This window comes from Salmo salar, chromosome 09, assembly GCF_965601325.2.
Source record: "Salmo salar chromosome 09, fSalSal1, whole genome shotgun sequence".
Lineage (NCBI taxonomy): Eukaryota > Metazoa > Chordata > Actinopteri > Salmoniformes > Salmonidae > Salmo > Salmo salar.
In genome coordinates, this window is record NC_138299.1 from 138,382,851 (window position 1) to 138,653,142 (window position 270,292).

The following is a 270,292-nucleotide window of genomic DNA, read 5'->3' on the forward strand; positions in this document are numbered from 1 at the left end:
TTTCGGTGTTCCTCAAGGTTCCGTTTTAGGACCACTATTGTTTTCACTATATATTTTACCTCTTGGGGATGTCATTCGAAAACATAATGTTAAATTTCACTGCTATGCGGACGACACACAGCTGTACATTTCAATGAAACATGGTGAAGCCCCAAAATTGCCCTCGCTAGAAGCCTGTGTTTCAGACATAAAGAAGTGGATGGCTGCAAACTTTCTACGTTTAAACTCGGACAAAACAGAGATGCTTGTTCTAGGTCCCAAGAAACAAAGAGATCTTCTGGATGGTTGTACAGTCGTCTCAAATAAAACTGTGAAGGACCTCGGCATTACTCTGGACCCTGATCTCTCTTTTGAAGAACATATCAAGACTGTTTCAAGGACAGCTTTTTTCCATCTACGTAACATTGCAAAAATCAGAAACTTTCTGTCCAAAAATGATGCAGAAAAATTAATACATGCTTTTGTTACTTCTAGGCTGGACTACTGCAATGTTCTACTTTCCGGCTACTCGGATAAAGCACTAAACAAACTTCAGTTAGTGCTAAATACGGCTGCTAGAATCCTGACTAGAACCAAAAAAATTGATCATATTACTCCAGTGCTAGCCTCCCTACCCTACACCTTTATCTGGTTCCCATTTTTCTTGTAGTCATTGCGCTAACGCTAACAGCATTGGCTCGCGAAACTGCATCTAACTTCCTTCATACAGGACATAGTGACATAAAAATGGTAGGCTATCCAAGAGTTCATCTGACTCTGTGGAAGTAGATAAAGGGCTTCAATGCCAAAATCCCATAATGGATCTTCCACTGCAGAACCACATAAAAGCATGGTTTAGAAATGATGTGACTATAGTATCTTCATAGTAAAATTCACACTGCACAGTACATCCAGTGTTTTGTGGTTTGTGATGACACTAGATTAAGCTCACATAACAGCAGAATAATTTGCATGTTTGTTTTAATGGAAATGTAAACACTGGCACACAAAACATACAGTCAAAGAAAGAGGAACAGTTTTACTGAATTGACATGAATCTCCTAATTGAGTCCAAGTTTCTATGCAGATTATTCCCCTGCTTTGTATTTGTTTGTATTGATTTGAGTCATTTTCTATATATTTTAGCATATGTTACATTTTATATTTCATGATTCATGATTCATGACACGCATGTCATCAATTTTACTGCAGAGTAGAAGAAGAAGTTTAATGTGACCATGGTATCGAGAAACTGCGATGGATGATGAGGAGGAGACCTGGCTGATGACTGTGGCACGTTTTTGGAGCTTGGAAAGGCCAGAGATAGCTAGACTAGTAAATTGTGCTAAGGAACAGAAGGTGGGTACTGGAGAAGCAGTACAGCGGATGAAGACGCGGCATGAGCATGGTGAACAGGTAGACGTGGTTATGGACAGTGAGGAAGAAAGAGAAGAGCCGAGTGCAGTGGGCAGATGTGTTTTGAGGATGTGTATTCTGCTGTCTCTGAAGGTTTAGAAATTAAACCTGAATTACTTGTGGTGGGTGGCAGGTGTGGTGAAGAGCATCGCCCCGATGGTCATGCAAAGGATTATTCAGGCCCATTGGAAGTCATATTAGAATATGTCAGTTATCCAGTGAGAGATTTCATGCCGAACCCACTAAGGTGTTTCTGATGCCAAGCTTATGGTCATGTTGCAGCAGTGTGTTGGAGGGAGATTCCGAGATGTGAGAAGTGTGCAGGAGGGCATGGGACAAAGGAATGTGTAGTATCGGTGGAAAAAACAGTGTGCGTCAATTTTGCTGGGGATCAGAAGTGCGAGAGAGATAGGTTGAGGTTGTCAGTGTCAGAGTAGAACAGAATGTGTCATATGCTGAGGCAGTGAAGAGAGTAGAGGATGATGTGGGTGGCCAAGGGTGAGTAGTAGGCCTAGGCCAATACAGAGTGATACGAATTTGGGCTTCAGTAAGGTTGGCTTCTTAGAAGCACACAAGATCTCCCTCTTGTAGGATGCGATGATCTTCAGTCCACTTTCGTCAGCTCAGCAAGGTACTCACAGCTCCAGTGAAACCAGAACTTGCTGGTGAGACTCTGCACTTGTCTTCACTGGCTCTTGAAGAGATCTGTCAGTATAAATCTCCAGGAGGAGTGGGTGAACCAACCTTTTGGGTAAGTAGCATAGCAGGAGTCAGGATGAATGGGGAGTCTGGATCGGTGAAGACAGGAACGAGAGGTCTGGCGTTGATTACAGCTGTGACCTCAGCCATAGGGGTGCACAGGACTTTGTGTGAGAAGTGAAACTACTTGTTTTGTAGCAGCATGGAGTTGAGGATTCTGCGTGCCACCCCAATCATGTGCTCCCAGGCACCTCCAATGTGTGAAGAGTGAGGAGGGTTGACTTCCCATGTACAGCCTTGTTCACTGAGGTAGTTCTGGACACCAGGCCTCTGATGTTTCTCCTTTCCGAGTTCCAACTCCTTACAGTCCCCTATGAAGTTTGTTCCACAATCTGATCTTTGCTTTTTTGCTGGTCTACAGATGGCGAAGAAACTCCTGAGGGCATTGATGTATCTGGAGGTGTCCATGGACTCGATGACTTCGATGTGCACTGCCCTAGTGCTCATGCTGGTGAACAACATCACCCAGCTTTGCGTTGAGCTTGACCTCTTCTGGTACGGCGAACAGTGACTGTCCAAGGGCCGAAGACATCCAACCCCAAGTATATGAAGGGAGGGGATGTCTTGAGGCTTTCGGGAGGCAGGTCTGCCATTTTCTGTTGTTCATTTTCCCACAGAGCTTCCACTATGTGACACACTTGTGTAGTGCAGAGCTGATGAGCCTCTTACCCCCAACGATCTATAGGCCTGCTGCTCTGACTGCTGCTCCTGTGAAGTGGCGGCCCTGATGTTTCACCTGTTTATGGTAGTGCCGTACTAGCAGTGTAGATATGTGGTTGTGTCTTGATAGGATGAAGGGACTTTTTCTCACTACTGTCCAGCTGTGCATGTTTCAGACGGCCTCCTATTCTGATGAGACCTTCGTCCAGGATGGGATTCAGCTTTGTGAGTCAACTGCTCTTAAGAAGGTCTCTTTTCTCTTCAAATGCAGTGAACTCCTCAGAGTAGATTTCTTTTTAAACTGACCTGATGATGACTTTCTTGGCTTGAGACAGCTCTTCTGGAGTCCGGGTTTGTTGCGCTGATGCCAGCCTATGCATTTGGTTGGTTGGCCCGTCGAGTCTGACTTGTGTGAGCGAGCAATGTAGATGAGGAATGAAACGGCTCTCAGTAGTGAATTCCATGTGGAGAAGCGCTCAAAGCGTTCTGATGTAAGTTTTCTGTATCTGGTCCAAGCCTGGACTGACCAGCTCGAACAGATCTTGTGTCTTTGGCTGAGCATGATCAGGTTTGTACAGGAACACTGGTCATGTGAACCATGACGTACTGGTGAGATGGGAAGTGGGAACAGACCTTGAGGTATGGTCAATGGGATTGTGTTCTGTAGGTACGTAGTGCCACTGCTCCGGCCATGTTGATGGTCAGATGTGTTGGACTCTGTTGTGCACATACAGATAGCGTTTAGTCTCATTGTATATGTACTTGAGGAATACTTTGCTGTTACAGTATAAGTTGATGGTGTCTGGTTTGAGGTCTATTTCATCTAGGATGAGCTCTGCCATTTCTACTGCCAACACTGCTCCACATAGTTTGAGCCAGGGTATAGTAGGATCAGACGGAGGGATTAGCCTGGCTTTCTCTAGAATGAAGCCCACATCTTGGAAGTATCTAAAAACACACATACATAGCTCTGTGTGTTTTGTATTTGAGAGGGAGTTTGTAGTGTAGGTGCGTGGGATATGAAGCTGCTTCAGATCCTGTAGTGAGTCCCTCCATGCTTCCCATTCTTTCAGCTTTTCTTCAGAGAGTGGTGAATCCCAATCGCAAGTGTCTGAGGAGAGTTCCCTGTATGGTTACCGGAGCTACCAGGCTGAGAGGGTCGAAGAGGCTATTTACTGTTGACAGGACTCAACGACGAGTGAATGGTATGTCATTGACTGATGCTCTGAAGGTAAAGGGGTCCTTGGTTATTTTACAGCATAATTCAAGACTGTGTTGCATGGGCGTGGTTTCTCCTCCGAGGCCTAGGTCTTTAATGCCTTCGGCATAATCTTCTGGGGGGGAATGCTTCCATCATGGTTGCACTGTTCACTGCGAACTTGCGCAGTCGTATGTTTAACACTGCTAGCGATGTTTGTGTTCTCCGTAGCAAGTCGATGGCCTCTGTATCTGTGGGCAGAGACTTGAGCCCATCATCAACATAGAAGTCTCTCCACAAACTGTTGAGTGCCTGCCCCATGGTCCTGTTCACCTTCTTGTGCAGCTCGCCTGAGCCTGTATATGGCGATGGCAGTAGATGTGCTTTTGCCGAAGACATTAAATCTTCATCCTGTACTCAATTATGTATTTTGTGACGTTGTTTTCTCAGTACCAGAGGAATCTCAGGTAGTTTCTGTTATCTTCTCTCACAATGAAATAATTTAACATCTGCTGGATGTGTGCTGTTATTGCTACAGGTTCTTTCCTGAAGCGGTTGAGAACTCCCGGGAGGCTGTTGTTTAGGTCTGGGCCTGTGAGCAGCACGTTGTTGAGGGAGAGACTGTACTGCTGTGTACTGGAGTCAAAAACCACCCTGATCTGGCTTGGCTTTTGTGGATGGTAGACCCCAAAGTTTGGCAGGAACCAACACTCGTCTCCATCATTCAGTCAGATAGCCAAGATAGCTAAGTGATCATTTTCCGGTTTGGTGTAAGTTCAATATGGATGTGTGTATGCAGAATAGAGGCAATAACATGAGGTGGTGCTTTGAGAAAGCTAACTGGAAGATGGGCTGGACAAAAGTTATCAATGGAAGGGTCTGTGGATGAGTGCGCTGAGGCAGTAACGTCTGTAATTATAACAGCTGCAGATGTGATCGTTCCAGTGGGTTTGGGGGGAAGAAGACGGCGGGTGGTGCCCTGGTGGACAGATGAGTGCTCAAAGGTGGTGGAGGAAAGGGATATAGCTCCACGGGTACTTAAGAATGGATTGACAGAAACGGAGTATCAAAGAAAGAGAGCAATGGCGAGAAGAACGATTAACAAAACGAAAAAGGAGAAATAAATGAAAAAGGTTGAAATAGACCCTGATTTTCAATCACAGCTTTCATGCGTCTTAGCATGCTCTCCACCAGTCTTTCACATTGATGTTGGGTGACTTTATGCCACTCCTGGTGCAAAAATTCAAGCAGCTCGGCTTTGTTTCACGGCTTGTGACCATCCATCTTCCTCTTGATCACATTCCAGAGGTTTTCAATCGGGTTCAGGTCTGGAGATTGGGCTGGCTGAAGCACCCCCAGATCATCATCGATCCTCCACCAAATTTCACAGTGGATGCGAGACATGGAGAGGCCTACAAGCCACAGTGTCTCGCACCCACTGTGAAATTTGGTGGAGGATCGGTGAAGATCTGGGGATGCTTTAGCAAGGCTGGAATCGGGCAGATTTGTCTTTGTGAAAGACGCATGAATCAAGCCACGTACAAGGTTATCCTGGAAGAAAACTTGCTTCCTTCTGCTCTGACAATGTTCCCCAACTCTGAGGATTGTTTTTTCCAGCAGGACAATGCTCCATGCCACACAGCCAGGTCAATCAAGGTGGGGCTGGAGGACCACCAGATCAGTGGTCTCTTAGCTCTGGATTTTTTTTATGTAGGCATGATCATGCAGCATCCAGCCAAAGAGTTGTTAAACTTTGATGGAGGTATGTATTGTGATCCATGCTGCACTCAGTGTTTTCACTTTTAAAATGATATCTAATGCATGTTAGGCTGAAAACCATATTGTTTTATAATCGTTATCGATGTTGACACATTATATGATAGTGTTACAGAGTTGTGTCATGTATTTATCATTTTATGGACATTTATCAAATTTGCACGTTACGTTATTCTAAAGGCTAGCTAACATTCGCCTTGTACTTTCTTTGCTAATGAGGCTAGTCACCTCGAAGTGTAAATGTATTTTTATTTTATGTTTCATGTCACTCAGATTGCATGGTGGGTTTGCAGTTGTGCTGAAGTTTACACAGTGTTGTGTATGTCACATCTGCGCCCACTACGCCCTCTGATGTTCATCCAGTGTCTTCCTAACCTTCAGTTCTCCCCCTGTATACGCTCTCTTTCTCCCTTGGTGTGATTGTGTGGTTGGAGACAGGTGTGCTGGAGTCAGAGCAGATCCCTACCAGCTGCAAATCATCCCATAAATCAAGACCTCTACATATACTCATCCCTGCCACCGCCAGATTGTAATCGCTGCTCAGTCAGTATCACTCTAGCCTCGGTTTCCTGCCTTACACCATCTCTGTCTCCTGTTCCACATCTCACCACCAACCACCTTGCTCTGGATATCACTCACCACCATGACCTTGGATTCTCCTCGGGACCTGTTCCCCTGTTCTACTCAGCCAACTCCAACGTCACTCTACACTCCTGGTTTTTGCTACTCATCTGAGCTACCCCGGTTCTGCACTCCCCATTTCTTTGTGATCAATAAACCTTTTTGTGCATTCATCCCGGCTTCCTCTTCTGAGTCCGCTCTTGGGTTCCCCCCCCCCCCCCCCCTTCGCTCATCGTAACAGTGTATGTATTCACAGGTATGTGCTCCCAAATGATTTGGAATGATATGTTACTGTACACGTGTAGCCCATGTGCTGTGGTGATTTGTTATGGCCATCAGACGGAGTCATTATAAGTTGAGCGCTCCTCTGTAGTCATGCTATAAAATGTATATTTATACATTTAACTTTTATGAAATTATCACAGATCTGCCAGCCAAAGAGTTGTTAAACTTTGATGGCGATTGCATGGTGGGTTTGCAGTTGTGCTGAAGTTTAGTGTATGTATTCACAGAATAAATCGTGAAAGAGAACAGCATTGTACTTCGTCGATGAGCCATATAAGAGCCATTACACACTATAGTACACAAGTCAATCGGGGAGCTCTGCTTGGGGCAGTCCCAGCAGTTGTCTTATATACGACTATACACGGACAAGTTATATTTTCATAATTAATTAATCAATACCATTTTATTTCATTCATGTGACCGACCAATACTGGTTCATAACATGTACCTCAAAAGGCTACTTCTCTCTAAGCTGAGACCTTGAAACTGAGCTCTTTCGTTCTCAGAACAAGGTCTGGGCGTACTACCAAATTGCAGCTACTGATCGTGAGGATTTGTTCAGTCAGCCACTTGCATGAACAGAGAAATTGGTTATTAGAACAGGTTGGTGCTTGCTCAGTGTTCCACATAATGTAAACAGGTTAAGGGTTTAGATGACCTTACTCTCAACTTGTTAAAAGAAAACGACCTTCAATCATTACTCATCCGTATCTACAGGTGGAAATGGGAGTTCATCCAGAGTTGGCAGCTCATTAGTTTCACCATCCTCTGGAGGAGCAGAGAACATGATAGCTGCTGAAATTTTATCAGCCAGAGAGGCACTGAACTTATTTTTCTAGCATTAACTTCTCATAATTTGTGTTAATGACAGATTGGTATTTCAATGCATTATTAGTCTAAATTACTATACATTTTGCAGTGTGCAGACCTCCACAATCAACCTGTTACCGCAAATAAAAATGTTTGGATAAACCTAAATCAATTACGTACATGTTTGACACCAAATTGGCTTATACTCCCCTATCATCTTGGCAATCTCACTGCAGAGTTACAGGTCAGGGAGTCAGAGGGATAACTCTTAGGGAGAAATCCTGACCATCCAGCAGACCCAATATGGTGAGATTTGTTATTGAAGCAAGACAAAAACAAAGAAAATAAAAAAACAACAGCAATACACATATTACTCGAGGTGGGGAAAACTCAAATTCATTTGGAGTAACTGCCATCCATTACCAACATCTCTTATTTCCTTTGTCAGACAGGCATGTGAATAAAACACATTTACATATTTACCAAAGGGCCCCAGGGGACTGGAAATTCCCCCTTTGGACACATGATTCACATCGTGATCCGTGCGTCCAAAAAAACCGTCAACACTGCCTGTTAAATCAAAATGTCAAATTAGAATAGAAAATCAAATTATCTCTTCATAACTCCATAAGTAAATAATTGTATCCCATAAGGTAATGGTAAAAATAGACTAGCAACAGCTCTCTCTCTGTCCTTCTCGTGGTCCGAATCACACAGGATTATTGCTAAATTATAAACTTTTTCGTAATTATTTGTTTTTTTAAAAACAATGTCTCTTGTCTTTCTAGTGAGGGTAATGAGGTCAGTCTGGCCTATTAAGTGAGTGTTTGTTTTCCTGTACCTCAGACATTATTTAAAGATATTTCAAACATTTTGTGTATCAGGTTTACATTGGGTTTTTCAGTACATTTCTTCTAATCAAGAGAATTTACTAGTGTGCAACAAACTCTGGCAATAGAAAATTTAATTTGTGTACAGCATCTTTCTAACCTGTGAAAAACCCACTAAAACCAAATGAAAGACCCCACACTTCTACATCAGAGTATTAACCACTAACAAATATTCATTAACAGGTGGGTTGTGTATGGGTGCTGGCGTGTGTGTAAGAATCTGTATTTATTTTCTTAGTCAACCTTGTGTTTTGTTGTTCTTGAACGTAGCCATTTTTGTTAATTGATTTCACCTGTGTTAGTTACTCACCTGTTCTCATTAGCTCCTTATTTAGTTCAGTTCGTTCTGTTTGTGCCTTTGTGAGGTATTGTTTGTTTTGACTCTACTAAGCCTTTTCCTAGCTCGTTTGTGAGAACCAGTTATAGCTTTCAGTCCTAGTTTTGTTTCACCTGCCTGTTTGCCTACCTGCGTATGACCATTGCCTGCCTGTAACCACGATTCCTGCCTTCTGCGAATGCAAAATAAACACCTGCCGAGCTCTGCGCGTGAATCTACACCTTTTTCTCCCTGAGTATTCAAAATACCTCACCTAAAAACGGAATCGATTCAGCTGAGCTACAGCGGCGCCTAACCCAGCAAGAGGAGCCTATGGAGGAAATCTGCCATCTTCTCCGGCGGCCTATCCCTACTCCTCTGATGCCAGGTATTGTAACCCATAGCCCTCCTTCATTCATATCCATGCCTGGAAAATATGATGGTTCACCTGGGAAATGTAATGGATTTCTGATGCACTGCAGCAAATGCATTGTGCACAACCCCACTAACTTCACCACCGACAAGAGCAGGGTGGATTTTGTTGTCTCTACTCACAAGCAAAGCCCTGGATTGGGCCAATGCCATATGGACTGCCAACAGCACAAAACTCGGATCCGAGACCCATTTCCACACCCGCTTCAAAGAGGTATTCGATCACTCTCCTTCCGGTCGTCCTATAAGAGACCTCATAGAACTTCAACAAGGACGCAATTCAGCTGCCGAGTATGCCCTCGAGTTCCTCACAATTGCTGCAGGGGGTGGATGGAGTGAGGCTGCTTTACTTACCGTCTACCGAAGAGGGCTCAACAGGGAACTTCAGGCGGAGCTGGCCTGTAGAGGTGACCTTCAGGATTTAAATCGATACATTCATATGTCCATTGAAGAGGGTTAAACCAAGGCCTCATACCTTTTAAAGGGTTAATAAATTATGTTATGATAAACTGTCAGGTCTCCTCTTCAGGTGTTAAAACCTGTTTTTGAGTGTTGTGACCTTCAGACACACTCAGGTGTCTGCGTTCAGACTCCTCCTGTCTGGATCCCACCGTGGTGATCTGGTTTTCTGAGAACACAAGGCTACCGCAGGCCTGATGAAAACAGCCACCTGTCAGAAGATGCTTACACTCGTTCACCTTGTTATGACCCTATACTTGTGATGAAAGGTCAAGTTTCGGTCAAACCCACTTCTGAGCTTTTAATTGCTGATAAGATGGTTGCTGCTGTCAGGGGGAGGTTATATTTATTCAAATGTTTTTGCCAGGGACACTCACGCAAAGAGGCCTGGGAGAGGTTATATGTTACAGGATGTCTTAGACATTTTGCAGAACCTGGGGAGAGCTATTATGTTCTGTACCAACTAATGCCTACAATTGTATTACTGGAGTATTTTAATACTTAGCCTGTTGGGGATAGGGGGCAGTATTTGCACGGCCGGATAAAAAACGTACCCAATTTAATCTGGTTATTACTACTGCCCAGAAACTAGAATGTGCATATAATTATTGGCTTTGGATAGAAAACACCCTACAGTTTCTAAAACTGTTTGAATGATGTCTGTGAGTATAACAGAACTCATATGGCAGGCAAAAACCTGAGAAGATTCCTTACAGGAAGTGCCCTCTCTGACCATTTCTTGGGCTTCTACACTCTCTTTATTGAAAACTGAGGATCTCTGCTGTAACGTGACACTTCCTACGGCTCCCATAGGCTCTCAGAAGGCGGCAAAACGCTGAATGATGCCTTTGGAGCCCCTGGCTGAAAAACAGTAGCGCATTTGGATAGTGGTCGATCTGAGAACAATGAGACTGAGGCGTGTGCACGAGTCGACACCATGTTTTTATTTTCTCGTCTTTGAACGAAAACAGGGTTTCCCGGTCGGAATATTATCGCTTTTTTTACGAGAAAAATCTCATAAAAATTTATTTTAAACAGCGGTTGACATGCTTCGAAGTACGGTAATGGAATACTTAGAATTTTTTTGTCACGAAACGCGTCGGGCGCGTCACCCTTCGTCACCCTTCGGATAGTGTCTTGAACGCACGAACAAAACAGAGGATATTTGAGCATAACTATGGATTATTTTGAACCAAACCAACATTTGTTATTGAAGTAGAAGTCCTGGGAGTGCATTCTGACGAAGAACAGCAAAGGTAATCACATTTTTCTAATAGTAAATCGGACACCAAACTTGGTGGATGTCAAAATAGCTAGCCCGTGATGGCTGGGCTATCTACTCAGAATATTGCAAAATGTGCTTTTGCCGAAAAGCTATTTTAAAATCGGACATAGCGATTGCATAAATGAGTTCTGTATCTATAATTCGTCCCACATACCCTAGAGAGGTTAGTCTCATTGCCGATGGCTGAAGAACTCTGCCTCCCAGGAACCCGAAACCTTCTTTCCTTGATTCTGTCATCCTGTCCGAGTCTTCCAGAGCCCATGCAGTTGGGCCATGCTCCTCTCCCGTGTATCGACTGTCAAAGGCAGATCCAAGAAGGGCTCTGCCTATACTGTGGAGGGAAAGATCATCTACTCAGCCATTGCCCTGTTCGCCCCCCACGGAGAGATGAGAAGGGTCCCTCCGCTGCCATGCAGATAGGCGTGTCCTTATTTCTAAATATCTCCCAGAAGCAATTCTCCATCCCAGTGTTGATAACCGTGAAGGGGGTTACTAAGTACGTAGAGGGCTTGATAGATTTGGGAGCAGCAGGTAATTTTATTGATCACCAGCTAGTACAAGAGCTTGACATTGATCTAACACCTGTCACCCCTCCCGGATTAACACCCTGGACGGGCAGCCATTGGGCACGGGCTTCATTATGCACCTGACAGAGCGTCACCCTCCAGATTGGAGTCTTCCACACCGAAACCATTCAACTCATGGAACTCTTATCTCCCAAACAGCCACTCATCCTCGGACACCCCTGGCTTTGTCGTCACGACCCTGCCGTCTCGTGGCGACGAGGTGAACTACTGTCCTGGTCTTCTACCTGCTTCACCAGTTGTCAGCCTACCCTGCAGAGCCACCACCATTGAGGACTCTGCCTCTGCAGTGCCACCCACCATACCATTTGAATACACCCAGCAAAGCAATGTCCTCATCAAAATCAAGGCCTCCACTCTGCCACCACATTGCCCAGGGGACTGTGATATTGACTTACTCCCTGGAGTGTCCCCACCGAAGGGCCATGTTTACCTCCCCATCTATCCTGGAAAATGAGGCAATGGAGAACTACATTGATGAAACACTCAAACGGGTTTGTTCGTCCTTCTTCCCCGGCTGCGTCCAGCTTCTTTGTTTGGAAAAAAGGACGGTCGTCTCCGTCCATGTATTGATTACCGTTCCCTGAATGACATCACGGTCAAGAATCGTTTCCCTCTTCCTCTGATCCCAGCGACCCTTGAACAAGTGGGCCGCGCCAACATCTATACAAAACTCAACCTGCGAAATGCGTATAACCTTGTCCGTATACGTGAAGGCGACGAATGGAAGATGGCCTTTAACACCGCACGCTGGCACTACAAATACCTGGTCATGCCCTACGGCCTTACTAACATCCCCGCTGTCTTCCAATCCTTTATGAATGAGGTTTTCCAGGATATAATCAACCACTTTCTCAACGTCTACATTGATGACATACTGATTTACTCCCACTCCCTGAAGGAACACATACAGTGTCATGACGTTGGCCTCTTTGGGTACAGGAAGGACAGTTGACCCCCTCCCCTTCGTACCATCACCCAACCTACCTTCCCCCCCCAACCCAGGGTTGTAAAAAAACCCTCTGAGGAGAATCTCCTACCCCATGTTTCATAGAGAGACAAAGGAAATTCTTCCAACTCATAGAATTGAAGAATCCAGCTACGAACTGATCCGCTCGGTACCATTTTGTGATACTCAGAAGAGACAATATAGCCATATTACCATAAAACTGTTTATATAATAGACTCAGTTTAAGACTTGCCTCATATGGGTGTATGGAATGTATTGATAAGGATAAAGCTTTTGTAAGACATTGAGATGCTATGTACTGATGTAATGTGATAGAATTGTATTTCTGTAACCAAATCTAACTCAGTCATAGGCACGCCCCAGGGACATATACAGGACCAGGCGTCATTTGACCAGCCTGTTCGATGGGCACTATAAAATACTCCCTGATTTACATTTCTCCAGACCAGGCCTACACTCTATGGCCAGAGGTTTGACCATCCAATTCCTCTACTGAAAGTGAACCATACCACGTGGTTAACTTTTAGACTATTGATACCGACAGAAGAAGAACAAGTCTTTGATATTAATTATTAGTCTGCAGCTAAGTAAATTATATCATCGAACGCGAAGACCAACGAAACCACCATTCTATGGCGACATTAATGAATGTCGCTCTGAAAGATCCATTCTAACCGAGAGAGAGAGAGAGAGAGAGAGAGAGAACGCGGACAAAACTCCCCAACAGAACTACTCTCCAACAAGAATCAGAACGACACACTGAGCGTAAATATATATATTGATTGCAATTGTTCCCGAATGAGTGAGCCTTCAATTGTTAATGAACTCTGTGTAAACTTCTCAGCTGACCATTTATGACCCATTGTTCAACAGGCCGACCAGCCTGTTTAGCCCACAAGGGCACATTCCGATACCAATCCTTTGTTGACGATAATTACTGTTTTTCTGTTAATTACTTAGTGTAGTAAATAAATGATTTTAAGACAATTGATGTATGGATGATTTTAGTAAAGACTGGGTTCGTGCAGATACAACAATTTACGACGTTTTGGAGTGAGACTGGACTAGAGGTAAATACACCCTTTAAACTTAGAAGATAATCGACCTATACTATAATATAATATTATAGTACAGGAAAGTTATATTAGGAAAATTATAGCTTTGTAATCTGAATATTCTCCTTGGTGCCCCGACCTCCTAGTTAATTACAATTAAACGATTAATCAGTTTAATCGTGTGATAATAATTACAGGGAGCTAATTGATAAACATATCTTCAGTTTAATGGTACCCCCAAAAACACGACATATTGGAGCCCCCGTGCGAGGAATCTAAGATAGAATTGGACTTTGCTGTGAAATTCTATATATCAATTGTACAAACAGCCTGCTATGTAAACAAAGTGATTGTGCATTTTCCATTGAGAGACGCTATTTAGAATAGCTCCGGTCTTATGTCGATAGCAGGGAGGGATAAATTCCAGATTTAGTCCGTTAGGCCAAACGGTACTATTTCTGTCGGTAAATATTAACTTCTAGAGTAAGGTTAGAAATTAGAAGTTAACTGTCCGGGAACCGAGCCGAATAATTTGCCTACCGCACGAAGACTGTGGGCAGACCGTATGCGTATTTGTAGTTAAGTACCGTGTCGCTCCGGTCAACATAAACGCTAGCAGAATATGCTGAATGGGGTTAAGGTGAGACGTCACTAGAAAACCCACCCTTTCCATAAGGGAAAGGATCCTATTTTGGTGCTTGGAAGGATACTCCTGAACCAAGTAGCAATAGCTTAGCATTACGGGTAAGCTAACAGAGAGGGAACATTTTACCCTCCACCGTAACACGTTTAAAATTTCTCCGCTAGCGCGATGGAAGTCCGACCTTTGTACTTCCGTTTAAATTTCAGCATTCTGCACCCTGGTGGTGAAGAATTGCCAGTACATCTCTAGGGGAAATTCAAACGTGGAGCACGTCTTATTCAATTTAACTAACAAGTGAAATTGCCAGATTTACCTTTTCAAGTGGATCTTTCAAATAATATCCAAAATTGTTTGGGCGTCTACAATGAGACATGATTAACTTTTTCCAAACTTAACTTAGATGAAGCAATGCTCTCAGGTTAATTGAAAGTTAATTCCCAGATAGCCTATACAGGTTTGATATCATAAATAGATGAATCAGTAAAATCTGCTTTAGCAAGGCACAGTCAGTAAAACCCCTTTACTGACGCTCAGCCCCAGGGAGGTGCGTACCCTAGTGGTGAAGGGTCCCAACATTTGAACTACGGTTTACACTTATGATATCCAATCAATGGAGATTGTATGGATTATCGTCTCATTCAATTTAGTAAGTTAAATTGTCGAACATACCTTTCTAGGTTCTTCCAATTAAATGAGACAACTTAAACTTTGCATATTAACCTGAATGAAGCAACCTCTCAGGTAATTCAAGTTTAATACCCAGATAGCCTACCCAGGTAGGACTAATCATTGGCATTGATTAATTCAATTTGCTTTTGCAAATTCATTCACGTCCAACTTCCACAGTACTGTACAGTACTGATGGTTCATTAACGTCTATAAATAGATTAAAATCGTCTTTGCAGTTTTCCACATTCCAAAACCAAATTTTGGAAAATTAGGAAAAACAATTTTTCCTTTCAAATGTTCTAATAATGTGCAAGCTATCAGAGGGGGTGGTTCCCACTCACCCGCTAATTAGTGAACCTCCACCCGTAAATGGATTGATCTCTGACCTCAGCAGCGATAACAACCCTAATTATGCCATTAGTGGAAAAGCAGACAACAATGTTTTCCAAAATCAACCATCGGGCGCAGGCCTCGTAAAGGTTCTCTCCAGTCTAGCTCTGATGTCTTGCCATCCGAGATTGCCATCTGTCCAATACCGCAGTGCACAGCTGAAGCATGAGCAGGTAACGGTAGACATAAAGGGACAGGTGGAGAGAACCGGGAAACCAATCACAAATGCAGAAAAGGGAAAAATTCTGCTAGCTATGGAACTGCGTTCGAAAACTGAACAATTAAATGTAATTGCAAAAATGTACGACGATGAACAAGCACAAGCTCTTCAACAAAATCGTTTTCTACAGGAACAAAATCATATGCTACAGGAACAACTCAATTTAGCCAAAACTAAATACAATGATGTCCACGCCAAACTAGATAAATCTGAAGAGTTATCTACAAACAGGAGCGCTCAACTTGACAACATGCATGCTGTTTTGTTGAATGTTACTCAAAATAACACGGTGCTCCTCAAAGCGCTGCAGACCAAAGACGATCAGTTAATGAACACAATGACAAAGTTGGATGATAAATCAGCAGAACTTATTGAAGTTGCTGACCAAATGAATGATGAGAGAACTCAGGTGATGAGGTTGGAAATATTGATTTCTAAGCAAGCAGAGGAAATCTCATCACTGAATCTCTCGCTCTGTACTCAAGACCTCTATCTGCAAACCATGACAGATAAGTTTGAGACCGAAAGGAGCAGGTGTGACACTCACGTGTCCAAAATCAGTACTCTAAGCGCTCAAGTGGACTCTGCAATGCAGCAGAATTCCACCCTTAGGTACCATCTGGAGGAAATCCAGAATGGTCACGCTCTACAGTGCGACTTCCCATCCAAGCAACCGGAGCCCTGTACTCACAGGAGTGAAGACAATAGGTTTCAGACCTTGCCTCCCTCATGTGTCCCTCAGTCTTCTCCTCTTGGCCCTTCGGCACTGAGTAATATGGCGCCTCTTGGCCAACAACAACAAGGCTTGGCTTCTTCTCTTGGCCTTTCGGCCCCAATCTCTCCACAGGATGAAGCCAACCCTCTCAGCCCGCTTGGCGCAGAATACCTTGACAAACTCGTCAAGAATTTCCCCACCTTTGACCCCGTTCCAGGTCAGCCAAACGATACTGAGACGTTCCTAGCTGACATAGAGGACGCGTTGGGTGGCTACCCGAACGCTACGGGTTCTGACAGGGTTTACCTGTTGAAGCGAACGTCGAATAGACACGTGACGAGGTTAATTCGTCTACAACAGCAACACGTGCTAAATGACTATGCTAAACTTGCCACAGCTTTGAAATTAGAATTCAGTGGTTCTGTGACTCGCAAACACGATAGCTCACTGGCTAACACCGTCAAACAAGCTCGGAACGAACACCCACAAGCTTTCTATCATAGGCTTCGTTCAGCTTACTTTGGCCTACTCACAGAAACAGGAATGGAAGAGCTGTTACCATTCAAACAAATGTTTCTGTCGAACATGTATCCCACCTTCATTACCTACTTGGGCCCGGCAGCCCACGTTGGCTTGCCTATCTTACAACTCAGAGAGCTTGCAAGCACAGCTTTTGAGGCATCAAAAGTTCACAACGCTAAGAGCCCTGACCACTCAGTTTTGAAGTTTAACCAGGAGCACTCACTCCAGTTAGAGGGTGCATTATCAGGTATTGGAGCGTCTAGAGGTGACGCACAACAACAGTTTCTACCACGAAACCATGATTCCAATAACCTCCGCGGTCGAAATAACTGTAAAGTACGTAGCCATCAACATGACTACCGCTACAATCGACCCGTTCGCTACGTTCCTGCACCCAACCCACAAAAAGTGTCAGAGCACAAGGGTGACAAAGGGTTGAAGGACGACCAAAACGTAGACCAATGTTCTCCAGAAGTCCCACTACGGGAAGAACTTAAGCGAGAACAATTTGAGAAAAGGGTAAAAGAGATCATCACAAGGACTAGACGGGGAATTACCGGACACCAGGTCCGCAGGAATTAACACCCATAGCATGGACGTTAAAGTTCAAATTTCTCCCGCTCTCATTCAAGACCCTATCCAGGGCCCGCTTGATCAAGAAACAAGCCCCCGGGCTCTGTCTATAGACTCTGATACAAAAGTTGCGAAGAAAAAGGTCAAACGCTTCGTTAAAGCCAAGCCCACTCAAAATCAGAAAAGTGAATCTGCTTCCATCTTGAACAGACATGGCACATCACGTCGTTGCGAACGACCACTCCACTTTGTGGGGAATATGTCCACTAACCACGAATCTAAACGGCCATACCTGGAAACAGTCCTGGAGGACTGCTTAGCTTGTCATGCGCTAATTGATTCGGGTGCGACAATATCACTCATCTCTCAAACATTGTTTGATGATCTCAAAAGGGCTTTGAAGCCAACTAAACGTTGGTTAAAAGTGGAACGATGCGACACTAAACTTCAAGGGGTCACTCAGACTACCTCGCCTCTCACATTGAGAGTCATGCTGAAACTACACTTCCAGGACGTATCACTCGTTCACCCTGTGTATGTTACCAGCCTCGAAACTGTAACCCTGCTACTTGGAGCAGACTTGATGGATCGGTTACTCCCATTGATGGATTGGAAAACCAACCAGGTATGGTCACAGGCCACAGTGCCTTCTCCACTGACCACACCGTCTCCCCCTAACGCTAGCTGCAATGCAGTCCTTCACGAGGGGTATCTGTCGAAAGCACCCCTTGAGAAAAAGACGTTTAGAAACCTCTTGGTACAAAATCCGATCCACGGAGATAGTACGATATCTCGACACATTCCATCAGCCAACCTGATTGACCATTCTTTTCATGATTTCGAGCCAGCTGTCTCTGTGAATAAGCAACTTCCCTCCTCCTTGCAGTCATGTAATACGGTAGTTGAGATGAACTTTTCTTTCCCTTTGGACACTTCCGCAAGCACTGCGGCCGTCCCAGCAAGAAAAACATTGATGCGCAGAGTATACTCTGCTTCCAATGATACACCTTCCGCTTTGTTGGGGACTGTCACCCCTTACAATGACACTAATGGCGTCAGTCCAGCAACTGACCCGATGACTCCCACTTGTGAAACACTTTGCGATATCACAGACCGATATCCTCGTCTCAGTTCACAGGTAATGAAGAGGTTGCCACACGCGGACGCGGTGGTGACTGACATGCCTCGACAGCCACTGAGCGTTTTGAAGCACAAACACCAGGAGATTTGGTTGAAAGGTTACAGCCACTCTCATAAAAACGCGGCCGCTGACAACTCGTACATAGGGTCCGACCTTTTCATTTGCGCATCGGACACCAACACCACCCGCTGGTGGGGGGGGGGGGGTCCCGAGGCACAAAGGGGGGGAATAGTAGCCCAGACCCATGATGAGCCTCATCGAGGCCGGTGGGGGGGTCGAGACTACGGACAACACCGTACGAGGCCGCCAGAGCATAAATCAAATCTAGTTGTAAACTCTCCTATGAGAACAGTGAGGAGCAGACAGGCCCCTGGACGGGGATTATCTTAGAAGACATCTAAGATAGTACTGAGGTGTACCACACTGGTCGTAAAGGAAGTCCAGTGGACTTGTCCAGTGGACTTGTCCACCTCCAAAACTAATGGCATCAATAATCATTCTTTGCCATGCGTAGGTTCAACTACAATACAACTAGTAAAATGCTCCAATCATGTGTTCCGGTAGATAATATTTCAGAATAAATCGGTAGGATAACTGGTCCCCTTGAGTACCAGTACCAATACCAGCTACAATCAGTAAGAAGGTTAGAGACTTAACAAATGAAATTACCATTGACAACAGCGACATAGGAGTCACTCAGAGTGCAACACGTGGAGGGGAATCTCCAGTGCCCTCTTCCAATGGTTAACACACATGTCACTAATAAATAGGACCCTCCATTCAGGAGTAAAATTATTAGAAGTCATGAACCATGATCACACCACGTATGACTGGTCCAATACTTAAAGAGTACTTCCGTCGTGAGGTTAGCTCCTCCGTGGATAACATAGCTATGAAATAGACTTCATACCTATAGCCACTACAATAGTGGAAGACAGTGACTTGTAGAAAACTACTAGACTCCCTTGACACCAATTCTGACTGACCTCCAGGCATTGACCTGAAAATTACCTGACTACGTCAGACTCATTCTGAACAAGTTGTAATCTGCCCGGATACTTGGTTTTCTTCCCTTGACATGCGCGCTTGTGTAAGCATAAACGCACATGCACAACGGAACATCCAATTAGGATTTATGCTAGGACCACTTAAGGGCCCAAGCAATATACCAGCCTTAGTAAAGTTGAACATTTACTTCTAGGCCTTTGACTCTACAGCACTCACCAGTTTTCTTCCCAGAAGTCCGTAGGTCATACCTGTAGACTGCCCAAAACTAGTGCATTACAGCTGTAGACTTATCATATAGTTATCAACTTAGGATAGCGCCTAAGCAACACACCAAGTAGGAAAACCCTAGATATGGCATTAGAGACAATGCCATGATAATCATTTTGCCAGAACATTGGACGTATATAGAATACAGTCCAATTAGATGATTTTTTTTTGTGTGAACTATATTTTGTATATTTTTGTTTTGTTTATGCTTTCATTCCTTTTCGGTTTAGTTCCTTTGACACTTAGGAAGTGATAGAGCCATAAACAAAGTCCCCATACAACCATCACTTAGTGCCACAACGCCGCTCATTGGGGAATGAATGTAATTATATATATTTCATGAGTGTGTGTGCGTTGTTAACATCTGCCTAAGTTACTGCCCAGATCTTCCAGTCTGGACGACGGGTCCGGAACGGCGACCCCAAATCCGGACACCCACAGCCTATCCTTGTGGCGGCATGCCCGCTGTCAGAGAGACTACCAAGGTAAACCACCATCCGGGGGGACCGCAACGGCGATCACCAACCAGGACATCCCCTGGCCCTTCCTGGGGTACTTTACAGCTTCCAGGGAACCTACCAAGGTACGCCAATTGAGGAGACCGCAACGGCGATCACCAACCGGACATCAACTGCCCATCCTTGTGGTGGACGGCTCCGCTTTCAGAGAGCCTACCAAGTTCAACCACCAGAGAGGACTGCAACGATGATCTACCAATGAGACATCACGTGGTCATGATTTTATGTTGATTTGTAACTTGCAGGATAAACAAGATCCAAACCACCAGGGGGGGTATGTCATGACGTTGGCCTCTTTGGGTACAGGAAGGACAGTTGACCCCCTCCCCTTCGTACCATCACCCAACCTACCTTCCCCCCAACCCAGGGTTGTAAAAAACCCTCTGAGGAGAATCTCCTACCCCATGTTTCATAGAGAGACAAAGGAAATTCTTCCAACTCATAGAATTGAAGAATCCAGCTACGAACTGATCCGCTCGGTACCATTTTGTGATACTCAGAAGAGACAATATAGCCATATTACCATAAAACTGTTTATATAATAGACTCAGTTTAAGACTTGCCTCATATGGGTGTATGGAATGTATTGATAAGGATAAAGCTTTTGTAAGACATTGAGATGCTATGTACTGATGTAATGTGATAGAATTGTATTTCTGTAACCAAATCTAACTCAGTCATAGGCACGCCCCAGGGACATATACAGGACCAGGCGTCATTTGACCAGCCTGTTCGATGGGCACTATAAAACACTCCCTGATTTACATTTCTCCAGACCAGGCCTACACTCTATGGCCAGAGGTTTGACCATCCAATTCCTCTACTGAAAGTGAACCATACCACGTGGTTAACTTTTAGACTATTGATACCGACAGAAGAAGAACAAGTCTTTGATATTAATTATTAGTCTGCAGCTAAGTAAATTATATCATCGAACGCGAAGACCAACGAAACCACCATTCTATGGCGACATTAATGAATGTCGCTCTGAAAGATCCATTCTAACCGAGAGAGAGAGAGAGAGAGAGAGAGAGAACGCGGACAAAACTCCCCAACAGAACTACTCTCCAACAAGAATCAGAACGACACACTGAGCGTAAATATATATATTGATTGCAATTGTTCCCGAATGAGTGAGCCTTCAATTGTCAATTGTTAATGAACTCTGTGTAAACTTCTCAGCTGACCATTTATGACCCATTGTTCAACAGGCCGACCAGCCTGTTTAGCCCACAAGGGCACATTCCGATACCAATCCTTTGTTGACGATAATTACTGTTTGTATGTTTTTCTGTTAATTACTTAGTGTAGTAAATAAATGATTTTAAGACAATTGATGTATGGATGATTTTAGTAAAGACTGGGTTCGTGCAGATACAACAATTTACGACGTTTTGGAATGAGACTGGACTAGAGGTAAATACACCCTTTAAACTTAGAAGATAATCGACCTATACTATAATAGAATATAATATTATAGTACAGGAAAGTTATATTAGGAAAATTATAGCTTTGTAATCTGAATATTCTCCTTGGTGCCCCGACCTCCTAGTTAATTACAATTAAACGATTAATCAGTTTAATCGCGTGATAATAATTACAGGGAGCTAATTGATAAACATATCTTCAGTTTAATGGTACCCCCAAAAACACGACAACAGCATGTGCAAAAGGTTCTTCAACAGCTCCTTGACCATAACCTTTATGTGAAGACTGAAAAGAGCACCTTCGATGTCACCTCGGTAAACTTCCTCGGTTTTGCACTGACACCTGTTGGGGTCAACATGGATGAGAACAAAGTCACCGCCGTCAGTAACTGGCCCAAACCCACCACGGTTAACCTGTTGGGGATAGGGGGCAGTATTTGCACGGCCGGATAAAAAAACGTACCCGATTTAAATCTGGTTACTACTCCTGCCCAGTAACTAGAATATGCATATAATTTGATTTGGATAGAAAACACTCTAAAGTTTCTAAAACTGTTTGAATGGTGTCTGTGAGTATAACAGAACTCATATGGCAGGCCAAAACCTGAGAAGATTCCAAACAGGAAGCGCCCGCTCTGACCATTTCTTAGCCTTCTTTGTCATCTCTATCCAAAACAAAGGATCTCTGCTGTAACGTGACACTTTCTAAGGCTCCCATAGGCTCTCAGAAGGCGCCAGAACGTTGAATGATGACTCTGCAGTTACTGGCTGAAAAACAGTAGCGCATTTGGTAAGTGGTCGATCTGAGAACAATGAGACGGGCGCGTGCATGTGAAGAGTCCATTTTCTTCTTTGAGTCTTTGAACGAAAACAACTTCTCCCGGTTGGAATATTATCGCTATTTTACGAGAAAAATCGCATAAAAATTGATTTTTAAACAGCGTTTGACATGCTTCGAAGTACAATAATGGAATATTTTGATTTTTTTTGTCACGATATGCGCCGGCGCTTCACCCTTCGGTTAGTGTCTTGAACGCACGAACAAAACGCCGCAATTTGGATATAACTATGGATTATTTGGAACCAAACCAACATTTTGTTTAAGTAGAAGTCCTGGGAGTGCATTCTGACGAAGAACAGCAAAGGTAATCCAATTTTTCTTATAGTAAATCTGAGTTTGGTGAGTACCAAATTTGGTGGGTGTCAAAATAGCTAGCCTGTGATGGCCGGGCTATCTACTCAGAATATTGCAAAATGTGCTTTCACCGAAAAGCTATTTTAAAATCGGACATAGCGATTGCATAAAGGAGTTCTGTATCTATAATTCTTAAAATCATTTATGTTTTTTGTGAACGTTTATCGTGAGTAATTTAGTAAATTCACCGGAAGTGTTCGGTGGGAATGCTAGTCACATGCTAGTCACATGCTAATGTAAAAAGCTGATTTTTGATATAAATATGAACTTGATTGAACAAAACATGCATGTATTGTATAACATAATGTCCTAGGAGTGTCATCTGATGAAGATCAAAGGTTAGTGCTGCATTTAGCTGTGGTTTTGGTTTTTGTGACATTATATGCTAGCTTGAAAAATGGGTGTGATTATTTCTGGCTGGGTACTCTGCTGACATAATCTAATGTTTTGATTTCGCTGTAAAGCCTTTTTGAAATCGGACAGTGTGGTTAGATTAACGAGAGTCTTGTCTTTAAAATGGTGTAAAATAGTCATATGTTTGAGAAATTGAAGTAATAGCATTTCGAAGGTATTTGAATATCGCGCCACGGGATTCCACTGGCTGTTGACTAGGGTGGGACGCAAACGTCCCACCTAGCCCAGAGAGGTTAAAAAAGTCACATCTTTTCAAAACTTCATGTGTGATTAGGCAACCCTCATGAACTGTAAATCAGTCATTTCTCCCAACAGATGTCAAAGAAAATCTCACTCACTCACTCACACAGCAAGGATGGCATGACAGTGTGGGGCTTAGAGACCCACAGAGCCTGCAATAGTTACCTTTGTTCGAACTATCAAAGAACCGTCAGACCTAGTGCTCTGAAACTTTAGAAACCTGTTCTAGAGCTCAAGTCGATAGTGCACAGGGAGTTATGTGGCTCTAGAAGGTTCTCAGACCGAGAAACAGCCTCGTACATTTGCAATAACTTCAATTCATTTTGATCATCACGAAAATGACGACATTTAGAAACGTTCCAGAGTCGCAAGACTAGGTGCATTGAAACTGCCTCGGCCCATAGAGACGGACCCCAACGTTTCTGTCCGATAGCTCATTCAAGGACCCTGTAGCAACGCCCGGATAATATGGATTTTCAGCACCAATTAAGGTTCCTGCTCTGGCTCCAAATGACTTATCAAGCTGAAATTTGGGGTCGCCTCAGCTAGGCCTACACACAATGTCATAACTGGACCCGCAGCTAGAACGTAACTACGTGTTTTATGTTTTTATTATGGTTTAACCTGTTTGGGCTAGGGGGCAGTATTGAGAATTTTGGAAAGAATATGTGCCCATTTTTAACTGCCTCCTACACCAACTCAGAAGCTAGAATATGCATATTATTGTTCAGGTTTGGATAGAAAACACCCTAAAGTTTCTGAAACTGTTTGAATGGTGTCTGTGAGTATAACAGAACTCCTATGGCAGGCAAAAACCTGACAAGGTTTCATGCAGGAAGTGGCCTGTCTGACAAGGAGTCGTGCGTCTTGCATCTGTTTTTTGAAGAGTAAGGATCTTAGCTGTAACGTGACAATTCCCAGGGCTCCAATAGGCTCTCAGAACCCGGGAAAAACCTGAACGATGACGAGGCAGCCTCTGGCTGAAACAGATTATCGCCTTATCCAAGTGGCCGATCAGAGAACCATTGAATGAGGCGCGTGCACGATTCGCCCCCGTGGAGAAATTTCATTCGGCTGTTTAGCTTATTGCAGATTCCCGGTCGGAATATTATCGCTTTTCTACGAGATAAATGGCATAAAAATTGATTTTAAACAGCGGTTGACATGCTTCGAAGTACGGTAATGGAATATTTAGACATTTTTGTCACGCCATGCGCGCAACCGTTATTTACCATTTGTATAGTGTCTAGAACGCACGAACAAAACAGAGGATATTTGGATATAACGATGGATTATTTGGGACCAAACCTACATTTGTTATTGAAGTAGAAGTCCTGGGAGTGCATTCTGACGAAGAACAGGAAAGGTAAGAACATTTTTCTTATAGGAAATAGGATTTTGGTGAAGGCTAATCTTGCCGGGTGTCTCAATAGCTAGCCGTGATGGCTGGGCTATGTACTTAGAATATTGCAAAATGTGCTTCATCCGAAAAGCTATTTTAAAATCGGACATATCGAGTGCATAGAGGAGTAATGTATCTATAATTCTTAAAATAATTGTTATGCTTTTTGTGAACGTTTATCGTGAGTAATTTAGCAAACTGTTAGTAAATTCCCCGGAAGTTTGCGGGGGGTATGCTTTTTCTGAACGTCACATGCTAATGTAAAAAGCTGTTTTTTGATATAAATATGAACTTGATTGAACAGACATGCATGTATTGTATAACATAATGTCCTAGGTGTGTCATCTGATAAAAGGTTAGTGCTGCATTTAGCTGTGGTTTGGGTTTTTGTGACATTATATGCTAGCTTGAAAAATGGGTGTCTGATTATTTCTGGCTGGGCACTCTCCTGACATAATCTAATGTTTTGCTTTCGTTGTAAAGCCTTTTTGAAATCGGACAGTGTGGTTAGATTAAGGAGAGTCTTGTCTTTAAATAGCTGTAAAATAGTCATATGTTTGAGAAATTGAAGTAATAGTATTTCAAACGATTCAAAAATCGCGCCACTGAATTCAGGTGGCTGTTACGTAGGTGGGACGAATTCGTCCCGCCTTGCCCATAGAGGTTAAACAGAAGGCGCTGTGAATTTTGGGCCTGCTCTGAAATATGTGATAGTTGGCTCCTACACGAGTTGGAAAAAGTGGGTGTGGGGTCAGTTTATCAGTTCGGTGTCCAGAATGATATCTAATTGACTGATGGATGGTGACTTGCTGGCTGACTTTTGTCCATTTGCAATATGTTTAAACAGTGACAGACCATCACCAAATTGACATTCTGAAATCAACACCAACGAGCGATGGAGAGGAGCCAGAATCACTGCCCAGCCATCCCGAGTTCATTGGGCCAGTCAATTTTGCATTCCTGCAGTATTTTGGAGCATGTCGAATTCATGATGGTAAATGCCTATAGAAACATATTACAACTGGACAGCCGTGCGCCTGGTGATTGGAACGGGTTACCTGAAGCACATTTTTAAAATGGTTTTTAATGCCTTTAGGGGGGTGCAAGGGGTCCACGTTTGGGTAGGGAGATCATCACGAAAATGACGACATTTAGAAACGTTCCAGAGTCGCAAGACTAGGTGCATTGAAACTGCCTCGGCCCATAGAGACGGACCCCAACGTTTCTGTCCGATAGCTCATTCAAGGACCCTGTAGCAACGCCCGGATAATATGGATTTTCAGCACCAATTAAGGTTCCTGCTCTGGCTCCAAATGACTTATCACGCTGAAATTCGGGGTCGCCTCAGCTAGGCCTACACACAATGTCAGAACTGGACCCGCAGCTAGAACGTAACTACGTGTTTTATGTTTTTATTATGGTTTAACCTGTTTGGGCTAGGGGGCAGTATTGAGAATTTTGGAAAAAATATGTGCCCATTTTTAACTGCCTCCTACACCAACTCAGAAGCTAGAATATGCATATTATTGTTCAGGTTTGGATAGAAAACACCCTAAAGTTTCTGAAACTGTTTGAATGGTGTCTGTGAGTATAACAGAACTCCTATGGCAGGCAAAAACCTGACAAGGTTTCATGCAGGAAGTGGCCTGTCTGACAAGGAGTCGTGCGTCTTGCATCTGTTTATTGAAGAGTAAGGATCTTGTAATCTTGTTGACCTGTTGCATTGACATACAATTCTGTACAAACTGTCCCTAATTTCCCCACTGTCTCTTACAGCCTATTTGAGTTCAGTGTGTACTGGCGGCTATCCATTGTTCCACAGGGGGCTTATCTTAAATCACAAACAACATGACTTAACTTCTTTCGGATCAGTGGGAAGCTAGCACCCCACCTCGACAACATCCGATGAAATTGCAGAGCGCCAAATTCAAATTAAATTACTATAAATATTTAACTTTCATAAAATCACAAGTGCAATACATCAAAATAAAGCTTATCTTGTTGTTAATCCAGCCGCCGTGTCAGATTTCAGAAAGACTTTACGGCGAAAGCATACCATGCAATTATCTGAGGACAGCGCCCAGCACACAAAACATTACAAACAGTAACCAGCCAAGTTGAGGAGTAACAAAAGTCAGAAATAGCGATACAATGAATCACTTACCTTTGATCTTCATATGGTTGCACTCCCAAGACTCCATGTTACACAAATGTTATTTTTTCCCCCCAATATTATAGTTTGATTACATTTTAGGATATCTGAAGAGTAAATATAAACGTATTTTGACTTGTTGAAACAATGTTTAGGGGTAGACTTTTGGATTCCTTGGTCTGCAAATTGAACGGGTGGATTACTCAAAACGATGGTGCCAACTAAACTGACTTTTTGGGATATAAAGGAGTTTATCAAACAAAACGACACTACATGTTACAACTGGGACCCTTTCGATGACAAATCAGAGGAAGATTTTCAAAAACTAAGTGAATTTTTAATCGTTATATGTGAATGTATGACACCTGTGCCGGTGGAAAAATATTTAGATGTGGGGCGCCGTCCTCAAACAATCGCATGGCATGTTTTCGCTGTAATAGCTACTGTAAATCAGACAGTGCAGTTAGATTAACAAGAATTTAAGCTTTCAGACGATATAAGACACTTATGTACCTAAATGTTTAAAATCCATAATATTTATGATTATTTATTTGAATCGCGTGCCCTCCAGTTTCACTGGAAGTTGTCCCGCTAGCGGGACACCGATCCTTAAGAAGTAGTTTACAGAGGATTATAGAGTGCAGTGATGTGTCCTATAATCTGCAAATTGTAATTATTTGCTCCTATGGCCTATTTATTACCTACCTCATGCCTTTTGCACACACTGTATATAGACCTTTTTTTTGTACTGTGTCATTGACTTGTTGTGTTATTGGCTTGTTTATTGTTTACTCCATGTGTAACTCTGTGTTGTTGTCTGTGTCACACTGCTTTGCTTTATCTTGGCCAGGTCGCAGTTGTAAATGAGAACTTGTTCTCAACTAGCCTACCTGGTTAAATAAAGGTGAATTAAAAAATAAAATAAAAATCTATATAAGGAGCATTGGTGGCAAATCTGATGGCCAAATGGTAAGGAATATCTAGCCGCTCCAGAGCACCCTTACCTGCCGATCTATAAATTATGTCTCCGTACTCTAACATGGGTAGGATGGTCATCTGAATCAGGGTTAGTTTGGGAGCTGGGGTGAAAGAGGAGCGATTACGATAGAGGAAACTAAGTCTAGATTTAACTTTAGCCTGCAGCTTTGATATGTGCTGAGAGAAGGACAGTGTACCGCAAGCTCTAAACCCTCAGAGGGGCATTCTTCTTACCAAACCACATTACCTTTGTTTTGGAGGTGTTCAGAACAAGGTTAAGGGCAGAGAAAGCTTGTTGGACACTAAGAAAGCTGTGTTGTAGAGCGCTTAACACAAAATCTGGGGAGGGGCCAGCTGAGTCTCATCTTCATATAAATGGATGAGAAAGCTCAGGCCATAGGAAGCTATGTTGTAAATTGAGAAGAGTGTGGGGCCTAGGATCAAGCCTTGGGGTACACCCTTGGTGACATGCAGTGGCTGAGACAGCAGATGTTCTGTCTTTATACACTGCACTCTTTGAGAGAGGTAGTTAGCAAACCAGGCCAAAGACCCCTCAGAGATACCAATACTCCTTAGTATACTCCCACAAGAATGGAATGGTCAACCATATCAAAAGCTTTGGCCAAGTCAATAAAAATAGCAGCACAACATTGCTTAGAATCAAGGGCAATGGTGACATCATTGAGGACCTTTAAGGTTGCAGTGACACATCCATAACCTGAGCGGAAACCAGATTGCATACCAGAGAGAATACTATAGACATCAAGAAATGAGGAAATGTTGGACAGGCAAGGGGGCATGGCTGAGTCAAATAGGAATCTTATCCAATCATGCTGTTCGTTGACACCAAATTGTTGTGTAAATTCTTACACAGGGACACTCAATGTCAATCTTAATATGAATCATTATTTATTTGTCAGTGCACTGGAGAGGTTCCAACCAACTCAATGCACCATAGTACACAAGTCAACCAGGAGCTCTGCTTGGGCAGTCCCAGCAGTTGTCTTATATACAACTATACACGGACAAGTTATATTTGCATGATTTAGCATAATTAATCATTACCATTTTGTTTCATTCATGTGACCGGCCCATACTGGTACATAACATGTGGCAGACCAATACCTCACGAGACTTCTTCTCTCTAAGCTGATACCTTTAAACTGAGATATCTCTGGGCGCGCTGCCAAATTGCAGCTACTGATAGTGAGGATTCTTGCATGCCACTTGCATGAACACAGAAATTGGTTATTAGAACAGCACATGAATAGAACACAGAAATTAGTTATAAGAAAAGCAAAAACATTTAAATTCCCATTATAGTGGTTTGAAGTGGACAATGGTACTCCTCAGGGAAGTATGGTTAGTCTGGTATTGTTCACCCTGATGATAGATGCCATATTTAAAAAGGTGGGACAGGGAGTAGGTGTAGCATTGTGTGCTGATGATGGGGCTGTATTGAAGAGCGGTGGGAATGTGAAATATGTGATGAGGATGATGCAAGAAGCTGTGGAAGATTGGTCTCTAACATGGGGGTTTAGGATGTCTGTTTTCAAGTCCAGCTTTATGGTGTTTTCTAGGAAGAAGGTTAAAGATGTTAGGCTGCAAATATACAGTCATGATATAGGTAGGGTGTCTGAGTTTTGGTATTTAGGTATATGGTTTGATCAGAAGCTTACATGGAAGAGACATGTTGAGTATATGGAAATTAAATATAGGAAGTTGTTGGACTTCATTGGGGGTCGAATAGACAAATACTGTTGTGTATGTATCAGGCATTGATCAGTTCATCTTTACTGGGTGAGGTGGGAAGGGAGTTTGGAAGGATATCCTGCGGTCACGGCAATTGGAGAATGTTGTGAGCAAGGAGGGGGTAAGCAGAGTGTGTACAAGTGGACAATTGGGCAAAACGTGGTCGAATATGGACTGGGGGAGAGAGAGAGAGATGGAGCCGGCAATTGCATTAGGGAACGTTCCTCCATGTCTGTTTCCGAAACCAAGTGTAGATGTGGATTTGATTGATGGTAGGAGAGAATGGGGTGAGGACGTGAGATGGGGTGTGGAGAGAGACAGTGCCTTCGGAAGGTATTCAGACCCCTTTACTTTTTTTCCACAATTTGTTACATTACAGCCTTATTCTAAAATGGATTACATTTTAAATATCCTCAGCAATCTACACACAATACCCCATAATGACAAAGCAAAAACAGGTTTTTAGAAATGTTTGCAATCGTATTGAAACAGAGATACTTTATTTACATAAGTATTCAGACACTTTGCGATGACATTCGAAATTGAGCTCAGGTGCATCCTGTTTCCATTGGTCATCCTTGATGTTTCTACAACTTAAATTCAATTGATTGGACATGATTTGGAAAGGCACACACCTGTCTATATAAGATTCCATAGTTGCCAGTGCATGTCAGAGCAAAAACCAAGCCATGAGGTTGAGGAATTGTCCGTAGAGCTCCGAGACAGCATTGTGTCGAGGCACAGATCTGGGGAAGGTACTGAAAAATGTCTGCAGCATTGAAGGTCCTCAAGAACACAGTGGCCTCCATCATTCTTAAATGGAAGAAGTTTGAAACCACCAAGGCTCTTCCACAGGAAGGTGACCAAGAACCCAATGGTCACTCTGACAGCACTCTAGAGTTCCTCTGTGGAGATGGGAGAACCTTCCAGAAGGACAACCATCTCTGCAGCACTCCACCAATCAGGCCTTTATGGTAGAGTGACCAGACGGAAGCCACTCCCCAGTAAAAGGCACATGACAGCACGATTGGAGTTTGCCAAAATTAAGACTCAATGAGAGAAGAATGGGAGAAACTTGCTGCGTCATAACTAAGAAGACTCAAGTCTGTAATTGCTGCCAAAGGTGCTTCAACAAGTACTGAGTAAAGGGTCTGAATACTTATGTGATATTTCATTATTTATTTTTTTATATATAAGTTTGCAGACATTTCTAAAAACCAGTTTTTGCTTTGTCATTATGGGTTATTGTGTGTAGATTGATGAGGGGGGGAAAACTATGTAATCAACTTTAGAATAAGGCTGTTACCTAACAAAATGTGGAAAAAGTCAAAGGGTCTGAATACTTTCCAAAAGGCACTGTATATAGATAATCGGTTTTATTCATTTTTAAGTATATACAGCTGGTTCAAAGGATCCAGACAGTGGTAGGGTGGGGGCAGGGGTATATATCCCAGATTTCAATGTTAGATCGTTTAAGCGGTTAACTGATCAATGTATCAATGTATGAGGCCAAGTTGATGGCCATGATTATAGGTTTGAGATGGGTGGAGGAGGTGAAACCCCTCAGAGTGGTGATCTGCTCTGATTTGGCTGTAGTGTTGAGTAATGTGAATATGGGCAGGTCAGATAGGAAAAACTTGTTTGTAGAGATAAAGGTGCTCTTAACGGGATTTCTGTATGTCACTAAATTCTATCTGCTGATGTAAAAAAAAGGGCTTTATAAATACATTTCATTGATTTGAATTTGATTTATTGGAGAGGATGGGTTGGTGGTAAGCTTTTGCTGGGTTCCCGCCCATGTGGGTGTGAAGGGTAATAAGAAGGACAATGTGGTGGCTAAGAGTGCGTTAAGGAGAGAGGAGGTAGACATTCAGGTCCCGTTGGGCCATAAGGAAGTCAAGTCCTTGATCCGGTCTCAATCTTTGGCAAAGGGAGTGGGATGCTAGTAGTAAGGGGAGGCGATTTACATTTTTTACATTTAAGTATTGTGTTCCCCTGTCAGTTAAGGAAGAGGTGGGGAGTATGGGATGTAGAATAGAAGAAGTTGTGTGGAGTAGACTACAGTTTGGGTACACAGGTTTGAATGCCACATGATGGATGATACGGAGACATGAAACAGGTCTGTGTGATGAGTGTTAAACGGAGGAAACGGTGGAGCATGTGCTGATATTTTGAACTGTATGACCTAGATAGAGAGGCTGGTTGGGGTTTGGGTGGTGTAGTGGGGAGGGAAGTGGTGTCTAGGGCTCTATTTCACTTTCTGAAGTTACAGGACTAATGAAGAGAATTTAATGTAGGTAGGCCGTGACTGGCCTCACACTCCCGTGCAGTAGGTGGCAGTGTATGCATCTTAAACGTTGGATGCGATCCACCAACCTAATCTTGAAGAAGACGAAGAAGGAAGTGGATCAAAACATTGGAGGGAACGTAAATATTCTGAGATCTTCTGTTGATAATGACAACATAGTAAGTAAGTTCAAATGTGATATTTAGCTAGCAATGTTCATTACAGTAATGTTTAGAGAGCATTCCAATTGTATCAGTATTTGTACAACGATAAAGAGCTAGCATTTACTAACTACAGTAACGTTAACGTTACTCGCTAGCTAACGTTTACGTCTCTTTCCAAGGTTGGAAATCCCAGCTAGCTAGCTAACATTATAAAAAATGGCCCGCTAGTTAGCTTTGTTCGGCCATGCTAGGTGGCACAGGCACACTGTAACTACAGTTGAAGTCGGAAGCTTACAAACACCTTAGCCAAATACATTTAAACTCAGTTTTTCACAATTCCTGACATTTAATCCTAGTAAAAATTCCATGTCTTAGGTCAGTTAGGATCACCACTTTATTTTAAGAATGTGAAATGGCCGAATAATAGTAGAGTGATTATTTATTTCAGGTTTTATTTCTTTCATCACATTCCCAGTTGGTCAGAAGTTTACATACACTCAATTAGTATTTGGTAACATTGCCTTTAAATTGTTTAACTTGGGTCAAATGTTTCAGGTAGCCTTCCACAAGCTTCTCACAATAAGTTGGGTGAATTTTGGCCCTTTCCTCCTGGCACAGCTGGTGTAACTGAGTCAGGTTTGTAGGCCTCCTTGCTCGCACACACTTTTCAGTTCTGCCCACAAATTTCCTATAGGATTGAGGTCAGGACTTTGTGATGGCCACTCCAATACCTTGACTTTGTTGTCCTTAAGCCATTTTGCCACAACTTTGGAAGTATGCTTGGGGTCATTGTCTATTTGGAAGACTCATTTGCACCCACGCTTTAATTTCCTGACTGATGTCTTGAGCTGTTGCTTCAATATATCCACATAATTTATCTCCCTCATGATGCCATCAATTTCATGAAGTGCACTAGTCCCTCCTGCAGCAAAGCACCCCCACAACATGATGCTGCCAGCCCCATGCTTCACGGTTGGGATGGTGTTCTTTGGCTTGCAAGCCTCCCCCTTTTTCCTCCAAACATAACAATGGTCATTATGGCCAAACAGTTCTATTTTTGTTTCATCAGAACAGAGGACATTTCTCCAAAAAGTACGATCTTTGTCCCCATGTGCAGTTGCAAATCGTAGTCTGGCTTTTTTATGGCGGTTTTGGGGCTGTGGCTTGTTCCTTGCTGAGCGGCCTTTCAGGTTATGGCGATATAGGACTCGTTTTACTGTGGTTATAGATACTTTTGTACCTGTTTCCTCCAGCATCTTCACAAGGTCCTTTGCTGTTGTTCTGGGATTGATTTGCACTTTTCGCACCAAAGTACGTTCATCTCTAGGAGACAGAACGCGTCTCCTTCCTGAGCGGTATGACAGCTGCGTGGTTCCATCGTGTTTATACTTGCGTACTATTGTTTGTACAGATAAACGTGGTACCTTCAGGCGTTTGGAAATTGCTCCCAAGGATGAACCAGACTTGTGGAGGTCTCCATTTTTTTTCTGAGGTCTTGGCTGTTGTCTTTTGATTTTCCCATGATGGCACGCAAACAGGCACTGAGTTTGAAGGTAGGCCTTGAAATACATCCACAGCTACACCTCCAATTCACTCAAATTATGTCAATTATTTATTTTTATTTCACCTTTATTTAAACAGGTAGGCCAGTTGAGAACAAGTTCTCATTTACAACTGCGACCTGGCCAAGATAAAAAATTTATAAAACGTAGTGCGGCACAAACAACAACACAGAGTTACACATGGAATAAACAAACATACAGTCAATAACACAATAGAAAAAGTCTACAGTGTGTGCAAATGAGGTAAGATAAGGGAGGTAAGGCAATAAATAGGCCATAGTGGCAAATTAATTACAATTTAGCAATTAAACACTGGAGTGATATATGTGCAATTAGATGAATGTGCAAGTAGAGATAGTGGGATGCAAAGGAGCAAAAAAATAAATAAGAGTATGGGGATGAGGTAGTTGGATGGACTATTTGCAGATGGGCTATGTGCAGTGATCTGTAAGCTGCTCTGACAGCTGGTGCTTAAAGTTAGTGAGGGAGATATGAGTCTTCAGCTAAAGTAATTTTTGCAATTCATTCCAGTCATTGGCAGCAGAGAACTGGAAGGAAAAGCGGCCAAACGAGGAATTGGCTTTGGGGGTGACCAGTGAAATATACCTGCTGTACAGCGTGCAATGGGTGAGTGCTGCTATGGTGAACAGTGAGCTGAGATAAGGCGGGGCTTTACCTAGCAAAGACTTATAGATGACCTGGAGCCAGTGGGTTTGGCGACGAATATGAAGTGACGGCAACGAGAGCATACAGGTGGTATGTAGTATATGGGGCTTTGGTGACAAAATGGATAGCACTGTGATAGACTGCATCCAATTTGCTGAGTAGAGTCCTGGAGGCTATTTTGTAAATTACATCGCCGAAGTCAAGGATTGGCAGGATAGTCAGTTTTACGAGGGCATGTTTGGCAGCAGGAGTGAAGGAGGCTTTGATGCGAAATTGGAAGCCGATTCTAGATTTAATTTTGGATTGGAGATGCTTAATTTGAGTGTGGAAGGAGAGTTTACAGTCTAACCAGACACCTAGGTATTTGTAGTTGTCCACATACTCTAAGTCAGAACCGTCCAGAGTACTGATGCTGGACGGGCGTGCAGGTGTGGGCAGCGATCGGTTGAAGAGCATGCATTTAGTTTTACTTGCATTTAAGAGCAGTAGGAGGCCACGGAAGGAGAGTTGTATGGCATTGAAGCTCGTCTGGAGGTTAGTTGAGACAGTGTCCAAAGAAGGGCTAGAAGTATACAGAATGGGGTCGTCTGCGTAGAGGTGGATCAGAGAATCACCAGCAGCAAGAGCGACATCATTGATGTGTACAGAGAAAAAGAGTCGGCCCGAGAATTGAACCCTGTGGCACCCCCAAAGAGACTGCCAGAGGTCCGGACAACAGGCCCTCCGATTTGACACACTGAACTCTATCAGAGAAGTAGTTGGTGAACCAGGCGAGGCAGTCATTTGAGAAACCAAGGCTGTTGAGTCTGCCGATAAGAATGTGGTGATTGACAGAGTCGAAAGCCTTGGCCAGGTCGATGAATACAGCTGCACAGTATTGTCTCTTATCGATGGCGGTTATGATATTGTTTAGGACCTGGAGCGTGGCTGAGGTGCACCCATGACCAGCTCGGGAACCAGATTGCATAGCGGAGAAGGTACGGTGGGATTCTAAATGGTTGGTGATCTGTTTGTTAACTTGTCTTTCGAAGACCTTTAGAAAGGCAGGGTAGGATAGATTTAGGTCTGTAGCAGTTTGGGTCTAGGGTGTCTCCCCTTTGAAGAGGGGGATGACTGTGGCAGCTTTCCAATCTTTGGGAATCTCAGACGATACGAAAGAGAGGTTGAACAGGCTAGTAATAGGGGTTGCAACAATCGGCAGATAATTTTAGAAAGAGCAGGTCCAGATGGTCTAGCCCGGCTGATTTGTAGGGGTCCAGATTTTGCAGCTCTTTCAGAACATCAGCTATCTGGATTTGGGTGAAGGAGAAATGGGGAGGCTTGGGCAAGTTGCTGTGGGGGGTGCAGGGCTGTTGACCGGGGTAGGGGTAGCCAGGTGGAAAGCATAGCCAGCCGTAGAAAAATGCTTTTTGAAATTCTCAATTATCGTTGGTGACAGTGTTTCCTAGCCTCAGTGCAGTGGGCGGCTGGGAGGAGGTGCTCTTATTCACCATGGACTTTACAGTGTCCCAGAACTTTTTAGAGTTTGTGCTACAGGATGCACATTTCTGTTTGAAAAAGCTAGCCTTTGATTTCCTAACTGCCTGTGTATATTGGTTCCTTCAGGGAAGTTCCCTGAAGAGTTACATATCACGGGGGCTATTCGATGCTAATGCGGTACGCCACAGGTTGTTTTTGTGCTGGTCAAGGGCAGTCAGGTCTGGAGTGAACCAAAGTTTATATCTGTTCCTGGTTAAAAAATTAATTGAATGGGGCATGTTTATTTAAGATGGTGAGGAATGCACTTTAAAGAATAACCAGGCATCCTCTACTGACGGAATGAGGTCAATATCCTTCCAGGATACCCGGGCCAGGTCAAGTGAGAAAGGCCTGCTCGCTGAAGTGTTTTAGGGAGCATTTTTTCAGTGATGAGGGGTGGTCATTTGACCGCAGACCCATTACGGACGCAGGCAATGAGGCAGTAATCGCTGAGATCCTGGTTGAAGACAGCAGAAGTGTATTTGGAGGGCAGGTTGGTTAGGATGATATCTATGAGGGTGCCCGTGTTTACGGATTTGAGGTTGTACCTGGTAGGTTCATTGATAATTTGTGTGAGATTGAGGGCATCAAGCTTAGATTGTAGGATGGCTGGGGTGTTAAGCATGTCCCAGTTTAGGTCACCTAACAGCACGAGCTCTGAAGATAGATGGGGGGCAATCAATTCACATATGGTGTCCAGGGCACAGCTGGGGGCAGAAGGTGGTCTATAGCAGGCCGCAACGGTGAGACTTGTTTCTGGAAAGGTGGATTTTTAAAAGTAGAAGCTCAAATTGTTTGGGCACAGACCTGGATAGTTAGACAGAACTCTGCAGGCTATCTCTGCAGTAGATTGCAACTCTGGTTGGTTTGCAACTTTGGCAGTTCTATCTTGTTGGAAAATGTTATAGTTAGGGATGGTAATTTCAGGGTTTTTGGTGGCCTTCCTAAGTCAGGATTCAGACACGGCTAGGACATCCGGGTTGGCAGAGTGTGCTAAAGCAGTGAATAAAACAAACTTAGGGAGGAGGCTTCTAATGTTAACATGCATGAAACCAATTAGCCTATCAGAAGCTTCTAAAGCCATGACATCATTTTCTGGAATTTTCCAAGCTGTTTAAAGGTACTGTCAACTTCGTGTATGTAAACTTCTGACCCACTGGAATTGTGATACAGTGAAATAATCTGTCTGTTGTTGGACAAAAAACAATTGTTGGACAAATTACTTGTGTCATGCACAAAGTAGATGTCCTAACCGACTTGCCAAAACTATAGTTTGTTAACAAGAAATTTGTGGAGTGGTTGAAAAACGAGTTTTAATGACTCCAACCTAAGTGTATGTAAACTTCCGACCTCAACTGTATTTCCCACATGTAGCTAGCACGTTAACTAGTATTGTTAGTCATATTGAAATTGGAAAAATAGTGACCAACTGAAGCTTGTGCTAGAATTAATGCAGTTTGGTTGTGAACTAGCTAGCAACTACTGTAGCTAAATCGAACCTGCTTTGGCTATTTAGCTATAGCAAGACCTGCTGCTGTTTTTTTGGTTCTGGGGGGTTTGAGACTGGTGTGGCCGCACAACCTACCTTGTGTCAGCAGCCAGATCACCATGGCGAAGAGGAGGAACCTGTCCAACCTGGTGGTGTTGTGTGAGTGGGCGTCCTGCACCTTCAAAGGCCGCGATATGGAGGAGGTCAGCGAACACATGTCACTGCACCTGAAGGATCACCTAGGAGACAGAGATGCTATGGAGGAACTAGGTTGGTGGGTGAGGGGACCGTCAGATGACAACTACATCAGTGTCTCAGTATTGTCTCAGTAGCTTCCTTTCCCTAGTCTCTTCCGTCAGGTGAAAGCAAATGTAGAATTTGAAATCTTTCCGGCCCCTACAGTCTGTCGATGATTGCAAGGGAAAGTAGTCGAGGACAGGAAGCCTTTCAAAAGTAATGAGGCACGGTTGATTATATGCTCACCAGAATACCACTAACAGCACATACTGCCTTTCGCCAAATAACATGTGTTGTGTTGCTCACTCCAGATGACTATGCGTGTCTGTGGGAGGGCTGTGAGTTCCTGGCTATGGGCAGCCCCAGGGAGCTGGAGATCCACGCACACTTCCACACCTTCCACAGCAAACTCAAGTTCATCGGGACGCAGCTGCTCAAGTCCCACCCCAACTTCCCCAGCTGCACCCAGGATCTCCACAGCAACAACCTGGTCCCTGAGATCTCAGAGGGACTCGTGTGCCAGTGGGAGCACTGTGATGTTAGTTAATAATTCCATGGGGGGTGGGGGGTTTCTGCATCCCACTGTTTGACATCTCTCTTCTGTGTATGTGATATACTTCATTTTTGTTGTTGTTTTGCTACAGAGTACATTTAACAACCCGGAGTGGTTCTATCGGCATGTGGACATGCACACTCACTGCACTGGGCTCTCTCCTCTCCCAGACCAGCAGCAGGCCATCTTCTGCAGCTGGAAAGGTACTGCTAGGGGAAAGGAAGGGATCACATTAAACAGTGCCTTCGGAAAGTATTCAGACCCCTTAACTTTTTCCAAATTTTGTTACGTTACAGCCTTAGTCTAAAATTGATTTAAAACATTTTTTTTTTAATTCTCAGCAATCTACACACTACCCCATAATGACAATGTGAAAACAGTTTTTTAGAAATGTTAGTAAATGTATGAAATTTTTTTAACAGAAATACCTTACTTGCGTAAGTATTCAGACCCTTTGCTATGAGACTTGAAATTGAGCTCAGGTGCATCCTGTTTCCATTAATCATCCTTGAGATGTTTCTACAACTTGATTGGAGTCCACCTGTGGTAAATTCAATTGATTGGACATGATTTGGAAAGGGACACCTGTCTATATAAGGTCCCACAGTTGACAGTGCATGTCTGAGCAAAAACCAAGCCATGATGTCAAAGGAATTGTCCATAGAGCTCCGAGACAGGATTGTGTTGAGGCACAGATCTAGGAAAGGGTACCCAAACATGACCTCGGCCCACATTCCTCACTAATCCACAGCTATCCACCCTTATCAGTGACCGCAACCATGTGATTGCCTTTTCCCTTGCTTAGTAACTTTCCAGGCCCTTACTTAGTAACTTTCTAGATCTTATCCAACCTCCATTGACCCCAACATATACATTCCTCATACATGTAACTATTAACTTCTAGTATAGTAAGTATTTCAAACTTGAACCTTAACATTATGTAAATATGATATTTCAATTTGCAACAATTTCTAAAAACCTGTTTATGCTTTGTCATTATGGGGACTTGTGTGTAGATTGATGAGGGGGATAAAAAACAATTCAATCCATTTTCAAATAAGGCTGTAACATAACAAAATTTGGAAAAGGTCAAGGGGTCTGAATACTTTCCGACGGCACTGTATCAGCACAGCCTTTCCTGCTGTATTGAATATACTGATGTTTTGTTGGCCTGCTTCAGCTGATGCCCTCTTTGTGTTTCCTCAGGTTGTGATGCATTCTTTAAGATCAAGTACCGTCTGCGGGAGCATCTGCGCAGCCACACTCAGGAGCGCCTGGTGGCCTGCCCCACCTGCGGCTGCATGTTCTCCAGCAACACCAAGTTCTTTGACCACATCCAAAGACAGGCTCAGCCAGAGGGTGAATGGGCTCAGCTCTGCCTGGCCAGAGGTCACTGTTTTACAGCACAGGCAGATGTTATTGGTTTAGACATGTACATTTTATTTACATTGAATGCCCTCTGATTCTTACAGAATCCCTGGTGTGTGAGCATTGTGACAAAGGCTTTGCCAATGAGAGACTGTTGAGAGACCACGTACGACAGCATGGTGAGTGTGCTATTCTCCACCACTTCTCAGTTCAGTATTATTCAAATCAAATTATCAAATCAAATTTTATTAGTCATATGCGCCGAATACAACAGTTGGAGACCTTATAGTGAAATGCTTACTTACCGACAGTGCAGTTTCAAAAATACAGATACATTTTAGTCATTTAGCAGACGCTCTTATCCAGAGCGACTTACAGTAGTGAACGCATACATTTCATTTCACGCCTTTTGTTTTTGTACTGGCCTCCCGTGGGAATCGAACCCACAACCCTGGTGTTGCACACACCATGCTGGCGTTGCACACACCATGCTCTACCAACTGAGCCACAGTAATTAAAGAGCAGCAGTAAAAAAGAACAATATAGACAGGGGGGTGCCGGTACAGAGTCAATGTGCGGGGGGCACCGGTTAGTTGAGGTAGTATGTACATGTAGGTAGAGTTAATTAAAGTGACTGCATAGATGACAATAGAGAGTGGCGGGGGGGGGGGGGGATTCGAATAGTCTGGGTAGCCATTTGACTAGATGTTCAGGAGTCTTATGGCTTGGGGGTAGAAGCTGTTTAGAAGCCTTTTGGACCTAGACTCTGCGCTCCGGTACCGCTTGCCATATGGTAGCAGAGAGAACAGTCTATGACTGGGGTGGCTGGAGTCTTTGACAGTTTTTAGGGCCTTCCTCTAACACCACCTGGTATAGAGGTCCTGGAAGCTTGGCCCCAGTGATGTACTGGGCTGTTCGTACTATCCTCTGTAGTGCCTTGCGGTCAGAGGCTGAGCAGTTGCAATACCAGGCAGTGATGCAACCAGTCAGGATGCTCTCGATGGTGCAGCTGTAGAACCTTTTGAGGATCTGAGGACCGATGCCAAATCTTTTTTAGGGGGAATAGGTTTTGTCGTGCCCTCTTCACGACTGTCTTGGTGTGCTTGGACCATGTTAGTTTGTTGGTGATGTGAACACCAAGGAACTTGCCGCTCTCAACCTGCTCCACTGCAGCCCCATCGATGAGAATGGGGGTGTGCACTGTCCTCTTTTCCTGTAGTCCACAATCATCTCCTTTGTCTTGATTTAGCACATATTTAGCTCATTTTCCATGTCTGTCTTCGACATGTACATCTATTAGTCAAGCAGCATTATTTTAGTTGTAGTGCTATCAATAGGGTTTGTCAATAAGATATTTTGATTAGCTGATGATGGCTGTTGTCTGTGTCCAGTTTCTTTCACTGTAAATCTTATGAGTGATCTATCCTGCCTTTCAGTGAACCATATCAAGTGTCCCCTGTGTGACATGACCTGCACCTCTCTCGCCACTCTGAAGATCCACATCAAGTTCCGCCACTGTGACGAGCGACCCTTTCCCTGTGACTTCTGTGAGAGCAGGTTGTTGTCCCACATTGACTCATCAGACTCCCCACAACTTGCTGACCCTTATGGACTGTACATATTGTGCACATATTATTTTGCTTACTCTGTTGTTTATGATGTATGTCTCCCAGCTTTAAGAACCAGCATGACCTGCGGAAGCACATGGAGACCCATAATGAGGGGGCAGCCTACCACTGCTCTGTAGAGGGCTGTGACTACTCCTCCCGCATGGCCCACACCATGAACCAGCACTACAAGAGAGTACACGAGGTACTTCAGACTGGCTGCAGGGGGCGCCAAACAGTCACTCGGTGCTCAATAGAGCTACAGAATCAATATCCGTGTCAAAGCTAGACTTTTTAATTTGCAAAAATGTTTTGGGAATTTTGTTCAAGTGTATTCTACTTGACTCTTGCATAATTCTCCTCTGTAGGGTGGAATGGTCACGAAATACAAGTGTCATCTCTGTAACAAAACCTTCTCTTGGTGTTACACACTCACTCTTCACCTGCGCAAGAAACACCACCTGAAATGGCCCTCTGGACACTCTCGCTTCAGGTATGAACAACACTTTAGCTTTCTCTTATGTGATGAGTTAACATGAGTCAGTTTTACCATAAGGAGGTGGTTGTTGATTATTTGGCTTGCTCCACAGATACAAGGAGGATGAAGATGGCTACCTGAGGCTGAACATGGTGCGTTATGAGACAGTAGAGGTGACTCAGGAGATCATGAAGAACATGGCTCAGAAGAGGACGCTCCATAAGGGCCCCGGGTCCAGCAGCCGAGCCAAGAGAGCTGCCACCCGGGCAGCCAGGAGTCACGGCTCTCCCCCTTCCTCCTCCTCCTCTTGCTCCACCTCTTCCTCAGAGCTCTCTGCAGGGGAGGAGACGTCAGCCCAGCCCAGCCCCAGGGGCAGTGACTCACCTGTGTACTGCGTCCTGAGTAATGTGTCTGATATGGGGGATGACCCCGATGCCACCCGGGACGGCTCTTACTCCTGCGGGCCCTCAGGTGCTGTGAGGGCCCTGACTGAGGTGGCCAGGGGTCTGGGGATGGATGTGGTGTAATCACACACACTGACCCTCCTTATTCTAGTAGTCCAAGTTAACTCTTAACGCTGCCACCATTGTTGTCTCCAACCTTGATTCTGTTGACTAAAGTAATGATACCAACTTGAATTGTATCTTAATGAATAGGAATATTTCAGCCGATCAATGCAGCCATTAATATCTAACGCACTATGTCATTCATTTATGAAATGAGCACTTAGCTTTAAAAAAAACAAAATCAGATCCAGCATCTTCTCAGGACCAGTGTTGGAGACCACTAATGTGGCAATACTGAATCTCTCTGTTACAGCTGGGCTGTATGTATGATGGCTGGGCTTAACCTGGGATGGACTGTTTTATTAAAGTTCACTAAACGTTAGTATCTCCAGTTGAGATGTGACAAGTGGACAAGAATGTGAAGATTGTATTGTATTATTTTTAGAACGTGTGTTTTTGTTTGTTAGTGTTTTACAGTATGAGCTTTAATGCAGCTTCAGTTTAGTTCTGCCTCAGAATGTGACCCCATTGACAGCAGTTTTGAAGTAACTTTTGTGGTGTAGAAGTCTGTCAGGTCGTGTTTTTGAAACTCTTTTCCATTAAGTCATAGATCTTAGGTTTTCCTTTATTCTGATGTAATTAATGCTATAGCTTTTTATTTGACCTAGTTCATGTTTGTTTTTTACATTTAAGTTTTGTCAGTTATTTATATTTTTTGTCTGTCCATTTTAGGAACAGTAACTTGACAAACTCAAGAGTTAGCAACATTTTATGAACTCATTCGTTGGATCACACTTTTCTGTTTAGCAATGTCATTGTTCATCAATTTACAGGTGTTTTTAAGGGATGTAATTCAACATAGTAGTTTGTCCTTTATCTGTGTCATACAGGCAGTAATCAGAATCACAGAATTTGTCTTGAAGCAGTGCTGAGTTATAGTTCTAAGGCAAGCAAGCAAGCACAGAGTAGAGTCTTCTGATTTCTGTCATTACGAGGTAGTTCTGTGGGGAGCGCAAGACAAGGGGAGAGAGAAGGGGACCAAAGGCGGCAGTGTGCTTAAGAACCCAGGGGGAAGAGTTCTGTTCGGGAGGCTACTCTGGGTGAGACCCACCCTGGAGATATGTGACCTGGAATAGGTGGAGGTCAGGAGGCTGGGATGTGGGAGATGGTCGCCCATGGTGGCAGAATAGAGGCTGTGCTGGTAGTATTCCTCTCTGCGCAGGTGCAGATGCTCTCTTTCCATGAGGTAAGCCCTCTCCTGCTGCTTCAGGACCAGTGAGGAGTGATGGGGTGGGTGTGGAAAGCTGTGATGAGGGTCTCTATATGAACAGTCTGCTGCCTCCAACAGTCTGGCCCCCACCACACCATGCAGAGGATCAGCCCTCATGACCAGCTCTGGACAGGAGGAAACGGGGAGGTCCATACCCCTGTATACATCCCACAGTGGGTCTCTTGGGGTGTCCCACGGAAGTGCATGGTGGGGGATGAGCCGCATATTAGGAGTGCCAACCTGAGTCCGGGCCAGATTACGTACACTATTTACTGGGTAGAGCCTTGGAATAATGTTCCCTATGGTCATGTGCTGCATCGACATAGAGGATGGCGTGAGTGGGACCAGGGATGGTTTCTCTGTGGGGTCCCTGGGTTGAGGACCTTCATTGAAATCCTCCTGGTCATCCTCTCTCTGCCGCTTAATCTTCTTGGCCTTTATGTAGTTCTTACACTCAAGCCTTCTCTTCCTGTCACCTGACTCCCAGTTACGGCTGCCATTGGATCGCTGACCATGTTCCAAGGTCATTGTCTGAGGAACAGACTTGTCTTCAGCAGGTGAACTGTCATGAGTCCCTGCAGCATTGTGGCCTTGGTGTTTCTCCACTATGTACTGTTTCTCCTCCATCTTCTCTCTGGGTAGGTGTAGCTGCTGTCCCCATTCCCTCTCCCTGAGTGTGTCCCTGTCCTGAGGTTCCCTGATTGAATCTCTTCCTGGTTGTTCAGGTTCTGTAGAGCGTTCAGGTTGACATGCAGAGGACGGGGGTGTCTTCTGCTGCCTGCTCCACCACTCAGGAGTTCCTCCTACTTCTCCACTTGGTGCATTTAGATTGTCTTTGTGATAGATAATGGGATAGTCTGTTTTTAAGAGGAGGAAAAATAAGCAAGTCAAACAAATGTGTGAGCTTAAACGCAATTCTCCTTTATGATTATATTGTCTTTAACATAATACTAAACCAACACTGAAGGGAGACTGAAGGTGCTACTCACTTAGTGCCAGGTTTGGCAGTCCACCGACGGTTGTGAGGCTCAGTGATCCCAAATCTCCAAATAAAGGATGCCTACTGTGTGACTCTGGAGCAGGAGAATAATGGAAAAACGCTATGTTGAGTAATTTCTCTCTGTTAGACACAGTACTATAGTAAGACAAGTCATATTTTTAAGGAGGTTTAGTCTTTGGTCCCTTTCCTCACCTGGGTTAGAGAGTGGGGTGGAGTACTGAATAAGGTCCCGCTGATGGGGGATGGCTGAACCAGGAGGCTGAGTTAGAAACTCCGGTTTGACACCGAAGTTGATTGCATATGCGTCCACTTGCATCTTCTGCTGAGAAATGGAAGGACAGACAGAAAAATAGCTTCAGTTTGGTTTGGATACAAATAATATTTATTAGGTTTCATACACATTTTAGTGGATGTTTAACATGTTTTCATACCTTCACTCTCAGCTTATGGTGGTGGATCTGCCATGCAATGCGGACATGCATTGTATTCCACCTTCCTGGTCTCTGAGAGAACAACCAGTTCAATAGGTCAGAATAGAAACAGAACTCAAAACACTTTCCAAATGAGAACATTTTGGCAATGTATGTAGATTTAAAATTAAATTGCAAATAATCAAAAGGATACTCACTCTTGGATCCTTCTGTAGCAGCTTGTGTGACCCAGTCCAAGGTCTAGGTGCCATGTCTAGAACGTTTGATGTCTGACAAAGACAAGGAAATGTAGACTGTTGATCACACACTAGTAACTCATGACACACAGTGGAGGCTCCTCAGAGGAGGAAGGGGAAGATCATCCTCCTTAGTGAATTTCAGAATAAAAACAATTTAAAAAGTGAAACATTAAGAAAGTTATCCCTTTTAGATATACAAAATATATTCGTGTCACCAAATAATTTATTAAAACACACTGTTTTGCAATGAAGGTCTACAGTAGCCTCAGCAGCACTCTGGCTACACCATGGTGTAGCCAGAGGACAGCTACCTTCTGTCGTCCTCTGGGTACATTGACTTCAATACCAAACCTAGGAGGCTCATGGCTCTCACCCCCTTCCAAACACTTACACCACAGGAGGCTGCTGAGGGGAGAACGGTTCGTAATGATGGCTGGAATGGAGCAAATGGAATGGCATCAAACACCTGCAAACCATGTGTTTGATTTATTTGATACCATTCCACTTACTCTGCTCCAGTCATTACCACAAGCCCGTTCTCCCTAATTACGGTGCCATCAACCTCCTGTGACTTACACAGTAATTATGACAACTTCCGGAAGACGTCCTCCAACCTATCAGAGCTCTTGCAGCATGAACTGACATGTTGTCCACCCAATCAAAGGATCAGATAGTGAATCTAGTACGGAAAGTTTCAGCTAGCTAGCACTGCAGTGCATAAAATGTTTTGAGTAGTTGACTCAGAGATAGAAACACAATAGTTTAACAGTTTTGAACAAATGAATTTCTTCCAAAATCAAGGAGAACCGAGAGAGAGAGAGGGTGATAGCTATACTGAACAAAAATAAAAATGCAACATGCAACAATTTCTATGATTTTACTGAGTTACAGTTCATATAAGGAAATCAGTCTATTTAAATAAATTCATTAGGCCCTAATCTATGCATTTCACATGATTGGGCATGGGTGCAGCCATGGGGGGGGGGGGGGGGGGGGGGCTAGGAGGGCATAGGCCCACCCACTGGAGAGCCAAGCCCAGCCAATCCAGAATTAGTTTTTCCCCACAAAAGGGCTTATTATAGACCTAAATACTCATCATTTTCATCAGCAATCCTGTAGGTGAAGTAGCTGGATGTGGAGGTCCTGGGCTGGCGTGGTTACATGTGGTCTGCGGTTGGGAGGCCAGTTGAAAATTTTGTCCAATTCCTCTAAAATGACGTTGATGGTGGCTTATGGTAGAGAAATTAACATTAAATTCTCTGGCAACAGCTCTGGTGGACATTCCTGCAGTCAGCATGCCAATTGCACATTTTAGAGTGGCCTTTAACTGTCCCCGGCACAAGATGCACCTGTGTAATGATCATGCTGTTTAATCAGCTTCTTCATATGCCTCACCTGTCAGGTGGATGGATGATCTTGGCAAAGGAGAAATGCTCACTAACATGGATGAAACAAATGTGTGCGCACAATTTTAGAGAAATACGCTTTTTGTGCGTGTAGAACATTTCTGGGGTCTTATTTCAGCTCATGAAACCAACACTTTACATGTTGCGTTTATATTTTTGTTAAGTAAACATTTCGTAGTATATATACAGTACCAGTCAAAAGTTTGGGCACATCTGCTCATTCAAGGGTTTTTCTTTATTTTTACTATTTTCTACATTGTAGAATTATAGTGAAGATGTCAAAACTATGAAATAACACATATGGAATCATGTAGTAACCAAAAAACTGTGAAACAAATCAAAATATATTTTATATTTCAGATTCTTCAAAGTAATCACCCTTTGCCTTGATGACAGCTTTGCACACTCTTGACATTCTCTCAACCAGCTTCATGAGGTAGTCATCTGGAATGCATTTGAGCCAATCAGTTGTGTTGTGACAAGGTAGGGTTTGTATACAGAAGATAGCCCTATTTGGTAAAAGACCAAATCCATATTAGGGCAAGAACAGCTCAGATAAGCAAAGAGAAATGACAGTCCATCATTACTTTAAGACATGAAGGTCAGTCAATGCGGAAAATTTCAAGAACTTTGAAAGTTTCTTCAAGTGCAGTTGCAAAAACAATCAAGCACTATGATGAAACTGGCTCTCATGAGGACTGCCACAGGAAAGGAAGACCCAGAGTTACCTCTGCTGAGGAAGATAAGTTAGTTAGTTACCAGCCTCAGAAATCGACAATTAACTGCACCTCAGATTGCAGCCCAAATAAATGTGTCAGAGTTCAAGTAACAGACACATCTCAACATCAACTGTTCAGAGGAGACTGCGTGTATCAGGCCTTCATGGTCAAATTTCTGCAAAGAAACCACTACTGAAGGACACCAATAAGAAGAGACTTGCTTGGGCCAAGAAACACGAGCAATGGACATTAGACGGGTGGAAATCTGTCCTTTGGTCTGATGAGTCGAAATGTTTTGATTTTTCGTTCCAACCACCGTGTCTTTGTGAGACAGAGTAGGTGAACAGTTGATCTATGCATGTGTGGTTCCCAGTGTTTAGCATTGAGGAGGTGTGATGGTGCTTTGCTGGTGACACTCAGTGATTTATTTAGAATTCAAGGCACACTTAACCAGCATGTCTACCACAGCATTCTGCAGCGATACGCCATCCCATCTGGTTTGTGCTTACTGGTACTCATGTTTTTCAACAGGAAAATGACCCAAAACACACCTCCAGGCTGTGTAAGGGATATTTGAACAGGAAGGAGAGTGATGGAGTGCTGCATCAGATGACCTGGCCTCCACAATCACCCGACCTCAACCCAATTGAGATGGTTGGGAATGAGTTGGACAGCAGAGTGAAGGAAAAGCAGCCAACAAGTGCTCAGTATATGTAGGAACTCCTTTAAGACTGTTGGAAAAGCATTCCTGGTGACTACCTCATGAAGCTGGTTGAGAGAATGCTAAGAGTTTGCAAAGCTGTCATCAAGGCAAAGGGTGGCTACTTTGAAGAATCTCAAATATATTTTGATTTGCTTAACACTTTTTTGGTTACTACATGATTCCATGTGTTATTTCATAGTTTCGATGTCTTCACTATTACTCTACAATTTAGAAAATAGTACAAATAATTGTTACGTAACAACCTTATTCTAAAATTGATAATTGTTTTTTCCCATCAATCTATATACAATACCACATAATGACAAAGCAAACAGGTTTGTAGAAATTGTTGCCAATTTATTAAAAATAAACTGAAATATCACATTTACATAAGTATTCAGACTCAGTACTTTGTGAAGCGCCTTTGGCAGCGATCACAGCCTCGTCTTCTTGGGTATGACTCTACAAGCTTGGCACAACTGTATTTAGGGAGTTTCTCCCATTCTTCTCTGCAGATCCTCTCAAGCTCTGTCAGGTTGGATGGGGAGCGTCGCTGCACAGCTATTTTCAGGTCTCTCAAGAGATGTTCGATCGGGTTCAAGTCTGGGCTCTGGCTGGGCCACTCAAGGACATTCAGAGATTTGTCCCAAAGCCACACCTGCATTGTCTTGGCTGTGTGCTTAGGGTCGTTGTCCTGTTGGAAGGTGAACCGTCGCCCCGGTCTAAGGTCCTAAGAGCTCTGGAGCAGGTTTTCATCAAGGATCTTTCTGCTTTGCTCCGCTCATCTTTCACTCGATCCTGACAAGTCACCCAGTCCCTGTCGCTGAAAAACATCCCCACTGCAGGATGCTGCCACCCCCATGCTTCACCATAGGGATGGTGCCTGGTTTCCTCCAGACATGATGCTTGGCATTCAGGCCAAAGAGTTCAATCTTGGTTTCATCAGAACAGAAAATCTTGTTTCTCATTGCCTTTTGGCAAACTCCAAGCGGGCTGTCATGTTTCTTTTACTGAGGAGTGGCTTCCGTCCGGCCACTCTACCACAAGGACCTGATTGGTGGAGTGCTGCAGAGATGGTAGAAATGTATAAAAATGTGCTTTTCTTTCAAAAACAAGGACATTTCTAAGTGACCCCAAACTATTGAACGGTAGTGTGTGTGTATATATATATATATATATATATATATATCCATTGATTCTTGAAGAATATATAAATGCCTCATGAGCTTAGTTAAACTGTCAAACTCCATGAGAACCCAAAATATGAGCTTGTTTTTCTCCAATGTTTGTAAACATTGTAAATGTAAACAAACACTGTATAGCCTCAAAACATGGTTAAAACAATAATTTGATATCATGGATGGTCAGTCCTTGCATCCATAGATGTCAATTAATCTGAGAGTGGTTACATTTCTCCATGTCACACCCTGATCTGTTTCACCTGTCTTTGTGCTTGTCTCCACCCCCCACTAGGTGTCTCTCATCTTCCCCCATTATCCCCTGTGTATTTATACCTGCATTTTCTGTTTGTTTGTTGCCAGTTCGTCTCATCAAGCCTACCAGCGTGTTTTTCCGTACTCCTGTTTTCTCTAGTCCCTGTTTTCTAGTCTTCCCGGTTCTCACCTTTTCTGCCTGCCCTGACCCTGCCTGCCATACCGTTCTGCCTGCCCTGACCCCAAGCTGCCTGCCATCCTGTACCTTTCTGACCTGGTTACGAATCTCTTCCTGTCCTCGACCTACCAATTTCCTGCCATTCTGTACCTGCCTGACTCAGATTTGGATTACGACTCTTTGCCTGCCTTGACTTACCTTTTGCCTGCCCCTTGTACTTGAATAAACTCTGAGACTCGTACTATCCACCTCCTTTGTCTTCATCTGGGTCTTAGCCAGTGCCTTGATAGTATGAACTGGCCCTGACTGACGCAGCAGACTCGGACCAGCTCCGCAACGCTGTCTCCTTCCAAGGAGCCACCATTGGAAGACACAAGGAGTTACTTCAAAACCTCATGGATGGACTCCAGAACTTGGCAGAACACCACGACCGCGCTTTCAATGCATTGCTGGAGCAATTCTGCGGATATTCTACTTGGCAGCAAGCCTCTACGGTAACCCCCAGACTTTCAGTAACCCCGCTACCAGCGGCGCTTCTCCCCAGCCTATCTCGGCTTCCTGAGAACCCTGCTTACCTCCTCCGGAGCGATACGCTGGAGATCCAGGAACCTGCCGAGCGTTTCTCTCCCAGTGCTCCCTCATCTTCGAACTGCAGCCCTCTTCGTTTCCCTCGGATCGCTCGAAGATAGAGTATCTTATAACGCTGAAGACCGGGAGGGTTCTCACCTGGGCGACAGCAGTGTGTGAGCAACAATCCACCATTACCCTCAGTCTGGAGGAGTTTGTGGCAGAGGGTAGGAAGGTGTTTGATTCTCTGTCCGGGAGAGAGGCTGATCTGAAGCTACTCCAACTGTGTCAACTCCCGTAGTGTGGTATATTTTTGCACGTTGGACGCTGAGAGTGCCTGGAACCCGGAATCTCTTTTCGACACGTTCATTCACTAATTATTGTAGGAGGTTTAAGACGAGCTTGTAGCCCGGGAACTTCCCATGGACCTCGACTCCCTCATCGCCTTGACCTTACGGATTGATGGGCGGCTATGGGAACATAGGAGGGAGAGGTCTGTTCCCGGTCAGACTCGCCCACTGCTCCCACCTTGCCACCGAGGAATCCCGGAAGTTCCCAACGTCCACCTTACTGAGAGAATCCAATGTCACCCGAGTTCCCACGAGAATCATATTCTCAAAGTTGGACCTTCGGAACGCCTACCATCTGCTTCAGATACGGGAAGGAGACAAGTGGAAGACAGCCTTTAACTCGGCTAGCGGGCACTATGAGTACTTGGTTATGCCATTCGGACTGACTAACGCTCCCGCTGTGTTCCAGGCCCTGGTCAACGATGTGCTCTGGTACATGCTGAACTAGTTCATCTTTGTTTACCTTTCCCGTTCAGCTCAAGAGCATGTCCTACACGTCCGACAGGTCCTTCAGCATCTCCTGGAGAACCAGATTTTCATTAAAGCAGAGAAGTATAAATTCCATCGCTCCACCATCTCCTTCCTAGGATACGTCATCGATGCAGGACATATACAGATAGATCCAGACAAGGTGAGAGCGGTGGTGGATTGGCCTCAACCCTCAAATCCAATGTTTCCTGGGATTTCCTAGCTTCTACCGCCGCTTCATCCGGGGTTACAGCACCCTGGCTTCCCCCTCTCAGCACTCACCTCTAACAAGGTTCCATTCATGTGGTCTCCAGCAGCTGACCGGGCGTTCTCAGATCTCAAACATTGATTCACTACAGCCCCCATCTTAATCCATCCGACCCGTCCCGTCAGTTTGTGGTGGAGGTCAACGCCTCGGATGTCAGAGTGGGGGCCGCCCTGTTCCAGCATTCTGCCCAGGACAAAAAGCTTCACCCCTGCACTTTTCTCTCCCATCGTCTTACCCCTGCTGAGAGGAACTATGATGTGGGGAATTGAGAACTCCTCGCCATCAAGATAGGAGGGGAGGCACTGGTTGGAGGAGGCGGAACACCCACTCTTTGTGTGGACTGACAATAAGAACCTGGAATATCTCTGCACAGCCAAGCGCCTCAACTCTAGGCAGGCTCGTCGGGCCCTGTTATTCACCCATTTCAATTTCACTCTCTCCTACCACCCGGGGTCCAAGAATGTGAAGCCTGACGCACTCTCACGTTTGTATAGCCCCGTTGCTACTACATCTGACCCCAAGGCCATCCTCCCTACCTCCTGTCTAGCGGCTGTACTCATCTGGGGTATAAAGAGCATAAGTCCATAAGGCGCAGCGTTCCCAGAGGGGAGGTCCGGCTAACTGGATGTTTGTCCCGGACTCTGCCCGATCCTGGAATGGGCACATTCCTCGAGACTGACCTGCCACCCAGGCTCCAGTCTGACCCTGGCTTTCATCCAATGATGCTTTTGGTGGCCTTCCATGGTTCCTGATGTCACCACATTCGTTGCCGCCTGCACAAAATAAGACTCCCGACGAGCTCCGGCTGGCCTTCTTCAACCACTCCCTGTTCCTCACTGCCCCTGGTCCCATATATCCCTGGCCTTTGATTCTGGTCTTCCTCCATCAGATGGCAACACCACGATCCTGACGGTGGTGGATAGGTTTTCTAAAGCCGCCCATTTTATTTCCCTTACCAAGTTACCCTCAGCCAAGGAGATGGTTCAGATCATGGTGCAGCACGTCTTCTGGATCCATGGACTTCTGGTCGACATGGTCTCCGATCGTGGTCCTCAGTTCTCGTTCCAGTTCTGGAAGGTGTTCTACACCCTCATTGGGTTGTCTGCCAGCCTGTCCTCTGGTTTCCATCCCCAATCTAACGGCCAATCGGAGTGAGCCAATAAGGACCTGGACACGCCTCCTCGTTGCCTCGTTTCCGCCAACCCCACCACCTGGAGCCAGCAACTCGTGTGGGTGGAATACGCCTGTAACACCTTTCCCTGTTCGGCCACTGGTCTCTAGCCCTTCGAGTGTTCCTTGGGATATCAGCCCGTGCTCTTCCCTGACCAAGAGGAAGAAGTCAGCATACCCTCTGCCAGATGTTCGTCTGTCGCTGTTGCCGTACCTGGGAGAGAGCCCGGGCCGCTCTTCTGAAGACCACATCAAGGTATCAGTGACAGGCGGATTGCCACCGGACCCCTGCTCCCCGGTATCGGCTCGGGCAGAGGGTATGGCTTTCCACGCGGGACCTGCCCCTCCGGGTGGAGTCCCGTAAACTTTCCCCCGTTTCATCATCCCTTTCTCCATCTAAAAAATCCTTAGCCCCTCTGCTGTTCGTCTTCTGTTTCCCCACACGCTCCGTGTACATACCATTTTCCATGTGTCTGGGATTTAACCTGTCTCACAGCTTTGTCTCCTGTTTCTCCTGTAATCATATTAATATACGTAGTAGAAAGCGATGGGTAAGAATAAGCCTACATAACCAACCCATAAAGTAACATTTAACATCCATATATGGCCAGCTATGTACACTTTAACATTGATTTATCCTGCAATAGATATGGTTCATTTTTGTCTTCTTCTTCTTCCAGGGGAAAGCAATCTAAAAGTAACTGAATGTAATCAGATTACGTTACGGAGTTTGGATAATCTAAAGGTTATGTTACTGATTACAATTTTAGACAGGTAACTATAATGGATTCAAATTAGAAAGTAACCTACCCAACCCTGGCTGTAAACTTTCATTCTTAGGCTAGGTTGTAGCAACCTCATGATGGGTATAGGGTAAATTCGATCATCATGTAGCTGCCTAAACCTATCGATGTTACATTGAGCCGGGTGAATGGAATATGAATGACAGTCATCCAATATGCTGTAATATAAATAAGGCCATGCTCGTAAAACAAAAAAGTGTCCTCCCTTATCTTAAATACCACCAACCACCACTGATTATACCATAACGTGATGATACATAAATACTATGTATTTTTCCTCAGCCCCAACTTCCTAGTCCCATCACTCCCTTTTCCCCTGGTACCTGGGGAGGGCATGTCTTTGGCTGGAAGGCCCCATGGAGGGAGCCGAGGGGGACAATAGTGGCTGCCATTGGGGCCAACCTCAGCATCACATGGGGATGGGGCAGCTGTAGAGTAAAAAAAAGTGTTCATTAGATTTGTATCTTGGATTAAACAGGCATCATTGATATAATTGATATAAAACAGTAGTACTTCTCCATACATTTCTGTCTGGTGTCGCCAACATTGGTGGAACAGGTGTGGGTAGTATGCCAGGGGGCTGATGTTGGAAGAGGGTAGAGGTGTGCTGGTGTTGGTGGACCTCCGTGGACAGGTAGAGGGCGGCCGGCCAGAAGCCTGAACTCACCTCTTGATGCAGCACACAGGGCTCTGAAGAGGAAGAGCAGAGCAGACATAACAAACACATTCCATGTAACTGTAATAATTTCTGCTATATTGTGTCTGAAGATATTACCTTATATATGTTAACAGGACCACATCAAAAGGCTCTATAAGGAAGAATAGCAGTTAAGCAGGTGAAGATGTACCTGAGTAGGAACTACCCGCCGGTTGCTGGGCAGCAGATGGCAAAGCGCTCACTGAGAGTAGTGGGGTAGGAGCAGAAGTGTAATAGGTTTATTTATACACTCTTATAAAAAAGGGTTCCAAAAGGTTTCTTTGGCAGTCCCCATACATTTTAAACTGTTTTGGTTCCTGGTAGACCGGTTTAGGTTTCATTTAGAACCCTCTGTGGAAAGGGTTCTTCAAAGGATTCTCCTATGGCGACAGCGGAAGAACCCTTTTAGGTTTTAGATAGCACCATTTTTTTTCTAAGAGTGTAGACAAATAAACAGACTCATGACATTGGAGTTATAATTGATAATCTCTGCCCAATGATGTCAGACAATGTGACATTTACACTTGCACAATGTTCTTCCACCTCCCTCTAGGAAAAGCACCAGTCATTTAGGAAATCCCAACATTTACATTGCCAACTTGCCTGATACTAGCACAAGCGCAAAGTTTTACTATGGAGCTATATATCAAATCAAAGTGTATTGGTTGTGTACGCAGATTTGCAGATGTTATTGTAGGTGCAGCGAAAAGCTTGTTTCTAGCAACAATGCAGAAACAAACATTTCGCTGCACCTGCAAATCTGTGTACGCGACCAATAAACTTTGATTTGATATATAGCTCCATAGTAACATATCAAATCATCCAAAGAGAACTTGATGACAGCTTGAAAACCAGGGGCTCTATTCAATCACATCCGCTTGAACCGACATCCGCATAGCAGTTGTTTTGGTTGTGTCGGAGGTGGAACAATGCGCTGTCAAATATACCAGTGGCTCCTGGCATTGTACCACCTGCTCCTCATTTGTATAGTGGTGAGTATCCCCGCTTGTTACGAGGGATACGGGTTCAATTCCCCGACCAGGAGGAAGGACTGCTTTGGGGCGGCAGGTAGCCGAGTCGTTTGAGAGTTGGTCCAGTAACCGAAAGGTTGCTAGATCAAATCCCCGAGTTGACAAGGTAAAAATCTGTTGTTCTGCCCCTGAACAAGGCATTTAACCCACTGTTCCTAGATCGTCATTGTAAATAAGAATGTGTTCTTAACTGGCATGCCTAGTTAAATAAAGGTAAAAAGCACCTTTAATGATAGTCCATAACTCCCTTGTGTTTAACAGCCAATCAGTATCACTCGAGGTTGAAGGTCAAGGAGATATATAAATTAGCTGTCTTGCAGTTTGAAGTGTGCCTATGTAACAGTGTAAATTAATTGCATAAAATGGGTATTACGCCACCTCCTGGTAGATTAGTGTGTTTACATTGTCTAATACACTCAGTGATATAAGTATGGGATTCTGGGTAATCCACAGCAGATTTATGTAGAATTGCTGTGGGTGTGGTGAAACTCCCAGGATATAAATGTATAAAATCCACCTTTTGCATCGTACATTAGCAATTATGTTATTAGTAACTATTGTTCTTGGTTTGGTGTCAAATAAGCCACTGTTTATATGTTATTTGCCGAATCTCAGTTTTCCATGTGGGTTTTATGCTACTCACAAAAGTTCCCTCTGAAGTTAGTAGCGTAGCACCCCGTATTATCGGCATATTCAACAGCGTTTAAGAAATATGTTACCTTCAACAGTGTTATCTTGTGATCAAGCCATCAATATTTTGTGATTATTGGTTTCATAAAAATATTAGCTAACGAGTTAGCAATTACCATGTTTGACATTTCAGTGGAAATATAACTACTATCAGTTTTTTTTTCAACGGTTTAGCAAAAGAAATATGTCCCATATAATCTGCAAATGGTCCCCAGTAACTGGCCACCTTACTATTTTGTTCAATTACACGATACAGTGCCTTGCGAAAGTATTCGGCCCCCTTGAACTTTTCGACCTTTTGACACATTTCAGGCTTCAAACATAAAGATATAAAACTGTAATTTTTTGTGAAGAATCAACAACAAGTGGGACACAATCATGAAGTGGAACGAAATTTATTGGATATTTCAAACTTTTTTAACAAATAAAAAACGGAAAAATTGGGCGTGCAAAATTATTCAGCCCCTTTACTTTCAGTGCAGCAAACTCTCCAGAAGTTCAGTGAGGATCTCTGAATGATCCAATGTTGACCTAAATGACTAATGATGATAAATAGAATCCACCTGTGTGTAATCAAGTCTCCGTATAAATGCACCTGCTCTGTGATAGTCTCAGAGGTGCATTTAAAGCGCAGAGAGCATCATGAAGAACAAGGAACACACCAGGCAGATCCGAGATACTGTTGTGGAGAAGTTTAAAGCCGGATTTGGATACAAAAAGATTTCCCAAGCTTTAAACATCCCAAGGAGCACTGTGCAAGCGATAATATTGAAATGGAAGGAGTATCAGACCACTGCAAATCTACGAAGACCCGTCCGTCCCTCTAAACTTTCAGCTCATACAAGGAGAAGACTGATCAGAGATGCAGCCAAGAGGCCCATGATCACTCTGGATGAACTGCAGAGATCTACAGCTGAGGTGGGAGACTCTGTCCATAGGACAACAATCAGTCGTATACTGCACAAATCTGGCCTTTATGGAAGAGTGGCAAGAAGAAAGCCATTTCTTAAAGATATCCATAAAAAGTGTCGTTTAAAGTTTGCCACTAGCCACCTGGGAGACACACCAAACATGTGGAAGAAGGTGCTCTGGTCAGATGAAACCAAAATCGAACTTTTTGGCAACAATGCAAAACGTTATGTTTGGCGTAAAAGCAACACACCTCATCACCCTGAACACACCATCCCCACTGTCAAACATGGTGGTGGCAGCATCATGGTTTGGGCCTGCTTTTCTTCAGCAGGGGCAGGGAAGATGGTTAAAATTGATGGGAAGATGGATGGAGCCAAATACAGGACCATTCTGGAAGAAAACCTGATGGAGTCTGCAAAAGACCTGAGACTGGGACGGAGATTTGTCTTCCAACAAGACAATGATCCAAAACATAAAGCAAAATCTACAATGGAATGGTTCACAAATAAACATATCCAGGTGTTAGAATGGCCAAGTCAAAGTCCAGACCTGAATCCAATCGAGAATCTGTGGAAAGAACTGAAAACTGCTGTTCACGAACGCTCTCCATCCAACCTCACTGAGCTCGAGCTGTTTTGCAAGGAGGAATGATAGAGACATACCCCAAGCGACTTACAGCTGTAATCGCAGCAAAAGGTGGCGCTACAAAGTATTAACTTAATAAGGGGGCTGAATAATTTTGCACGGCCAATTTTTCCATTTTTTATTTGTTAAAAAAGTTTGAAATATCCAATACATTTCGTTGCACTTCATAATTGTGTCCCACTTGTTAAAATTACAGTTTTATATCTTTATGTTTGAAGCCTGAAATATGGCAAAAGGTCGAAAAGTTCAAGGGGGCCGAATACTTTCGCAAGGCACTGTATATATACACTGCTCAAAAAAATAAAGGGAACACTAAACTAACACATCCTAGATCTGGATGAATGAAATAATCTTATTAAATACTTTTATCTTTACATAGTTGAATGGTGCTGGCAACAAAATCACACCAAAATAATCAATGGAAATCCAATTTATCAACCCATGGAGGTCTGGATTTGGAGTCACACTCAAAATTAAAGTGGAAAACCACACTACAGGCTGATCCAACTTTGATGTAATGTACTTAAAACAAGTCAAAATGAAGATCAGTAGTGTGTGTGGGCTCCACGTGCCTGTATGACCTCCATACAACGCCTGGGCATGCTCCTGATGAGGTGGCGGATGGTCTCCTGAAGGATCTCCTCCCAGACCTGGACTAAAGCATCCGCCAACTCCTGGACAGTCTGTGGTGCAACGTGGCGTTGGTGGATGTAACATGATGTCCCAGATGTGCTCAATTGGATTCAGGTCTGGGGAACGGGCGGGCCAGTCCATAGCATCAATGCCTTCCTCTTGCAGGAACTGCTGACACACTCCAGCCACATGAGGTCTAGCATTGTCTTGCATTAGGAGGAACCCAGGGCCAACCGCACCAGCATATGGTCTCACAAGGGGTCTGAGGATCTCATCTCGGTACCTAATGGCAGTCAGGCTACCTCTGGCGAGCACATGGAGGGCTGTGCGGCCCCCCAAAGAAATGCCACCCCACACCATGACTGACCCACCGCCAAACCGGTCATGCTGGAGGATGTTGTAGGCAGCAGAACGTTCTCCACAGCGTCTCCAGACTCTGTCACGTCTGTCACATGTGCTCAGTGTGAACCTGCTTTCATCTGTGAAGAGCACAGGGCGCCAGTGGCGAATTTGCCAATCTTGGTGTTCTCTGGCAAATGCCAAACGTCCTGCACGGTGTTGGGCTGTAAGCACAACCCCCACCTGTGGACGTCGGGCCCTCATACCACCCTCATGGAGTCTGTTTCTGACCGTTTGAGCAGACACATGCACATTTGTGGCCTGCTGGAGGTCATTTTGCAGGGCTCTGGCAGTGCTTCTCCTGCTCCTACTTGCACAAAGGCGGAGGTAGCGGTCCTGCTGCTGGGTTGTTGCCCTCCTACGGCCTCCTCCACGTCTCCTGATGTACTGGCCTGTCTCCTGGTAGCGCCTCAATGCTCTGGACACTACGCTGACAGACACAGCAAACCTTCTTGCCACAGCTCGCAGCTTCCCTTTATTTTTTTGAGCAGTGTATATATATCTGTTTAATTTTGTTCAAAAAAGAGACATCAACCTCGTATCTGAAGTGTTTACTAGATAGTTGGCTAGCCTTCCGGTTAAAAAAAAAAAATGACTTGCCTGTCAACTTTTCATTGCGTAGACCAATGCGCCCTCCTGTAGACTCTTAAAAATGGTTCTTCACCAATATCTTCTTCAGTGTTGTAACCAAATATTGTCTTATTATTTGTTTTACAGATTAATCTTATGTTTTGAGAAAGTAGATAAGTTTAACATATAAATGAGTATGAATAATTTAGGTAAAATGTTGTGGTCTGTTGCACAGTTGAATTTTACAATAGACAGCGGGTCCCCCAAAGTGTGTGTCAATGTGTGTGTTTATACATAAACTTAGCAAAAAAAGAAACTCCCTCTCACTGTCAACTGCGTTTATTTTCAGCAAACTTAACATGTGGAAATATTTGTACGAACATAACAAGATTCAACAGCTGAGACATAAACTGAACAAGTTCCACAGACATGTGACTAACAGAAATTGAATAATGTGTCCCTGAACAAAGGGGGGGTCAAAATCAAAAGTAACAGTCAGTACATTAAATACTGCAGTGCATCTCCTTCTCATGGACTGCACCAGATTTGCCAGTTCTTGCAGTGAGATGTTACCCCACTCTTCCACCAAGACACCTGCAAGTTCCCAGACATTTCTGGGAGGAATGGCCCTAGCCCTCACCCTCCGATCCAACAGGTCCCAGACGTGCTGAATGGGATTGAGATCCAGGCTCTTCGCTGGACATGGCAGAATACTGACATTCCGGTCTTGCAGCAAATCACGCACAGAATGAGCAGTATGGCTGGTGGCATTGTCATGCTGGAGGGTCATGTCAGGATGAGTCTGCAGGAAGGGGACCACATGAGGGAGGAGGAAGTCTTCCCTGTAACGCACAGCTTTGAGATTGCCTGCAATGACAACAAGCTCAGACCGATGATGCTGTGACACACTGCCCCAGACCATGACGGACCCTCCACCTCCAAATCAATCCCGCTCCAGAGTACAGGCCTCGGTGTAACGCTCATTCCTCTGACGATAAACGCAAATCTGCCCATCACCCCTGGTGAGACAAAACCGCGACTCGTCAGTGAAGAGCACTTTTTGCCAGTCCTGTCTGGTCCAGTGACGGTGGGTTTGTGCCCATAGGCAACGTTGTTGACGGTGATGTCTGGTGAAGACCTGACTTACAACAGGTCTACAAGCCCTCAGTCCAGCCTTTCTCAGCCTATTGTGGACAGTCTGAGCACTGATGGAGGGATTGTGCGTTCCTGGTGTAACTCGGGCAGTTGCCTATGTACCTGTCCCGCAGGTGTGATGTTCGGATGTACCGATCCTGTGCAGGTGTTGTTACACGTGGTCTGCCACTGCGAGGATGATCAGCTGTCCGTCCTGTCTCCCTGTAGCGCTGTCTTAGGCGTCTCACTGTACGAACATTGCAATTTATTGCCCTGGCCACATCTGCAGTCCTCATGCCTCCTTGCAGCATGCCTAAGGCACGTTCACGCAGATGAGAATGGACCCTGGGCATCTTTTCTTTTGGTGTTTTTCCAGAGTCAGTAGAAAGTCCTCTATCGTGTCCTAAGTTTTCATAACTGTGACCTTAATTGCCTACCGTCTGTAAGCTGTTAGTGTCTTAACGACCGTTCCACAGGTGCATGTTCATTAATTATTCATGGTTCATTGAACATGCATGGGAAACAGTGTTTAAACCCTTTACAATGAAGATCTGTGAAGTTATTTGGAATTTTACGAATTATCTTTGAAAGACAGGGTCCTGAAAGGGGGACGTTTCTTTTTTTGCTGAGTGTGGGTATATATATATATACACACACACACACACACACACACACACACACACACACACACACACACACACACACACACACACACACACACACACACACACACCACACACACACACAGTTGGAAGTTTAAATACACCTTAGCCAAAAACATTTAAACTCAGTTTTTCACAATTCCTGACATTTAATCCTAGTAAAATTTCCCTGTCTTAGGTCAGGATCACCACTTTATTTTAAGAACGTAAAATGTCAGAATAATAGTAGAGAGAATGATATACTTCAGCTTTTATTTCTTTCATCACATTCCCAGCGGGTCAGAAGTTTACATTTACTCAATTAGTATTTGGTAGCATTGCCTTTAAATTGTTTAACTTGGGTCAAATGTTTTGAGTAGCAATCCACAAGCTTCCCACAATAAATTGGGTGAATTTTGGCCCATTCCTCCTGACAGAGCTGGTGTAACTGAGTCAGGTTTGTAGGCCTCCTTGCTCGCACACGCTTTTCAGTTCAATCCACAAATTTTCTATAGGATTGAGGTGAGGGCTTTGTGATGGCCACTCCAATACCTTGACTTTGTTGTACTTAAGCCATTTTGACACAACTTTGGAAGTATGCTTGGGGTTATTGTCCATTTGGAAGACCCCTTTGTGACCAAGCTTTAACTTCCTGACTGATGTCTTGAGATGTTGCATCAATATATCCACATAATTTTCCTTCCTCATGATGCCATCTATTTTGTGAAGTGCACCAGGCCCTCCTACAGCAAAGCACCCCCACAACATGATGCTCTCTCCCCCGTGCTTCACGGTTGGGATGGTGTTCTTTGTCTTGCAAGCCTCCCCCGTTTTCCTCCAAACATAACGATGGTCGTTATGGCCAAACAGTTCTATTTTTGTTTCATCAGACCAGAGGACATTTCTCCAAAAAGTACGATCTTTGTCCCCATGTGCAGTTGCAGATGAATGTGGTACCTTCAGGCGTTTGGAAATTGCTCCCAAGGATGAACCAGACTTTTTTTCTGAGGTCTTGGCTGATTTCTTTTAATTTTCCCATGATGTCAAGCAAAGAGGCACTGAGTTTGAAGGTAGGCCTTGAAATACATCCACAGGTACACCTCCAATTGACTCAAATTATGTCAGTTTGCCTATCAGAAGCTTCTAAAGCCATTACATAATTTTCGGGAATTTTCCAAGCTGTTTAAAGGCATGTAGTGTATGTAAACTTCTGACCCACTGGGATTGTGAAACAGTGAATTGTAAGTGAAATAATCTGTCTGTAAACAATTGTTGGAAAAATTACTTGTGTCATACACAAAGAAGATGTCCTAACCGACTTGCCAAAACTATAGTTTGTTAACAAGAAATTTGTGGAGTGGTTGAAAAACGAGTTTTAATTACTAAGTGTATGTAAACCTCCGACTTCAACTGTATATTACACAATACCAGTCTCAATGTCAACATTGAAGAGGCGACTGCGGGATGCTGGCCTTCTGGAATTGTGAAACATTGAATTATAAGTGAAATAATCTGTCTGTAAACAATTTTTTAATTTTTTATTACTTGTCATGCACAAAGTAGATGTCCTAACCGACTTGCCAAATCTATAGTTTATCAATAAATTTGTGGAGTGGTGGAAAAACTAGTTTGTATGACTCCAACCTAAGTGTATGTAAACTTCCGACTTCAACTGTATATATATATGCAGTGCCTTGCAAAATTATTCATCCCTCTTGGCGTTTTTCCTATTTTGCTGCATTACAACCTGTAATTTATTTTTATTTGGATTTCATGTAATAGACAAAAAATTGTCCAAATTGGTGAAGTGAAATGAAGTGAAAGTTTGTCTTGTTTCTTGTTTGTTTGGGGGTGAATACTTTCGCAAGCCACTGTATATATTACTTTTTGGAAAACTCTCAAAGCCTAATTTAATTTACATAGACTGCAATGATAATCGGTGGTCAGCTGGCTTGAAGGGTGTCTTTAGGGCTGCGCACAATTGATCCAGCGTCACCCGGTTAGGGTTTGGCCGGGGTAGGCCGTCATTGTAAATAATAATTTGTTCTTAACTGGCTTGCCTAGTTAAATAAAGGTTAAATAAAAATGTAGTCGCAAAATGTACCATTATTTTCCAGGCCATTTAAATGTTGAGCTCAAGGTGATTTAATCCTCCAACCGCTAAAGAGTTTCCGAAGTTAGGGGGTGTCCGATGTTGGGGGAAAATTTGCTAGCTGACTCGAAAATGCATCTTCTTTAGGAGTGCTATTGACTACTGACCATTTATCCACACCCATCATTGCTGGTAATTTATGACAAATGTATAAAGGATATGTTTTATAAACTCATGAGCACCAGCCAGCGTATTAGCCTGGTTTTGTTAGCTTAGGAAAATATGTGGTACATTCATGTTGTATTATATTTCTTCGCCACAAGAGTGTGACATTGAGTAATTTCAGGTCCATTTTTAGATATTTTGAATACTAAAATGGTTGATAGTTTATTCTGATGTTGTAAATATGAGATTACACTTGGAAACTCTATTTATTTTTAGTATAGTAAATTAGGAATTATTCGAAATAGTTAAATCCACTATACGATCATAATGACTGATAGACATTTGGATAGTTTTTTTGTTAGTATATTAAACAGCAGATTTATGGAAAGTTGCTGTGGGAGTGCTATTTATATCCTGTCGACTACTGACCAGTTATCCATACTGTGTGTGTCCCATCATTGCAGCTTTGGAAATAAATGAACTATCCATCCATTGCTCCTTCCTGTGTTGACTTACTGACTTGAGGGACGGGACCAGAAAGGTCACACCTGCGTACACAGTGTTAATCATTACCATGCTTCAGATATAAAGCTATAAGTAATAGTACTTCAGTCTCCATTGTCAAGTTAATTATATCGTGCCATCTAGAGCACGACATGGTGGCAGAAGTGGCAGAAGATTAAACAAAAAAACGGAGGAAAATGTCCAGTGCTAGTTGCATGAGTGAGAATGCTGACTTCACCAGCAGGCTACTAAAACTAGTGGCTAGTTAGCAGGCTAACGCTAACTTGGGTGAAACAACATACTTTGATATTGTTAGCTATCAAGCTTGGGATTAGCAGCAATGCAGTCGTTTACAACACCATCTCTGTTGTCATTGACTGGAAACCATGCAGAAAATTGGCGGAAATGGTAACAAAGTCAGAGGCTAGGAAAAGAGCAGTTTTGCTACACTGCATCAGCGATGACGCACTGGAGATATACAACACAATGGAGATCACATATGCCAACTGGGAAAACAAAAAACTGTCCAAGGTGATGAAAGTGTTTGAAAATTACTGCTCACCACGCAGGAATACTGTGTTCGAGAGACATCAGTTTTGGGCACACAAGTTCAATGAACAGGCAGGTATTGACTGAGAGCACGCAGCTGTGAGTTCAAAGACACAGAGGATAGGGATGTACCGATATTATATTTTGGGCCGATACCGATGTCCAATATTTTCCTTGCCAAAAAAATTATACCGATAACCGATATTTACAATTTTAGCGGCGTTTTAAGCATTATAGTACAGTTAAATAGTTGAAAGACACACTGACAAAAAAGTTATTTTGTTGGCATTTACGTATGTCCCCATTACCAGTAAAACATAATCAAAACCTATACCTTTCACTTACTTGCTGTGCTGTTTCATTGTTCATTTGTTCAGTCTCAACCAGGATTTCATCATACATGTCAAGCAGTGAAGTTTCAGCTCTGTCTGTCCGTGGCCTCTCTTCCTCAGGGCGCACTGTCACTGTGTCCGTTTTCATCTTATCCAGCTGTGTCTGTAACATTTCATGTAAACCCTGTTTCTTTTCTGCATCGAAGTAGCAGTCCTTGTACCTAGCGTTGAGCATGGTGGCGACACATTAATGGCTCAGAGAGAATGCCACCGAATCACTTGTTCACAGCCTCTAGTAGAGTACTTTTCCAATTTACCCAACTGTCTGTGTTGGCATTTATGTTGAGCAGGTGTTTCAATGCCATGACAGGGTGTCACGTCTGCTGCAGACGCAGTTTAGCTTATTTCTCAAGTCAGTTGTTCGAATGGAGCTGGGAGTGTTCATGTTTCCAAGTTTCAAACATGTTCTCAAATGGCAGCAGCGATATGAGAAGCAGCACATTTTTGAGCATGCAATACGGCTTTCCTCAGTACGAAATCCTCATTGACCCACTATGCTGTCAGACTCGTAATGCTCTTCCGGCTGATATCGCTGGTCCAATTGTCTGTCGTGAAGCTAATAGCAGTGACGCCCATAGCAAGTAGCTCATGGATGTGAGTTTCAACAATTCTGTGTAACTCCGGTAGGGCAACATCTGAAAAATAACGCCTACTTGGTAGTGTGTACTGGTGCTCGATCAGTCAGAGAAAGCCAACATTATCCACGACGGAGAACGGTTGATTGTCAAGGGCTATGAATTCCATTATCTTGACATTAATGGATTTCGCCTTTGAGTTGTCTCTCTGAAATGTCCTTACTCTTTCAAATGACTGCTCGACTTGTTGACTGCTCGATCCACACAGCAGACATTGTGGGCTAGGTTAGGAATGCTGTGTTGCACGTGTAGCGCTATATTTTTCGTGGCGTCATTACGTGATATAGGTATGCACGGTAGCGTTGACATCGGTTTTGCACATCGCCGTTAAACTAGACATCAGGCCGATGTTGGCATTTTTAGCTAATATCGGCCAATTCCAATATGCATACCGATATATCGTGCATCCCTAACGGAGGATCTAATGCTCAAAGACAAAATTGTGTTTAGCATCACAGATAGTGGACTAAGAGAGAAACTACTCTCCATTTCAGATTTAACCCTAGCTAAGGCCATAGATGTTTGCTGTGCAAAATAAGTTGCATCAGGTCAGGCTAAAGCTATGTCAGCTAGCAATAGCACAGAACAGTTTGTGCATGCTATGGGAAAAAAGGGCCTCCATGTTAAGCAATCACGAGCACAGTCAGAACAAAGACAGGCCGCTCGCTCAACCAGCGAGCAGCAGACAAAGACTTGTAGAAAACGCACAAACCAAAGAGGTGCCCTGCATTTAATGTTGAGTGTAAAAAGTGTGGCAAGAGAAATCACTTTGCCGCTGTGTGTAGGTCAGGGACAGATGTTGCTCCTGTTGAAACAGAGGTTAGGGAAGTGGACATGTTGGTCATAGGTGCAGTGACACAAGTACACAAAAAAAGATGCTGGCTGGCACACAAACTTGCGTATATAGGGGGACAGCTAATGTGCTCGCACAAGCAATAGCAGACAAATTGTCCAAGCAATTCAAAGTGAAAGAGACTGAGACTGTACTCATAGCCTATGGAGGCTTGCGCATCAAACCAAAGGGCATCATGACATTGCAAGTGCACACGCGGCACAAACAAGCCCATCTACAGTTCTATGTTACAGATGCATCTGACACACCACTGCTAGGCAGAGAGGCATGTGTGCAGCTTGACCATATATGAAAAGTTGCAACAGTTGCATGCCATGCTCCACCTTGCTCCTTGCTCCAAGGAAGAGCTGCTCAAGCTCTATGCATCTGTGTTTAAAGGACTGTGTGAGTTTCCAGGCCAACACCACATCTACATTGATCCAAAAGTCCCTCCTGTTGTTCATGGATGTAGGAAAATCCCATATGCTGTGCTTGACAGGCTGAAAGAGACATTGGACATTCAAGAGCAGAGGAGTGTGGTCAGCAAAGTAACCAAACCATCAGCGTGGGGCAGCATCCTATTCCTAACAGAAAAGAAAAATGTCTCTCTTAGGGTGTGTCTGGATCCTAAGGACCGGAACAAGGCCATACAGCACCAACACTTCTCCATACCCAACTCAGAGGATGTGCAATGCAAGAAGATCTTCACTATCATAGATGAGAAGGAGGGGTATTGGCAAATAAAGCTGGATGAGCAATCAGCTGATCTCTGCACATTCAATAACACATGGTGTAGGTACCGGTTTAATCGCTTACCTTTTGGCATAAAAAAGGTATTTCAGCAGATTAACTCAGAGTTTTGGTGACATTGATGGTGTCTATGTAATTGCAGATGACCCGATAATTGCAGCAGCCACCATAGAAAAGCATGGCCGCATTCTACAGCAGGTGTAGACGATGTGAATGTCATATTTCTGTATTTGAAGGAGGATCCTTTGAAGACAGGCTGGCACCTTTCCAATAGGCCTGGTGGTTATAGCCTCAAGTGGTTTGTGGTCAGATTGAACTGACCGGGACACTATAGACATACTGGTGAAAGCTCTTCAGTGCGAACACGATTGCCAGGAGTTCACTGGATATGGATATACTGGATACTGGATATGACACGTTTCCTAACCCAGTATATCCAAGATGAAGCCACGATCACTGCACCACTCAGAATGCTCCTCAGGAAGGACATGGCATGGCAGTGGCACCCAGAACTACAAGCAGCACTGGAGAGACTGTAAAAAGCCATCTCCACTATGGCGCAGCTGAAATTCTTCCAATTCACAAGAAGAGATTGAAATACAAGCTGATGCACCCAACGATGGAGTTGGAGCTGTTCTGATGCAAAGTAAACAACATATAGCCTTTGCATCCAGAGCTCTGTCTGGGGCAGAACAAAATTATTCCCAGATAAAAAAAAGAACTCCTGGCAATCGTGTTCGCACTGAAGAGCTTTCACCAGTATGTCTATAGTGTCCCGGTCAGTTCAATCTGACCACAAACCACTTGAGGCTATAACCACCAGGCCTATTGGAAAGGTGCCAGCCTGTCTTCAAAGGATCCTCCTTCAAATACAGAAATATGACATTCACATCGTCTACACCCCAGGTAAAGACATGTTAATAGCAGACACGCTATCCAGGGATGTACTCCAGACTGACACACATGAAGTGTGACCTCAGTGACAAGAAAGTCATTTATGCAGTCTCCACACATCAGCCACTGGAGGGTGCTGTTATGCAACAGCTGAGAGCAGTCACAGATGCAGACAGTGAGATGTAGCTGCTAAGGAACCTACGCAGATGGATGGCCGCACAAGAAGAAAAGTGCACCACTGAAAGTAGAAACCTACTGGCACATCAGAGACTCTCTTTACATTGAAGATGGACTGCTCATGGTAAACAAATGTATTATCATTCCCAAAGACCTTTTAGAACTGAGGTACTTAAGAGGCTCCACATTGCACATCAGGGCAGTCAGCGCTTCTTATAGCGCATGCCAGAGCTCTCATGTATTGGCCAGGCTTCACTGAAGATGTCCGAATGACGGTTGAATTGTGCACTTCCTGTCAAAAAAAATGCCCAGCAACCAAAAGGAACCACTCCTACCACACACAGTGCCTGACATTCCATGGCAAAAAATCGCTGTTGATATCTTTGAGTTCCAAGGGCGCTCATTCCTTCTGATAGTGAACTACTACTCCAAATATCCAGAGGTGCTGTCGGACAAGACATCAGGTACTGTCATAGCAAAGTTTAAAGCTGTGTTTGCTAGACATGGTATTGCAGCTGAACTGATTGCAGATCATGTACCCTTTTCAAGTGCTGAGATGGATCATGTTTGCAAAAGAGTGGGGTTTCAAAATCATTCATTCTAGTCCAGGTTTTCCCCAGTCAAAGGGAATGGCTGAGAGGACCATTAAGTCAGTGAAAAACATGCTCACGTCGACAGCACAAACAGGTGTTGACCCTCACGCAGCTCTACTGAACCTGAGAAACACACCCGTCACGGGTCTGCAGTACTCTTCTGCTCAGCTACTCATGGGACATGTCCTACGCTCCAACCTACCTACAAGTAAAGCAGCCCTTCAGCCAGTGACTCCCAAAAATGTCCAGCATGGCTTGAAACGCAGACAGCTGCAGCAGAAGACAATCTATGACAAAATGGCGTCACCACTTTCTTCGTTTTGGGAGGGAGAGAGAGTGTGCATGGAGAGGTACAAAAGGATGGCAGCCAGAAACAGTGGTGAGAATCAGAATCAGAGATGAACCGTGATCATATGATATCATCACACCCGCAGGAGCTCGCTACCGCAGAAACAGAAAGCATCTCAGACCTGACAGAACAGCCAGGTATAGGGCTAACAAAGAAGTCACAATCACCGACTCTGATTCAGAGCAGGAGGTCGAAGAGGAAACACAAAGACACAAATTAACACAGACAGAACATGACAAATGACAGAGCACCAGAACCCTCTCATAGAGAATCACACCAGTCAATGCACCAGAGTAGGCAGGTGTACTAAATTATCAGTGAGGCTACAGGACTATGTGCTTGAGTGAGTCAGGGGTAAAACCTGGTATTGTAAGTGAAACTAGACCACCACCTACCTTTGACTCTACAGCAGTATTAAAAATACTATATTCTTCTTAAAAAGTTATGTTTACTTGCAAGCTCTAGCTAAGGGGGATGTAATATGTTTTAACCTTCATTTAACTAGGTAAGTCAGTTAAAAAAAAATCTTATTTACAATGACAGTCTAGGAACATTGGGTTAACTGCCTTGTTCAGGGGCAGAACAACAGATTTTTACCCTGTCAGCTCAGGGATTCGATCTAGCAACCTTTCAGTTACTGGCCCTAGGCTACTTGCCACCCCAGCATCTTTAATGATAGTCCATAACTCCCTTGTGTTTAACAGACAATCAGTATCACTCGAGGTTGAAGGTCAAGGAGATATATAAATTAGCTGTCTTGCAGTTTGAAGTTTTCCTGCGTGAGCAGTGTTAATCGTCACCGTGCTTCAGATATAAAGCTAAAAGTAACAGTACTTCAGTCTCCATTGTCAAGTTCATTCTACCATGCCATCAAGAGCACGACAGGCATTATACTTAGGCTGATTCGAAATCCTCATGATTTTGTTTAATGATTTTCAATTTGAGTGTCATTATTTCTATATAGTCTACACTTTCTCTTTCTGAACTTGTAACTTGTTATGGCTTTGTGACAATGATCAAGAGCAGCTGCTCACTGATTTGACAGCTCCAACACAGTTCCACCTCCTGAGTCACGACACCGCTAAAACGTTAGCTATGCAGGTGTCGGCTATTGTCGGTTAATGCTTGATCTGATTGAATATAGGCCAAGGTGTGTTTCACAGGACAGACTACTTCCAATGACTACACAGTCTAAAAAACACAAATGATGCATGTTATGGGTTACATCATTAGAATAATCCAATTGAGGACTTTGGCTTTACAAATCCATTTAATTCATTTGGGAGGCATTCTTCCCAAGGACGCATGACCGGTAATGCTGTTAGTGAATGCTGATACACTAAACAGTTACATACATCAGGCTAGGTGCTCACCTTTACTGCAAGGTAGAGGACAGACTACTCATTTATTCTACTACATTAAATGTGTACTGTCTATGGGTGTGTGCCAGTGGGCCAGATTACTGTCCACATTATGAGACAAAAGTCCATAGAGAATCACCAGCGCATATAACCTGCAATTAACTCACTTTGCTGAAAACCTCCTGTGAACATAAAAAGCAACAAATTCCCCTTGGATTATGCTTCTTCCCCATGCATGGTGTTTCTATAGTGAAAGAAACGTTGGGAGTCTCATAATGGATTGTTAGAATCTCTTTAGGGTGATGCCCTCCCTATGGGATGAATGGAGGACAGATGAGAGAGAACTGATCCCTCTCTCTGCATGGCGTAAATCCCTTGGTGAGAGATGGGGTTTGTATCTGGCAGAGTTGATGCAATACTATGGGGAGGTGGCAGTGTTGAGCCTGAGGCAATAGAGAGAGAAAACATTAGCCCTCCGGGACTACCCCCCTTGATGACCACTGATGAAAGTCCTGTTGTGTAGCGTGTTTACACTGAGACAAATCCATGTCACATATCCTTGAATGTAGCCCATTACAGGTTTTGAGTCACATATACCACAAAACAAATTGCGGTTGTTGAATGACAGAATCCAGCTCTGAGACACTGTGTTTTGTTTACCTTTAATTAACTAGGCAAGTCAGCTAAGAACAAATTCTTATTTACAATGACGGCCTACCCCGGGCCAAACCCTAACAAAGCTGGGCCATTTGTGCACCTATTTACAATGACAGCCTACCCCAGCCAAACCCTAACAAAGCTGGGCCATTTGTGCACCACCCTATGGGACTCTCAATCACGGCCAGTTGTGATACAGCCTGGAATTGATCCAGGGTCTTTTGTGATGCCTCCAGCACTGAGATGCAGTGCCTTAGACCACTGCGCCACTTGGGAGCTCGTCTACTTGGACAAGACCTTACATGCTGGCTGCTGTTTATGTTCCTTCCCTCAGAGCAGTGGTGGTTTATTTTGACTGTGGTCTTGGGTCAATGATGTATATAAACCCTGGATTGCTGATACTATGTATTGGCCACTAAGAGGCTTTGAAGCCCCCGGTCAGCCATATTGGCACTCCTCAGTAGGCACAGTCCTCGATAGGAACGGATGGAATTCCACAGTAATTCAATAAAATGTTTCAAGGACAAAATAACATGTATTTAATTTTTTTTTTTTTATTGTAGTGGGGACAGTAACATTAGTCATCTAGAAAAAAAGATACCAAGATGGAGGCATGGGGGTTCGACACAGTGCCCCCTATCAGTTATCTAGTGTATATACACTGCTCAAAAAAATAAAGGGAACACTTAAACAACACAATGTAACTCCAAGTCAATCACACTTCTGTGAAATCAAACTGTCCACTTAGGAAGCAACACTGATTGACAATAAATTTCACATGCTGTTGTGCAAATGGAATAGACAACAGGTGGAAATTATAGGCAATTAGCAAGACACCCCCAATAAAGGAGTGGTTCTGCAGGTGGTGACCACAGACCACTTCTCAGTTCCTATGCTTCCTGGCTGATGTTTTGGTCACTTTTGAATGCTGGCGGTGCTTTCACTCTAGTGGTAGCATGAGACGGAGTCTACAACCCACACAAATGGCTCAGGTAGTGCAGCTCATCCAGGATGGCACATCAATGCGAGCTGTGGCAAGAAGGTTTGCTGTGTCTGTCAGCGTAGTGTCCAGAGCATGGAGGCGCTACCAGGAGACAGGCCAGTACATCAGGAGACGTGGAGGAGGCCGTAGGAGGGCAACAACCCAGCAGCAGGACCGCTACCTCCGCCTTTATGCAAGGAGGAGCAGGAGGAGCACTGCCAGAGCCCTGCAAAATGACCTCCAGCAGGCCACAAATGTGCATGTGTCTGCTCAAACGGTCAGAAACAGACTCCATGAGGGTGGTATGAGGGCCCGACGTCCACAGGTGGGGGTTGTGCTTACAGCCTAACACCGTGCAGGACGTTTGGCATTTGCCAGAGAACACCAAGATTGGCAAATTCGCCACTGGTGCCCTGTGCTCTTCACAGATGAAAGCAGCTTCACACTGAGCACATGTGACAGACGTGACAGAGTCTGGAGACGCTGTGGAGAACGTTCTGCTGCCTGCAACATCCTCCAGCATGACCGGTTTGGCGGTGGGTCAGTCATGGTGTGGGGTGGCATTTCTTTGGGGGGCCGTACAGCCCTCCATGTGCTCGCCAGAGGTAGCCTGACTGCCATTAGGTACCGAGATGAGATCCTCAGATCCCTTGTGAGACCATATGCTGGTGCGGTTGGCCCTGGGTTCCTCCTAATGCAAGACAATGCTTGACCTCATGTGGCTGGAGTGTGTCAGCAGTTCCTGCAAGAGGAAGGCATTGATGCTATGGACTGGCCCGCCCGTTCCCCAGACCTGAATCCAATTGAGCACATCTGGGACATCATGTCTCGCTCCATCCACCAATGCCACGTTGCACTGCAGACTGTCCAGGAGTTGGCGGATGCTTTAGTCCAGGTCTGGGAGGAGATCCCTCAGGAGACCATCAGCCACCTCATCAGGAGCATGCCCAGGCGTTGTAGGGAGGTCATACAGGCACGTGGAGGCCACACACACTACTGAGCCTCATTTTGACTTGTTTTAAGGACTTTACATCAAAGTTGGATCAGCCTGTAGTGTGGTTTTCCATTTTAAATTTGAGTGCGACTCCAAATCCAGACCTCCATGGGTTGATAAATTGGATTTCCATTGATTATTTTTGTGTGATTTTGTTGTCAGCACATTCAACTATGTAAAGAAAAAAGTATTTAATAAGATTATTTCATTCATTCAGATCTAGGATGTGTTATTTGAGTGTTCCCTTTATTTTTTTGAGCAGTGTATAAATCATTGGGTTAAACCTGTGCTTGGAGCTGTCAGCCCGTGGGGTAGGTATGTCTTCCCTTACTTTACTTCCTGGCTGTTTGTTTGTCATCACAGTGCCGTGGCTGCCCTGACCTCTCTAACCCCTCTGGGCCTGAGAGTTCCAATGGCTTGATCCCTCCATTCTCATAAAAACTGTTAAATCCCCTTCGATTGATGAGGAATAGAAAAATTGTATGGTTGAGAGGGATGAGGCAAAAGGTATGGCAATTAAGTCTGGCAGCCCAATGGATTGGCCCAACTGATACTGCAAATTAAGAAATCATGTGACTAAACTAAAGAAAAAAAACTACACTATGAAACAAATAAATGATATAAAGAATGATAGTAAAAAGCTTTGGGGCACCTTAAATTACATTTTTGGGAAAAAAGCCAACTCTACTCCTTCATTCATTGAATTAGATGGCTCATTCATCACAAAGCCCACTGATATTGCAAAGCACTTTAATGACTTTTTAATTGGCAAGATAAGCAAACTTAGGGATGACAAGCCAGCAACAAACGCTGACACTACACATCCAAGTATATAGGACCAAATTATAAAAGACAAGAATTGTACTTTTGATTTCCGTAAAGTCAGTGTGGAAGAGGTGAAAAAATTATTGTTGTCTATCAACAATGACAAGCCACCGGGGTCTGACAATCTGGATGGAAAATTACTGAGGGTAATAGCAGACAATATTGTGACTCCTATTTGCCACATCTTCAATTTAAGCTTACTAGAGAGCATGTGCCCTCAGGCCTGGAGGGAAGCTAAAGTCACTCCGCTACCCAAGAATAGTAAAGCCCCCTTACCTGGCTCAAATAGCTGACCAATCAGCCTGTTACCAACCCTTAGTAAACTTCTGGTAAAAATGGTGTTTAACCAGATGCAATGCTATTTCACAGTAAACAAATTGACAACAGAATTTCTGCATGCTTATAGGGAAGGACACTCAACAAGCACAGCACTTACACAAATGACTGATGATTATCTGAGAGAAATTGATGATAAAATGATTGTGGGGGCTGTCTTGTTAGACTTCAGTGCAGCTTTTGACATTATCGATCATAGTCTGCTGCTGGAAAAACTTGTGTTATGGCTTTACACCCCCTGCTATAATGTGGATAAAGAGTTACTTGTCTAACAGAACACAGAGGGTGTTCTTTAATGGAAGCCTCTCAAATATAATCCAGTTAGAATCAGGAATTCCCCAGGGTAGCTGTTTAGGCCCCTTGCTTTTTTCAATTTTTACTAATGACATGCCACTGACTTTGAGTAAAGCCAGAGTGTCTATGTATGCGGATGACTCAACACTATACACATCAGCTACTACAGTGACTGAAATGACTGCAACACTCAACAAATAGCTGCAGTTAGTTTCAGAGTGGGTGGCAAGGAATACGTTAGCCCTAAATATTTCTAAAACTAAAGCATTGTATTTGGGACAAAACACTCACTAAACCCTAAACCTCAACTAAATCTTGTAATAAATAATGTGGAAACTGAGCAAGTTGAGATGATTAAACTGCTTGGAGTAACCCTAGATTGTAAACTGTCATGGTCAAAACATATTGATGCAGTAGTAGCTAAGATGAGGAGATGTCTGTCTATAATAAAGGGGTGCTCTGCCTTCTTAACAACACTATCAACAAGGCAGGTCCTACAGGCCCTAGTTTTGTCGCACCTTGACTACTGTTCAGTCGTCACAAAAATTGCAATTGGCTCAGAACAGGGCAGCACGGCTGGCCCTTGGATGTACACAGAGAGCTAATATTAATACTATGCATGTCAATCTCTCCTAGCTGAAAGTGGAGGAGAGATTGACTTCATAACTACTTTTATTTATGAGAGGTATTGACATGTTGAATGTACCGAGCTATCTCTCTAAACTACTGGTACACAGTCCCCAAGTCCAGAACAGACTATGGGAGGCACACAGTACTACATAGAGCCATGACTACATGGAACTCTATTCCACATCAAGTAACTGACACAAGCAGTAAAATTTGATTTAAAAAACAGCTAAAAAAACACCTTATGGAACAGCGGGGACTGTAAAGTAACACAAACATTGGCACAGGCACAGACACACATGCGCACACGCACGCACGCACACGCACACACACACACACACACACATCTGTAAATGTGAAATCTGTAAATGTATTGTAATGTTTTTAAAATTGTATCAACTGCCTTAATTCTGCTGGACCCCAGGAAGAGTAGCTGCTGCTTAGGTAGCAGCTAATGGGGATCCATAATAAATACAAATAAAAACAAGATTAGCTGGAAGTTAACCACTCCTGTTCTCTAAATTTCATCCTTGTCTGCACACAAAATAGAGACGCCAACGAAGGAGATGTATGGGAAAATGGCCAAGAATATGGAACACACGCTCTTACTCTGAAGAAAGAATACTTAGATACACCCTTAATTTACAATGTAGGCTACTGTAAGTATTTCCATAATCTCAATTAGCAGGAAACAGTCCATTGCTAACTTGGCAGCCCTCTCTGGGAGCATGTCATAGTAAAGAACTGGTTGAGCTGATAACTCAAACACACTCATACAGTTGTCTGTACTTGCTGACAGATTCCAACATGGTTCTCAGCTCTCTGACTGAAGCAGTCTCCAAACATCTTCTCCATTCAAAATAGTGTCAAAGACACAACAACCGATAAAATCAGCTAATAATAAATACATTGTACAGAAGCTCATACCATATTATGGATACCAGATCATGGATACCAGATCATGTTTATTCGTACCTATGTTACAAATCATTAACAATGAGTAAATCTGGACAAACACTTTTTACATTTTGAAACTTTTAAAGATCATGCCTTTGAAACAGGCAGACAAACACACATATACATACCTATCTATTGCTCCATCTGCCAATGCATGACAGCCAACCTTAGCAGCAAATCAAAAAGGCAGGCAAGTGGCTTACTCCAAGGAAAACACCCTTCAATATCCACTCTCTCCAGCATGAAAGACTCCTTTGGCTCTGAGACAACCTGCTGTGTCTGTCTGTGGAGTCTGTAGTGCCAGGTAACACTCAGCTTATGCAAATATTTCCTCTACCTCGCTGTGTCTCACTCACCCTCCCTCTCTCACTTTCTAGCACTCTCCTCCTCACCTACTCTATCATGCACACTCAGTCACTCATACAGCCCAAGAAATGGTCATTGGGGATACATGGGGATGTCGATTCTCTAAAGGGGGATGTGACACAGAACATTTAACCCATTTTATAACCCAAATAACCACAACTACTATGTGTTAGACCAGAAACCTGTGCTGCCCTAGGAATACCCAACTTAATACCCATTACACATGATACATTATGACTGCTATGTATGAATACTGGCTATAGGGGTTTAAAACATTAGGAAATTATTGGAAGAGGACATACTACATTGCATATACTATGACCTGCCATACAGGTCAATTAAATGGCCAAGCTTAACTTTCCATTTAGAATACAGAGAATTCATTAAGCACTGTCTAATCTTCCACTACTTAAGTGAGTAACCTTTATCTAAATTGCATTAAACAAGCTTAAGGTTTTAGCAGCTCTTCTTGGCATTGGTTGCTCTGTGCTGTACACAAACATTAGATTCGGAGCATGTACAGTACAGAGAAGTGACATGAATGGGCTGAACCTCTCTTTTCATTGGTCTGAACACAGTCACCTTACTGTGTGTTTACATCCTTTTTTTAAGCTGCTTTATTAGGCTGACCAACATAGTGGACAGCTGCTTCTCTACTGAATGACAAATAGGTGATTTCATATTTGTATATCTTTGTCTACCTATTAGAGCTCATTGTACAATTTAATTGTAGGCTTCTAGAAAACAAAGATAAACTGTCTTCAGACCTACTGCCCTCGAGTCCATGTCCTCTGGCTCCAGTCATCACTGTTACTTACCAACAGAGGAAAATACCATTAACTATCACTAGTGACTAATGGTAATCTCATTAGGACTCCTAAGCTCCTGATTTGATTTAGTGCACTTAACGAGCAACCGGAGTGTGAACAACAGGTGGAATGATAGGTTGTAGTGTAGCCAGAGTTTCTCATTCAGCTGTTATATAGTGACATAAGTCAGAGGGATAAACCACTATTAAAATCATCTCACTGTGATGGAGCAGCAGTGAGAAGGAAAAGAGACTCCAGGGCTTTTCCATTTCAAGAAGCTCAAGTAATTTATAAAACCCAACCATACACATCAGGTCCTCAAAGCTAGGGACTGCAAACACAGTTGCACTTCTACATTATGGTATCTCTCTGCTCCTGGAGGACTTATGTTGTGTTCATTAGTGGGAAACTAGGAAAATAGTACTACTTGTAAACTGGGAGCAATGAGTGTGCATTCACATGCCTTCAACTCATTGAGAACACCAATTGGCTGATGGCAAACAAGCTGTTAGCTGTACTTTCAGTTAATGGTTATCATGCTTGTAAACAACATTAGTTAAAAACATGTTAAATTGATTTTTCTAAATGTTTTGTTGCCTTTAACTGCAGAAAATGCTGTTATCGAGGTCATTTCCTTAGTACTGTATGTGACGTCAGCGTTCAGCATGTGGGAGAAGTCGGAGCTCAGATGGTAGACAAGTTTCCCACTAGTAATTAGCGGTTGGAGGGGGTGTTCAAGTGGACTTTTCCCAGTCGTATGCTGGTATTTGAGAACACTATTTGAAAAGTCGCCGAAAGCGTGAGGAATACTGATGCTGAGACAGGGTTCATAATGAGGATGACTGGCTACTATTCTGAACTGTGTGGTGAGCTTTCTGGCACCCAGAGCTGCTGAGGCATCACCCAAGTGATATTACACAGAGTGGAAGAGAAGTCCAGTGGTTATAAGAATCAGGCTGGTTCCCAGACTTGCCCTCTACAAGACCATCAGCAGACTCCATCACCATCCTCTGACCAGCTCTCTCCGCTCAAGCTATGAACTGACCCCCTCCATCTTCAGAGGATACAGCTTTTAAAGACTTGGCCTCTATTGGCTGACCTGTCATGATTGCTCGTTTGTTTGCTCAAAGCGCTTTGAGATTCTATGAAAAGCGATTAACTAGATGTTATGAACACAGAATTATATTAGAGATTCCTGGAGAACATGCTCACACTGTCACAGATCAGCTCTCTGATCTCACATCCCCTCAGCCTTGCGTGTACCCATATTGGCCCAAACTCCAATAAATACACACTTAATTTGTCCATACTGTGCATTGCTTGGTCCCCAGATGATTTCAGTGTGACTGGAATAGTTGTGTTGAAGTATAATTGCCCTCAAAATGACAGCTCTGGCACACTGTCCCTAATGCCCACTAACTACCCTTCCAATGGGATCCCATTAGACTGAACATAAGGGGGTTATTGGATGAGGCTTTGAGATGAGCTGTTCTCCTCAGTTAGCCAATTCCACTCTTACAGACCTGCCAAATCCATTTAGCTGGGGTAGGGGTTAAATGGGGGTAACCCTAAACCTGTGGTCCATTAAGGACCCATCTGGACCCCAGCCATGGGCTTGTCAACCCCTAAAACAACATCTCATTAATGTTCCAATCCAACCCTCACCCAGCAGTGAGGGTGTGGCTAACAAGGACAGAGTTAACTTTCGCATTTTGAGTTAGATTTTAACAAGCAAAGGTTAGAACTTTGTGCCGGAAGAAATCGCTCCATTCCTCAACACTGCAATGTTTCCATAAGAGACAAAACAATTGGATAGGTAGACGCACTTTATTCCTAAAACAGAAGCTGCACCATCTGTAGCGGCACACATATATATGTACACACATATACACACAATTCTCTAAATCTGTCATATAAAATATATAATCTGACAACCTGTACCTCATATCCCATTTATCTGAATGCATTGAATTACTGTGCAACAGACTCCGCCACTTTGGCTGAGCTGTAAATCATGTCCACTCAAAAGGAGGGGATATAAATGCCCAGCCTACTTAAATCTGTACATCAGGGCAATACCCTTTGAAAAAATAATACTCTAAAAACAGCCTACAGCAAATTCACTTCAGCGGGTTTTGGTTTTGTAATTGAGAAAATTACTTTACATTTTAAACCAATTCCTTTTAAAAGTGAAATAGCAATACACAACCTTTAGATTTTTTTTTATATATAAAAGATAAAGAAATACAAATTACACATTTAAAAACTTACAATAAATAATATTATATATATGTGTGTGTGTGCAGGCATTTCATTAAGATAAAATTTTATCAGAAGATTGAAATCTAAGATTATTAAAAAGACTATTCTCCTTTATGAAAAGTCCCTTATCATCCAAAATGGACACTTGGCATTTGATTGATAGGCTAGGACACCTCCAGTGCTGCCGTGGAGAAGCTGGCTGGGGGGAGATTCCTTATGGCCATGCCCCCAACCTGAAGTGTTGAGGGTCCATCCACTCCAGGGAATCCCCTACCATTTGTTTCATGATGAGGTCCATAGATCCCCCTTGATATTCTTGTTCAGAGCATGTTCATGATAAAGTTGTACATCTGGTTGAGCACCACAAAGTGAACAGGCAGACAGGAGCGCCGGTCCTGAGTGGCAGGGTCACACGTCAGCCAGGAGAGGGCGTTGTACTGCTCCAGCACAAACCTGTCAGGGGCAGAGAGCACATCACAAGGTATATCTAAATATACATTCAATTCACCCCTTTTTTCTGCCTATCAAATCAATGTATTGTCCATTTGTTATTTCATATGGCTTCCATTCCATTTGAGCAGTGTACCTGAGCACATCTGAGGTGTGGTTAGAGTCCAGAGGGTGGGAGTGTTTGCTGTGGAGGAGCTCGTCTGATTGGACCGAGGACACGTGGAGGTGCAGGGAGGCCTGGGGAGGGACGACAGACAACAAGAGGTCAGCTAGAAGAACACCTGAACATCACACCAGTTACATTAGAAAAGGGAAACATTCGAATGACAGGACTCCTGATCAAGTACACATTTAAGTAAAGCATAAATGTGCTGCTGAGTTTTAGGACCAGAGAAGAACAAAAGCCTTTGCGAGCAGGTTAACTGTCAGAGGAGCGGTAGATAGGTACCTTGAGGAACAGTGGGCACTGGTTCTGTGCCTGGGGGCAGGCTGACCAGAACCAGTCAGGCAGGGGGCCAGCCTTGGCTGTGGAGATGAAGTAGCCCAGAGCCATAGGCTGCTGCAGGATGTTCAGGGCCTCCTCATGGGACTCCATACGGTCTGTGCTTTGGCCCTGGAACACACAGGGACACCAACCATCCTTATTCAACCTTCATTTACCAGTAGTCAGGTAAGAATACTCCTGCTGGTAGGTGGAGGGGCAGAGGGGCTTACCTTGCTGCCGTCTCCCCCCTGGTGATAGTGTCCACCCGGGGAGTGAACGGGGGAAGTGGTGGGGGAGTTAGGCAGGATGTTGATGAGGTCAGGGTCCACCATGTCGTTATCAAACAGGTCAAAGATGCCCATCCCATCTGAACCATCTATGGAGCGCAATAAACACAAAGAGTCATTCAAGACTATATCCCAGTAGCTTAGACAGAGAGCTGCTCTGTCTCCCTGTTTCGGTTAACGTCGCCCTGTGTAGAGCCAGACTACAGCCAGAGCCTAGAAATGCATCAACATCTACAGTGTGTGTGTGTGTGTTACTGACCAGGGTTTATGGGGTTGAAGGCGATGTCTAGGTTCTGTTCGGTGGTGCCGTTGTTCACCTGCACCATGGCCGAGGTAGGGAACACCAGGATGTGGGTGCAGGACGTGTCCTGAGGAGTGCTCAGCTGGGACGTCTGCATGTTCAGAGTGGTGCTGCGGCCGAACACTGAGCCAGTCGACACAGAGTCTACACAGCAGAGAGGGTTAACAAGGGTTAACACGATACAGACATCACAAAAACATTTCAGGAAACTCAGTGGACTCAGACGGGGGAAGCAAGGCCGCATTGTGCTGCCATCACTCAAGGTTCAACTTTTGGTGGTTTTTACCTGGCATGATGACAAAGGAGCCCTGAGGCTCCATGGCGACCAGGCAGGCGCTGAGGATGCTGGGAGTGTCTGCGGCAGAGATGCCACACATCCTGCAGGTTTCCTTGAGGCGCTTGCTGAGAGACTGCAGGTTCCTCCTGCTCAGCAGAATACTCCAGTCTGGAACACAGAGGGAGACAGTCAGGGCACAACAATATATATATTGAACAAAAATATAAATAAATAAATATATATATATAATTATTGAACAAAAATATAAATGCAACACGTGACAATTTCAAAGATTTTACTGAGTTACAGTTCATATGAGGTAATCAGTCAATTGAAATAAATTCATTGGGCCCTAATCTATTGATTGCACATGACTAGCAATACAGATATGAATCTGTTGGTCACAGATACCTTAAAAAAAAAAAAAGGTAGGGGCGTGGATCAGAAAACCACTATGCGAAGTTTCTGGATATTGGCGGGAACAGGAACATGTTGTACACGTCGAATCCAGAGCATACCAAACATGCTCAAAGGGTGACATGTCTGGTGATTATGCAGGCCATGGAAGAACTGGGACATTTTCTGCTTCTAGGAATTGTGTACAGATACTTGCGAACATGGGGCCGTGCGTTATCAAGCTGAACAATGAGGTGATGGTGGCAGATGAATGACACGACAATGGGCCTCAAGATCTTGTCACTGTTTATCTGTGCATTGAAATTATAAAAATCGATAAAATGCAATTGTGTTCGTTGTCCATAGCTTATGCCTGCCCATACCATAACCCCACCATGGGGCACTCTGTTCACAAAGTTGACATCAGCAAACCACTCGCCCACACGACACAATACACGCTGTCTGCCATCTACCCGGTACGGTTGAAACTGAGATTCATCTGTGAAGAGCACACTTCTCAAGCGGACTAGTGGTCATCGAAGGTGAGCATTTGCCCACTAAAGTTGGTTACAACGTAGTCCGGTCAAGACCCGGGTGAGGACGAAGAGCAATCAGATGAGCTTCCCTGAAATGTTTTCTGAGTTTGTGCAGAAATTCTTTGGTTGTGCAGACCCAGTTTTATCAGCTGTCTGGATGGCTGGTCTCAGATGATGCCGCAGGTGAAAAAGCAGGATGTAGAGGTCCTTGGCTGGCGTGGTTACATGTGGTCTGCAGTTCTGAGGCTGGCTGGATGTACTGCCAATTCTCGAAAACAACGAGGCAGCTTATGGTAGAAAAATTAACATTCAATTCTCTGGCAACAACTCGAGGACATTCCTACAGTCAGCATGCCAATTGCAGACTCCCTCAACTTGAGACATCTGTGGCATTGTGTTGTGTGACAAAACTGAGCATTTTAGAGTGGCCTTTTATTGTCCCCAGCAGGGGTCTCTTGGATCATCAAGGTATATGCAAGGACTAGCCAAATCTTACCACATTTGCACACACTGTAGACTTTTCTATTGTGTTATTGACTGTACGTTTGCTTATCCCATGTGTAACTCTGTTGTTTGTGTCGTACTGCTTTGCTTTATCTTGGCCAGGTCGCAGTTGTAAATGAGAACTTGTTCTCAACTGGCCTACCTGGTTCAATAAAGGTGAAAAAAAAGTTTAAAAAAGTGCACCTGTGTAATTATTATGCCGTTTAAATCAGTTCTTGATATGCCACACCTGTCAGGTGGATGGATTATCATGGCAAAGGAGAAATGCTCACTAACAGGGACAAACAAATTTGTGTAAAAAAATGGAGAGAAATAAGCTTTTTGTGCATGTGAAAAATTTCAGAGATATTTTATTTCAGCTCATGAAACATGGGACCAACACTTTACATTTTGTGCTTATATTTTTTGTTCAGTGTATATGTCCCCCGTCTGGTGGAGTTTGGACAAGTGTGGCATACCTCGTAACTCTCCGTGGCCCATTCTGCCCAGGCGGCCAATCACCACCCTCCAGGGCAGTGATGTCACCTGCACCAAACCTAGACACCACTCCCACAGCTTCTGCAGGCCCAGTCGTCTGGCTGACCCCTTTTTCCTCCGAGCCCTGGACAGAGGACACAAACAGTCACAAAAGAGAAAGATTCCTGAATTGAATTTGTTTGCATGTCAAGTGTCTACCATTTGGCAAGTTGTGTGTGTCACTGACCTGTTAGGCACGTCGATGCTGATGATGCATGTCTCCAGAAGCTCTCCTGATTGGTCAGTACAGGAGGCTAGGAGCCAGCGCTGGTCATGCGACAGGCAGTAGCCCACAAACAGCACATTGTACTTCTGAGAGGCCTCGCCGAACGTCTCCCCCAGCTCTGTCTGCTTGTCCTTGATGGGCGCCAGGATGAACGGTGGTGTGTACAGACGCAGACATTCTGGCCTCTGCACAGGTGTAAAAGTCAAAAGGTCATGGGTCAGACCAATGGTTCCTTATGTTTCACTTAGCAAGCTGTATTTAGTAAGCCATTGTCTTTATTCTACAGAGCAGTGGTCTCTTGGATCATCAAGGTATATGCAAGGACTAGCCAAAGACCAGGATGTTATATTAAAACAGACCATTCACATTGTGAGTTTCTAAAACCGATCAGCAGTCTAAATCAATACAAGAATAATATTTGTGAGGTTTTGTGCAGTTTCCCATGTGTGGTGTGTTGTTTACCTCTGTGCTCCTCAGTGCCATGTCGATGGCCAGGCCTGGGCCGAAGCCCGTCAGAGCCTTGATGTTGGTGTTGCCGGGGAGGGGCCGTCTGCACTGGGTGAACACCGAGAAGGCCAGGGACTTGAGGTGCTGACCGTACAGATGGCGCTCCTCAATGCGCACAGGCTGCAACAGGTACTGACAGGGAATGATCTGACCAACACATCACAGAATATTGTTAGAAACAGCCTTTTTAAACAAACCAACCCCCATAGGGGTTTGAGATAACTTGTCTGTAGAGCCAATCTGCTGAACATAAATGTGAATGGTCTGCAGTCTGGCTACATGTGTCAAATCCTCCATTACCTGCACAGACACCGAGTTTCTGATGTGAGGCGGCAGGAACTGGAGCATCTCCACATAGCAGCGCAGCAGACCCAGCGTCCACACACTGGAGTGGGTGTCCCTCTCCCCGTCCTCGTAGCTGAAGGGGTCCACGATGTAAACCACAATGGACGGGGGGAACGTCACAGCGTGGGACTCTCCGTCTGTTGGGACACCCACCTTGTCTCTCTCTAATGTGCTGTAGAGAGAGCAGCAGTGGCATCAAAGGTCCAACAGCCAATCCTCAACTAGCTTTAAGTATTAAAGACATTTAGCAGGCCAAATGTTATTTTCCAGGCAAGTCTGGTGCATAAAAATGGGAGAGATGGGTAAGGTTTTGCAGTCGTAATTCAGCCTATTCCAAGTGCAAGTCAATTACAAACTTAGGGCTACAAGTGGTGCTACAGAAAATCATTTAAACTCAGTGTGACTAAACCAGAGGATACAAGATGGTGGGGTTACATACGTCTCTACGGGCTCGGTGCTGGCCTGGGGCTGGTTGGCAGTGGGGCCATTCTCCCCTGCAGTCTGAGCACCCGACTGGGGCCCATTCTGGGAGACGCTGCCCTGCAGGCCTGATGTCCCGTATGGTGTGTAGGAGCTGGGCTTGGCCGATGGCATTCCTACCCCCCCTATCCCTCCCATTGCCTGGGGGCCTGTGGAGGAGGGTGGGGTGCTGTTGGTGTTGGCAGGCTGGGCAGTGCTGCTGCTGGTGGCGCTCTGGGGACCTGAGGAGGGGGTGGTGGAGCTGGGGGACTGGGAGGAGGAGGACTGGGGGGAGGCCACAGTGGGGCCACGCTGGTTCAACAGAGAGCTGTCCAGAGACTGTCCAGCCAGGTATGGAGCTGAGGAGTGTAACAAATAAGTAAAAGAAAAAGATAGCCAATGTCAGATATTAAACTCAACTCAGAAAATAACCAATAAATTACATCTGAATATTTGCTTCTTGTACAAGCCACATCAAAAATTATAAACCCAAAAGAGATCCCATCTCTTATTCAGTACAATCTCCTGAAATAGAAGATGGTAATCTAATGAAGACGTACCCAGGTCATGCCGGCACACTTGGGCGTACAGTTTGAGTTTGCTGAAGGCGTCGCTGTTCCCGTTGCTGCTGGCCATCTTGAGGAACCAATCACTGAGAGGCTGCTCTGCCCGGTTCCTGCCCTCTGCTGTACCAACCCGCAATATTCCATCTGCGTGAGTCTTACAGATTGGTCTGTGCTGACCCAGTCGACAGGCCTGCAAAGAGGAAAAACATGGGTAAATGTACCAATTTTCTTAAACATTTATGTTTTATTAGACTATCGAGGTTGTCTATGTGCGTGAGAGTGTGTGTGTCTGCTTACCTCGTACGCGGCCATAAGGTCCTTGAAGAAGCTCTTAGCCCCACGGAGCAGAGCCTCATTCTCAGGACAGATGACTACATATCCCACGTCCCTGTGAGAGCCGAAGGGGTCCAGCAGCAGCTTTTCCCAGTAAGGCAGACCGAAGGGCGACAGCACCACAAAGTCATACTCATAGCCCACCAGGAAGGTAGGGATGGGCAGGGGCTCTGGAGACTCGTCAGTGCCTAATGGTTCAGAGAAGCGGGACAGTCAGACTCATTGCAGAAGGAGTTGAGGGCGGCAGGTAACCTAGCGGATAGGAGCGCTGGGCCAGTAACTGAAAAGTTTGCTGTTTGGAATCGACTGGGTGGAAAAAGATATATTGATGTGCCCTTGAGCAAGGTACTTAGACCTATTTGCTCCTGTAAGTCGCTCTGGATCAGAGCGTCTGCTAAATTACAACAACAAAAAAGTGAAAATAAATAAATGTAGGTTGTCACATTACAAACACTTGTTTCTGACCAAAAGAATCCTGATAAATATATATGATCATTACATATTTAGAGCGCATGTGATACCAGGGCTGGAAAATGCTTTGTGTAAACTTAAACCAGATATAAAGTATGTAGAAAAGATAATGGACCTATATATTTTTTTATAATATTATATTTGAGAACTACAATCACCAAAGTAAAAGCTAGACAATCAGGGTGAACTAAATTTAGTAGTATGGATTGTGTCAATATGTTTAAGCAAAAGAACACAGCATTAGCAAAGTCAAAATTCATGGACTGCAGGAAATAATATTTCTAACGGAAAAGTTGTGTCAGCTCCACGACAAAATGTAAAATTGAAGGAAATTTGCATTAAACTGCAAAATTCTCTCAGCTCCACGGCAAAACGTGGAGTAGAATAGCACGAAATGTGCATATATATTTTTTTTCAGTTCTCAGCGCCATGGAGACATTTATAGAATTGCAAGAATTCTATTCAATTCAGCCGCACTGACAGGCCACCACCTAAGCCTGTTCTTGATCCAGAAAAAACCCTGGAACTTTATGGATTATTATTGCTTGATTTTTAAAGTCCTTGTGTTTACCGTAGGATCCCCTGCCAGCCATCTTGTGAAACTGCTGCCAGGTGAGAGGTCCCTGAACGCCCCAGGACCGTACGCTTCTTTTCTTCTGGATGGCATCTTGGAGTACAGGCTGGAGGGAGAGCAGCACCCGCAGCACGTCCTGAGAGAACAGCCTGCTCACTTCTGCAGCTGGAGGGGGAAACAAGAGGGTGGGAAGGCTCAGAATCATACATCTAACCAAGAAGACTGGGTTTCACATAAGAGGAGTAGGAAGAGAGAGGAAAAGAAGTAAAGAGTAGGAGGGGAAACAGGTTTGTGCATTATCAATGAGTGAAGGAGCAGACTCACCTTTGCGTTTAGGCCAGTTGTGTAGACACGTGCTCTTAACCAGCGCCTCGTCCACCTTGCCTCCTGACATGTTGTCCATGAACTGCCGGCCATGCTCCAGAGCCATGTAGCAGTCGTTATAGCAGTCCCTCTCCTCTACCCGTAGAGAAGAGTGAGAGGTGCCCGAGGACAACGCCTTGGGGTACTCCACCCCAGCCATGCGGGAGAATGGGTTGGTGCACTGGTCCTGCAGTAACAGGATGAGCTCGTCTGGGGGCCTCTCTGTGGGGTTGCCGGTCCTGTGAAGGGAGGCAGCGCGCAGCTCCTGGAAACGCCTCTCAGAGTCCCGGCCGGCGTCCGAGCCACGCCCCACCACGTCCAGCTCATCCTCCAAGAAGAGGCCAGCCGAGCTGCCGTAGCGACGGTTGACCACGGCGCTGAAACCACAGGTGCAGGGGTACTGGGCCTCGCCGTTGTCGTTAAGATACACGCCCACATCAGCGCCACGGATGTTCATGTTGCACACGCACACACAGCAGCTGTCAAAGTTACAGTCCTTGAAGAGGTTCATGACGGACTCGGAGAGGATGAGGGTGACGTAGAGGCTGTGGGCCTCAGGGATGGAGGGCACAGTGGCTGGCTCCACTGAGCTGAGAGGTCGGCAGGTGGAAGGGGTGGAGGCGGGCGAGTAGAGGTCAGAGTTGTCGTATTTGAGCGATCCCTGGACACTGGCAGGCCCTCTTGGGGTGCGCGGGGTACGGGGAGTGCGTGGGGTGGGGGCGGAGAAGCGGGGTGTGGCCGGGGAGGGCAGGATGCCCGTGCCGCTGTTGCTGGGTGGGGCACTGTTGGACATGAAGGGAGTGTGGGTCTGTGGTGTGTAGCTCTGGTAGTCTGGCTCCACACTGGGGATGTTACTGAAATAAGGAGACAACAGCACACACATTAAAATCCCTGACACACATTTGGGTACATGAGACTTGCATAATTCAAGTGGACCAGTCTGATTGGTTACCCGTCTTTGGTGAGGAGGCCCATGGTTGGCACGGGGGGTATGAGCTCCAGTTTGCCCATGTTCCAGCTGGGTGTGTAAACACAGTCCTCTGGCAGCTTGATGGGCATCATACACTGACTGGGCAGCGTCTTCAGCGGAGCAAACATGGAGCAGCCCGTGAATGCCTTGCACGCCTCTGACTTATAAACAAACGAGAAGTCCTGGAAGTATATTGGGGAAGAGAAGGAAAATAAGCCACTAACACTTCAAGTCTAAGCTAAGAAAAAGTATTGAAGCAGATACCAGCATGAATAGACAGAGTGTGTTAAATAAGACATGTCAGTCTTATCCCCCCCCAACAAAAACAACCTGCACTTGTATTTTCCTACAAGCACCGGCTTGGATAACCTCGAAGGGAAAGATTTCCTTAACTGCAAGTCATTCTGGATAAGAGTACCTGCTAAATGACTAAAATGTAGAACTTCCACACTAGGCTGAAGTGTTCAAAGGCCAGTTAAAGGCCCAGTGCAGTTAAAAATGAGAATTTACTGTGCTTAAGAAATATTTCCACACGAGGTTAAAATAATACTGTGAAAATGACAATGTAAGAGCTGTTTGAAAAGACCACCTGGAAATTCTGGCCGTTTTGGTGGGATTAAGTTTTGGCATGCCTGGCGACATCAACTTAATAGACCAATAACAAAGAGCATTTCAAACCTCTGCCAATAAAGGCTATTTTTCAGGTTACATATCCCTCCCATTATACTCATCCAATTAGGGCCCACACTCTGACCACTCCCAGACAATCCTAACAAAGTTCTTGCTTGAGAAATTGCTCTTTGCTTAGAAGCCATGAAGTGCCTTGAAAGGCTGGTCATGGCTCACATCAACACCATTATCCCAGAAACATTAGACCCACTCCAATTTGCACCCCGCCCTAAAATGATACAGATGATGCAGTCTCTACTGCACTCCACACTGCCCTTTCCCACCTGGACAAAAGGAACACCTATGTGAGAATGCTATTCATTGACTACAACTCAGCGTTCAACACCATAGTGCCCTCAAAGCTCATCAATAAGCTAAGGACCCTGGGACTAAACACCTCCCTCTGCAACTGGATCCTGGACTTCCTGACGGGCCGCCCCCAGGGGGTAAGGGTAGGCATCAACATATCCGCCACGCTGATCCTCAACACAGGGGCTCCTCAAGGGTGCGTGCTCAGTTCCCTTCTGTTCTCCCTGTTCACTCATGACTGCATGGCCAGGCACAACTCCAACACCATCATTAAGTTTGCCGATGACAACAGTGGTAGGCCTGATCACCGACAATGATGAGACAGCCTATAGGGAGGTCAGAGACCTGACCGTGTGGTGCCAGGACAACAACCTCTCCCTCAATGTGATCAAGACAAAAGGAGATGATTGTGGACGACAGGAAAAGGAGGACCGGGCATGCCCCCATTCTCATCGACGGGGCTGTAGTGGAGCAGGTTGAGAGCTTCAAGTTCTCAACTTGTTCTCATATCACCAACAAACTAACATGGTCCAAGCACACCAAGACAGTCGTGAAGAGGGCACGACAAAACCTATTCCCCCTCAGGAGACTGAAAAAATGTGGCATGGGCCCTCAGATCCTCAAAAGATTTTACAGCTGCACCATCGAGAGCATCCTGACTGGTTGCATCACTGCCTGGTATGGCAACTGCTCAGCCTCCAACCACAAGGCACTACAGAGGGTAGTGCGTACGGCCCAGTACACCACTGGGGCCAAGCTTCCTGCCATCCAGGACCTCTATATCAGGCGGTGTCAGAGGAAGGACCTAAAAATTGTCAAAGACTCCAGCCACCTTAGCCATAGACTGTTCTCTCTGCTACCGCACAGCAAGCAGTACCGGAGCGCCAAGTCTTGGAACCAAGGGTCTTCTAAACAGCTTCTACCCCCAAGCCATAAGACTCCTGAACATCTAATCAAATGGACACCAAGACTATTTGCATTGCTCCCCTCCTCTTCTACACTGCAGCTACTCTGTTATTATCTATGCATGGTCACTTGAATAACTCTACATGTACATATTACCTCGACACTGGTGCCCCCGCACATTGACCTTGTACTGGTACCCACTGTATATAGCCCTGCTATTGTTAATTTACTGCTGCTCTTTATTTATGTTATTTTTATCTTACTTTTTTTGTTATTTTCTTAACTTCAGGGTATAGGGGGCAGTATTTTTGATTTCGGATGAAAAGCGTGCCCAGAGTAAACTGCCTAATACTCAGGCCCAGAGTCAAATATTTGCATATTATTAGTAGATTTGGATAGAAAACACTGAAGTTTCTAAAACTGTTTGAATGATGTCTGAGTATAACAGAACTCATATGGCAGGCAAAAACCTGAGAAAAATCCAACCAGGAAGTGGGAAATCTGAGAATTGTAGTTATTCTTTTGAATCCCTATCGAAACTACAGTGTCTGTGGGGTCACGTTGCACATCCTAAGGCTTCCATTGGCTGTCAACAGCCTTTAGAATTTTTTTTTCATCCTTTTCCTGTTACTGGGCAGAGAATAGTAGCTCAGTCAATGAGTGGACTGCCTATGGACAAAGGGCTTGGGTATGCGCGATCCCGCGAGCGCACCGTTCCTTATTTTTCTCCTGGAATGAATACGCTATTGTCCGGTTGGAATATTATTGACGTTTTATGTTAAAAATACCCTAAGGATTGATTGTAAACAACGTTTGACATGTTTCTACGAACGGTAATGGAACCATTTAACTTTGTCTCTGGTACTGCGCTCGCGCGTTATGCCTTTGGATAGTGATCTGAACGCACAAACAAAACTGAGGTATTTGGACATAAATATGGAGTATTTCAAACAAAACTAACATTTCTTGTGGAAGTAGGAGTCCTCGGAGTGCATTCTGACGAAGATCAGCAGAGAGAATATTTATAATACTAATTCAGAGTTTTGTTGATGCCAGAACTTGGCGGGTAGCTGTATAGCTTGCGTCGATGGCTGAGCTATGTACTCAGAATATTGAATAATGTGCTTTCTCTGTAAAGTTATTTTGAAATCTGACAAAGCAGTTGCTTCAAGGAGTAGTGTATCTACAATTCTTTCAATAACTGTTGTAAATTTTATCAACGTTTATGATGAGTATTTTTGTAAATTGAAGTTTTGGTGGGAATACATTTTCTGAACATCACGTGCCAATGTAAAATGCTGTTTTTGGATATAAATATGAACTTTATCGAGCAAAACATACATGTATTTATAACATGCTTGGAAAATGGCTGTGTGGATTTTCTTGAAGTTTACGTCCTAACATAATCTAATTTTATGCTTTCGCCGTAAAGCCTTTTTGAAATCAGACAATGTGGTTAGATTAACGAGAGTCTTATCTTTAAAATAGTGTAAAATAGTTGATTGTTTGAGAAAATTAAATTATGAGATTTTTGCTGTTTTGTATTTCGCGCCATGCTATTTCACTGGCTGTTGAATAGTGTGTCCCGCAGGTGGGACGGTCACGTCCCACCTAGCCCATAGATGATAAAACTGCATTTCACTGTAATGTCTACAGCTGTTGTATTCAGCGCATGTGACAAACAAAATTTGATTAGATTTTTGACCACTTTAATTGAAAACAATAACAGCAAGGTACTTAATTAACACCCAGAAAAGATTTGATATCGAGATGAAAATGGCTGCATTGGGCCTTTAAGTTACCTTGATCTCAGAGGGCTTGGGGCTGCAGAAGCCTTCCTCCACCTCCATCTTGTAGTGGCTGCTAAACTGGCTCCCATCCAGCAGAGTGAGGCCCACCCCGGCCTCCAGGCCACCGTAGTCCTTCCCCCCAGTGTTCATGGGGGAGTAGCCCATGATGTGCTGCTCCAGGGAGGGAGGGGTGGGGAACATCTTGTGCAGGTCAGCTGAGCCTGGGGACAGGAAGGTGAATGGAGGAATCACCCTATTGTTTGGTAAATTAATGTATGATACAGTGATGACCTAAAGAGGAACTTTAGGGAAGGAATTGGAGAAAGGGAACATACTTATGCAGGACAGAGGGTCCAGATTTGATGTTTTGTGTTCCTTACTGCCAAACTTGTCTCCATGAACTCCTGCTCTCCTGGATCCAGGCTGCTGGGGACAGAACATTCAGAATGTTTTAAACAGGCTTTGATCAAAACATATAGAGATATTTTCTAAGACTTTACACAATATTCTGTTTGCAAAGTATCAACGGGAGATATGGAAACAGACAAAAGGATATGCAACCCAAACAATGTCCCCCCCATGTAGATGAGAACTACAGTGCTTTCAGTAAGTATTCATACCACTTAACTTATTCCACATTGTTGTTACAGCCCGAATTCAAAAATTGATCAAATATTTTTCCTACCCATCTACACACAATTCCCCATGAAAGTGAACACATTTTTTGTAAATCTCATTTAAATAAGATTCACACCCCAGAGTCAATACTTTGTAGAAGCACCTTTGGCGTTGATTACAGCTTTCAGTCGTCATGGGTATGTCTGGATCCGCTTTGCACGTCTGGATTGGGGGATTTTCTCCCATTCTTCCTTGCAGATTTTCTCAAGCTCTGTTAAGTTAGATGGGGAGCAGCAGTGGACAGCAATCTTCAAGTCATTCCACAGATTTTCAATGAGATTCAAGTCTGGGCTTTGGCTGGGCAACTCAAGGACTTTCACATTCTTGTTCTGAAGCCAATCCAGCCTTGCTTTGGCTGTATGCTTGGAGTCGTTGTCCCGTTGGAAGGTAAATCTTTGCCACAGTCTAAGGTTGTTTGCACAATAAAGCAGGTTCTTATCAAGGATTTACCTGTATTTGGCTCCATTCATATTCCCCCCTCTATCCTTAGTCCTCCAGTCCCTGCCGCTGAAAAGCATCCCCATAGCATGATGCTGACACCACCATGCTTCACAGTAGGGATGGTGTTAGATAGGTGATGAGCTGTGCTTGGTTTTCTCCAGACATAGCGCTTTGCATTCAGGCAAAATAGTAAATGTTTTGCTTCATCAGACCACATATTTTGCCTTATGCTCAGTCTTTCACATGCCTTTTTGCAAATCCCAGTTGTGCCGTCATGTGCCTTTTTCCTCAGGAGTGACTTCTGTCTGGCCACTCTCCCATAAAGCCCAGATTGCTGAAAGGCTGTATAGACTGTAGAGACCGATGTCCTTCTGACAGGTTCTCCCATCTCAGCCAAGGAACTCTGTAGTTCTGTCAGAGTGTTCATTGGGTTCTTGGTCACCTCCCTGACCAAGGTACTTCTTGCCGGGTTGCTCAGTTTGGTCAGACAGCCAGCTCTATCCAGAGTCTGGGTAGTTCCTATTTTTCAACACTCTAGAAATTATTTTATACCCTTGCCTAATCACAATTCTGTCTCAGAACAGTTGATTCAACTTAATTGTGTAGTATCGGTTCTTACATGCACTGTCAACTGTGGGACCTTATATAGACAGGTGTGTTTCTTTCTATATCAACTGAATTAACCATAGGTGGACTCCAATCAAGTTGTAGTAACATCAAGGATGATCAAAGGAAATTTGATGCGCCTGAGCTCAATTTGGACTGTCATAGCAAAGGAGTGCATTTCATTTTCAATACATTTGCTAAAATCTCTAAAAACATGTTTTAACTTTGTCAGTATGGGGTAGTGTGTGTAGATGGGCGAGACTTTGTATTGAATGTATTTTGAATTCAGGCTGTAGCACAACAAAATGTGGATTAAGTCAAAGGGTATGAATACTTTATGGAGGCACTGTATACTCTACTGACCGCTAGCTCATCTTCGTCTGAGTTGAAGAGGTTGTCCAGGTCGTTGATGGACACAGCCAGGTCTGTCTCATGGATGAGGCTGGTGGAGGGTACAGGCTTTCCACCAGCTGCACCCTGACCATCTGCACGCACACACAGAGAGAGAAAGACAGACAACAAAGGAAGTCCCCTCAGTAACCACTCTGGATGATGATTTTATTGACATTCCAATCTTTTATAGTTTTACAGGAGTGATTAAAACAAAGTCTTCAACAAGAAGGAAATGCTCACCATCTGCCGAGGTCCCACTGCCATCGTCACCCTAAGAGAAACAAACACCAGCATAAAACGTGTTATTCTCTTGGCATCTGCTACATCAGTGGTTCCCAACCAGGGGTACTAAGACCCCTGTGGGGTACTTGAGAAGACTCATGAGACCATAAGCTTACTGGTAAAATGCACGAGGGAGTACTTCAGGGGTACTACGGGCAAAGCAAAATTCAGTTGGTGGTACAGTAAGAAAAAAAGGTTGGGAACCACTGTGCTACATCATCCCATAAGCAAAGGCATAGTATACACATGTCAACTGAACTAACAAATCCAACCACATTAGCTAAGATTAGGAAAAGTGTATATGGATAACTATGGAATTAATTATTAGAAACTCATGTTTGATACTCACCTTGTGTCTCTTGCTGGTCTCTCTGTCCGAGCCAGGTTTGTCCTTCTTGTCAGTGAAAATGAACTCCTCGTCTCCCTCCACGAAGGCGTAGGGGTCTGGCTCCTCCTCCTGGTCCTCGTCAGCCATGGCAGCCGCCAGGTGGCTGTTCCTCCTCTGGGTGTAGGTCCTCACCAGGTCTTCAGACACCTTCAGAGGCCTGCCAGAGCCAGACATCAATCTGAGAGGAGACAATGTTACATAGATGATCAGCTCCAAGTGGAGGTACACAGAGAGCGAGTGGGAGAAACCAAATATCTATCATAGCCACTCATCACCTTGGTGCTTATAAGGTTTATCATTACATGTTGAAAGAGAGGAGGGGTAGTGTACTCACTCTGTGACAGAGACAATGTTCTCCTGCCCTCCTTCCCCGGAGTCATCCTGTAGTTTGTCCACAGGCAACAGTGGTGTGAAGAAATCTGAGGTCTTCTTCCGTGGCAGGTTGAAGTACTTCCAGGGGTTGTGGGCCGAGTCTTCGTTGGGGTTGATGGCTGATCCCACATAGACAGTGGGTTCCAGGGAATCAGGGTAGGCAGGGGGGAAAGGCAGAGGCAGGGGCTCCAGGTGGGGCTCGTCAGACGAGGTCTTTTGGGGCAGCAGGCAGGGCTCGGAGGAGGGGGGGTAGAAGTGTTGGTGGATGGGCGTGGAGGAGCTCTTCGTGGCCCCAGGGTCTTCCTCCCCGCGCTCGCAGGGGTGGGGGCTGAGAGGAGGGGGCTGGGGGGAGCCGGCCAGGTCTTGGAGGGGCCTGTGGGTGTGCAACATGGGAGCTTTGGAAGGGGCCGTGTCCACATGGTGCAGGCTGGGGTAGGGGCCCTCATCCTGGGTTCTCATACACAGCCTCTGGGGCTCCATGGCCTGCTCCTCAAACACATAGCTGCGGTGGTGGAAGGGTGTCTGGGGCCTCTTCTGCTGCTTCTCCCCCTTCTCCAGCTTCTCGCCCAGCTTGTGTTTGGGCAGAGGCTGTGAGGGCTGGCCCACCGACGGGGGGTTTCCTGAGGTGCTGCCTGATCGTTGCTTCTGGTTTTTATGCCTGGGGTAAAAAGAGACAAATTATTTGAATAGCAATTTACTGAATGTTCACTTCCAAGGTGTCTGTGATTAAATCAGATCCCCTAAAGCATGCATTCCCAAACTGTGGTACGCCAAATAAAAAATAGATTTTTTAAAAACATTTTCAAACAGTCCATTTATATTTTCCAACGGGGCTATACATTTGGGTGAGGTTTTTTCCCCTCGCTTGCGTAGCCTCGTTTCACTGCCAAAAATAAAATTAAACCATCTAGTGAAATAACACCACAATGTCAAATACAGGTAGCCTAGTCAAATAATTAACATCCAATCACATTAACCGTTACTCTCTCACGGGAATTCTACTAACGGTCCGTATGTAGCCAAACGTAGCTGCTGCTCATTCCGTTTGCTCGAAAATTGATGAATGGTTTAAAAAAAAAAGGAAAAAAAAGTAAGGCCCGCATCCATAGACACACATACAAGCTCTACTGGCAGTACTGCTACTACCAGCAGTACGACACCTGCACCTGTCAACGACAAGTTGTTCTGCTTCCACAAGCACATCCAATGCTAGCATTAGTAATTCTACATTTGTTGTTAGCCCAGCTAGCATGGACACTGACAGTTGTGAATCTGATGCAGCCGAAGAGCTACTGGCCCCTTACCCGGGGAAAGCACCTTACAGACAGGGACGTCGAAGAGGCGCAAATACGATGAGAACTACATCGATTTGGGGTTCACTTATATTGGGAGTAGTGCCTTCCCTCAGCCAGTGTGTTATAGGTGCAAAGGTACTATCTCACAACTCAATGAAACCTTCACTCTTGCGCAGACACTTAGAAACAAAAACATGCAGTATATGGCCGTTACGTTTATGGGGGGTCAATTAAGGAAGACCTCTTCTGCAAACCACTGGAAATTATTTTTTAAAGTACTGGAGAGATTTGTGACACCAAATGGACTTTGGTGGTCAAGATGAGTTGGTATCTGTACTGATGGCGCAAAAGCCATGACAGGGAGACATAGTGGAGTGGTAAACGTGCGTGTAAGCAGTTGCTCCTGACGCCACTTTGGTACACTACAGCATCCACTGAGAGGCTCTTGCTGCCAAAGGAATGTCTGACAGCTTGAGATATGTTTTGGACACTACAGTGAAAATTGAGGCTAGGATTAAGGAGTTGGAGCTCTTCTCTGTCTGCATTAACAAGGACAACACACAGGTCTTTCCATCTTTGTATGATTTGTGTGCAAATGAACTCAAGCTTACAGACAATGTCAAATGTGATATACAGTGGCTTGCAAAAATATTCACCCCCGTTGGCATTTTCCCTATTTTGTTGCCTTACGACCTGGAATTAAAATAGATTTTTTGGATTTTGTACAATTTGATTTACACAACATGCCTACCACTTTGAAGATGCAAAATATTTTTTATTGTGAAACAAACAAGAAATTAGACAAAGAAACTGAACTTGAGCATGCATAACTATTCACCCCCCCCCCCCAAAGTCAATACTTTGTAGAGCCACCTTTGCAGCAATTACAGCTGCAAGTCTCCTGGGGTATGTCTCTATAAGCTTGGCACATCTAGCCACTGGGATTTTTGCCCATTCTTCAAGGCAAAACTGCTCCAGCTCCTTGGATGGGTTCCGCTGGTGTACAGCAATGTTTAAGTCATAACACAGATTCTCAATTGGATTGAGGTCTGGGCTTTGACTAGGCCATTCCATGACATTTAAATGTTTCCCCTTAAACCACTCGAGTGTTGCTTTAGCAGTATGCTTAGGGTTATTGTCCTGCTGGAAGGTGAACCTCCGTCCCAGTCTCAAATCTCGGGAAGACTGAAACAGGTTTCCCTAAAGAATTTCCCTGTATTTAGCACCATCCATCATTCCTTCAAATCTGACCAGTTTCCCCAGTCCCTGCCGATGAAAAACATCCCCACAGCATGATGCTGCCACCATGCTTCACTGTGGGGATGGTGTTCTCGGAGTGATGAGAGGTGTTGGGTTTGCACCAGACATAGTGTTTTCTTTGATGGCCAAAAAGCTCAATTTTAGTCTCATCTGACCAGAGTACCTTCTTCCAATCTCTGCTGTGGAGCTTTGCAGCTCCTTCATGGTTATCTTTGGTCTCTTTGATGCCCCTCTGATTAATGCCCTCCTTGCCTGGTCCGTGAGTTTTGGTGGGCGGCCCTCTCTTAGCAGGTTTCTTGTGGTGTCATATTCTTTCCATATTTTAATAATGGATTTAATGTTGCTCCGTGGGATGTTTAAAGTTTATTCTGATATTTTTTTATAACCCAACCCTGATCTGCACTTCTTCACAACTTTGTTCCTGCCCTGTTTGGAGAGCTCCTTGGTCTTCATAGGGCCGCTTGCTTGGTGGTGCCCCTTGCTTAGTGGTGTTGCAGACTCTGGGGCCTTTCAGAACAGGTGTATTTTTTACTGAGATCATGTGACAGATCATGTGACACTTAAATAAAGTCCACCTGTGTGCAAACTAACTAATTATGTGACTTTGAAGGTAATTGGTTGCACCAGATCTTATTTAGTGTCTTCATAGCAAAAGGGGTGAATACATATGCATGCACCACTTTTCCGTTTTTTTAAGAATTTTTTTTAAATAAGTAATTTTTTTCATTTCACTTCACCCATTTCAACTATTTTGTGTATGTCCATTACATGAAATCCAAATAAAAATCATTTTAAATTACAGGATGTAATGCAACAAAATTAGAAAAACACCAAGGGGGATGAATACTTTTGCAAGGTACTGTAGCGAAGCACCTGAGTGAGTTGGGTGTGCAATTACTCAGGTACTTTCCCGAAACAGATGACACAAACAACTGGATTTGTTATCCTTTTCATGCCCTGCCTCCAGTCCACTTACCGATATCTGAACAAGAGAGCCTCGTCGAAATTGCAACAAGCGGTTCTGTGAAAATTTAATTTAAATCAGAAGCTACTGCCAGATTTCTGGATAGGCTGTGCTCAGAGTAACTTGCCTTGGCAAAACACGCTGTTAAAACACTGATTCTCTTTGCAACCACGTACCTATGTGAGAGTGGATTCCCGGCCCTCACTAGCATGAAAACTAAATTTCAGGCACAGACTGTGTGTGGAAAATGATTTAAGACAGACTCTCTCTAATATAACCCAACATTGCAGAGGTATGTGCATCCTTTCAAGCACACCCTTCTCATTAACCTGTGTTGAGTTATTCACAATTTTCAATGAACAAATAAAGTTTTATATGCAAGATGGCTAAATAAAGAGCAAAATTACATTTAAAATATTATTATTTGAGCCCTGGTCCTAATAAGATCTCTTTGTCACTTCCCACAAGCCGGGTTGTGAAAAACTCACACTCATTCTTATGTTTAATAAATGTATCGTATAGTGTGTGTGTGGCAGGCTTACAATAATGGCAAAAAATAAATAAACATTTGAGAGTGCGCTGACCCTGGTGCTAGAGGGGGTACGCAGCTGGAGGTTGAATGTTTGAAGGGGTACGGGACTATAAAAAATTTGGGAACCACTGCCCTAAAGGACTCTGGTGAGTTATGAGGGAAAATTCACATCAGCCTAAAACGCGTGTAAAATATGGCCCACAGGCCAGATCTGGCCCATGACACAATTCTATCCGGCTTTTACAATGATTTGGGTTGTGAATTCATTTTGGCCCGCTTCCATACCGCACACGACACGCTGCACTACAAGTCCCAGCAAGCACTGCCAACTTGTTGAGCGCCAAAGGCAGTGCATTGCCACACACACACCTCCTCCCAGACATCTTCGTGTCAAAAAGCTATTAGATAAAGGATTCACAGAGTATAAATTACTACTGAAGGACACACGCGAGTATAAATTAGTTAACAGTTGAGTCATCTACTTTATGAAATTACAGCCCGATGTGCTTGCACATCAACTCAACATCAATTGCGCTGTCCCGTTTTTAGCACGTAGCGGAGGGAAAGTACACAGGCAGTCCTCCTAGGCTACTAAAATGTTGCAGTCTGGCTGCGGTTTTTAAAGCTTGACAATGAATAACCCACAACAAAAACAAAAAAAACGTAAATATGTTTTACTAGGGTAGCAGCATATTAGCCAATGCACATCTGCAAGCATAGGATGGACAAATATGATGCATTAGGTTTCATGTTAAATTGCTATATACAGCACCCCATGGTCAATTTCTAAATTTTTAAAGGCGCATATTTTTTCAATAAAACAAAAAGGCCAGTGTGGGTCGCAGTTGTATGCGCGTTATATTCTAAAAACAAACATACTATTTCTGGCCTGTAAATTATTATATATTTTTTTCAATATGGCCCGTGTGGTGATTGAGTTAGACAATCCTGGCCTACAACAACCCCCCACCGTTATAAACATGATCCACAGTACCTTGAGCAGTTGCAGTGTGCCCTATGCGAGAACTCCACAAAATCCCACACTCCTGTTTTGTCCCCCTCCTCCTCCTCACAGGTACCGTTAGTCAATGTAGCAAACTTCCTCCTGACAAAGAACCAGACAAACAGAGCTCAGCAGGCAGACTCCTTCAATAGACCAGTAGTATACAAATCAGTAGGGTGAGGTGACGGGTAGTGTACGTACTTGTTCTGGGCCCGGTTGGTAGTGCACTCCTGCCACACGCTCTCCACCACCTGGGCAGCCAGCCTGCGGGGGATCTTGCTGCCGTGGATACAGCTGCTGTTGGAGCTGAAACCATCCACTGTCGAGCAGAGCTTCAACCACCTCTGTGCTGCCTGAGAATCTACAGGGGAAAAGAAAGTAACACTTACGTGATAATGCCCGAGAAGCCGGTGTTTGGAAGATGTATATAGGCACAGGTGTTAGTCCCGCGAAGAAGTCGAGGGCCGGCAAACCGTGACAATATAGTCACCAAACACTGGCTTCGAAGGCATTATCACTTTTATACAACGGGTTACCAACATATTTAAATAATAATTGACAGATTTTCACTCATAAACATTCTGGGGCCTCCCGAGTGATGCAGCGGTCTAAGGCACTGATCAGTGCTCAAGGCGTCACTACAGATGCGGGCTCGATCCAGGGCTGTGACGCAGCCAGCCGCGACCACGAGACAGCGTCGTCCAGGTTAGGGGAGGGTTTGGCCTCCCCTAACCCGAAGCCATGCACGCTGGCTTCGGGTCACCAGCTGTACGGTGTTTCCTCCGACACAAATGGTGCGGCTGGCTTCCAGGTTAAGCGAGCAGTGTGTCAAGAAGCAGTGCAGCTTGGCTGGGTCATGTTTTTTGGAGGACGCATGGCTCTCAACCTTCGCCTCTCCCCCGAGTCCACAACAGGGGGGGGGGGGGGGGTGTATCAAAAAAAAAACAAAAAAAAAGCCCCTTTGTTTTGATGTATTTATGTCATCTTTCCACAAGATGTTGCTACCCAAGCCGGCTGGTCATTCGTCCTATCGGTTCGGTTGCCAGAGACACAATCCAGTCGTTAAGTCTTTTTGTTCTAAATCTATGGACGCGACTCGGGCGTGCGTTATAAATGTTCCGTTGCCATTGTAACAGTTTAGCTTCCGTCCTTCTCTTCGCCCCAACCTGGGCTCGAACCAGGGACCCTCCGCACACATCAACTGCCTCCCACAAAGCATCGTTACCCATCGCTCCACAAAAGCTGCGACCCTTCCAGAGCAAGGGGAACAACTACTTCAAGGTCTCAGAGCGAGTCACGTCACCGATTGAAACACTATTAGCGCGCACCCCGCTAACTAGCTAGCCATTTCACATCGGTTACACCATGATGGCTGGCAACGTTCTTATCCCTTGCTTGCTAGCCAGACAACTTCAACCAACAGTCACGTCAAACAGTTTTTTGGGGGATACATTCATAACAATGAGTTAATGATGCGCGATTTCACCTGGCATTGGCTCTCTCGCCAGGCCACTGTTGAGAAGAGATAGCCAACTACACAGCGAACACAATAACTTCAAACTGAAGCAGGAAAGACAGCAAACTAGCTGCATTATGTATTTTTCGATTGACATTTCTTTGTGTGTGTGTGTGTGTAACACCCAAAAAATTATGCTGATTCATGATTTCGACTGGCTGAGAAAATCTGCCTGTCTGTCCCAACTCCAGAAACGCTCATTACTATGCGACATCGGGAGATCGAATTTCAATATTGAAACAATGTTGCAAATGTCAGAGATAGACAGCAAGGTTAATACAAATCTCCGCAGTTGAAAAACAAATGTTAGTCTAAAAGAAATGGGAGATAATGTCTAGATGGTTTTTAGTGTAGATCTAGTATATAAATTGTCTGGCTGGGCTAATTAGACTGGATCGCACAGTCAGATGGAACAGAGTAAAAAGGCATTGCAACGTCAGATTTAGACAGCGGTAACTTGTGGAATAGACACCGGCAGAAATGCGGTTTTAACCAAATCAGCATCCATGACTAGGCCTACCGTTGTATAAATTAATATAATACTCAGTATTAGTGTATACTACTTACTTATCAAAATAATCAGCTAGCCATTGTGCTTCTACATCTGCATTGCTTGCTCTTGGGGGTTTTAGGTGGAGTATCTGTATAAGCACTTTGTGACAAGTGTTGAAATTTGATTGATTGAACTTGAATGCATCAATGTTAAATAATTCAAAAGATGGACACTGAACCCAGACAGCTACACTTGCAGCTACACTTTGTGGTCCTAATAGACTAATTAGTAAATGGCAAGGCTACCTGTTTGGGCCTCCTCCGGTGATGTGGGAGGGGTAAGGGTGACAGAGGACATGGCAGGGTCTCTGTGGGCCCCCTGGCCCTCACACAGGATGGGTGAGGGGTTGGCTGATCCCTGTGGGGCCAGGGCAGGGAGGTCTGACTGGGGCACCAGTACTAGACAAGCAGGGTACACCATCCTCACTCCAGCTGGAACAGATCAGCATAACACATTTAGTCAGTGAGTCTCCATCAGAAAAACACACACTAACCATTAGAATAACATCCACACTGGACAACACACAACTGTAGCAACAACCCCCATCTTACCAACAAGGACCTCCACGGCTGCTAGTGAGTCGTCCTCCCAGTCTGCATCCTCCATCTTGTCCTCGGGGCGGTCCTTGGCGCTGGGGCTGATGGGATAGAACTGCCTCCACTCCTCAATAAGTTTCTGGGTGGGGTGGTCAGACATCTTGAAGGACTGGCCCGTGACCGTCCCGTTCAGACCGTATGGACTCAAGATGACTGTGGAAGGGAGAGAGGGGACATGAAGTGTGAGGTCAGCACAGGTCAGAATAGAGTCTTGACGAGAGATAAATTACTTATGACAGCAGAGAGCAAGACTATGCTTTAATTATAAATACTACTGCATTGCCTTTGACATAAAAAATAAAAACCTATGGACATTCTAGTATCTAACCAATGGCAGGTAGATCAACTTGTCTCAACAGGATATGGCTGGGTGACCAGGCCGTGACTGGTTAGACCCACCTTGCAGGGGGCTGGCATTTTGTTGTACCAAGCTCAGATGTTCTTCACCTAGCCTCTGGACAGGCTGGTGCTGGGCAATCTCCACGCTAGTGCACACGTTACTGTCCCCGTGCAGGAAAAAGGTGAATGCACACGACAAGTGCTCACTGCAGAGGGGATGGAAAACAGACACTCAGATAAATCTGGAAATATAATGGTCGGTACGATATTCCTTAGACAAGCAATCAGAGTGAAACATCAAAAGATTCAATGTGTTATGAGATACAGAAATATAACACAAAGCTAAATAATTGATTGTCAATTGGATTAACTGGTACCAGGACAAATGACAGGTTTCATAAATGCAAAAGAATGTGCAATTAAATGGGGTTGAACAGGGAGGTGACAGGATACTACAGCCAAATTAAAACTACATCAAACAAATCTAGAGTCCTATGAGGATGTTAGCAGGGCTGGGGCTCAAAATTAAAAGGTAAACAAAGCTCTGCTGCTGTATGCTGAGTAAAGACCCATATTCATGATTTCTTGACAGACCGAGCAAGTCAAGATAGACTGGTTTATTACAAATCTGTGCATTCTTCCCTTCTCCCTGAGGCTCACTCATGTTATACGTGCACTGAACAGCTAAGAGTAAACGTAGTGATTAAAAACCAAAACCACACACACACATATTTTTCTTAAACCAAAACTATTCCCATTTCTTTTTCCTCGATTGAAAAGGAGCTTAGGTGGTGGGTGTGGCAGGGGGTATGGCAATGGGCATGGTCGGCACTGAAATTCTCTACACAATTTCCTGCAATTCTACCATTTTCTCCATGGAGCGATGATCATTTTTTGAAGTTTAAAAGCTAATTTCGTGCTATACTACATATTCTGCAATGGAGCGAAGATAAAATGTTAATAGTTTTAAAGCCAATTTACTGCAGTTATATGCATTTTGCTATGGCTAATGCGGTGTTCTTATGCTCAAAACAAAATCAATACTGCTAAATTCATTGTTTTTGGAATTATCAATTCTTCCTGATTGACAAGCTTTTATTTTGGTGATTGTAGTACTCAAAGCTTATTATTATTAATAGCGCTTTGTAAAGTATTCTGACCCTTGAAGGTCCCCAAGAACACAGTGGCCCCCATTCTTAAATGGAAGACGTTTGGAACCACCTAGACTCTTCGAAGAGCAGGCCGCCCGGCCAAACTGAGCAATCGAGGGTGAAGGGCGTTGGTCGGGGAGGTGACCAGCAACCCGATGTTCACTCTGACAGAGCTCCAGAGTTCCTCTGTGGAAATGGGAGAAACTTCCAGAAAGACAATCATATCTGCAGCACTCCACCAATCAGGCCTTTATGGTAGAGTGGCCAGGCAGAAGCCACTCCTTAGTAAAAGGCACATGACAGCCCACTTCAAGTTTGCCACAAGGCACCTAAAGACTCTCAGACCATGAGAAACAAGATTCTCTGGTCTGACTTAAACCAAGACTGAACTCTTTGGCCTGAATGCCAAGCGTCACGTCTGGAGGAAACCTGGCACCATCCCTATGGTGAAGCATGGAGGCAGCATCATGCTGTGAGAATGTTTTTCAGCGGCAGGGACTGAAATACTCGTCAGGATCGAGTGAAAGATGGATGGATCCAAGTTCAGCGGGATCCTCAATGTAAACCTGCTCCAGAGCCCTCAGGACCTCAGACTGGGGTGAAGGTTCACCTTCCAACAGGACAACAACCCTGAGCACACAGCCAAGACAACGCAGGAGTGGCTTCGGGCCAAGTCTCTGAAAGTCCTTGAGTGGCCCTGCCAGAGCCCGGACTTGAACCCGACCGAGCATCTCTGAAGAGAGCTGTAAATAGCTGTGCAGCGACGCTCCCCATCCAACCTGACAGAGCTTGAGAGGATCTGCAGAGAATGGGAAAACTCCCCAAATACAGGTGTGCCAAGCTTGTCGTGTCATACCCAAGAAGATTGTAGGCTGTAATCACTGCCAACGGTGCTTCAACAAAGTACTGAATAAAGGGTCTGAATACTTCTGTAAATGTTTTTTATTATTGTTATTAAATTAGCGAAAATGTCTAAAAACCTGTTTTTAAATTTGTCATTATGGGGTAGTGTGTGGATTGAAGAGGAATTGCTTTTATTTAATCAATTTTAGAATAAGGCTGTAACCAAACAAAATGTGGAACAAGTCAACGGGTCTGAATACTTTCCGAAGGCACTGTAGGTCTATTATCTTTTCTACATACCTTCTCTCTGGTTTTAGTCGCTTAAGTTTACACAAAGCGATTTTCATCTCAACCTGTAATTAATCTACTTTGGATTTAGGCAGCCCGTCAAGGATTACAATGGCAGAAATATTTTCAGGCAAGTCATTAAACAAATCTTGATTTGCTACAAGGTTGAATCAAAGATGGGAATGTTGGCATGAGAAGGCACCTGACAGGGTTACCATTTTCAAACAAATCCTTACAATCAAAACTTTTACAGTCTGTGTCACATAGATAGCAGCTACATTACTTTGCTGAAAGGATAATAGTCTTAACATACCAGAAATACACCAGTCACATATAAACCGAAGACTTTATGACAGGCTATTGGTCTGTTCCTAGAGCGACAGGACCATGTCTGCACCACAGAAAAAGCTCATTGTCCATGAATGGGTCAGAGGATGGGTGTGAGGGTTGAGAGAAAAGGAGAGCAGGGAAGGGAGTGAGGACCAGAGTCGCAACAACATTCCTCACGTATTTGTTGTGCACTTCTATGTCATTAAAATCTACCGCCAGGTGCCTGCTTACTGTGAGGAAAATGATCAGTGAGGCCTGAGCCCTGGCCTTCAACCAGCATGGACAAGACAGAAGATAATTTTAGTTTCAGTTAAAAGTGCTCCTCCAAAACACCAACTTTCCTTAAATAGGCCTAGTTAAAAATATACTCATGGAATTGAAATGTTAAACAACAAGGCTTTATTTCCTCACGAGTGCTGCACAGCCAAGCGGCTAAACATATCAAAACAGTTCCTGTTGACATGGTTGGTGTAAAACCACAGTGCAGACTCAGCATGTTCCAAAGACAGCCCTGTTTACCAGACAGAGAGTACAGGCGACAGTGAGACCGCTGGATCGCACTCACACCCCCACCCACTCTCATTTTCACCAAGTCCAAGCAGGCACTGGTCTGCTTCAACACCCACTTGTAGATGTCTTCATCCAGAACAATGGAGACCAAGGGCCCATTTCTCAAACACTTCACACCCGTAAACACATCGTGACACCTTAACCCCCCAGTGAACATGCATTGCAATCCCCTCAATTCTATCTCACTCCCCCGTGTGTGTGGAGTGGGGGCTCTGAAATTAACAGAGCAAAACAGAAATGCTTAAAACAGCAGAACTGCTTGAATTACTAGGGTAGGCAAAAGACAGGGCTCAGATTAGCTCATCAGGACACTCCAGGATTCCCCCAGGCCCCATTCAAGTGCAGGGGGAAGCCAAAACGGTGATGTCATTCCCCTTAAAGAACCATTCGGGCACACATTTTTTTCTCGAAGCAAACCTAAGTCAGTAGCCGAAGTCTTCGCCCCTTCATCTGTGATTGGTCAAGAGTAGCGATTCTTCAATAAATTATGTTGCCATTCATTTTTATGCACATTTTTACATTGACAAATACTGCACTAAACATCTTCGATGTAAAATTGGGTGACTAACAGTACTATTGACGTTTTTTTCTAGATTTTCAAGCAAAGGTCTTTAAGGGAGTATGCGAGCACACTTGTTCGGTTGGCCTAGCCAAACGGAAGCATGCTCACGCATAACAGGGCAAGAATTAATACAGTATGCATGTCTACGATCAGTAGCAGAACAAAACAATCTGCTGCTTGTTCAGCCTAAAACAGGCATAGATTCCTTAATCTTTCCAAATTAATTTAATGGCAGGGTAGTAGTTTTTTTGGAAATCGATCAGATAATCTGTGCAGGCTGACTCACGTGAACAAGTATACATTCACCTGTACTGACAAATACTCTACGGACAACAGAAACAGGAAACTCTAGACATCCAAGTAATCCAGCCGGGCTATTAACAGAAAAGAATACTGAAGCGGACATGAACTAAACATATGCTACCTTTGAAGAGCAGTGTCCTAGGTGGATTTCAATGAATCCATCTACACAATTTACCTCAGGGTTTCTTTCAAGAATAAATCATAAGGGACAAAAGTGTCAGATAGGGAGTAAATGACAAAGTGTCTACATTTCTATGGCCTGTGTTAGAAAGCATATGCCCGAACATCAAGTAAGAGGAAAACTATCACACTAAGAAATGGCTGAATTTCACACTAGACACCAATGCATGTCATTAACAACTTTGATTGGCATCCACTCAATTTACTGTAGGCCTACATTTGTATCCAACAAATTTACTTTTCTTGGCAGACGTTTTAATCCAGTGCAATACATTTCTAAAATCAATAAGGAAGTACACTGATCAGGATGACTAGTTGACCTGCTGTATACATTTACCAGAAACAGTCAACAGAGCACTCTGCAATACTGATGAAGATATCAATGGACTGGTTACAGAAGAGGGATATTATCGGGACTTTTACCTCTTATTGATGGGCTTCTCATCCTTCTCGTAGGGCTTGACAAACCACTTGCCAATACGGACAAAGCTGCGGTTCATGAGGCAACGCTCCAACAGGTTATGGACAGCTTTGAACAGGAGTGTGCGGCACTCATAGGACAAGCCACTCTCCCACTCGCCGTCCTCCTCACCTGAGCCAGGAAGAGAGAAAAGACAGTCAGATACCTGCTGAATGCTCCATCAACATCACAACTGTAAACAAGAACTCAAGAATTGGTGGTGTCACTTTTTGCCATGGGTTCAAACACTTCAGAAAAAAGATAGGATGGGAATTTTTGACCATCTGCCAATGTTTACAATAAAACTCAACACATTATGCAACCATGTAAATAATAAGTTAAAGGGAAACTCCACTCAAAAACAGAAGTCAAGCGGTCTCGCCTTCAAGATATTTGACATTCAAGAACCAAAGTGTCACCACCCACATCATCATGAAGATTATTTTTTTGTTTTGCTTTGTCAGTGGCAAGGCCTATAAGATCTAGCCACCAGGCAGCCCCTTAGCTCTCTACAGGGTAAAGCTAACTACTTTAACAGGAGCTGCGACCCCAATGAAAAAGCTGATGGGAGATATGATTTATGCGTTCATATGACTGGTATCGTGATGTGCAAACCCACTTCCAACAACAGGCAGAACTCAAAACTGTAGGCCCAACATGTAAACTACTTGCATCTTTTGGTAATGAAAGATGCAGGCAGTCATTGAAGTGTGTCAGGCTGTGAACTACTGTGGGTCCTCAACCGAGCAGTGTCTTTCCCCATTTGCATAGCACTTGCAGCCCCTCTCCCAAGTGTCAACTGAGAGTTCATCCTAACTCCAATGCCATGTGAGCAACAAGCAACCCTTCCTGTGGCAGAGGCTAGCCCTTACTTGACAGCTCGTGGTGGATGAGCTCGGCAAAGCTGGGGTCATCCCCCCACCAGAAGAGCCAGAGCTCGCGGCGACCCGGGGTGTGGTGCCTTCGCCACACGCTTAGCACATCGGCCGCCAGGCACCGGCTGAAGCTGCACAGGATGGGGTCCTCCTCCGTCACGGGGAACAGGATGGGCGAGGATGTGGGCCCCTGCCACACAAAACGTCGCCATTTTATCCCAGTCAGGTCAGCCTGGGGGACAGGGTGAGAAAAGAGAGCTGAGACAGAGGCCCAATCCCAAATGAACACTACACCCTGTGCACTTGTAGAGATTTGAGAGGATTTGACAGGTGAAAAGAATTTGGTACTAGCTCCACGTTGCCGATAGGCTTGGTGGAAGTTTCACCATATTGCTTATACCAACCAAATCCTTTCAGATCTCCAAAAGTGCATAGGGTCCATTTGGGATTGGCCCAGAGAGAGGCTGCAAGCCCGCTGAATGCAAAGCAGTACAGTAGTAGCCTGACAACTTTAACAGCTGCACTATCCAATCAGTGTGAAGCACCTCCAAATACAAAATGTAAAGGAATGCACCTGCTCCTTCTGTGCAACCTAACCTTCCAACTCATTAGTCTTCAGGGTTCAAAGGGTGGGAAATCCCTTTCTATCAAAGTATTTAGTGCCAATGGATATTACCTAGAATACCTTTGAATGCTATGCAACACATTTGCCAGAAAAATAATATAGTACCAATTCAAAATATGGCAAGATATTTCTTATATCCTAGTTTCAATAAAATATACAGTTTCAGAATCACTAAAACTATTTGTTACACTGCTTTGCTTTATCTTGGCTAGGTCGCATTTGGAAATGAGAACTTGTTCTCAACTGGCCTACCTGGTTAAATAAAGGTGAAATAAAAATGTTTTCAAATAACTACTAGCCTATAGTTGATATTATGTACACTTATCTGGGTACCCTGCTTAAAGTTCTATCCATAAGGGAGTACCACATAATACTACAATGAGGAAGTGTGAAACTCAGTAGATTCGTGAGTTGTAGTTGACAGCATTGGCAATAGGAATGCTCACTGAAGAAAACAATACTGTAGACAATCATAGGCTGACTCATGATATTGTTGGCCTAAAAAGTTAGCCATAACTAGCTAGCTACCTAGCCAAGCATCAAGTTGTAAACAAACAAGGTACAAGGTATGACTAGTTGCTAACTAGTTGGATATATGCAATTGCAGTCAAATACATAGCTAATGGTGCTGATGTGAAGAATAATAAACAAATCTCACAATGACAGACATCACAAAAGAAACTGAACCTAGCAAGACAGTTAGCCAACATTAGCTAAATTAGCTAGCTACTGAGCGACATGATACAGGTAACTAAGTATTTTTGTTGTTGAATCTGGTGAACTTCAATTGCTATAAACTAACATATCAACCAATATTAATGTAAGCTAGGTAAATTAGCTAGCACACTTGCAAAATTGCATTAGCCAGCAATCTAGAACAGGCCTTGACGCCTCCACAGTCAGCTGTAGTCAAGCGGTTTAGCTTGCTGACTGGCTAGCCAAAATGGCTTTCTGGCCTCAGTTTGAGCTAGCTAACGTTAGCATGCTAACAGCGAGTTTAATCACTTACCAGGCAAAATAGGTTGGAGTGGCAGTCCTCCAAACTGGCCCCGTTTGGTACAAAACATGAACTCATCCTCACAGAGTGGTTGAACAATCCATCGTCTCGGTTACAGATAAGAGCAATATTCAGCCAAGTTTTAAGCTATTTAATCTGGATAGAGTATTTAGTCAAATACCCCATAAAACTAAGATGCTAACTGGCTAGTTATTTATACAACCGGTTGATGATGGCTAGCCACTACGCTAGCTTTAGCTAGCTAAACAATATCGCTGTCTTGATAGCCAGCTAACACAACTAGTTAGCTTTCTACGCTAACAAATTCATCAACCCCACTTCCGAGTCCGTTTTCTTACTTTACTACACAATATGTTTAATAAAATATATACACGAACCATACCACAACCTCACCATAAAGTGATCTACTAGTAATCTTAAACAATTTCAGAGCAAAGAAACTCTCCCCTCCTCCTGAGTTTCGCTAGCCAACATAGCCAAGTCAGACTAAATAAAACAGTTCGCTAACACCACCCTTCTATTCCCCATAGTCGCCGGAATCCGATAAAACTACAAAAACTTTCACTCAAATACTGAAATCATGATGTAAATGTCCAGTAAGCTTAAGCATTTGCGTTCACTGATTCTCGGGTCCTGCAGGTTTCCATTTGAATTCATGGATTGAATTCTTTAATGGCGGCCAGGAGGACAACTCTGCCTCCCAACTCCCATTGGCCAATGTGTGGTAACTGGAAGAAAAAAAAGGGGGGGGGTTCAAACTATAACTGATGGCTCGTAGCTGAGTTTACTGATCAAACCAGCGAGATCTTTGTATCAGGCAAATCTCAGCCTATAATGATCAACACGCTTTCAGGCTCCAGTCAGCTATAATCGATAACAACTGCATTGTATTATTAGCTGCCATTATAGCAAGCCTTTTGGAGTTTTCCCTGGCAATTAAAAAAATAAAAATATATATATATATATATATTAGATGAAACATTTCTAGGTATACCCTTGTACTGTATACCTAGAAGGGATAGATATATAGATACAATAGAAATCGGTTTTATAAATAACACCTACTACTATCAATAAAATACAGTGCCTATTTCTACATCAATTTTGTGTGCATCCTAGATATGGGTGCTGCTGCCTACTAGAATATATGGGAAATATATGGGAAGGTGAGATAAGGAATACCTGGGAGAATGCGATGAGAATGCTGACCTCCGAGTTTGTCTGTCCAACAGGGAAACACTAATGCTCTGTCCTTAATGGAAATAGTAAAAACATAACCTCTCATCCTGGCCCAAGGCAGTCCTGAGGCTGCACCTGAACATCGCAGGTAACCCTCCTCAAGACACATAGGTCTCCTGCAAAAAAAGCCCAACATGTCACCATAACTGGGCACATATGTACTAAATGTTTGAATTTGTGAAAGCTTTCTCATGTTATTTTTCAGAAGGTAATATGACATAAGGTAGAGCAAAAGGTAAATAGAGGTTAATGAATGGGAATCATATCTCAAACATACACATAACTGCATGGGGGAGCTCTGACAGAAGTTTGGCATGATGTGTGAAAAACGCTACAAATCGTTCCTATAACTTGAATGGAATTTGTGCCACAAATGCTAAAACGCTATCATAGAATCAGTGCCAGGGAAACTAAACAAAAAAAATGAATTGCTCTCATACCTTGTCCATAGATTGCTTACAGGGTAAGAACACCAATGTGCCATTTTGTAGTTTGGATGAACTATCCCTTTACATTTAAGTCATTTATCAGATGCTCTTATCCAGTGGTGTAAAGTACTTAAGTCAAAATACTTTAAAGTGCTACTTATGTAGTTTTTTGGGGTATCTGTAATTTACTATTTAAATTTTGACAACTTTTACTTCACTACATTCCTGAAGAAAATATTGTACTTTTTACTCTGTACATTTTCCTTGACAACCCAAAGAACTCGTTACATTTTGAATGCTTAGCAGGACAGGGAAATTGTGAAATTGACACACTTATCAAGAGAAGAGGTCATCGCTACTGCCTATGGTCTGGCGGACTCACTAAACACAAATGCATCTTTTGTAAATAATGTCTGAGTGTTGGAGTGTGACCCTGTCTATCCGTACATTTTCTAAACAAGAAAATGGTACCGTCTGCTTTGCTTAATATAAGGAATTTGAAATGATTTTACTTCTACTTTTGACACTTAAGTATATTTGAGCAATTACATTTACTTTTGATACCTAACTATATTTGAGCAATTACATTTACTTTTGATACTTTCATTTTTACTTGAGTAACTTTCTATTAGGGTATCTATACTTTTACTCAAGTATGACAATTGGGTACTTTTCCCACTACTGCTCTTATCCACAGCGACTTATCGCTGCAATTAGGGTTGCTCAAGGGCACAGACAATAGTTTTTCACCTAGTCGGCATGGGAATTCAAATACCAACCAGAAAATCAATACATCCACTTTTCATCTAATAAAATCTTCAATATGTTTGAAAAAGCAAAAGATAAAATTGATTCATTTCACAAAATATCATATGGTTCATTATGAGTCTCATATCAAAAGTGTCTGTATCACTGTTTTTATTTTGCAAAATCCAAACAAGTGCACCTAGTCATGCAGTACCACTTATCACCATGTGGCAGTAGCACCAGTAAGATACATTTATTTTTAAGGAAATTGGCAGCAGCCACCCAGTCTGGCTCTCAGACTGGCTACTGCTGGTTTAGAGGGGATAGTAGCATAGAAGACATCCTCTTCCACAGCGAAGTCTATGTCAAATAATTCATACATGAGATTGTTGACACTGGCAAATATTATTCAAGGAGAGCTGGTACAACAGGCTGGAATGCTGAGTTACTTGAACTGGCCATATTTACTTTATGCCAAGGTTGGCCACGCAGCAAAACTTAATCTAGGCAGTATACAAACCAGATGAGGTTTAACACTTTTTAAAGTCTACACTACCGGTCAAAAGTTTTAGAACACCTACTCATTCAAGTAAAAAAAAAAGGGTATACTGAAGATAGCCCTATTTGGTAAAAGACCAAGTCCATATTATGGCAAGAACAGCTCAAATAAGTAAAGAGAAATGACAGTCCATCATTACTTTAAGACATGAAGTTCAGTCAATATGGAACATTTCAAGAACTGAAAGTTTCTTTAAGTGCAGTCTCAGAAACCATCAAGTGCTATGATAAAACTGGCTCTCATGTGGACCGCCACAGGAATGGAAGACCCAGAGTTACCTCTGCTCCAGAGGATAAGTTCATTCGAGTTACCAGCCTCAGAAATTGCACCCTAAATAAATGCTTCAGAGTTCAAGTAACAGATGTCTCAACATCAACTGTTCAGAGGAGACTGTGTGAATCAGGCCTTCATGGTCAAATTGTTGCAAAGAAACCACTACTAAAGGACACCAATAACGAGTAGAGACTTACTTGGGCCAAGAAACACGAGCAATGGACATTAAACTGGTGGAAATTTGTCCTTTAGTCTGGAGTCCAAACTTGAGATTTTTGGTTCCAACCGCCGTGTCTTTGTGAGACAAGGTGTGGGTGAATGGATGACCTCCGCATGTGTATTTCCCACCGTAAAGCATGGAGGTGTTATAGTGTGGGGGTGCTTTGTTGGTGACACTGTCGATGATTTATTTAGAATTCAAGGCACACTCAACCAGCATGGCTACCAGAGCAGTCATTACGCCATCCCATCTGGTTTGGGCTTAGTGGGACTACCATTTGTTTTTCAACAGGACAATGACCCAACACACCTCCAGGCTGCGTAAGGCTATTTTACCAAGGAGAGTGATGGTGTGCTTCCTCAGATGACCTGGCCTCCACAATGACCCGACCTCAACATAATTGAGATGGTTTGGGATGCGTCGGACCGCAGAGTGAAGGAAAAGCAGCCAAGTGCTCAGCATGTGGGAATTCCTTCAAGACTGTTGGAAAAGCATTCCAGGTGAAGCTGGTTAAGAGAATGCCAAGAATGTGCAAAGCTATCAAGGGAAAGGGCAGCTACTTTGAAGAATCTGAAATAGTTGGATTTGTTTAACACTTTCTTGGTTACTACATGATTCCATATGTGTTATTTCATAGTTTTGATGTCTTCACTATTATTCTGCAAAGTAGAAAATAGTAAAAATAAAAGAATAACCCTTGAATGAGTAGGTCCTAAAACTTTTGACCGGTAGTGTAGGTCATAGTCCTTGGACTTTGTCACAGTAATTCTAGTCCCACTAAGCAAATGGTACCTTCCCAACAATTAAAAATACACTATGATAGAGTTATTCATTTTAGTGTGGTGCATATTGTTTAATATTATAGAGGATATGCATGTACTCATTTAGTTCTTACCCAACAACATTCTCTTCTCTATCAGTACAAGAATACAAATGTAATAACCAAAAGTCCACATTCAGTTAGTAATTCAAAATGTAAAAAGTAAACATGTATTTTTATTGAGGCCCTCATGAATTGATCCATCATTGATATAGCACAGTAGATGCATCCCTTTTGTAAAATACTTAAGACATAAAGCTATGTTCAGAACCTCAACTTATTGATACCCCTCCCAATCATATATGTTTTCAATTAACAATCATTTTTATGATTTCATCCTGAGCCAGGAAGCAACCTTCAAGAAATACTGTCAAATCTCCCAAGTGTTCAGTGGAAGCAATTCATTCCTCATCAGCAGTCAATCATCTAACATGAAGGACTTTGGATGATGTTATATATACTGCACGTTAGTGTGAATTGTGACGGGTCACATTTGATACGTTTTATCTCATTCCTTTTTTTGTGGTAGGATGGAGTAATAAAAGAAAGTTAAATATCCATAGTGATGCCCCGTCCCGCTGGTCCAGTCCTGTTAGGGGTCAGGCTGCAGAGGTCAAGGGGACCTGAGGGAGTGGCCTAGTCTGCCGAGCTCAGCTGCAGCACACTGGAGGTTACAGCCTTGGGGAGACTTCAGGTAGTGATGGTGTGTGTGTAGAAGTGAAATTTAGAGTTTCATTGTCTCTAGTGTCCTTATCTTAAAAAATAAAGAATAATTATCAACAAAGAAAAAAAATCCTCTAAGATGAGCTGCTGGTCATAGGTTCATGCGTAAATGCTCGGGCCTCTTGGCCATGACGGGGTAGGCCTGTTGTTTGAACTGGGACAGGTTGGCCCCCGTAGGCTGGCGGATGGGCAGGGGGGCTGAGGCCTCAGAGCTGGCCTGCACATCCATCTGTTCTGGGGTTGACACATACATGACCTGCTCCTGTGGCGACTGGAGACATAGAGAGGATCCGCCGGGCATCAATGGGCCCCGGGGCCACACGTCACCGGCAGAGAACTTGAGAGGGCTGAAAAGGAATAGGGGACATACCCTGACTATGTGGTGATGTGGCATACTCAATGTTGTACAAGATATGTAGGAATAGGGGACATACCCTGACTATGTGGTGATGTGGAATACTCAATGTTGTACAAGATATGTAGGAACAGCCGAAGAGGCTGAAATGACAGAATACCTGACTGGTGTTCTTGGGCTCCCCAAAAACCGTCGGGGTGAGCGGATTTTTGGCTCGAATGAGAACTTTTCCTTTACATTTTCCAGTACTGATGGAGCAACATACGTAAAGCCCTGCAGGAGCAATGACAGAGGGGTTACTGTCACCAGCACTGCCTACCAAGGTATAAGAAGAAATTAAGGTGAATTCTGTCAAATCATGATTTTGTCTTATGAGCAAAATTAACACAAACACATGTACTACGCGATTAAACAGGTTCCGAATTTATGTGAAACATCACAGCACAGCTGAAAAATATATGGCATATGGAAATCATAAGAGGGCGGTTTATGGAGATAGGTGGGATGGACTGAGAATAGCTGAGAGGTGGGTTTAAAAGCTCATGTTCTATAATAGTTATGACTGAAAACATGATGTTTAAGTACTATCTAGATGTAATGTATATCAAATTACTTTATTCTTGCTATGTAAAAAAAAAAGTGTAATGTGTATGTTACAAAATAAATAGCTGTAAAAAATAAAAACATGTAATCTCTAACAAGATATGTAGCAGTCTTACCAGAAAGGCTTGGTTGGCGCTTTCACTAAGTGTAGAGTCGTCTGGGCTGTCTACTGGTGTCTGGCTGGTGAACTTGGAGTCAAACTGGCTCACATCTTCAGCAGATTGCTATGGATACAAGAGATCAGTTATGTTACAGAGTCTAACGCCTTTGAGAGCTAGAAAGGTTGTCTAAAACAAATGGAAGCTCTTCTTCTGCTTACCAGGAAAGGTTTGAATGGAGCCTCCACTTTCCTGGCCAGGAGCTCTTCCCAGTTAATGTGTCGGAAGAAGGGATGAGCCTAAGGGAAGATTAGAAAACAAAATATTACAACAATAGCATTTTAATTTCAATACTTCCCTGTCCCCTCTCACTTTTGAACACTTCTATTTAGGGTCATCTTTTGTTGTATTGTGATCAGAGGCTTAGGCCAAAGTGTTGCTTGCCAGAATGGGGTAGAACCTCGAACTCAAGGTTGAGGTTATATTTGTCTTGGCAGCATCAAGTCAATCCAGCCAAAAATGTTCCACTCCTTCTCTTGTTCTCACCTGCACCTCTGTAGCATCTCCAGCCCCTGCTCCAAGTCTTGACGAGGCATTTCTCTTCAGAAGCTGAAAAACAAGAACAAGTATAAATACATATGCGATAACCAAAATGTAAATAAAAAAGGTCAAATATGTTAAACAAATAGTCACCCTTTTCAGGAGATCTCTGGCTTCTTGTGTGAGGTAGGGTGGGAGGTTCAGCTTGCATTTTAAGATTTTGTCAATGGTCTTCTTCCTGTTTTCACCAGTGAAGGGTGGCTACATTTGAAAAATAAAATAACCTTGGGTCAACACTAGGGCTGTGGCAGTCACGAAATGTCGTCAGCCGGTGATTGTCAAGCAAATAACTGTTGGTATGACAGTAATTAACCATTAATTAACATGAACACATTTAGCATCTCCTGGCTTCCACACAAGCCACTGATGCAGACCATTGGAACATCTACATTTTAAAGTCTAATGAATCTATGTAATACCTTCACAAAAAAAAAAAACCATTTATTTTAGACAGGTCTAAAGAAGCATGACATGAAGAAAATATATATTTCAGAAAAGAATAGTATACTCTGAGTTGTCCTTACGTTGACAAGATGGCGCCGGAGAACAAGGATGACATTTAACGTATTCCAAACCAATTGTGTTTTTTTGATAGTTTCTTTGCCTTGTTTAAACTTATTTTGTACACAATGTTGCTGCTACCGTCTCTTATGACAGAAAAAAACTTCTGGACATCAGAACTGCGATTACTCACCACAGACTGGCACAATGCTTTTTTCCTTTAATGAGTCCAACGTGAATGACATACTGCTTTCCCGTGAACAGGCCCGCTTTCAAGGAGCGGGACTCTAACTCAGAAACTTAGAAAAAAAATCCTTCTATGCCCTCCAACGAACAAACAAACAGGCAAAGCGTCAATACAGGACTAAGATCGAATCGTATTACACCGGCTCTGACGCTCGTCGGATGTGGCAGGGCTTGCCAACCATTAGACTACAAAGGGAAGCACAGCCGAGAGCTTCCTAGTGACACGAGCCTACCAGACCAGCTAAACTACTTCTTTGCTTGCTTCGAGGCAAATAGCACTGAAACATGCATGAGAGCACCAGCTGTTCAGGAAGACTGACTATGTGAGTAAGACCTTTAAACAGGTCAACATTCACAAGGCCGCAGGGCCAGACGGATTACCAGGACGTGTACTTCGAGCATGTGCTAACCAACTGGCAAGTGTCTTCACTGACATTTTCAACTTCCCCCTGTCCAAGTCTGTAATACCAACATATTTTAAGCAGACCACTGTAGTCCCTATGCCCAAGAACCCTAAGATAACTTGCCTAAATGATAACCAACCCGTAGCACTCACGTCTGTAGCCATGAAGTGCTGTGAAAGGCTGGTCATGGCTCACATCAACATCATCACCCCAGAAACCCTAGACCCACTCCAAATTGGATACTGCCCCAACAGATCCACAGATGATGCAATCGTTATTGCACTTCACACTGTCCTTTCACCTATGTGAGAAAGCTATTCATTGACTACAGCTCAGCGTTCAACACCATAGTGCCCTCAAAGCTCATCAATAAGCCAAGGACCCTGGGACTAAACATCTCCCTCTGCAACTGGATCCTAGACTTCCTGACGGGCCGCCCCTAGGTGGTAAGGGTAGGTAACAACACATCCGCCATGCTGATCCTCAACACAAGGGCCCCTCAGGGGTGCGTGCTCAGTCCCCTCCTGTACTCCCTGTTCACTCATGACTACACGGCAGGCACGGCTCCAACCTCATCATTAAGTTTGCCGATGACACAGAGGTAGGCCTGATCACCCACAATGACGAGACAGCCTATAGGGAGGTGGTCAGACACCTGGCTGTGTGCTGCCAGGACAACAACCTCTCCCTCAACGTGACACGTACGCTACGGTCACAAGACGCAGGCCTCCTAATTGTCCCTAGAATTTCTAAGCAAACGGCTGGAGGTAGGGCTTTCTCCTATAGAGCTCCATTTTTATGGAATGGTCTGCCTACCAATGTGAGAGACGCAGACTCAGTCTCAACCTTTAAGTCTTTACTGAAGACTTATCTCTTCAGTAGGTCCTATGATTAAGTATAGTCTGGCCCAGGAGTGTGAAGGTGAACGGAAAGGCTGGAGCAACGAACCGCCCTTGCTGTCTCTGCCTTGCCGGTTCCCCTCTTTCCACTGGGATTCTCTGCCTCTAACCCTTTTACAGAGGCTGTCACTGGCCTACTGGTGTTCTTCCATGCCGTCCATGGGAGGGGTGCGTCACTTGAGTGGGTTGAGTCACTGACGTGGTCTTCCTGTCTGGGTTGGCGCCCCCCCCCCCCTTGGGTTGTGCCATGGCGGAGATCGTTGTGGGCTATACTCGGCCTTGTCTTAGGACGGTAAGTTGGTGGTTGGAGACATCCCTCTAGTGGTGTGGGGGCTGTGCTTTGGCAAAGTGGGTGGGGTTATATCCTGCCTGTTTGGCCCTGTCCGGGGGTATCATCGGATGGGGCCACAGTGTCTTCTGATCCCTCCTGTCTCAGCCTCCAGTATTTATGCTGCAGTAGTTTATGTGTCGGGGGGCTAGGGTCAGTCTGTTACATCTGGAGTATTTCTCTTGTCTTATCCGGTGTCCTGTGTGTATTTAAATATGCTCTCTCTAATTCTCTCTTTCTCTCTTTCTGTCTTTCTCTCGGAGGACCTGAGCCCTAGGACCATGCCTCAGGACTACCTGGTATGATGACTCCTTGCTGTCCCCAGTCCACCTGGCCGTGCTGCTGCTCCAGTTTCAACTGTTCTGCCTGCGGCTATGGAACCCTGACCTGTTCACCGGACGTGCTTGTTGCACCCTCGACAACTACTATGATTATTATTATTTGACCATGCTGGTCATTTATGAACATTTTAACATTTTGACCATGTTCTGTTTTAATATCCACCCTGCACAGCCAGAAGAGGACTGGCCACCCCTCATAGCCTGGTTCCTCTCTAGGTTTCTTCCTAGGTTTTTGGCCTTTCTAGGGAGTTTTTCCTAGGGAGTTTTTCCTAGCCACCGTGCTTCTTTCACATGCTTTGCTTGCTGTTTGGGGTTTTAGGCTGGGTTTCTGTACAGCACTTTGAGAATATCAGCTGATGTACGAAGGGCTATATAAAAATAAATTTGATTTGAAATTTGATCAAGACAAAGGAGATGATTGTGGACTACAGGAAAAGGAGGACCGAGCACACCCCCATTCTCATCGACTGGGCTGTAATGGAGCAGGTTGAGAGCTTCAAGTTCCTTGGTGTCCACATCACCAACAAACATGGTCCAAGCACACCAAGACAGTCGTGAAAGATTTGGCATGGGTCTTCAGATCCTCAAAAAGATTCTACAGCTGCACCATCAAGAGCATCCTGACTGGTTGCATCACTGCCTGGTATGGCAACTGCTCGGCCTCCGACCGCAAGGCAAAACAGAGGGCAGTGCGTACGGCCCAGTACATCACTGGGGCCCAGTACATCACTGGGGCCCAGTACATCACTGGGGCCCAGTACATCACTGGGGCCCAGTACATCACTGGCTTCCTGCCATCCAGGACCTCTATATCAGGCGGTCAGAGGAAGGCCCTAGAAATTGTCAAAGACTCCAGCCACCCTCGTCATAGACTGTTTCCTCTTCTACCGCACGGCGGTAACAAAGATCCAAGAGGCTTTTAAACAGCTTCTACCCCCAAGCCATAAGACTCCTCAACATCTAATCAAATGGCTACCCAGACGATTTGCATTGCACCCCCCCACTCCCTTTTACGCAACCGCTACTCTCTGTTGTTATCTATGGATAGTCACTTTAAGTCGCTCTGGATAAGAGCGTCTGCTAAATGACTAAAATGTAAATGTAAATGTAAATAACTCTACCTACAGTGCCTTGAAAAAGTATTCATCCCCCTTGGCATTTTTCCTATTTTGTTGCATTACAACCTGTAATTTAAACTGATTTTTATTTGGACTTTATGTAATGGACATACACAAAATAGTCCAAATTGGTGAAGTGAATTGAAAAAAAGAACTTTTTCAAAGAATGCAACAAAAAAAAAGCTAAAGTGATGCGTGCATATGTTTACATTTAAGTCATTTAGCAGACGCTCTTATCCAGAGCGACTTACAAATTGGTGAATTCACCTTATGATGTCCAGTGGAACAACCACTTTACAATAGTGCATCTAAATCTTTTAAGGGGGGGGGGGGGTGGGGTTAAAAGGATTACTTTATCCTATCCTAGATATTCCTTAAAGAGGTGGGGTTTCAGGTGTCTCCGGAAGGTGGTGATTGACTCCGCTGTCCTGGCGTCGTGAGGGAGCTTGTTCCACCATTGGGGTGCCAGAGCAGCGAACAGTTTTGACTGGGCTGAGCGGGAACTGTGCTTCCTCAGAGGTAGGGGGGCCAGCAGGCAAGAGGTGGATGAACGCAGTGACCTTGTTTGGGTGTAGGGCCTGATCAGAGCCTGAAGGTATGGAGGTGCCGTTCCCTTCACAGCTCCGTAGGCAATCACCATGGTCTTGTAGCGGATGCGAGCTTCAACTGGAAGCCAGGGGAGAGAGCGGAGGAGCGGGGTGACGTGAGAGAACTTGGGAAGGTTGAACACCAGACGGGCTGCGGCGTTCTGGATGAGTTGTAGGGGTTTAATGGCACAGGCAGGGAGCCCAGCCAACAGCGAGTTGCAGTAATCCAGACGGGAGATGACAAGTGCCTGGATTAGGACCTGCGCCGCTTCCTGTGTGAGGCAGGGTCGTACTCTGCGAATGTTGTAGAGCATGAACCTACAGGATCGGGTCACCGCCTTGATGTTAGTGGAAAACGACAGGGTGTTGTCCAGGATCACGCCAAGGTTCTTAGCACTCTGGGAGGAGGACACAAGGGAGTTGTCAACCGTGATGGCGAGATCATGGAACGGGCAGTCCTTCCCCGGGAGGAAGAGCAGCTCCGTCTTGCCGAGGTTCAGCTTGAGCTGGTGAGCCGTCATCCACACTGATATGTCTGACAGACATGCAGAGATGCGATATGTATTCACCCCCTTTGCTATGAAGCCCCTAAATAAGATCTGGAGCAACCAATTACCTTCAGAAGTCACACAATTAGTTAAATAAAGTCCACTTGTGTGCAATCTAAGTGTCACATGATCCATCACATATTCTCAGTACATACACACCCGTTCTGAAAGGCCCCAGTCTTCAACACCACCAAGCAAGGGGCACCACCAAGCAAGCGGCACCATGAAGACCAAGGAGCTCTCCAAACAGGTCAGGGACAATATTGTGGAGAAGTACAGATCAGGGTTGGGTTATATAAAAATATCCGAAACTTTGAACATCCCACGGAGCGCCATTAAATCCATTATTAAAATGGAAAGAATACGGCACAACAAACCTGCCAAGAGAGGACCGCCCACCAAAACTCACAGACCAGGCAAGGAGGGCATTAATCAGAGAGGCAACAAAGAGACCAAAGATAACCATGAAGGAGCTGCAAAGCTCCACAGCGGAGATTGGAGTATCTGTCCATAGGACCACTTTAAGCCATACACTCCACTGAGCTGGGCTTTACGGAAAAGTTTAGCCAGAAAAAAGCCATTGCTTAATGAAAAAAAATAAGCAAACACGTTTGCTTGTGGGAGTCTCCCCAAACATATGAAAGAAGGTACTCTGGTCAGATGAGACTAAAATTGAGCTTTTTGGCCATCAAAGAAAACGCTATGCCTGGTGCAAACCCAACACCTCTCATCACCCCGAGAACATTATTGTGGCAGCATCATGCTGTGGGGATGTTATTCATCAGCAGGTACTGGGAAACTGGTCAGAATTGAAGGAATGAAGGATGGCACTAAATACAGGGAAATTCTTTAGGGAAACCTGTTTCAGTCTTCCAGAGATTTGAGACTGGGACGAGGTTCACCTTCCAGCAGGACAATGACCCTAAGCATACTGCTAAAGCAACACTCGAGTGGTTTAAGGGGAAACATTTAAATGTCATGGAATGGCCTAGTCAAAGCTCAGACCTCAATCCAATTGAGAATCTGTGTTATGACTTAAACATTGCTGTACACCAGCGGAACCGATCCAAATTGAAGGAGCTGGAGCAGTTTTGCCTTGAAGAATGGGCAAAAATCCCAGTGGCTAGATGTGCCAAGCTTATAGAGACATACCCCAGGAGACTTGCAGCTGTAATTGCTGCAAAGGTGGCTCTACAAAGTATTGACTTTGGGGGGGGGGGTGAATAGTTATGCATGCTCAAGTTCAGTTTCTTTGCCTAATTTCTTGTTTGTTTCACAATCAAAAAATTATTTTGCATCTTCAAAGTGGTAGGCAAGTTGTGTAAATCAAATGATACAAACCCCCACCCAAAAAATCTATTTTAATTCCAGGTTGTAAGGCAACAAAACAGGAAAAATGCCACTGTACATATTATCTCAACTAACCGGTGGCCCTGCACATTGACTCGTACCGTACACCCCTGAATATAGTCTCGCTATTGTTATTTTACTGCTGCTCTTTAATTACTTGTTACTTTTCTTATATATTTTTTTTACTGCATTGTTGGTTAGGGGCTCGTAAGTAAGCATTTCACTGTAAGGTCTACACCCGTTTTCAGCGCATGTGACTAATAAAATTTGATGTTAGGTCCTGATGTGGCTATGGGCTACACTAGTTCATTCAGTAAACAAGATTTGCTTACAATTCTGTGGCATTATTTTATAGTATGAACAAAGCTGTATAAAATCTAAATATTTTATCCAAAAGATTTGCACACGCAGCTATTCTGTGTTGAGCGGTTAACTTCTTTGGGAACGGGGGGCAGTATTGAGTAGCTTGGATGAATAAGGTGCCCAGAGTAAACTGCCTGCTACTCAGGCCCAGAAGCTAGAATATGCATATAATTAGTGGATTTGGATAGAAAACACTCTAAAGTTTCCAAAACTGTTAAAAAAAGTGTCTATGAGTATAACAGAACTCATATGGCAGGCAAAAACCTGTGAAACATCCAACAAGGAAGTGGGAAATCTGAGGTTTGTAGTTTTTTTAAGCAATTGCCTATCCAATATACTGTGTCTATGGGGTCAGATTGCACTTCCTAAGGCTTCCACTAGACGTCAACAGTCTTTAGAACATTTCAGGCTTCTACTGTGAAAGGGGAGCGAATAAGAGCTGTTTGAACCAGGGGTCTGGCTGAAAGCCTTGAGTTGTTTATCGTGCGCGGCCGTGAGTGCGCGCCCCGTTCCCTTTCCTTTCCTTTCCAAAGACAAAGGAATTGTCCGGTTGGAATATTATTGAAGATTTATGAGAAATACATCCTAAAGATTGATTATATACATCGTTTGACATGTTTCTACTTACTATAATGGAACTGTTTTGACTTTTCGTCTGGACTTTGTGAGCGCACCTTGTGCATTTGGTTTACTGGACTAAACTCGAACAAAAAGGAGGTATTTGGACATAAAGATTAACTTTATCGAACAAAACAAACATTTATTGTCTAACATGGAGAAGGTAAGTGATTAATTTTAACGCTATTTCTGACACCTCTCCTTGGTTGGAAAATGGCTGTATGGTTTTCTGTGGCTAGGCGCTGACCTAACATAATCGCATGGTGTGCTTTTGACATAAAGCCTTTTTGAAATCAGACACTGTGGCTGGATTAACAAGAAGCTCATCTTTAAAATGGTGTATAATACTTGTATGTTTGAGGAATTGTAATTATGAAATTTCTGTTGTTTGAATTTGGCGCCCAGCAATTTCACTGGCTGTTGGCGAGGTGGGACACTAGCGTCCCACATATCCCAGAGAGGTTATTAACAAATAAATAGGTACTGCTTAATAAATAGGTATGCTTAATTTAGAGTTAGAGTTATTTAGAGTTATTAATGTAACTTTAGTTGTTATACAAACATTGGGCTATATGTTTTGATTTTTAATATATTATAAGGCTGCATGATGAGACTAGTAATGCAGATTTTTTTTTAAGTAACTTGAAAGGCATAAGCTCAACTTAGTTTTTTTGCGCAGGCTGTACAAACTCCAATAGTCTCTCATTCACAGTTTGACAAGCACTTGATAATGACTCGAATTTCACGGCGGCATCCCCTTTGTGGCTGTAATGCACCCCCAAAAATTCCATGCCTTTTGCGGCCCGGAGTGCTGCCTTGTTCCCTTCTACCTTAGTGCTGCGCAATCCGAAGCGCCTCTCAATCACGTCTTTCTCACAGGCTACAAGTGAAGACAGACACCAGGGATGCAACTGCACGCGTCCTTATCCAATTCAGAGGTGTATATTGAAGATAATGGAATAACTTTCCACATTTACCTTGTCTGCTAACAAGATGAGTAGGCCTAACAAACAGCAAAAGCACTAGCCTATATCAATCTACTATCCCCCATAGCACAAAAATGTACCTACGCTATTGGTCAACTTGACCTTCTGTGTGAGAAAGAAATATTCCGAACATAGTCTGGGACAGTTGTGGGATGGGATAGATCCCAAATTTATACAACCACTAGCATAAAAAAAATAAAAATAATTCACAATGTGAATGACCAACAGAATGTTCAGCTTAAAATGTTGATAATCTATAAGGCTATTTCTTCACATTATAAGCGCAGCAATGCGCACATGGCAGTAGGCTATAAGCGCGAATGTTCCTTTAGCGGGAAAACACCATTATCAAAAAGTGACCGCAAATGCGATAATACATGTAATGTTTTTATTAAAAAGGAGCATTTATATGGTGAAAATGATCTTCCCCAAACTTGAAACTCACGTGCTGCTTATGTATGCCAGTTAGGCTCTAAACACCTTGTTAAGCAGATTAATGTGCTTCATTTTAATAAGTTATTTGGCCACTTCAGTTGTGATACACACCTTATCAAAACATATAGGCCTTTCGGGTAGGCTACATGAGGTATGCAAATATGATTACAAAAAGTTGCAAAAAAATATATAATTCACAAGTGACATGCTAATATTATCACCCATCAGACTATTCTGATTTCATCTTGCCTTTACATATTCTAAATAGTATATGTGACATTTGTTTTGATTTAGAATGGACCATTATCATGCACCTGTCTCAGAACTTTGGCAGCAGGAAAAAATACATGTCATCTATGCACTTAAATAGCCAGGTAGGCTATACTCCTGTGGTAAAGATAAACAATGTGCTTAATATTAGGAAAGTTGAGAAATAAATATAGTAGGCCTAGTCTATAGAAAGCTCTTTTTGATAGAGGCCATCACTCTGTTTCCTCACGCAATCAGAGTGATTAGAGGGACAATAGAGTGCTGAGTACCAGGCAGAGAGCAAGTTTGGTAGGCTACTAATGACCATCAGCAGCGTCAGAGCTTGGAGAAGCCTAATTACCGTGACTAAACGGTCACATAGAATTTGACTGCCTTCATGACTCGGGACCGCCATTGTGGCAGTAATACGGTCACTGCAACACCCCTAGTCAACACCGATTGATTGTAACAGAAGTTGTTGTATTACTACGTCATTATAAACAGAAGTCTATGAAAGAAATTTGGCACTAACCGCTCCAGTCAGCATGTCGTACATAAGCGCTCCAAGACTCCACCAGTCCACTGCTCTGTTGTGTCCACTTCTCATCAGGATCTCTGGAGCCCTGACACAACAACTGTTTTTTTACACTTCTTTTCATGAAAGACTGAGGCAGTAAATAGATACAAAATAGCACAGCTTTCAACAGATTTACATGAACAACAGGTGGTGTGTATTTTACAAAGTGTGACTTACATGTACTCTATGGTGCCACAGAAAGTATGGGTGACTGTGCCGCCGTGAATGGACTCTTTACACAGTCCAAAGTCAGTCAGTTTCACATGGCCTGGAAAAACACACAATACAGAAACACTACAGCCAATTTCACTTTGAGGTGGATATGCAGAACATTTTGTAAATTACATTTCCTGCGGAATAAATCAAATCAAATGTTATTAGTCACATGCGTTGAATACAACAGGTATACAACATTTCACCTTACAGTGAAATGCTTACTTACGAGCCCCTAACCGACAGTGCAGTTAAAAAAATATGGATAAGAATGAGAGATAAAAGTAACAAGTAATTAAACAGCAGTAAAAAAATAACAATAATGTTGTGTAATAGTGATATGGGGAAAAAATTGATAGTTACATATCAATTACATTTTGGACAATATTATACCAATATTTGACTCCAATAATCAATTTATATTTGTTTGCTACAGTAGGTAGCATTAGCAGCGCTAGTCAGCTGTACCTGCGCCAAAACTTCTTTTTTCATCCTAGCTTGTTCTCCATCTTCTTTTTAAATAGTGAGCCAACATGTTTTCAGCACTTATTTCCATGACTGATCAAAACTTGCTTTCTCATTTTCCCTCGTCTCTTAGCAGCAAACTTACAGTGAGCAATATTTTTGGAACATCAAATCGCAGTATCGAATCGTAATACATAAACAATTGTGAAAATCGCAATAAATATAGTATCAGCAGCTAAGTATTGTGATAATATCGTCTCATGAGGTCCGTGGCAATTCCCAGCTCTAATGTCTAACATGAAGTGCATATAAATGCACAAATGTGGATGCATTTACAGCTAATGTAGCATCAAACATTGTCTGACTTGCAGTGCACATGATTGCAACTCAGGACATCTGTTGTGACGTCCTTGCCCAGCATTACCTTGGTTGTTAAGCATGATGTTTTCAGGCTTCAGGTCTCTATAGATGATGCCTTTCTGGTGCAGATGACCCAGAGCCATGGAAATTTCTGCCAGGTAAAAGCTGCAGATAAGAAACCACATTTACATTGTACACACACACACAACTGATTTTTACTAAATTATTTTCTGTGCCAGACACAGCCAACACCTGGTAACCTAATCTTAAGTTTACTGCTTTTGTAAATAGCATTTTCCCTTTCACCAACTAACATACTGTAGGTTATTCCAAATGTGTCTTAGTACAGTGGATGTAAGAAAACTTAGACTGGTACGACTACATTGCCTTTTGTCATCTCTACTCACCAGGCTGTGTCTTCCATAAAAATCCCCTCTCTTTCCAGTTGCATAAACAGCTCTCCACCTGAAAAGTACAACAACATTAATTAAAACTGAAAGACATAAAAAAAAATAAAAAAAATAATTGTAGTGTTGCACAAAATAGTTGTGGGGAGACTACACCAAATTAACTCTTTCACCCATTTAATTTTGAATCCTGACTGACTGACTTTCACATACCATAGTGTGCATTCTTCTCTGTAACTCTAGAGGAGCACAGACAGGAAGGGATGGTGGACAGGATGTAGGCACTATTACATACATTATGGTTTGATGCAATGAGCAGAGGAGACCCATTAAGTGTTCATGTAAATCATGCAAAGGCCAACGTCCTGTGTGAAACAACAAATTCAGATGATTTGAATCATATTTTTTGTGAAACCCTCCTTTGGTGTCAGAATAAGAGAAACCATCTGCATGACTGGGACTGCTAATGTGTAAAGAGATTCAGTCGGACTCCCCAGCAACTCTTGAGCAACAGGAAGAGTGTGGAAAGAATGGATGGTTGTTCATCTTTGGGTGAATAGGTCGTTCGATGTAACTGCCTGTGTGACCCCTGATTTACTGACCGCTGAGGTACTCCAGGATAAGGTACAGCTTTCCCCCTGTCTGGAAGGCGTAGATGAGATCCACGATGAAAGGATGCTTCACTTCCTCCAGGATGTTCCTCTCTGCCTTGGTGTGGGCCGTGTCCTTAGCATTGCGTACAATCATAGCCTGCAAGGCCCCAAATCATTTATGACCATTAGTCATGCTAATACCGCTAGTCTGCCATTTCAAAAGCCACATGATAAAATAAATTTCATTATCAGTTCTAGACAAGCCACCACTGTCAAGAATGTGCTAACATTGAATTTAGTGTTGCTTAGAACATTTCTGTTCAAAATTAAACAATTGGCTTTTCAGGGAATTTTTGCAGCATAGCTTGGGGGACAAATCTTGATGAAGTGGTATGTGACCGCATCTGTCATTAAAGTCCATTTTACTGATCAAGCAAAAGCACAGGCTTCAAGGAAAGACAATATTTGCAAAGAAGCAACACAAAACAATGTTTATTTGTCATATTTACTAAGTTCGAGACAAAATTGAGAGACTTGATGAATATGCCTGCTGCCAATTATGAACTAATTGTAAATAAATGTCTTTGAATATTATTTTTAGGTACCTTCTTTAAAACCTTCATGGCAAATATCTTCCCCGATGCTGCTCCAGCAACTTTTCGAACTTGAAAAACCTAAAAAAGAAGGGAAGAACCGGTTCAACACAATGGGCCAGGCCAAATAATGACAAGTTTGACATGGAATTTAAATAAAACTTCATAAAAGCCAATGAATAAACATTTGAATTAGAGGATGCATTTTAATGGCTCTCAGGGGAACAGCACCTTTCCATAACCGCCCTTTCCCAGCACCCGCAGCAGCTCAAAACACTCCGGCCTGATGTTCTCTTTTCCTTGGTTGACGTTGTCCTCAGATATCTCAATCTTCTCACAGTCGTCCATATTGCTGGGGAAAGAAGTAATGTAACTATATGCTCACTTACAATACACTGACCGAAGCACGGTACAATTACTGTGACCACTCAACATAATTATTTCATCTACCAGGCCTTCATAATGCTAAGGGTCAACACTTACAATTCAAAGCCGCTGCACTGGTCCATGAAATCGTTGATCTGAGCCTATGACAGAAAATGTAAATTAGAACATTGTAAAAATAAATCTGCTTTATAACTGAAATCACTGCAAAGACATAGAACAGCAGTAGCACCTCATTAGATTCAACAGGAATGTTGATTATATTATTTTTAAAAAGTGTTCAATCTTAGACGCAAGGACATCAACTGAAATCAATGCAATGTTAGCTAAAACATTAACTCAACATAGACCAACATGCGAGAGTATACCATCATGTGAAAGATGGTTAAATTCAAATCTGTTTTGGTTACATTTATTTCAGAACCCTGGATAGAGGATCTTGAGCTGTAGACTGCTTTTTTTGTATCTCGACAGCCTTGGAATTGACACCAAACGTACATTTATTTTGTTATGTTTACAAATATTTATGGAGGTAAACATTTTACACCCAAAAAACATGTAACGTGATTTTTAGTGTAGCCCAAAATCCTTGCCAACATGAGATGTTCAATAGAGTACGAAATGTTTCTGATAAAATTGTAATTCTTGGTAGCTAACTGTCAGAGCATGAATACAGTTCGTTCATACCATGTAAACATGGCCCTATACAGCCAATTTACTAGCTAGCTATCACAAATAGTTGATAGGTCTATCATAACGGCGCATGTCCACTATAACCCATCATTAAATCTTGTCCGAACTGGGATTTGCATGTGTCCACATAAGGACCTCCAGTCCATATTGTTCCAAACTGCAGAAGTACCAAAATAAACTGTTGCACGACAGCAACCAAAGCACGCTTGCCTTTGTTGCACATTAACTGTCTAGCAAGCTTGAAAATATAATATTCAATATTCGTATAAAGTATGCTAATATATTAATTGTATAACAACTATCTCCCAACAGCTGAGAACAAGTGACAGCTCATGAGTGTTAACTGGCTGATCTGTGGCTAGCTAATGTTAGAAGGCTAGCGTGTAGCGTTGTCAAAATTGGGCCTAAAGCATTGGCAACACACCAAGACGACGGGCCTATAGCTAGCTAGCATGGCTATCAGCAATTACATCGAACACTAGTGCAACAACACCCGACAGAATCGAGAAAATTACCTCCTCGAGCTCATCGTCGGAGACATTTTCCTCCGGCTGATCCAAATCGATGTCGAATACACCCGCCATCAATGCTTTCGTTCAGGTTCAGTCGGTGAGAATAGCTCGCGCTCATCCGCCTCATGGACAAACACACATCGCCGGCGCCATAACCGGCTACTAAACAGAGCATGCGCACGACACAACACACCAAGTGACGCGCCGATATGACACACTGTGTTTTCATTTCTTTGCGTGGAGATACTGTGTCCATGGACCACGTCATGAGGAGGTGGTGGTGGACATTGTGAGGAGAGAGGTGGAGCGCTATGACCGTGTGGCAGGGGGCACAGGGTCAGGGGTGGGCACATACGCCACTCAGTGTCTCCGGGACGCCTACCCAAACTCCTTCATCCTCAACCACCTGACATGGCCATATGGCACTGAAAAGGCAAGAGGCTTGCTTCAGCACCTGGAAAACATCACAGATCTGGCAGATAAAGGCCTACTATTTATGTTTTACAATACAGACATATTTCCTATGGACTAAGAAAGTAATATTTTATTTTTACATTTTAGTCATTTAGCAGACATTCTTATCCAGAGCGACTTACAATTAGTGCATTCCCCTTAAGATAGCTAGTTGACAAAGAAATGACACGGTTACAATAATATCATTTCTGAAGCCAGAAACAACATCATCATCAGTACTCTTTGGATGACCAGTTTTCACTAACAGCTGTTTTGGGTTTTCCTTTGAAGGTGATTGTCCAGAACTACAACTCTGCTCACGCTGTCACACCTCTGATGCCATCCTCGTTCACACAGTGCACAATATCTATACCCAGCTCATGAACATCAAACACATATCATTCAGTGACGTCAACAAAGTAATCGCCCACCAGCTAGGGAGTGTTCTGCAGCCTGCACTCACTGGTGACTTCCACGGTGTCTACAATAGAAACCCCATAGGTGAGAACTGAGCATCAACACTACTGCAACAAATAAACCAGTGTGTCAAAGTCTTGAAGTTGCATATCACACACTGTGCACTGTGTTTCCATTTGAACTGATGAGCGGCCTGGTGTGTCACCCAGAGTACAAGCTGCTCAGCTTCTGCAACATTCCCCAGGTGTCCAGCTCCTCCATGGCTTACAGCGTGTTCACCTGGCCAGGCCTGCTCCAACACCTACATCAAATGCTTACTGCGTTTTGCATGTTACTGTTTTATTCAAATAAAAAATAAAAAGTGCTATGTAGTCATAGTGCATTGGTCAGAAATGAGTGCTGTACTAGTTTTGAACACCATGGGGAAGCATTGGCTAACTATGAAATTCATAAGTGTGAAATTCTGTGCAGCTGTATTCTTCGACTGGCCAAGGCTTTCGACTCTGTCAATCACCACATTCTTATCGGCAGACTCAACAGCCTTGGTTTCTCAAATGACTGCCTCGCCTGGTTCACCAACTACTTCTGTAGACAGAGTTCAGTGTGTCAAATCGGAGGGCCTGTTGTCCAGACCTCTGGCAGTCTTTATGGGGGTGCCACAGGGTTCAATTCTTGGGCCGACTCTTTTCTCTGTATACATCAGTGATGTCGCTCTTGCTGCTGGTGATTCTCTGATCCACCTCTATGCAGACGACACCATTCTGTATACCTCTGGCCCTTCTTTGGACACTGTGTTAACTAACCTCCAGATGAGCTTCAATGCCATACAACTCTCCTTCCGTGGCCTCCAACTGCTCTTAAATGCAAGTAAAACTAAATGCATGCTCTTCAACCGATCGCTGCCCGCACTTGCACGCCCGACTAGCATCACTACTCTGGACGGTTCTGACTTAGAATATGTGGACAATTACAAATACCTAGGTGTCTGGTTAGACTGTAAACTCTCCTTCCAGACTCACATTAAGCATCTCCCATTCAAAATTAAATCTAGAATCGGCTTCCAATTTCGCAACAAAGCCTCCTTCACTCATGCTGCCAAACATACCCTCGTAAAACTGACTATCCAACCAATCCTTGACTTCGGCGATGTCATTTACAAAATGCCTCCAACACTCTACTCAGCAAATTGGATGCAGTCTATCACAGTGCTATCCGTTTTGTCACCAAAGCCCCATATAGTATCCACCACTGCGAACTGTATGCACTCGTTGGCTGGCCCTCTCTACATATTCGTTGCCAAACCCACTGGCTCCAGGTCATCTACAAGTCTTTGCTAGGTAAAGCCCCGCCTTATCTCAGCTCACTGGTCACCATAGCAACACCCACCCGTAGCACACGCTCCAGCAGGTGTATTTCACTGGTCATCCCCAAAGCCAACACTTCCTTTGGCTGCCTTTCCTTCCAGTTCTCTGCTGCCAATGACTGGAACGAATTGCAAAAATCACTGAAGCTGGAGACCCATATCCCCCTCTCTAACTTTAAGCATCAGCTGTCAGAGCAGCTTACCGATCACTGTACTTGTACACAGCCCATCTGTAAATAGCACACCCAACTACCTCATCCCCATATTGTTATTTTTTCTTTGCACGCCAGTATCTCAACTTGCACATCTATCACTCCAGTGTTAATGCTAGATTGTAATTATTTCACCTCTATGGCCTATTTATTGCCTTACCTCCCTAATCTTACTACATTTGCACACACTGTACATAGATTTTTCATTTGTGTTATTGACTGTACGTTTGTTTATCCCATGTGTAACTCTGTATTGTTGTTTTTGTCGCACTGCTTTGCTTTATCTTGGCCAGGTCGCAGTTGTAAATGAGAACTTGTTCTCAACTGGCCTACCTGGTTAAATAAAGGTGAAATACATTTTTTTTTAAATAACTAGTAGCCTATAGTTGATATTATGTACACTTATCTGGGTACCCTGCTTAAAGTTCTATCCATAAGGGAGTACCACATAATACTACAATGAGGAAGTGTGAAACTCAATAGATTTGTGAGTTGTAGCTGACAGCATTGGCAATAGGAATGCTCACTGAAGAAAACAATACTGTAGACATAATCATAGGCTGACTCATGATATTGTTGATCTAAAAAGTTAGCCATAACTAGCCAAGCATTAAGTTGTAAACAAACAAGGTACACTATGACTAGTTGCTAACTAGTTTGATATATGCAATTGCAGTCAAATACATAGCTAATGGTGCTGATGTGAAGAATAATAAACAAATCTCACAATGACAGACATCACCACAAAACAAACTGAACCTAGCAAGACAGTTAGCCAACATTAGCTGCCACCATGGTGTTCTCGGGGTGATGAGAGGTTTGCGCCAGACATAGCGCTTTCCTTGATGACCAAAAAGCTCATTTTTGTCTCATCTGACCAGAGTACCTTCTTCCATATGTTTGGGGAGTCTCCCACATGCCTTTTGGCGAACACCAAATGTGTTTTTTTAATTATTTCTTTAAACAATGGCTTTTTTCAGGCCCCTCTTCCATAAAGTCCAGCTCTGTGGAGTGTACGGCTTAAAGTGGCCCTATGGATAGATACTCCAATCTCCGCTGTGGAGCTTTGCAGCTCCTTCAGGGTTATCGTTGGTCTCTTTGTTGCCTCCCCGATTAATGTCCTCCTTGCCTGGTCCATGAGTTTTGGTGGGCGGCCCTCTCTTGGCAGGTTTGTTGTGGTGCCATATTCTTTCCATTTTTTAATAATGGATTTAATGGTACTCTGTGGGATGTTCAAAGTTTATTCTGATATTTTTTTATAACCCCACCCTGATCTGAACTTTTCCACAACTTTGTCCCTGACTTGTTTGGAGAGCTCCTTGGTCTTCATGGTGCCGCTTGCTTGGTGGTGTTGAAGACTCTGGGGCCTTTCAGAACAGGTGGAAATATACTGAGATCATGTGACAGATCATGTGACACTTAAATAAAGTCCACCTGTGTGTAATCTAACTAATGTTGTGACTTTTCTGAAGGTAATTGGTTGCACCAGATCTGATTTAGGAGCTTCGTAGCAAAGGGGGTGAACACATATGCATGCACCACGTTTCCATTTTTTAGAATTTTTTTAAACAAGTCATTTTTTTTATTTCACTTCACCAATTTGGACTATTTTGTGTATGTCCGTTACATGAAATCCAAATGTAAATTAATTTAAATTACAGGTTGTAATGCAACAAAATAGGAAAAACACCAGGGGGATGAATACTTTTGCAAGGCACTGTAATTTGTGGAATTTCTTTCCTTCATGCATTTGAGCCAATCAGTTGTGTTGTGACAAGGTAGGGGTGGTGTACAGAAGATAGCTCTATTTGGGTTAGGGCTATCTGCGTGAATCAAGCCTTAATGGTTGAATTGCTGCAAAGAAACCACTACTAAAGGACACCAATAAGTAGAATATTCTTTCTTGGGCCAAGAAACACAAGCAATGGACATTAGACCGGTGTAAATCTGTGCTTTGGTCTTATGAGTCCAAATTTGAGATTTATGGGTCCACCCGCCGTGTCTTTGTGAGACGCAGAGTAGGTGAATGGATGATCTCCGCATGTGTGGTTCCCACTGTGATGCATAGAGGAGGTGTGATGGTGCTTTGCTGCTGACACTGTCAGGCTGTGTAAGGGCTATTTGACCAAGGAGAGTGATAGTGCTGCATCAGATGACCTGGCCTCCACAATCACCCGACCTCAACCCAGTTGAGTTGGTTTGGGATGAGTTGGACCGCAGAGTGAAGGAAAAGCAGCCAACAAGTGCTCAGCATATGTGGGAACTCCTTCAAGACTGTTGGAAAAGCATTCTTCGTGAAGCTGTTTGGGAGAATGCCAAGAGTTTGCAAAGCTGTCATCAATGCAAAGGGTGGCTACTTTGAAGAATTTCAAATATAAAATATATTTTGATTTATTGAACACTTTTTTGGTTACTACATGGTTCCATGTGTTATTTCATAGTTTTGATGTCTTCACTATTATTCTACAGTGTAGAAAATAGTACAAATAAAAAACCCTTGAATGAGATGTGTCCAAACTTTTGACTGGTACTGTATATTGATGCTGTTTAAACATATACACTGTATTCAGTTTTTTTTGTGTGTAGCCATGTTTGTACAATATAGTTAGTATAAGCTAGCTTCTCCATCGTGTTTACTATTCCATGTCCAGATATTCATGTTAATGCTCTGAGGATTGTTATTTTTCAGGCATCGACTGGCAGGTGTGAGCCCCCTCTCTCCAGCCTGAAGGGATAGAGGACCAGGAGTCTCAGACAACCTGGCTTCAAGACCTCCCCAACCTGCTCATACTGCGGGGGAAGGATGTGAACAGAGCAGAGATATGTACTGGTCTCTTACCTAGGTGTCTAGCTATTATGGGACAATAGACATTAATACAGATACTGGTTGATTCATTCTAGAATCCAACACTCCTTTCAAATGTTTCTATATCTATAGGTGGATTTCAGGATCCAACCCTATATACCCCCTGGCTTTCAGCATGTGGAAAATCCCAGTCCCCTTTAACAAGTAGAAGTCTCCTACAATGGTCAGCAACAGCCAGGCTCTGCTGAGGCCTCTGGACAACATGGGGTGAAAAGCCTGGAATATGTTTGCATCCAGGTTAGGCACATCATGTAAAAATACTTTTTTTAAGAGGCATGAATGCTCACTTATATTGTTTTCCAACAGGATGAGTCATTATCAATCATTGCAAAAAGATTGGTTATGGCATTTTACTGTTCTAAACTGCCTCATTCCCAGGTTATTGGGTTTCCACATATTGATGTGGTGTCTCTGCTTCCACAGGGCCTACATTCATCTGTACATTAAGTTTGGGATCTCGGAGGAAGATTTCCTGAACAGGTAATCTCTAGGTAGTCAACTTTGGACAAGTAAGACACTGTTTGGGATTCAATCCGACCGCAGATTTGGACAATGCACTTTAAACGTAATGTCCGATAGAGCCATCATATGCAGCGTTTACTGCGAATGAGTTCTCTGAACATTGCCTTTAAAACATGCATTGCAGACAAAGCGCAATCATATTGTATTCCTGCCTAGGCCAATTAACTTGCAACGAGGTGATACTATAGTGGCATGTTAAGGAAAGGAGAATGGTACAATAGAGTACATGTGTATAATGGTCAAAGGAGTATTGAATGAATTACATGTACATTTGAGGGGTATAAAAACAACATTTTATATGAACAAGGCGATTTATTGAAGACAGCATGATTTTTCAGATAAGACAACTGATTCCCTACAAATGTTCATAACAGCCACGACGCCCTACAAATGTCTGTTGGGAAGTTGTTTGTTAGCGAACGGACCAAATCAAATGTACTGAAATTAACACATGCTTGAAAGTTTGACTATGGTAAAAAGACTGCACTCTTCAGATGGTTAATACCCAGAACTTCAGACAGCTTACAGACCGTTGTCGCCATGTGATTCAAACAGTCAACACCAGTCTGATAAGCTATCTGACAGGATGGGAGATGGAGTACAATACCTGCAACAACCAGGACCAAGTCTATACAAACCAGATTCAGGAAACTCATTGCCACACAGGACAATAAGCCATGATATATATATATCTAGTTTGTAATTACAACATATCAACTCCATATTTTCCATAAGATTGTTTGAAATACATTTTCACAAATTTCAAAAAGCATCCGGATTGCTATTGGAGAATCTTGACACTTACATTTTGGATGTTAATTCTGAGAGATTCAAGCATTTTTTCTATCCTGGTGGTCTGATTGCATAAGCATCATTAACTCAACAGTAGAAGATGCGTTATACAATAACATGGGGCAAGCTTACAAGAATGGGAGCAACTGTTTACATAGTTAGACCTACAATGAGTAAAATAGATGGAAAAACTCAGACATGGAAACAAGAAAAATGATTTAGGCATTTTATATAATCTGATCAAACACTCAGTAAATGTACAGAATAAAAATGACACCAAGTTAGCTGAGTGTAATGTAAGTTCTGTTTTGGTTCAAGTTAGATTGTCCAGATCATTCTAAATGCATGTGCATACATACCGCCCCAAAAATATTTCCAGGATGTGCAAACTATCAATAACACGTTGAGACGACTTGATATTGCTATTTCCAATTGCAAACTTGAATTTCAAACAAATCCAAGAAACGCGAATGACAGATGGCCTAATTCTGATCAACAGGACAAAAACGCAAGAAAAATGTAACCCTGAAAACATCCTTAGCATCATATCAGCATAGTCCATCCATACAGTGAAAAATGTACAAATCAAGTCGTGATTAAGAACTGTGTTCAATGGAAGTAGGACCCTCCACCTTGCATAAGGCATCGAAGCTGGTATAGCTGCCAGCAAAACAGTTGACATCAACTGCTGCTTCACTGCTCATATCCTATCATTATATTATTAAAATCACCCACTAAACACAAATGAGGGGAAACTACAAAACCATAAGAGGAACAAACAGCACATACATCTGTAAGCAAACACAGAATAGTGCCAGTTCAGCCTCTTAAGAATGGAAGAGGGCGAGGTTAGTTTGTGAAACAGAGCTGAAGGACTCAGCACGGTCTGTTGGTGAGTCTCGTCACTTGGTTTTCTCCTCAGAGTATCGCTGCTGCTGACTCCGTTGTCGTCGCTTAGCGTAGCTCTGAGCCATGGAGTTGATGATAGAGAAGATAAAGTAACAGACCATGACCAGAACCACTTTCTCAAAGACCCACGACAGCCAGTTCTCACTCTGCAGAGAGACATGCATACAGAGGAATATTACTCTTTTGACACTAACACATTACAATTTGTATTATCTTGCCAATCAATAAAATCACATGCTTTGTCTCGACATAGAAAGGATGGATGATGGTAGTAGTGCTCTTACCGCCGGGGTGCCTTCTCCGGTGTGGTGGTGGAGTTTACTCCTCTGGGCCTCCAGGTACTCACTGAAGGGCTTCTGTATGGAGGGACCTACCCTCGGCAGAGACCTGACACAGTGGCAGGGCAAGGACATCCACAGGCAAGGGAGATGCGAGGAGGGGAAAAAAGAGGCAAAAACAGAGACATGATTATATCCCAGAGTACTTACCATACCAGCAGTATCCTTTCACATGGTAAAAGAATTAGGCTGTGTAGAGGGAACCCTTGGTCCATAGGACCAGGGTTTAAAGAACAGTCCATTGCTCAGGATGTTGAGAGTTCCATTTCCTATGTGTTTCTAATTAGGCCTCTAGCTGGGAGTTCACACTGCAAGTGTAGTTGCTGGGCGCACGCAGCAGAGTGAAGTGAGGCAGTCCTCCCCATCGCTCTTATTTATCCCGGAGGTTCCTATAGGAAACCAGTCTGAGCCCAATAACCAGGAAGTGACTCGATATGCTGTCATCACAGCCTTATGGGTGGAAACAGAACAAACTAGGCGTGTTCATCAATATGACTGTCCATATATGGGAGATAGCGCAAAGGATTAGATCACTGTGGGTCACCAAGTTCATAGGGGCTCTTAAGATTATAGTTCGAGAATGCAGACAATTTGATTGGAAGAAATGGTCTGAGGGTTGAGGTACTTATAACTTTTACCTTAATAAATCCACAATCATTTGTAGTTGACAGCACTATACCAACAATAATTGGTATAGTCTAATCAATGTATCACAACCATAATTAAATAGAATATAAATATGGATACAATGAGTTTAGTTTTAATTCAGGTGTTAATATAAACTTCCACATTTAAAACTTGACTAAACCAATTCAAGACTATTTACTATCAGGGGTAGAAAAGTTACAGGTAACTGTAATCGCTGATCTTAAGCAAGGGATATGGCAAGCCCATTCCCAGGCTAACTGACTGACACAAACTGCTGCAATTACAAAAAGTCCCAACTCAGCATTCAAGCACCAGTGTAACACATCATAGCGAGTCAGACCAGTCAACCAATTGCAATGGTAGCAAGCAAGGGTTCTTTCTCATGAAACTCATTTTAACTGTGAATAAGGCGGCACTATAAACTGATAGGGTGGCTCACAATTGGCCCAGCATTGTCCGGGTTAGGGGAGGGTTTGGCCGGGGTAGGCCGTCATTGTAAATAAGAATTTGTTCTTAACCAACTTGCCCAGTTAAATAAAGGTTAAATAAAATCATTAGTTGTGAGTACGATTTTAAATATGATTTGTTAATGATGAGAAGAAAAAGCCAAGGAAGTTGTTAGATGTGTAATATGGAAGTGATTTATTGTTCTTAAATAAACCCTGCAGTTATTTTGTTTCCCTGCTGCTGTCGAGAAGATTCTGGTGCAGTCAAAGCTAAACTGCTGTGAGTCAGAACAGAAGACATTCCATCTGAGAAGACCCCACAAGGCTGGCTGACCACCTATGTGGGGGATTAGTTTCTGTGTAAGGAAAAAACCCTTAACGGAGGGGGCAAAACACACACATCTGACTTTGAGGTTATGCTTTTGATGCCATTTGTTCAGAATAGGAATGATCAATCCATCAGCAAAACTTGTTTCAAACGTATAATCCTAAATTCATACAACCGCTGCACATATACAGTATCAGTCAAATGTTTGGACACTTACTCATTCCAGGGTTTGTTTGTGTGTGTGTATATATATATATATATATATATATATATATATATATATATATATATATATATATATATATATATATATATATATATATATATATACACATACACACACACACTTTTTTATTTTCTACATTGTCGAATAATAGTCAAGACATCAACTATGAAATAACACATGGAATAATGTAGTAACCCAAAAAGTGTTAAACAAATCCAAATATTTTTTATATTTGAGATTCTTCAAAGTAGCCACCCTTTGCCTTGATGACAGCTTTGCAAACTCTTAGCATTCTCTCAACCAGCTTCACCTGGAATGCTTTTCCAACAGTCTTGAAGGAGTTCCCACATATGCTGAGCACTTGTTGGCTGCTTTTCCTTCTCTCTGTGGTTCAACTCATCCCAACATGCATATCACCTACACTTTGACATATAGGCTTGATTTTTTTTAATGTACATTAAAAACAGATTAGAATATTATTCCAACTTTGGCCTCTGATCCAATTCTGATCAGAGTAATTGTTTGATATTGTGATGTGATTATTACGTAACAAGAGGACAAACAAAAAATGTGGAGCCCTGCCCCCATTAAAGCACAGAGGAAGCTAACCGGGCAAAGCACCTCTTCATCTATACGCATACATTAACAAAGACACATACTCACCCGATCAGAGACACCATCTGTTCCACTATGTGCTTGCTGAACGTTATGATAACAAACAGTTTCTGTGGGGAGACAAATTTATCAACTGCGTGATTAGTGATCAGTCTCAGACAGAGACAGTGAAAACCTGAGTCATCATCTGCACCGAGGTGGGGGATATATCCTATGTCTGCTTTGAACACAGTGACACATGCCGTCCCAGCCAAGTCTGGACAGTAAAAGACCCTTGAGGTCTGAGGAGAAAGCACAAAGCATCCCCCGGACCCTGGTCCTCCTCCTCAACCCTGGAGGGCTTTGTCAGAACTGGTGAGATCACTGGCTGGTACCACAGATGGATTGGTCTGGTTAGACGGCTCAGCTCTCACCACCACAACTCAGAGACACACAGTCAGTCTCGCACTGTCTGGGAGTAGATTAGTCACTGTGGCAGACTCAACAATACAGCCGACAACTAAGAGTTTGATCTGGTTTACAAAAAGCAATGGTTCTCGTTAAAGTGCTCTCCATACTCATTTCATCCGGAATGGTCTTCAATAGCAGCACTAAAAGTACTTCAAAAACACAGAAACCATGGAATTACAGCCAACAGAAAATATTCTGACAATGTCCATGTGTATAATTGTTAAGTACAACTAAAATATTTACTTGTATGTGCATCTTGATGATGGCTTTCCCAATAAGAGTCGCTCCAAAGAAGGTCCAAAATGGTACCAGGAAGTGGCCACATGTTATACCAGCAAGGTCAAACAGAGGATTAGGGATCTGAAAGACAGGTCGTAACATGTCAAAAGATATCCTGTAATAGAGGAGTGCATTCGAATTCTACCTTAATTGTCATAACTTCATTGTAACAAACATACACTACATGGCCAAAAGTATGTGGACACCTGCTCGTCAAACAACTCATTCCAAAATCACAGGCATTAATATGGAGTTGGTCCCCCCTTTGCTGCTGTAACAACCTCCACTCTTCTGGGACGGCTTCCTGCTAGATGTTAGAACATTTCTGCGGGGACCTGTGTCCATTCACACACAAGAGCATTAGCGAGGTCGGGCACTGATGTTGGGCGATTAGACCTGGCTCGCAGTCAGCGTTCCAATTCATCCCAAAGGTGTTCGATGGGGTTGAGGTCAGGGCTCTGTGGAGGGCAGTCAAGTTCTTCCACACCGATCTTGACAAACCATTTCTGTATGGAACTTGCTTTGTGCATGGTGGCATTCTCATGCTGAGACAGGAAAGGGCCTTCCCCAAACTATTGCCACATGTTGGAAGCACAGAATCGTCTAGAATGTCATTGTATGCTGTAACGTTAAGATTTCCCTTCACTGGGACTAAGGGGCCTAGCCTGAACCATGAAAAACAGCCAGAGACCATTATTCCTCCTCCAAACTTTACAGTTGGCACTATGCATTGGGGCAAATAGCGTTCTCCTGGCATCCGCCAAACCCAGATTAGTCCGTCGGGACTGCCAGACGGTGAAGCGTGATTCATCACTCCAGAGAGCGTTTCCACTGCTCCAGAATCCATAGGCGGCGAGCTATACACCACTCAAGCCGATGCTTGGCATTGCGCATTGTGATCTTAGGCTTGTGTGCGGCTGCTCGGCCATGGGAACCAAATTCATGAATCTCCCGATGAACAGTTATTGCAGCGGACGTTGCTTCCAGAGGCAGTTTGGAATACAGTAGTGAGTGTTGCAACCGAGGACAGGCAATTTTTACGAGCTACGCACTTCAGCAGTCCCGTTCTGTGGCCTACCACTTCACAGCTGAGTCGTTGTTGCTCCTAGACGTTTCCACTTCACAATAACAGCACTTACAGTTGATTGGGGCAGCCCTAGCAGGGCAGAAAATTGACAAACTGACTTGTTGGAAAAGTGGCATCAAATGACGATGCCACGTTTAAAGTCACAGCTCTTCAGTACGGGCCATTATACTGCCAATGTTTGTCTATGGAGATTGCATGGTTGTGTGTCTGATGTACACCTGTTAGCAACGGTGTGGCTGAAATAGCTGAATCCACAAATTGGAAGGGGTGTCCACATACTTTCGGCCATGAGTGTACAATATTCAGTGATGCGCTTTAATAATAAAGGCCTAAACTTTAAAACAGTATAAGATAAGAGTTCAAGTCAAGTCATCAAAAGGTTGCCTGCAATGTAGTTTTGGATTTACCGAGGCACAGGCTAGAATCCCAAAGAATCCCACTTTCTGCACCATGTTCTGAACGCCCAGTTTTGCTCTAGTAACAAAATCCTGAAAACATAATTCAGTTTACAATCAAATATTAATTTATGCTTCACACATTAAACAACTTCTACAATAATGATACAGTATAACCAAAAGTCTAATGTAATTCTGAAAAAGGAGTTACTTGAAAAATAATTAATGTGGTATAACAAATGCTATCAGTTGGCTATTATCTTTTCCTTTGATCTATTTTAGCAGCTCTGGTAAAAATCCAAGTCAAGAGGTGTTGGCAGAGAGCTATTGAACTTATTTGATCTGATTGATATACACTACAAAGGGGGGTGAAATATTGTGGTTTCATGTTGAGGGTGCAAAAAAATAAGTTAGTATTCAGACCCCTTGACTTTTTCCACATTTTGTTATGTTACAGCCTTATTCTAAAATTGAGTAAATAGTTTTCATCACCTCAATCTACACACAATACCCCATAATGACAAAGCAAAAACAGGTTTAGATTTGCAAATGTATATTATTTTTTTAAATCAAATTTCCATAAGTACTCAGACCCTTCACTCAGTACTTTGTTGAAGCACCTTTGACAACGATAAGATCCTCAATTCTTCTTGGGTATGACTCTACAAGATTGCCACACCTTTATTTGGAAAGTTTCTTCCATTCTTCTCTGCAGATCCTCTCAAGCTTTGTCAGATTGGATAGGGAGCATTGCTGCACAGCTATTTTCAGGTCTCTACAGAAATACCTTACATAATAATTCAGACCCTTTGCCATGACTCGAAATTGAGCTCAGGTGCATCCTGTTTCCATTGATCATCCTTGAGATTTTTCTACAACTTGATTGGAGTCCGCCTGTGGTACATTCAATTGGTTGGACATGATTTGGAAAGGCACACAACTGTCTATGTAAGGTCTCGCAATTAACAGTGCATGTCAGAGCAAAAACCATGCCATGAGGGCAAAGGAATTGTCCGTAGAGCTCAGAGACAGGATTGTGTCGAGGCACAGATCTGGGGAAGGGTACCAAAACATTTCTGCAGCATTCTTAAAAATGGAAGAAGTTTGGAACCACCAAGACTCTTCCTAGAGCTGAGCAATCAGGGGAGAAGGGCCTTGGTCAGGGAGGTGACCAAGAACCTGATGGTCACTCTGACAGAGCTCTAGAGTTCCTCTGTGGAGATGGGAGAACCTTCCAGAAGGACAACCATCTCTGCAGCACTCCACCAATCAGGCCTTTATGGTAGAGTGGCCAGATGGAAGCCACTCCTCAGTAAAAGGCACATGACAGCCCACTTGGTGTTTTCCAAAAAGGAACCTAAAAGACTCAGACCATGAGAAACAAGATTCTCTAGTTTGATGAAACCAAGATTGAACTCTGTGGCCTGAATGCCAAGTGTCACGTCTGGAGAAACCTGGCACCATCTCTACGGTGAAACATGGTGGTGGCAGCATCATGCTATGGGTATGTTTTTCAGCGGCAGGGACTGGGAGACTAGTCAGGATCAAGGGAACGATGAACCGAGCAAAGTACAGAGAGATCCCTGCTCCAGAGCGCTCAGGACCTCAGACTGGGGCGAAGGTCACCTTCCAACAGGACAATGACCCTAAGCACACAGCCAAGACAACGCAGGAGTGGCTTCGGGCCAAGTCTCTGAATGTCCTTCTGGCCCAGCCAGAGCCCGGACTTGAACCCGACCGAGCATCTCTGAAGAGACCTGTAAATAGCTGTGCAGCGACGCTCCCCATCCAACCTGACAGAGCTTGAGAGGATCTGCAGAGAATGGGAAAACTCCCCAAATACAGGTGTGCCAAGCTTGTAGTGTCATACCCAAGACGACTCCATACTGTAATCGCTGCCAAAGGTGCTTCAACAAAGTACTGAGTAAAGGGGCTGAATACTTATGTAAATATTATATGTTTTTTTATTTTTTGTAATGACTTTCCTGTGAGGATCACAGTGGGTCAGATCAGCTTGACAATGGCTGACAATAACCAAACAATCTCCCACCCGCAAGGGGGTGACAGCTAAATTATGTCCAAGAGGGCTCTCTTGCTCTTTAGTATCAACCAAAGGAATGTCTGTTCAGACACTTTTGCCCGCCCAAAACGCTAACATCCAGAAAGTGAACAACGGAACACTACTTCTAACGTAATGTGGGAAATGGTCAGTGGGGAACTATGGAAAACAAATGTAATATTGCTTTTCATTTTGTGATGTTATTAAAAACTGGGTGGACCAAATAATTTAACTTTTTTAGGAAACCTGAAATCTCCACGATAAGTGTGCCTTTTTCTCTCCCCCCCTCTCCATTATGTTGTAACAAGCCGTCATATCTTGTCAGTCCACTAGGGACCTTTGTCTCATAAGTGTGTGTATTCTGTGTTATTATTTAGCTAGCTAGTAAATAAAATGATTAAACCAATTTGTGTAGTACTGAATAATGCGTAAGGCTGGGTTTTTTGCAGATCCAAGGTCACAATCATTCAGAATGAGTATTTGATAAAAGGTAATGATTAATAAGATGACTGTTTATCGATGTTAAAGAACTTTACAGTTTAATTCGGGAGATGCTAAACAACTTGTTCCATGGTGCCCCAAATCCTAATGAGTTAATTGTTACATGATTAAAAAAATAAGACTATTTTTATTTAAATCTAGCAACAATTAAACAGTTGATTAAATGACAGTCATCAGATTAATAAAAGTAAAGTCACGACATATTTGCAAACATTTCTAAAAACCTATTTTTGCTTTGTCATTGTGTAGATTAATGAGGGGGAAAAAAATGACTGAATCAATGTTAGAATAAGGCGGTAATGTAACAATGTGGAAAAAGTCAAGGGGTCTGAATACTTTCCAAATGCACTGTGTGTACACACACACACACACCACCCCCCCCCCCCCAACCCTAAGGGGCAGTCATGTTGTCAGTAGCCTGTTTACATTGCCTGTCCCTCAAATGAAAGGATCATGAAAAGAAATGCCTCTGGGATGATTACAGGGGAGCTTGTTTCACCGTGACTCACTCCACTAGCAATGACCTTACTGGAAATGTTGGGAGGAGGGGCTTTCAGAGAAGTCATGTGATAACTGGAGGCCAATCACAGGCCAGATAGAGAAGTCAGTAGATAGTGATGGACAGTTTAGTAGAGTCAAATACAAAAATCAAAAGACTGAAGGAGAGTATTTTGGACTCCACAGATTTGGTAGAATGGGCATTCAAGGGGCAGGCTACTACACTCAGAGGGGAGGACAGAGTCCCCACTCACCTGAGCGGTCTCTGCATGCCCCAGCATCTGCTCAAACTCCTCATAGTCTTCGTCATCTGGGTCTGCTCCAGATAGCCTGGCCGCTCGAGCCATGAAGTAGGGCGGCAACTCCCCAATGGCTGTGCCTGCACCCTGGAGAGACAGTCACACACTGGGTTAGCTTAGCACTGATTCATACTCTGGCTCATACCAGAGTCAGGCATAGATCTATGGTGGATGTCATAGTTGAGGATACGTGATGTCAACCAAAGACAACCAATGTTGAGCACTAAAGATGCCCTTATTGTTCTAAACCCAAAACGAGCGGTTTCCCAAGGAACAGATTAAGTCCTGGACAATAAATTAAAAAAAAAAAAAAACGTTTTAATGGATATTAGCCATTGTGTTTTTTGTTGTCCAGGACAAGGTTTAATCTGTGTTCAGGAAACCGCCCCATAGAGTTCACTAGAACGATGAACCTAGACTTTAGTTGAATAAAGACACGTTTCCTCACCCACATACAGGCCTCCATCCGGACCTTTGAGATGATGGACCAGAGTGAGATGCTGCCCTCCATTCCTCCTGCCTCTGGGCAGATGATCTGGTCTGGGTAGGGGGGCTCGGGGAAGTCTGTAGACCCACACTCGTACGCAGCCAGGGTGACTGATGCTATGTGTGGACCCTGAGAGCCAGAGGATAGATGGGCATTTCTTAATTCAACTGAACATGGACAGTTGAGACACACTAGAGCTGGGATGATAAACCTAAAATTACAGACATCGCCTTACCGAAGCATTTTGCTTACATTGGTAATTATGTGATTTTGCTACACAACGTTCCTATAGATTGTTCTAAAACTATTATTTGGTCAACAGTAATAGCCTACGCATTGTTGGTCCCTGCCGGCTGCCGACTCACTCCCTCTCCCCACTGTGCGCACGGAGGAGGGAGAGATGTATTCTGAGAAGCACAAGTATACAGTGCATTCGGAAAGTATTCAGACCCCTTGACAATTTCCACATTGTTACGTTACAGCCTAAATCTAAAATTGATTAAAATTGTTTTTACTCCCTCAATCTACACCCAATACTCCATGACAAAGCAAAAATAGGTTATTTTTTTGTGTGCAAATTTAAAAATGAAAACAAATAATCACATTTACATAAGTATTCAAACCCTTTACTCAGTACTTTGTTGAAGCACATTTGGCAGCGATTACAGCCTCGAGTCTTCTTGGGTATGAGGCTAAAAGCTTGGCACACCTGTATTTGGGGAGTTGATCCCATTATTCTCTGCAGATCCTCTCAAGCTCTGTCAGGTTGGATGGGGAGCGTTGCTGCACAGTTATTTGCAGGTCTCTCCAGAGATGTTCGAACGGGTTCAAGTCCAGGCTCTGGCTGGGCCACTCAAGGACATTCAGAGACTTGTCCCAAAGCCACTCCTGCGTTCTTTGCTGTGTGCTTAGGGTCGTTGCCCTGTTGGAAGGTGAACCTTTGCCCCAGTCTGAGGTCCTGAGCAGTTTTTCCATCAAGGATCTCTGTACTTTGCTCGGTTCATCTTTCCCTCGATCCTGACTAGTCTCCCAGTCCCTGCCACTGAAAAACATCACACAACATGCTGCCACCCCCATGCTTCACTGTAGGGATGGTGCCAGGTTTCCTCTAGACGTGACACTTGGCATTCAGGCCAAAGAGTTCAATCTTGGTTTCATCAGACCAGAGAAGCTTGTGTCTCATGGTCTGAGTACTTTAAGTGCCTTTTAGCAAAACTTCAAGTGGGCTGTCATGTGGCATTTATGGAGTGGCTTCCGTCTGGCCACTACCATAAATACCCGATTTGGTGGAGTGCTGCAGAGATGATTGTCCTTCTGGAAGGTTCTCCCATCTCCACAGAAAAACTCTTGAGCTCTGTCAGAGGGACATTCTGGTTCTTGGTTACCTCCCTGACCAGGACTCTACTCCCCTGATTTCTCAGTTTGTCTGGGCATCCAGCTTTAGTTAGAGTCTTCGTGGTTCCAAACTTCTTCCATTTAAGAATGATGGAGGCCACTGTGTTCTTGGGGACCTTCAATGCTGCAGACATTTTTTGGATCTGTGCCTTGACAATCCTGTCTCGGGGGCTCTACGGACAATTCTTTCGACCTCATGGCTTGGTTCTTGCTCTGACATGCATTGTCTAATGTGGGACCTTATATAGACCTTCAGAAATAATGTACAATCAATTGAATTTACCACAGTTGGACTCCAATCAAGATAAACACCTCAAGGATGATCAATGGAAACAGGATGCACTGGTGCTCAATTTTGAGTCTCATAGCTAAGGGTCTAAATACTTATCACATTTACATATCAGTTTATTTTATTCATAAATTAGCAAACATTTTAAAATAACCTGTTTTCACTTTGTCATTATGGGGTAGTGTGTGTAGATTGATGAGGAAATGTTTTTATTAAATCCATTTTAGAATAAGGCTGTAACATAAAATGTGGAAAAAGGGAAGGGGTCTGAATACTTTCCAAATGCAATGTATGACCGTTGCTCAAAATATTGCAGAATGGAGAGTTCAATGCAACTGTAGTTCTACACTGAACAAAAATATTAAAAACGCAAAAAGTTAAGTGTTGGTCCCATGTTTCATGAGCTGAAATAAAAGATCCCCAAAATGTTCCTTATGCACAAATTTGTTTACATCCCTGTTAGTGAGCATTTCTCCTTTGCCAAGATAATCCACACACCTCACAGGTGTGGCATATCAAGAAGCTGATTAAAACAGCATGATCATTCATCATGTTGAGGGAGCGTGCAACTGGCATGCTGACTGCAGGATTGTCAACCAGAGCTGTTGCCAGATAGAGAAATTACCATAAGCTGCCTCCAACGTAGTTTTAGAGAATTTGGCAGTACGTCCAACCGATATTACAACCGCAGACCATGTGTATGGTGTTGTGTGGGCGAGCAGTTTGCAGTTGTCAATGTTGTGAACAGAGTGACCCATGGTGGTGGTGGGGTTATGGTATGGGCAGGCATAAGCTACACAACAAATACAATTGCATTTTATGGATGGCAATTTGAATGCACAGAGATACCGTGATGAGATCCTGAGGCCCATTGTCGTGCCATTCATCTGCCACCATCACCTCATGTTTCAGAATGATAAAGCACAGCATGTCGCAAGGATCTGTACACAATTCCTGGAAGCTGAAAATGTCCCAGTTCTTCCATGGCCTGCATATTCACCAGACATGTCACCCATTGAGCATGTTTGGGATGCTCTGGATCGACAGCGTGTTCCAGTTCCCGCCAATATCCAGAAACTTCGCACAGCCATTGAAGAGGAGTGGGCCAACGTTCCACAATCAAAAGCCTGATCCACTCTGCGAAGGAGATGTGTCGCGCTGCATGAGGCAAATGGTGGTAAACCAAATATTGACTGGTTTTCTGATCCACTCCCCTACCTTTTTGTTTTTAAAAGGTATCTGTAACCAACAGATGCATATCTGGATTCCCAGTCATGTGAAATCCATAGATCAGGGCCTAATTAATTAATTAATTTCAATTGACTGATTTCCTAATGTGAACTAACTCAGTAACATTTTTGAAATTGTTGCATGTTGCGTTTATATTTTTGTTCAGTATAGTTACAGAGAGGAGAGTCACAACATTCTTTAAGTATGTCAACGTATTTCTCACCTCTTAATATTGAGTTCATGGCACCACTTTACAACCGGAGTAGGCTGTAGTTAGTTTTGATGTACGCGCGGAGCGGAGCACTCCATTTGCCTACATCAAGTAGCCTAGGCCTAGCGCTGGAAAGTTTTTGTAGGACATTGATTAATTTATCAGAAAATGTAGGCTAATCAGTCTACATGGCTATATAGTGTTACGCACGCCTTGGAGGAGGGAACGTAACACCCTGCTACACTCAACTCCCAGTGGAGTGAAAGAGGTATGTGACTGTAGGTGCGGGTAAGGATGACAGAGGCAGAATATATTACCGTTTACAGGGAATTTATTTCCTTCACACAGTAATTTGGGGAAAAGGGGCTGGACGGAACCAAAGCAAATAAAGTAAAAGTTAGAGGCCCCGCTCCTACCTTACTAGCACCAACTTACCTAACTAGCACCAAGCCATTTCCTGAAATACACACAAACCCACAACACAGAAACTTGGGAACGTAACACTAGCTACAATATATTTAGAGTTCGCAATCTAGCTAAGTGTTTTAGTTCCCACTTCCTTATGAAATAATAAGGCTATAGCTTATAGGTCAATATACACAAAGATGTTAGCAAGTTCTCTGAAAAGCCAAAAATACATTGGATAATTCCAGATCCTATTTTGACAGGTTGCACATCAAAATATAAAATCAGTCATTTGCTGGATGTGCTCGATGAAATGGCCTCCTTTTTTAAAATCATAGGCTTCTACCTCAGTTGTCTTACCTGGCACTGGAAAAACATGCTAGAGCCGTGGTGCTAATGTAAAGTAACTGTCCATAAAATAAAATTGTTGTTAGAGCAAAACCGTAACATTTATCGCAATATTACTTTTTCTATATGTCGCCCAGGCCTAGCACCACCCCCAAAATAATTGTCATTTTTCGTTATCACAAAAAATATTTAAAAAAGGGTCAGTTTGTCCATATTGCCCAGCTCGCTCTCGTGCACACACACACACACATCACAGCCCCCCAAAAGCCCGGTATGCAGCTCTATTAATCAGAGCCCAGGCTTAGCCACCTGGCCTCATTAACAGTGAGGGCAGTCAGGGCACCTGAAACCACAGCACAGGATGTCTATTATGCCTCCTGTTAAGATACCACAGTGACAGGAGATAGAAGACAATTAGTCAGTGCTGATCCCCATAGCTCTCCTCGAGAGAGAACGAGCAAACATGCTGAGGAGCCTTCTTTTCACAATACGTGTTCACAAGGTCTCAATCCCTGCCTTTCCTTCCGTTACAAATCTATACTTGTTTCACCATGGTGACTCAATGGTAAGACAACACCTTTCCATTATTTTGAAATAATCCTTGAAACATAGCAAATTAAAACAGTGGCTGTTGCCTTGTTTGAGTTCCTTTGTTTAGCAAAATAAGAAAACACAGTCCCTACATTTCCATCCGAATCCAGCATGACTAGACTCATGAATCATACAATTATGCTTTTAATGCCCAGCAGAATATGTCCGCTCCTAACTATGGGGTATCTAATTCTTTAGGTCTGAGGTAAATCCATAGCAGCTCTTCAGAGGGCAGATGTTTCTGGCACCCTTCAACTAGGGACTTTCCAATATGTTGACCTCACCTCTGAAATATTTGTGTATGGTAAAGTGTGCACATAGCCTACTTTGTTATGTTAAAGCCTTTTTCTAAAATAGATCAAATTTGTCTCCCCCTCAATCTACACACAAAGCAAAAAAGTTCACATTTATGCAATTGAATAAATAAACTCAAATTTATATAAGTATTCAGACCCTTCACAATCCTGTCTCGGAACACTACAGACAATTCCTTTGTCCTCATGGTTTAGTTTTTGCTTTGACATGCACTGTCAACTGTGGGACCTTATATTGACAGGTGTATGCTTTCCAAATCATGTACAATCAATTGAATGTACCACAGGTGGACTCCAATCAAGTTGTACAAACATCTCAAGGATGATCAATGGAAACAGGATGCACCTGAGCTCAATTTTGAGTCTGATAACAAAGGGTCTGACTACATATGTAAATAAGGTATCTTTAATACATTTGCAAACATTTCTAAAAACCTGTTTTTACCTTGTCATTATGGGGTATTTTGTGTAGATGGATAACATTTTTTTTTTTTAAAGTTAACAATTTTACAATTAGGCTGTAACATAAAATGTAGAAAAAGCCATGGGGTCTGAATACACTGTACATACACAATCCATGTCTCAATTGTCTCAAGGCTTAAAAATCCTTCTTTAACCAGCCTCCTACCCTTCATCTACACTGATTGAAGTGGATTTAACAAGTGACATCAATAAGGGATCATAGCTTTCACCTGGTCAGTCTCATGGAAAGAGCAGGTGTTCGTAATGTTTTGTACACTCCATGCATGTGTGAAATGTATTTTTATGAATGGCCCACAAAAAAAAGCAGCCTGCACTTGAATAGCGAATGGAGGAAGCGCTTCCCTCGGTTCCGTTTTTAATATGCCAGGTAAGCTACACCAGTTATAAAGAGATTTAATGTGGTTACATTTTAAGAGTTGAGCAATAAATATAGCAGCACAAGAAAGCTGGGATCCACTTACATATTGGCCAGTCAAAACTCTGTTTTCAAACTCGATTGCGCAATGACAAGTACATGTTTCACAACTCTGTAGGCTAAAGGCTATGCTTAGACATTTGCCCATTTTAGTTGATACAAACCTTATCAAAACATATAGGCCTATGGACTAGGCTACATGATGCATGTGAATATGATTTGCCTTTGATGCCCAGCGTGTGCAGTCTTTCACAAGTGATAATCATAATATTCTCACCCGTTACACTATTGTCAATTTAATCTTGTCTTTACATATACTAAACAATGTGTGTGAAATTAGCTGGTTTAGAAGGAGCCACTATCAAGCACCTGTCGGAACAGACGCAGAAAAAAGACATGCCATCCATATAAACTTGAATAGTGAATGGAGGACACTTTCCGCGTTTCATTTTCATGCCAGCCAGGTAGGCTACTCAGGTTGTAAAGCAAAGCAATGCGCTTAATATTAGGAAAGTTGAGAAATAAAGTCGGCCTAGTCTAGAGAAAGCTAATTGGATCCTCTTTTTAAATGGAGACCATCAAAATTCTGAGTGAGAAAACAATTGCATAGCCTATAGAAATGTTGCACAACATGGGCTTACAGGGACACATTTAATTCCATGCATCACCCAGCTATGAGGAGCTGGTTCTCGCTGCCCAACAGGTGATCATATTCCCCTCAAACTGAATGCCAGGGCTCTCATGAAGTGTTTGATTTTCGATTGCATTTGCAGCAATGTCAGAGTGATGTTTTTTTTTTTAAACTAGCCTAGCACATCATCGGAGCCAAGCTATCTGCCATCCAGGACCTCTATACCAGGCGGTGTCAGAGCAAGGCCCTAAAAATTGTGAAAGACTTCAGACAACCAAGTCAGATGGTTCTCCCTGCTACCAAACCGCAAGCAGTACCGGAGCGCCAAGTCTAGGTCCAAGAGGCTTCTAAACAGCTTCCACCCCCAAACCATAAGACTACTGAACAGCTAATCAAATGCCTACCCAGACTTTTGCGCCCAGTTTATCAAAAGTTATCTGGACTTAGTCCAGATAGAAAAACTGTGCCCCAGAGGTGAATGGCAGTTCTATTTGGACCAGATCTATGGAGAACTGAACACACTGAAAGAATGAGATAGGACGTATGAGGCCACCCACTGGACAAACTGTGGATATGTATTAAGTTCCTGGCAGTGGTGACTCAAATGCTGGAAATACCCTGTGCACAAAATGTGTCCCTCTAGGTCAAAGAGGACAAGCACAAGCCTGTAAACTCATTTACTGATACTACACATTTTTTTTGGTCTATCGTGCTAGTTATGGAAGAACAAGCAGAGCTAACAGACTCACAAAAACATCCAAAGTCACATACTGTACCAGCGTTCTCAGAAAAACAAAGTTGAGAGCTTCAAGTTCCTTGGTGTCCACATAAACTACAAACTAGAATGGTCCAAACACACCAAGGCAGTGGTGAAGAGGGCACGACAAAACCTATTCCCCATCAGGAAACTAAAAAGATTTGGCATGGGTCCTGAGATCCTCAAAAGGTTCTACAGCTGCAACATCGAGAGCATCCTGACTGGTTGCATCACTGCCTGGTACGGCAATTGCTCGGCCTCTGACCGCAAGGCACTTCAGAGGGTAGTGCGTATGGCCCAGTACATCACTGGGGCTAAGCTGCCTGCCATCCATGACCACTACACCAGGCAGTGTCAGAGGAAGGCCCTGAAAATTGTCACAGACCCCAGTCATAGACTGTTCTCTCTACTATCGCATTGCAAGCGGTACCGGAGTGCCAAGTCTAGGACAAAAAGGCTTCTCAGCAGTTTTTACCCGCAAGCCATAAGACTCCTGAACAGGTAACCAAATGGCTACCCGGACTATTTGCATTGTGTGCCCCCCATAACCCCTCTTTTTACACTGCTGCTACTCTCTGTTTATCATATATGCATAGTCACTTTAACTATACATTCATGTACATACTACCTCAATTGGGCCGACCAACCAGTGCTCCCGCACGTTGGCTAACCGGGCTATATGCATTGTGTCCCACCACCCGCCAACCCCTCTTTTACTGCTACTCTCTGTTCATCATATATGCATAGTCACTTTAACCATATCTACATGTACATACTACCTCAATCAGCCTGACTAACCGGTGTCTGTATGTAGCCTCGCTACTTTTATAGCCTGTCTTTTTACTGTTGTTTTATTTCTTTACCTACCCATTGTTCACCTAATACCTTTTTTGCACTATTGGTTAGAGCCTGTAAGTAAGCATTTCACTGTTGTATTCAGCGCACGTGACAAACTTTGATTTGATTTACAGAGATACAGCAGGCTGTTCCAATGTGAGCACGATAAGTTAGCTTACATTTTTGATGGCACAGCTGACAGGCAAGGGAAGGGTGGTTCTCTTACTTACCAGGTATAGTAGGAAGGTATGTAGGCCAGTCCCAAGGCCTACTGAGGACAGGATGCCCAATCCTACCCAGTAGGCACACCACAGGATCCTCTTCTCCAGGTACTGCACATACTGCAGATGAGAACAGACAGGGGGGAGAGAGTAGAGAGAGCTTTAGGATTTTGCATGGACAAAAAGCAGTAACACACGACTTCACAAGACATTTATCCTTTGGAGAAAACATTGGAGACCTACAGTTGAAGTCGGAAGTTTACATACACATTAGCCAAATACATTTAAACTCAGTTTCAGAATTCCTGACATTTAATCCTAGAAAAAAATTCCTTGTCTTAGGATCACCACTATTTTAAGAACGTAAAATGTCAGAATAATAGAGTGATTTATTTCAGCTTTTATTTCTTTCATCACATTCCCAGTCGGTCAGAAGTTTACATACGCTCAATCAGTATTTGGTACCATTGCCTTTAAATTGTTTAACTTGGGTCAAACGTCTCGGGTAGCCTTCCACAAGCTTCCCACAATAAGTTGGGTGGATTTTGGCCCATTCCTCCTGACAAAGCTGGTGTAACTGAGTCAGGTTTGTAGGCCTCCTTGCTCGCACACGCTTTTTCAGTTCTGCCCACAGATTTTCTATAGGATTGAGGTCAGCGCTTTGTTATGGCAACTCCAATACCTTGACTTTGTTGTCCTTAAGCCATTTTTCCACAACTTTGGAAGTATGCTTGGGGTCCATGTCCATTTGGAAGACCCATTTGCGACCAAGCTTTAACTCCCTGACTGATGTCTTGTGATGTTGCTTCAATATATCCACATCATTTTCCTTCCTCATGAAGCCATCTATTTTTGTGAAGTGCACCAGTCCCTCCTGCAGCAAAGCACCCCTACAACATGATGCTGCCACCCCTGTGCTTCATGGTTGGGATGGTGTTCTTCGGCTTGCAAGCCTCCCCCTTTTTCCTCCAAACATAACGATGGTCATTATGGCCAAACTGTTTTATTTTTGTTTCATTAGACCAGAGGACATTTCTCCAAAAAGTACGATCTTTGTCCCTATGTGCAGTTGCAAATCGTAGTCTGGCTATTTTATGGCGGTTTTGGAGCAGTGGCTTCTAACTTGCTGAGCGGTCTTTCAGGTTATGTTGATAAAGGACTCATTTTACTGTGTATATAGATACTTTTGTACCTGTATCCTGCAGCATCTTCACAAGGTCCTTTGCTGTTGTTCTGGGATTGATTTGCACTTTTCGCGCCAAAGTACGTTCATCTCTGGGAGACAGAACGTGTCTCCTTCCTGAGCGTTATGACGGTTGCGTGGTCCCATGGTGTTTATTCTTGCGTGCTATTGTTTGTACAGATGAACGTGGTACCTTCAGGCGTTTGGAAATTGCTCCCAAGGATGAACCAGACTTGTGGAGGTCTATAAGTTCTTTTCTGAGGTCTTGGATGATTTCTTTTGATTTTCCCATGTCAAACAAAGAGGCACTGAGTTTGAAGGTAGGCCTTGAAATACATTCACAGGTACATCTCCAATTGACTCAAATGATGTCAATTAGCCCAAAGCCATGACATCATTTTCTGGAATTTTCAACGCTGTTTAAAGGCACAGTCAGCTTAGTGTATGTAAACGTCTGACCCACTGGAATTGTGATACCGTGAATTATAATTGAAATCTGTCTAAACAATTGTTGGAAAATGACTTGTGTCATGCACCAAGTAGATGTCCTAACTGACTTGCCAAAACTATAGTTTGTTAACAAGAAATTTGTGGAGTGGTTGAAAAAAAGAGTTTTAATGACTCCAACCTAAGTGTATGTAAACTTCCAACTTCAACTATGTTATGCAAAGGATAGTGATGGAAAATTAGGAAATGTGAACAACTTACACAATAATAAACACATTGGCTAAGACATCAAATGTACTGGCCTGAGCATCAAGTAAAAAAATATTGCACAACATATCTCCTCAGGTGACCTTTCCTCCAGGAATGCAGTGCATCTGATTAAACAGTTACTTCTCTTTAACCATCCCAAATAAATAAATTACAGAGATGATAGGAGTTTGTTTCTCTCCTTCCTTACCTTCTGGTGTGCTCCCTCAGTGGAGTAGGCAAGGGAGAAGAGTGAACACAACACCAGGAACAAGAACACTGCACCCCTTCGTCGCCATAACCTGCAGAGGGGAAGAAGTGGAACAGTTTGATACAACTACCAAAATGCTAGACTTTCAGAGTGTTACTTTAAACACAACAGAACTGAGACAGCTTTCAACTAATCAGTTGGTTTTTAGTTTTACTGTCAAGTAGTGGTGGTTTACTTTAATGTCCACTCCTTTAGTGTGATGAAGGTTTCCAGGAGGAAGTAGTGTAGTGTGATGATAGGCCGCCTCCACAACACCAGAGCGAGACGCTCCTCCCGATCTTTCTGCCTCCTCTCACTGACCACAGAGTCTGTAGATACAGGAGCACACTTGTGAGGTCAGATTAATCTATAAAAGTAGCCTAGTATCAAAAAAGCCATAGCAATATCCCCTTATTTTGATGGACATAGGCTAGCATAAGCCTTTGATAGTCATGTCACTTTGTCTAGGCCTAATTAGGAACATAACACTAGCAAATGGTGGAGTTCACTAGTCTAGACCTTTGAATCAAGTATAATTATTTAGTTTTTTTCTAAACTATGGAATTAATAAGTACAACTGTTTGGGACCATTCTGGCAATAGTGTAACGTTGTAAGAATTCCCAAGATAACAATTTGTGCATTGCTGCATACCTTTAGCAACACAACCCTTCTCCTTCGTTGGTAAAATTGTTAATCCATTTTCCATAAACACAGGCTAATGCTGGTTCACTTGGTGAAGTTTCACAACCAACCTGCAAAATATCCATTCGGTTTGTCTTTGGTTCCTCGCTTCTGTGGTTGTTCACACCTTGCCCGATTCGTCGCCATCTCATTCACTTTTGAATCGACAAGACAACACGAGGACATGACCAGCAAATATGTTTTATTGGGTTTTGGCCTATATCAACTGTAGGAAGAGCATTAGTTAATTATTACTTGTCAATGACTGACAATTAGTAGCAACATCTCCCACACGCTAACGTTAGTTAACTAACCGGCATGTATGCTAACAAAACAGCTGATAGCAAGTAACCTTTATTCACGACTCCAACTCCATTGGATTACATTGACCTGCTGTGTAAACCACCTTGGGTTCTCGTTAACTAGCTAGCAAGTAAAGTGTGTAATAGCTTGCTAGCTGGTGGGCGTGAGTTAATAAAAACATAACTAGTTAACTACAATTAATTGTTCAATGTTTATAACTATGAATTATAAACTACAGTAACCTATTGCATGTTCACGTCGCTAGTTAACAAGGTAACGTTAGCTAGGTAGTAGTGACACTGGGAAAATATAGGCTACAACCATGGAAATATGTTTAGATCAAGTTACTTCGGTTATTGTCTTGAGACGTAAAATACTATAATGCCAAAACGTTTCAGTCGAAAATCTTACATACTATAACTAAAGATTAATTTGTCAGTCACACAAATTGAATGAAACGAGCTCATACCGCAGAGCGTCTTCTTCCTGAAGCCGTGGCAATCACTTCCGGGAAAAACATTTCCTTCCAAGTAAAGGTCCTCTTTACATTATATATTCATCAATATTGAATTGGTTTCTGCATATTCATAAGTGATAATTGCATTAGTTACTTTTTTTTTAATGTTGTGCCCATGAACGTAGAGTTGAATCTAGCCTTTGATCATGACTAAGTTCCATTACACATAAGAGTTATTTCGTCAAAGGCCTCTTCTGTAAAGTGACCTTTTGTTTAAGCGCACCGAGGCTCGGTCTTAACATTAACCTGCGTCGCTTGCGGTAGGTGTTTGGAAGCACAAGACCTAATCTTTCATGTCAGCGAGAAATAGTTTTCAAAAAACCAAAGGTTAAATTGATACACACCTTTATAGGGTTAGGGTTCCCACACGGCCATATCTCCATGTTACATTTCGTGTTTATGTTAGACATTGGTACCACCTCTAGCATGCTCTGTACACCTGTGTGTAACAAAAGGCCGCCAGAAACGTGTTGTGAATGAAAAATACTGTTTGCTGCAACTGTGATAAAGCTGGTTAAAACAGTGTACAGTAAGTGTTTAGTTTGTATTTGTGAAATTATTTTGATGATATGAACGTAAAGGGCTTTATATTTATAGGACCGTATCGCAATTGAGAATCGATCCACGTTTGAATGGAGTACTTGGCTGCCAGAACCAGTCTACCTCCGCAAATAACATATTTGGACATTAAGGAGTAAGGGTAGACTCCTTAATAGTACAGCTTGGGCTAGTTTGAATCTAGAGTCATGGACTCAGCATATTAACAGTATAGTGTGATTATGGGCAGGATATTGATAAACCCCTCATTGTTTACAGGTTGTAGGTTCAAAACAAAATGCACAGGGAATCGTTAATCACAATACTTGTAAAACTTGTTCAGTATTTAATGAAATTGTAATTATTTTATTTCAATAAAGTCAATTCTACGAGACTGCTCCTGCAGAATCCCATCCTAAAATCTATGACTTTTAAGATGTGTATTCAGATTTCCCCTTACAGAAAATCTCTTCCCACACTTGTAGCACTGGTGAGGTTTTTCGCCAGTGTGAGTAAGCGTGTGTCTTTTAAGGCCTCTTGCCGTAGTAAAACGTTTTGTGCACAGGGTGCAGGGGTATGGACGCTCTCCTGTGTGAGATCGCATATGAAGTGTTAGATGGCATGATGCTTTGAAGCCCTTTCCACAGTGTTTACAGGTGTAGGGACATTCTCCTGTGTGCGATCGTGTATGCAGCCTTAGTTCTCCTGAGCTAAGGAATGCCTTACCACAGATGCTACATAAATAGTTTTTCTCCCCTGCATGCATCCGCATGTGTCTTGCTAGATGTTGGACAGATGTTTTCCCACAAATAGTGCAACAGTAGGGACGCTCCCCAGTGTGTGTGCGCACATGCCATTTGAGTGAACCTGCACACATGAATTTTCGGTCACAGTGAGAGCATTTGAATGGTCTTTCCCCTGTGTGAACTCGCTGATGTTTTTTCAGACCACACCTGGAAGAAAATCTTTTCTCGCACTGGTTACAATGGAATGGCAATGTGTGAATTCCTATATGTACTTTCAGGGTTTTGGAGCATTTGAAAACTTTACCACAATGAGTGCATTTGTGAGTCTTGGTTATAGGTGCATAGGGGATTCTTTTAGTGCTGCTTGAGGGAAAGGGGTGATAAGTCCCAGATTCCTTAGAACATAAAAGCTTCCGGTCCTCTCCTCGATGCCTAATCCTGATGTGCTGGTGGAGTTTTGCAATTTCAATGTGATTGAATGGGCATAGGGAGCAGGCAAGGATGCGGGATGACATGTCATCATTAAATCCTGTAATGACAAGATCAGGAATGTAGATTGTAAAACAGATGTTATCAATAATTTGTTAACATGAGATCAGTGTTTAAATTCCTGAATCCCCTTACCGTTACTGGGCACTGGGATACACAGAGCAGACGTCTCTGCCGTTGAAATGCCCATCTGCTCCTGTTGCTCCAAATCCTGCCTTATATAACTTATTTCATTGCAGTCTTCATCTTCCCAGTCCTCTTCACTCTGTCTTTCTTCCATTTCCTCCTCCTCTCTGTCCCCATTAGGTTGTCCTCTCTCTTCATCTCTCGTTTTGTCAGAGCTGGGCTGCTCAGAGCCAATGACAACTCTTATTGTTGGAGGGAGGGACAGTGTGGATAGGATGGTATCTGCAGTGTAGTAAGAGAAATAACCTACGAAAGACAGCACACGTTACTCTTGCTATATTTTTTCAGCAGCGTTTTCCTTTCTCTTACCATTACAGCTAAGATGATTGCCACTGACACCTGCATTATCAAGTTCAAATGACAGGAGTTTGGTTTGCTCTGGATGGAGACTTACTCTTTTTCAGGTTTCCATGATGCTGATGGTGCTGAAGAAGTGTCTTCAGCTCTTCAGTGTCAAATATGGCGTGTCCACATTCCTCCAAGACAGAGGGGCCTGCACCGAGCCATGCTTCAGTCTGAGGAGCAGGGGAATTTAGTGTTAAAATACAGTATGCCAGACAACTGATATTATATACACATGGAGTATATTCCATTCAGTTGTACTCCGGCCATCTTTGTAAGCTTAAAACCTAGTTTAGACTAAAAGGATCAAACTTATACTGTGATGCTTTATTCTGTACCTGTGTGAAGTCTGGTACAGGTAGCAGCTCCTCCAGTCTGGAGAGGAACTCCCACACCAGTACCCGCAGTGCTGTGTCATACCGAGGGCCGTAATGTACTGGGAACACCACCTGAAAAATAGATAATGACAAAGTCCTGTGCCAATGCTGATACAAGCAATAGGCACCTGCAAGTCACAAACCAGAAATATCTCTTACCTGAAAGAAGTGCTCCCTCTCGGAAGGGTCTTCCAGCAGGGTTTGGACCAATTCCACAAAGTTAAACTCTGTAGCCTCCAACTTATCATTACTCTGTCAGTAAGCATAAACAAATGACATCGGACATGAACTCAACATGTGGGCTGAAAAAAAAAAAAATGCTTCAAAATGCTGCCAAAATAAGTTAACTTACCTCTTTGTGTACAGAGAATTCTGTCAAAGAACGGATTTTATCCAGGTGAGGCTGGATGGTCACGAGGTCAGCTGTGCACTCATTACGACATAACTCTAGAACCAGCTGAAAAAGAGGTCGAAGTGAGGTAGCACCAGGGGAAAACATACTACAGTCGTAGTCAGATGTTTTGAGAATGACACAAATATTAATTTCCACAAAGTTTGCTGCTTCAGTGTCTTTAGATATTTTTGTCAGATGTTACTATGGAATACTGAAGTTTAATTACAAGCATTTCATAAGTGTCAAAGGCTTTTATTGACAATTACATGAAGTTGATGCAAAGAGTCAAAATTTGCAGTGTTGACCCTTCTTTTTCAAGACCTCTGCAATCTGCCCTGGCATGCTGTCAATTAACTTCTGGGCCACATCCTGACTGATGGCAGCCCATTCTTGCATAATCAATGCTTGGAGTTTGTCAGAATTTGTGGGTTTTTGTTTGTCCACCTGCCTCTTGAGGATTGACCACAAGTTCTCAATGGGATTAAGGTCTGGGGAGTTTCCTGGCCATGGACCCACAATATCGATGTTTTGTTCCGAGCCACTTAGTTATCACTTTTGCCTTATGGCAAGGTGCTCCATCATGCTGGAAAAGGCATTGTTTGTCAGCAAACTGTTCCTGGATGGTTGGGAGAAGTTGCTCTCGGAGGATGTGTTGGTACCATTCTTTATTCATGGCTGTGTTCTTAGGCAAAATTGTGAGTGAGCCCACTCCCTTGGCTGAGAAGCAACCCCACACATGAATGGTCTCAGGATGCTTTACTGTTGGCATGACACAGGACTGATGGTAGCGCTCACCTCGTCTTCTCCGGACAAGCTTTTTTCCTGGATGCCCCAAACAATCGGAAAGGGGATTCAGAGAAAATTACTTTACCCCAGTCCTCAGCAGTCCAATCCCTGTACCTCTTGCAGAATATCAGTCTGTCCCTGATGTTTTTCCTTGAGAGAAATGGCTTCTTTGCTGCCCTTGTTGACACCAGGCCATCCTCAAAGTCTTCGCCTCACTGTGCGTGCAGATGCACTCACACCTGCCTGCTGCCATTCCTGAGCAAGCTCTGTACTGGTGGTGCCCCGATCATAACATTCTGGAGTATATGCAAATTGCCATCATACAAACTGAGGCAGCAGACTTTGAAAATTAATATTTGTGTCATTCTCAAAACCTTTGGCCACGACTGTACACTGAACAAAAATATAAACGTAAAGTTTTGCTCCCATTTTGCATGAGCTGAAATAAAAGATCCCAGAAATGTTCCATATGCACAAAAAGCTTGTTTCTCTCAAATGTGCACCAATTTGTTACATCCCTGTTAGTGAGCATTTCTCCTTTGCCAAGATAACCCCTCCACCTGACAGGTGTGCCATATCAAGAAGCTGATTAAACGGCGTGATTGTTACACAGGTGCACCTTGTGCTGGGGACAATAAAACGCACCATTTTGTCGCACAACACAATGCCACAGATGTCTCAAGTTGAGGGAGTGTGAAATTGGCATGTTGACTGTGGCTGGTCATTTTAGAGACCAGCTACCCAGACAGCTGATTTGTTTGCACAACCAGAGAAATTCTGCACAAACTGTCAATCTGTCTCAGGGAAGCTCATCTGCTTCCTCACCAGTCTTGACGTGACTGCAGATCGGCGTCGTATCCGACTTCAGTGGGCAAATGCTCACCTTCAATGGCCACTGGCATGCTGGAGAAGTGTGCTCTTCACAGATGAATCCCAGTTTCTACTATACCGGGCAGATGGCAGACAGTGTGTACGGCGTTCTGTGGGTGAACTGTTTACTGATGTCAATGTTGTGAACAGAGTGCCCCATGGTGGCGGTGGGGTTATGGTATGGGCAGGCATAAGCTACGGACAATGAATACAATTGCATTTTAATCGATGGCAATTTGAATGCAATGAGATACCGTGACAATATCCTGAGGTCCATTGTCATGCCATTTATCTGCAGCCATCACCTCATGTTTCAGCATGATAATGCCCGGCCCCATGCTGCAAGGATCTGTACACAATTCCTGGAAGCTGAAAATGTCCCAGTTCTTCCATGGCCTGCATACTCAACAGACATGTCACCCATTGAGCATGTTGGGATGCCCTGGATCAACATGTACGACAGCGTGTTCCAGTTCCCGCCAATATCCAGCAACTTCACACAGCCATTGAAGAGGAGTGGGCCAACGTTCCACAATCAACAGTCTGATCCACGCTGCGAAAGAGATGTGTCGTGCTTAATGAGGCAAATGGTGGTCACACCAGATACTGACTGGTTTTCTGATCCACGCCCCTACCTTTTTTTAAAGGTACATGTGACCAACAAACACATCTGTATTCTTAGTCATGTGAAATCCATAGATTAGGCCCTAATTTATTTCAATTGACTGATTTCCTTATATGAACTAACTCAGTAAAATCTTAGAAATTGTTGCATGTTGCTTTTATATTTGTGAATAGTTGCTGCCCATAGTTTTATCGGAATCCTCTGCACATCTCTCACCGTTGCTCTCAGACCCAGGAGGAGTTGGGTCCTCTGCCTGGAACTCAGCAGCTCTGGAACCACCTCTGTCACCAAAATTACAAACTCCTCCAGTTTCCCAAAATGCTTTACAGTATGCTGCTGAGCCACTTGCCACAAGAATGCTGACATCAGGCGTAATGGTGGAGCAAGGAGACGTAGGGAGGAGAGAGTTAAACAGGGACCTACAGTGGGAAACACAAACAAGAATATGTATTACATAATAATACAATCCTAGGACAGTTTTAACCTACAATATTGTATAGGTTAGATCTAAAAATGTCTTTAGCTAGGGTTTGGGATACTAGCCAGCTTCAGTGAATATCTATGAAACTAGGCACCATTTTAAAAGCACTCACACAAACAACATAGGGGCCAAGTTAACATTTTGAGAATGTATAGTACAACTTAATTTACCAGAGTCTTCTGCCTCTGGCAAGGACTTAAGCTGAGTCGACTCCAAAAGCATTGAAGTTCTTGTTCGCTGACTGAGGACAGCATCCATGATGGCAAACCATCTTGTTCCATGACTATTGGAACTATTTTTGCTTGTGTCGTTCTTGATTTTTTTGTATTCCTGTTTCAGCTTTTTTATTTTCTCTCTGCACTGCTTAGACGTCTTCGTAGATCCGAGGGCAGCGAGCTCGGAACTTAGTTTGGTAAAGACTCTCTTGTTTCTCACTGTGGAGAGAAGCTGCTCCTGAACACTCCCATCTGCCCAGAGTGTTAACAACGCATGGACCTCCTCAGGTGACCAGCTGGCTCGAGATTCATCTGTGAATGCACCAGATCTGTTAAAAGCACTTAAACTGGCAAACAATATTACCTAGCAAGTTTAAACAGTTTTCCAAAAATGTGTACTATACTGAACAAAAATAAACAAAACATTCAACAATTTCAAAGAGTTACAAGTCATATGAGGAAATCAGTCAATTGAAATAAATTCATTAGGCCCTAATCTATGTACAGTTGAAGTAGGAAGTTCACATACACTTAGGTTGGAGTCATTAAAAATCGTTTTTCAACCACTCCAAAAGGGTCTTAAACTATAGTTTTGGCAAGTCGGTTAGGACATCTACTTTGTGCATGACAAGTATTTTTCCAACAATTGTTTACTGACAGATTATTTCACTGTATCACAATTCCAGTGGGTCAGAAGTTTACATACACAAATTTGACTGTGCCTTTAAACAGCTTGGAAAATTCCAGAAAATGATGTCATGGCTTTAGAAGCTTCTGATAGGCTAATTGACATCATTTGAGTCAATTGGAGATGTACCTGTGGATGTATTTCAAGGCCTACCTTCAAACTCAGTCCCACTTTGCTTGACATCATGGAAAAATCTAAAATCAGCCAAGACCCCAGAAAATAAGTTGTAGACCTCCACAAGTCTGGTTCATCCTTGGGAGCAATTTACAAACACCTCAAGGTACCACGTTCATCTGTACATACAATTGTACACAAGTAAAAACAGCATGGAACCACACAGCTGTCATACCGCTCAGGAAGGAGACGTGTTCTGTCTTCTAGAGATGAACGTAATTTAGTGCGAAAAGTGCAAATCAATCCCAGAACAAAAGCAAAGGACCTTGTGAAGATGCTGCAGGATACAGGTACAAAAGTATCTATATCCACAGTAAAATGAGTCCTATATTGACATAACCTGAAAGGCTGCTCAGCAAGGAAGAAGCCACTGCTCATGAGGACAAAGATCATACTTTTTGGAGAAATGTCCTCTGGTCTGATGAAACAAAAATAGAACTGTTTGGCCATAATGACCATCGTTATGTTTGGAGAAGAAGGGGGATGCTTGCAAGCCGAAGAACACCATCCCAATCGTGAAGCACAGGGGTGGCAGCATCATGTTGTGGGGGTGTTTTGCTGCAAGAGGGACTGGTGCACTTCACAAAATAGATGGCATCAAGAGGCAGGAAAATGATGTGGATATATTGAAGCAACATCTCAAGACATCAGTCAGGAAGTTAAAGCTTGGTCGGAAATGGGTCTTCCAGATGGACATGGACCCCAAGCATACTTCCAAAGTTGTGGAAAAATGGCTTACGGACAACAAAGTCAAAGAATTGGAGTGGCCATCAAAGCCCTGACCTCAATCCCATAGAAAATTTGTGGGCAGAACTGAAAAAGCGTGTGTGAGCAAGGAGGCCTACAAACCTGACTCAGTTACACCAGCTCTGTCAGGAGGAATGGGCCAACATTCACCCAACTCATTGTGGGAAGCTTGTGGAAGGCTAGCTGAAACGTTTGACTCAAGTGAAACAATTTAAAAGGCAACACTATGAAATACTAATTGAGTGTATGTAAACTTCTGACCTACTGGGAATGTGATGAAAGAAATAAAAGCTGAAAAATTATTCTCTCTACTATTCTGACATTTCACATTCTTAAAATAAAGTGGTGGTTCCTAACTGACCTAAGACAGTGAATTTTTACTAGGATTAAATGTCAGGAATTGTGAAAAACTGAGTTTAAATGTATTTGGCAAAGGTATATGTAAACTTCCGACTTCAACTGTATTTCACATGAATGGGAATACAGATATGGATCTGTTGGTCACAGATAATAAAAAAAAAAACAACCCTCAGGATCTCGTTGCGGTATTTTTGTGCATTCAAATTGCTATCGATAAAATGCAATTGGGTTTGTTGTCTGCCACCATGGGACACTCTGTTCACAACATTGACATCAGCAAACCACTGACTCACAGGAAGCCATACACATGGGCTGCGGTTGTGAGGCTGGTTGGATGTACTGTCAAATTCTCTAAAGCTAAGTTGGAGGTGGCTTATGGTAGAGAAATTAACATTAAATGCTCTGGTGGACATTCCTGCAGTCAGCATGCCAATTGTGCGCTCCCTCAAAACTTGAGACGTCTGTGGCATTGTGTTGTGTGACAAAAAAATGGCACCGACAGATATGGCAGCTCTGCTTCTAGCTCCTAAGACTTTCCAGAATTGAATCCTTTGTTCGTACCCCCCAGGGCAATTGAACTTATTCCCAGAGGCTGCTTCAAAACACCGCCGGCCGAGAAGAGATATTTGGAGTGGACTTCTAGTCCGACTGAGTAGGCGTGCACACCATCCACAGGTTCCGAGTATATTACTCACTAATGTTCAGTCTCTGGACAATAAAGTAGACAAGCATAGGGCGAGGATCTCCTTCCAGAGAGACATCAGGGATTGTAACATACTCTGTTTCACAGAAACATGGCTCTCTCGGGATATACTGTCCCCATCCATACAGCCAGCTGGGTTCTCAGTACATCGCGCAGACATGAATAAAGAACTGTCCGGGACAAAGAAAGGTGGGGTGGTGTGGTTGTGTTTTATGATTAACTACTCATTATGCGATTGTGATAACATACACACTCCTTTTGTTCACCCGACCTAGAATACCTCAATCAAATGCCGACCGTATTTCTTCCCAAGAGAATTCTCTTCGGTTAGTCTCGGCCGCATATATCCCCCCTCAAGCCGATACCACGACGGCCCTCAAAAAACTTCACTGGACTTTATGCAAACTGGAAACCATATACCTTGAGGCCACATTTATTGTAGCTGGGGATTTTAACAAAGCAAATTTGAGGAAAACACTACCGAAGTTCTACCAACACATTGACTGAAGGACTCGCTCTGGAAAAACATTGAACCACTGCTACTCAACTTTAAAAATGCCTTCAAGCCCCTCCCCCGAGCTCCCTTCGGCAAATCTGATCACGACTCCATTTTGCTCCTGCCTTCTTATAGGCAGAAAGTCAAACAGGAAGTACCCGTGCTAAGGTCTATTCAACGCTGGTCTGACCAATCGGAATCCATGCTTCAAGATTGTTTTGATCATCGGATTGAGATATGTTCCGGGTAGCCTCTGAGAATAACATTGACGTATACACGGACATGGTGACTGAGTTCATCAGGAAGTGTATAGGGGATGTTGTACCCACTGTGACTATTAAAACCTACCCAAACCAGAAACCGTGGATAGATGGCAGCATTCGTGCAAAACTGAAAGTGCGAACCACCACATTTAACCATGGCAAGGTGACTGGGAATATGGCAGAATACAAACAGTGTCGTTATTTCCTCCAGAAGGCAATCAAACATGTCAGTACAGAGACAAACTGGAGTCCCAATTCAATGGCTCAGACACAAGATGTATGTGGCATGGTCTACAGACAAGCACGGACTACAAAGGGAAAACCAGCCACACCGTCTTGCTTCCGGACAAGGTAAACACCTTCGACCGCTTTGATGATAACACAGTGGCACCGACGTGGCCCGCTACCAAGGACTGTGGCTCTCCTTCTCAAAGCATGCGCAGACCAGCTGGCTGGTGTGTTTACGTACATATTCAATCTCTCCCTTTCCCGGTCTGCTGTCCCTACTTGCTTCAAGATGTCCACCATTGTTCCTGTACCCAAGAAAGCAAACTGAACTAAATTACTATCGCCCTGTAACACTCACGTCTGTCATCATGAAGTGCTTTGAGAGGCTAGTTAAGGATCATATCACCTCTACCTTACACCTTAGATCCACTTCAATTTGCTTACCGCCCCAATAGATCCACAGACAATGCGATTGCCATCGCCCTATCCCCTATGTTAGAAAGCTGTTCATTGACTATAGCTCAGCATTCAACACCATAGTACCGTCCAAGCTCATCATTAAGCTCGGGGCCCTGGGTCTGAACCCCGCCCTGTGCAACTGGGTCCTGGATTTCCTGACGGGCCGCCCCCAGGTGGTGAAAGTAGAAAACGACACCTCCACTTCGCTGATCCTCAATACAGGTGCCCCACAGGGGTGCTTGCTCAGCCCCCTCTTGTACTCCCTGTTCACCCATGACTGCGTGGCCATGCACGCCTCCAACTCAATCATCAAGTTTGCAGACGACACAGTCGTAGGCCTAATTACCAACAATGACGAGACAACCTACAGGGAGGAGATGCGAGCTCTGGGAGAGTGGTGCCAGGAAAATAACCTTTCACTCAACGTCAACAAAACAAAGGAGCTGATCGTGGAACTTCATGAAACAGCAGAGGGCGCACGCCCTTATCCACATCGACGGGACCGCAGTGGAGAAGGTGGAAAGCTTCAAGTTCCTCGGCGTACACATCACTGACGATCTGTAATGGTCCACCCATATAGACAATAAGGTGAAGAAGGAGCAACAGCGCCTCTTCAATCTCAGGAGGCTGAAGAAGTTCCCTCAAACTTTTATAGATGCACAATTGAGCCTGTCTGTATCACCGCGTGGTATGGCAACTGCACCGCCCGCAACCGCAGAACTCTCCAGAGGGTGGTACGGTCTGCCCACCGCATCACCGGGGGCAAACTACCTGCCCTTCAGAACACCTACAGCACCCGATGTCACAGGAAGGCCAAAAAGCTCAAAGGACATCAACCACCCGAGCCACGGCCTGTTAACCCCACTATCATCCAGAAAGCCAGGTAAGTACAGGTGCATCAAAGCTGGGACTGAAAAACAGCTTCTATCTCGAGGCCATCACTGTTAAACGGGGCTGCAGGATAGTCCAGTGGTTAGAGCGTTGGGCTAGTAACCGAAAGGTTGCAAGTTCAAATCCCCGAGCTGACAAGGTACAAATGTCTTTCTGCCCCTGAAGAAGGCAGTTTACCCAGTGTTCCTAGGCCGTCATTATTTGTTCTTAACTGACTTGCCTAGTTAAATAAAAGGTTTAAAAAAAGAAAATTGCCATCACTAGCCAGCTACCACCCGGTTACTCAACCCTGCACCTTAGAGGCTGCTGCCCTATATACATAGAATCACTGGTCACTTTAGTAATGTTTAAATAATGTTTACATGCTGCTTTACTAATCTCATATGTATATACTGTATTCTATTGCACTGTATTTTAGTCAATGCCACTCCGACATTGCTCTATCTAATATTTACAGTACCAGTCAAAGGTTTGGGCATACATACTAAAGGATTTTATTATTTTTCCTATTTTCTACATTGTACAATAGTGAAGACATCCAAACTATGAAATAACACATTTGGAATCATGTAAGAAGAAAGAAGTGTTAAACAAATAAAAAATACATGTTTTAGATTCTTCAAAGTAGCCACCCTTTGCCTTGCACACACTTGGCATTCTTTCAACCAGCTTCATGAGGTAGTCACCTGGAATGCATTTTAATTAACAGGTGCCTTGTTAAGTTAATTTGTGGAATTTCTTTACTTAATGAGTTTGAGCCAATCAGTTGTGTTGGGACAAGATAGGGGTGGTTTTCAGAAGACAGCCATATTTGGTAAAAGACCAAGTCCATATTATTGCAAGAACAGCTCAAATAAGCAAAGAGAAATGGCAGTCCATTACTTTAGGTCAGTCGATCTGGAGAATTTTAACAACTTTGAAAGTTTCTTCAAGTGCAGTCGCAAAAACCATCAAGCGCTATGATGAAACTGGCTCTCATGAGGACCGCCACAGTAAAGGAATACCCAGAGTCACCTCTCCTGCAGAGGACACGTTCATTCGATTTACCTGCCTCAGAAATTGCAGCCCAAATAAGTTCAAGTAACAGACATCTTAACATCAACTGTTCAGAGGAGACTGCGTGAATCAGGCCTTCATTGTCAAATTGCTGCAAAGAAACCACTACTGAAGGACACCAATAAGAAGAAGACACTTGCTTGGGCCACGAAACACGAGCAATGGGCATTAGACCAGTGGAAATCTGTCCTTTGGTCTGATGAGTTGAAATTTGAGATTTTTAGTTCCTACCGCCATGTCTTTGTGAGACGCAGAGTAGGTGAATGGATGATCTCCGCATGTGTGGTTCCCACCGTGAAGCATGGAGGTGGTGTGATGGTGCTTTGCTTGTGACACTGATTTATTTATAGTTCAAAGCACACTTAACCAACAGCATTCTGCAGCGATATGCCATCCCATCTGGTTTGGGCTTAGTGGGACTATCATTTGTTTTTCAACAGGACAATGACCCAACACACCTCCAGGCTGTGTAAGGGCTATTTGACCAAGAAGGAGAGTGATGGAGTGCTGCATCAGATGACTTGGCCTCCACAATCACCCGACCTCAACCCAATTGAGATGGTTTGGGATGAGTGCGACCACAGAGTGAAGGAAATGCAGCCAACAAGTGTTCAGCATATGTGGGAACTCCTTCAAGACTGTTGGAAAAGCATTTCAGGTGAAGCTGGTTGAGAGAATTCCAAGAGTGTGCAAAGCTGTCATCAAGGCAAAGGGTGGGTACTTTGAAGAATCTCAAATATACAGTACCAGTCAATAGTTTGGACACACCTACTCATTCAAGGGTATTTCTACTGTTTTCTACATTGTAGAATAATAGTGAAGACATCAAAACGATGAAATAACACATATGGAATCATGTAGTAACCAAAACAAATGTTAAATAAATCTAAATGTATTTCTTAATTCCATCCTTTTACTTGTGTGTATTGTTGTGAATTGTTAGATACTACTGCACTGTTGGAGCTAGGAACACAAGCATTTCGCTACACCTGCAATAACATTTGCTTAATGTGTATGTGACAAATAACATTTTATTTGAAAACTGCACATTTTAGAGTGGCCATTGTCCCCAGCACAAAACGGTGCATTTTATTGTCCCCAGCACAAGGTGCACCTGTGCAACGACCATGCTGTTTAATCAGCTTATTGATATGCCACACCTGTCAGGTGTGTGGAAAATCTTGGCAAACAAGTTTGTTGATCAAATTTGAGAGAAATAAGCTTTTTGTGCATATGGAACATTTCTGGGATCTTTTATTTCAGCTCATGAAACATGGGACCAACACTTTACATGTTGCGTTTCTGTTTTTGTTGTTTGTTTCTCATTCTGACTATTTTACTGTCTGGTCCCTCAGATGGTTAGCAGACATTGAGTCCGTAAAAAAGGTTCAGAAAGACATCACTAGATGACTTACCATAATGTTCTGCTTCGAGAGGTGAATCAGTCGACTCCAACAGCATAGTAGGTGAATTTATCATAGTAGCTGAGGTTCCTAGTCGGTGACCAAGGAAACCATGGACCTCAGGTGTCCAACTGGATGGAGATTTGTCTGGGGAAGCAACAGATAACATGAGTATTCACACAAACAGGGACATAACTAGCAAAGACAATATTAACTTCCGAGCTTCCAGTCGCATGCCAATTTAGTGTTTTAAAAATGTCACTAGTGTTGATGCTGTACTAGGCAGCTTAACTTACCAGAATCTTTGACTTCTTGTGGGGAATCAGGTTGAGTTGACTCCAAAATATTTCCATCTGAATCTATTACCAAAGTACTTCGTTGGTGACGGAGGACACTATCCATGATGGCAAACCATCTTTCTCTACGGCAGTTGTAGCTCCTCTTCTTATTGTTGTCCTTGATTTTATGATACTCTTGTTTCAGCTTTTTTATTTTCTCTCTGCACCTCTTTGATGACCTGTTAAATCCCAGGGCAGCGAGCTCTGAACTAAGTTTGGTAAAGACTCTCTCGTTTCTCACTGATGAGAGAAGCTGCTCCTGAACACTCCCATCTGCCCAGAGTGTTAACAATGCCACTACCTCCTCAGGCGTCCAGCGGAATGGAGATTCATCTGTGAATGCACCAGATCAGTTGAAGGACACAAGAAAACACAGAAAATGTTATCCAGTAAGGTCATAGGCCATTTAGGCCTACTAAAAATGTAATGGATCAGTGTTTGAGCTTACCATAATCTTCAGCTTTTTGTGGGGAATCAGCCGACTCCAACAGCCTAGAAGCTGAATTTATCCCGCCAGACCCTGAACGGTGACTAAAGAGACTGTGGACCTCATCAGGCATCCAACTGGATGGTGACTTGTCTGTGGAAGCACCAGATAACATGAGTACTCACACAAACAGGGACATAATAACTAGCAAAGATTGTGTAACATGGTATGTGAGAGCTTTGTACTGTACTGCCTCTGCCCAGAGGCCTGGGCTTAGCCTGTGGCACAAGCTGTTTCATTCCCACTGCTGCTGCCAATGTAGCGGGAAAGAAGAGAGCTGCATCATGGCTTTTACGGTGCAGATGCGAGCACCTAACGGACTGCACCACAAAACCCTGGGCCGAGCTATATATTGCTAACATACGCAGTGTTAACCTACACTTGCAAGTAGATTTAGCTATGGAAACACCATTCACCATTTCCTATTGTTACTTAGTTTATAACACTGGGAAACCAGTGGAGGCTGGTGGGAGGAGTAATGGCTGGAATGGTATCAAACATATGGAAATCACAGCCATTCCAATCAGCCCGTTCTCCCACCAGCCTCCACTGTGGGGAAACGCATGGAAAGTCACATTGGTGTTGGCATGATGAAAAATAGGCCATGGCCCAATACTTTTTTGCCTGGCCTCCAGGGGTGGAAATACAGGCCAAGTGACAGTGTAAACCAATGGTTTATATATATATACCACTATAACTGGTCTTGTGTGTGTGGGCGCTGTGTTGAAGCCACCGTTGGCACTCCTCCACATAGTAAAGTAATATTTTGGAAGCTACAAAAATGCATTTGTCTACATTCGTTTTTGCCACATGGATTTAATTAGACACCTTAATGCATACTTTTAAATTAGATTGTGCGCTAAGCATGCAAATAATAATCAAATGGCAACCCAGACTATTTGCATTGCCCCCCCCACCCCACCCTCATCTATGCATCGTCACTTTAATAGCTCTACCTACATGTACATATTACCTTGACACCGGTGTCCCCGCACATTGACTCTGTACCAGTATATAGCCCCGCTATTGTTATTTACTGCTTGCTCTTTAATTATTTGTTATTCTTAACTGCATTGTTAGTTGTAAGTAAGCATTTCACTGTAAGGTCTACACCTGTTGTATTCGACGCATGTGACAAATACAATTTGATTTAATAAATAAAATAAAAACATTTTCCTTAAAGTATATTACTAATGTTACTGTCCACTAGAACAAAACAAAAAAACGTAAATACATGTAATTCTGTCCTTGAAACTTTTCATTGAAATACTGTAGAATTCCATTAAATCCTATAGAGGACTGCTCCTACTGGGGAGTGCCAATATGGCCGACCGGTGGCTTCAAAGCTTCTCAATGGCCAATACATAGTTTTAGCAATCCAGAGTTTACATACAGCCTGGTGTAAAACCCTACTTTGGAAAAGGGACATTAGTCTAAGTTACCGGGATCTTCCTCCTCTGGTGGGGCATCAGGCGTGGACTCCAAAATATTTTGAGAATTCATTACCAAGCCAGACTCCAACAAGGTACCACTTGGTTGGTGACCGAGGACACTATCCATGATGGCAAACCATCTTCTTCTAAGACAGGTGGAGGCATTCTTGTTTTTGTCGTCCTTGATTTTTTTGTATTCCTGTTTCAGCTTCTTTATTTTCCACCTGCACTGTGTCGATGTTTTGATGAAGCCTAGGGCATCAAGCTCTGAACTAAGTTTGATAAAGACTCTCTCGTTTCTCACTGCGGAGAGAAGCTGCTCTTGAACACTCCCATCTGCCCAGCGTGTTAACAATGCCACTACCTCCTCAGGTGTCCATTGACATGCACAGGACAGGGATTTTTTGTTTTCCATGGTTATTTATTTGCTATTTGTAGAAGTTTATAGAATACCCTTTTCACAATAGTCTGCCTAGCACGGTTCGCATAAATGCAAAGACGCGTATAACTAAACCAAGATAGACCACAGCCTGTCGTTTCAAATGGGAACAAATGAGCAATAGTGGGCAGAACAAGCAATGAGGTAGGCAGAGCCAAGCAGAAGAAAACGTGATCCTATTGGCACGTTCATTTGTCTATCTCCGTTGGGGAACGCCTACTCTGAAGTGCGCGTGAGCAATAACTCTATTCGCCTTTGCACGCCTTCTAAACAACGCGATTTTTGTTTACCAAACTTAGTCCACTCTGTTCGTAACATATTGTAGTTTTGGGAACAGAAAACTGTATTGAGATGAAATGTTTAATTGATGAGTAAATTAGCAGAATGTCGGCCAAAATCCATCTCTTTCCATCTTCTCCCACTGCCGGCCACTGGGCTTCCTCTCACTACCATATTTGGTATTGATTTGAAACTCCAACCGGATGCTTCACATTTATACATCCGGTGAAATAGTGGTCTCATTGTTTCATCTGTGATAAAAGTGGGCCGAGATAGCCCACCTATTGAAGCCTCCAGGTCAGAAACAAGAATCACAAATCACTTCCGGCTCACGTTGTTTTTCCCAAATCCTTCAAAATAAGAGTTTTCCCAAAGATGAAAGGGATTAGTTATCAATCTCTTTGGTATTCCCAATGGCTCATGGTTACGGCAAAAAAGTAAAAGGTCCAATGCAGCCGTTTTTATCTCAGCATCAAAACATTTTGATATTGAGCTCCTGAGTGGCGCAGCGGTCTAAAGCACTGCATCTCAGTGCTAGAGGTGTCACTACAGACCCTGGTTTGATTCCAGGCTGTGTCACAACTGCCGTGATTGGGAGTCCCATAGGGCGGTGAACAATTGGCCCAGCATCGTCTGGGTTAGGCCGGGGTAGGCCGTCATTGTAAATAAGAATTTGTTCTTAACTGACTTGCCTAGTTAAATAAAACATTTCTGGGTAACAATTAAGTACCTCACTGTGATAGTTTAATTAAAATGGTCAAAAATAAACAAAAATACCTTCTTAGCAAAAAACTATTTCTCAAGCAAGAATTTTGCTCTGAGTGGGTAGGATAAAACTAGCTGTTATTGGCATAGAAGTTTGGAGCCCTTTTTATTGGTCTATTAACAAATTTAGCACCTGATGGTGTCACCAGGGAGGCCAAAACTCCATCCCACCAAAACAGGCTGAAAGTACATGCAGCCTTTTCAAACAGATCTTAAACATTTCTGACAAGTTTTAAATAGCTCTCAAAAGGTATGCCATGACTGACATAACAAGAGGAAAACTGATGATGGATTACCCAATTTCGAAATTGCAGCTTGTGCATTTTACTATTACAACTTTCAAGAGTAAGTTGAAAGCCGGACTGAGTAAAAATGGGGGGGGGGGGGGACCCCGCACCCCACAGTTTGGGAACCACTGATATAGACCACGTAGAACCTCGCACAAGACTGACTGAAATTAAAAGGATGTGTGCTGGCACAATTATTTTTTGTTTATGAATAATTACCAAAAAAAATACTCTGATCATAATCGTATCCAGAGAATTGTTTCAAAGACATACATCTGGTGTAAGAGAAGCAATTATTGGTACCATGATTGTCTTTGATTTTGTTCTATTTACAGATAGACCACGAAGATTGGCATTTTCCTATTCGCTATAACGGGGATCCTTTTTCCTGCAAACAATGCCTGCAGTGCCGCGGTCGGCCTTGAACTTCAATGAAAGGGGGGAGTCCTTCTCCCCTGTTTAAAGCAGTGTACGGAAGGGGTGGGGCTTTGTCTGAGAGTTTCCTTTTGCAAGGGTGGAGACTACTTCCTCTTTGGCACAACACAACTCTCAATTGTTAACACGTTTGGACCCAGAAGTAAATAAGGAAGCTGACTAAATTTCACAATAATTTGATTCTGGGAAACCTGAGATCACCAAAAGGTGCAAGTTGCTCCAAAACAATCCTCACCCAAGTGCATACAGGCACATTAAACAACAAAGGGAACTGTTAACCATGAATACACATAAATAAACCGAATTGTAAATGTTAAACATGATTGCCTACATAACAAATGATATAGAGAACTTTATTACGACAAGGTTGTTGGCATTGCACCTTAACAGCACACTGGTCAGAAATAGCCGGCGGTTGTTTGTTTGTTTGTGTGAGTGCTTTTATCTGATCTGGTGCTTTTCCAGACAAATCATTATCCAGTTGGACACCTGATGAACTTCCACAAACTTCAGGGTCTGGGGTGAGAACTTCAGTTTCTAGGCTGTTGGAGTTGACTGTTTCCTCTGAAGATTATGGTACGTCATCTAGTACAAATTAAAAAATATATATTGTACCAGGGACAGGTAAGATTTGGCGCTCCCCTTTGTGGAATGGATTAGAACTGATTTTGTAAGCTCTAATCATCTGAGAGACCGGCAAGTAATGGCCAGAAGTTGAAACACTTATCTAGTTCCCATTTTTCATAAACTGTACTGTTAGCGTGCTAGCTAATATTGTTTACAAGTTTCTGACTGCTTTCAACTTATGCTGTTTTTTCACAGAGGAATCTGGATGCCACTGGTCGTCTTAGGAGGTTCAGGCATTGTTAACTCTGGGCAGCTGGTAGTGTCCAGAAGCAGCTTCTCTCCTATAAAAACGAGCATGTCTATGCCAAATTGGGTTCAGAGCTCGCCGCCATAGGATTTACCAGGATGTTGAAGCAATGCAGAGAAACTAAAAAAGCTGAAACAGGAATACAAAAAAACCAAGGATGACAATAACAAGAGTGGTTACAACCATCGTGGAGAAAGATGGATTGCCATTGTTGATTGTGACCTCTGTCACCAACCAAGTACTTAGGAGATTGGGGTGATAAATTCAGATGCAAAGCTTTTGTAGTCTACTCAATCTGATTCCCCGCTAGAAATTGAGAATTCTGGTAGGTTCTCTCATACGGTCTCTCGTACACATTTTTTTTACACAGTAACTTGGCCTGTTGCCACAAGCTTGGTAGTTAATATTGATTATGTGAGTACTGTCAACTGAGCTGTTGCTTCCACAGACCGATCTTCATCCAGTTGGACACCTGATGAGGTCCTTGGTCACCAACCAGGTTCTTCAGGGTCTGAGATGATAAATTCAGCTACTGTGCTGCTCGAGCCGACTCAACCGGATTCCCCTGTAAAACAGGAACCTTATGGTAAGTAATTTAGTTCAGTCTTTCTCAACCTTTTTTGTACCAGAGATTAGCAAAACATGTTCCTCTTCCTTGGTAGACTGCTTGGATAGAAACTAGCTTACTACTACTAGCTAAGTAAGTTAATGTCTGCTAACCATCTGAAGGACTGGCCAGTAATAGCCAGAATTTGAAAAACACTTATCTAGTACACATTTTTCATAAACTGTACAATAAACTTGCTAGCTAATATTGTTTACCAGTTTCTGACCGCTTTCAACTGATGTGGTTCTTTCACATTAAAATCGGGATACAGCTGAACGTCTCAGGAGGTCCATGCATTAACACTCTGGGCAGATGAGTGTTCAAGAGCAGCTTCTCGCCTATAAAAACAAGCATGTCTATGCCAAATTTACTTCAGAGTTTGATGCACTTGGATTTAACAGGACGTTGAAGCAATGCAGAGAAAAGTAAAAAAAACCTGAAACAGTAATAAAGAAACCTCAGGGATGACGACAAGATGAGTTGTTCCATCTATCTTGAAGAAAGCAGTTTTGCCGTCATCGATAAGAGTCAAATCAAATTTATTTATATAGCCCTTCTTACATCAGCTGATATCTCAAAGTGCTGTACAGAAACCCAGCCTAAAACCCCAAACAGCAAGCAATGCAGGTGTAGAAGCACGGTGGCTAGGAAAAACTCCCTAGAAAAGGCCAAAACCTAGGAAGAAACCTAGAGAGGAACCAGGCTGAGGGGTGGCCAGTCCTCTTATGGCTGTGCCGGGTGGAGATAACAGCACATGGCCAAGATGTTCAAATGTTCATAAATGACCAGCATGGTCAAATAATAATAATCATAGTAGTTGTCGAGGGTGCAACAAGTCAGTAACACAAGAGTAAGTGTCAGTTGGCTTTTTCATAGCCGATCTTTGAGAGTATCTCTACTGCTCCTGCTGTCTCTAGAGCGTTGAAAACAGCAGGTCTGGGACAGGTAGCACGTCTGGTGAACAGGTCAGGGTTCCAGCAGGTCTGGGACAGGTAGCACATCTGGTGAACAGGTCAGGGTTCCATAGCTGCAGGCAGAACAGTTGGAACTGGAGCAGCAGCACGGCCAGGTGAACTGGGGACAGCAAGGAGTCATCAAGCCAGGTAATCCTGAGGCATGGTCCTAGGGCTCAGGTCCTCCGAGAGAGAGAAAGAAAGAGAGAGAAAGAGAGAATTAGAGAGAACATATTTAAATTCACACAGGACACCGAAAAATACAAGAGAAATACTCCAGATGTGACAGACTGACCCTAGCCCCCCGACACAACTACTGCAGCATAAATACTGGAGGCTGAGACAGGAGGGGTCAGGAGACACTGTGGCCCCATCCGATGAAACCCCCGGACAGGGCCAAACAGGTAGGCTATAACCCCACCCACTTTGCAAAAGCACAGCCCCCACACCACTGGAGGGATATCTCCAACCACCACCTTACCATCCCGGGACAAGGCCAAGTATAGCCCACAAAGATCTCCGCCACGGCACAACCCAAGGGGGAGCGCCAACCCAGACAGGAAGACCACGTCAGTGACTCAACCCACTCAAGTGGCGCACCCTTCCCAGGGACGGCATGGAAGACCACCAGTAAGCCAGTGACTCAGCCCCTGTAATAGGGGTAGAGGCAGAGAATCCCAGTGGAAAGAGAGGAACTGGCCAGGCAGAGACAGCAAGGGCGGTTCGTTGCTCCAGCCTTTCCGTTCACCTTCACACCCCTGGGCCAGACTACACTTAAACATAGGACCTACTGAAGAGATTTGTCTTCAGTAAAGACTTAGAAGGTTGAGACTGAGTCTCTCACATGGGTAGGCAGACTATTCCATAAAAATGGAGCTCTATAGGAGAAAGCCCTGCCTCCAGCTGTTTGCTTAGAAATTCTAGGAACAATTAGGAGGCCCGCGTCGTGTGACCGTAGCGTACGTGTAGGTATGTACGGCAGGACCAAATCGGAATGATGGGTAGGAGCAAGCCCATGTAATGCTTTGTAGGTTAGCAGTAAAACCTTGAAATCAGCCCTTGCCTTAACAGGAAGCCAGTGTAGGGAGGCTAGCACTGGAGTATTATTGAAAATTTTTTGGTTCTAGCAGCCGTATTTAGCAATAACTGAAGTTTATTTTGTGCTTTATCCAGGTAGCCGGAAAGTAGAGCATTGCAGTAGTCCAACCTAGAAGTAACAAAGGCATGGATTAATTTTTCTGCGTCATTTTTGGACAGAAAGTTTCTGATTTTTGCAATGTTACGTAGATGGAAAAAAGCTGTCCTTGAAACAGTCTTGATATGTTCTTCAAAAGATAGATCAGGGTCCAGAGTAACGCCGAGGTCCTTCACAGTTTTATTTGAGACGACTGTACAACCATCCAGATTAATTGTCAGATTCAACAGAAGATCTCTTTGTTTCTTGGGACCTAGAACAAGCATCTCTGTTTTGTCTGAGTTTAAAAGTAGAAAGTTTGCAGCCATCCACTTCCTTATGTCTGAGACACAGGCTTCTAGAGAGGGCAATTTTGGGGCTTCACCATGTTTCATTGAAATGTACAGCTGTGTGTCATCCGCATAGCAGTGAAATTTAACATTATGTTTTCGAATTACATCCCCAAGAGGTAAAATATATAGTGAAAACAATAGTGGTCCTAAAACGGAACCTTGAGGAACACCGAAATTTACAGTTGATTTGTCAGAGGACAAACCATTCACAGAGACAAACTGATATCTTTCCGACAGATAAGATCTAAACCAGGTCAGAACTTGTCCATGTAGACCAATTTGGGTTTCCAATCTCTCCAAAAGAATGTAGTGATTGATGGTATCAAAAGCAGCACTAAGATCTAGGAGCACGAGGACAGATGCAGAGCCTCGGTCTGACGTCATTAAAAGGTAATTTACCACCTTCACAAGTGCAGTCTCAGTGCTATGATGGGGTCTAAAACCAGACTGAAGCGTTTCGTATACATTGTTTGTCTTCAGGAAGGCAGTGAGTTGCTGCGCAACAGCTTTTTCTACAATTTTTGAGAGGAATGGAAGATTTGATATAGGCCGATAGTTTTTTATAATTTCTGGGTCAAGATTTGGCTTTTTCAAGAGAGGCTTTATTACTGCCACTTTTAGTGAGTTTGGTACACAGCCGGTGGATAGAGAGCCGTTTATTATGTTCAACATAGGAGGGCCAAGCACAGAAAGCAGCTCTTTCAGTAGTTTAGTTGGAATAGGGTCCAGTATGCAGCTTGAAGGTTTAGAGGCCATGATTATTTTCATCATTGTGTCAAGAGATATAGTACTAAAACACTTGAGTGTCTCCCTTGATTCTTGGTCCTGGCAGGGTTGTGCAGACTCCGGACAACAGAGCTTTGGAGGAATACGCAGATTTAATACGCAGAGTCCTCACTCACCTCACTCAAAATCCATTTGGTAACAGAATACGCAATATACACAAGAAGGTAAGTTAACTTATGCTTTAAGTTGAAGAAAATATGAAAACTTTTTCAGCCTTATGTTGAGGTTGAGGTCATGTCTGAAGTAATTTGTTTTGTTTGTTTATGCTTACTGACAGAGTAATGATGATGAGTTGGAGGCCACAGTCTAACTTTGTGGAGTTGGTCCAAACTCTGCTGGAAGACCCTTCTGAGAGGGAGCACTTCTTCAGGTACGTATTTAATGCATCTATGTGCATTTTTTTTGGCACAGTAGTCACGTCAAAGCCAAGTGTTGCTATTATTGACATTGTTAATTGTCACATTACCAGGAGATGATTGCAGACTTTTCCACATAACAAATGATCCCCGAAAGCCATGCTGAAGAAAATACTTGCCACCGGACTTGTGTGTTAAATTGTCTATTTTTCAGGAGGTGTTCCCAGTACATTACGGCCCTCGGTATGACACAGCACTGCAGGTACTGGTGTGGGAGTTCCTCTCCAGATGGGAGGAGCTGCTACCTGTACCAGACTTCACACAGGTACAGATTGAAACATCAGTGCCCATCAAGTTTAAGTATTGAGGCACCTCCCAAGTGGCGCAGTGCTAGCTGTGCCACTAGAGATCCTGGTTCAAGTCCAGGCTCTGTCGCAGCCGGCCATGACCGGGAGACCCATGGGGCGGCGCACAATTGGCCCAGCGTCGTCCGGGTTAGGGGAGGGTTTGGCCAGCAGGGATGTTCTTGTCCCATCACGCTCTAGCGACTCCAATGCACGCTGACACAATCGCCAGGTGTACGGTGTTTCCTCCGACACATTGGTGCGCCTGGCTTCCTTCACCTCTCCCGAGTCAATACGGGAGTTGCAGCGATGGGACAAGACTGACTACCAATTGGATACCACGAAATTGGGGAGAAAAAAGAGGGGGAAAAAAATATTTAAAAAGTATTGAGTGCTGATCACTGTTTAAATTCTTTTTGGGACTGAGGACTATGGTGAGCTGAAGGAAAACATCTACCCAATGCGCAAGGCTCTGGCATGTAGAGAAGGAACAATACCAATGATACACAGTGTTGAATTCAATGTCAAATCTAAAGCATTGAAAAACACTGAAATGTAATCGATTACAAATTTATGCAGCACCACCAGCATCATGGAAACCTGAAAAAGAGTAAGTCTCCATCCGGAATTATGTATTTGTTACTGAGTATGTTAAATTCTTTGTCTGGTATGTAGTGGAACACAATGTATGGCAAGAGTGTAACTTACTGGATCAGTATGTTCTGTTTTTCCTAGGTTATTTCTCTTACTACACTGCAGATACCATCCTGTCCCTCCCTCCAACAATAAGAGTTGTCATTAGCTCGGAGCGGGCCAGCTCTGACAAAATGAGGTCATGCTCAGATGGAGATAAATGCTTCAAAAATGGGACAGAGAGAGCAGGAGATGGAGAAAAGAGAGAAGGACAATCTAATGGGGTCATAGAGGAGGAAAAAGATAGGGAGACTGAAGAGGACTGGGAAAAGGAAGAATGCAGAGAATTCTGGTCCGTGTATCCCAGTACCCAGCAACGGCAAGGAAATTCAAGTATAATTACTAAAATATTTGACTTCATTTTACAGCATTATTATCACTGTTATTTATCTGGTATTTAAAATGAAATTACTTAACAATTGGTACCATATTGTAATTAGCAACTTGGAAATGAACAGAATCGGTAAATTCTTGATAACAATTGGTACATCCTTGTGTTCTTTGCCAAATAACAATGTTTATCTTTTTTTAAATGTACTTTGTAAGTAAATACCTGTAATCAGCAAGTTGTTAAATGTAGTGTTAATCAAAATTGCTTTCTCGAATGATAATTCATTCATCTGGACTTCTTAAGCAATCTGTCCTCCTAATTTTGGCATTGCAGGTTTGAATAGTGACATGGCATCCCAGGTCCTTGCCTGCTCCCTCTGCACATTCCCTCATATTATGGCAAAACTCCACCAGCACATCAGGATTAGGCATGGAGGTGAGGACAGGAAGCTTCTACACTCTAAAGAATCTAGGACTGAAAGCACCTTTCCTCAAGCAGCACAAAACTCCCCCAGCACTAGGCATCAAAGGAAGAACTGGAAGCGTCTCAACTCTAAAGAACCTGGGAATGATAATTCCCGTCCCACACGCAGCACAAAACTACTTCACCAGCACATCAGCACTAGGCACCAAGGGGATGAACGGAAGTCTCAACACTCTGAAGAATCTAGGACGGAAAACTTTCCCTCAAGCACAAAAATGATCCCCTATAGACCCGATAACATGACTCTAAGTTGCCCTCATTGTGGGAATGTTTACCAAAACCTCAACTCGTATGGAAAAACATAAGAATTCACACATTTCCATTCTGTTGTAACCAGTGTGAGAGAAGATTCGACCAGAATAGATCTCAAAATACATCAGCGAGCTCACACAGTGGAAAGACCATTCAAATGCTCTCACTGTGATATGTGCATATTCACTCAAAATGCATGTACACACACACACTGTGGAGAGTCCCTACTCTTGCACCATTTGTGGTAAGACATCTGTCAAATCTAGCTAGACACATGCGGCTGCATTCAGGGGAGAAAAACAAGTTGTGTAGCATCTGTGGTAAGGCATTCCTTAGCTCAGGAGAACTAATGCTGCACACATGATCACACACACAGGAGAATGCCCCTACACCTGTGAACGTTGTGGAAGGGGTTTCAAAGCAGCATGCCATGTTCAGATTCCTGTACAACGATTTCACACAGGCGAGTGTCCATACCCCTGCACCCTGTGCACAAAACATTGTCATTCTCAGGGAACATAAAAGACATGTTAATTCACACTGGTGAGAAACCTCACCAGTGGTCCAAGTGTGGGAAGAGATTTTCTTTAAAGGAAACTCTGAAAACGCATCTTAAAAGGCATGGATTTTAAGACATTCCAGGCAGATCATATTAGTTATGCATAAAGTCTGGTAGACAGTATTGCTTCTTTCCCCCCCAGGTCTGGCGTTATGGGCCGGCCTTAGGGGCCTGGCCCGGTCTACCGTAACCTTTCCCGTACAAATAAAATACAGAAATATTAATAATGTATTTTACCGAGACGCGCACCGACAGAAAGACTCAATGTTCAGGCACCCAAGCTTGCGAAACGGTGCCCCTCTGTCTCAGTACGTGTAGACCATGCATCTGGTGCTGTCTGCACCAAAGGAGTATTGCATGTCATACTATTTCTGGCCAGACAGCTTCAGATACATGGGCTACATATAGAGGGGCACTGTTTTGCTCACTTGGATGCTTGCTCCAGTGATTTAGTTTCAGCAGAGAGGAAAATGCGAAGTGAGAGGGCTCACTCGCCAAAATCTGTCCAGAATAAGAGACAATTTATGCTTGATCCCAAAATGTGGTCAGCGGCGCCGTATGGATGGTGTGACGCAATTGGGGAGCCTTCTGAGGCACGCAGAGACCAAATGGACCTCTACTGCACCCTGTGCGCCTTTAAAAGTTTGTAACAATGCACAGAGCTCCCTATAGGTCCGCATTGACATGATTGGTTGACAGTAGGTGAGGGCGGGAGGTCCTGTATAAACACCAACTTCATTCACAACATCCTTCGCAAGAAGTATGATGCCCTGACTTGCAGACTCGGATTGACCATGCAGCGCCTTTTAGCCCAATGCGTTTCTATGGGCATAATATGCAGACTTAATCTTATCGACTGCCTTCCAGCTTTTGGGACGAAGACTCCCATTGTTATGGTGAAGACATGAGAATCTCGTCATTATATACAGATCTCTGGTTTTATCCTCTTGTGAATTGGAAAGGAAGGTTGGCACTAATAAAGGCGCAGCATGGTCAATCCGACATCTGCATTGGCCATGCAGCGGCCTCTGCAGAAGTCAGTGCATTCATACTTTAGGTGCTTTACGGGGCAGTGCAGAGCTGTTGAGCAGAGCCGTTTTGAAAGGAGTGAGTTTGTGTTTATACAGGACCTCCCGTCCTCACCTACCTTCACCCAATCATGTCAATGCGGAGCTATATGGAGACCTTCGCATTGTTACAACATTTGGGAGGCGCACAGGGATGCGGTAGGGAGCTCAAGTTGGCCTCTGCATGTCTCCAGAGGCTCCGCAACTGCGTCACACCCTCCATAAGGAGCCTCCAACCACATTTTCAGATCAAGCAAAAATTGGCTTTTAGGATGCTAATTAAATTTGTTGTGCCAAAATGATATTACTCCTGTCTAAATAAAATCATTCAAAATACTTCACTAGTGAGCATGACTTAGCCATAGAGGATCATTATAGCTGTGGATTGTTTCAAATCACAAGTGTGTAGGCCTATGCCTACACTTTATGAAATAGATTGCAGTCAGAGTGCAGTATAACTGCGGTACACTGCAATTAGAGTGCAGTTCACTGCAGTTATTCTGCAATTACAGCGTCCAAAACAACTGTCGACAGCAGTTACTGCACTTTTACTGCAGTTTCAAAAGTGCAATCTTTTTTTGTAAGGGTGAAAATGTTTAATGTACAAACCGGGAGCCAGGGGGCACAAGTGTATTACCGGCTGGCCACATCAAGCCCAGATGATAGTGGAGATCCTTAGCGCCAACTAGCGGCTGCCCAGGCTAGGTAGAGTACCCGGTGGTAGCCGACTAGTGACAGTGCCTAAGGTTCAGGGAAGGGTCCTGTGCAGAGGCCGGCTAGTCATGACTGTTTTAACAGTCTGATGGCCTGGAGATTGATAAACGTCTGTCTCTTTGTCACAGCTTTGATGCACCTATAGTGTCTCCACCTTCTAGCTGGCTGAGATCCCTGATAATCTTATTGGCCTACCTGTGACACTGGGTGCTATAGATGTCCTGGAGAGCAGGTGTGCCCCCAATGATGCGTTGGGCTGACCGCACCACCTTCTGGAGAGCCCTGCAGTTGCGGGCGATGGTGATGCAGTCTGACAGAATGCTCTCTGGTGCATCTGTAGAAGTTTGAGGGTCTTAGGGGAAAAGACGAATTTCTTCAGCCTCCTGTGGTCGAAGAGGCGCTGTTGCACCTTCACCACACGGTTGGTGTGGAGGGACCATTTCAGGTCCTCAGCGAAGTGCACACCGAGGATCTTGAAGCTTTTGACCCTCTCCGCTGCGGCCCCTTCAATGTGGATGGGGGTGTGCTCGCTCTGCGGTCTCCTGTAGTCCACGATCAGGTCCTGGCACCACTCGGCCAGTGTTCTCACCTTCTCCCTGTAGGCTGTCTCTGTTGGTAATCAGGCCTACCATTGTTGTTGTCAGCAAACCTGATTGAGTTGTAGACGAGCGTGGGCTAAGCAAACACCCCTGTGGGGCCCCCACAGAAACGTACTTTCAGACACACATGGTGGTGTTGTTGCCTACCTTCACCACCTGCGGTCGGCCCATCAGCAAGTCTAAGACCCAGTTGCACAGGGAGGGGTTCAGACCCAAGGCCCTGAGCGTACTGATGAGCTTGGAGGGCACTATGGTGTTGAAGGCTGAGCTGTAGTCAATGAACCAGGTGGGATAGGGCAGAATGCAGTGCAATGGCGATTGTTTTGTCTGTGGATCTGTTGGGGCGGTGTGCAAATTGTAGTGGGTCTAGGCTGTCGGCTAAGGTGGAGGTGATATGATTCTTAACGAGCCTCTCAAAGCACTTCATGATGACAGAAATGAGTGGTACAGGGAGATAGTCATTTAGGTTAGTTACCTTCACTTTCTTGGGTATGGGAACAAGGGTGAACACCTTTTAAGCAAGTAGGGACAACATATCGGGATAGGGAGAGATTGAATATGTCTGTAAACACTCCAGCCAGCTGGTCTGCACATGCTCAGAGGACGTATTTAGAATTGTCAAGACTTCAGCCACCCAATTCCGTTCTCTCTACTGCACGGTAATTGGTACCGATGCGCCAAGTCTGTAACCAACAGGGCCCTGAACAGCTTCTACCCCCAAGCCATAAGACTGCTAAGTAGTTATCCAAATACATGACCAAAAGTATGTGGACACCTGCTTGTTGAACATCTCATTCCAAAATCATGGGTATTAATATGGAGTTGGTCACACAGATCTTGACAAACCATTTCTGTATGGGCCTCACTTTGTGCACAGGGGCATTGCCATGCTGAAACAGGAAAGGGCCTTCCCCAAACTGTTGCCACAAAGTTGGAAGCACAGAATCGTCTAGAATGTCAGTGTGCTGTAACGTTAAGATTTCCCTTCACTGGAACTAAGGGGCCTAGCCCGAACCATGAAAAACATCCCCAGACCATTATACCTCCACCACCAAAGTTTACAGTTGGCACTATGCATTGGGGCAGGTAGCGTTCTCCTGGCATCCACCAAACCCAGATTTGTCCGTTGGACCGCCAGATGGTGAAGCGTGATTCATCACTCCAGAGAATGCGTTTTCACTGCTCCATCGTCCAGTGGCGGTGAGTTTTACACCACTTCAGCCGACGCTTGACATTGCGCATGGTGATCTTAGGCGTGTGTGTGGCTGCTCGGCCATGGAAACCCATTTCATGAAGTTCCCAAACAACAGTTATTGTGCTGATGTTGCTTCCAGAGGCAGTTTGGAACTCAGTAGTGAGTTTGGCAATCAAAGACAGACAATTTTTACATGCTACAGCACTCTGCGGGCCCATTCTGTGAGTTTGTGTGGTTCCCAACTGAGCGGTTATTGCTCCTAGAAGTTTCCACTTCACAATAACAGCACTTACAGTTGACCGGGGCAGCTCTAGCAGGGCAAAAATTGACCAACTGATTTGTTGGAAAGGTGGCATCCTATGACGGTGCCACGTTGAAAAGCACTGAGCTCAAGTAAGGTAATTCTACTGCCAATGTTTGTCCATGGAGATTGCATGGCTGTGCGCTTGATTTTATACACCTGTCAGCAATGGGTGTGGCTGAAATACCAGAATCCAATCATTTAAAGGGGTGTCAACATACTTTTGTATATATATATATATATATATAATATATATATATATAGTGTAGCTACCCATACTATCTGCATTGACCCTTTTTGCGCTGACTCTTCACATACAGTGCTGGTACGGTTTATCATCAATCCTATTGCTTAGTCACTTTATCCCTATCTATATGTACATACAGTGCTGGTACAGTTTATCATCTATCCTGTTGCCTAGTCACTTTATCCCAGTGCCTTCAGGGTATTCACACCCCTTGACTTTTTCACATTTTGCTGTGTTAGAGCCTGAATTTGAAATTGATTAAATTGAGATTGTGTCACTGGCTTACACACAATACCCGATACTGTCAAAGTGGAATTATGTTTAGACATTTTTACAAGTGAATAAAAAAATGTATTCAACCACTTTATGGCAATCCTAAATAAGTTTAAGTGTAAAAATGTGCTTAAGTTGCATGCTCACTGTGTGCAATTAGTTAAACATGATTTTTGAATAACTGCCTCTGTACCCCACACATACAGATAATTGTAAGGTCCCTCAGTCGAGCAGTGAATTTCAAACAGATTCAACCACAAAGACCAGGGAGGTTTTCCAATGCCTCGCAAAGAAGGGCACATATTGGTAGATGGGTAAAATAATACATTTTAAAAAAGCAGACATTGAATATCCGTTTGAGCATGGTGAAGTTATTAATTACACTTAGGATGGTGTATCAATACACCCAGTCACTACAAAGATACAGGCATCCTTCCTAACTCAGTTGCTGGAGAGGATAGAAACCGCTCAGGGATTTCACCATGAGGCCAATGGTGACTTTAAAACAGTTACAGAGTTCAATGGCTGTGATAGAAAACTGAGGATGATCAAAAGCATTGTAGTTACTGTACAATACTAACCTAAATGACCGAGTGAAAATAAGGAAGCCTGTACAGAATACAAAATATTCCAATAAGTCACTAAAGTAAAACTACAAAAATGTGGCAAATAAATCAACTTTATGTCCTGAATACAAAGTGTTGTTTGGGGCAAATCCAACACATCACAGAGTAACACTTCATCTTATCAAGCATGGTGGTGGTACATCATGTTATGGTTTTGCTTCATCTGCAAGGACAGGGTCGTTTTTTGGGGGGTGAAAAGAAACTGAATAGAGCTAAGCACATGCAAAATCCTTGAGGAAAACCTGGTTCAGTCTACTTTCCAACAGACACTGGGAGACATTCACCTTTCAGCAGGATAACAACCGAAAACACAAGGCCAAATATACACTGGAGTTGCTTACCTTGCCGCATCATACAGATCAGATTTCTATATTTTGAAAGTTACATACCTTAACTTGATTTCTGACATTCAAAACATTGTAGGACTATATCAATGGACTAATGAAACAAATACCACAATATCATTTTGGGGGGGCAGAGGCATTGAGTTTGAAGGTAGGCCTTGAAATACATCCACAGGTACACATCCAATTGACTCAAATGATGTCAATTAGCCTATCAGAAGCTTCTAAAGCCATGACGTCATTTTCTGGAATTTTCCAAGCTGATTAAAGGCACAGTCAACTTAGTGTATGTAAACTTCTGACCCACTGGTGATACAATTCACTGTAAGTGAAATAATCTGTCTAAACAATTGTTGGAAAAATGACTTGTGTCATCCACTAAGTAGATGTCCTAACAGACTTGCCAATACTATAGTTTGTTAACAAGAAATTTATGGAGTGGTTGAAAAACGAGTTTTAATGACTCCAACCTAAGTGTATGTAAACTTCCGACTTCAACTGTAAGCCTACTATATAGTAGTCATTTATTCAAGGGAATAAAATAGTGCAATATTAACTTGGTTATAGTGTTAGACTATTCTGATCGTGATGCTTTGCTTTGGACAGAAAACAGGTCCGTTTTTACCTGCAGAGACGATATTGAATGGAACTAAATGTTTCTAGAAAAAGATCATGATTACTTAAGATTCTTAATTTTACTTTAATATAAAATCACTAGTGAAGAAAACATCTGCAGAAACATACTTTACACACACACACAACAAAGTCTGCGTTTAGGCTGCATGTACACATTCTGCCCAATTCTGATGTTTTTTCCCCCCACAAATTGGTCTTTTGACCCATCAGATCAGCTCTGAAAAAGGGCTAATATGAAAAGATCTGATGTGATTGGTGAAAAGACCAATTAGTGAAATAAAGATCAGAATTGGGCCGCCTGTCTAAATGCAGCCATAGTGTGTAAGGTAGATCATTTAAAGTTTAGACAGAGTCAAACATTGACCAAGGAAAGGGTTGTTTTCTTGAAATTATTGATACAAGATTGGGAAACCATTCTTAACATTATAGTCCTTGCATGGAATCAAAGTGCTCTCTATCTGGCATTTCTACAATAATTACTATACAGTTCATACATCACATGTATAATTAGTTAAGTCCAAGGGTATGGGACACACCCTACAAGCAAACAGTATAAAGAAAAAATGTAATCTGAGGACATGCTCCACTAGACCACAGGTGCCTAAATCCTAAAAGGCATGATGGGTTAACCATAGGCACTGTGACACTAAATCATGGCTTGTTCTATTCCTGGAGAGTAGGTAGGTAGTGTTTGGGAGATTCCCATCTCACTGTCAAACTGCTATAACTCAACCCATCACTCATCATAATGCAGTGAAGACAGGAACTTATCCACATCCAAGTCATCAGGGAAGGAATCCATTAGTTTCTGCTGTTTCTGAGGGGAAATAGAGACAGTCATTTTAATGTGCTTTCTCACTATACAAGCAAAAAGAAAACTGAATTTACATTTAATTCACGGTCATTGTCAAATATCTATGATTGGGTTGATGCGATTACATTCCATTTTTAACCTTAGGAAAAATTAGGATACACAGCTTGAATAGAAAATTCTGTATGTTTTGCACACCTTTGCTTTCTTCTTACTCCCAGATGAACCTGAGAGATCTTTCTTTGCTGGCGGGCTGGCCAGGGGCTCGGGCTGCTTGCGCTTCTTGCTCTTGGCGGCTACAGTGGCCACTGTTCCAGCCCCCTCCTGGCGCAGGCTGTCTTTCAGTGGGGTGCCTGTCCTGGCGATGGCAGCTCGGGATAGGATCATCAGTGTGTGGGCCGCCATGTTGATGCTGTTTTCACTCCCTGCCTCACTGGCTGGGCTGCAGGAGGGAAGGTCCGGGGTGGCAGGAGGGACCAGGGGCCTGGGGGTGCCCTCTCCATCCCTGCCTAGCCTCTGACGTGCAGGGGTCCTTGGGCAGTCTAGAGTTTCCTGGAGACGGCCAGGGGTCAGAGGAAGAGGCAGGTCCGGACAGCCCATGCCTGGCCTCTTAGAATGGGTGGAGGGAGGGTTTAGACCCTGGATGTCGTGGAGCATTTCGGCCGCCTGCTTGGTCAGCGGGCTGGTCTTGGAGGGGGTTTTGCTGGAGCTAGCCTGGGGGACAGGGGTTTGTGAGCCCACTGGGGCCTGGCTGAACTCTCTTGGTGCTGGTGTGGGCTGCTGCTCTCGCCTGCCTCCCTCCAGCTCATTCTCCTTATTGGCAGTGACATGAGGGGGGTCCTGAGAAGATGTAATTTTCTCAGTCTGTCCCTCCCACTCCTTGGCAGGAGATTTCTCAGTAGACTCTTGTCTACTTGGGTCCTCCTTTTCTTTCCTGCTCCCTGATCTCAGTCTGTGATCAGAGGAAGAAGACCTGGAGCTCTGGGCATCCTTAGGTTCTGTTCCACCATCATCCTTCTGGTCTGCTGATTGTGATCCCTTTCTGGACTCTGACTGTGAGGCATCAGTCTTACTGCTACCAGCACTCTGAAATCTACTGGTACTTGCAGTTTGACCTCTAGCATTTTGATCTGCGTCCCTCTTTGAAGGTGTCTTTTTCACAGCTTCTTTCTGATTTTGGTGAGTGAAGGATTTCTCGGTCTCTGTTCCGGTCCATGATGTTTGAGTGTTGTCCGTGCATCTTACAGTCTCTATTCTCCTTTTCGGCCTGCTGCTACCCAAGATAGCAGAATTTGCTGAGGCAGATTTAGTTCTCTTTTTCTCCAGCTGTTGGACAGAAGGTGATACAGGAGTAGCTGTTGCTGGAGCTTTGGAGGAGAAAGCAGTTTTTCTGGTCTGAGTGGAAGTTTTACTAGCAGACCCATCAAAGCAAAGCATCCTTCTATGGCTGGGGCTAGAGCCAACTGCTACCTTCTGCTGCCCTGTGCTTTCAGAGGATTGCCCCTGAACCTGCTTTGTAATCATATTCGATCCAGAAGCTCCCATTTTTTCTGAAATGCACACGCAAGCAACAACATTTGTGAACAAAATAACAGTAAACAGACAATGACATTATATATAACTGAACACTAATCCTTACCTGAGACTGTGGTGTCCTTGGGTGCCAGTTTAGGCTTGGTTTTCACTGCTGCTGGCTGCTTTGCTGAAACAGGGCTAGGCATGGCTATCAACTGTAACAGACAAATGATCACTAGATGTACATGTTACTGTAGCTAAGGTAGCCTATCAGTTAAAGAAAAGGGATTAAATGCAAATATGTAAAACAGTTTATTTTCAATTTTTTTATTTATACAATAAAAAGGAGTGCTTACCTGATTAGGAACTATTGAGAACTGTCCTGCATTATTCTGCCCAACAACAGATACAGGAACCACCATGTGTTGCATCATGGGCTGAACTGGTGAAGATATGATGAGTCTAGATCCTGGAAGGATATAACTGGTAAGACATTTCCCTCCAGCAAAACAGCATGGCAAATTAAGTGAGTGATGACTAAATGGGTAAATCCACAGTAAGGGAGTTGCGTTAAGACTTAAAGTATGCCAAACAAAAGCTATTGATTTCAACATTTAACAAACCATACAACTTTATGCACAAGTAATACTTTTAACAATTTACACAGAATAAAAAAAATAACATTTACTAGAACTGGGCAGAAGCAAAGTTTGGTAACAGAATTTCTGGTAAAAAAAAAAGTATGTGTGTCCATGTTTTAAATATATGAAGATTTAACTATGACTGCAGAAAGAATGATGTGTCAACTATGTAATGACACATTGAATTTTTGAAATATATTTTGGTTATTGAACTACAGTAAATGAAGTGGATTTACCCCCGTTAACATAATTGCGGTAACGGAATTTCATCATGGATCCCTGATCTGTACTACACAGAACTGCATAATTATGAATATAATTTCCTTCATGGTGATGTATCCTAAATAGGTACAAAGGTGTAATGCCATATCCTCCTTTGCATATTTGGGTATTGTTCTCCACACTGGCTATTATTTTAATGAGCTCTGTCCACAAACAAGAACAAATTTGGTTGGTCCGGTCCAAATCTTAACCAATAATAGACGTCTATGTTTCTCCTGTTTGGACATCAAAGCACAGTAGAGTACAGAACAGTACAGCACTATACTCTACTTTTCCTTACTGTGCTCTACTGTACTGTTCAAACTTGTGAACCAAACTGTGGTTTGTGACTACTATGATTTCTCATTGTAGCGGTTGGGTTCTGAGAATGAAATATACTTATTCATGTCACTGAGGGAGAGAGGGTAATGTATAACGTTTACATTATATCAGGTATCCTATTGAAATACTGCATGCTTAGGGTTAGAGGGTCTACACCAGAAGTTAATGGTTATCTGTGGGAGGAAGGTATATAGTGTGTGCAATTAAGCTTGGACTGTACTGAATGCAGGGAAAGCGATCACGTGGCAGGCATTGATAAGGGGAGAGAGCCATGGATTAGTGATGGGGGGGGGGGGGGGTCGAGGTCAGGTCACGCAAGGTAGAATGAAAAGTTTATGGCCCGTATCACTTAGTGTCCTGCCTAGCAGTAAAGATACAATGTTTGTTCAGATGTGTAGGAGGAGACTCAGCCTGGGAGGAAGGGTTAAATATCAATGCTTGTGTGAAAATGTTTGTCTAATGCAGCTGTATTGATCCTCTTGGAAGAATAAACTTGGTTAAGCTTTCATAGTGTCCATAGAGTTTCTCTGAAAATTAGAACCTGACATAACCAATTCAATAGCAGAAATTCCGTTACCGATTTCTCAGAAAGTCAAGTTTTAATCACTTAATTCATGAACACAATTGATATCAGTAAAAGCACTATAACTAATTGATAGGTCTACATCCATGATCCTCCCTCTTCATGAGGAAGATAAACTAGAAAAGATCTTAGACGTGGGTTTTTGGTAATGAAATTCCAAGGCACTAGGCCATGTTTCTTAAATTTACAGAAAGCAGAACAATTTCTCCAAAACTACATACAAGTGTTGATATAAGTTGGCAGGGGTCATTTCTTTAACATTGTGTTTTGATGTATTTCTAATACTTATTATTTTGCTAAGACTCCTTTTATATCTGTTTGACCAGAAATCAAAGCATTTGCTTATTCCTAATTTTTAGGATGGAAAATGGTCAGAAAATTGACACACAATTTGACATGCTCCTATGAACTTCATATGTTGGTGCTCATTGGTCCTTTTACATGGAAATTACCTATAGCTTTATGAAGTGCAAAATATTAAATCTGCAATATTTAACTTTCTGGGTGACCCAACCAAATTCACATAGAAATGTGTGTTATAGATCTGTCAATCTGATTGAATGCAAGTCTAAGAAGCGATAGATCAGTTTTATGTGCACTATTTCTATGCTTCCCGTTCTTAAGTTAAGTTTGAGTCTTACTTTCGGTTTTGTACACAAGCTTCCAACAGCTGAAAATACAATATTTTTAGTTATGGAAAATATACTTCACAGCAGTTTAGATGGTATAATGATTCTCTACACTATACTTGCTTGTTTTGTCACAAACTGAAATTAGGCGAACTATTAGAATTTTTACATAGTGCATCTTTAAGTATTTAAACTCTGTCTTACCAGGGGAATAGCGGGGTGGAGTGGTCAGAGCATATGAGGTCGGGGGTACAGTCGGTACCTGTGGGGCGCCACTGGGTAACGTCACCTTGTTGGATTGGTGGTTTGTGGCTGTTGTGTCTGACACTAAGATGTAGCTGTTGGTGGATGTAGCTGAATCAAAGGGCAGCTGAATGTAGTAGCCTGGTTGTGTCAACGCAGATGACGTCCCTGCCAATGCTGCCACCTCCCCTGCTTTCTCACTAAGAGGATTAGTCTCTGCTGGCTGGAGAACTTCTGTCCTCTGTAAACTGGTCACCGCCTGCACCGTCTCCTCCTGAGCCATGGGGGCGCCACTGAGGGCCGGGGCCTTAGCAGGTGACTTGGTGGGGGAGGAGAGGAAGATGGTGGGGATCCTGTCCCCAGTGATGCTGGACACAGCCTGGTTCAGGGCTGAGTCACAGGAGGGCTCCCCTTGCTCATCACTGATGATAATCTTCAAGGCTACAATCTTACTGGGGTCAACTTCCTTGTCTGTGGGGTTGGGATTTGGGATGAAGGTTGGGGCAGCAGGAGTGGTTGATGTTTTAACTGTTGATGGGACAGCCATAGAGGGTATGGTCTGTGGTAGAGGTTGGGATATTTCTACACTGCTGGGAGGGGTCATATTCCTGTGAGACAGATTAGAGGCCTGTATGGGAGCCTTGTTTGACTGATCCAGCGCTGGCATGGAATTGGACAGGGCAGGTGAAGAGTTAAGAAGTGATGCTTGGTTATCCATTACTTGTCCATCATCAACCTCCGCGGGGTTCTCATTGGCCAATATGTTTTTGACAGCAGAGACCATACTGGTTTCAGATGAAGCTGCATTGCATGCCGACACCGGATTATTTGTTCCACTCTCCTGTCTGACCGGCTCAAAGAGATCTGGGAGAGCTATACTGTGAAGGGGAGGAGTATCCAGAGGTTCATCTATATCCACGCCTGATCCATCCTGATCAAAGATGGAGCCGGAGTCAACAGTATCAGAGTCCTTGGCGGCAGAAAAGGCAGCAACAGTAAGTTTATTGATATGTGCTGACGGCTGAGTTGAGCTAGCTCCCCTTCTCGACCCTCTGGTACTGGGTCCAGGAGTTGTTGTGCTAGCTCCCCTTCTCGACCCTCTGGTACTGGGTCCAGGAGTTGTTGTGCTAGCTCCCCTTCTCGACCCTCTGGTACTGGGTCCAGCAGTTGTTGCGCTAGCTCCCCTTCTCGACCCTCTGGTACTGGGTCCAGGAGTTGCATTTGAAGTGCTTGAAACAGGAGGTGCAGATTTCCTTGTTTTCTTACTCTTGGGCTCTTGACTAGACTTTGTCTTTGTTGCTCTTGTTGTTGTTGTTTCTTGTGTGGAATTTTCAGGCCCAGTGCCTGAGAAATGAGAGAGAAAGCCCATTGTCAGAAAGAGATTTCTGATGAAGCAGCAATATTGTTTAGTATGATTCCATCAGATCATGAGGACTTTGTCCATACCTGAATCTCCAGTCTCAGGAGAGCCATCAATACATCTAGTCTCAGTCTCACTATTCTCTGTGGTGGTATTGCTCACGTTCCCAGCTCCTTGTTCAGTATCCTCACTGGTTTTGCTTTTGCCTTAACACAAAGAATGAAGAGATTTAGTGGAAGAATGTGATTTTATATAATCTTAGTCAAACATTACAATCAACAGGCCCACTTCATGCATTGTCAGGAGCAACAAAATCCTGCACATGATCTAGATTAAATAATCAGCAAAGTTGAAAATGTTTACCGTAATCAAAGAGGTCAAAGAGAGCCTGGAAGGCTGGGTCGGACTCTGTCTGCTCCAAGATGTCTTGTATAACATCATTAGACATATGGATTTCCCCCTGCACAGAGTAAATGTCAGGAGAAAGCACATATCCACACTATGCACTAAAGACTGACAATGTTCCCTGAGGTCAAGTGGGTAAATTAGGAATAGCAAGTTTGTCAGAACATGACATTACTTGCAGGCCCAGAATTTCATCTATGGACTGGTCAGGCTCCATGGTGCTGCATGAGGCCTTTAAAGCCTGAGGACTGCCATCACTACAAGTAGAGAGAAAGAAATGCATGTACAGGTAAGAAATATCTACTCAACAGCCAAATGTAATAAGTAATTAAGTCAGTACTGTTCAAATGTTATAAAAGAAGATGTACTTTTATTATTACCTTGCTAAAATTTTGTTGATGTTTTCAGCAAGCTTCTCTTGTAAGGACTTGTCATTTAGAATCCTCTCTCTTGCATTTTGTATCACCATTTGCTGCAAAGATAAACAATTCAATGATTCAACAGGTTAGGAGTTTTTAAATGCAACATATTTATAGAAAAACAGAGTATTAACTTAGTTTTGTACTCACAGGGAAATTCTCTGTGACTGTCTCTTCACTCTGGGGCTCAGCTGTCAGGCTACTGGCCGCCATGTTGGTTCTTCCAGTCCCACCAGATCCACTGAAGCCCCCACCTCTCCTCCTGGGGGAGTCACTGGGAAGATTACTCATCATAACTCAATCTACTAGGGGGATGGGCATCTTTCATTTTCAAGATGATTCAATACGCATCTAGATACATGGGCTTCAAAACATTACAGGAACAATAAGTTTTAGTCAGAAACGTCGGTGCAATTCGGTTTGATTAGAGAATGAATCGTTGCGATTAGATACACTAACATTTCTTGCATAAACATATTCAAATTCGGCTGCTGATGGGAGCTCATGAGCTGGGTCTCTCTGAGCTGACTTCAGTGTGTGTGGTGTGTAAATTATGCATGTCTATGGTGTATGTACTATGTAGGCACCTGAGCTGAACCATAAAGGCTTCTACCATCCCACTACCAGATTGGGTGGGGGCAATGTAGCCTGTTTATGTCACCGTCACCCACTAATTAAATTGTAATTTAATAATGAAATGTGTCAATATTTATCATTTACAAATTATCTATGACATAGCCAATGAATATATAGCAACAACTTTGGATTTCACCCCCCCCCCCCCCCCCATCTCAAAATCAAATGGTTTTGAATGATCTTTCGCGGCGGCCATGTACTCCGTCTCACTAAAGTGATTGCTGTCCTCATGAAATGATCAACTTTACTCTGTATATCGGGCGACAGGTAGCCTAGCGGTTATAGCATTGGGCCAGTAACCAAAAGGTTGCTGGTTTGAATACCTGAGCAGACAGGTATTTGTGGTCAACAAGGCAGTTGACCACAATTTGCTCCAGGGTCACTGTACTACTTTTTTTTATGACAATATATACTGATTGTTTGAAGCAAAACTACCCAAACTATTGCTGATGGTAAACCTGAACAATTCAAATAAACAATAACCTAGCAAATTACATAGGTTGTCACTCAACCAATAAAGCCTAATATCACGCAAGCCATTGTAGTACCCCCCCATCCACAGTGTCTCCTGACCCCTCCTGTCTCAGCCTCCAGTATTTTATGTGTCGGGGGGCTAGGGTCAGTCTGTCACATCTGGAGTATTTCTCTTGTCTTTTCCAGTGTCCTGTGTGAAGTTAAATTCATTCTCTCGATGACTCCTTGCTGTCCCCAGTTCACCTGGCCGTGCTGCTGCTCCAGTTCCAACTGTTCTGCCTGCAGCTATGGAACCCTGACCTGTTCACCAGATGTGCTACCTGTCCCAGACCTGCTGGAACCCTGACCTGTTCACCAGATGTGCTACCTGTCCCAGACCTGCTGGAACCCTGACCTGCTGGAACCCTGACCTGCTCACCGGACGTGCTACCTGTCCCAGACCTGCCGTTTTCAACTCTCTAGAGACAGCAGGAGCGGTAGAGATACTCTCAAAGATCGGCTATGAAAAAGCCAACTGACACTTACTCTTGTGTTACTGACTTGTTGCACCCTCGACAACTACTATGATTATTATTATTTGACCATGCTGGTCATTTATGAACATTTGAACATCTTGGCCATGTGCTGTTATAATCTCCACCCGGCACAGCCAGAAGAGGACTGGCCACCCCTCATAGCCTGGTTCCTCTCTAGGTTTTGGCCTTTCTAGGGAGTTTTTCCTAGCCACCGTGCTTCTACACCTGCATTGCTTGCTGTTTGGGGTTTTAGGCTGGGTTTCTGTACAGCACTTTGAGATATCAGCTGATGTAAGAAGGGCTATATAAATAAATTTGATTTGAATGCTGAAGGTGCTGTGCAGATGTGCACGAAGCTGGGCACAGTGCGCAGTTTGACTAGGCTACTGATATTGCCGGGGGTTGTTCGGCATTCAAAATGGCTTGTAGATCAATGACTGACAACACAGTCATAGTGCCTTCACAAAATAGTCATACCCCTTGACTTATTCCACATTTTGTTGCGTTACAGCCTGAATTAAAAACAGATTACATTAAATGTTTCTATCAGTCATCTACACACAATATTCCATAATGACAAAGTGAAAAAATGTTTTTAGACATGTTTTCTAATTTATTGAAAATGAAATACAGAATCATCTCATTTACATAAGCATTCACATCCCTTTGCTATGACACTCCAAATTGAGCTCAGAGGTGCATCCAATTTCCTTTGATCATCCTCGAGATGTCACTACAACTTGATTGGAGTCCACTTGTGGACAATTCAATTGTTTGGGCATTTAGAAAGAAAGACCTTTCTATATAAGGTCCCACAGTTGACAGTCCATGTCAGAGCAGAAACTATATATCTGAGGAAGGGTATAAAACAATTTCAAGAATGTTGAAAGTTTAAGAGCACAGTGGTCTCCATCATTGGGAAATGGATAAAATATGGAACTACGCAGACTCTACCTCAGACTGAGGGCAAAGATTTACGTTCAGGACAATGACCCCAAGCAACGCTGGAATGGCTTCAGAACGAGAATGTGAAAGTCCTTGAGTTGCCCTGCAAAGCCCAGACTTGAATCCCATTGAAAACCTGTGGAAAGACTTGAAGATTGCCGTTTACCACCATGCCCCATCTAACTTAAGAGCTTGAGAAAATCTGCAGGAAAGCATGGGAGAAAATCCCCCAATCCAGATGTCCAAAGCTGATACAGACCTACCCAAGACAACTCAAAAATGTAATCGCCGCCAAAGGTGTTTCTACAAAGTATTGACTCAGGGGTGTGAATACTTATGTAAATGAGCTCTGTGTTCCATTTTCAGTAAATTTGCAAACATTTTTTAAAACATGTTTTCACTTTGTCATTATGGGGCATTGTGTGTTCATGGGTGAGACAAATTATTTCCATTTTGAATTCAGGCTGTAACAACAAAAGGTGGAATAAGTCAAGGGGTTTGAATACTTTCTGAAGGCACTGTAACTGTGTTGAGAGTCATTGATCTACAAGGAGAGGATGCATTTGTTGTCAACAAAGATGAGGTATTTCCCGAAGTTAGAAACAATGTAATATGAGCAACAACAAAACATAATTGTGAACCGCCAATTCGTAATGTTTAAATCAACTTCCTGACCGATGCATGCTACATTTGGCTTATTTGGGGTCCACGGACCGATGCAGTTGTATCTTTAAACATTTTAATAATGGACCAATGCGTATAGTTGAATCGTTACATCACTAGAATCTACACATGGGTAAGAAGAACTTCTAAGAACTTACAAATGGATGACAATGACTATCTCACCATTTCCGACGCCCTGGGGATAATGGTCCTGGCGTTAACCGGTTGTCTGGAACCATTATTTGCAAAGGTGACTCTCCTGTAATAAAAAAAAAACAAGTGTTGATTTGTCAATAAAGCTTCATTGACAACTTTTCCTACAAGTTGGTATTAATGTCCATAATTATTACAGTAATCGATGGTTAAAATGAGATGTGATAGACATACACCTACTGTAACAACCTTCCCCAGTACACTGCTGCTCATGGACGTGTTTGTGTTTACTTACGGTTCACATTGATGAGCAGACGTCCTGCATCTTGGATCTGGGGCGATGTGCTGCAGATGGGGGAGGGTCTGGTCAGCTGGGAGCTGTAGCAGACTGGGGTTGAGTGTCCCAAGATGCTCTGAGGGGTGTCGAGGGGGCTGGCAATGCCCTGGGCCAAAAGAGGGGCTGACGATGACAGAAACCCAGAGCTGGGGGACTGCATTGATGACAAGGCTTTCTGTCGCCCCCTCATGTTCACGATCCCATTACGTGTGCGGACTGCAGAGGAAATAGGTTTATGAATCAAGTCATACAGCAGGGTTCCCCAATAGGCGGCCAGTGGGTGAATTCATTCGGGCCACCGTGTTTTCTGAGCAGAAAATATATAATTGCTTGGACATAAAAGATTGTAAAGTCACCAGGAAATGTGTATTCCCACGCATAAACAAGGAGGAATATTGGATCGTATACCAATGTAATGAAGGTTGAAAATAATTCAGTTTCTCTCAAATACCTGGTTTAGGATTCTTACGGTCAATTTGCAGTGTACCAAACAATTAGCTTTTTGTGTGATGTAACCTTTATAGTTATGCTGCCATATTGCCAGCAGTCTGCCTGATGTTTAGTCAATGTTTGCAATGACCATGAAAAAGAGCATTAAATCGCTATTGACTGCTGTTTTGTGAACAAGTGGCAGCGTCATGAGTGACTGAGCAGCAACTGAAAGGAGGTAGGCTAGTGGATCCTGCATGCGCAGAAATCTTTGTATTTTTTGCAACAGCAAGTCTGATTCCAGAAAATCTGGAACCACAGTCACTCCAAATTATTCTTTACTATGTTCCAAGTCCGCCCCCCGCTCAAGAAATAAAAACCGGCCCACGGCTGAATGTAATTAGGGACCCTTGTCATACAGCCATGGAGTTCTGCGCTCTGCCTGACTGTTTGAGCCACACAACATTACAAAGAGACAATGAAATCCAAGTTCAGACGTCATACTAAGATCATAACCATTTACATTTCAAGAATATTTAATAAAGCACTTACGTCTTTGATTCTGGCTAACAGCTGGGGAGTTCTGCATAGACCTAAGGAAAGAAAGAAGTTGAATTGAAGACGTCAGTAAGTGCACGATGACTGAGTGACACCATCAAATAGCAATCTGTTGGCGAGTTTTTCTTACTTTATTTGATTGAGTGTGAAATCAAGCTTTTTCCACAATGATGTCATCATGATGGGTATCTGAGTCTCTTCACTGGTCTCTAAGCAGAAATAGCAGGGGGGTGTGACAACCAATAATACAATACATACACGTGAAAGTCCTGTACTCATTTACTGAAAGTGGTAGAGGTCAGAGGTTACGCTTACCTTTAGCTTTGACAGCAACATATTCATTCAAAATGGTTGTCAGGTTTTTTCCAAAGAGGGACTGCAATGGGAGTACACATGAATTAGCTACCTAGCTAAGTAATCCACTAAAGAACTTACTGTAGCTAGATATTGTCATTACAATGACAGAGTTGAACACAGCTATATGCAGTCTGAACTGACAACATACTTACAAACACACAAGCAGGAATAGTTCCATCATCTGAGCTGTGTTCTGCGTACTCCTTCAAATTGGGGCTTTCGCGAATGAATGCCTGACTTGTATTACACAGTCCCTCTTGTTGCAGGTATCCTGTAAAAACAGTGTACAAGAGAGTAGCTGAATTGGAGGCTTAGCTTGTCAAAATCATCTAGATTTGTGCTTACTACAGTGCAGCCCTCCTTGCAGGATCTTACAGATAGCAAGCTACTGCCATAGCTCGCCATCTTTCAGTTGTTAGGTTAGCTAGCAACACAAACAGGACCCAGTTCAGACTTACCTAAAACGAGACGCGCCATGTCAGACGGAAGCAACATGGCTGCAATGTCGAATTATTGCAACAATTACAAATTACATTCTCTGTCAAATCAAGTAAGAATACATCTCGAATAAAGCAAGTACATTTGTCAAAACATCCAGTGTGTTGTGTAAGCAACGTCCTACGAGTTGTGAAAAGGCGGGGAACTCGAGCACATGTAACCCGGAATTTCCATAATATTTGACAGATGTGCATTATGGGAAATAGTGTTTAAATGGTGAGTGTCCACTTTCAGTTTTTAGCACATTTCAAGTTACTTCCACGAAGTTACAGATATAAGCTGATGTCATTTTGTCATTGGAGTTTGTTTTGCTGATTATTATTACAGTAAATGGACTCACTTTTGCCACCACCAGAAAAACTAGACACTCATGCGATTTCTCTGTAACCCGGTTGTGATGTATCTTTTTCAACCGTGGGGGGCGCGGTTTTGCTGCGTGCGTACTTCAACATGTCAAAATCCCTTCTATCTTTGGCGGAAGTTTCACTTTATATGAGGAGAATAAACATCAAGGTATGAAATAACCGAGCATCAATATAAAATGTGATGGGTTTGATATGTGACCCTTTTAAAATTGATTATTTTGGTGTTATGTGTGAATTCAATACCATGCTTGCTATTATTGCAAGCTAACTGCAGCAGCTTTAGCTTGCTAGTTAGCTAGCTAGCTATTTTTCAGCAACCAGGAGTATTCATTGTGAATTACTATGATTTGTTATGACGCTAGGCTTGCTACACTCTTTCCAAAGTGATGAAATTGTTGACACTTTTGTTTGATCAATGCATCATGTCTGTTTAATTTGTCATATTTATCATCAACATCATGCTTCATACATGTCATTGTCATTTGTTTTTAGAGATGCATGCCCCCCCAAATCTGTTGATGGAACCTGATACACGACCCTAGAGCATCATGAGCTTGGTCCTTCACGAGCTGCTGGTCTGCTGCAAAGGTTTAGAGAATGACAAAGCAACGGAGAGAAAGGTAATTTATGTCACTCATAAAATCAGTTCATTGACTCAATAGGCCTATTTCAACATCTGTACACAAAACATTCTGTTCTTGTAACCAGAAAGAGGCTGATCGCTTCAGACAGCTCATCCGGTCTCCTGACACAGTGGAGGAGCTGGATCGCACTTCTGGAACCAGAGCTGCTAAAAGTTCCAAGCAGCTCACCTGGAATGCAGTCTTCAGGTACTATTGCTTATTACACAATTCCCACTATTAGAGGACTAATAGGCTGACCACACCGCTCGCGCACGCGATGTGAGCATTGCAAAGTACATTTTGAAATCCATGTTATTCAATTATTGCACCCACACTGCTCGCGCGCACCAACGAGCGTCTGCGTTGCCAAGGGTTAAAATAGAAATCAGTTCTATTTTTGACGCAGATCGTGCTGCAAGTCCTGCCTCTCCCATCTCATTGGTTTATAGAAGCAGGTACCCATGTGCCATCTCCTCATTGGTTATACCCACGTGGGTGATCGAAAGACAAACTGTTTTGCCGGTCGTCGTGGTAATACTATGAAGGTTTAGATGCCAATCACCATATAAGTTCAACGATGAAAAGGCCTGGAAGGAGGAGAGATGACTAGAAACGATTCAGTTGACCGTTTTATGTGTGGATACATTTTCGGAGTAGAGGACCTTGTGCATTTCAGGTAAAATAAAAACTCAATGTTTATATCCCAGGAAAAATTAGCTAGCAACAGCAAGCTAGCTAAATAGGACAAATTAGCTAGCAAGTGCAAGCTAACTAGCTAAATTGCCATAAATGTTTAATGCTTTTCGAACCTGTCCCCAAATTAATGTAATTGGTTCAGAGTTTGTTTTGATATTTTAACCTGCGTGTCGTGATCGCGTTTGGTGTAGGGGGACAAAATATATTTATGCACGATGGTGCACGATAGCGCACGATGGCGCACGCGCGCAGCCGTTTGGGTTCCGTGTAAGGTGTAGCCAGGCTACTATTTTATTGGTTAAGTCCATCATCGCATTGCGTTCTCACTGTTTGCATTCTCACTGCCTTTCTTTCAGGTTTCTGCAGAAGTATCTGCAGAAAGAGACTGAGCTGCTCCAGTCAGGGAAAGCCAACGTGTCAGCCACCACACAGGCTAACCGTCAGAAGAAGATGCAGGAGATCAGCAGCCTGGTCAAATACTTCATCCGCTGTGCCAACAAGAGTAAGGGTTTGGAGAATCACATACCAGATAAGATCATAGACCTATAGAGCCTAATGTCCATGTAACAGTACTCTTCTTGCGTTGTGTACAATCATCGACACGGACTCCAACTTATAGCACTAGGTCTTGGAGATGTATTCTGATACACTGCATCTTGTGTGATGATCTAATAATATTTACAATCAGTCTTGACACTGGTTTAAATAGTCTTCCTACCTAATACGACCCAGAGTACCTTCAACTGCATAAAGAGTGACAGTGTTGTGTACTGTTGCAATAGTGGGTCTGTCAACACAGTCAGTGCGTAACTGATCTGGTAAGGAATGGTCCGAGTTTGGTAGGTCAGTATGGATATTGTAAGCAGACTGGTCAATTAGCTCACTCACTACACTGTTACGGTCTGGGTCAGATTCTTGAAGAATCTCTGATCAAGGCAGACCTTCCAGCTGCAGTACATCTTCAACAGAATCCGAAGGTGGAATGTCCTGAGCATCCAAGGATCGCACATCACCCTCCAAGCTTGGGTCACCTGTTCCTTCAGAAGGCAACTCTGACACCCACACTTTTGTTCTCTACTCAGCATCCTCATCATCATCATCACCCACGGCAGTTCCATGGCAGCTGAGACCACAAAGCCGTCCTCAGACTCTGTTAATCTAGACATCTGTTCCATCATCAACTGCAGCATGGGGAAGAGGAAGAAAGTTGACTGGCATTATCAGGTTGCGATGTACCATCTTCTCCTGTCCAGTGGAGCTGTTCTGAATCTTAAAGGTGTGACTGTCAGCATTCAATCCAGTGACAAGATAGACAGTATCCTCCCAAAGGTCAGCGAGCTTCCGCTTTCCGCGCTCCCCCTTGTTAGCCAGCAACACTCGATCACCAATCTCCACTGGTGCTCCTCTGACTCTTCTGTCGTACAGGTCAACATGCCACTTCAACTGCTTAGCTGCAGATGCCTGTACTGTATTCATGGCTTCTTTCAGATATCTCCTCAAGGACTGAACAAACTGGTCATAGTCGACAACTTCTGGGTTCTCTATGACAGAGCCAAATACTATCAACAGGCAGCCTTGGTGTCCTCCCAAACATTAGCAGTAAAGGGACAAAGCCTGTGGTCTCGTGGATTGTACAATTGTACGCAAACGTAAGGGACTTCAGTGCCTGAGGCCATCTGCTTTGCTCTCGTTGGCAGGGCCCGGATCATGTTTCCCAACATCCTATTCATCCTTTCGCAAGACCCATTCCCCATCGGATGGTACGGTGTGAGACTTCTGAACACCTGCAACCTTCAAGAGTTCTGCTATTAAAGCGCTCTCAAAGTTGGGTCCTTGATCCAAGTGTATACGGTGAGGCATCCCGTAGACACAGAAATACTTGTTCCACAACTGATGAGCAACAGACTTAGCAGATTTGTTCGGACACAATAAGGAATGAGCCAACTTTGTAAAGTGGCCAGTAACAACACATCCAGGGGCTTGTTTGAAGAATGTTCTTCAGACCAGAAGTTGATGCACACTAGTTTGAGAGGCTCAGTTGTTATTATGCTCTCCAGAGGAGCTCTGGCTTCCGGATCAGGAGTTTTTCTCACGATGCATCTCCTGCAGCACAACATATTCCTTTACCTCCCTCTCCATGCCATGGCAGAAGAACCTCTGTCTTGTCAGGTAGACTGTTCTCTGTTGTCACTGGTGGCCAGCTTCATCATGGACACCCTTCAACACCATCACTTTAATGGAGGCTGGAACCACATACAGATACATTTCTCTTTGTAACCACATTCTTCGAAACACGATACAGTACACCCATCTTCATGGTCAACTTGTCCCAACTTCTGAGGAGACACAAAACCTCAACACTCATGGGCACGGTCTCTCCAGGATGGTCTTCTCCCCCTCTCCACAAAGAAGATCGCTTTGCTCATCACGCTGCTTACTCATCAGTAGATTGTGTGGTAGGACATTGACATTTGTCTGCTCTGATGGCATTACAGCCTGCTGCAGCTGTAGCAACAGCAGTGCATGTGAGCCAACATCACCATCCCAGCACCTGTGTGAATGAAGAACCGCAGCAACTTCTTGTCTTGATAAAGCAACAGATGGGGGGTCAACAGTAGCCTGGCAGCTAATAACCACCTCGTTGGTGTCAGAGGCTTTGTCAAAGGGGTGGTTGGACCAGCGAAACGCATCTTGCACTCTGTCTGTGCGCACAGCGTTAGCTTCAGCTAGTAAGGTCTCGTACCGAATCCTTGTCAGTCTATGGAGTGCACTGGGTCGTATGAAGGGCTCTCTGCTCAAAGCATCTGCAACAACAATTTTTGGCCCAGGGATGTCAAACTCATACGGTTCCAGTTTGGCGACCTATCTCTGTTCACAAGCATCGAGCTTCGCTTTGGTCAGGATGTATGTCAAGGGATTATTATCCATCAATACCGCGAACTGCTGACCCCGTAACCAGTGGTGGAACTTGTCACAGAACTTGAGCCTGTGCGCAGGATACCTTGACTGCACATAACTAAGGGTCTTGCTCGCGAAGGCTATAGGTCTCTCTGTAGCTTCTTGTTCCTGTACCTGGGAGAGCACAGCACCTAAGCCATTGCTGAGAGTAGAAAGTGTTTGTCGAAGTTAGGGTGGGACCAACAAAATCTGGTCCAGTAAGGCTTGCTTTAGCTGTAATAAGGCCTGTCTGCATTCTGCTGTCCAGTCGGCAGCAGTCAACTTCCTGACAGGTGAGTGTCACTTCTTTTTCCAGCGTGGAGCCTTGTGTCCAGTTGTCAATCCAAAGAGAGGCTTTGTGATGGTCGAGCAACCTTCAATGAACTGTTGGTAATACACCACCATCCCAATGAATGCTCTCAATTTCTTCTGAGATGGAATGACAGTGCCATCTTACATCAGAACAGCTTCTGTCACTCCTGTAATGGCCCTCACCTTCTCAGGGTCTGTAGCTACACCATCCACCCTAATGATATGCCCCAGAAACTTCACAGATATCTGCGTAAAGTGACACTGTTTTGGCGCCAACTTCAGGTTCTGAGTCTTGAGACGCTCAAAAAACATTTTCAGGCGTTGTACAGCCAGATCTTCAGTGGTCACATAGACCAAGACAACATCAAGGTAACACAGCAGGCCAAGAAAGTTCTGATCCTCAAAGATGTTTAGCATCCTCCTCATACAGTGAGGGGAAAAAAGTATTTGATCCCCTGCTGATTTTGTACGTTTGCCCACTGACAAAGAAATGATCAGTCTATAATTTTAATGGTAGATTTATTTGAACAGTGAGAGACACAATAACAACAAAAGAATCCAGAAAAACGCATGTTCAAAAAAGTTAGAAATTGATTTGCATTTTAATGAGGGAAATAAGTATTTGACCCCCTCTCAATCAGAAAGATTTCTGGCTCCCAGGTGTCTTTTATACAGGTAACGAGCTGAGATTAGGAGCACACTCTTAAAGGGAGCGCTCCTAATCTCAGCTTGTTACCTGTATAAAAGACACCTGTCAACAGAAGCAATCAATCAGGTTCCAAACTCTCCACCATGGCAGAGACCAAAGAGCTCTCCAAGGATGTCAGGGGCAAGATTGTAGACCTACACAAGGCTGGAATGGGCTACAACACCATCGCCAAGCAGCTTGGTGAGAAGGTGACAACAGTTGGTGCGATTATTCGCAAATGGAAGAAACACAAAAGAACTGTCAATCTCCCTCGGCCTGGGGCTCCATGCAAGATCTCACCTCGTGGAGTTGCAATGATCATGAGAACGGTGAGGAATCAGTCAAGAACTACACGGGATGATCTTGTCAATGATCTCAAGGCAGCTGGGACGATAGTCACCAAGAAAACAATTGGTAACACACTATGCTGTGAAGGACTGAAGTCCTGCAGCGCCCGCAAGTTCCCCCTGCTCAAGAAAGCACATATACATGCCCGTCTGAAGATTGCCAATGAACATCTGAATGATTCAGAGGACAACTGGGTGAAAGTGATGTGGTCAGATGAGACCAAAATGGAGCTCTTTGGCATCAACTCAACTCGCCGTGTTTGGAGGAGGAGGAATGCTGCCTATGACCCCAAGAACACCATCCCCACCGTCAAACATGGAGGTGGAAACATTATGCTTTGGGGGTGTTTTTCTACTAAGGGGACAGGACAACTGTGGAGGGAGCTGAAGGTTTGAGTTGCCAAACGTCAGCCTCGAAACCTTAATGACTTGGAGAAGATCTGCAAAGAGGAGTGGGACAAAATCCCTCCTGAGATGTGTGCAAACCTGGTGGCCAACTACAAGAAACGTCTGACCTCTGTGATTGCCAACAAGGGTTTTGCCACCAAGTACTAAGTCATGTTTTGCAGAGGGGTCAAATACTTATTTCCCTCATTAAAATGCAAATCAATTTCTAACATTTTTGACATGTTTTTCTGGATTTTTTTGTTGTTATTCTGTCTCTCACTGTTCAAATAAACCTACCATTAAAATTATAGACTGATCATTTCTTTGTCAGTGGGCAAACGTACAAAATCAGCAGGGGATCAAATACTTGTTCCCCTCACTGTAAAGGTTGCAGGACTATTACATAACCCCTGTGGCATACGGTTGTATTCGCACAATCCAAATGGCGACGTAAAAGCTGTGAATCTCCAGTCATCCTCATGCACATCCACATTGTCGTAGCCAGAGGTAAGGTCCATTGTCGAGAAAAAGGCACTTCCACCTAAAGCAGCCAGCGTGTCAGCCTGGTGAGGGAGTGGGTGGGCGTCTTTGATGGTGCGTGCATTGATCAAATGAAAATCAGTACAGAGTCTCAGGTCCCCAGACTTCTTCCAGACAAGGACAAGGGGTGAGGCGAACTCACCCCTTGTCACCCCAGGTCCATCCACCAACAGGTCCATCCACCAACGCCACATTGCACCACAGACTGTCCAGGAGTTGGCGGATGCTTTAGTCCAGGTCTGGGAGGAGATCCCTCAGGAGACCATCCGCCACCTCATCAGGAGCATGCCCAGGCGTTGTAGGGAGGTTATACAGGCACGTGGAGGCCACACACACTACTGAGCCTCACTTTGACTTGTTTTAAGGACATTACATCAAAGTTGGATCAGCCTGTAGTGTGGTTTTCCACTTTAATTTTGAGTGTGACTCCAAATCCAGACCTCCATGGGTTGATAAATTGGATTTCCATTGATTATTTTTGTGTGATTTTGTTGTCAGGACATTCAACTATGTAAAGAAAAAAGTATTTAATAAGATTATTTCATTCATTCAGATCTAGGATGTGTTATTTTAGTGTTCCCTTTATTTTTTTGAGCAGTGTAGAAAGTCTCAATAAGAGAAATCACCAACTTAAGTAATCAAAAAATGACGCACTAGCACCCTCTTGTGGCGAAACGCGATATCGCCATAAACTGCACTAGCAAAGTCTTATGTGATTCTCCAATGGCAACCATCGCAGATTTCTGAGATGGAAATCCAGTCGAAGGATGATCCGATCCAGAAGAACGGTCACGGCACCACTGCAACAGTACTCGTCTTACGTTGTGTACAATCATCGACACGGACTAATTTGTAGCACCAGTTATGGAGATTTATTCTGATAGAAACAGCACAATAGCACGTCATACAATGCACGGCTCACCATCCAACTCTGCACGCAGGTTTGGTGCTTGTTCACTGGGACGATTCTAACTTAAACATCCTCCCTCAAGCAAGTCACGCAAACCAGCCAATAAGATGCCATGTTGAGTAGGTGAAGGCAAGACAAAACTAAAACCAATTGGCTTAACAATAAAATGGCAATGGGAATCACCAATATGTGTCTGAAATGGCTCCCTATTCCTTATATAGTGCACTACTTTTGACCAGGGCCTATAGGGCTCTGATGAAAAGTAGTTCCATTTTGGACGTACTGACTTTATTGTAGTCCCTCTGGGTACTTTAACCCCCCACTTCTCTCCCTACAGGAGGGCCTCGGCTGAATTGTGGCGAGCTCCTGAATCATGTGATGGAGGTGCTGCGGAGCTCATTCAGCTGCTCGGCCTATGGGGAGGACTACAGCAGCATCCTGCTCAAGAACATCCTGTCTGTCCGCAAGTACTGGTGTGACATCACCAAGCAGCAGTGGCACGGTCAGTGGTTCTTATTGTTCCTCTCTCAATACAGCAGAGACTTTTTTTTAAATGTGTTTATTTAACTAGGAAAATTCTTATTTACAATGACGGCCTACCGTGGAACAGTGGGTAACTGCCTTGTTCAGGGGCAAAATTACATATTTCTACCTTGTCAGATTTCTATACCTTGAGCTAACTGCAGAAATCTGCTGTCAGGTGGTTAAGCTAACCTTTCGGTTACTGGCCCAACACTCTAACCACTAGGCTACCTGCCACCCCTGTTGAATGTAATCTATGAATGTTAGGGGGAAGTAATTGGTGATGTTTTGGAGTAATTGCAGCTAGTAATAGGAAATACAAACACAATGTAAATGCTTGATTGAGGTCATGGTCCGGAATGCAATGTAATGTCCAGATTTTGATTTCATTCTTGTTCGTTTGTAAGCAATTAATTCTCTAATATTCATCTAGATTTGCTGGATCTGTATTGTGGCCTTTTCACTGGTTCCTCCAAGGCCATAAATCGTGTGCTTGTGAGCAGGATCATCCACACTGTAGTCAAGGGCTGCTGTCTGCAGACTGAGGGCTTCAGCCATACACTCTTCAGCTTCTTCTCCAGAGCACTGCTCAATGCCAGGTACGATGACAATAACTGCGAGAGGTGACCTGTATCATGCAAGGGATTTGCTACTTGCCACAGTCATTTTCCACTAGTTATGCGCCTCAGAGACTGTAGGTGTAAGTTGTCTAATGTGTAAACCTACTGAACTGAACTCTTAGAAATTGGGTCTACAGCAGTGGGGGCTGGTGGGAGGAGTTATAGGAGGACGGGCTCATTGTAATGGCTGGAACGGAATTAATGGAACGGCGTCAAACATGTGGTTTCCATATGTTTGATACTGTTCCATTGATTACATTCCAGCCATTACAATGAGCCCGTCCTCCTATAGCTCCTCCCACCAGCCTCCTCTGGTCTACACTGAGACCTACCATCAAGAGACTTCATCCATTACACTGCATGTGATATGTTCTCTCTCCAGGCAGGAGAGACACTTGGCAGTGGTGGAGCACTTGATCTCTGCTCTGAACGTCTTCCTGAGGTCAGCTGCCATGAACTGCCGTATCAGGGTGTGTCGGCTGGGTGAGGAGCTCCTGCCCTCTGTGCTCTATGTGTGGACACAGATGAGGCCCAGCACCACTCTCAAAGAGGAGATAGTGGAGTTCTTCAACCTGCAGCTCTGTGTACATCATCCCAAAGGATCAAAGACACAAGACACAGGTATGGTTGCAATTTTGTGGACAGACTGAAAACTGAAAAACACCATTGTCTTTATGAATCTGTTTTGATGTTCAACGATGAAAAATGGTGTAGAACAACAGACAAGTGTGAAGTGTTTTCATCACGGAAACCCTTGAAGTAGAATTATGTTATAGATCATGATTGATACAGCCCATCTGACAACTTTTCTTGCCCATGCCACCCCTCACTATTCCAGGAGCCTACGCTGAGGACTGGGTCAAATGGCAGAGTCTACTCTATAACCTGTACGATGCCTTGGTGAGTGAGATCAGCCAGATTGGGAGCCGGGGGAAATATGCCACAGGGTCGCGCCACATCGCTGTGAAGGAGAACCTTATGGAGCTAACTGCAGAAATCTGCCATCAGGTGATAAAGCTAAGATCCTTCATTTTTCCATCTTGACTTCATTTAGTTCAAGACTAAAACCTGAGCTGTGCTGACATCATCTGACATAGTTCTCCTGTTTTTAAGAATGAAAATAGATGATTTTAGTATTGTTGGTCTCATCTTTATGTTTTGGGTGTTTGACTGTTTCTCAGCTCTTTAGCGAGGATTGTAACCTCCAGATTCTGGAGGTGACTCACGCCCACCTCAGAGCCACCCAGAGAGGCAGTCCACACGGCACGCCCAGCAAACGTAGACGCATCGAGCTGGGCTGGGAGGTTCTCCGAGACCACCTGCAGCCACACCATAGTGACTTTGACATCATACCATGGTGAGAAAACACAAAATCACACCAAGGTTCAGTGCTCATTAACTTGCCAAATATCCTTATATTTAGTACAATCAAACTCTTCACATCTCCATATCCTCTGTGTTCCCCAACTCAACAATACAATGTTCCTATCTAGGTTACAGATCACATCAGTGTTGACCTCTAAGTACCCCTCCATGGTGCCTGGCCAGGAGCTGGTTCCTCTGCTGTCCGTCCTGTGCCAGCTGCTGGGGGAGCAGCGGCGGGGTGACAGGGGGCCCTACGTGCTGCGCTGCATGAGGGAGGTGGCTCGCTGCCAGGCCACACACCCAGAGAGGGCCCAATCCTACAGGGCTGAACTGGGCAGGCTGTGGGGCCGTGTCTGGGTCCTGGCTCTACGGGGGGTCAGCTCCCCCCAGACTGAGGCCCTCAGTCTGGCCCTGCTGTCCACAATCCTCCAGGGAGCCTTCATTCCCATTGACAGAGAGCTCTGGAAGCTCTTCTCTGGCTCAGCCTGCAAGCCCTCTGAGTGAGTCCTTGGCTTTGATGAATGATTTTGTCATATAAAGTCACTTCCTCAACATTTGATTTACTCTTTGCGAACTATAGTGCTTTATGTTTTTATCTCTGAAGGACCATTTCATCCTCTGTCTCTATGTCTGCAGTGCTGCTGCTCTGTGTTTGGCCCAGGCCCTTCTCAAGTGTCCTGTTCTTAAGAGCCTGGGCCCTGGGTGGGACCATGCAGGGGCCGTGGAGGGGGTCGGGCCACCCAGCCTCAAGGAGAACATCATGAGCTGGCTGCTGATGAACGAACAGAGTGAAGAGGCAGAGGAGAGCTCAAGACCACACCCCATCATCTGCAGGTGGGCAGTTTATCACTGGGCTCATATCGCATTTTTATTCACGCTTAACCTCTCTGCTAGTGTTGTCTAAATCAAATCAAATTTTATTAGTCACATGCGCCGAATACAACCGCTGTAGACCTCACAGTGAAATGCTTACTTACGAGCCTCTAACCAACAATGCAGTTAAAAAGAAATATGGGTAAGAATAAGGGATAAAAGTAACAAGTAATTAAAGAGCAGCAGGAAAATAACAATAGCGAAACTATATACAGGGGGGGTACCCATACAGAGTCAATGTGCAGGGGCACTGGTTAGTTGAGGTAGTATGTACATGTAGGTAGAGTTTTTAAAGTGACTAAGCATAGATGACAACAGAGAGTAGCAGTGGTGTAAAGGGGGGGGGGGGGGCGATGCAAATAGTCTGGGTAGCCATTTGACTAAATGTTCAGGAGTCTTATGGCTTGGGGGTAGAAGCTGTTTAGAAGCCTCTTGGACCTAGACTCTGCACTCCGGTACCGCTTGCTGTGTGTTAGGAGAGAGAACAGTCTACGACTGGGGTGGCTGGAGTCTTTGACAATTTTTAAGGCCTTCCTCTGACACCGCCTGGTATAGAGGTCCTGGATGGCAGGAAGATTAGCCCCAGTGATGTACTGGGCCATACGAACTACCCTCTGTAGTGCCTTGTGGTCGGGGCCGAGCAGTTGCCATACCAGGCAGTGATGCAACCAGTCAGGATGCTCTCGATGCTGCAGCTGTAGAACTTTTTGAGGATCTGAGGACCCATGCCAAATCTTTTCAGTCTCCAGACAGGGAATAGGTTTTGTTGTGCTCTCTTCACGACTGTCTTGGTGTGCTTGGACCATGTTAGTTTGTTGGTGATGTGGACACCAAGGAATTTGAAGCTCTCAACCTGCTACACTTCAGCCCCATCAATGAGAATGGGGGCGTGCTCGGTCCTCTTTTTCCTTTAGTCCACAATCATCTCCTTTGTCTTGATCACGTTGAAGGAGAGGTTGTTGTCCTGGCACCACACGGCCAGGTTTCTGACCTCCTCCCTATAGGCTGTCTCGTCAGTGATCAGGCCTACCACTGTTGTGTCATCGGCAAATTTAATTATGGTGTTGGAGTCGTGCCTGGCCACACAGTCATGAGTGAACAGGGAGTATAGGAGGGGACTGAGCACACACCCCTGAGGGGCCCCTGTGTTGAGGTTCAGTGTGGCGGATGTGTTGTTACCTACCCTTACCAACTGGGGGCGGTCCGTCAGGATGTCCAGGATCCAGTTGCAGAGGGAGGTGTTTAGTCCCAGGGTCCTTAGCTTATTGATGAGCTTTGAGGGCACTATGGTGTTGAACGCTGAGCTGTAGTCAATGAATAGCATTCTCACATAGGTGTTCCTTTTGTCCAGGTGTGAAAGGGCAGTGTGGAGTGCAATAGAGATTGCATCTTCTATGGATCTTTTGGGGTGTTATGCAAATTGAAGTGGGTCTAGGGTTTCTGGGATGATGGTGTTGATGTGTGCCATGACTAGCCTTTCAAAGCACTTCATGGCTATAGACGTGAGTGCTACGAGTCGGTAGTCATTTAGACAGGTTACCTTAGTGTTCTTGGGCACAGGCACTATGGTGGTCTGCTTTAAAGATGTTGGTATTACAGACTCGGACAGGGAACGGTTGAAAATGTCAGTGAAGACACTTGCCAGTTGGTCAGCGCATGCTCGCAGTACACGTCCTGGTAATCCGTCTGGCCCTGCGGCCTTGTGAATGTTGACCTGTTTAAAGATCTTACTCACATCGGCTGCGGAGAGCGTGATCACAGTCTTCCGGAACAGCTGGTGCTCTCATGCATGTTTCAGTGTTATTTTCCTCGACGCGAGCATAGAAGTGGTTTAGCTCGTCTAGTAGGCTTGTGTCACTGGGCAGCTCTCGGCTGTGCTTCCCTTTGTAGTCTGTAATGGTTTGCAAGCCTTGCCACATCCGACGAGCGTCAGAGCCGGTGCAGTACGATCCGATCTTAGTCCTCAATTGGAGCTTTGCCTGTTTGATGGTTCGTTGGAGGGCATAGCGGGATTTCTTATAAGCTTCCGGGTTAGTGTCCCGCTCCTTGAAAGTGGCAGCTCTAGCCTTTAGCTCAGTGCGGATGCTGCCTGTAATCAATTGCTTCTGGTTGGGGTATGTACGTACGGTCACTGTGGGGACGACGTCATCGATGCACTTTTTGATGAAGCCAATGACTGATGTGGTGTACTCCTCAATGCCATTGGAGGAATCCCGGAACATATTCCAGTCTGTGCTAGCAAAACAGTCCTGTAGCTTAGCATCTGCTTCATCTGACCACTTTTTTATTGATCTAGTCACTGGTGCTTCCTGCTTTAATTTTTGCTTGTAAGCAGGATTCAGGAGTATAGAATTATGGTCAGATTTGCCAAATAGAGGGTGAGGGAGAGCTTTGTATGCGTCTCTGTGTGTGGAGTATAGGTGGTCCAGAGTTCTTTTTCCTCTGGTTGCACATTTATATACATGCTGATAGAAATTTGGTAAAACGGATTTAAGTTTCCCTGCGTTAAAGTCCCCAGCTACTAGGAGCGCTGCCTCTGGGTGAGCGTTTTCTTGTTTACTTATGGCGGAATACAGCTCATTCAGTGCTGTCTTAGTGCCAGCCTCTGACTGTGGTGGTATGTAAACAGCTACGAAGAATACAGATGAAAACTCTCTCGGTAGGTAGTGTGGTCTACAGCTTATTATGAGATACTCTACCTCAGGCGAGCAAAACTTTGAGACTTCCTTAGATATCGTGCACCAGCTGTTATTTACGAGTGGGATTATTTTGTCTTGGTACAATGTTTTATGTCTGTAATTGTTTTAACACATTCCTAATAAGAGTTTGTCTTATTCCTCTTTTCCCAGGGATTTTCCTCATAACCTAATCCCCAGAATCCTTGTGCCTTTGACCCTCAAAGACACCCGAGCTGGCATTATGTTTCTCCTTGGGGCAAAGGGACTTGAGAGGTGAGGGAAATATTTATCTAAAACCGATAAATTCAACCGTATTGTCATCAGTGTCAACATAACTCCATAGATTTCATGCCGTCTTCAATCTTTCCCTCTGCTTAAAGTGCTGTGATGCAAGATCAAGCACAAGTGGAAGTTAAAGGTGCCCTGAGTGAGATTGAGAGCATGTACCTGCAGTTCAGCTTTGACGAGATGCCCTCTAACCCCATGGTGAAAGTGATGGGGTCCTCAGCCGGCACTCAGCTCACTGTTGTCCCCAGCCTTAAACACAAGCTGGAGCAGGGCCTCTTGTCTGTGGCTGACCACCTACTCAACTGCTACTCCCCAGATGTGAGTGAATGCCTATGTTAGAACCATGGTTGTGTGAGTTGCTGTATGTTCAAACTAAGTACTGTGTGTGTTTTCTCCTCAGTCTCAGTCCACACCACCAGAATGCCTGGTTCGTTGTTCAAGTCTCCTTACTGGCGTTTTAGCAGGATATGTCTCTACTGGTCTCCTGACTGAGGAAGAAGCCTGCCATTCCCAACTCTTCCTAAAGGCCAAGGTAGTCTGAACGGGTTGATAACATTTCTTTAATGCCTGCTGAAATCCACATATATGTAATTCATTGTATATTCTGTTGGCTTTTCGAAGGCACTGGTCCAGGATTTTAGTGAGTACATATCTAATGTGAAGGTGAAGATGGCAGAGGATGGGACAATGACCACACTCAGGTCTGTCATGCGGCTGTGCACACAGTGTGTCAAAAGAGGGGTTAAGGTAAGACGAGCTTTCTTCCTCGTCGTTATCATCAACATCTGCGTTTAAAATCTGGCTCTCTATTTGTACTTTCATTGACTTCCACATATCCTCTCCCACAGGACAGTATGAGCTCTGTTTCTTGCAACTTGTTCATGAAGATTTTCCCTGCGAGACTTTTGACTGAACTGGCAGAAATATGCAAACTGTTGGTGAGTCATGGAGAGTTTGCTTTCTGTCCCATCAAGCATCATTTTGACCATTTGAATAACCATCATTTGGACCTGTATAACCACTCTGTAATGATCTGAATTGTGTAAGTTCACCCTGTGTCTGTGTCTGGAACACACAGCTGAACAGCTCCTGTAAGAGAGGTAGTGTGGGGATTGAGGAGGAGACCACAGATGAGGACTGGGACATGACGAGGACACAAGCTGACCAGCAGGAGGACATTGACCTGTTTGATGATGGAGACGGACCACAGACCAGCACATCTAAGGGGACTCACAGACAGAATGTGGACCCCAATGACACCCAGTGTGGTCCTGGCAAGTGGATGATATCCCTCGTATGCCACATGTAAAATTAACCCCTCAGCGTCAGCCGCTATGCCAGGATACTATAGGTTGAGGTGGAGCTATTGACATATTGTGTACACCCCATCTGATTCTTTCAGATCAATATTTCCAGAGGTAGGGGCTTGGGGGATGATAATCAGACCAGGCATTGTCCTCTATGCATTTCTATGAATCAACCAATGACCAGATGGTCATTTAAATACTCTATCTTCTCCTAGATGCTAAAAGCCTCCTGGCTGAGGAGCATTTGGCCCAGCAGGATTTAGCCATCTTGGCCAGTCTGGAGTTCCTGTCCCTGTGTGTATCGGCTGAGTTTATCCATGGGCTCTCTTTCAAACCAGTGGAGGTCCGCCGCAAGTTACTACTGCTGCTGGAGCAGATAGACTGCACCAAGCCACTACACCTTAACATGGTGAGTGACCAGGACGGTGTAGTGTGGTCAATGTTGCACAGCTAATCGTTGTTCCCTACCAATCATGTTGGAAATGATGACTGATGATGATCTTGTATCTCTAACATGGAATACTAATAGTTCATTATTTTCCTGTCCCCCCTCAGTACCTGGTCCTTCTGAAGAAACTACCTGCTGAGGACACATCGCTGGCAGCTGAAGAGTTTGACTCACTCCTCAGACCTCTGGCGTAAGAAAGGCCTCTGTTTCTAGATTCATATGTCAAGTATACTCTGCTATACAGTAGGTGCTGGAGACATTAGGACATTTTTTTTGTGCTTGCAGGGATCTTTGCTCATTGTACCGCCAGGACCAGGAGATCTGTGCTGCAGTGCTGCTGGGTCTGCTACCGTCTATCCGTAGTCTGGGCCGTACTCAGGACCAGCAGAATGACATGAGACATGTACAGGGAGCTCTGCTCCAAGTGGTCTCTGGATTCTGGTCAGCACCAAAGTCTCCATTTTTGTATTTTGACTTCACAATAATTCTTGTTCTTTGTTCTAGAATTGAACTTCCAACTTTTTAATGGTCTCTTCTAGCATTTTGGGCAGAACGGGGAAATGCACAGCAATTGTAAAGGTGGCATTAATTCACTGTCTACTGGCTCTACTGGAGGTGAGCTCACAATGTTTTAAAATCACAGCATAGTAACTGCCCATGATAACCACCCTGTCTTTAGGTAGATAGAGAGTAATAACACCAAACATTTACTTCCCTGTCTCTCCCCCTATGTCAGGCTGACCCTTGCTGTAAGTGGGCGGTCCTTACCCTGAGGGAGGAGGAGCTTCCAGTGTCCGTCATCCTCCCGTCCCACCTGTCTGACTCTCACCATCACGTACGAATGCTTGCAGCCATGACAGTGGAGAGGTTGGTTTTACCGACAGAACACTCTCTCACCAGCCTTAATTCCATCAGAGGCTAATGTCTCTCAAGTTAAAAAGTAAATATTTACATGTTTGACATATCTACCATGCATGCTCTCTTCCATCCATAGGCTGTTTTTGGAGATGACACCGGACAGCTTGGAGAAGAGAAAGATGCTTCCTCTGAAATGCCAGCAGACAGCCTTTGAGAACGTCTACCTGAAAGCCCAAGAAGGGATGAGGGTCCAGGTAAGCCTGTCTTTCACATATTACTCTGACAGACGTTTCTATGGCCAGTCGGGCTCACTATCCCTCTGCTCTCCCTGGTGTGTCACAGAAGAACAGCTCTCCTGAAGACCTGAGTGACGAGACCTTTAACCGCAAGGCCACGCTGCTGAAGAGTGTGTCGGTGGTGCTGTGCTGCAGCCCCGTCTGTGAGAAACAGTCCCTCTTCGCCCTCTTCCAGTCCTACAAGGAGAACAACATAGAGGAGCCGCTCATCAAAAAGGTAAGGGAAAATCATTTGGCTACACATATTTACGGTCTCATCAATTATTATGTTTTCTATTCATGTTTCTTAAACTGAAAGCACTTTATAGTGTATGTGGGTAACTTTCCCTTTCCGCCAGTGGTGGAAAAAGTACCCAATTGTCATACTTGAGTAAAATTAAAGATACCTTAATAGAAAATGATTCAAGTGAAAGTCACCCAGTAAAATATTACTTGAGTAAATGTAATTGCTAAAATATACTTAAGTATCAAAAGTAAAAGTCGCAATCATTTCAAATTCCTTATATTAAGCAATTCAGGCGGCATCATTTTCATGTTTTTTATTTATTTACAGATAGCCAGGGGCACTCTCCAACACTGACATCATTTACAAATGAAGCATGTGTTTAGTGAGTCCGCCAGATCAGAGGCAGTAGGGATGACCAGGGATGTTCTCTTGATAAGTGTGTGAATTAGACAATTTTCCTGTCCTGCTAAGCATTCAAAATGTAACAAATACTTTTGGGTGTCAGGGAAAATGTATGGAGTAAAAAGTACATACTTTTCTTTAGGAATGTAATGAAGTGAAAGTTGTCAAAAATATAAATAGTCAAGTACAGATACTCCAAAAAACTACTTAAGTAAAAATACTTGAAAGTACTACTTAAGTACTTTACACAACTGCTTTCCACTGTCACTACATACAGTATCTCTCTGACTACTGTATCAATATGCTATGATATTGACAGACTGAATGTTAACCTGGTTTGTCTCTCACCCCCTGTAGGTCCTGGGCAGTGTGTCCAGAGCTCTGGGCTACAGGAGTGTGGAGGGGTTTGTCAGCTCTCACCTGGATTACCTGGTGGCAGAGTGGCTGGGCCAGCATGGCTACACTCTGGAGTCCTTCCCATACACTCTGCTCAACCACGCCACTCTCAAGGACTTCTACAGGTAGGTGCACATGCTTAGTTTACCTTCTACATTTCATTTTTTACTTTAGTTTATTTAGTAAACATTTTCTTCACTCTATTTTTTTTAACTGCGTTGTTGGTTAAGGGCTTGTAAGTAAGTATTTCACGGTAAGGTCTGCCCCTGTTGTATTTATTTATTTATTTTATTTAACTCAGTTACTATTCAATTTCGGCGCATCCCATACGTTTTATGTCCATAAAATGACTTTTTGTGAATTTACTGATCTGACAGAATTCAGGTGAAGGTAGAGTTTCTACCATATTGCGTTTACCTATTCAATCATGTCAGATCACCTTAAGGAAGGAAGGAATGATGCATCTAAAGATCGATTTCTTTGTTTTATCCCAGCTCCTCCTATCAGGTCCTTATCCCACACCTGGTCTTCCTGGATGACTTTAAGCAGGTGAAGTCCATCAGCACCCACCTGGGTAAGGACTGGAAGAAGCTGCTGGCCAACTGCTTCCCTAAGATCATGGTTAACATCCTGCCCTACTTTGCCGTGTCGGGCCAGGATGCCCAAGTGGCCCAGCAGAGAGAGAAGGCCCACAGGGTCTATGACCTACTCAAGGACAGCAACTGCCTGGGCAAACCGGTGAGGAAGAGATGCTTGGAGTCTCTGTGCCTGCAGCTGAATGTGCTTAACTCTGTAGGATGTTATCATGTATAAACCAGGATTGGGATCCATTCCTTTTCACTTCATCCCCTGAAGTGGCTGAATTGAAATGGAATTGACTCCAACCCTGGTGCCAGGTTTACTAACTGTGGTGGACATTTTAATCAGAAAGGAAGAGAAAGACTAGATTCTTCAGAACTTCAACCAAGCAAAGTATAAAACGTTGTAGGACAGGGCTTTCTTACACTAGTACATGGTCTTTTTAAATGGCTTCTGTTGAGCCAGTTTTTTTAACCTTCACATGGTACAAAACATTCTTATGGGAATCATTTGAACAGTCACACATCATTTGAACAGTCACACATCATTTGAACAGTCACACATCATTTGAACAGTCACAAATCATTTGAACAGTCACACAGGAGTACACCCTTCGTCTGTACAAAGAGGACAATCATCACGTTGACACTGTCCACACTGCCAGGGTTCAGCTTCTTCTTCTTCCACCTAATCTGTCACGGTTTTCCAATGTAGTCCTCCAGTGACTCTTTGGCTTTCTGGGGCGGCAGGTAGCCTAGTGGTTAGAGCATTGGGCCAGTAACCAAAAGGTTGCTAGATCGAATCCCCGAGCTGACAAGTAAAAAATCTGTCATTCTGCCCCTGAACAAGGCAGTTAACCCACTGTTCCTAGGCCGTCATTGTAAATAAGAATGTTCTTCACTGACCTGCTTAGTTTAAGAAATGTTGAATAAAAAAAAATATACACTGCTCAAAAAAATAAAGGGAACACTTAAACAACACAACGTAACTCCAAGTCAATCACACTTCTGTGAAATCAAACTGTCCACTTAGGAAGCAACAATGATTGACAATACATTTCACATGCTGTTGTGCAAATGGAATAGACAACAGGTGGAAATTATAGGCAATTAGCAAGACACCCCCAATAAAGGAGTGGTTCTGCAGGTGGGGACCACAGACCACTTCTCAGTTCCTATGCTTCCTGGCTGATGTTTTGGTCACTTTTGAATGCTGGCGGTGCTTTCACTCTAGTGGTAGCATGAGACGGAGTCTACAACCCACACAAGTGGCTCAGGTAGTGCAGCTCATCCAGGATGGCACATCAATGTGAGCTGTGGCAAGAAGGTTTGCTGTGTCTGTCAGCGTAGTGTCCAGAGCATGGAGGCGCTACCAGGAGACAGGCCAGTACATCAGGAGACGTGGAGGAGGTCGTAGGAGGGCAACAACCCAGCAGCAGGACCGCTACCTCCGCCTTTGTGCAAGGAGGAGCAGGAGGAGCACTGCCAGAGCCCTGCAAAATGACCTCCAGCAGGCCACAAATGTGCATGTGTCTGCTCAAACGGTCAGAAACAGACTCCATCAGGGTGGTATGAGGGCCCGACGTCCACAGGTGGGGGTTGTGCTTACAGCCCAACACCGTGCAGGACGTTTGGCATTTGCCAGAGAACACCAAGATTGGCAAATTCACCACTGGCGCCCTGTGCTCTTCACAGATGAAAGCAGGTTCACACTGAGCACGTGACAGACGTGACAGAGTCTGGAGACGCCGTGGAGAACGTTCTGCTGCCTGCAACATCCTCCAGCATGACCGGTTTGGCGGTGGGTCAGTCATGGTGTGGGGTGGCATTTCTTTGGGGGGCCGCACAGCCCTCCATGTGCTCGCCAGAGGTAGCCTGACTGCCATTAGGTACCGAGATGAGATCCTCAGACCCCTTGTGAGACCATATGCTGGTGCGGTTGGCCCTGGGTTCCTCCTAATGCAAGACAATGCTAGACCTCATGTGGCTGGAGTGTGTCAGCAGTTCCTGCAAGAGGAAGGCATTAATGTTATGGACTGGCCCGCCCGTTCCCCAGACCTGAATCCAATTGAGCACATCTGGGACATCATGTCTCGCTCCATCCACCAACGCCACGTTGCACCACAGACTGTCCAGGAGTTGGCGGATGCTTTAGTCCAGGTCTGGGAGGAGATCCCTCAGGAGACCATCCGCCACCTTATCAGGAGCATGCCCAGGCATTGTAGGGAGGTCATACAGGCACGTGGAGGCCACACACACTACTGAGCCTCATTTTGACTTGTTTTAAGGACATTACATCAAAGTTGGATCAGCCTGTAGTGTGGTGTTTCCACTTTAATTTTGAGTGTGACTCCAAATCCAGACCTTCATGGGTTGATAAATCGGATTTCCATTGATTATTTTTGTGTGATTTTGTTGTCAGCACATTCAAATATGTAAAGAAAAAAGTATTTAATAAGATTATTTATTTCATTCAGATCTAGGATGTGTTGTTTAAGTGTTCCCTTTATTTTTTTGAGCAGTATATGTATACATTCTGTGTGCAACTGGATGACTGCCCGATCAGTCATTGGTGGGTAATGTTCCTTTATGCGATCACAGCCAGTTGGGCCTGATAAGGTTCATCTTCCGTCCATAATATGAATCTCGTCAATACACACACACTCAGGAAACAAAAACAAACAGTCTTCCTTTCTTATAATTTAAAAAGGAGTCATTTCTTCTCATCAAAATATTTTTGAATTACTCTATGTAATTTTTTATTTTGTATCCAGATGGTAGTTCAGGCCCAACTGGCTGTGATCGCATAAAGGAACATTACCCACCAATGACTGATCGGGCAGTCATCCAGTTGCACACAGAACCAGTCCATTGATTAATATATTTTATTTTACAATATTTTTCTATCCTGCAGGAATATTTTTTACTTCTATCTCAGAACCCTGTCCTAGAACACTTTCATCAGGACCCTGTCCTGGTATCTCTATAGTACTTCAGGACCTTGTCCTGGAACACATTCATCACGACCGGTCCTGGTATCTATAGTACTTCAGGACCTTGTCCTGGAACACTTTCATCACGACCCCGTCCTGGTATCTATAGTACTTCAGGACCTTGTCCTGGAACACTTTCATCACGACCCTGTCCTGGTATCTATAGTACTTCAGGACCTTGTCCTGGAACACTTTCATCACGACCCTGTCCTGGTATCTATAGTACTTCAGGACCTTGTCCTGGAACACTTTCATCACGACCCTGTCCTGGTATCTCTGCAGTACCTTAGAATACTTCAGGACCTTGTCCCGGAACACTTTCATCATGCATTTACATCTGACGATTGCAAACCATGGCATCTCAATTAATATTAATTTAGTACTTTGCCAAATAATGCTCATTTACACGGGAATACCTCTGTTATAAAACAGGGTTTTCTCCACACACAGTAGAGCCCTCCATGTCTTCTTCACACACCAAATTTTCCTCTACACACAGTAGAGTCTTCTGTCACTAAGACAATATATATATTTTAATGTGCACTTTAGTTGTCCTTTTAAAGAAAGTCAGTCTCACCCTTAATTTGATTGTTCGGGATGGCGTATCTGTCCACTGACGCTCCCTGGCAGGTCCGTGGCGGGTCCCTTCTGCTCCACTCAGACGAAGTGTGGGCTCCCTGAGCTACGTCTAATGCAGCCCCTGCACGTTGTTAACCTTGGTGTCCGATCAGCAAACGGAGTTGGCCATCCCATCCTCATCGCCAAGAATTGTCGTGGAAATTCTAACCAGAAAGGAAGAGGGAGGCTGTAGATTCTTCAAATAACAACTTTATTATTCTGGAGCGGTTCACAATTCACTCAATGGTGCAGAGTTAAGAGCCCAACTAGCAAGATTTGGGTCTCAGCTTCTATAACCTTTGTCTACGTGGCAGTTTAGCAAATGTGTAAGAGCCTGGTGGGAACATAGTAACAAAACTGGCGTTGTCACTTGTTTGTACGCTATCTAGCTGCTGCTGCTCAAGCCAGCATCTGTTCTCTTCATATCTCCACACAGCTGTGCCCTTGAAAGATACAAAAAGAACAGGATGGACCAAAAATTGGGGTCACTCTCAGACGGCCCTTTGTCTTTGGCCGTGTGACTAAGTTACACAAGAGTGGAAGAACACTAACTTCTTCTTACGTGACAGAAACAGACAGTGGGAATGTACAGGTTTAAGGCTTATACAGCGTATGTGCATAACAGAGTTTCTAATTTTCCCACCATACAACCCTTTCAGGTTGAGCTAGCTACAATCCGCAGCAGCAGTCAACTGAACCTGTATTAGAAGCTGTAAAATCAGTCTTTAATATCTGTCTCTCTCACAGACCTAACTTACTGTATCACTGTTGGACTTTCCACAGCAAATCGACAGCCTGATTCACAGTAACCTGTCAGACATTGTGGTGGAGCTGTTGATGACCCTGTATGAAGGGGCTGCTACTGAGGAGGGGGGGAGAGGGGACCTGAGAAGGTTCATAGGGTAATGTTTACTACACATCACTCCTTACCACTCCACAACCATTCTTACTTGCATTCAGAACCTTTCATTGACTGTGATGTTAATATGTTCTCTGTAGGGAACTGGACCCAGCCCCAAACCCACCCTATTTCAGCTCCTATGTCATAAAAGCCACACTGGACTATCTCAGCTCGTGTCACAGTGCCAATCTCAAGTCCCTGGTGGCCATTTTATCCAAGACTCCGGTAAAATGCTCTCCTGCTCTCATCATTGTATTGCAATGGCTGTAAAATGTTATTACACAATGGAACAGAATAGGGCTTTACAAAGTTGAGTGGTTTCATGAGCCCAATTTTTCAAAACGTTTTATCTGGAAAGGAATCCGGATTGTGTGATCCTCTTGTGGTGTTATTCTAGATCTCCATCCAGAGGATCCTACTGGCGGTGTGTCAGAAGGCAGCTGAGACAATCAATGCCTACGAAAGGCACCGCATCCTGCTGATGTACTACCTGTTTGTCAGCCTGCTGCTCAAGGAGGTCAAGGACGGCCTGGGGGGAGCCTGGGCCTTTGTCCTCCGAGACATAATTTACACACTCATCCACCACATCAACAGCAGGTTAGGGGTCCCACACACACACACACACACACACACACACACACACACAAAGTCTGCTGCGCACACACAGATCTAATGGAGTGACTCATCATTTTTGCTCTCTCTAGTAGTTAACTGTTTTTCTGCCTGTTCTTGTTTTCTGTCAGGCCGGCCCAGTTGGACGAGGTGTCCGACCGTAGTTTCTCCCTGTGTTGTGACCTACTGACCTCTGTGTGTCGCACGGCCGTGCAATTCTGTGATGACGCTGTGGAGAGCCACCTACAGGTCATTGTTGGTACTCTCACTGCCCAGGTGACAAACCAACTTGCTATCTCACAGCAGGTAAGACATGGTTGTATTACATGGCCAGTAGACTCTTTGTATGACAAATAATAATTTGCTCTAAGTAGGTATTACACTGTTCATTGTTCTGTTTTTCTTTCTCTCTCCCCTCTCTGTTGACCTCTCTCTCTCAGGTGCTCAGTCTGTTGAAGTTCCTGGTCGTAGAGAGTCAGGACAAGCTAAAGAGTGCCATCCAGAAGTTAGAACCTTTCCCAGACCGACCTGAGTTCAGAGAGCTGAGGGCCGTGCAGCACACACTGAAGTACAGCACAGGGAAATTCACTCTCAGACAGGTAAGGGCACCCCCTTCACACACAGGGCACAGCACACACCCTCTAACCACTCATGTATGACCTCTACAGCTGATTCACACTTCTGTCACACTATTGCCACATCCCATGAGCCTCTCTGTGTCTCGTCCACAGGAGATAGCCCACTTCCTGTCTGTGGCTTCCTGTGACTCCCTGCCTCTGACTAGACTGGAGGGGCTGAAGGACCTGAGGAGACAGCTCCACAACAACAAGAGCCAGATCAGACCGCTGCTGAGAGACTGCCTCGGTCAGAGAGGGGAGGGCTACCGTAGTCTAGATATGTTACCAGACCCATGTATCTGTGTGTGGGGGTGAGTGTGTGTGTTAGTTTGCCCTTTTTGAATCCTATCTCTGTACCTCTTCATTCTAGCGGACCCTGCAGAGAGTGTGTTGGTGCTGCTGGTCCTTAACCTACTACAGCTCTGTAAGCTAGCAGCCAATCACCCTGGAGGAAGAGACATCTTAGGTACGTAAGGTTACCACAACCTCACTGTTGGCACTGCGTATGTTTCCTCTCTCAGCCCAAGAAAGCAACAATAATTGTTAGTGTGATAGGAAGTTGTTTCGGCCGGCTTGGCACCGTTGTGTGAAAAGGGTCTTAGTCTTTTCCTTGACCATGTGCCTATGTTTTTCTAGAGGCTGCAGGGAGCTGTCTGGGAGAGCTGGGGCCTGTGGATTTCTCCACCATCGCTCTGCTCCATGGGAAGGACCAGCTCAGTGCCAGAGCTGTATCACTCTTCCCTCAAATGGAACCACAGTGGCTGTACATCATCCTGAACTGCATCAACAATGCCCTCACTCACCACTGGTACACCATACAGGGGTCTACGCTGAAATTCTTTCAAAGAGCACATTTGCTCCAAAGTTGAAAAATGTAGGTTTAGAATTTTAGTATAGAAGTATATCAAAATATTAAAGGTATAAATGATAAGAATTGCCACCAATTACAAAATACATTTACTTTTTTTTAGGGGCACTTGTGCTCCCAAATTATAATTCCAGGTAGCACAGTAAAATATTTAGGAGCATATGCGACCAAAATGGTAGCAGTTTAGAGCCCTGAAAAATATACTGTATCTAATGGCCCTAAAGTACAATGACACTTTCCTACTAATTCAACACTGAATTTAGCCCAGGGAAGTAGCCACTCTATTGTCATAAGGTTTTCATATAGTGAGTGTGTCTTGACATGCTGTCATGTTTTGTTGTGGTCCCATGTGTTTCTCTGTCAGTATTGAGGTGAGGCAAGCTGCTGTCCAGAGTCTGAAGGACATCTTGGCCACTCAGGCTGGAGCTGACTTCTGGGAGATCCATAAAGACAACCGTGACCCCATGCTGGTTTACCTCAACCCTTTTAGATCTACCAAGAAGAAGGTTGGGCAGACTTTTCAAGACCTGAAATATCACATCCTCGTATGTGTGTCTGAATTTCGTAGTGTGTGAATTTGTTTGCATACATATATGTGTGTGTGTGTGTGTGTGTGTGTTAATTATCCATTCACTTGTGCAGGTGGTCGGGATGAGTGATGAGGTGAGCTTGGTGGCTAGGGAGCGGCTGGAGAGCCAGGACCTGTGGGTGCCTGAGGCTGGCGGCCATAAGGCCTGGTTGAAGACTCTCTGCATGGTTCTGCTGGACAGTGGAGGGGTCAGGAGTGAGGCTCTGCTGCTTTCCCGGCCCATGTGTCTGGTGAGGACATGGCTGTTATAACTCTAGGGAAGCACTTGTGCTAATGCTAATTTCCTGTTCAGTCAGGCATCTCTCGCTATCGCTGTTGTACACACATATCCCTGTTTCTAACCCCTATCCTTTCCCATGTGCTCAGGTGAAAACAGACTTCTGCCAGAGGGTGCTGCCGCTCATCATCCATGACATCCTGCTGGGGGACTCTGACGGCTCCTGGAGGAAGCTCCTCTCCACACACATCCAGGACTTTTTCACCAGCTGTTCCAGTCGTGCCCGGGCCTCCAGCCGCTCCACCACTCCTCTCCCCTCAGACTCTGGTGGGTTTTACACTCCATCTCTCTCTAGCTCTTTCTCTCCCACTCTCTCTAGCTTTCCTTCTTTAGCTCTTTCTCTCTCTCTAGCTTTCTTTCTCTCTCTCTCTATCTCTCTCGCTCGCTGTGTATGTTTGACTTTAGACATTTCTAGTAGCTTTTTCTCTTGAAGATGAGGTCTTTACAGTGTTTTTTATTATCTCAGCAGGAGAGTCGGACATCTCCAACCAGGGTCCGTTGGATAAGGCCTCTCTGCGCACCATGCTCTCTGTCATTAACTATCTGAGGCAGCAACAAAGACCTCTAGAATCTGATAGGTTTGTAGATGCATTTGCTCTTTTCTTCCTGACCTGTACAACTATAAAATCTACTGCACCCCTCTCTCTGTTAGGATGACTTTTGATGCTGTTGTATTAGTTCTAGTAACTTGTGTAGTGGTGTTTTGATGCTGTTGTATTAGTTCTAGTAACTTGTGTAGTGGTGTTAGATGCTGTTGTGTTGGTTCTAGTAACTTGTGTGGTACGGTGTTTGATGCTGTTGTGTTGGTTCTAGTAACTTGTGTGGTACGGTGTTTGATGCTGTTGTGTTGGTTCTAGTAACTTGTGTGGTACGGTGTGCCACTCTAACTTCTGGTTGGAGCTGAACTACCTGGAGGTGGCCAGGGCGGCCCAGTCCTGCTCAGCACACTTCACAGCCCTGCTCTACTCTGAGATCTATGTAGACAAGATCAAGACTAACATGGAGGAGAACCGCAGGTACACTACACATGAGGGGAAATACTGATGTCTCTCATGCCTTTCTTATTCTGTGTTGTTCTCATCATTCTTTACCTCTGCTTACAGAAATCCGGCCAGAGCGTCACGCAGAATCACATTTGATGAGAGCAGTCAGAACTTCGCCATCTCCAGTCTGACAGAGGAGAGTGTGAAAGACACTGGTATCAGTCTACAGGTACAGTTGATTTTGCAATTAACCTTTAGTGTTGTTGTCCAATGCATAGCTCTGTACTGTCATTTCTTTACCATGTCTTAGGACCTACTGATTGAGGTGTATCGTAGTATTGGGGAGCCAGACAGTCTGTATGGGTGTGGAGGTGGGAAGATGACCAGCGCTCTCACCAGGTGAACTTTGTTATCCTACTTTTGTTCTATCTTGGCTATTCAAAGTTTTGTTAGCTGAGAATTCTCTTTTTGTGTGTCTGTTTTGTAGGATTCGGACCTATGAGCATGAGGCGATGTGGGGAAAGGCACTGACCTCCTACGACCTCCACTCCAATCTTCCTGATGGCACACGGCAAGTGGGCATTGTGGAGGTAAGCAGAAACTTGTTTGAACTCCAAATCTGTATCGTCTCTGTCTGTCTGTGTAAACCATTGTTGGGGACAGATGACAAAACCTAATGCTGCTTGTCCAATGGTCCCTCAGGGTCTGCAGAACATTGGTCTGAGCAGTATCCTGGCCACCTACCTGCAGGGTCTGGAGAGTGGGGGGGTGGAGTGGGGGGCGGAGCTAAGGGAGCTCAGGTTTCAGGCTGCCTGGAGGAACATGCAGTGGGACTGTGACCTATCAGAGCGGTGAGTGGAAAGGGCCTCGGGTTGTGACTTATCAGACAGGTGAGTAGGAGGGGCCTCAGGACTGTGGCCTATCGGAAAGGTGAGTGAGTAAGGGTTCCTCAGATGGTATTTTAGAAGGTGAGGAAAATATTGCTAAATGGATTGACATGTGCCCTTGGTGTCTTGCCTTCTTGCTTGTTTCAGGAATGAGAAATTGAACCCTGGCTTCAACGAGTCAGTGTTCTGCTCCCTGCAGGCTTTGAGAGACAAAGAATTTTCCACATTCGATCAAACTCTTAAATATGCCAGGTAAAACAAGTTTTCCCTCGTGGAAATCAACAACTATCTCTCAGCCATCAAAATTTCACTACACAAACAACTATACTCATTGAAATGAATTGTGTGTGGCATCAGAGGCAATGAGGTGGAGGAACTGTGCAGAGGCAGTCTGGAGGCAGTGTCCTCTCTCTACCCTGCTCTACGGAACCTCCAGAGGATCAGTGAGCTAGAGAGCATCCGACAACTCTTCTCCAAGTATGATCTTCCTTCCCAACATATCAACATCGCTAATATCAAATATCTATACAGTGTAGAAATAGTGTATTTTATATTTGATTTGAAACCCACTGTGCCTCATACCTCAACACAATGCACATCCACAAACCTAGAGATTTTGTATTTTTTATAAATGTTTTATTTGCACACAAGGGAAAAAAAATACAAAACAATATGATGGTTTAAAAGGTAAATGAAAAGAACGTGGGAGACTGTTATGGAGGAGTGTAAATGCTTTTTTTTAGGCTGGATCATGTTGTATGTTTTAATGATGTAATGTATTGATTGTTGCTGCCTTCTTGGCCAGGTCTACCTTGAAAAGAGTCTCTGGGTCTCAATGGGCTTTTCCTGGTTAAATAAAGATTAAATAAAGAAAACAGAGGGACTTGTAGGCTCCTCCCTCTTTCAATTATTATAAAAAAAAATAAACATACAAAAAACACATGATCAGGTTTTTTAGAGAGTACAGGGTTATGATACTTCAATCTCTTAGGTAATACAAGTCATGTAACTTATATTTCCCCTGGCCTGTGGCAGGCCCCTGACCGAGGTAGGCCTGGCCGAGGTGTGTTCCCATTGGCAGCAGCACTCCCAGCTGCTGGTGGACAGTGACTTTACGCTGGTGGAGCCCATCCTGGCCCTGCGCTCCGTGGCCCAGGAGACCCTAATCTCCCAGGAGAGAGACCCTGAAAAGAACAAGTACCTCAGCACTGTCCTCACCTCCCACCTCATGGAGCTCTGCCAACTGGCCCGCGCCGCAGGAAACACACAGGTAGACTGGAGCTCAGCGCTCGCTGTGGGGGTGTTTCATACATGTACAGGGTTTATATAGTGTGTTCCACTATATTCTACTCCACACGTAATGTTTTTTTTGGTCTGGATTCACACAGCACTCCTGACCCATTTACCCGTATGTTCTCTTAAATAGTGCAGCACAACATGCATTTGCATTGGTCTCTATGTGAGTGACTGTATCAAAATCAAATTGTATTTGTCACATACACATGGTTAGCAGATGTTAATGCGAGTGTAGCGAAATGCTTGTGCTTCTAGTTCCGACAATGCCGTAATATCCAACGAGTAATCTAACCTAACAATTTCACAATTACCTTATACACACAAGTGTAAAGGAATGAATAAGAATATGTACAACAACAAAAAATATATGAATGAGTGATTGTATAGAACGGCATAGGCAAGATGCAGTAGATGGTATAGAGTACAGTATATACATATGAGATGAGTAGTGTAGGGTATGTAAACATTATATGAAGTGGCATTGTTTAATAAAGTGGCTAGTGATACATTTATTACATCATTTTTTCCATTATTAAAGTGGCTGGAGTTGAGTCAGTATGTTGGCAGCAGCCACTCAATGTTAGTGATGGCTGTTTAACAGTCTGATGGCCTTGAGATAGAAGCTGTTTTTCAGTCTCTCGGTCCCAGCTTTGATGCACCTGTACTGACCTCGCCTTCTGGATGTTAGTGGGGTGAACAGACTGTGGCTCGGGTGGTTGTTGTCCTTGATGATCTTTTTGGCTTTCCTGTGACATCAGGTGGTGTAGGTGTCCTGGTGGACAGGTAGTTTGCCCCCGGTGATGCGTTGTGCAGACCTCACTACCCTCTGGAGAGCCTTACGGTTATGGGCGGAGCAGTTGCCGTACCAGGCGGTGATACAGCCCGACAGGATGCTCTCGATTGTGCATCTGTAAAAGTTTGAGTGTTTTTGGTGACAAGCCGAATTTCTTCAGCCTCCTGAGGTGGAAGAGGCGCTGCTGCGCCTTCTTCACCACGCTGTCTGTGTGGGTGGACCATTTCAGTTTGTCCGTGATGTGTACGCCGATGAACTTAACTTTCTACCCTCTCCACTACTGTCCCGTCGATGTGGATTGGGGGATGCTCCCTCTGCTGTTTCCTGAAGTCCACGATCATCTCCTTTGTTTTGCTGACGTTGAGTGAGAGGTTGTTTTCCTGACACCACACTCCGAGGGCCCTCACCTCCTCCCTGTAGGTCGTCTCGTCGTTGTTGGTAATCAAGCCTACCACTGTAGTGTTGTCTGCAAACTTGATGTTTTGAGTTGGAGGCGTGCATGGCCACGCAGTCATGCGTGAACAGGGAGTACAGGAGCGGGCTGAGAACGCACCCTTGTGGTGCCCCAGTGTTGAGGGGTGGAGATGTTGTTACCTACCCTCACTCACTGTACTCTATACCTCTATGTGAGTGACTATATTGGTCTCTATGTGTGAGTGACTATATTGGTCTCTGTGTGTGAGTGACTATATTGGTCTCTGTGTGTGAGTGACTATATTGGTCTCTGTGTGTGAGTGACTATATTGGTCTCTGTGTGTGAGTGACTATATTGGTCTCTGTGTGAGTGACTATATTGGTCTCTGTGTGAGTGAATGTATAGTGCCCCCCCTCACCCCTGTGCCCGTCTTACCGCTGTGCCCTTTTCACCCCTGTGCCGTCCTCACCCCTCCCCAGCTGGCAGAGCGGGCAGTTTTCCAGATGAAGCAGCATGGCGGAGGAGGGGGGCGGGGCTCCACAGCGTCGTCATGGCAGCTGGAGGAGGCCCAGGTGTTTTGGGCGAAGGGAGAGCAGGGTCTTGCTCTGGGGCTACTGAGACAGATGATCCACACTCTGGAGGAGCAGGTCAGTGGGAGTCAGTCTACATGTTAACTACTCAGTCTTGGGGACAGGAGTTTTTGTTGACCAGGGAAAAACTCTATGCCTATAACTAGAGCTTAATTTTGTTCCTCTGTCTTGGCCAGGTTTTGTTTAACCCTGCCCTGGTGCCGGTGTTCACGGAGTGCCTGAGGCTGTGTGGGAACTGGCTGGCAGAGACGTGCCTGGAGAGCCCTGGGGTCATCCTGGAGAAGTACCTGGAGAGGGTAAAACTAAGGCCCATATAGTATAATCCACTCCTTGGGCACAGTTGATCTATAGTGTGTGTGTGTGTGTGTGTGTGTGTGTGTGTGTGTGTGTGTGTGTGTGTGTGTGTGTGTGTGTGTGTGACTGTGACTGTGACTGTCTGGGTCTGTCTGTGTGTGACTGTCTGGGTCTGTCTGTGTGTGTGTGTGTGTGTGTGTGACTGTCTGGGTCTGTGACTGTGTGTGACTGTCTGGGTCTGTGACTGTGTGTGTGTGTGTGACTGTCTGGGTCTGTGTGTGTGTGTGTGTGTGTGTGTGACTGTCTGGGTCTGTGTGTGTGTGACTGTCTGGGTCTGTGTGACTGTCTGGGTCTGGGTCTGTGTGACTGTCTGGGTCTGTGTGACTGTCTGGGTCTGTGTGTGTGTGACTGTCTGTGTGTGTGTGACTGTCTGTGTGTGTGTGACTGTCTGGGTCTGTGTGACTGTCTGTCTGTGTGTGTGTGTGACTGTGTGTGTGTGTGACTGTCTGTGTGTTTGACCTCCTGTAGGCAGTGGAGGTGATCGAGGGCCATGCGATAGGTTCAGACACCAAGCTGCAGAGCCAGAGGACGCAGGCCTTCCTGTCCCTGGCCAGGTTCTCAGATGCCCAGTACCAGGGCATTCATAACTACATGAAGTCATCTGAGTTTGAGAACAAACAGGCTCTGCTGGTGAAGGCCAAGGAGGAGGTGGACTTGATGAGGGAGCGCAAGGTCAGCACAAACAGGTCAGACACAAACTCACAACAGAGAATGAGAGCACTGTTAACCTTGTGTGGTTTTGAATTGGCTTGTTTTATGCAGGTTCTACACCGGCTGAGTGTAGGTGACATGCTGAAAGAGAGTTGGCCTCCTCCGGGCTGTGTGAAGATTTTATTTTCCAATGTCCTCTCTGCTCAATACCTTGTGTGTGTGTGTGTGTGTGTGTGTGTGTGTGTGTGAGATATTCCAACTCCCTGTCTCTCCCAGGTACACAGTGAAGGTGCGGAGGGAGTTGGAGCTGGATGAGAGGGCTCTGTCCAACCTGCAGGCTGACAGAAGGAGGTTCCTGTGTAAGGCTGTGGAGAACTACATCCATTGTCTGGAGCAGGGTGAGGAGCACGACACCTGGGTGTTCCGCCTGGCCTCACTGTGGCTGGAGAACGCTGACGTCAAGGCAGTCAACGACATGATGAAGGTGAGCTAGGGATATCACACTAACTAACATCACCAAACACTCACTACATTGATACAAGATTGATTGTTGCACTATTTGTTTAGTCTGGGCTCCATTCCAAACTGAAATCTCTCTGTTTGGATCCCAGGCTACCTGGCATTAGTGTGTCTTCCCATTCAGATGAGAAACTACAATTTGTTTGACTATTTATTGTGCTTCAGGGAGGTGTGCACAGGATCCCGTCCTATAAGTTTCTGCCTCTCATGTACCAGCTGGCTGCCCGCATGGGGACCAAAATGTCTGCTACAGTGGCAGAGGATGTGGGCTTCCATGGTGTTCTCAATGAGGTGAGACTTCAATATGTTTCAATAGGCAACAGAAGTCTGTTTGAACTATAGAGTTGTTCCTCAGCTTAGCATGTTTCCATCTATCCATCCATCCGTTCATCCATCCATCCATCCCAGCTGATCTGCCTGTCGTGTCTGGAGCACCCTCACCACACCCTCTTCATCATCCTGGCTCTGGTCAACGCTAACAAGGACGAGAGCCTCTCCCGCAGCCGCCTGTCCAAGAGCACCCCGCGCCATTCCTCCCAACTGGACCTGGTAGGCCCAACACCTCGCTAAACACTGCCAATAAAAGAAAGAGGGAACTGGGTCTCTTTACTGTGTGCATAACCTGTTACTGTCTTGTTGGAATTCTCTTAGGAACTGAGTTTGTTTTTAGTGTGTGTCGCGTGAGAATGAAGGAAAGATGTGATGTCTTGTAGGAGCGGTCAGAGGTGTCCCAGAGGGTAATGAACAAGATCAGGAAGAAGAGAGCCCAGATGATCAGAGGCATAGAGGTCCTCTGTGATGCCTACATCACTCTGGCCTACATGGACGCCAGTCGACACAAGACAGAGAAAAGTGAGTGACAATGGCACACTCCTTACAGCACTGAACAAAGCATGTCACCCTGCATCCCACTGCTGACTTGCCTCTGAAGCAGCGTTGGTCCTGGTCGCTCCCTGGATGGGAGACCAGATGCTGCTGGAAGTGGTGTTGGAAGGCCAGTAGGAGGTACTCTTTCCTCTGGTCTAAAAAAAGATCCCAGGGCAGTGATTGGGGACATTGCCCTGTGTAGTTTGGATGAGACATTAAACGGGTTTCCTGACTCTGTGGTCACTAAAAGATCCCATGGCACTTATGGAAAGAGTAGGGGTGTTAACCCCGGTGTCCTGGCCCTCATACCGTCATGGAGCTTGTAATCATTCCCTGCTTCCAATTGGTTCATTCATCCTCCCTCCTCTCCCCTGTAACTATTCCCCAGGTCGTTGCTGTAAATTTAGAATATTTTCTCAGTCAACTTACCTAAATAAAAAAACATAACCACCTTCATGAATGACTACTGAGTTTTTACAACATGCTAATGTGTTTGTGAAGTAACTGTACCTTGTGTTCCTCTGTAGAAGCCATCCTCATCCCCTCTGACCAGCCCATCATGCAGATAAAGAACCTAGATGATGTCATCATTCCTACAATGGAGATCAAGGTAGAGGAATGGGTTTGATCATCTGTGGATCCCTCACTAGTCTATCACCTGACATACGTTTTTGTTGTTGTTATGCAATAGGATGTTTTGCAGCCAGTTTGTATAGTATTTGCACTGTAATGTATGTATATACCATGTCACACCCATGGCGTGCTTTGAAAAGGGATGTAAGAAGGACTTGTGTCCATATTGGTCTCTGTGTAACAGGTGGACCCCTCGGGTAAATATGACAACCTGGTGACCATCAAGTCCTTCAAGCCTCACTTTCACCTGGCCGGAGGGGTCAACCTGCCCAAGATCATTGAGTGTGTGGGATCAGACGGGAAGAGCAGACGACAACTGGTCAAGGTGAGATAAACTGTGAACCATATATTTATATCGCTGGTCCCCCTGCAAGTCATTTTGTGAGTAAACTGTGTGTTCAATGCAATTCAAAGCATTCCCGACCCTTTGAAGGGGAATCCACTGCCTTGTGTACCTAAGCCATGTTAAAGACAATAGAGGACTTGAGGTTCTGTTGTGGGTTCAGTTATTTTCCATGTTGGCCTGAGGGTAATTATTGATCCCCTATGTTTCTAGTCTAACAAAATTAACACTCTCCAATGCTTTGTTCATCATGAGTGCATTCTTTAGGGAACTGTTCACTTTTTGTTTATTTGCTGGAAAGCTTGTCACTCCGTCTAATAAATGCACAGTTAAGATGTTGGCGTTTCATGATGAAATAAGAAATTAGCTCATGGGAAATGCCAAGAAGGAATCCGTCTTGAATTTCTTACCTGATGGTCCTGATAAAAAAAGATTTGGTATATTAGACCATTTTCTGCCGGTTTATTGTTGTTGTAAATTCACTCAACATAGCACATAGCATGTGGGAGTACACCCATCACACAAACCCTATAGAGAATTGGTCACTTCCGGTGTAGTGTTTTATTTTGATATTATGTAGTTTGTTACCCCCTGTGACCTTTGCCCCTCTGTATCCTCAGGGCCAGGATGACCTGCGGCAGGATGCTGTGATGCAGCAGGTGTTCCACATGTGTTCTATGCTGCTGCAGCGCAACACCGAGACACGCAAGAGGAAACTCAACATCCGACGCTACAAGGTCACTCACTGCCCCTCTCTCACAGCTCAACTTATTTAAATACCGTCATTTCCGGACTATTAAGCGCACCTGAATATAAGCCGCACCCACTGAACATAAATAAGCCGCACATGTCTATAAGCCGCAGGTGCCTACCGGTACATTGAAACAAATCAACTTTACACAGGCTTTAACGAAACACGGCTTGTAACAAAAATAAATAGGCTTTAATGAAACATGGCTTGTAACAAAAATAAATAGGCTTTAACAAAACACGGCTTGTAACAACAAAAAAATTTGCAGTAAACAATAGCCTACCAAGAAAGTCATTGCTCCAGACCAAGCTCCCGTGCAGCAGCTCTATTTCCTTTTCCAATAGCCAGATCAATCGCCTTCAACTTGAAAGCTGCATCATATGCATTTCTCTGTGTCTTTGCCATGATGAGGGTGACAAAATGACTACCGTAATCAGAATGATGGGAAGTTTGAGAGCGCTCGATTTAATCTAAACAGTAAACAAAAAAGTTGTTTGACCTTAACCCGTTCGGCAATTTCATTGGTCTAATGAAAGCTTCATCCCGCCCAAAAACTGAGCACGTCACAGAATGTGTTTTTTAAAAAAAAAAAGTATTATTTGAAAGCGGGAAAAATCCATATATTAGCCGCGTCATTATTTAAGCCGCGAGGTTCAAAGCGTGGGAACAAAGTAGCGGCTTATAGTCCGGAAATTACGGTACATTTGCCGGTACTGTAAATTGCTCTGTAGCGGAGTTTCTGTTTTGGGAGGGGGGTACGATTTTATTTATTAAAAAAATCTTCTTACACAATAGACAACTTAACATTTCACAGACATAGATCCACAAGAGACGAGCTTCTGTTAAATGACTCAGTTGACTATTACTCATTATATCATTGTTATGTTATATGTAAAAATAAATGTGACACAAATATTCTTAAGGAGCTGTTATCAATTTTGGTGGATGGGAGTGATTGAGTCCCCTGTCTCTGCCCCCAGGTGGTGCCCTTCTCCCAGCGTAGTGGGGTTCTAGAGTGGTGCTCGGGGACCATCCCTATAGGGGATTTCCTCATAGACCCCCAAAAGGGCGCTCACACACGCTTCTGCCCCAAAGACTGGACCAGCATAACCTGCCGGAAAAAGATGATGGTGAGTCTCACTTTTACTCATTTATTTTTAGTCCCTTGATGGCTGAATTGTGTAGTACTGTAATTTTGTAGTAACATATTGTTTTTACTGTAGGAGTCTCAGAGGCTTGGTTCCAGTGGGACGACCCAGGCTTTCAGTGAGGTGTGTCAGAACTTCCGGCCTGTCTTCCGGTACTTCTGCATGGAGCGATTCCTGGACCCGGCAGTGTGGCTGGAAAAACGTCTGGCCTACACTCGCAGTGTGGCCACTTCCTCCATCGGTACAAACACTATCACCTCTGCTCTCCACAACACAATACAATCATTACCATACCTACACAATTTTTGGGGGGGCTATTCATCTGATGTACTTCAACATATTCTTCCTTTGTTTCTGTGTTTGTTCTCCTCAGTGGGCTACATTGTTGGACTGGGGGACAGGCACATTCAGAACATCCTTATAGACGAACAGACAGCTGAACTGGTGCATATTGATTTGGGTAAGGAGGATACTCATAGCTGTGTCTGAGTTGACATTTGAGAAACGTGTCTTGAGAACATTTTTGGTTAGGTATTTGGTGTAATGCGTTTATCTCTCTTCAGGTGTAGCGTTTGAACAGGGCAAGATTCTCCCAACTCCTGAGACTGTTCCCTTCAGGCTCTCCAGAGATATTGTGGATGGGATGGGCATAACAGGGGTGGAGGGCGTTTTCAGAAGGTGAGCAGACAACAAGACCCATTCCCAATGCAGATAGATCTGGATGGATTTTATTCAAGCCATTTTTTTAAAAATCAGGATATAATTTTTACCGTGTTCATTTCTACCATTCAGATGCTGTGAGAAGACCATGGAGGTCATGAGGAGTTCTCAAGAGGCCTTGGTGACTATTGTAGAGGTATAAACACAAACACAAACACTGTTCACATTCACTCAATGTCTGTATGTGAGCTTGGAGGGTATGTTCATTACATGTTTATGTGATAACTCCTGTTATTCCTTTGCCCTGTGGTGTAGGTACTGCTGTACGACCCTCTGTTTGACTGGACCATGAACCCTCTCAAGGCCTTCTACCTGCAGCAGCAGCATGATGAGCAGGCTGAGCTCCAGGCCACGCTCAACTCTACACTGGGGGGAGACATCCTGGAGGCCCACCCCAAGTCCAGGTACTCTTCAGTACTATAAACCCCCCAAACTAGTATACCATCAAGTGGAATCATATGCCTGACAGAGCACACTCTCAGTCCTGATGTTATTCACCAAACCCTCCACATGCCTTTGAAACATCAAATGAAATGTTATTTGTCACATGCGCCGAATACAACAGGTGACATACATTTACATTTTAGTCATTTAGCAGACGCTCTTATCCAGAGCGACTTACAGTAGTGAATGCATACATTTCATACATTTTTTTTGTACTGGCTCCCCGTGGGAATCGAACCCACAACCCTGGCGTTGCACACACCATGCTCTACCAACTGAGCCACAGGGAAGGCACTGTGACATACTTGTGACATACTTACTTACAAGCCCTTAACTAACAATGCAGTTCAAGAAAGAGTTAAGAACATATTTACCAAATAAACTAAAGTAAAAACTAATAAAAAGTAACACAATAAAATAACAATAACGAGGCTATATACAGATGGTACCGGTACAGAGTCAATGTGCGGGGATACAGGTTAGTCGAGGTAATTTGTACATGTAGGTAGGGGTAAAGTGACTATCTGGGGATCCATGCCAAGTCTTTTCAGTCTCCTGAGGGGGAAAAGGTGTTGTCGTGCCGTCTTCACGACTGTCTTGGTGTGTTTGGACCATGATAGTTTATTGGTGATGTGGACACACACTCGAGCTGCTCCAGTACAGCCCCGTCGATGTTAATGGGGACCTGTTCGGACCGCCTTTTCCTGTAGTCCACAATCAGCTTCTTTGTCTTGCTCACAGTGAGGGCGAGGTTGTTGTCCTGGCACCACACTGCCAGGTCTCTGACCTCCTCCCTATAGGCATTGTCACATTGTTGTCGGTAATCAGGCCTACCACTGTTTTGTCGTCAGCAAACTTAAAGATGGTATTGGAGTCGTGTTTGGCCACGCAGTCGTGTGTGAACAGGGAGTACAGGAGGGGACTAATCACACACCCCTGACAAGCCCCAGTGTTAAGGATCAGCGTGGCAGACGTGTTGTTGCCTACACTTACCACCTGGAGGGCGGCCCGTCAGGAAGTCCAGGATCCAGTTGCAGAGGAAGGTAATTTAGTCCCAGGGTCCTTAGCTTAGGGATGAGCTTTGTGGACACTATGGTGTTGAACGCTGAGCTGTAGTCAATGAACAGCATTCTCACATAGGTGTGAGATTGAAATTGCGTCATCTGTGGATCTGTTGGGGTGGTATGCAAATTGGAGTGGGTCTAGGGTATCCGGGATGATGCTGTTGATGTGAGCCTTGACCAGTCTTTCAAAGCACTTCATGGCTACCGCAGTGAGTGCTACGGGGTGGTAATCATTTAGGCAGGTTATCTTTGCTTCCTTGGGCACAGGGACTATGGTGGTCTGCTTGAAACATGTAGGTATTACAGACTCGGTCAGGGGGAGGTTTAAAATGTCAGTGAAGACACTTGCCAGTTGGTCCACGCATGCTTTGAGTACACGTCCTGGTGATCTGTCTGGCCCTGCGGCTTTGTGAATGTTGACCTGTTTAAAGGTCTTGTTCACATCGGCTACTGAGAGCGTTATTACACAGTTGTCCGGAACAGCTGGTGTACTCACGCATGCTTCAGTGTTGCTTGCCTCGAATCGATCATAAAAGGCATTTAGCTCATTTAGGCTCGCGTCACTGGGAAGCTCGTGGTGGGGTTTCACTTTGTAGTCCGTTTTCAAACCCTGCAACATCTGACGAGCGTTAGAGCCGGTGTAGTAGGATTCAATCTTAATCCTGTATTGACACTTTGCCTGTTTGATGGTTCGTCTGAGGGCGTAGCGGGATTTCTTATAAGCATCCGGATTAGTGTCCCACTCCTTGAACGCGGCAGCTCTAGCCTTTTGCTCGATGCGGATGTTGCCTGTAATCCATGGCTTCTGGTTGGGATATGTACATACGGTCACTGTGGGGACGACGTCGTCAATGCACTTACTGATGAAGCCGATGACTGAGGTGGCATACTCCTCAATGCCATTGGATGAATCCTGGACATTCCATTCTATGCTAGCAAAACAGTCCTGTAGCATCTGCGTCATCTGACCACATGCCTGCATTAAAGACCCCGGCCACAAGCATTTTCTTGTTTTCTTATGGCCTTATACAGTTGGTTGAGTGTGGTCTTAGTGCCAGCATCGGTTTGTGGTGGTAAATAGACGGCTACGAATAATATAGATGAGAACTCTCTTGGTAGATAGTGTGGTCTACAGCTTATCATAAGGTACTCTACCTCAGGCGAGCAATACCTTGACTTCTTTAATATTAGACATCGCGCACCAGCTGTTATTGACAAATGGACACACACTGCCGCCCCTCGACGTAGCTTCTCTGTTCTGCCGATGCATGGAAAATCCCGCCAGCTCTATATTATCCGTATTATTGTTCAGCCACGACTTGGTGAAACATAAGATATTGCAGTTTTTAATGTCCCGTTGGTAGGATAATCTTAATCGTATATCATCCATTTTGTTTTCCAATGATTGCACATTGGCCAATAGAAGGCAGCCCGACCTTCGCCCCCTTTTTCTCTGTCTTTTCTTCACACAAATGACGGGGATTTGGGCCCGTTCCAGAGAAAGCAGTATATCCTTCGCGTCAGACTTGTTAAAGAAAATCATGTGGCAAGGCTTGGTGTTGGTCATTTACATGTGTGCTTTAAATATTTTTAATCTCATATATTGGCTGCTCATAATCCTGTCTCTTCTCTCTCAGCAGTGATAGCCAGAGCTTCAACAAGGTGGCGGAGCGCGTGCTGCTGCGGCTGCAGGAGAAGCTGAAGGGGGTGGAGGATGGCAGGGTGCTCAGTGTAGGAGGGCAGGTCAACCTCCTCATCCAGCAGGCCATGGACCCTAACAATCTCAGCCGCCTCTTCCCCGGCTGGCAGGCCTGGGTCTAGGGCTAACATACTGGGAGAAACCAGGGGGCCTGGGTCAATCTTAGTCCGCTTTCTACAAAGTACTATGTATGAATAATGAATGTTTATGCTTTGACATACTTGATGCGCCATGTGCTTCCTTATCAATCACAGCTGATATTTTAACTTTCTGCATTTAATAGACTGTAATCAATTATTTGGTTTCTAATGCAACATGTAAATGACTTGTTTTCTTGTGTTGCTCTGAATTCTTTGTATCAAGTGTCAGATTATATATCAATTCGATTATTTTTGGTCACTTTTGAAGTGAAAAATGATTGTTCTTGAATATGTTCATTGTACCATTGGATGGTAAATAGCTGACATGTAAGATAATAAAGAGATAATTGATTCTGGAGATCAGGAGATTTAATTGACTCGGGAGATCCCCTCTCAAACCATCTGCGGAGGAACTACCCCAGTTTGTACATGAACTGGGCCCTGCACCTCCCCCTGATAGCACTGCCTCTTTACCTTGTTACCTGTATACATTTGGTCCTCTTCCTGTCAGACTAATGTGTTATTGTAATTAAGCAACAACAACAAAAAAATTACAACTTTTTTTAGTAGTCTTTGAAGAAGAATGTTGAAGTAGAATGTAGAGGAATTCGTCCATATACCTTAACCTGTTTCAGGTGTGAGGGACAGGCGCATCAAGTACTTAATGACCACGGTCATCAGTGCGTTCCTCCTATTGGTTACTGGGATCTTGCTTGGATACTACTGTAAGTATTAGTGTTTTTCCCCTCATCATTTGGCCTCTACCCTAAAACACACACTATATATACAAAAGTATGTGGACACCCCTTCAAATTAGTAGATTCGGCTATTTCAGCCACACCCGTTGCTGACAGGTGTATAAAATCAGGCACCCAGCCATGCAATCTCCATAGACAAACATTGGCAGTAGACTGGCCTTACTGAAGAGCTCAGTGACTTTCAGTGTGGCACCGTCATAGGATGCCACCTTTCCAGTGGTATAAAATATTTAAGTTAAAATACTTTAAAGTACTACTTAATTCGTTTTTTGGGGGGGATCTGTACTTTACTATGTATATTTTTGACTACTTTTACTTCACTACATTCCTAAAGAAAATAATGTACTTTTTACTACATACATTTTCCCTGACACATAAAAGTACTCGTTACATTTCAAATGGTTAACAGGACAGGAAAATGGTCCAATTCACACAAATCAAGACAACATCCCTGGTCATCCCTACTGCCTCTTATCTGGCAGACTCACTAAACACAAATGCTTTGTAAATAATGCCTGAGTGTTGGAGTGTGCCCCTGGCTATCTGTAAGTTTAAAAAAACAAGGAAATTGTGCTGTCTGTTTAGCATAAGGAATGTTAAATGGATTTATACTTTTACTTTTGATTCTTAATTATATTTTAGCAATTACATTTAATTTTGATACTTAAGTAGATTTCAATCCAGAAACTTTTACTCAAGCAGTATTTCTACTGGGTGACTTTTACTTGAGTCATTTTCTATTAAGGTTTCTTTACGTTTACTCAAGTATGACAATTGTGTACTTTTTCCACCACTGCACCTTTCCAATAAGTCAGTTCAACACATTTCTGCCCTGCTAGAGCTGCCCCTGTCAACTGTGTGTGCCGTTATTGTGAAGTGGAAATGTCGAGGAGCAACAACAGCTCAGCCTCGAAGTGTTAGGCCACACAAGCTAACAGAATGGGACCGCCGAGTGCTGAAACACGTACAAATCGTCTGTCCTTGGTTGCAACACTCACTACCGAGTTCCAATCTGTCTCTGGAAGGAACTTCAGCAGAACAACTGTTCGTCGGGAGCTTCATGAAATGGGTTTCCATGGCCGAGAAGCCGCACACAAGCATAAAATCACCATGCGCAATGCCAAGCGTCGGCAGTGGTGTAAAGCTCGCAGCCATTTGACTCTGGAGCAGTGGAAACAAGTTCTCTGGGGTGATGAATCACGCTTCACCATCTGGCAGTTCGACTGACAAATCTGGCTTTGACGGATGCCAGGAGAACGCTACTTGCCCCAATGCATAGTGCCAACTGTAAAGTTTGGTGGAGGAGGAATAATGGTCTGGGGCTGTTTTTCATGGTTTGGGCTAGGCCCCTTAGTTCCAGTGAAGGGACATTGTAACACTACAGCATACAATGAAATTATAGATGATTCTGTGCTTCCAACTTTGTGGCAGCAGTTTGGGGAAGGCCCTTTCTTGTTTCAGCATGACAATGCCTCTGTGCAGAAAACGAGGTCCATACAGAAATGATTTGTCGATTAGTGTGGAAGAACTTGACTGGTCTGACCTGAACCCCATCAAACACCTTTGGGATGAATTGGAATGCAGACTGTGAACTAGGCCTTATCGCCCAACATCAGTGTCCGACCTCACTAATGCTCTTGTGGCTGAATGGAAACAAGTCCCCACAACAATGTTCCAACATCTAGTGGAAAGCCTTCCCAGAAGAGTGGAGGCTGTTATAGCAGCAAAGGGGGGACCAACTCTATGTTAATGCCCATGATTTTAGAATGAGATGTTCAACGAGCACGTGTCCACATACTTTTGGTCATGTAGTGCACTTCATTCACTTCAATTTGATGAATTAACTTGTTCCCTTCTGACCATCCTTAACCTCACCCTTCAGTGTCCTCCATCTGTGCGCGTGGGGTTGCATGTGGCGATGTTCACTGTGTCAGGCAGTCTGTGGTGTGATGGGGTAAGAGACTGTCCAGCAGGGCAGGATGAAGCTCAGTGTTGTAAGTATCCATTTTTACATTACATTTTGGTAATTTAGCAGATGTTCCAATCCAGAACACTTTACAGTCAGTGCATTACACTTAAGGTAGTATGGCAACCACATCAGTGAGTGTAAGTTAAACTTTTCTTAATAAAGCAGCTATCAGCAAAACCGTAGCTAATAAGAACAGAGAAGCGTTAGTGTTAGTGCAAGAAAGGCAAGTACAACAGTAAGTATGAGGTTATTTTATTTATTTTTGCTAGAGGGTTCAAACGAGGTACTCTTTGAAGATAGGTTTTCAGATGCTTTACCTTTATCCATTCAGACCTCTGGTCATCTGCCCTGACGAAAACCTGGCTGGGAAATGTTACTGTACAGGTACTGTGTGTCTACTTATGTTTGTTTTTGCTTTTTTACTTAACATTGTGTGTTGTGCTCTTTGTTTTTCTACAGTGAGGCTGTGTGGCTCCAGTTTTCTTCTGCAAGCCTATTTGTCTGCCATTGGATCGTGGAGGACAGTGTGCTCATATGGATGGGCTGATCACCATGGGAAGGCAGCCTGACAGCGTTTAGGATACAGCAGGTGAGACATGCTGTATCTAGATTCAGATTCGTTTCGTTTTTAGATTTTTATTCCCATTGGTATAGTATAGACAATTCAATCTTCCCCATATGCATTGTGAGATAGTCAAGCAAGCGTAAACGTGAATGTAAAACAGTGAGCATGTGTTATGGTAATTAATTTAATTTCTTTGCTATGGGTTCACAGAGACACATATGTTAAATTTGGCCAACAAAAGACAAATGCCAGTGGATTCTTAATGCTGAAGTCTGGGTCAAGCCCTGACACACCCATGATGCAAAAGCTTGTGAGCACGTCAGTGACAATGTGATCCAATCACATTTCGTATCATACCATTTCCCAACGGTATGTTATGTTAAACTCTTGATAACACCATCTGTATTTTTGTGATTCCTTTTACTCTCCTCAGTGAAACCTGTCCCAGTGTTAATGGGGTAACCCTGAAGTGCATATGTAAGTCATTATGTAACTTTCTCAGTAATTAGGTATAGAGCAACTTCATGTAAAGTGTTACCACCTGATAAACCTCTGTCTCCAGACTGTGGTACCAGAGTAGTCTCCAATTTGAGTGGTGTAGTGGGGGGCCAGGAGGCTAGTTTGGGGGCCATGGCAGGTCAGCCTCCAGGTCTTTCACGTCTGCGACGGTTCCATCATCATCCCATACTGGATAGTGATGGCAGCACACTGCGTAGTGGAGTAAGTCCATAGACATACATACTGTACAGTATGTGCACTATATTATTGAAATATGCACTACCGGTCAAAAGTTTTAGAACACCCCCATTTTTCCAGTTTTTATTGAAACATAAACAGTTGAAGTCCAGTGAATAACCTGAAATGGTACAAAGGTAAGAAGTAAACTGCCAGAGGTAAAAAATTAAAAAATTAAAAAAAGAGTTTAGGTTACCAAAAACGGAAAAATAATGTACATTTCAGAGTTATAAGAAAAGGCCTTTTTCAGGGAACAAGTAATGGGTTAACAACATACAGCTGTTCTGGAGCAATGGAAGTAAATTAAGCCTTGAAAGATGATGCTAACATTTCCTACAGGTGTCTCAACTTTTGTTGATTACTTACCAACCCTCTGTCTGTATAAAAGCAGTGTTGGAACAGACTGTTACTACACACTCTTAAGCATTATTTGGACAGTATTGTACTGCAGGAAGTAGTATATTGCTCTCATAATGGTGAGGAAAAATACAATTAACAAAGGAAGACAGACCATTATAACCCTTAAAAGTGTAGGTCTTTCCTTTAGAGAAATTGCAAAGAAAGCCAAGGTGTCAGTGAGTACAGTTTCCTACACCATCAGAGGCACTTGGAAACTGGAGGAAACTCTGACAGGAAGAGGTCTGGCAGACCCAAAACCACAACAGAATCAGAAGACAAGTTTCTGAGAGTCAACAGCTTTCGTGATAGGCGGCTCACAGGACAACAGCTTCAAGTACAGCTTAACACTGGGCAAAGTAAGCAAGTCTCAGTTTAGCCTAGTGTTTAGAGCATTGGACTAGTAACCGAAAGGTTGCAAGTTCGAATCCCCGAGCTGACAAGGTACAAATCTGTCGTTCTGCCCCTGAACAAGGCAGTTAACCCACTGTTCCTAGGCCATCATTGAAAATAAGAATTTGTTCTTAACTGACTTGCCTAGTTAAATAAAGGTAAAATATATATATGTATTTTTTTTTTAAACAGTGAAGAGAAGACTTCGAGCTGCAGGTTTGACAGGTCGAGTGGCAGTAAGAAAGCCATTGCTAAGATGGCAAAATAAGAAAAACTTTCCCGAACAATATTTGATTTCCATAGTAGAAAGAATGCCACGACTGTGTTCGGCTGTTATGTCTGCAAATGGTGGCTACTTTGAGTAAAAAATGTAGGCTTAATTTTGTTAAACAAAACGATTCCATGATTTATTTTGTCTCCAATTGTTTATTTGTTCTATGCTTTAATTTCAGAGTACATTAAGACATTAAACTGTGTGAATTTCACCCCTATTTTTCAAATGTATTTTGTTCTAAAACTTTTGACCGGTAGTGTATATCATTGGGTATGTCCAGCACAGTCCACTTCTGAGCGTATTCTTTTGAATCTGTGGCATCCTGGTTAAATTGACTAGTTCAGCTGTCTTTAATTTCAGTCGCTCTTGTCCTGAAGACTGGACAGTACATGCAGTATTTGGGAATCAAATATCTACACACTTCAGCCGTGGCCGTTCTTCAGTGAGCCACATTGTCACCCATGATTACAACACAGAGACGGGGAATAATGGCGTCGCCCTCATTAGACTCATTAAACCGTTGCAGATTAATGGTAGAACTTACATTCTCTTGTTGTTCTCCCTTCTCAGCAGACTATTTCAGCACTTCATGCAGTTAATATTTTTCTCATGGCTCATAGCACAGCAATTCTTTACTATGCTTTCTTTCCTATGCATATCAAATAAGGCCTGTGTGTTTGCCCAATGTCAGGCTGGACTTCACTGCTCCCCAGACATTCTGGATTTCAGGGTTTGGCAGCACAGTTTCTAATATGCATATACTTATTATATATGGATAGAAAACACCCTAACGTTTCTAAAACTGTTTGAATGGTGTCTGTGAGTATAACAGAACTCATTTGGCAGGCAAAACCCTGAGACAAATTCTGACAGGAAGTGGATACCTGATGTGTTGAATTACCTTTAAGCCTATGCCATTGAAACACACAGGGGCTTATTAATGTTTTGGCACTTCCTATTGCTTCCACTAGATGTCACCAGCCTTTACAAAGTGTTTTGAGTCTTCTACTGTGAGATCTGACCGAACAAGAGCCTTGGAACGGTGATGGCCGATTAGACTCTGGCGCGCGAGGTCATGTTGGGTACCCTCGTTCCAATACGTTTTAAAAGAGAATGCATTCGTCCACCTTGAATATTATTCATGTTCTGGTTAAAAAAGGCACTAATGATTTATGCTATACAACGTTTGACATGTTTGAACGAACGTAAATATATTTTTTCCCATCGTTCATGAAGTGAAGTCCGGCGGGCTTAGATCATGTGCTAACAACACGGAGCTTTTTGGACATAAATGATGAGCTTTTTTGAACAAAACTACATTCGTTATGGACCTGGGATTCCTGGAAGTGACATCTGATGAAGAGAATCAAAGGTAATGGATTATTTACATAGTATTTTCGATTTTAGATCTCTCCAACATGGCGGTTAGTCTGTATCGCAAAGCGTATTTTTCTGGGCGCAGTGCTCAGATTATTGCAAAGTGTGATTTCCCAGTAAGGTTATTTTTAAATCTGGCAAGTCGATTGCGTTCAAGAGATGTAAATCTATAATTCTTTAAATGACAATATAATATTTTACCAATGTTTTCTAATATTAATTATTTAATTTGTTGTGCTGACTTGACTGCCGGTTATTGGAGGGAAACGATTTCCTGAACATCAACGCCATAGTAAAACGCTGTTTTTGGATATAAATATGAACTTGATAGAACTAAAAATGCATGTATTGTCTAACATAATGTCCTAGGAGTGTCATCTGATGGAGATTGTCAAAGGTTAGTGCATCATTTTCGCTGATTTTATGGTTTTGGTGACGCCTGTCTTTGAATTGACAAAACATTACACACAGCTATTGTCAATGTACTCTCCTAACATAATCTAACTTTATGCTTTCGCTTTTCGTGGTTAGATTAAGGAGATGTTTATCTTTCAAAGGGTGTAAGATAGTTGTATGTTTGAAAAATTAGAATTTTGACATTTATTTGGTTTCAAATTTGCCGCTCTTGAAATGCACCTGCTGTTGATAAGGTGCACCACGGGTGGCACGCTAGCGTCCCACATAGCCCCAAGAGGCTTGGGTCAAACGTTTCGGGTAGCCTTCCACAAGCTTCCCACAATAAGTTGGGTGAATTTTGGCCCATTCCTCCTGACAGAGCTGGTGTAACTGAGTTAGGTTTCTAGGCCTCCTTGCTCACACACTTTTTCATTTCTGCCCACAAATGTTCTATAGGATTGAGGTCAGGGCTTTGTGATGGCCACTCCAATACCTTGACATTGTTGTCCTTAAGCCATTTTGCCACAACTTTGGAAGTATGCTTGGGGTCATTGTCCATTTGGAAGACCCATTTGCGACCAAGCTTTAACTTCCTGACTGATGTCTTGAGATGTTGCTTCAATTTATCCACATAATTTTCCTGCTTCATGATGACATCTATTTTGTGAAGTGCACCAGTCCCTCCTGCAGCAAAGCACCCCCACAACATGATGCTGCCACCCCCGTGCTTCACGGTTGGGATGGTGTTCTTCGGCTTGCAAGCCTCCCCCTTTTTCCTCCAAACATAACGATGATCATTTTGGCCAAACAGTTCTATTTTTGTTTCATCAGACCAGAGGACATTTCTCCAAAAAGTACAATCTTTGTCCCCATGTGCAGTTGCAAACCGTAGTCTGGCTTTTTTATGGCGGTTTTGAAGCAGTGACTTTTTCCTTACTGAGCGGCCTTTCAGGTTATGTCGATATAGGACTCGTTTTACTGTGGTTATAGATACTTTTGTACCTGTTTCCTCCAGCATCTTCACAGGGTCCTTTTTGCTGTTGTTCTGGGATTGATTCGCACTTTTCGCACCAAAGTACGTTCATCTCTAGGAGACAGAATGCGTCTCCTTCCTGAGGGGTATGACGCCTGAGCGGTCCCATGGTGTTTATACTTGCATACTATTGTTTGTACCGATGAACCTGTTACCTTCAGGCGTTTGGAAATTGCTCCCAAGGATGAACCAGACTTGTGGAGGTCTACAATTTTTTCTGAGGTCTTGGCTGATTTCTTTTGATTTTCCTATGATGGCAAGCAAAGATGCATTGAGTTTGAAGGTAGGCCTTGAAATACATCCACAGGTACACCTCCAATTGACTCAAATGATGTCAATTAGCCTATCAGAAGCTTCTAAAGCCATGACATCCTTTTCTGGAATTTCCCAAGCTGTTTAAAGGCACAGTCAACTTAGTGTATGTAAACTTCTGACCCACTGGACTTGTGATACAGGAATTATAAGTGAAATAATCTGTCTGTAAACAATTGTTGGAAAAATTACTTGTCATGCACAAAGTAGATGTCCTAACCGACTTGCCAGAACTATAGTTTGTTTCCAAGACATTTGTGGAGTGGTTGAAAAACTAGTTTTAATGGCTCCAACATAAGTGTATGTAAACTTCCGACTTCAACTGAATATATAATTTATTTTTTATATTTTTTTATTGACTAAGAAAAGATGTACAGCACATGACATTGTGTTGAGTAACAGCATATTACCAACCCAGTTGGTGTCAAAATAAATACCCTACACATCAATACAATCAGAAGCCATTAGATATTTTGTAGCTCTGTTCTTTTGAGTATGATGAAGGGAGATGTTCAATGTGTTCACCTGTCTGTCCCAGGCTCAGGCTCCAGCTCTTTGATGGAAGCGGAGGTGTCACTGATGGACAGGACCATCTCTAACAGCTCCTCTGTCTACAATGGGAAGATCACACAGGATATGAAATGTGCCGGCAGGCTGGAGGTAGGAGTGGACTCATGCCAGGTAAAAGATAGCTGACCCACTGTGTCTCATAGGTTCCTATTAGCCTGGGTACCAGACCTGGTTGTGCGGTCATTCCACTCCTTGTCCTCCTTGTCATATGCCAGGAGTGGAATGATGGAACAAACAGGTCTGGTACCCAGGATAGGTCCCTATATGTCCAGAGTTTGTACTGGTCCGATTAAGGGTTTTTAGAAAAACTTAGAGACCCACTCAAATTCTGTTTACTCTGAATGACAAAATATATTTGAAGGTTAAGAAAAATAAAGACAATTGATTATCTATTATATCATGAAGGTATCTGCAGTCTACAGTATGAGGAGCCTAAATCATGTTTCATTTGATCACTTGCTCTGTTCATTCATGGTGACATTCTGATTTAAGAACATCTTAACTTATAAACAAGATGTTTAAAGACAGTTGGATAAGGCTTTCACACTGCCACAGCAATGTACCTTTGTTCTGTTTCTATAAAAGTCAAACAAAAGAGTATCATACCAGTGGAATCATTCAATCATACAATTCCACTTATCCTGTACAAACATAGCAGTGACATCAAGGGTGTTCCTACACTTTGAACAGATCATACAGAGGATTTTCATGCCTTTATGTAACATGCTCTCTAACCTTGGTCAAACAAAACCTCCATTATATACTGTGCCTTTAGCCAGTTAAGTGGGCGAGTGTAGTGTATGTCCACTAGCACATTATGTGATAGAATGACCTATAATACATCAATACTGCTTATTCAGTTACAGAACAACAAGCTCAATGAAACTGCAGATAATAGCAGAAACCCTCTAAGACTGTGTATGGTACCATTCCTTAAATGTAACATGGACTCTATCTCCAAGGGATACAGTGGTGGCCCGCTTGTGACAGAGAAGGACTCAGTATGGTGGCTGGTAGGGGACACAAGCTGGGGAGATGTCTGTGCCCAGAGGAACAAACCAGGCGTCTATGGAAACGTCACCTTCTTCCTAGGCTGGATCTATGAGCAAATGCAGGTATAAGAAACCATTAAATCCATTGTGATTTACATGCATACACTTTTTAATAATGGGAAGTTGTAACTATGGTGTGTTTGGTTTTGCAGAAATAAAGATGAAAACTGAGAAATGAATGGTGGAAACATCATTTTTTTCTGACTAGAAAAGCCAGAAAGAGATGTCTACTTTTTGTACGTACAGTGTGTCATCAGAAATTCCAATGCTTTAACCAACACAACCTTCATTTATGCTACATATTGAATTTGTCCTCGTATGTATTCATTAAATTACTACTTCTACATCCTGATACTGTTTTGTGTAATATATATACTGTACAGTCTGAAAAGTCATTACATTTATGTACCACATTTGACCACCAGATGGTGCTTGAGTGCTCTTGGTAGTTCCTCTTGAGCTCAAGATTAGAGAAAGTGAACCTGCACCATGGTGCCCTATACTTGTGTAACTCTTTCTTTAGTCATACTAGTCAAGTGAATGGTGGATTGTTTATCCAGGTTGAAGGCTGTTGGAATAGAGGCCGGGCCTATTATCACGCTGGAATGAGAGAGCCTTTACTTTAATCTGGTCAATGTAATTATATACAATCACAACTTTGGCACTGATATACAGTTAAAACACATTTAAACAAACATGATCATGCTCAACAGTTTCATGTAAATCATCTGCACCTGATTCTGTATCAACACCTTTGCAAAATATTTTCTTTAACTTTTGATAGAAAAATACAGTACAATTTGTTTGGACAATACATCTCCACTTTTGAAATCATGGGTAATTTTGGGTGTTGTACAATTTAGAAAATATTAATTAGCATAGAAATATACGTGCCCTTACAAATCAGTTTTCTGTATGTCTACTAATGGCAAGTTTTTGAAATATTATACAATCACATTGACATTTCAAATATGTATAGCAGTAAAAGTACATCATTCAACAATATCCTATAACACAGTTGCTGTCGATTGCTTCATTCTCACTCATACAGATGCAGTGATATTGATCTTCATATTTTTGACACTTGATTAGTATTTGAAAAGTGCAATTAAAAATGTTGCAAACCATGCTAGTTCCCATTTGAGGACATTGTAAACCAGAAGGGAAGTATTATATCAATCTAAGTCATTTTCTTACCCCAACATAATGTGTGGATCTTCAATTGTCTGAACTCCTGCTTGTGCTTTGTGAATTAAAATAAGAAACTGCTACGTAACATTCTTATCGCAGAGAAGAAGTTGCCATGAAATAATGGTATTGATACCTGTGGGGAACATTCAACAAACTTCAAAGCATAATTTACAATACCCTATTTTGAGTTGAGGCTTCTAAGAAGTAAAAAGAAACCTGACTTTTTAAGAGTTCTTGTCTCTCAGCTGAGAGCAGTGGAGAATCAGCAGGTAATATGTGCAATGAGGGACTGGGCTGGCATAAGGATAGCATGATTCCTTTCTGCTACCCAACCTTCAGTCTTATAACATGTCTAAATTAATCAGAGGTTGATGTAAAACGAGTGCAAAGAACTGGTAACGTCTAAGCTAAGACAAGTGTTCACTGGTCAAACTGGTTAGTTTATTCCCCCCATGATGTGTCCAGAGAACAGTCCTATTGGTCAGTGAAGCCCCAACCCCTCCCCTTTCCCAGCCTCAGTAGAACTGGGACTGCCGGTGGCCGCCGTCGTGTCACCCGAGGCCCGCCTCAGTCACTTGATGCGGTGGCGGACCAGCGAGGACTCATCAGTGATCTCGCGGGACCGGTCTCGGTGACGACAGGACAGGAGGAGGAGCAGGATGAGGAGTACCACAGCACAGACGGCCATCAGGGCATAGGAGATGACCCAGAGAAGGGGCTCCTTCAGCAGCCCTCCAGCAGCACAGTCAGATGCCACGTCTGCAGATGAGAAGGGCCCCAAGATCTCTGACACGGCTAGCCCACCGTTCACTAGAGAGGAGGGTCCGGGGTTATAATGACTGACGTATTGTGGAATGCGATATTTTGGATACGAGTGGCACTTGACCAAGCAGATAAACATTTAATAGCCCCAAAAAATTACATATTTTTCTGATGCTAGAGCCATAAAGCCTTGGTCTTCCAATACAATATGGTTATGTAAGACCCAATAATATCCTTTATGCCCTAAGTGTCTCCAGCCCTCACCTGCACATCTGCTGACAGCGAAGCCCACCCTCTTCTCAGCCCGGTCGAAGATGACGTAGAAGCCCTCCATGACAGTGGCTCCTATCACCAGGCCGTTGGCTGACGACGAGATGCCGAAGCGGAAGCAGTTCAGCCTACCGTCCACGTCTGTGATTGGCTGGATATACAGCTGCAGGGAGGAGCCACACAGACACACTAATGTCAATCAAAGAGCTGTCGGCAAACAGATCTAAAGCTCATAACAAGATGGCGGATGTTGGTTAGAGTAAGCAAACAACAAAACACACGGGGAAACATGGGGGACGTTTGTTGTCACCTGAGGGAGGATGGAGATTTTGAAGGATTGGCTGGTGTTGGTGGCTCTCAGGTAGATGGACAGTTTGGGGAAGAACCTCCACGGCGTCTCCCCCTTCAACCAGCAGGCCAGTTTAGTACCACCCCAGAACCCTGAGGTGAAGTCCTGGATCTGGACCATAGAAATACAGTGACTGATTGTTAAGACTCCAACAAAACTGTGTTGTGAAAAAAAAGTGTACTTTTACATAGATGAATACACATTTTCTCTCAGATCTGTAGACCAGAACAAAGTTGGCCATATTGGGGTGGAAAAATACAGGCCATGGTCATACTGTATGAAAAGGAAATAACTTGCAGTGTCCTCAGTCTACACAGTTACTGAATTGTCCTCAGACAACCAGATAATCCTAGAAGTCCTTTGTCATTTGATCATGGGCACAGAGGCTGACATACCAGAGATGTTTTTGAGATGGCCTCCACCACAGCACTGAACACATTCACAGGCAGCCGCAGCAGAGTGGTTCCACTGTCCACTATGGCTTTATCCTGGTTGTACTGAGATATAGAGAGAAGATGTATAAAGAAAGGGGGAGACAGATTTTTGTTTTCTTCAGTTACATGGTTTCCTTTCAGAAGATCTTGATCAAACAAAAAGCTGAAATGTACACCTTGGTTCCTGGAAGGCTTCAGAAACAGGATTAGCATATTGTTGTCTTTATTAACTGTTGCTTTATTTCCTCTTTCCAAACCTGCACTACAGGCTAATCCACCAAGAATGCTGACTAGAAACAGTTTTAGGCTTAGGGCCAAGTCTTTGTTCCTGACGTGTTGTGCAGATTGAAACATTTAGAAAACAACAGGGGGGCAGTCTGTCTCATACCTCTTTGCAGTCCAGGTTTAGATTCTGGTCCCCAACCTCCAGCTTTAATACTTCCACCTGATAGTACCACTCTTCCTTTATAGGGGTGTACCACATGGACCCAGAATACAATGTTGGTTCAACTCCTCCCATGACCTGAAACAAAACTGGGTTTTCATTCACCGTACACGACTGAATACAATGATAGCCTGAATACTATACTAAAACTACAATGGAATGCAAGGGCACAGTTTGGTACGGCATTGCAGACAGTGATTACACCCCACCATCTCTCCCATCTGCCCCTCTCAGAGGCTCACGTGGTCGGCTCGACCGCTCATATAACACCGACAGACCTGCTCTCGGCAGGGGGCTCTCTTAGCTTAATTAGCCACTCACTAACTAGATTGGGCGACCAATGGGGAAACGCATTGAGAGGCGCAGAGACTTGCTAGCGATCATGTTTCTAAAAATTATCATGCCGCTCAGTCTCATCCGCCCTTGAAAGGTTTATCTGGTCTGGGAGTTGGGAGCAATATTATGCCAAGAGTCTGCCTAGCGTGCGTGAGATGAACAGCCTCAATAATCATCCTCTTTTGCAGTACAATAACCAGCCTTTGTAAGGAAGTCTCCCCCCCAGCATTCACTCCTCCCATACATAGCCTTTAGCTTTCTCCTCCTGACTACTCACAAGACTTCCCCCCGCGGGGTCGGCAGTGGTGCTGGCTGACAACCCAGCTCCGCACATCTGGAGGGAGAACACATCTGGGATGCCTGTCTGTCGTACCACGGAGTTAAAGAAGGGCTCCACCGAGGAGTCAGGCTGAGAAACACAAAACACTGGTCATTAACGTAGTATAAAATAGTATAATGTCTTGGCTGTCCTATTGGTCAACAGTGAAGCTGTAAGCACAGAGAATGACAGGAGAAAGTCTTATCAGTTATCCCCGTGACTAAACAGGCCCCCCCCCCCCCCCCCCCATATACCTTGACTTCACATGGTGTATATGTCAAAGGCCAGATACATGCATGTGATGTTTGACGAACATTCTGCAAATCATCTGAACAAAAGCTGAGAACTGCAGTACAGAGTGGTCACCGTACGTTCTGGCATGTTAATGATTTAAAATGGTTGACCTCAACATCTGCATACATTGTGTCAGCTCAGAATAGCCTCAGCCACCACGCCCCATGGGTCTATGTGATGATGAGATTATGAACAGTATCATGTGTGTGAACCTTGATTTGCTCTTTGATAACATTCAGCAGCTCTTCATGCCCCACCACGCTTACGTACACCACTGTGCCAAATCAAACAGACATGGCGATAGGCATGGAACCCCTTCCTTCCTTCATAGGGGGCGGCAGGGTAGTCTAGTGGTTAGAGCGTTGGACTAGTAACCGAAAGGTTGCAAGTTCAAATCTGTCGTTCTGCCCCTGAACAGGCAGTTAACCCACTGTTCCTAGCAGCCTAAAAATGGTTAAAAAAATAAAACATATCCAGAGTCCCAGGGGGCACCAAGCCCACCCCCTTTACCTGAGCCAGCAGGGGGTAGGCCAGGCCCAGGATGCCCTGCCAGTTGACCCCTGGGAGGAAGAATGCGTTGGAGGAGAGAATGGTGGCGATGTTGATGGTGGGGGTGCCGGGGATGCTGGGGATGAGGACGCGGTCGGTGCCCAGCTCGCCCTCCCAGTTGCCCTGGGTGTACTTGACGGCCACGCCCCTGCCAGTGGACTGGTACGTACTGGAGCTGAACACAGGGAGGGACAGGGAGAGTAACCAGTACTCTTAGACAAAGGAAATCTTATCAAATGCATGCCTGAGCCAATTCTAAACAAAAATAAACACGATCAGATTGTAGTATAAATTATGAGATTGATATAAAACACTGATTATTGAATTAAGGCATTTTCTAATGTTATTGGGGCCACCAAATATAATGTGTAGGTAACGTAGGCTTCTTATTGAGCCTGACGACTCACAGTGCTGTGTTGAAGAAGTGTGTGATGAAGGGATGTGCTGCTGCGGCCACTGCAAAGTTACTACTTCCTGTATCAACCAGGATATTCAGCTGGAAAACAAAGAGAGTAGTGAGTACTTTATCAATCATTCAACCATCTGGGTTAAGCACACAGAACAACTCAACCCCATTCATCTTAATACACGCAATAAACCCACATAAACTGACTCACAGTCAGTAATCGTGCTTTGAGCTGAACAGGCTATTTACTATGCTTCTGACGTCTGAGGATTAGAAAAAAAGCTCTCTGGTCTGGTAGTCTTTGGGAAAAACGTCCACCCATTGCTCCAGAGTCTAAATGTCCCTCCAACCTGGTATTTGTCGGCTGTGTGCGAGCAGGAGCTGTGTGCGAGCATGAGCTAGCAAAGCAGCAGTTGAGATTATGTTGTCTCAGGCATCAATTCAACGAGGGGGAACTAATGAGATAACCGACTTCTGTCACCTCGGTGACCGGCACAGAAGAGTCATTACTTAACATTCCTCATCATTAAAGAGGCCATAATAAACAGTGCTCTCCACGGCTCTCAAAATGAGTTTATTTACCATTTAAACATGACCTCAAATCATGTTAGGCTGCATACCCAGCCTTTAAGGCACTTTGGATTGATGGAGGAGAGGTAACAAAGTAAACACACAGGAATGCGGTCTGCTGGTGTGACATTCTACTTCCTGTTTCTTCCCTAAAGCAGCCTGAGGAAAACATGATTTTCTGGATATTTGTTTCCATTCAACTAAAGCATGGGCTTCATCAATGCTAAGAATAAGAAGTGACTTACTCAGAGATTTTAAATTGAAGACCTTACTTGACCCCCAGACAGAACAAATGTAGCATAGGCTACTCAAGAGTATTCTGCATTCTTGTGTTGTCGACACTGTTCCGAAAAAAAACCAGATGAGCAGGAAGTATTGATGACAGACAAACACTGAGTAAATAGGCCTAGTTATTCCTCACAATATACGGTAAACAAAAACCCTAGCAGGATCTACAGTGCCTTCAGAAAGTATTCATACCCCTTGACTTATTTCACATTTTGTTGTGTTACAGCCTGAATTCAAAATGGACTAAATAAAAATGAATCTCGCCCATCTACACACAATACTGCATAATGTTTTTAGACATTTTTGCAGATGTATTGACAATGAAATACAGAAATATCTAATTTACATAACTATTCACATCCCTGAGTCAATCAATACATGTTAGAATCACCTTGGGTAGTTATTACAGCTGTGAGTCTTTCTGGGGAAGTCTAACAGCTTTGCCCACCTGGATTTTACAATATTTGCATTACTATTTTTTAAATTCTTAAAGTTCTGTCAAAACTGTAACTAGGTCACTCAGGAACATTCAATGTCGTCTTGGTAAGCAACTCCAGTGTATATTTGGCCTTATGTTTTAGGTTATTGTCCTGCTGAAAGGTGAATTTGTCTCACAGTGTTGGAAAGTAGACTGAACCAGGTTTTCCTCTAGGATTTTGCCTGTGCTTAGCTCCATTCTGTTTCTTTTTATCAACCAAAAGAAAGCCACCACCATGCTTAAAAATATGAACAGTGTTGGACTTGCCCCAAACATAATGCTTTTTATTCAGGACATAAAGTTCATTTTTTGGCCACATTTTTTGCAGTTTTACTTTATTGCCTTATTGCAAACAGGTTGCATGTTTTGTAATTTTTTTATTCTGTACAGGCTTCCTTATTTTCACTCGGTCATTTAGGTTAGTATTGTGGAGTAACTACTATGCTTTTGATCCATCCTCAGTTTTCTATCACAGCCATTAAACTCTGTAACTGTTTTAAAGTCACCATTGGCCTCATGGTGAAATCCCTGAGCGGTTTCCATCCTCTCCAGCAACTGAGTTAGGAAGGATGCCTGTATCTTTGTAGTAACTGGGTGCATTGATACACCATCCTAAGTGTAATTAATAACTTCACCATGCTCAAACGGATATTCAATGTCTGCTTTTTTTGTTTTTTATCCATCTACCCATTACCCTTCTTTGCGAAGCATCGGAAAACCTCCCTTATCTTTGTGTTTGAAATTCACTGTCTGACTGAGGGACCGAACAGATAATTGTATGTGTGGGGTACAGAGATGAGGTATTCATAAAAACATTTTAAACACTACCCTAAATTCCGGACTATAAGCCGCAACTTTTTTCCCACGCTTTGAACCTTGCGGCTTAAACAATGACGCGGCTAATATATGGATTTTTCCCGCTTTCAATCTTTTTTTCTCCAAGAAAACACATTCTGTGACGTGCTCAGTTTTTGGGCGGCATGAAGCTTTCATTAGACCAATGAAATTGCCGAACGGGTTAAGGTCAAACAACTTTTTTGTTTACGGTTTAGATTAAATCGAGCGCTCTCAAACTTCCCATCATTCTGATTACGGTAGTCATTTTGTCACCCTTATCATGGCAAAGACACAGAGAAATGCATATGATGCAGCTTTCAAGTTGAAGGCGATTGATCTGGCTGTTGGAAAAGGAAATAGAGCTGCTGCACGGGAGCTTGGTCTTAATGAGTCGATGATAAGACGTTGGAAACAGCAGCGTGAGGAATTGACTCAGTGCAAAAAGACAACTAAAGCTTACTGCAAATTTTTAATTTTTTGTTACAAGCCGTGTTTCGTTAAAGCCTATTTATTTTTGTTACAAGCCGTGTTTCGTTAAAGCCTATTTATTTTTTTTACAAGCCGTGTTTCGTTAAAGCCTATTTATTTTTTTTACAAGCCGTGTTTCGTTAAAGCCTATTTATTTTTGTTACAAGCCGTGCTTCGTTAAAGCCTATTTATTTTTGTTACAAGCCGTGTTTCGTTAAAGCCTGTGTAAAGTTCATTTGTTTCAATGTACCGGTAGGCACCTGCGGCTTATAGACATGTGCGGCTTATTTATGTTCAAAATAAACATTCAGTGGGTGCGGCTTATGTTCAGGTGCGCTCAATAGTCCGGAAATTACTGTATTATTGCACACAGAGTCTATGCAACTTAAGCACATTTTTACTCCTGAACTTATTTAGGCTTGTCATAACAAAGGGGTTGAACACTTGTTGACTCCAGATATTTAAGTTTTTCATTTTCAATTAATTAGTAAACATTTCTAAAAACATAAATCCACTTTGACATTATGGGGTATTGTGTGTAGGCCTGTGACACAAAATCTCAATTGAATCAAATTTAAATTCAGGCTGTAACACAACAAAATGTGGAAAAAGTCAAGGGGTGTGAATACTTTCTGAAGGCACTGTACTTCCTCAAAGCTCTATGTTGCGTCCCTATCTGTGTTTCCTAGTTGGACTGGCCGAAGTCCCACCCCCGTGGCTCCGACATCTGAAACCCTACTGCCACCACACAGATGGCAGCACGCCACTCACGCTGGGCCCAAACCGGACAGACCATCCTGACGCAGCCTGTTGGGGAAAACTAGGGCCATTTCTTTGCACCTCCAACCCTCTCAATCCTCTTCCGTACTCCCCTAGCCTGGCTGGGCCACTGCCAGGCAAATCCCGCCTCTTCCCCATCCCTGAGCCAGCACGGCGGCCTGGTCGCCTGTGGTTGAGCCCTGCCTGGCTAATTAGCAGAGGCTCAGTGGCAGGGACGTGCATCTGCTACCTGTTTGTACCAATTACCAGATGTGAGGCACTCCAGTCGACACCTCAGCCTTGCTGCGACGGGGCTAACAGATGTGGCAATTAGTGGTTCATTTGAATAACGCCTTGTTTAACATCATACTGTAGATAGAACTGTTTGAGGTTTGGTGTTATTGTGCCCACTCCCCTTGTACTCTCTTTCTCTCCCCTCCACCCTCTCCCCTCCCTACCTCCCCTCTTCTCTCCCCTCCCTACATCCTCTCTTCTCTCCCCTCCCTACCTCCCCTCTTCTCTCTCCGCCCTACCATCTTCTCTCCCCTCCCTACCTCCCCTGTTCTCTCCCCTCCCTACCTCCCCTCTTCTCTCTCCGCCCTACCATCTTCTCTCCCCTCCCTACCTCCCCTGTTCTCTCCCCTCCCTACCTCCCCTCTTCTCTCTCCGCCCTACCATCTTCTCTCCCCTCCCTACCTCCCCTATTCTCTACCTACCTACCCTCTTCTCTCCCCTCCCTACCCTCTTCTCTCCCCTCCCTACCTCCCCTATTCTCTACCTACCTACCCTCTTCTCTCCCCTCCCTACCTCCCCTCTTCTCTCCCCTCTTCTCTCTCCGCCCTACCACCTTCTCTCCCCTCCCTACCTACCCTCTTCTCTCCCCTCCCAACCTCGCCTCTACTCTTCTCTCCCCTCCCTATCCTGCCTCTTCTCTCCACTCCCTACTCTGCCTCTTCTCTCCTCTCCCTACCTCGCCTCTTCTCTTCTCTTCCTTCCCTCCCTCCCTCCCTCGCCTCTTCTCTTCTCTCCCTACCTCGCCTCTTCTCTTTCTTCCCTACCTCGCATCATCTCTTCTCTCCCTACCTCGCCTCTTCTCTTCCCTCCCTACCTCGCCTCTTCCCTCCCTCCCTCGCATCTTCTCTTCTCTCCCCTCCCTACCTCGCCTCTTTTCTTCCTTCCTTCCCTCCCTACCTCGTCTCTTCTCCCCCACCCTACCTCGCCTCTTCTCTTCCCTCCCTTCCCTACCTCGCCTCTTCTCTCCCCTCCCTACCTCGCCTCTTCTCTTCCCTCCCTACCTCGCCTCTTCTCTTCTCTCCCCTCCCTACCTCGCCTCTTCTCTTCTCCCCCACCCTACCTCGCCTCTTCTCTTCCCTCCCTTCCCTACCTCGCCTCTTCTCTCCTCTCCCTACCTCGCCTCTTCTCTCCTCTCCCTACCTCGCCTCTTCTCTTCCTTCCCTCCCTACCTCGCCTCTTCTCTTCCTTCCCTCCCTACCTCGCCTCTTCCCTCCCTTCCCTTCCCTACCTCGTCTCTTCTCTTCCCTCCCTCCCTACCTCGTCTCTTCTCTTCCCTCCATCCCTACCTCGCCTCTTCTCTTCCCTCCCTACCTCGCCTCTTCTCTTCCTTCCCTCCCTACCTCGCCTCTTCCCTCCCTTCCCTTCCCTACCTCGTCTCTTCTCTTCCCTCCATCCCTACCTCGGCTCTTCTCTTCCCTCCCTGCCTCGCCTCTTCCCTCCCTCCCTCCCTCCCTACCTCCCCTCTTTTCTTCCCTCCCTTCCCTACCTCGCATCTTCTCTTCTCTTCTCTCCCCTCCCTACATCGCCTCTTCTCACCCCTCCCTACCTCGCCTCTTTTCTTCCTTCCTTCCCTCCCTACCTCGCCTCTTTTCTTCCTTCCTTCCCTCCCTACCTCGCCTCTTCTCTCCCCTCCCTACCTCGCCTCTTCTCTTCTCTCCCCTCCCTACCTCGCCTCTTCTCTTCTCTCCCCTAACTACCTCGCCTCTTCTCTTCTCTCCCCTCCCTACCTCGCCTCTTCTCTTCTCTCCCCTCCCTACCTCGCCTCTTCTCTTCTCTCCCCTCCCTACCTCGCCTCTTCTCTTCTCTCCCCTCCCTACCTCGCCTCTTCTCTTCTCTCCCCCCTACCTCGCCTCTTCTCTTCTCTCCTCCCCTACCTCGCCTCTTCTCTTCTCTTCCCCCCTACCTCGCCTCTTCTCTTGTCTTCCCCCCTACCTCGCCTCTTCTCTTCTCTCCCCCCCTACCTCGCCTCTTCTCTTCCACCCTACCTCGCCTCTTCTCTTCCCTCCCTTCCCTACCTCGCCTCTTCTCTTCCTCCTCTCCCTACCTCGCCTCTTCTCTTTTCTGCCCTCTCTACCTCGCCTCTTCTCTTCTCTCCCCTCCCTACCTCGCCTCTTCTCTTCTCTCCCCTCTTCTCTTCTCTCCCATCCCTACCTCGCCTCTTCTCTTCCTTCCCTCCCTACCTCGCCTCTTCTCTTCTCTCCCCTCTTCTCTTCTCTCCCATCCCTACCTCGCCTCTTCTCTTCCTTCCCTCCCTCCCTACCTCGCCTCTTCTCTTCCTCCCTTCCCTACCTCACCTCTTCTCTTCTCTCCCCTCCCTACCTCGCCTCTTCTCTCCCCTCCCTCCCTACCTCGCCTCTTCTCTCCCCTCCATCCCTACCTCGCCTCTTCTCTCCCCTCCATCCCTACCTCGCCTCTTCTCTTCCTCCCTTCCCTACCTCGCCTCTTCTCTTCCTCCCTTCCCTACCGCGCCTCTTCTCTTCTCTCCCCTCCCTACCTCGCCCCTTCTCTTCTCTCCCCTCTCTCCCTACCTCTTCTCTTCTCTTCCCTCCCTACCTCACCTCTTCCCTTCCCTCCCTACCTCGCCTCTTCTCTCCCCTCACCTCCCTACCTCGCCTCTTCTCTCCCCTCACCTCCCTACCTCGCCTCTTCTCTCCCCTCACCTCCCTACCTCGCCTCTTCCCTCCCTCCCCACCTCGCCTCTTCCCTCCCTCCCCACCTCGCCTCTTCCCTCCCTCCCCACCTCGCCTCTTCCCTCCCTCCCCACCTCGCCTCTTCCCTCCCTCCCCACCTCGCCTCTTCCCTCCCTCCCCTCCCCACCTTGCCTTTTCTCTCCCCTCACCTCCCTCGCCTCTTCCCTCCCCGCCACCTCGCCTCTTCTCCCTCCCCTCGCCACTTCTCTCCCCTTCTCCCTCCCCTCGCCACTTCTCTCCCCTTCTCCCTCCCCACTTCTCTCCCCTTCTCTCTCCCCACTTCTCTCCCCTTCTCTCTCCCCTCGCCACTTCTCTCCATTTTTCCAGTTTTTATTGAAACATAAACAGTTGAAGTCCAGTGAATAACCTGAAATGGTACAAAGGTAAGAAGTAAACTGCCAGAGGTAAAAAATTTAAAAATTTAAAAAAGAGTTTAGGTTACCAAAACGGAAAAATAATGTACATTTCAGAGTTATAAGAAAAGGCCTTTTTCAGGGAACAAGTAATGGGTTAACAACATACAGCTGTTCTGGAGCAATGGAAGTAAATTAAGCCTTGAAAGATGATGCTAACATTTCCTACAGGTGTCTCAACTTTTGTTGATTACTTACCAACCCTCTGTCTGTATAAAAGCAGTGTTGGAACAGACTGTTACTACACACTCTTAAGCATTATTTGGACAGTATTGTACTGCAGGAAGTAGTATATTGCTCTCATAATGGTGAGGAAAAATACAATTAACAAAGGAAGACAGACCATTATAACCCTTAAAAGTGTAGGTCTTTCCTTTAGAGAAATTGCAAAGAAAGCCAAGGTGTCAGTGAGTACAGTTTCCTACACCATCAGAGGCACTTGGAAACTGGAGGAAACTCTGACAGGAAGAGGTCTGGCAGACCCAAAACCACAACAGAATCAGAAGACAAGTTTCTGAGAGTCAACAGCTTTCGCGATAGGCGGCTCACAGGACAACAGCTTCAAGTACAGCTTCAAGTACAGCTTCAAGTACAGCTTCAAGTACAGCTTCAAGTACAGCTTCAAGTACAGCTTCAAGTACAGCTTCAAGTACAGCTTAACACTGGGCAAAGTAAGCAAGTCTCAGTTTAGCCTAGTGGTTAGAGCATTGGACTAGTAACCGAAAGGTTGCAAGTTCGAATCCCCGAGCTGACAAGGTACAAATCTGTCGTTCTGCCCCTGAACAAGGCAGTTAACCCACTGTTCCCCGGTAGGCCGTCATTATAAATAAGAATTTGTTCTTAACTGACTTGCCTAGTTAAATAAAGGTTTAATAAAATGCCAATAGTGTGCAAAGCTGTCAAGGCAAAGGGTGGCTATTTCAAGAATCTCCAAAATATTGTGATTTGTTTAAAAGAAATGTTGGTTACTACATGATTCCATATGTGTTATTTCATAGTTTTGATGTCTTCACTATTATTCTATAATGTAGAAAATAGTAAAAAAGAAAAGAAAAACCCTTGAATGAGTAGGTCTTCTAAAACCTTTGACCGGTAGTGTGTGTGTGTGCATCTCGCCTTCATTTGAAAACATTTCAACTGTGATACCAAAGAGGTCAAGAAATGTATTCCACATTGAAAACAACAATAGGTCATATTCTCATATACCTTTTGACCAGGGGTACCCAGTGTCATCTCCATGTAGTAACCTCTGCCAGAGTCGCCTTGTAAGTTATTGACCATGTCCAAAAAGTTGACTATTCCAGCTGGATCAGATGCCAGGGACAGTCCATTTCCTGAGGCTTGTATTCGTTTCATAGGAGTTAAATCCAAATCCAAAGAAGAGTTAAACGTCCCTATAAATATTTTAAGTGGAATAGTATAGTGAGATTTTGCCATTCCAAAACAGAGCATGATAAATAATGCCCCAAAAGGAATAGAACCTTTATGGTAAGCCATGGCAAGTATTATTTAGGGCAAGTCAAACCTCAGAAAAAGTCCAGCTCCTGGTTCAAAGTTTGCTCCTTAGTTTTCAGCTTGGCCAACATGAAACCTCCAGTGCGGTAATCATAGTGAGCGTGATGTTCTGACAACGACGCTAAAGAAACACATAAGAAACAACTCCGGCATTACATTTAGACGCTTGGTATTTAAAAGTTTACTCCTCTCTCTGAAAGTTGTTCACCACTTTATTATTTTAGATTACTTCCCGAATTCCATATCGCGGATGTGACGACGTTTTTTGTTGGTCAAGGACGATTTGCTTGGACGGCGCCTATGGGGCGCACCATAGAGATAGATAGAGCACTTATTTTTATATATATGCCATTATAGCGTCTGTGACACCACGGGCAGCGCCACTGAGGCTACAACTCATAGGCATCCCCACCTAGATAACTACTTAGACTACTTTAAAATGGTGGAAGCATGCTGGAGGCCCTGCCCATGCTAAAACTGCCTTTTGGCCACTAGAGGCCTCTATCAGCCTTTGAATTAAATTTATTTCATTTTGGGTAACAGACATATACCACAAAATGTACAATGTGGACCCAGACGATATCACTTGAAAGTATAAATTAATATTCTTATTTCCAAAGTGGTCCTCGATGGTGAAAACAATATCACATATAATGATTAAAAGGCAAGACAAAATTACAAACAACCCTAAATACATTCGTTTATATTGACATCCTAAAAAGTGGCACGATTCACTGCACTTTCCCTAACCCTAAAAATCATCCATATTAATTTCACATTAAAACAATCTATTAATTGCACATCAGGACTCCTGAGTGGCACAGTGGTCTAAGGCACTACATCTCAGGGCTAGAGGAGTCACGACAGACCCTGTTTCGATTCCAGGCTGTATCACAACCAGCCGTGATTAGGAGTCCCACAGGGCGGCGCACAATTGGCCCAGCATTGTTTGGGTTAGGGGTAGGCCGTCATTGTCAATAAGAATTTGTTCTTAATTAATTGACTTGCGTAGTTAGATAAAGGTTACATTTTTTTTAAATCATACCGATCCTTCAAATAAATACACCTGACCAGCAGTAGGGAGCAGAACTGTTTACTAGCTCTGGTATTGTAACTGTGTTGGTTATAGACCGCATCAATGTGGTTTTTCATATAACCTGGGGCACGATCATTTAAGATGTAAAACTCCAAAGGCAATAAGCCCACCTCTCGGAACTCCTGTACCCCTATGTGGGTCCTAGGGGGGACATTCAGCATATACCTGATAACATTATTTTGCATGACCTGCATTCTCTTTTTCAGCTTTTTTGATAGCCCACTATACCAAGCAGAGCACGCATAATCAAAATGACACTGAATAAAGGTTGAGACAAGCAGTTTCTTAACTTTAATGTTAAAATATCTAGTGTTACGATATAAAAATGTCAATTTGTTCACCATTTTCAAAAGAATTTCAGCAGCAATCAGGTCTCCAGAAAGGGATTGATCTAGGGACACACCAAGAGAAGTTACACTTGTTTTAGATTCAAGCTCCTTGCCTGCACAGTTTACCTTTATCTTGTCAGCCCTAAGTAATCTATGTTTTGTTCCAAACAAAATAGATTCCGTTTTTCCCATATGTAACAACGATTTGTTGTCAGTCAACCAATCTCCCTTTAAAGGCCCAGAGCCGTCAAAAACATGATTTCTTTCTGTGTTTTGTATATATTTCCACACTATGAGATTGGAATCATACTGTAAAATTGTGAACATGATAATAATGCCATTTTAGTGTAAGAGCTGTTTGAAATTTCAACCTGTTTTGGTGGGATGGAGTGACATCACCATGTATTAAATTAGTTAATAGACCAATAAGAAAGAGTTCCAAACCTCTCTACCAATAAGAGCTATTTTTCTGTTTTTCCCCTCCCCACTCAGATCACTCCCAGACTAACCTAACATAGCAGGCATAAAAGAAATGCATGAAACTAGTTCCCCTACATACTGGTGTTGAGGAGAAGAGAAAAAACTATTGGGGGAGATTCTCTTCTGCATTGTTCAACCAATCCAGTAAATGTGGAGGAGACGTTAAGATAGAGTTTCACCTTGTTAAAAGGATCTGACCCTTTTTTTCAATTTTGCCTAAAATGACATACCCAAATCTAACTGCCTGTAGCTCAGGACCTGAAGCAAGGATATGCATATTCTTGATACCATTTGAAAGGAAACACTTTGAAGTTTGTGGAAATGTGAAATTAATGTAGGAGAATATAGCACGTTAGATCTGGTAAAAGATAATACAAAGAAAAAACATGCATTTTTTAAATATTTTTTGTACCATCATCTTTGAAATGCATGAGAAAGGCCATAATGTATTATTCCAGCCCAGGCGCAACTTAGATTTCGGCCACTAGATGGCAGCAGTGTATGTATAAACTTTTTGACTGATCCAATGAACCATTGCATATATGTTCAAAATGTTGTATCAAGACTGCCTAAAAGTGCCTAATTGGTTTATTAATACATTTTCAAGTTCATAATTGTGCACTCTCCTCATAGAATGGTATTCTTTCCCTGTAATAGCTACTGTCATCTGCTGAAAAGTGTCATTAAGGTGGATTCCCTTTAGGCCTTATCTCACTCACTTGACCAATGTGGTGGATGACCAGCAAACCGTCCAGTCTGTCTCTGTCACCATAAGTGGAGGGAGGGAGACCGTAGTTGTCAGAGGGATCAATATGACACACTACATCACCACGCTTCATTCTCTAAGAGCAGCACAGAGACAGGCATTGTCTCCCCCCACAGCCCCAATGAGTTCCACTTGGGCTAAGACAGTTCCAGTGTCACATGTCCTTAATGAAGTTTCACAGCCTACAGCCTGGGAAAAGCGTTTACCAATCTGCTCCATAGCAATACAGCTGCATGCACTATAGGGCCTATGTGCTCACGTGACATAATCAAATGGTGCCTACTATGGATATCACCATTTATATAACACCTGATGTTCCTGTAAATAAAATGTACGCAATGTTTGCATCGATACTTTCCTTTGGCCTCTGCCTTTTAAGTCAAGAAATGTATTCCAGGCAGTCTGCAAGTCAACAATTCAGTTGTAACATCTCCACATTAAATGTGGAATGAAATTAAACAGAAAGAAAGGTTATGCATGTATTCCTAGGTTTTAATTTTTTTTAAATGAAATACGTACATGTGTAGATCCATGCCATGATTTATATGCCAGGTTGAAATTCTGTTGATTGGCTAAAATTATACCTGTCACTTTAAGTATGGGGTCATGTGAGTAGGGATAAGAAAGCAAAATGGCTGTGGTATTAAAACAATGAATTCAATGTTTGTTTGAAAACATAATAGTTCAGTAATTATCCTTTGGATAATTTGCCTGGAAAAATAATATGATTTTTTAAGAATTTAATTGAATTGGTTCTGGCTCCGGCTCTGCTGGAATTGGTCTTGTGTTTTCTTGGTCTGCATTCTATCCTTCTTAACTTCCTGGAAAGATATTATTATCATAAACTCATGGCACCCTTATGGTCATTTATAATTTTTACTGTGTGTGTCTTTGTGCAGTGCCTCAATGGGCCTGTTGTCCATCATGAGAACTCAGACAATCAGAACAAAGAGAGCTTTAAATTCTTCCTTGCACACATTGAGGGGATTTGATTAAGCTGCCCCAGGTTCAACAGGGCTATGGCCCGTCTTGTGACAGGGCGAAGCCGGTGTGGGAGGTGCGCTCTGCTAAAACGGACCGGTAATCTGCGCCGCTCTGTCATATTGTCAACAATGCAGCATGGTGCGTCTCTTTTCCATAAAATATATGTTAGCATATTCATACTAGTTTTCATTGGGAAGGCAGAAAGCGTTTTTATCAAAAGCAATCACTT

General features: G+C 43.8%; 8 protein-coding genes and 1 long non-coding RNA gene across 28 annotated transcripts; 3 read left to right on the top strand and 6 right to left on the bottom strand.

Moving 5' to 3' along the window:
- The first annotated feature begins 32,086 nt into the window (after window positions 1-32,086).
- On the top strand, window positions 32,087-45,047 carry LOC106613002 (histone H4 transcription factor). Of its 7 annotated transcripts, none has more exons than XM_014214804.3 (10): window positions 32,087-32,187; window positions 37,435-37,677; window positions 37,956-38,182; window positions 38,289-38,400; window positions 39,404-39,586; window positions 39,670-39,744; window positions 41,002-41,122; window positions 41,239-41,377; window positions 41,541-41,665; window positions 41,763-45,047. In XM_014214804.3, exons 2-10 carry the CDS (start codon window positions 37,527-37,529, stop codon window positions 42,175-42,177), a joined length of 1,548 nt encoding a protein of 515 aa, XP_014070279.1. In that variant the 5' UTR covers window positions 32,087-32,187; window positions 37,435-37,526; the 3' UTR covers window positions 42,178-45,047. The 7 variants fall into 7 exon arrangements, with proteins under 7 accessions (XP_014070279.1, XP_014070278.1, XP_014070273.1 ...); XM_014214803.3 differs by having other exon boundaries at window positions 32,094-32,187; window positions 37,517-37,677; XM_014214798.2 differs by having other exon boundaries at window positions 32,099-32,191.
- A 33,419-nt stretch (window positions 45,048-78,466) lies between these two features.
- On the bottom strand, window positions 78,467-110,278 carry LOC106613001 (mediator of RNA polymerase II transcription subunit 13-like). Of its 2 annotated transcripts, none has more exons than XM_014214797.3 (30): window positions 109,569-110,278; window positions 107,932-108,166; window positions 107,023-107,191; window positions 102,433-102,578; window positions 101,989-102,186; window positions 101,683-101,868; window positions 99,570-99,729; window positions 99,360-99,470; window positions 94,277-94,972; window positions 93,904-94,120; window positions 93,513-93,543; window positions 93,243-93,364; window positions 91,490-91,577; window positions 91,167-91,375; window positions 87,463-87,662; window positions 86,472-87,364; window positions 86,145-86,312; window positions 85,067-85,290; window positions 84,764-84,959; window positions 84,184-84,562; window positions 83,700-83,916; window positions 83,355-83,546; window positions 82,854-83,077; window positions 82,609-82,751; window positions 80,724-80,882; window positions 80,396-80,581; window positions 80,080-80,225; window positions 79,814-79,978; window positions 79,502-79,602; window positions 78,467-79,368 (listed from the first exon to the last, which is right to left on the bottom strand). In XM_014214797.3, the coding sequence occupies exons 1-30, from the start codon at window positions 109,632-109,634 to the stop codon at window positions 79,236-79,238; spliced, it is 6,360 nt and encodes a 2,119-aa protein (XP_014070272.1). In that variant the 5' UTR covers window positions 109,635-110,278; the 3' UTR covers window positions 78,467-79,235. The 2 variants fall into 2 exon arrangements, with proteins under 2 accessions (XP_014070272.1, XP_082812480.1); XM_082956354.1 differs by having other exon boundaries at window positions 91,490-91,580.
- A 3,741-nt stretch (window positions 110,279-114,019) lies between these two features.
- LOC106613000 (ribosomal protein S6 kinase beta-1) lies at window positions 114,020-130,221 on the bottom strand. Its single transcript, XM_014214794.3, has 15 exons — window positions 130,016-130,221; window positions 128,907-128,950; window positions 128,655-128,775; window positions 128,436-128,504; window positions 127,840-127,987; window positions 127,238-127,295; window positions 126,895-126,995; window positions 125,970-126,060; window positions 125,748-125,838; window positions 116,336-116,443; window positions 116,189-116,251; window positions 115,864-115,941; window positions 115,661-115,768; window positions 115,102-115,214; window positions 114,020-114,933 (listed from the first exon to the last, which is right to left on the bottom strand). Exons 1-15 carry the CDS (start codon window positions 130,082-130,084, stop codon window positions 114,678-114,680), a joined length of 1,518 nt encoding a protein of 505 aa, XP_014070269.1. The 5' UTR covers window positions 130,085-130,221; the 3' UTR covers window positions 114,020-114,677.
- Window positions 130,222-136,849: 6,628 nt separating this feature from the next.
- On the bottom strand, window positions 136,850-158,543 carry LOC106612997 (vacuole membrane protein 1). Of its 5 annotated transcripts, none has more exons than XM_014214792.3 (12): window positions 158,302-158,543; window positions 157,209-157,292; window positions 156,652-156,784; window positions 156,417-156,507; window positions 154,339-154,449; window positions 146,164-146,331; window positions 145,671-145,802; window positions 142,371-142,451; window positions 140,841-140,957; window positions 140,196-140,257; window positions 137,831-137,933; window positions 136,850-137,692 (listed from the first exon to the last, which is right to left on the bottom strand). In XM_014214792.3, exons 2-12 carry the CDS (start codon window positions 157,282-157,284, stop codon window positions 137,540-137,542), a joined length of 1,227 nt encoding a protein of 408 aa, XP_014070267.1. In that variant the 5' UTR covers window positions 157,285-157,292; window positions 158,302-158,543; the 3' UTR covers window positions 136,850-137,539. The 5 variants fall into 5 exon arrangements, with proteins under 5 accessions (XP_014070267.1, XP_014070268.1, XP_014070266.1 ...); XM_014214793.3 differs by lacking the exon at window positions 158,302-158,543 and adding an exon at window positions 157,910-158,212 and having other exon boundaries at window positions 157,108-157,363; XM_014214791.3 differs by lacking the exon at window positions 158,302-158,543 and adding an exon at window positions 157,910-158,206.
- A 268-nt stretch (window positions 158,544-158,811) lies between these two features.
- Window positions 158,812-174,276, bottom strand: LOC106612996 (uncharacterized). 2 transcript variants are annotated; one of them, XM_014214786.2, is made up of 12 exons: window positions 173,741-174,273; window positions 172,260-172,391; window positions 171,770-172,144; window positions 171,486-171,620; window positions 163,961-164,317; window positions 163,526-163,728; window positions 160,987-161,091; window positions 160,794-160,886; window positions 160,596-160,706; window positions 160,310-160,430; window positions 159,865-160,161; window positions 158,812-159,769 (listed from the first exon to the last, which is right to left on the bottom strand). In XM_014214786.2, the coding sequence occupies exons 1-12, from the start codon at window positions 174,144-174,146 to the stop codon at window positions 158,910-158,912; spliced, it is 3,195 nt and encodes a 1,064-aa protein (XP_014070261.1). In that variant the 5' UTR covers window positions 174,147-174,273; the 3' UTR covers window positions 158,812-158,909. The 2 variants fall into 2 exon arrangements, 1 of the variants encoding a protein (XP_014070261.1); XR_014378905.1 differs by lacking the exons at window positions 158,812-159,769; window positions 159,865-160,161; window positions 160,310-160,430; window positions 160,596-160,706 and having other exon boundaries at window positions 160,987-163,237; window positions 173,741-174,276.
- A 6,024-nt stretch (window positions 174,277-180,300) lies between these two features.
- Window positions 180,301-187,778, top strand: LOC106612998 (uncharacterized). The gene is made up of 5 exons (XR_006771183.2): window positions 180,301-180,847; window positions 180,961-181,053; window positions 181,254-181,993; window positions 182,119-182,409; window positions 182,741-187,778. It is a non-coding gene; the product is annotated as an uncharacterized LOC106612998 (long non-coding RNA).
- Window positions 187,779-188,760: 982 nt separating this feature from the next.
- npat (nuclear protein, ataxia-telangiectasia locus) lies at window positions 188,761-202,642 on the bottom strand. Of its 2 annotated transcripts, none has more exons than XM_014214785.3 (17): window positions 202,438-202,642; window positions 202,132-202,250; window positions 201,938-201,998; window positions 201,753-201,831; window positions 201,617-201,657; window positions 200,594-200,851; window positions 200,329-200,404; window positions 197,063-197,174; window positions 196,874-196,965; window positions 196,669-196,750; window positions 196,452-196,548; window positions 196,175-196,294; window positions 194,690-196,072; window positions 192,386-192,498; window positions 192,154-192,244; window positions 190,713-192,064; window positions 188,761-190,520 (listed from the first exon to the last, which is right to left on the bottom strand). In XM_014214785.3, exons 1-17 carry the CDS (start codon window positions 202,472-202,474, stop codon window positions 190,440-190,442), a joined length of 4,194 nt encoding a protein of 1,397 aa, XP_014070260.2. In that variant the 5' UTR covers window positions 202,475-202,642; the 3' UTR covers window positions 188,761-190,439. The 2 variants fall into 2 exon arrangements, with proteins under 2 accessions (XP_014070260.2, XP_014070259.2); XM_014214784.3 differs by having other exon boundaries at window positions 197,063-197,186.
- Window positions 202,643-202,886: 244 nt separating this feature from the next.
- atm (ATM serine/threonine kinase) lies at window positions 202,887-243,269 on the top strand. 7 transcript variants are annotated; one of them, XM_014214778.3, is made up of 63 exons: window positions 202,887-202,990; window positions 203,335-203,462; window positions 203,551-203,672; window positions 204,518-204,663; window positions 210,620-210,784; window positions 211,238-211,403; window positions 211,807-212,045; window positions 212,263-212,432; window positions 212,606-212,781; window positions 212,918-213,289; window positions 213,426-213,623; window positions 216,512-216,613; window positions 216,721-216,946; window positions 217,029-217,160; window positions 217,250-217,375; window positions 217,477-217,566; window positions 217,707-217,902; window positions 218,151-218,344; window positions 218,491-218,573; window positions 218,669-218,824; window positions 218,923-218,998; window positions 219,120-219,250; window positions 219,378-219,495; window positions 219,584-219,754; window positions 220,523-220,686; window positions 221,056-221,299; window positions 225,534-225,652; window positions 225,750-225,876; window positions 226,049-226,248; window positions 226,395-226,569; window positions 226,704-226,862; window positions 226,995-227,127; window positions 227,251-227,346; window positions 227,517-227,688; window positions 228,113-228,293; window positions 228,391-228,567; window positions 228,704-228,881; window positions 229,081-229,192; window positions 229,472-229,630; window positions 229,718-229,826; window positions 229,908-229,996; window positions 230,085-230,187; window positions 230,300-230,448; window positions 230,632-230,736; window positions 230,842-230,961; window positions 231,520-231,754; window positions 233,468-233,635; window positions 233,755-233,874; window positions 234,401-234,618; window positions 234,860-235,067; window positions 235,268-235,393; window positions 235,511-235,651; window positions 235,816-235,954; window positions 236,497-236,579; window positions 236,787-236,927; window positions 237,566-237,682; window positions 238,677-238,826; window positions 238,920-239,085; window positions 239,218-239,304; window positions 239,408-239,522; window positions 239,637-239,700; window positions 239,820-239,968; window positions 242,710-243,269. In XM_014214778.3, exons 2-63 carry the CDS (start codon window positions 203,391-203,393, stop codon window positions 242,891-242,893), a joined length of 9,309 nt encoding a protein of 3,102 aa, XP_014070253.2. In that variant the 5' UTR covers window positions 202,887-202,990; window positions 203,335-203,390; the 3' UTR covers window positions 242,894-243,269. The 7 variants fall into 7 exon arrangements, with proteins under 7 accessions (XP_014070253.2, XP_014070256.2, XP_014070255.2 ...); XM_014214781.3 differs by having other exon boundaries at window positions 242,713-243,269; XM_014214780.3 differs by having other exon boundaries at window positions 229,084-229,192.
- Window positions 243,270-253,347: 10,078 nt separating this feature from the next.
- On the bottom strand, window positions 253,348-266,702 carry LOC106612993 (beta-secretase 2). Its single transcript, XM_014214777.3, has 9 exons — window positions 266,100-266,702; window positions 258,098-258,186; window positions 257,652-257,865; window positions 256,806-256,937; window positions 256,136-256,270; window positions 255,709-255,810; window positions 255,275-255,424; window positions 254,959-255,127; window positions 253,348-254,742 (listed from the first exon to the last, which is right to left on the bottom strand). Exons 1-9 carry the CDS (start codon window positions 266,388-266,390, stop codon window positions 254,504-254,506), a joined length of 1,521 nt encoding a protein of 506 aa, XP_014070252.3. The 5' UTR covers window positions 266,391-266,702; the 3' UTR covers window positions 253,348-254,503.
- Window positions 266,703-270,292: the final 3,590 nt, after the last annotated feature.

Coding starts and splice junctions, on each gene's coding strand:
- LOC106613002 (XM_082956353.1), top strand. Junction 37,678..37,955: donor AGATGCTATGGAGGAACTAG/GTTGGTGGGTGA, acceptor TGCTCACTCCAG/ATGACTATGCGTGTCTGTGG. Junction 41,123..41,238: donor TGTGACTTCTGTGAGAGCAG/GTTGTTGTCCCA, acceptor TATGTCTCCCAG/CTTTAAGAACCAGCATGACC.
- LOC106613001 (XM_082956354.1), bottom strand. CDS start 109,634: ATGAGTTCATGTTTTGTACCAAACGGGGCCAGTTTGGAGGACTGCCAC. Junction 99,730..101,682: donor ACCGGAGGAGGCCCAAACAG/GTAGCCTTGCCA, acceptor TTTCCCCTGTAG/ATTCTCAGGCAGCACAGAGG. Junction 94,121..94,276: donor AACATTGTCTCTGTCACAGA/GTGAGTACACTA, acceptor GTCTCCTCTCAG/ATTGATGTCTGGCTCTGGCA.
- LOC106613000 (XM_014214794.3), bottom strand. CDS start 130,084: ATGGCGGGTGTATTCGACATCGATTTGGATCAGCCGGAGGAAAATGTC. Junction 125,839..125,969: donor TGTGGCACCATAGAGTACAT/GTAAGTCACACT, acceptor TTGTTGTGTCAG/GGCTCCAGAGATCCTGATGA. Junction 114,934..115,101: donor AGCCCAAGAACACCAGTCAG/GTATTCTGTCAT, acceptor ATTCCTTTTCAG/CCCTCTCAAGTTCTCTGCCG.
- LOC106612997 (XM_014214789.3), bottom strand. CDS start 157,323: ATGTCCTCGTGTTGTCTTGTCGATTCAAAAGTGAATGAGATGGCGACG. Junction 156,785..157,208: donor ACCGAATGGATATTTTGCAG/GTTGGTTGTGAA, acceptor CTGTATCTACAG/ACTCTGTGGTCAGTGAGAGG. Junction 137,934..140,195: donor CAGATGGTGTCTCTGATCGG/GTGAGTATGTGT, acceptor CCACTGTGTCAG/GTCTCTGCCGAGGGTAGGTC.
- LOC106612996 (XM_014214786.2), bottom strand. CDS start 174,146: ATGGAAAACAAAAAATCCCTGTCCTGTGCATGTCAATGGACACCTGAG. Junction 164,318..171,485: donor TCTCGAAGCAGAACATTATG/GTAAGTCATCTA, acceptor GTGCATTCACAG/ATGAATCTCGAGCCAGCTGG. Junction 160,707..160,793: donor AGAGGGAGCACTTCTTTCAG/GTAAGAGATATT, acceptor TCTATTTTTCAG/GTGGTGTTCCCAGTACATTA.
- npat (XM_014214784.3), bottom strand. CDS start 202,474: ATGTTGCTTCCGTCTGACATGGCGCGTCTCGTTTTAG. Junction 196,751..196,873: donor ATCAACAAAATTTTAGCAAG/GTAATAATAAAA, acceptor CTCTACTTGTAG/TGATGGCAGTCCTCAGGCTT. Junction 196,295..196,451: donor CTTTGACCTCTTTGATTACG/GTAAACATTTTC, acceptor CTTTGTGTTAAG/GCAAAAGCAAAACCAGTGAG.
- atm (XM_014214778.3), top strand. CDS start 203,391: ATGAGCTTGGTCCTTCACGAGCTGCTGGTCTGCTGCAAAGGTTTAGAG. Junction 236,580..236,786: donor TTCCTACAATGGAGATCAAG/GTAGAGGAATGG, acceptor TCTGTGTAACAG/GTGGACCCCTCGGGTAAATA. Junction 239,086..239,217: donor TGTGGCCACTTCCTCCATCG/GTACAAACACTA, acceptor TGTTCTCCTCAG/TGGGCTACATTGTTGGACTG.
- LOC106612993 (XM_014214777.3), bottom strand. CDS start 266,390: ATGGCTTACCATAAAGGTTCTATTCCTTTTGGGGCATTATTTATCATG. Junction 256,271..256,805: donor ACCCCGCGGGGGGAAGTCTT/GTGAGTAGTCAG, acceptor GTTTTGTTTCAG/GTCATGGGAGGAGTTGAACC. Junction 255,128..255,274: donor AAATCTCCATCCTCCCTCAG/GTGACAACAAAC, acceptor TCCTCCCTGCAG/CTGTATATCCAGCCAATCAC.